Source organism: Carcharhinus amblyrhynchos, chromosome 17, assembly GCF_965287045.1.
Source record: "Carcharhinus amblyrhynchos chromosome 17, sCarAmb.v2.hapA, whole genome shotgun sequence".
Taxonomy (NCBI): Eukaryota; Metazoa; Chordata; class Chondrichthyes; order Carcharhiniformes; family Carcharhinidae; genus Carcharhinus; species Carcharhinus amblyrhynchos.
The window spans coordinates 45,771,872-46,060,229 of record NC_137340.1 but is presented as its reverse complement, the minus strand read 5'-3'; the positions used below and the strand labels follow the sequence as shown (position 1 = coordinate 46,060,229).

The 288,358-nt window shown below is 45.3% G+C and overlaps 1 protein-coding gene and 1 non-coding gene across 7 annotated transcripts; both read left to right on the top strand.

Annotated features, from left to right (window-relative positions):
- The first annotated feature begins 82,391 nt into the window (after positions 1-82,391).
- LOC145354485 (leucine zipper putative tumor suppressor 2 homolog) lies at positions 82,392-274,023 on the top strand. 6 transcript variants are annotated; one of them, XM_080205884.1, is made up of 7 exons: positions 82,392-82,644; positions 125,555-125,627; positions 149,942-150,027; positions 188,959-189,058; positions 257,712-258,227; positions 267,627-268,499; positions 273,004-274,023. In XM_080205884.1, exons 5-7 carry the CDS (start codon positions 257,751-257,753, stop codon positions 273,703-273,705), a joined length of 2,052 nt encoding a protein of 683 aa, XP_080062010.1. In that variant the 5' UTR covers positions 82,392-82,644; positions 125,555-125,627; positions 149,942-150,027; positions 188,959-189,058; positions 257,712-257,750; the 3' UTR covers positions 273,706-274,023. The 6 variants fall into 6 exon arrangements, with proteins under 6 accessions (XP_080062010.1, XP_080062011.1, XP_080062012.1 ...); XM_080205885.1 differs by having other exon boundaries at positions 149,939-150,027; XM_080205887.1 differs by lacking the exon at positions 82,392-82,644 and adding an exon at positions 83,052-83,123.
- On the top strand, positions 246,483-246,664 carry LOC145354600 (U2 spliceosomal RNA). The gene has a single exon (XR_013888873.1). It is a non-coding gene; the product is annotated as a U2 spliceosomal RNA (small nuclear RNA).
- Positions 274,024-288,358: the final 14,335 nt, after the last annotated feature.

Below are 288,358 nucleotides of genomic sequence, written 5' to 3'. Positions count from 1 at the left end.
CTTGGAAGCAACAATAGAGATTTCAATCAAAAAGAATGTCAAATACAATGGCATCCACTTTTGGAAAGGATAGATTCCGATTTAAAAGAAACTGTGTCCAGAAACTGCTGTTTACTCAGCATCAGCACCATTGGAATTTCAAGGCTTTCTTGGAAAAATTCTGCCCCAGCTGCAGTTACCAGTGAAGAGCTGTTAAACAGTGGACCAGGTGCTCCGGTTTCCTCCCATAGCCCAAAACATGTGCTGGCCACGCTAATTTCTCCCTCAGTGTACCCAAACAGGAGCTGGAATGGGGCAACAAGGAGATTTTCACAGTAACTTTATCGCCTTTATACTCTCCCACTAGTCTCACCATTTACCCTGTCAAGCCTCCTCAGGATCTTGTAGGCAGAATTTTACAGGTTTGCCTCACCTATAGGCAGAGTGAGCCGGTAAAATCGCTCGAGAGCCAAAAAATCAGGATTGCTCCAGTTTTCCTGGCTCTCACGATCTTACCAGGACTGGATTTCCTGTAAGGTCAGCCTCTTATCCATTTCAGGCGGAGTGGGACTTGCGGGGGTGAGGGGGAGGCCTATGTTGAGGCTGGCTCCAGCAGCAGAGGTGTGGCAGCTGTCTCTCTCTCTCTCTGTCCAGCCTCTGCTGTTGAATGGGAGCATTGCACATGCGCAATAGCTCCCCCTGCTGCTGGTTGGTGAATTAAGCCCCGCCTACTGCCTATAGAAGCCAGAAACAGTTTAGCCTACTTTTTCATGTACAATGCGTCCGACATTGGGCATAAAAAACGGATCTGCGACACTCCCATTTGCTGGACACATAGAATGTTTCTTGTAAAATTCTCACATATGGGTGGGGTTTTACAGCCTCGCTCATCCTGAAATCATAAAATCCTGCCCAACATTCCCATTGTCTGCTCCTTGCCCACTTCAATTCCCTTGGTGAGCAGGATGGTAAAATTCCAGCCTATATGTTTGAATAAGGTCATCCCTCACTCTTCTAAACTCCATGGGATACTGACCCAGACTATTTAGCCTCTCATGTTAGGACAACACTCTCATCCGAGGAGTTAGCCTGGTGAATCTCCTTCGGGCTGCCTCCAATGTTACTATATCCTTTTTAAGGTAAAGTAAGAGTTATAGCTTCAGGAAGGAAGGGAAACCAGAGGGCAAAAGGAACGGATCCAGCTGATACAAAAACAGAAAATGCCGGAGAAATTCAGCAGTCTGACAGCATCCGTGGAGATTGTCTCGCCACAGGTGCTGTCAGCCCTGCTGAGTTTCCCCAGCATTGTTTCCAACTCCAGCATCCACAGTATTTTGCCTTTATCTTAGATCCAGCTGATACTTGCTTTCTGCGAAGCTTTGTCTATTTTATCTTGCCTGACTTATCTATTCCACCTCTACCTACCTCAGGCTTACGAAGGTTCCCGTAGGTAGAAAATTAAATTACGAGTTACATAGAATACATAGAATCCCTACAGTGCAGAAGGAGGCCATTCGGTCCATTGAGCCTACACTGACAACAATCCCACCTAGGCTCTATCCCTGTAACCTCACATACTTACCCTGCTAGTCCCCCTGACACTAAGGGACAATTTGACAAGGCCAATCAACCTAACCAGCACATCTTTGGAGTGTGGGAGGAAGCCCCAACTGTACATGTTGTTGATTAAAAAGAGTGAGAAATTACTACCTTGAATTTATTATCCCTTTATCTAGCACTGCTTGCAATCTATTGTTCCTTTTCAACTTTAAATGAATGAGAAGGAGTTAGACTCATCGTAAACAGAAACAATCTTCCATACAGAAGACCAGTGCTGGCTTACAAGCTGCATCTTGTCAACCGAAGAACATATCCAGTTAATTACCTTATTGTTCCTGCACTTAACTGGATTAAGGATCTCCTTTACATTCTCACAGTAAAATAACCCATCATTACATTAAGTAGTGAGGGCATTCATGAATTTTACAGAGAGAAAATTGATGTGGACATTTGAATTTGTTAAGCCGTGTGAGGAAGGAAAGGAAAGCTTGTATTTATATAGCGTCTTTCACAACCTCAGGGATTCTCAAAGCGATTTACAGCCAATTAAGTAATTTTTTCAAGTGTTGTAACGTAGGAAATGCAGAAACCAGTTTGCTGTTTGTGGGAGTTTGCTGTGTGTAATGTGATAGTGAGTAGATTACCTCTTTTTAGGTTATTGTGAGGGCTGAATGTTGACCTGGACTCCGGGCAGAGGTCCTCACCTCTCTTTCCAATAGTGCCATTGGCCTTTGCCTGAGGGGTGCAGACAAGTGGCGGGATTTTACGGCCTTGCTCATCCTGAAAACGGAAATTCCTGCCCGAGAATTCCCATGCTCCATCCCTCAGCCACTCCGATTCCCGTGGCGAGCAGGCTGGTTAAATTCCAGGTTATCCTTCCATTGGAAAGATGGCATTCTGACAGCGCAGCACTCCCTCACTAAAGAGTTTAGATTGTGTGCTCTTAAAAATAAGCTCAAGTTCTTCAGAGGCAACAGTAGTTGTTAGCCCAGGGAACGCAACAAAGCTCCACAAACAGCTTGATCATCAGCCCATCTACCAACTTGAACATTCATTTCCTCCACTATGAACAGTGTGTATCAGCTACCAGATACACTGCAGCAATCCATCAATGCTCCTTCAACCAACCACCTCTACCTGGAAGGACAAGGGCAGCAGACACATGGGCACACTGCCACCTGCAAGTTCCCCGCCAATCCACACACCACCATGACTTGGAAGTATATCACCTTCACTGTTACCCGATCAAAATCCTGGAAACTCCCTCTCTATCAGCACTGTGGGTATACCTACACCACACGGGCTGCGTAAGTTCAAGATGCCACCTTCTCAAGGATAATTTAAGGATGGGCAATGAGTATTGGCCTTGCCAGCAATGTCCCACACCTCATGAAAGAAAAGAAGAAATATAACAATGAGATAAACAAGTCGGTTTTTATTATGATGGTAATTCGGGGAGCGGGGTGGTGGGGAATTTTGGACTGTACAACTGGGGAACCCTTCCTAGATTAGTGCATCAGAATCTTTAACATTCTCCTGAAAGACTGGAACAGGAAGACAAAGACTTCGTCATCCAGGGAAAGCGAAACAGGGGAAGGGGAATCACAGAGCATCATAGAATCACAACAGTACAAAAGGAGGCCTTTTGGCCCATCAAATCTGCACTGACAACAATCCCACCCAGGCCCTATCAACGTAACCCAAGATATTTACACTGCTAATCCCCTTGACACCAAAGGTCAATTTAGCATGATCAATCAACCTATCCTGCACACCTTTCGACTGTGGGAAGGAACCAAATTGCCCTTGGAAAACATCTATCTGCTGGTCTCAACCACTCCGTGTGTTTCAGTTTTTATTTCAGTTTATTTATTAGTGTCACAAATAGGCTTATATTAACGCTGCAGTGAAGTTATTGTGAAAATCCCTAGTCGCCACACCCCAGTGCCTGGTTGGGTACACTGAGGGAGAATTTAGCACAGCTAATGCGTCTAACTAGCACGCCTTTAAGTCTGTGGGAGAAAACCCACACAGACATGCGGAGAATGTGCAGACTCCGCACGGACAGTGACCCAAGCTGGGAATCGAACCTGGGTCCCTGGCGCTGTGAGACAGCAGTGCTGACCACTGTGCCACCATGTTGCACACAATATGTACTCCCCATGGCAGTGAGTTCCACGTTCTCATCATTCTCTGGGTAAAGATCTTACTTCTTGATTTCTATTTAGTTTCTTGACGCCCTGTTTGATTTTGTTTTTGACCAGGAAATGCACATCTCTCCTGTAAGGAGAAATTTAGCAGACTAGCAACTTCCAGGATGTGTGGAGATTGCCGCGGAAGTGACCCTGCTGTGTTAACAAGGTTGGCCAGCTGGCTAGGGTGTGGCTAATATAAATTCTGTACTGTTCACCGAGTTGCCAACAATCTAACTGTGAGTGGACATTTATCAATGTCTTTTCACTCTTCAGGATCCTGGCTGGAAACATAGGAAGCCCGTTGAGGGAATAGAGGAAAGTATGCATCATTGACAGGAAAGGACTGACAATGATGAGGGGATGTTGGCATTTCCCGGAGCAGAGATTGTGGGAACCTAAATATCAGAACAGAAAATACAAGAAGCTTCAGTGAGATTGAGGGCCACAGTTAACCGGCTGATGTTTGTTTTTATTTCCTTTCTGTTTGATAATCACAAGGTTACTTCCAGCCAGGGGCATCCAAACATTTTGCCCTTGTGGGCCATTTAACCCATGATGCTTTGTGGGGGGGGCACAAACTAAATTGGGTTCTACACTCTTATTAATTGGCGACTTTCTAAAATTCTGGAATGTTGGCATCACACCACGGCTGGCATTTTCTGCAGATCCCTAGTTGCCCTGCAATTGTGGGCTTCCCCTTGAACAGTTGCATTTGAATGTAGGGCATGTAGAAGCTAGCCACATTGGCATGGGACTGGAGTCACGTATAGACTAGCTAACTCTTGTGGGCGGCATGGTGGCACAGAGGTTAGCATTGCTGCCTTACAGCGCCAGAGACCCAGGTTTGACTCCTGGCTTGGGTGACTGTGAGAAGTCTGCATGTTTTTGCCATGTCTGCGTGGGTTTCCTCCGGGTGCTCCGGTTTCCTTCCACAGTCTGAAAGATGCGTTGCTTTGGTGCATTGGCCTTGCTAAATTCTCTCTCAGTGTACCCGAACAGGCGCCAGAGTGTGGCCACTGGGGGATTTTCACAGTAACTTAATTGCAGTGTTAATGAAAGCCTATTTGTGACACTAATAAATCAACAAAACAAGGTGAGGACAGGAAATTTCCTTTTCTGATCAACCAGTTTGGCTTTTTGACAATCCTGGCAGTTTATTTTATTCATTTGTGGGACATGGGCATCGCTGGCTGGCCAGCATTTATTGTCCATCCTCAATTGCCTTTGAGAAAATGGTGGTGAGCTGCCTTCTTGAATCGCTGCAGTCCCCTTGCTGTGGGATGATTCACAATGCTGTTAGGGCAGGAATTCCAGGATTTTGACCCAGCGACTGCGAAGGAATGGCGATATATTTGCAAGTCAGGATGTTGAGTGTCTCAGCGGGAAACTTGCAGGTGGTGGTGCTCCCATGTATCTGCTGCCCTTGTCCTTCTAGATGGAAGTGGTCATGGGTTTGGGAGGTGCTGTCTAAGGATCTTCGGTGAATTGCTGTAGTGCATCTTGTAGATAGTACACACTGCTGCCACTGAGCGTCGGTGGTGGAGGGATTTAGTGTTTGTAGATGTGGTGCCAATCAAGCTTTATCCTGAATAGTTTGAAGCTTGTCTAGTGTTGTTGGAACTGCACCCATCCAGACAAGTGGGGAGTATTCCATCACACCCCTGACTTGTGCCTTGTAGATGGTGGACAGGCTTTTTGGAGTCAGGAAGTGAGTTATTCTCCGTAGTATTCCCAGCCTCTGACCTGTGGTGCGTCCAGTTGAGCTTCTGGCAGTTTCACAGTCACTTTCACACGGACCAGCTCTTAATTTCCAGATGTTTAAAATCAAATTTGAATTCTCTAACATTTGTGTCTCTTTTGCCTGTCACGCATCTGCCTCTTTCCCAGTCTGTGTCCTCCTGAGGTTTGCTGCTAACACCCCCTCACTGCTTAACCAGAAGCAGACAACGTCTGATTTCTAAATCCTGCTTGCCATAGGAATTGTAGTGGGCGGGACACAAAATTAATCTGAACACAAGAGGTCTGTTGACCTTGGGTGGGAATTTCCGTTCTTCGGGCATGCGTGGCTGGAAAATCCAATACTCTTCCAATTCTTCACCCAGAGGGCAGAGAACAAAGAACAAATCGAACAAAGAAGACAAGTACAGCATAGGAACAGGCCTTTCAGCCTGCCAAGCCTGTGCTGATCATGGTGTCCTAACTAAAAAAGCCTTCTGCCCTTACTCGATCCGTATCCCTTGATTCCCTCCCTATTCATGTACCCATCCAGATGCCTCTTATATGTTGCTAATGTGCCTGCTTCCATCACATCCTCTAGCAGCACGTTCCAGGCACTCTGCATAAAACACTTGCACATCTCCCTCAAACTCTTAAAATCATCTTGAACTTGTGCCCCCTGAAAATTGACACTCCCACCCTGGGAAAAAGCCTCTGACTATCCACCCTGTCTACAACTCTCATAATTTCATGGATTTTTATCAGGTCTCCCCTCAGCCTCCCCCTTTCCAGTGAAAATAATCCCAGTTTATTCAACCTCTCCTCATAGCCAACACCCTCAAGACCAGGCAACATCCTGGTGAACCTTCTTTGCACTTTCTCCAAAGCTTCCATGTCCTTCTGATAGTGAGGTGACCAGAACATTTGATAACGCTCTCTCTAATTTTTCCTTTGTTACCTGCAACATCTTCATTTCAAATTGCAAACGAACCTCCCTGACTGCTGCACAACTTAGAGGGAACATTATTGTTCAGTCATTGAGTAGAGTCAAAACTGGGATCAATAGACTTTTGGACAATGAGGGAAGCAAAGCTGTGGGGATATGGTAGGAGATGGGGTTGATAAGCTACAGTCTTATTGAACGACAGCGCACACACAAGGACACTATTTCTGTTCCTAGTTCTTATTCGCTTACTTACCTATCTGATTTCTTAGGGGGCATTAGGTAGAAATTAGTTATTACAATTTTCAATTGTGTTTCTCTGTCTCCAATAAAGATAACACTGGAATGAAACGACAAAGAACAGAGAGTAGTTATTAATGGATAATATATATTGAGATAATACGTCATGGACTCAGAAACTAATAATTAACTTAAAGATGATAGAAAGAAAGATAGGTAGCAAAAAACTGCAAAGTGGATTGGATGGGGAGATGATGGCCTAGTGGTATTATCGCTAGAGTATTAATCCAGAAACTCAGCTAATGTTCTGGGCACTGGGTTCAAATCCCACCATGGCAGTTGGTGGAATTTAAATTCAATAAAAATATCTGGAATTAAGAATCTACTGATGACATGAAACTATTGCCGATTATTGGAAAAACCCATCAGGTTCACTAATCCCCTTTTGAGAAGGAAATCTGTTGTCTTTACCCTGTCTGGGCTACAAGTGACTCCAGAGCTACAGCAACATTGTTAACTCTCAACTACCCTTCAAGGACAACTAGGGATGGGCAATAAATGTTGGCCAGTCAGCGACGCCCATGACCCATGAACGAATAAAAAAAAGTAAGGTTGTCAACCCCCTGAGGTTATCCTGAAGTCTCCAGAAATTAAAGAATAATCTGGCGGAGAAAAGACACAGTGGTATTTAAAGGCAATCATGCTGCTCCACTTTCTTTTAACACTTTCACCTATTAGCTCTAAGGGCATCAAAGATAGGAGCAAAGTAGCAGTGGCAGACTGGAAATTGTGCCAAGCATCAGGGAGTTGCCCAGCCAGAGTTGGCAACCCTGACCATAAGCGACCTGCTGGACAGATTGGCATTTCGAACAGATGCATGTCTGCTGAAATTTAAGTTGGAGATAGGTGAGTTTCTATATTTTGGGAAGAGATACAATGGGGTTTGTTAAAGGAATACAAAAATATTGAGAGTTGGTGACTGAGAACTGGTCAGGGCATAGATAAACCCAACTCATGACTTGACCTCACCTGAAGTTTCAAGGTCATACCATCTGCACATCCACAGCAGACACACTCACACAGTCCACTCCCCCTGTGAATACAGGCCTGACACCCCAGCAGAGACCTGTGCCTGTTATGGGGAGCAGAATATTACCTGCTGCTAAGTAGCTATGGGCCATTTTGGAGCTAATGATGGAACTAATGATCTCAGGCTTAATCCCTCCTGAGGTTTGAGCATGGGTAGTAGGCCCCATACAAGAAAATTGGCACTTTTACAATTGATGATGGTGGACTAAGATTCAGTGCTCCATTAACTTTTGGAATTGGTAAGATAGAAACACTATCAATGATATGAATGCATAAGTACAGAGAGCATTTCACAAAGCAGTGTGGATTGGAGAGGCCCACTGTTCCTGTATCATGGAGTGTGTGGTTAATGATCACATTGCATCAAGCTGAAAGTCAAACCGCACTCTTCAAAGGCAGGGTTTGTTTTGCAGTGATCTAAGTTCATGTAAACTTCATGTATTTGGTAAAAATGCAGTCCACAGTGAATGTCCCACATATCTTTTGAGTATGGGAATGGGGCTGTTTTGCTGCAATTGTACAAGGCATTGGTGAGGCCACACCTGGAGTATTGTGTGCAGTTTAGCTGTACTTATCAGAGGAAGGATGTCCTTGCTACAGAGGAAGTACAGTGAATGTTTACCAGGCTAATCCCTGGGATGGTAGGTCTGTCATACAAAGAGACACTACATTGGTTAGGATTATATTCACTGGAGTTTAGAGGGGATCTCATAGAAACTTATAAAATTCTAATAGGGTTAGACAGGATAGATTCAGAAAGAATATTCCCAGTGGTGGGGGAGTCCAGAACCAAGGTCATAGTTTGAGGATAAGGGGTAAACCTTTTAGGATTGAGGTGAGGGGAAATTTCTTCACCCAGAGAGTGATGAATGTATGGAATTCACAACCACAGAATGTAGTTGAGACCGAAACATTGTCCGATTTGGGATTGTTGTCAGTGCAGGCTCAATGGGCCAAATGGCCTCCTTCTGTACTGTAGGGGTTCTATAATTCTATGATTCCTAAGAAATTAGATATAGTTCTAGGGGCTAAAGACACAAAGGGATATGATGGTTGGGGGGTGGGGAGGAAATCAGGATATTGAATTTGGATCAGCTATGATCAAAATGAATGGTGGAGCAGGCTCGAAGGGCCAAATGGCCTACTCCAGCTTTTAGTTTCTATGTTCCTATTACCACAGTTTTCTAATGTCCAAGCTACTGGAACACAGTTGACATAGCAATAGAACTGCTGACTTGTCTCCCTATTTGCCTCAAATATTGGCCTCTGTGTATCTAAGAGAATTGGTAAACAGCTTCAGGAGCAGAAGACTCACTCCTGATAATACGCTTGGTGTGAGAGCGATCGACCCACCTAACAGTCATTATTTCATACTGCTGGTTACCATGAAATGAACATTTGTCTCAACCCTGCTGTGCACTGGGATTGGAGTCCTGCCCCAGTGTGTGTTTTGAAATGTGTTGAAACTCTTATTGACGTGATTTAGTGCCCAGTGAGGTGAGGTGAACATAGTGTTCTATGTTTTACGAAACTCTTATTGACGTGACTTAGTGCCCAGTGAGGTGATTTGTCTACTCTTTGTCAACCTGATAACCTGCATCAGGAGAAAAGAGATCAAGGTGAAAGGAAGAGATGGAAACCAGGAGTCCAACATCTTTTTCTTTGAGAAATACAAGCTTCTGACAAACTTCAAACTCTACTCCCTGTCTGTAAAATCTCAATATATAAAACTTTCTGAAAGAAAGTGAAAAATGGTGGGAATGTGAAACAGCTGGGAAAGAGATTCTCATTTATACAGCATCTTACTGGCTGCCTCCAAAATGTGTCAAAGTGCTTCACATCCTCTGATTTACATCAAATGTTGTAATCAAGGTAAATGCGGCGGACATTTTGAGCAGGACAAATTTAACTGTGACTCAGCTAGTCGCACTATAAATTGGAAGGTTGTGAGTTCAAGTCCTGTTTCAGGACTTGCGTGCAAAAATCTAGATTGATATTTTAATGCAGAGGGAGTCTAACTGTGTAGGTTGCACAGTAACATTAAATATATCCCCAAAATGTGGCACTTTCACAATGCAGTACTGTCACAGTTCGGCACTCCCACAGTGCAGCACTCCCACAATGCGGCACTCCCACAGTGAGGCACCCCACAGCGCGGCACTCGCACAGTGTGGCACCCCCACGATGCGGCACCCCCACGATGCGGCACCCCCACAATGCAGCACTCCCACAATGCAGCACCCCCACAATGCAGCACTCCCACATTGCGGCACCCCCACAGTGTGGCACTCCCACAATGCAGCACTCCCACAATGCAGCACTCCCACAATGCAGCACCCCCACAATGCAGCACTCCCACAATGCGGCAGCCCCACAATGCAGCACCCCCACAATGCGGCACCCCCACAATGCGGCACTCCCACAATGCAGCACTCCCACAGTGTGGCACTTCCACATTGCAGCACCTCCTCAATACAACATTCCCCACAAAGCGGCATTCCCACAAAGTAGCATCTCTGCACTGCAGCACTCCTACAGTGCAACACCCCCGCAATGCATCATTCCCACATTGCAACACTCCCGCAATTCAGCACTCCCACAGTGTGGCACCCACTACAATGCGGCACTCCCGCAATGCAGCATCCCTACAGTGCGGCACGCCCACAGTGCGGCATTTCCACAGTATGGTGCCTCCACAATGCAGCATTCCCACAATGCGGCACTCCCTTGACCTTATCAGCCCAGAGAACGAGTGTGAGTTCTGAAGTGGGTGTTGAGTGAGAATAGAAAGTTCAATATTTCAGATGAGTTGCAGTGAAGAATATCACTCAAAGGGTTAACCTTTCCCTTACTGCTGAAAGTGGCTTAGCATTGCCACTTCCTTGTGATTTTTTTCCTCTTTAAATGGAATGCCAGCACTCAGTAATCCAACTTCTGTTACTTTTAGTTGTAATGAACTCTGTCCAAAATGCTGTGGGTTGATCACTAATGATCCAGTATAATTTTAGTCTTTTGCTGAAAAAAATGTTTTCCATTTGACATGCCAATGTTGAAGGACAATGAATGCTGTTCATTCATAACAGATGGGTAATTGATACTTATTAAGGAATTCCTTTTTGTGTCTGTATGTATGCACATGCATACGTGTGTTTGTGCTTGTGTGCATGTGTGTGTATATGCATATATGTCTGTGTATATGTTCTTGTGTTTGTGTATGTGTGTGTATATATTGTGTGTGTGTACGTGTGTGCATGTTTGTTTGTATGTGCATGTCTGAATATATGTGCATATTTGTGCGTATGTCTGTACACGTGTATGTCTGTGTTCTTGTGTGTGTATGCTTGTGTGTGTGCTTGTGTATGTGTGTACGAGTGTGTGTATGTGTGTGTTTGTATGTGTGTATGTATGAGTGTGTGTAGTGCTTGCATGAATGTGGGTGTGTGTGTGTTTGTATGTGTATGTATATATGTATGTGTCTGTGTATATGTGTGGGTGTATATAATTTGTTTCTCAAACTAACAGCTTGACTAGCCTCATCCAGTATCAGACAATGAACATTAACGTAGCAACACAGGAGTTGCTGGAGACTGGTTTTGGGAATTCTTTGATTATGATCCAGCTGACAATAGAGTTGATTCATAATATCTTGAAAGAGGAATCAAGTTTGTTCTTGGATTGTAAAATAAGCAGGTGGTATAATGCCTTCGCTTCTCGTGGTTTTATCTGAGAACGGTTTCACAACAGCCTGTGTTCTACTATCTGGCTGGCTACAAAGAGAAGTCTGTTTCGATTCAGTGAGTTTACTTTCTTACTCATCAATTACGGAAAAAGCAGGGAGTGGGCCGAATGGGATAGTACTTTCAATGGGCTAGCACAGGGTCAAATTGGCATCTCCCTGTGCTGTATGTTTCTACGATGCTAGGATAGACACGTACAAATGTTTATTTTCAGATTCTGGCTGAAATATCAGGGTTTGACCCTATGTCAATCACTATGTCAGATTTCAAAGACTGCCATAAATTTTTCCCAGTCCCTGTCTCCCCCCCATCCCATGTTAAAAGAGGCGGGAAACCATTATATTAGGTAATCCACTAGGGAGTAGATTTGGACAAACGACCGAGAACAAGATGTCCCATTGCCCACGCAAAGAACTATTTAAAAAAAAAATCAAAGAAGAAAAATCAATGTGATTAAAGAGAGTGGCTGGGATTTGCCGATTGGTAGAGGAGGCTTGCCATTGGCTGCCGGCACGATCTTCCGGTTCCGGTGAAGCCAAGGACACTTGCGTTGAACCCACCTGAGAAGCTGCCATGGAAGGGCCGGAAAACCCTGGCCAACATTTACCCCTTAGCCAACGTCACGGGAACAGGGTATCTGGGCAGCACGGTGGCACAGTGGTTGGCACTGCTGCCTCACAGTGCCAGGGACCCGGGTTCAATTCCCGGCTTGGGTCACTGTCTGTGTGGAGTTTGCACATTCTCCCCGTGTCTGCGTGGGTTTTCTCTGGGCGCTGCAGTTTCCTCCCTCAGTCTGAAAGATGTGCTGGTGAGGTGCATTGGTCTGAACAGGCACCAGAATGTGACGACTAGGGGAATTTTGCAGTAACTTACCTGTGATTGATAAATAAACATTTTACCATAACTTTTATCTGGTCATTGTCATCCTGCTAATTGTGGGAGCTTGCTGTGCGCAGATAAGTTGCCGCATTTCCAACATTATAACAGTGACTATGCTTCAAAGGTGCTTCACTGGCACATCCTAAGGCAACAGGGCCCTTCTTTCTTCACCTTACAGCAGGCGAGCTTGTGGCAGGTTGTATACCACGGCAGCACGGACAGGGGCTCTTTTATCCTCTACATGGGGATATATCCAGTTGAATCACTCGGCCAGGCATAGCCAAGCTCTAACGTGCTTGGCCTGGTCCAAATTCAACACATCCTGAACCTGATTTTAGCTCAATGCAAGGCAACTGGAACTCCATCTGGCAATGAAAATCACCAAAATGAATGAAGGGTTTGTCATATGAGGAATGGCACAGGAGTCTGGGTCTAAACACGATGGAGTTTAGAAGGGGGAACCTTATTAAAACTTACAGAATACTGACAGTGGGCATGGAGGGGACGTTTTCACTCGTGGGAGGGACTGGAATTCGAGGGCACAACCTCAGAATGGAGGGAGCTCCTTTAAAACTGAGATGAGGAGGAATTTCTTTAACCAGAGGGTGGTGAAACTTTGGAACCCATTGCCAGAGAGGCCAGGTCATTGAGTGTCTTTAAGACAGAGATAGCTAGGTTCTTTATCAATAAGGGGATCAAGGGTTACAGCAGGAGAATGGGGTTGAGAATCATATCAGCCATGATTGAATGGCGGAGCAGACGCGATGGGCAGAATGGCCTGATTCTGCTCCTGTATCTTATGGTCCGTGGTCTAAAATGGGGTTTTGTACGAGGATTAGGAAGGAAGGACAATTTCATTGGGAATGTGAAATTAGATCCAGAAAATTGTGACATCCGCACAGGAAATTAGAGGATTCATGTGTTAGCCTGGCAGCCAATGCAGTTAAACAAGGAATTAACCAGGAGAATCCATAACAGTGGATTAAACTTCAAAGTCTTCCTTATTGGAACTAGCCCTTGACAGATTCACTGTGTAAACTTTGGAGTATAATGGACACCAAGCATAAAGATCATCCGATCGCTGTGATTACATTTACCGGCCTCTGGTGTGCTTTCTTTGGCGTTGGTTCTGAGGGCTGGGTGCAGCACTGTTTTACTAATATTCAGTACAGAAGGGATTATGAGCTGGCAGGACAAGAGATGGAGTACAGAGACTCAATGTTAACTCTAGCTGCCTGTTTGGAAGTAGGCAAAGGTGGTGGGGAGAGCTGTCGGATATGAATGGGAGGTTCCCTGACCTCTTTCATGCCCCAATCTGACCAACTGCAAATGGGGAGGCGATGGTCTAGTGGTGTTATCGCTAGACTATTAACCCAGAAACTCAGCGAATGTTCCTGGGACCTGGATTCGAATCCCGCCACGGCAAATGGTGGAATTTGAATTCAATAAAAAAAAATCTGGAATTAAGAATCTACTGATGACCATGAAACCATTGGTGATTGTCAGAAACTGCCCATGAGCAATTAGGGATGGGCAATAAATGCTGGCCAGCATTTATTGCCCATCCCTAGTTGCTTGAGGGCAGTGGAGCGTCAACCACATTGCTGTGGCTCTGCAGTCACATGTAGGCCAGACCGGGTAAGGACAGCAGATTTCCTTCCCTAAAGGACATTAGTGAACCATATGGGTTTTTCTTGACAATTGACAATGGTTTCATGGTCATCAGTAGATTCTTAATTCCAGATATTTTTTATTGAATTAAAATTCTACTATTTGCTGTGGCAGGATTCAAATGCAGGCCCCTAGAATATTAATTGAATTTTTGTATTAATAGTCCAATGAGAATACTTTCGAAGCTAAAATGCTCATATTGGAAAAAAATCAATCCTTCTCTGTAACAACTCGTGAGAATGTTATTATTTTAAAGACCTTCGAGGGAGCCTATCTATTTTGAATAAATCTTTCCCTTGTCTATGCCTCAAAACATTCTGACCTTCACCGGAGAGTGTACAAGACTGGATTTTTTCCATAACAAATACCAAAGGCGAGATATGGGGATATGCTATGCAAATAAAGGATTAGTAATTAAAGGATTAGATTTGGTCAATTTTTCACCGAATGTGAAAGGGCGAAAAGCCAGGATTTAATTGGCAAATATGTGTGCCAATGAAAGATGTGAAAAATCTCTTGTTCCTGATTTGCTGTAATTGACTATAACTGCTGAGCTGTTTCTCTGTAACTTCAGAACTACTCCTTATACACAAGTAATTAAAGACTTTACATTGGATGTATGGTATCCAATGCTGTTTGTGTTAAGAGTCAATTGAGTGTGTCTAAGGTTGCTGGTATCCAAATGACTAGGCTGTTGCCTGTTTGCACTCGAACAGCAAGCTCCCATAAGCAGCTATGAGATAATGACCAAGTAATCTGTTTGAGTGATGTTGGCTGAGGGATGACTGTTGGCTGGGGGGTGAGTGTTGGCTGGGGGGTGAATGTTGGCTGGGGGGCTGGTGAATGTTGGCTGGGGTATGAATGTTGGCTGGTGGGTGAATGTTGGCTGGGGGTGGGGTGTTGAATGTTGGCTGGGGGATAAATGTTGGCTGGGGGCAGTGAGGACAAGGCTTCTGCTCGTCTTCCAAATGATGAAGTAAGATGTTTAACACCCACCTGTGAGGCAGATGAGGCTTCAGTTTTTAATGTCTCATGGGGAAAACATAAGCACTAAACACATCTGTGACTGAACACAACTTGGGAGTCAGGAGGGCAACAGAGAGTATGAATTTTAGCAGGACTTCAGGCAGCAAAAGCCTAATCTTGAAAAACTCACTTTGACCTTCAAAATGAAGGATACAGCATGATAAGGATGCAAAAGGAAATTTAATTAAAATGTTTAATCTTCAGCACTGAATTTCATACAATCCCTATGACGCAGAGGGAAGCAATTGAGCTCATTACATCTGCGGCAACTCTCCGACAGAACATCTAACCCAGGCGTACCCAATCCCCGTAACCCCACACATTTACTTGCTATTCCCCTAATTTACATTTTGGGACAGTAGGAGCAATTTAGCATGGCCAAGTTCAAGGCATATGCAATTGTTCACAGTTCCAGTATAGAACTAATCCACGTATCACAGCCAATGCAAGAGAGGTCACTGCTGCTGCAAGGAGGACACTGTGAGCTTTGTTTCCTTTTACCAGAGAGGGCTTGGCCAGTTTTCCTTCTGAGAGGGTGAAAAGTATGGGGAGGATGGGAGGAAACCGGAACACCTGGAGGAAATACACACATACACGGGGAGAACGTACAAACTCCACACAGACAGTGACACGAGGGCAGGAATCAAACCCGGGTCCCTGGCACTGTGATGTACCAGTGCTAACCACAGTGCCACCGTGCCACCCTTGTGTATCATTTTAAGTGAAGGCTAACTGCTCACAATTCCGAGCTTTGTGATAAATTTGGAATGGGAACTCTTTTGTTTACCCCCTCCCCCATGATGGAGACAAAATGAAGAAAATTGCTTTATTATTTGAGAATTATAATGAAGCATTAACAAAACATTAGCCGCAACCCAATCCAACTCTTTCGACTGCAGCCCATTCCGGAGTGCTCTTTATATTCTTGGGCAAATAATAGTAATTATGAATGAAGTGTCGTCATGCTGAGAGAATAGATAGTCAAGGACCGGTGCATGATTGTCCCACTGGCTACTAGAAGACAATTAACCTCTGGGCAGCTGACAGCATTAGAAGCCCAAGTGTGCCGGGAACCGTCATCAATCTCCACTTATCTCCTGGTGGTTATCTATTCTGTCAGTGAGGAGCAGGTGTTATCAGAGACAGTAAGAGGAAGGTGTGTCACAGAAGTCATGGATCTCTGTTTGAGAGCTACTCCCCCAGGAACGCCCCCTCCACCAAATGTGAAATTACTTTATGTGTGCAGCATCACAGTTAATGGTGCCCGTAAATGAGTGTATGCAGCATAAAAAGCATCCTTTCTGGTTGTATCACAGCTTGGTATGGCTCTGCTCTGTCCAAGCAAGAAAGTACAAAGGGTCATGAACGAAGCCCAGTCCATCACTCAAGCCAGCCTCCCATCCATTGACTCTGTCTGCACTTTCTACTGCCTTGGAAAAGCAGCCAGCATTATGAAGGACTCCACGCACTCTGGACATTCTCTCTACCGCCTTTTTCCATTGGGAAAAAGATACAAACATTCAAGATCACGTACCAATCGACTCAAGAACAGCTTCTTCCTTACTGCAATCAGACTTTTGAATGAACCTACCTTGCATTAAGTTGATTTTTTCTACACTCGAGCTATGGCTGTAATGCTACATTCTGCACCCGCTCCTTTCCTTCTGTATAAATGGTATGCGTTGACTGTATTGCACGCAAGAAACAATACTTTTTACTGTATACCAATATATATCGCGATATTAAATCAAATCAATTCAAAAAGCTGATGTGATTCCAGCCTTGGGTGGAGTTTGCACGTTCTCCCTGTGTCTGCGTGGGTTTCTTCTGGGTGCTTCAGTTTCCTCCCACACTCCAACGATGCGCGGGTTAGGTGCGCTGGCCATGTTAAATTTACCCTTAGCATTCAAAGATGTGAAATGTTAAATGGATTAGCCATGGTAAATTGCTCCTTAGGGTCTCAAGATATGTAGGTCAGGGGGAATTAGTGGGGTAAATATGTGGGGTTATGGGGATAGGGCTTGGGTAAGGTGTTGTGTTGGAGATGGTCCGAATGGCCTCCTGCTGCACTGTAGGGATTCTATTATTCAATTTGTGCGTAGCAAGCTCCCACAAACAACAGTGTGATAATCATAGAATCATTGATTCATCAGAGAATCCTTACAGTGCAGAAGAGGCCGTTCAGCCCTTCTAATCTGCACTGACTCTCTGACGGAGTATCTTATCCAGGCCCTCTCACCCACCCTTTCCCCGTAACCCCAGACATTTACCATGGCTAATCCACCAAATCTACACATCTTTGGACACTAAGGGGCAATTAAACATGGCCAATCCACCTAACCAGCATATCCTTTGGGCTGTGGGAAGAAACCAGAGCACCCGGAGGAAACCCACACAGACACGGGGAGAACATGCAAACAGTGACCCAAGGCTGGAATCGAACCCGAGTCCCTGGCGCTGTGAGGCAGCAGTGCTGACCAGTGTGCCACCGTGCCACCTTGACCAATGCTTTGACTCTGGAGTCTTCACTGTTTCTCCCAGTTTGTTCTGTCACTTTGTCACAGGATAGCTGGGGGATCCCTGCAGGATTTTAAGGGCCTTTCTCTTATATAAGCTGGGACACTATTGTGGCTGTAAATCACAGTGGATGACAGCGATGACGGAACGATATTGCAGGCCCCTGTCTGGTGAAGGATGTTGGATCTGTAGGAGTTAAAGGCACAGATTAGTAAAACGAATGGTGCCAGGAGCCAAAACCTCAAGTTTAACGCACTGCGATTTTAGCTTTCACATCCTTTTTACACAATGCATTCACAATTTTCCAGCAGGCAGTTTCTGTAAAAAGAAACGTTTGCCTTTATGATTGTGCCAAAATCTGTTAAGCTCATTTTGAGAAAAAAATTGGCTAAGCGCAGCTATGAACCAAATTCTCCGTCCAGATGTTAGACTTGTTTGCTTTTGGATGGATTGCATTTTCCCTCCATGCCTTTCCTACTTATTTTAAATCACAAAAATAACATTAAACATCTTATCCGTCAGGCGATCCTGTCTCAGACATTCAGTTCTTTTTAGCTCACATCATGACACATGTGTGGACGCAGCATATGTGAGCACAGATTTCTTTTCATGCTATGTAGCATCTGGAAATATCTCAGCTTAACAAAGGAACACTTGTATTTCTTGAACCCTTTATCGTATCCCAAAGCATTTTTTTGTGAATATGGATCTTTGAAGAGCAGAAACTTGTGGCAAAATAGGGGCAGCCATTTTGTTCATGGTAAAATGATACAAGTGCTAGAAAACAGAATGTAGGTGCAGGACTCAAATTCAGCCCCTCGAACCTACTCTGCAGTTCGATTAGACCAGGACTGATCTGATTGTGGTCTCAACTCCACTTCCCTGTCTGCCACCCTGCCCCCCTCCGCAAATAACCCTTGACCCTCTCATCGATGAAGGTCTATCTAACTCAGTCACGAATATACTCAGTGAGAAGTCTCACAAGATCAGGTTAAAGTCTGACAGGTTTATTTGGAATCATGAGCTTTGGGAGCCCTGCTCCTTCACTCATCTGATGAAGAAGCAGCACTCCAAAAGCTCGTGGTACCAAATAAAACCTGTTGGACTTTAACCTGGCGCTATGAGACTTCTTACTGTGCCCATCCCAGTCCAATGCCAGCATCTCTGCATCACAAATATACTCAATGACCCAGCCTCCATTGCTCTCTGGGCAATCGAGTTCCATAGACTAACTACCCTCTGAGAGAAAACAAAATCTCCTCATCTCAGTTTTAAATGGGAGACCACTTGCCCCCCCCCCCCCCCCCTTTTCAATTTGTCTCCCCTAGTTTTCAATTCCCCAACAGGGGAAATATTCTCCCAACATCAACCCTTCAAGAACCGTCAGAATCTTAAACATTTCAATAAGATTACCGCTCATTCTTCTCGTAGGATAATAGATCCAACCTTTCAATGAGTATAGACCTAGATTTCATTCATGCAATTCAAGGGACAATTTAGCACGGCCAATCCACCTAATCTGCACATCTTTGAAGTGTGGGAGGAAACCGGAGCACAAATGCAGACATGGGAGAACATGCAAACTCTGCACAGGTAGTGACCCAAGGCCAGAATTGAACCCAGGTCCCTGGCGTTGTGAGACAGCAGTAGTAACCACTGTGCCACCGTGCCACCCAAGGTCAGTTATGTTGATCTAGGCCAGCTAGATCAGCTCTTGTACAGACCAGCTCTTGTACTAACAGCAGCTTTCCTTCCCTAAAGGACATTAGTGTACCAGCTGGATTTTTGCGACAATCCAACAGTCACTTTTACTAATGCCATCTTCCTGATTTCCAGATTTAAAAAAATAAACTAAATGCAAGTTCTCAAATTGCCACAGTGTGTTCTCTGCATTATTATTCCAAGATGCTGGATTATTTGGCTAGCAGTGCAACCACAGTGTTGATTATTCCTCGAGATTTACCAAGGAATGATGAAGATTTATGTTCTTCAAATTGATGGCTGATTCACAATGTCACTATCTGAGCTGCTGTCCTCTGTCACAACTTGTCGGATTTAGGTTAACAACAGAAAGGTCTCACAATTGTGGCATAATTTCTTAAACGTTTTCTAAAAACTAATTCACTTCTAAACGTGGAACCTGAAGGAATCTGTTCGGTCCATTGTGTCTACGCTAGTTCTTTGGAAGAGTTATCCAATTAGCCTCCTTTCTCTGCCCTTGCCCAATATTATAGAACATTCTTCCTCTTTAAGTATATATCCATAGAATTCCGACAGTATAGAAGATTGCACCAACCACAATCCCGTCCAGGCCCTATTCCTGTAATCCCACATATTTATCCTGCTAGTCCCCCTGATGCTAGGGTTAGTTTACTATGGCCAATCAACTTAACCTGCACATCTTTGGATTGTGGGAGGAAACTAGAGCACCTGGAGGAAACACACGCAGACACGGGGAGAGTGTGCAAACTCCACACAGACAGTGACCCGAGGCCAGAATCGAACCCAGGTCCCGAGCGTTGTGAGACAGCAGTACTAACCACTGTGCCACCATGCCAACCTTGTTGGTGTGGAAATTATTATTGAATCTGCCTCCAGCACCCTTTCAGTCAGCGCATTGCAGATCATAACAACTTGCTTTGTCAAAAAAGTTGTCCTCATCTCCCCTCTGGTCCCTTTGCAAATGACCTTAAGTCTTTGCCCTCTGAGCCAGCGGAAAAGAATTCTCCCCCATTTAGCCAATCAAAACCCCTCATCACTTTGATTGAGATAATCTGAGGTTATTTCAATATCTATTATAGTAATCAATCTGTCGCCGTGACATTAATTACATGGTTGTGGGGCTATTAAAGTGTGTGTGTGTGTGTGTGTGTGTGTGTGTGTGTGTGTGTGTGTGTGTGTGTGTGTGTGTGTGTGTGTGTGTGTGTGTGTGTGTGTGTAATGAGGGGGAAGCATTTAGCTGCATTGCCAGAGAACCCGAGACTATGTTAATCTTTACTGAGCCTCAAAAGTATCTATACTGGTGTTCACTCGAACCTTTGAGGTTACTTGATGCTCCTCTTGAAATTCGATTGGGCAAAGTTTCCCAAGTTTCAATTCTGGATGTCTACTCAGTTAACTGATCTATTGTATAGAAAGAGGACTGACCCCAACTGGAATGCCTAATAATTTTATATTGCCCACCTACTTTAAAGATTGGTAGGTAGGTCGATTGGTCAGTTTAAAGTTTATTTATTACTGTCACAAATAGGCTTTCACTGCAACGGAGTTACTGTGAAAATCCCCTCTTCCCACACCCCAGTGCCTGTGCGGGTACACTGAGGGAAAATTTAGCAATGGCCTCCTTCTGTACTGTAGGATTCTACGATTCTATGATTCTAAACTGGACATTAGGGAGCAGTTTCTTGCTGCGTAGATGCTGTTTGATAGCAATGTCAATAATAACTCCCATCATTTTGAGAGTAGATCGATGGGGGCAGTAATTGTCTGGACTGGTTTGTTCCACCTTTGTGGAGAGGGCATATGTGGGCAATTTTTCACATGGTCACCTCAATGCTAGTGATGTAATTGCGCTGGAAGAGCTCGGCTAAGGGCATGGCTTTACCCAGTAGACTCTGAGGGGGCGATCTTGTCACCTCATCACACTGATGATCGGCATGGGGGGCTGGTAAGATTGGGCGAGAGGCGAAAAATTGGGCTTGTGCCCAGTTTTTTGCCTCTTGCAACGTTACCAGCCCCGTTCTGCTGGCGAAGTTGGCTCCCCAGGAAGGCTGCAGGGCTGATTTCAATATGCATGAGGTAATTTAAATATAATTAGTGAATTCCGGCTGCTATTGTCTGGGCTCACCTTATCTGCTCACCGGTTGATGTCCTCACTGGTGTGGATCAAATATGGTCCCCATCACTGAGGACCTGACATGATGGCCTTGCTGGTGGGGGTAAAGGTCAACAAAATGTCTCATGGGCTGCACCCAGAGCACTGATGGGCCGTATGTGGCCCCTGGAGGTTGCCCACCACTGCTTTAATGGTATTTTACAACAGAAACCCTTTTACATAAGCGTTGAATCTTGAATGTTGAAGTGTCCATTAGCTCATGTAGAATTATACCAAGCTACAGTACAGAAACAGGGAACTTAGCCCAGCCAGCGTTTATGCTCCACCCAAGCCTCCTGCACCCCCCACCCCACCCCACTTCATCAGATCCTTTCAGCATTCCCTTTTATTCCTTCCTCCATAAAGTGGTTATTAATCTGCCTCTTAAATGCATCTATGCTAAGTAGTGTCTTTGTGGTAATATCACTACACTATTAATTCAGAAACTCAGCTAGTGTTCTGGGGAACTGGCTTCAAATCCCGCCACAGCAAATGGTGGAATTTGAATTCAATAAAAAATATCTGGAATTAAGAATCTACTGATGATCAGGAAACCATTGTCGGAAAAACCCATCTGGTTCACTGATGTCCCTTTAAGGAAGGAAATCTGCCGTCTTTACCTGGTCTGGCCTACATGTGATTCCAGAGCCACAGCGGTGTGGTTGACTCTCAACTGCCCTCTGAACAAGAGCAACAAGGGATGGGCAATAAATACTGGCCAGCCAGCAACTGCTGTGGCCCACAAATGAATTTTTAAAATGCTATTCATTCAAGTACTCCCTGCGGTAGCGAGCTCTATAGTCTATCCATTCTTTGGGTGAAGGAATTTCTTATGACCTTTATTAGCGACTACCTTATTTTCATCATCACTGTATAGCAACAATAAATTTCTGTCAACACACAGAGGGAGAATGTCCAGAGATTTGCAGCAGCGAATTGATAGAATAATCACAACAACATACACTCTGGAAACCGTGCCTCAGGGGGCTCTCAGTCTTTGTCAGTGGAACTCTCTCACTAGTTGTTGTGAATCACACTACTCAATATCCATTGCCGCTAAAGAAAGGAGGTGGGGGGGTTGTGTGGGGTAGCTTCATCATTGTGTTTCTGGATTAACTCTTTAAACCCTACCCCTAACTGTTACAGAGAGATTAATATCGAGGACAATGCCACTGTAACACTCCCTCAGTGTGGCCTTAAAGTATTCAGCTTATGGTTGCGTATCATGGGAGGAGTGGATGGCTCCCTGCCCCCATTCTCTCCTCACCCCCACCCCATCCCCGAAAGTAAAGTCGGCCAGAATCTCTCTCACTCATTGCCAGCCCACCCTACGCAGACATAACATAATACTGGTGAGCTAAATTGTTGGAGAGTGCAGGGACTGACACCCCTCGCCGGGGAGGATATCCCACCCCCGGGAATTACCGCTCAAGTTGGATTGGCTGGCAGCTCCGGCAGTCCAGGCGTTGCCAAGGTCTCACTGGTGGGCACTGCCGGTACTACAGCCAACCCCAAGGAGAAGGCCCAGTGGATCAGGAATAAGGACCGTACGGGATATAGAGCAGATTGATGGGACGGGGGAGAGGGGGTGGTTTGGAAAGCTTAGGGAGGCGGGGCGATGGGTATCAGAGAGCTGGTTGGAAAAGAGGAAAGGGGGACTATGACCTATGGGTCTACTCCCTGATGTGCAAAAGACATTCCCCCAAAGATAGTACCGTCCATTGCTTCCTGTTGCTTTGGAAACTTTTCAACAAGTTGACCTGTCTGTTCAAACCATATTGTGGCACGGGCAGTGGACTATCGAGCCCAATTGGCCCCTGATTATTTATTGATACATTATGGACGAGCTGCCAATTTTGTGTTGCCAACCCTGTTGTGGGGTGAGCTCAGGGGTAGGCAGGAAGGGTGCAGGCACCTTTCAATTTTACATGCCCCCCCCGCCGTGCCAAAAACACGCCCTGTGTGGGCATATTAAATCCAGCCCCTAGAATCTGCATTTAAGTTCTGAAATCAGACTTGCATTCTCCTGTATAGAGTGTTGCAAATATCCCCACCCTCTCTGTGGGTTGAATTTTACACCCCGACTGTGATGTGGACAGGCCCTAAAACACAGCGAGACATTGCACCAGAGTGAAGGACTGTAAAATTACACCTCATAATACTAGCCCTAGAGTGGGATTTTCACTCCCACCCTTCCCCTACCACCATGTTGTGTTTTGGAGCAGTGAAGGCCACCCACTGGCTAATAGTGGGATCTTCCAGTCCTGCCACTGTCAAGAGGTTTTCCCGTTGTTCGCACCTTCCACACCAGGGATCCCATGGAAGGGGTGGCGGGGGAGGGGTTCATTGTTAACGGGACTGGAGGATCCTTCTGGAGGCAACGGCTGGAAAATTTTATCAAAATCCCTTCTATTCCATTTGGATTGGATATGACTGAGTCCCACCTCCAGCGTTCCTGCATTATCGGATTTCTTCCTATGGCAATAAGCTTGGTGCTCCACATTCAGTCATTCTTCTTGGGGCATTTTTTTAACTTCTATCTTGCATAAGAGAGCTCTTAGGTCCCCCGTTGGGTGCCTGAATGCAAACTCTGCTGCTCTAGTCAGTTGCTTCATTTTAGCCAGGCAAGGAATCATAGAATCCCTTCAGTACAGAAGGAGGCTATTCGCCCATTGAGTCTGCACCGATCACAGTCCCACCAAGGCCCTATTCCCGTAACCCCACACGTTTACCCTGCTAATTCCCCCTGGACACTACAGTTAATTTAGCATGGTCAACCACCCTAACCTGAGAGTCTTTGATGTGTGGGAGGAAACCGGAGCACCCGGAGGAAACTCATGCAGACAATGGGAGAATGTACAAACTCCACACAGACTGTCATCCGAGGCTGGAAATGAACCTGGGTCTCTGGCTCAGTGAGGCAGCAGTGCAAACCACTGTGCCACCATGCCACCCATCAATGGACATGGAGTAGCATGGGGTAATTGTGTAATTGAGGTACAGATCAGCCGTGATAGCCTTGAATGGTGAAGCAGACTCGAGACGCTGAATGGCCCTCTTCATATTCCTACCATTCCCCTGTACAGGGCTTGTTTCTATACAGGGTGAGCAGTGTGTTGACGATTGGTAGGAAGTATCCCCCAGCAAGGGATCATTTTTCCAATAGGAATAGGGTGGGCATCGTGGAAATTTGATTTGGGCTAATTCTGTTTACATGTGGCACGTGGCACAGATTCAGAAATCTGAGGAGAATAAAGAGTTGGAAATGTTCTCATGGCGATACGTGATACATCTGTAAGTGCAGTGAGCAGGGAGGCCACAGCTGGAGGAAAGGAATGGAAAGCTGACTGAATTAGCTGAGTAATTTAGAACTTGTTTAATCAGCAAATGACAGATTCACCCAGGGCACGGAGGGGAAGCCTGGCCTACGCCTCAGTTAATAAACACGCACATTGATTTGTCACAGGGATTCACATTCATTAACATATGTAAGCAATGTTTACTAAACAGGCTTCATTAGGAGAAACACAGAGATTGTAGTCAAATTTGGGATTCGAGCCAGCTAGTCAATAAACGGCTGTCTTGTTACTCTTCAGATGTGTACTCCATAGCTGCAGTCCAACGCGACTGCTTTTATGTAGCTGGACTTACCCATCGACTCAGTGCACTTTGCAAAGGGTGGCATGGTGGCACAATGGTTAGCACTGCTGCCTCACAGTGCCAGGGACCTGGGTTCGATTCCTGGCTTGGGTCACTGTCTGTGTGGAGCCTGCACATTCTCCCCATGTCTGCATGGGTTTCCTCCAGGTGCTCTGGTTTCCTCCCACAGTCTGAAAGGGGTACTGGTTAGGCCATGCTAAATTCTCCCTCAGTGTACCTGAACATGCACTGGAGTGTGGCAACTGGGGGATTTTCACAGTAACTTCACTGCAATGTTAATGTAAGCCTACTTGTGACTAATAAATAAACTTTAAAAACTTTTAAGCTGCCATCACACTTTGCGGAACGATATTGTTTGATACTTGGAATCATTCACACTCAACATCCTCGCCTTTTCCATATCCTTGTTTTTAAGTCCCTCCATGGTCTTGTCCCACACAATCACTGGAATTTCCTCCAATCTCTCACGCCTCCTGGATATCTGTGTCCTCATAATTCTGGCCTCTTGTGTGTCCACGATAACAAGCACTCTAACAGTGGTGGCTGCACCTTTAGACTCTTACAATTCTCTACTGACACCTCACTGCCTCTCTACACCACATTGCTCCTTTCAGACTGCCCTTAAAACCTACCACTTTGACCAACTCTGTCCTGATCTCCGGAATTGTACTGGAATCGGAGTGGGTGAGGGACAGACAATGGGAATTTCTGCTCTTGCTCAGCTGACATATCCCACCGATTACCTCCCAATGGGGTGAGATATCACTCTTTGTTACATAACTGAAGTACCTTGGGATGATCCACTACGGTACAGGTGTTATGTGAATGCAAGTTGCTGTTGTAATTGTTTACATCAAGTGTTAGGGGAAATGGATAGATTTAGTAAAACCTGACGTAGAGTAATATCTCATGTGAGTCAAATGCTTACACCCTGAGAGAAAGTTACCCACTCTCAAGGATCTGGGATCAGCAGAACTTGGCAGCAAGGTTATTTAAGGGTCAAAGGATAGAAATTGAGTCAGAGCAGACAGTGAGTCCTGCTTTGGATGAAGGTTCAACGATAACTCTATAGAGATGGGATTTGAAATTAAACAATGATCTGTGTACTGATTAAACAGAACATCTGTGATTTTGTGTGTGCCGTATTAGAGTGCTCTCTCAGTGTGTGCTGTATTACAGCGCTCTATCCATGTGCTGTATTAGGGTGCTCTCACTGTGTGTGCTGAATTAGGGTGCTGTCTCAGTGTGTGCTGTGTTAGGGTGCTCTCTCTCTGTGTATGCTGTATTAGGGTGCTCTCTCTGTGTATGCTGTATTAGAGTGCTCTCTCTCTGTGCGCTGTATTAGGGTGCTCCCTCTGTGAGTGCTGTATTAGAGTGCTCTCTCTGTGTGTTATATCAGAGTGCTCTCTGTGTATTGCATTAGAGTGCTCTCTCTGTGAGTGCTGTATTAGGGTGCTCTCTCTCTCTGTGTTATATTAGAGTGCTCTCTCTCTGTGCTGTAGTTGAGTACTCTCTCAGTGTGTGCTGTATAGAGTGCTCTCTCTGTGAGTGCTGTATTAGAGTGTTTTCTCAGTGTGTGCTGTATAGAGTGCTTACTCTGTGTGCTGTATTAGAGTGCTCTCTCTGTGAGTGCTATATTAGGGTCGTCTCTCTGTGAGTGCTGTATTAAGGTGCTCTCTCAGTGTGTGCTGTATAGAGTGCTCTCTGTGTGTGCTGTATTAGGGTGCTCTCTCTGTGAGTGCTGTATTAGGGTGCTCGCTCTGTGTGCTGTATTAGGGTGCTCTCTCTGTGAGTGCTGTATTAGGGTGCTCTCTCTGTGTGCTGTATTAGGGTGCTGTCTCTGTGAGTGCTGTCTTAGAGTGCTCTCTGTGTGTGCTGTATTAGAGTGCTCTCTCTGTGTGCTGTATGAGGGTGCCCTCTCTGTGAGTGCTATATTAGGGTCGTCTCTCTGTGAGTGCTGTATTAAGGTGCTCTCTCAGTGTGTGCTGTATAGAGTGCTCTCTGTGTGTGCTGTATTAGGGTGCTCTCTCTGTGAGTGCTGTATTAGGGTGCTCGCTCTGTGTGCTGTATTAGGGTGCTCTCTCTGTGAGTGCTGTATTAGGGTGCTCTCTCTGTGTGCTGTATTAGGGTGCTGTCTCTGTGAGTGCTGTCTTAGAGTGCTCTCTGTGTGTGCTGTATTAGAGTGCTCTCTCTGTGTGCTGTATGAGGGTGCTCTCTCTGTGAGTGCTGTATTAGGGTGCTCTCTCTGTGTGCTGTATTAGAGTGCTCTCTCAGTGTGTGCTGTATTAGAGTGCTGTCTCTGTGTGTGCTGTATTAGAGTGCTCTCTCTGTGTGCTGTATTAGAGTGCTTTCTCTGTGTGCTGTATTAGAGTGCTCTCTCAGTGTGTGCTGTATTAGGGTGCTCTCTCTGTGTGCTGTATTAGAGTGCTCTCTCAGTGTGTGCTGTATTAGAGTGCTCTCTCTGTGTGCTGTATTAGAGTGCTCTCTCAGTGTGTGCTGTATTAGAGTGCTGTCTCTGTGTGTGCTGTATTAGAGTGCTCTCTCTGTGTGCTGTATTAGAGTGCTCTCTCAGTGTGTGCTGTATTAGAGTGCTCTCTCTGTGTGCTGTATTAGAGTGCTCTCTCAGTGTGTGCTGTATTAGAGTGCTCTCTCTGTGTGCTGTATGAGGGTGCTCTCTCTGTGAGTGCTGTATTAGGGTGCTCTCTCTGTGTGCTGTATTAGAGTGCTCTCTCAGTGTGTGCTGTATTAGAGTGCTGTCTCTGTGTGTGCTGTATTAGAGTGCTCTCTCTGTGTGCTGTATTAGGGTGCTCTCTCTGTGTGCTGTATTAGAGTGCTCTCTCAGTGTGTGCTGTATTAGAGTGCTCTCTCTGTGTGCTGTATTAGAGTGCTCTCTCAGTGTGTGCTGTATTAGAGTGCTGTCTCTGTGTGTGCTGTATTAGAGTGCTCTCTCTGTGTGCTGTATTAGAGTGCTCTCTCAGTGTGTGCTGTATTAGAGTGCTCTCTCTGTGTGCTGTATTAGAGTGCTCTCTCAGTGTGTGCTGTATTAGAGTGCTCTCTCTGTGTGCTGTATTAGGGTGCTCTCTCTGTGGGTGCTGTATTAGAGTGCTCTCTCTGTGTGCTGTATTAGAGTGCTCTCTGTGTGAGTGCTGTATTATAGTGCTCTCTCTGTGTGTGCTGTATTAGAGTGCTCTCTCTGTGTGCTGTATTAGAGTGCTCCCTCTGTGAGTGCTGTATTAGAGTGCTCTCTCTGTGTGCTGTATTAGAGTGCTCTCTGTGTGAGTGCTGTATTAGAGTGCTCTCTCTGTGTGCTGTATTAGAGTGCTCTCTCAGTGTGTGCTGTATTAGAGTGCTGTCTCTGTGTGTGCTGTATTAGAGTGCTCTCTCTGTGTGCTGTATTAGAGTGCTTTCTCTGTGTGCTGTATTAGAGTGCTCTCTCAGTGTGTGCTGTATTAGGGTGCTCTCTCTGTGTGCTGTATTAGAGTGCTCTCTCAGTGTGTGCTGTATTAGAGTGCTCTCTCTGTGTGCTGTATTAGAGTGCTCTCTCAGTGTGTGCTGTATTAGAGTGCTGTCTCTGTGTGTGCTGTATTAGAGTGCTCTCTCTGTGTGCTGTATTAGAGTGCTCTCTCAGTGTGTGCTGTATTAGAGTGCTCTCTCTGTGTGCTGTATTAGAGTGCTCTCTCAGTGTGTGCTGTATTAGAGTGCTCTCTCTGTGTGCTGTATTAGGGTGCTCTCTCTGTGGGTGCTGTATTAGAGTGCTCTCTCTGTGTGCTGTATTAGAGTGCTCTCTGTGTGAGTGCTGTATTAGAGTGCTCTCTCTGTGTGTGCTGTATTAGAGTGCTCTCTCTGTGTGCTGTATTAGGGTGCTCTCTCTGTGGGTGCTGTATTAGAGTGCTCTCTCTGTGTGCTGTATTAGAGTGCTCTCTGTGTGAGTGCTGTATTAGAGTGCTCTCTCTGTGTGTGCTGTATTAGAGTGCTCTCTCTGTGTGCTGTATTAGAGTGCTCCCTCTGTGAGTGCTGTATTAGAGTGCTCTCTCTGTGTGCTGTATTAGAGTGCTCTCTCTGTGGGTGCTGTATTAGAGTGCTCTCTCTCTCTGTGCTGTATTAGAGTGCTCTCTCTGTGATTGCTGTATTAGGGTGCTCTCTCTGTGAGTGCTGTATTAGGGTGCTCTCTCAGTGTGTGCTGTATAGAGTGCTCTCTCTGTGTGTGCTGTATTAGGGTGCTCTCTCAGTGTGTGCTGTATAGAGTGCTCTCTCTGTGTGCTGTATTAGAGTGCTCTCTCTCTGTGTGCTGTATTAGAGTGCTCTCTCTCTGTGACTGCTGTATTAGAGTGCTCTCTCTGTGTGTGCTGTATTAGAGTGCTCTCTCTGCGGGTGCTGTATTAGAGTGCTCTCTCTCTGTGTGCTGTATAGAGTGCTCTCTCTATGTGCTGTATTAGAGTGCTCTCTCTGTGTGCTGTATTAGAGTGCTCTCTCTGTGTGTGCTGTATTAGAGTGCTCTCTCTGTGTGTGCTGTATTAGAGTACTCTCTCTGTGTGTGCTGTATGAGAGTGCTCTCTCTCTGTGTGCTGTATTAGAGTGCTGTCTCTGTGAGTGCTGTATTAGGGTGCTCTCTCTGTGAGTGCTGTGTAGAGTGCTCTCTCTGTGAGTGCTGTATTAGAGTGCTCTCTCTGTGTGCTGTATTAGAGTGCTCTCTCTGTGAGTGCTGTATTAGGGTGCTCTCTCTGTGTGCTGTATTAGAGTGCTCTCTCTGTGTGTGCTGTATTAGAGTGCTCTCTCTGTGTGCTGTATTAGAGTGCTCTCTCTGTGTGTGCTGTATTAGAGTGCTCTCTCTGTGTGTGCTGTATTAGAGTGCTCTCTCAGTGTGTGCTGTATAGAGTGCTCTCTCTGTGTGCTGTATTAGAGTGCTCTCTCTCTCTGTGCTGTATTAGAGTGCTCTCTCTCTGTGTGCTGTATTAGAGTGCTGTCTCTGTGAGTGCTGTATTAGGGTGCTCTCTCTGTGAGTGCTGTGTAGAGTGCTCTCTCTGTGAGTGCTGTATTAGAGTGCTCTCTCTGTGTGCTGTATTAGAGTGCTCTCTCTGTGAGTGCTGTATTAGGGTGCTCTCTCTCTCTGTGCTGTATTAGGGTGCTCTCTCTCTGTGTTGTATTAGGAGAGTGCTGTGTTGGAGGCAAATGCTGATCTGGAGGTTCCTCAGGGGCAGTGCTGTCTGTGCTAGATCATGAAAAAATTATTGTTAACTTGCACCCGAGTCTCCTGTGGTTAATTTGTAGAGGCCCACCACAACAGGTTGATGTAGTCGGCAGGATACTCACATCAGATCATTGGAATGGCTGTGCAAACAGGGTGAGTATATTTCACTTACCACCCAGAGTTAGTGCAGCAGGCCTGCCCAAGGATGGTCTAGTTGAATATCAAACTCTGACAGGAGAACAGGAGATGCCAGGGTAGGAGGCCAAACTGCTCTGGCAGACTAGTGTTGCCAAGGCTGGGGAGGTAAGCCAGAACATTCCCATGTCAGGTTAAGAAGGTAGCACTGTGCAGGCAGGCTACAGTTGGCAAAGATAGTGGTTCAAGCCACACAGGGTGGCCACACCCTGGATAAGCAGAGGAGGAATGCTGGCGAGCTGTGTCTAGCTGAAGCTGTGCAGCTAGGTTAGATCCCTAAAAAGATACCACATGTAAACAAGTTGATAGGAACCGCGCAGGTGCAAGAACAAACTGCGCAGAGACAGCAGGAAAAGGGGAAGAGGTTATCATGAACGGCATGGTGGCACAGTGGTTAGCACTGCTGCCTCACAGCACCAGCGACCCAATTCGCAGTTTGGTTCACTTCCTGTCTGCACATTCTCCCCGTGTCTGCGTGGGTTTCCTCTGGATGCTCCGGTTTCCACCGACACACCAAAAAGGAGCAGTTTCTGTTGACTGGCCATGCTAAATTGCCCCCTAATGTCCCAAGATAAGTAGATTAGTGGGGTACAGGCATAGGACTTGGGTGAGATGCTGTGTTAGAGAGTTGGTGCAGTCTCAATTAGCCAAACGGTCTCCTTTGCACTTAGGGCTTCTATTCTATCATGAATCTCAGCTGTGGAGCCAAGGGCTCCATCATGATGTTTATAGCAGCACAATACAACAGATAGTAGTTAAACATATGGAGTAGTGGAAGCAAGGAATCACAATGGCTTTGGCATTTGATAGACAGTTTGACAATGAAGACAGGGGCATCAGAAGCAATGGATGCCCTGGGAGCTTTGGAAGAATATATTGGAGATCATGAACGCATCCTTGATAGGCTTTCTAAAGAGGTTCAGAAAGGGAACAATGAGTTGGAGGAGGTTGAGAGTTTATTTATTAGTCACAAGTAGGCTTACATTAACACTGCACTGGAGCTAGTGTGAAAACCCCCTAGTCATCACACTCCGGTGTCTGTTCGGGTACGCTGAGGGAAAGTTTAGCATGACCAATGCACCTAACCAACACGGCTTTCGGACTATAGGAGGAAACCAGAGCACCCGGAGGAAACCCACACAGACATGGGGAGAGCATGCAGATTCCACACAGACAGAGATTCAAGTCAGGAATTGAACCCGGGTCCCCGGCACTATGAGGTAGCAGTGCTAACAACTGGTCCGGAATAAACTGGTCTAGAGTGCACATCTGTGTGCCTTACAACCGAGTAAAAAGTGCAAGAGTTAAGGGAACTGGTTGATAAGCTGCAAAAGGGAGCTGATTGCTGGCAGGAAAACATGTCTGTCGTGAACAATCAGTTATGTTTGGAACAGGAGGAAAATGTTAGGGTGCGTTGAGCTAAGACAAAACCTCTGTTAGACTGAAGATGGGAACAGAATATTGATTTAAGTGAGGAGTTAAAAGATGCGGGGGGACTTTGGGGAAGTTAATTCAGCCACAAAGCGTCGCCTCTCATGAAGCAGACCACTCCCCCTGTTTAGCTAAATTCAGTAAGTAATCTCACAACACCAGGTTAAAGTCCAACAGGTTTATTTGGCATCACAAGCTTTCGGAGCAGTTCCCCTTCATCAGCTGAGTGACTCACCTGATCATCACTCGCCTGACAAAGGGGCAGCACTCTGACAGCTTGTGCTACCAAATAAACCTGTTGGACTTTAATCTGGTGTTGTGAGGTTACTTATGGTGCCCAGCCCAGTCCAACACTGGCAACTCTATATCATAGCTAAATTCCAACAACCTGAGACACAGATCAGCCAACAGTGAGTAGTTGAAGCTGCTGTTGGTGGCGCAGTTGTTCGCACAGCTGTCTCATTGCACCAGGGACCCAGGTTCAATTCCCAGCTTGGGTCACTGTATGTGTAAAGTTTGCACATTCTTCCAATGTCTGCATGGGTTTCCTCCTGGTGCTCTGGCTTCCTTTGACATTCTGAAAGATGTGCTGGCTAGCTGCATTGACCCAAACAGGCGCCAGAATATGGCAACTAAGGGAATTTCACAGTAACTTCACTGCAGTGTTAATGTAAGCCTTACTTGTGACTTACAAATAAACTTTAAATCCAGGGCAGGTGAGGCAGTTGAAAGCACTTCCCCCTCTCCTTAGCCTCTCCTTTGTGATAAGGGAATGCTAGTGTGTGAGGTTAGACATCATTCTTGCACTGTCATTATCCATGATCCCTACCCTGAGTACGTTTGCCCAGTTAAAGGAATACCATACATTCGAGTCCAGTCATTGTTGAAACAGGGTGATGTTCACAAGCATGACAGATTCAAAGAATCACTTTGAATTAAAAACTAAAATTCATTTAACGTAAACTGCTGTGAGTTTCTGTTTGGAAGAAATTCAGACTGTGTTGGAATTCAAAAGGATGGGGGTAGAGTTTAAAAAATCAAGTTGTACAAGATCAGAATTCTTGATATACGGTTTGTTCCATAACATAAAGATAAGGTTGCAGTTTGGCAGCAATCCAATCGAGCTCAAAAAAAAAGAACTGTTAAGATTTCTTCAAACTTTGATTATGTGGCAAATATTGAAAATTGAAATTGGGTGGGTGGGATTGCAGATTCAATGGGCTGAATGGCCTCCTTCTTCACTGTAGAATTCTATAATTCTATGATTCCATGAAATTGGTTTAAATGGATAAAAGGAGAGACAAATGAAATTTGGGCAAAGTTGAGGGAAGATAATAAAATAATTTAATAGAGAAAATTTAAAACTGAGTTTGTTTTTCTGTGCTTGGAAAAGTTTCTAAAATTACTTAAGTGACACAGTTGTGTGCCAACTTTTCTCCACACACCTCTCACCTCTTTAGGTTCTACAGAAAAGTTAATCCTTTAAATAGATAGTTGATTTTTTAAAAAATCTCCACACGGATTTTTAATGCAACGATTTTCAAGTAACAGGAAGTCTTCACATTTACAGATGTGATTGGACATATTAACTCATTAGGCTCTTAGCCAGAGGCAGAATGGATTGTTTGGGTGAGATTTTCCAGCTGTGCTCACCTTCCGGGCCCTGGGAGGAAACTGGAGCCCCGGAAAAAAACCCACGCAGACACGAGGAGAATGTGCAGACTCTGCACAGACAGTGACCCAAGCCGGGAATCGAACCCAGGTCTCTGGCGCTGTGAGGCAGCAGTGCTGACCACTGTGCCACCCAATAGTGAATAGGAATTAAATACCTGTCATTCTAGTAAAAGGAAAGAATGAATGAGATGACAGCTTTTTCTCAGAGATATTTGTATCTTTGACTATGAATTTCTGAAGAGAATTGAAATGCAAAATCTGGCCACCACCTGAGACATGTGGGAAAAAGCAAGGATCTTCAGTTGGAGACACCAATTGGTTTTATTTGAAAATATTTCAGGAGAATTATTGATTGGTGTAATTTAGAGACAGTGGAATTCAGGATGATGGAATTGATTGGCTAAAATATACTGCACAATTCCTGGAGATGTGAGAAACCCTCCACAAAATGCAAAGCAACAACTTGTGGGAGGGGACAGAAACGTGGCACCAGGCTTGACAAAAGAACACTGCCTGAATAGAAAGTCTCTGTAAATAAAAACACAGGAGAGATGACATCCAACAGACGCGATAATGTGTGAAGGTGACTTTCGAAAGTGAGATTCCAACAGAGAATTAAAGAAGAAATTGGAACACCGATATGAGAGCACCAAAGCAGTTTGTAGCTTACGTTTAATTATTCGTGTCACAAGTAGGCTTACATTAACATCGCAATTAAGTTACTGTGAAAATCCACTAATCCTCTCATAGACAGATCTTCCAAGTATGTTGGCGCACATGAAATGGAGCTGACTTTGTTAGAATAGCATAGAATCCCTACAGTGCAGAAGAAGGCCATTAGGCCCATCGAGCCAGCACCAGCCACATCCCAACCAGGCCCTTTCTCTGTAACCCCACACGCTTATCCTGCTAATCCCCCTAACACTAGGGTTAATTTAACATGGCCAATCCACCTAACCCACACATCTTTGGACTGTGGGAGAAAACCGGAGGAAACCCACGCAGGCACGGGGAGAATGTGCAAACTCCACATAGACAGTGACCCGAGGCTGGAATTGAACCCGGGTCCCTGGCGCTGTGAGGCAGCAGTGCTAATGACTGTGTCAACTGAGGGAAATCATACATCAATATTTCTCAGCCATCTCAAAGGAGTGACACAAAGATGGGTCAGATTGTCCCCTCGTGTGCTGTACAATACTGATATTCCAAAACATGAAATGAGCACATGAGGAATTTGATGCCAACACATTAACCAGTTACATTCAACCTCACTGGGGGGTGGGGATTAAGGGAGGAGTGAGAGACTTCAGCAGCCTGCTGTTTGTATAAAAGGTACGATCTTTAGGTTGGCTGGTTGGGCCTAAACTTGGTAGATGGAGTTTAACGTGGCTAAGTGTGAGGAATTTTGTCGGAAAAATAGAAAGGCAACTTATTATCCAAATGGAGAGAAACTTCAGAATGCTTCGGTGCAGAGGGGTCTGGGTGCAAGAATCACAGAAAACTAGTGTGCAGGCGCAGCAGGTAATAAGAAAGGCAAATGGAATTTTATTGTTAAAGGAATAGAGTATAAAAGTAGAGGAGTGTTGCTGCTACTGTACAAGGCACCTGGAGTATTGTGCATAGTTTTGGTCCCCTTACTTGAGGAGGATATAGTTGCTTTGGAGGCAGTTCAGAGGAGGTTCACTAGACTGATTCCAGAGATGAGGGGTTTGTCTTATGAAGAGAAGTTGAGCAGTTTAGACCTAAACTGCCTGGAGTTGTGAAGAACGAAGAGATTTAATTGAGGGTATATAAGATGCTAAAGGGGATTGGCAAGGTAGATGCAGAGAGGATGTTTCCTCTTGTAGGACAATCTAGAACAAGAGGTCATGGTTTTAGGATAAGGGGTCACCGATTTAAAACGGAGATGAAGAGAAATTATTTCTCTTAAATGGTTGTGAGCCTGTGGAATTCTCCAGAGTGCAGTGGATGCCAGAACATTGAGTAAATTCACAAAGGAGACGGACAGATTTTTACTTAGCAATTGCTTGAAGGGTTATGGGGAATGGGCAGGAAGGCGGAGTTGAGGCCAAGGCAAGATCAGCCATGATCGTATTAATCTCAATCAATTATTAAGGCTCAAAGGGCTAAATTGCCTATTCCTGCTCTCAGTTCTTATGTAACATTTGACAATGTGGTAAATCAAAAAAGGAACCTTTCCTTTTGATAACAAAAGAAACATAAAATATATTGAAATGAGACACTGGGATGGCCAGCAAATGCACAATTCATTGCAATGAGGCCATCAGAGTGTCCAATTATATTTAACTTTGAAAGGAGAAGGTTGCCTGCTGTTTACCAACATTGGGCTTCTTACACAAAGTCTGGAACAAGGTCTGGAACAAGGTGTGGAACAAGATCTGGAGCATGGTCTGGAACAAGATCTGGAACAAGGTGTGAACAATCCTGAGACGAAATTATTATCCACTACTTTCAGAAAAAGGAAGGATAGTCGGTGAAAAATGTCGTAAACAATTGGGTTCTGTTCAACCCTTTACTGCCCTTTCCGTTCTCTTTCCTTTCTCTTTCTCCTTTTCTGATTATCTTACCTTCGATGTTCAACATCCTTTCCTAAGCTGTCTGTTTCTATTGAGGTGCCAGCACCAAAAAGCACTGACCTCAGTTTGGGGTGGGAGATGCAGGAAGTCCTTCCCCTGCACCGCAGAGCTTAGCTGTGACAGGGAGCCAAGCTCAACAAATTCATTTGCAACGATAAGATGAGAGGAACCCCTTGCGACAGTATCGTATTGATGTTGCTTCAAACACTGTCCCAGTAATGGATTCAGCAGCTCTGCCATGACAGATCCCCAGTGACACCAGCAAAAAAAAACTCTTTAAACAAAAGAATTCAAAAGGCATAAATTAGCTGGCAACCCTCCCTGAAAGGTACTGAATTCTTATCTTTCAAAAAAAAGAGTACAGATGGGCGAAATTCCTGAAATGGAAAAGATTTGATTATAACTGCGATTAACACCTATCTGTTTTTCCCTGCATTTCTGTTGTTCTTTTGTGGGATATTTACTTTTGTGCTGTAAAATATACCTTGAAAATAAAAGAAATCAAGGCTTGCATTTTTATAGCCAACTACCAGACATGACTTCGCAACCAATTAATTATTTTTGAAGCGTAGTCACTTTAGTATTCTAGGACACACAGCAAACACATTAGCAAACTCCCACAAAGAGTAATGTGATAATGATGGAGTAATGCTGCTCGCGGGATAAATATTGGTTAAGACACAAGGAAACTCCCCTGCTCCTCTTCCAAATAATGTTGTGTGTTATATTGTTCACAGTGATGTCTCAGTGATGAGGTCTTCAGGCTGGTATGCCTAAACAAGAACCCTTTATTTGACTTGATTTATTATTATTGTCACATGTATTAGTGTGCAATGATAAGTATTGTTTCTTGTGTGCTATCCAAAGTATGCCATGTTAAGGGAAGGAAAGGAGGGAGTGCAGAACGTAGCTAGGGAATAGAGAAAGATCAACTTAATGCGAGGCAGGTCCATTCAAAAGTCTGACGGCAGCAGAGAAGAAGCTGTTTTTGACTCAATTTGTACGTGATCTCAGACTTTTGTGTCTTTTTCCTGACCGAAGAAGGTGGAAGGGTGTATGTCTGGGGCTCTTGATTATGCTGACTGTTATTCTGAGGCAGCGGGAAGTGTAGACAGTGTCAGTGGATGGGAGGTTGGTTTGAGTGTTGGACTGGGCGTTGTTCATGACGCTTTTTGTGGTCTTGGACAGAGCAGAAGCCAGACCAAGCTGTGATAGAACTAGAAAGAATATTTTCTATGGTGCACGTATAAAAGGTAGACTGTGATGGAATACTGTCCACTTGCCAGCTCCAACAACACACCATCGGAGACAAAGAAGCAGCCCGCTAACCCATACCCTATCCACCACTTCAAACATTCCCTCCCTCCACCGTTGGTGCACAAGGGCCATCCACAAGATGCATTTCAGCAACTCACCAAGCTTCCTTCAGCTGTAATGACCAAACCCACAAACTCCTGGAAAAACATGGGAGTGCCACCACTTTGAAGTTCCCCTCCAAGTCACACGCCATCCTGATTTGGGAAAATATTGCCGTTCTTTCATTGCGGCTGGTTCAGAATCCATTTCTCACAGCGCCTCCATTACATGGATGCGGTACAGGTAAAGCTCTTTTTGGGAAATGGGTCAGGGCCAAGTTCATTCCATAAAAAAAATTTCCTTAAAACCGGTCGTTTGCCTTAGAAGTACAGTGAAACGTACAAAGGTATTAGTAACATTGGAAAATAAAACTTCCTTCATTAACGAGCACGTGGCCTCAGGTATACGATTGTGTAATCACAATAATGATAATAAATTGAATATTGGACTGGGAGATGTGCGTCCAAGTGATTTCATGTGTTGGAGGGGAGCAGCTAGCGCCACAGCATGGGGTACTGTTGGTTTACAACTCAATCACTTTCATTCTGTAAAACTGACACTTCTGGTCAATGGAAGTCCATAAAAATGGAGAACCTGTACTTCCAGAGATGGTTTACTGCCACCTCTCAAGGGTAATCGGAGATGGGCAATTTCTTCCCGCTTAGAAAGGATAGTATGACTAGAGGACACAGCCTCAAGTTAAGGCGGGGGGACAGTTTAGAACGGAGTTGAGGAGGAACTTCTTCACTCAAAGGGTGGTGAATCTTTGGAATTCTCTGCCCGTTGAAGTGGTGGAGGCTGCCTCGCTAAATATATTTAAGTCACGGGTAGATAGGTTTCTGATAGACAAGGGAATTAAGGGTTATGGGGAGAAAGCGGGAAAGTGGAACTGAGCCACTTCAGATCAGCCATGGTCTTATTGAATGGCGGGGCAGGCTCGAAGGGCTAGATGGCCTACTCCTGCTCCTATTTCTTATGTTCTTCTGTTCTTATCAATGGCCTAGTTGTATTATTGATAGACTATTAATCCAGAAGCTCAGCTAATGTTCTGGGGATCAGGGTTCAAATCCTGCCACAGCAGATGGTGGAAGCTGGAATTCAATAAAAAAAATCTGGAGCTAAGAATCTACTGATGACCATGAAACCATTGTCGATTGTTGGGAAAAACCCATTTGGTTCACTAATGTCCTTTAGGGAAGCAAATCTTCTGGCCTACATGTGACTCCAGAGCCACAGCAACGTGGCTGACTCTCAACCGCCCTCTGAACAAGGGCAACTAGGGATGGGTAATAAATGCTGGCCACCCAGCGATACCCCACATCCCGCAAATGAATAAAGAATAAAGGCTCGCATACCCAGTGATGCCCACATCCTGTGAAATGGGTAAATTGTAAAACAATTTGCAAATGTGAGCCTGCCGATCTTTAAACTATTGGTTTCTGTGGAAATGTCCTGTAGGAGGCAGTGTTTCAGTTAAATGAAAGCAACCAGTGAGTCTTGCTAAACTCAATAAAGGACCACTTCATCGGACCTTTGTTATGTCTCTTAACTGTGGTTTGTTACCGTGGTTACGCACTTTGTGAGGAAGTTTCCCACTGGGCAAGTCAATTTCCTTTTCAATACAGAACCAGTTAGACTGCCCGCTTGTCAGGAATGCAAATTGGACAGTGCCATGGTGAAACTGTGTCCCATTTCCTGCCTTGAATACACAGCTCCTCGAACAATGACCTGTGTGAACCCAGAATAAGTCAGTGTTACGAAATACAAGAGTAGCTCTTGTTTAGAAGGACTAAACAAGTGTGCAAATGTACTTTCTTCCGTGCGGGCTGGGGCCCAGTGGGTACAGCTGACAAAGAAAGCTACGGGTTCAATTCCCACTCCAGGGAGCTCAGTGACGAATTTAGTCTGACACTCCAGTAGGAACCAATTGTCCTGCATTTTAAGAGATTGTTCCTTCTTTTGGCTATTTATCCCATGATCCTTTTGATCCTTAATTCCGGAACAGCCTGTGGGAGGCTGAGTCTAGGAGTCTACTCTTGCCTTTGCCTCTTTGTTCTTTCTGGTGAGTACGTTTCTTTTGAACTACCAGGGCTCTGTGTCTTCCAGGTCCAGTGAGATTGAGAAGGCCCATCTTCCAGCCTCAGAGAGTGGTGGAGATCCATCTACTTTTTCAAGAGGCCCATCTTCATTCTTCAATGGTGGGTCAGTGACATCGGGCACCTTTCCACTATGGCACCTGGATATGATAGGCCATAACACAGGGATGGCACAGTGGCACAATGGTTAGCACCGCTGCCTCACAGCGCCAGGGACCTGGGTTCAATTCCCGGCCTGTGTCACAGTCTGTGTGGAGTTTGCATATTGTCCACATGAGTTTCCTTTGGTTACTCTGGTTTCCTCCCACAGTCCAAAGATGTGCGTGTTAGGTGGATTGGTCGTGCTAAATTGCCCCTTAGTGTCAGGGGGTCTAGCTAGGGGGTTATGGGGATAGGGCCTGAGTGGGAGTGTGGTTGGTGCAGACTTGATGGGACAAATGGCCTCCTTCTGCACTGTAGGGATTCAATGAGTCTATGGTTTTACTGTCCTCCCCACCAAGGGGTACGGTGCTAAACCGGGTGTAGGAATAATGAGGTTGGGGCTGGGAGATCTGGTGTGGTTTCCTTCCACACAGCGGGAAACACTCCCTGTTCCTACCCTCGCCACTAGACTTAGTCCCAGATGGGAGAATCCCATTCTGTGGCCTTTCATTAGATATTTCTTAACTGGAGACTGGTTAGAGTGTGGAACTCACTGCTGCATGGAGCATTTGAGGAAAATATTATGGGGAAATATTCCCCTTATTTTGGGGGAATCTGGATAAAGTCACGAGGGAGAAAGCAGTAAAAGCTTAGATTGACAGGGTGTGATGCAGTAGTGTGGGAGGAGGCTTGTAGCGAAACAGGCGTCGGCCAAAGTGGTCTGTTTATGTGCTTTGCATTTTATTTGATTGAATCAGCATTTTCTACCATCAAGTCAGCAAGTTACTGGCAGAGTGCATTAAGCACGTTTAATGTACGATGTGTCAAGACACGTTACCTCAGAGTGCGCGGGGCATCTATAATCTCCTTTGTGCTTCAACAAATGGCCTTTCAGACTCTCCGTGTGAAAGCAAACACACTTGGCACTCCAATCAGAGATGACAATACTTTGATGTGTGTTGAGGGCTTGATATAAAAACACAGCACAGCTCCTATCGTTAGCTATCAAAGTCTGACAGCACATTTATTCCTTTTTTAAATATCATTATTTCATAAGCAAGTGGACTTTTTATAATAGCAATCACTATGGAGCCAGTCCAAATGTAGGAGAGTCTAAAACTGGAGGGTGTAGGTTTAAGGTGAGAGGGGGGAGATACTAAAGGGTGCAGAGGGGCAGTTTTTTCACACAGAGGGTAGTGAGTGTCTGGAATGAGCTGCCAGAGTTAATAGTAGAGCCGGGTATAATATTGTCTTTTAAAAAAGTATCCAGACAGTTACATAGGTAAGATGGGTATAGAGGGATGTGGGCCAAACGTGGGCAATTGGGATTAGCTTAAAATTAAGTTAAAAAAGGTAGCATGGACAAGTTGGGCTGAAGGGTCTGTTTCATAAGAACATAAGAAATAGGAGCAGGAGTAGGCCAACTAGCCCTTCGAGCCTGCCCCACCATTCAATGAGATCATGGCTGATCTGTCGTGGCTCAGTTCCACATTCCCGCCCTCTCCCCATAACCCTTAATCCCCTCTCTCATCAAAAACCCATCAACCCGCGTCTTAAAAATATTTAGCGAGGCAGCCTCCACCACTTCAACGGGCAGAGAATTCCAGAGATTCACCACCCTTTGAGTGAAGAAGTTCCTCCTCAACTCTGTTCTAAACCGCCCCCCCTTTATCTTGAGGCTATGCCCCCTAGTCCTACTATCCTTTCTGAGCGGGAAGAGTCTCTCCACCTCTATCCTATCCATCCCATTTATCATCTTATACGTCTCAATGAGATCTCCCCTCATTCTTCTAAACTCTAACGAGTACAAGCCTAATCTATTCAGCCTCTCCTCATAGCTCAACCCCTTCAACTCCGGCATCAGCCTAGTAAACCTCCTCTGCACTCCCTCCAAGGCCAAAATATCCTTGCATAAGTATGGCGCCCAAAACTGCACACAGTACTCCAGCTGCGGCCTCACCAATGCCCTATACAGCTGCAGCAAGACCTCCCTACTTTTATATTCAATCCCCCTCGCTATGAAGGCCAGCATCCCATTCGCCTTCCTGATCACCTGCTGCACCTGCAAGCTGGGTTTTTGCGACTCATGCACAAGGACCCCGAGGTCCCTCTGCACCGTCGCCTGCTGCAGTTTTTCTCCACGTAAGTAATAATCCTTCCTACCATTATTCCTACCAAAGTGGACCACCTCGCACTTGCCAACATTAAATTCCATTTGCCATTTCCTGGCCCATTCGCCCAGCCTATCTAGATCCTTCTGCAGACTCTCCACACCCTCCGCACAATTTGCCTTTCCACCAATTTTGGTGTCATCAGCAAATTTCGACACCCTGCACTCGGTTCCCTCCTCCAGATCATCTATATAAATGGTAAATAGCTGAGGCCCCAGCACCGACCCCTGGGGCACTCCACTAGTCACCATCCACGCTGTAAATCTCTATGACTCTAAGTAATAATAAGAATAAATTTTAATTCAGGAGGCCATTCAGCCCATCGTACTGGAGCTGGTGCTTTCCCCACCTGATTGTCCATTTAAACCCCTGTTCCTTGTTCTTTCCTCCACTCCCCCATTCATGTTTCTTATTTACTAGTTTTTGCTATTTTTCTTCAATGTGATTGACTCAGTTGCAATGGAGGCTTATGATAATGCGCAATTTCCAATTTCCCTCCTCTTGTATGAGTCCTTGGTGCAATATGACTTTCATATGATCTGCCATTTTGCTTTCAGGTGACAGTCATCGCTGACCTGCACTCCCACCTTAACTTTCCATGCAACAGAATCCTCACCCCCATGATTTCATTTAAACAGAGGCTGGTGAATGTCTGGAAGGTGCTGCCTGGGAGGTGGTGGGAGCAGGTACAATAGGGGCATTAAAGGGCAACTGGATAAGTACATGAATAGGATAAGAATGGGAGGACTCCATAAGCGCGTATGGTTTTAGTTTAGGCAGGCATCATGATTGGCGCGGGCTTGGAGGGCTGAAGGGCCTGTTCCTGTGGCTCTTTGTAAAGCCTCTCTACTTCCCGAGTTATATAGTCCAGAAGAATACTGATCCCAGCATGGTTTCAGATATAGCCCGTCCCAATGGTACTGTCCCCGCTTTCCCCAGTACTCACACCAGTGCCCCATGAACTGAAACCCACTTCTCCCACACCAGTCTTTGAACCACGTATTCGTCTCTTTAATGCTGTGTACCCTTTGCCAAATGCTCTGTATCCTTTCCAATTTGTACACGGCTCGGGTAATAATCCAGAGATTAGCACTTTCGAGTTCTTTTATTTCGTGCCTAACTCCTCGAACTGCCTACTTTGTTCTACTTACGTTGTTGGATTGTACCTTGAACCCAATGACCTCTTGACTTGACAATGCTGCACAACTGAGCCAGGATGACAACAGTTCCTTTTACATATGAAGGACATGAAGCATAATCCCAATCCCACTGCCCAGAAACATGGAGAACCAATTACATTGTTAGTGCCATTCATAGCGAGGGAAAATTATTTCCACTGAATTTCACAGAGGTTTAGACTCATTGTGGTGGCATGTTTCCTTATCTCACTGGTGATTTTATTTGGTTTTAGTTTTGCAAAAATAGGTGCGATAAAACTGAAGCCTGTGAGTTCTAGTAGAGAAAGTCTTCATTCAAGCATATACTGGAGAGAAAGAGCTCCACAGCCTGTTAGGGTGCCTCTGTCAATGGTACAGGGTTTGTTACACATATTTATAGCCCTTATCATCCTACTTTTTATTCTCATTAATTTCTTAATTAACCATACTATTCCTGTCAGGGATCACTCCAGCAGACAAGGGCATTCAGCCTCTGATCTTCGAGTAAGCACTCTCCAACGTCACCTTCAGGAATCGCCCAGCAGAAGCTGATAGCCAAGTTTCACACACATGAGGACAGCTTCAATCTTGAGTTCACGTCACACTGCATGTAACCCCCACCACTTGGCCCGAGCTTGCAAAATCCTACTAACAGCCCTTGCTTGAGATAATTCGCACCTCTTTAACCTGTGATTATCCCTCTCTCCACTCGCACTGTTTGTGCCTGCAAAGACTTGATTACCTGGAAAGACTCACATTCTAATCTGTCATTATCTTGCAATTGTGTCTTTGTCTACATATGCCTTGTTCATGAACTGACCTCCACTCATCTGATGAAGGAGCAATGCGCCGAAAGCTGCTGATTCCAAGTAGACCTATTGGACTTTAACTAGGTGTTGTGAGACTTCTTACTTGACCATTCTATGAGCAGACATTCCATCATCCTATTGCTCAACCTTGGGTCTAACTTTCAGTTCTATTTATTGCTTTCTCATCCATTTTTTGTTATTCATTCGGTGGACATGGGCATCACCTGATTATCCCTCTAATTAATGCTGAACAGCATTAATTGCCCACCCCTACTTGCCCTGGGGGGGCAGTTGAGAATCAACCACATTGTTGTGACTCTGGAGATGCGTGTAGACCAGACCAGATAAGGACAGTAGTCCTAAAGGACATGAGTGAACCAGCTGGGTTTTTCCGACAATGGTTTCATGGTCATCAGTAGATTCTTAATTCCAGATATTTTTATTGAATTCAAATTCCACCATTTGCCTTGGTGGGATTTGAATCCCGATCCCCAAAACATCAGCTGGGTTTTGGGATTAATAGCCTGGCGATAATGCCACCAGACTATTGCCTCCCAGTAATGAATGTCTGTGAAAATTGTTACTGTTATAGTATCTAGGCTAGCCACCTCTGGAACTATCCTTGGCTAAGGACACCATCGTGCCTCAATATTGGCTAAATTTCCCATCATACATAGAAAGTTCTCTCATAAATACATTTGTCTGTTTTAAAGTGATTAATGGACATTTCAATATCAATTTAAAAATCATTCCATTTATCCCATTTCACTTGGTTTGAAATGAAAGATTGTGGAACTTTTTTTAAGTCAGTGGCAAATTACTTGGGGTGGCACGTTGGCACAGTGGTTGGCATTGCTGCCTCATTGTGCCAGGGACCCGGGTTCAATTCCAGACTTGGGTGGCTGTCTGTGTGGAGTTCATTCATTCTCCCAGTGTCTGCGTGGGTTTCCTCCAAGTGCTCTGGTATCATTTCACTGTCCAAAGGTGTGCAGGTTAGTTGGAATATCAATGCTAAACTGATCCTTAGGGTGAAATTTTCCCATTCCGTCTGAAATGGGAATCGTAACAGGTGGACCATGCAAAGATCCATTGACCTCAGGTGGGAAGTTCCGACCTTGGGTAGAGTGTGGCTGGAATGTCCCATCTACAGTGTCCCAAGATTTGTATGTTAGGGGGAATTAGCAAGGATAGAGTGCATGTTATGTTAGGGGGATTAGTGGGGTTGAAGAGTCAGTGCAGACATGATGGGCTGAATGGCCTCTTTCTGCGCTGTAAGGATTCTGTAATTCTATCAAATAAAATCTAGAGTGGGTGGAAAGCTTGGTTGCTCATCCACTATGAACTCATTTTGGTCTCTGGACCACAAACCCAATTTCACCTCGACAGTGTGTGGCTTTAATAAAATGGGACTAGCCCTGATAGAATATCAGTGGCGACGGTGCAGAGGGACCTCGGGGTCCTTGTGCATGAGTCGCAAAAACCCAGCCTGCAGGTGCAGCAGGTGGTCAGGAAGGCTAATGGGATGCTGGCCTTCATAGCGAGGGGAATTGAATATAAAAGTAGGGAGGTCTTGCTGCAGCTGTATAGGGCACTGGTGAGGCCGCAGCTGGAGTACTGTGTGCAGTTTTGGTCACCGCAGTTACGCAAGGATATTTTGGCCTTGGAGGGAGTGCAGAGGAGGTTTACTAGGCTGATACCGGAGTTGAGGGGGTTGAGCTATGAGGAGAGGCTGAATAAACTAGGCTTGTACTCGTTAGAGTTTAGAAGAATGAGGGGAGATCTCATTGAGACATATAAGATGATGAATGGGATGGATAGGATAGAGGTGGAGAGACTCTTCCCGCTCAGAAAGGACAGTAGGACTAGGGGGCACAGCCTCAAGATAAAGGGGGTGCAGTTTAGAACGGAGTTGAGGAGGAACTTCTTCACTCAAAGGGTGGTGAATCTCTGGAATTCTCTGCCCGTTGAAGTGGTGGAGGCTGCCTCGCTAAATATTTTTAAGACGCGGCTTGATGGGTTTTTGATAAGCGAGGGGATTAAGGGTTATGGGGAGAGGGTGGGAATGTGGAACTGAGCCACGATAGATCAGCCATGATCTTATTGAATGGCAGGGCAGGCTCAAAGGGCCAGATGGCCTACTCCTGCTCCTATTCCTTGTGTTCTTATGTTCAAACTCTCACTTCTGGCTTCACCATGTGCAATGTCATCAGAAATCAACTAATATAATAAAATTAACATGCGGAAAAGATTAAGGAAACTAAGTGTGGCAATTTTATAATTTTAAAAGAAAGCTCTGATCTCTCTGCTCTGTCCTCTCGGCAACACGTATCCTCCTGACAAAGTGCAGTGACAAGATGAGGATACGTGGCAGAAAAACCTTTCCCGGAGCATTTTAGAAACAAAACCATTTACCGTCCAAACTAAATAATATCTAACTAAATCTGAGCGCTAGTTCTCTGAATGTGAATGCTGGTTTCTGCTGGGTCCTTAGATATGTGATTAAGACACAGTCCCATGAGGAAACTGCAGCCAGGTTTGAGACTTAGGTAGGAAGGAACTAATTAAAGGATCTGGCTAGCACCACCCTGGGGCACAGAGAAGCAACAACTGTTAGGTCAAACTTTGGCAGTCTCTGTTTTTCTCTCTCTCTTTGCTTCTCAGATTTTAATCTTTTTTTTCAGCCTTTCCCAGGAGATCATAGGGTTTTGTTTAGAATGGCGAGTGTGTGTGTGTATATATATTGTGATGTACATGGAATCACAATTGCTTTGGACCAGAGGATCTTTTCCTGTCGGCTGTTGCTTTTAGGTGTGTATTTTTATGTGTTTCTCACATTCTTTGGCATGAATTTATACAGGAGAATGACTTTCCCCCTCTACAGAGCAAATGAACTTAATAGGATAGCAGGAATTTAAAATTTTACTTGTTATTGTCACAAGCAGGCTTACGTTAGCACTGCAATGAAGTTATTGTGAAAATCCCCTAGTTGCCACATTCTGGCACCTGTTCGTGTACATTGAGGGAGAATTTAGCACGGCCAATGCACATAACCAGCCCGTCTTTCGGACTGTGGGGAGGAAACCGGAGCATCCGGAGGAAACAAACACAGAATCAGAAAGAATATGTAGATTCCACACAGACAATGATCGAAGCTGGGAATGGTACCAGGGTCCCTGGCACTGTGAGGCAGCAGTGCTAACCACTGTGCCAATGGAGTATAATGGAGCTTGACAGTCATGGTTTGACAGTCAGCGATTTGTTAATGAAGTGTTTTCCTGCCCTTTGTTGACTGCTTGGCCTTTTCATCATCAGCAGATTTATAAATTCGCTGCTTCAATCCGAATCATGTTGGACTCAGCTATTCAGGGCAGGAAGTAGCTGAGTTACCAGTCTGGGAAAAGCCATGGGCCCTGTGGGCACTGCCCTTTACTGGGTCACTTAACCTCAGCAAAGCAGAAGAATGTTGGCTTCAGCCCCTTGGGTTAAGGAGCTGCCGGCTCACATATAAATGCTCACAAATAGGCTAGTTTCCAAGTGGAACTTTAAATTTACTCCATACCACATTCTTTAAGGATCTGGCCCCACTGGTTTCGGACTAGGCCAGCCTTAGATTGACCTGATTCCAATTTCCCCCAGCTGTATAGAATCATAGAATTCCTACCGTGCTGAAGGAGGTCATTCAGCCTGCATGGAAAACAATCCCACCCCAGCCTCTATCCCCATAACCCCACAAATTTACCCTGCTAATCCCCTGACACTAAGGACCAATATAGCATGACCAATCTACCTGACCCGCACATCTTTGGAGTGAGGGGTGGGGTGGTGGAAATCAGAACACGTGGAGGAAACCCACGCAGACACGGTGAGAACATGCAAATTCCCCACAGACAGTCATCTGAGGTCAGAATTGAACCTGGATCTTTAGCGCTGCGAAGCAGTAGTGACAATCACTGTGCCGCCAGGCTGTCCCTCATGCAGCACAGAAGGAGACCATTTGACCCATCACGTCTGTGCTGGCTCTTTCAGGGAATTTCCCAATTAATCCCTAGCCTTCGCTGTTACCCCACAGGCCTCCATTTATTTACCCTTCAAGTAATTAACCCAATTTACGTAAATAGCTAATGAATCTGCGTCTGCCATCCTTTTAGGCAGCATATTTCAGATCATAAAAAACTTTCTCAAGCATGCCCCAACCCCCCTTGCCTTTTGCCACTTATCTTAAAACTGTGTTCTCTCATTACTAACCTTCCTGTCAATGTTTCTCCCCATAAGTTCTATTAAACCCTTTCATGGTGATAAGGTTCTGAATATTTCATCTGGATTTCTGCTCAGGTTTTCTGAAGTCTTGTCCCTGTAGTGTTTTTTCCCACAAGAGGAAAAGCATTGAACAAGCCAGCTCAAAGGCACTATTCTGGATGGAAATAAATTGAGAATTCCACCTGCATTAAGCTGTAATCCGTAAGTGTTAGAGTTTCTTGGGCTGTATAAAAAAGCATCCTCAGGGTTGTTACAGCAGAGTAGCAGGCCATTTGACCCATCCCGTCTGTTCCTCAAATGAGCAGCCCTGCGGAAAATCCCACAGGAACCAATGCGGAGCCACCTCTGCTGCTGTAAAACCTGCTGCGGTTGCGGGGGGGTTGGGGGCAGGGGGAGTGGGAGGGTGGTGGGGTTGGTGGTGGCATGGAGGGGGGGACAGGGGGAATGGGAGGGTGGTGGGATGGCGGGGGGATTGGTGGTGGCATGGAGGGGGGGACAGGGGGAATGGGAGGGTGGTGGGATGGTGGGGGCGCAGGGGGGTGGTGGGTGTTGGGGGTGGAGGCGGTGGTGGAGGAAGGGGGGGGGTGTTCCCAATTTAAGATTCTAAAATAAGCTCAAATTTGAAAGAAAAGTTCTGTATGTGCTGAAAAGAAAAACACAACAATAGACAGAGATCGTGGCACTGTCTAGATTTCTCTATGTGTTTCCTCAGTTTGTTGACTCGTGTAAACAGGAAAATGAAATAAGCCTACAGGAGAAATATGGGAAAGCTTCTGAGCTCCAGGAAATATTTTAACAGGATATGGGAGCATTGAATTAGCAAATAAGCTCCAAGATTAGGGCCATTCATTATAAGAAAGGAAAGGAGACAACAATAAGCTTCACTTTTAGCTCATATTGAAAGTCTATCCATTGAAATGGAACTGACTGCCATTCATTTCTCGTCCGCTAGTTCCCCAGCCTTAATATTCTCAGACTGGGATGAATTCTAGTTGAGTCTGTACCTGGACATTTCATTACATTAGTTCCCATCTCCAATGTATGATGGCTTAGTGGTTAGCATGGCTGCCTCACAGCACCAGGGAACTGGGGTTCGATTCCTGGCTTGGGTCACTGTCCGTGCGGAGTTTGCACGTTCTCCCTGTGTCTGTGTGGTTTTCTCCCAGGTGCTCCAGTTTCCTCCCACAATCCAAAAGATGTGCTGGTTCGATGCTAAATTCTCCCTCAGTGTACCCGAACAGGCGCCGGTGTGTGATGACGAGGTGTTTTCCACAATAACTTCATTGCGGTGTTAATGTAAGCCTACTTGTGACATTAATAAATAAGAGAGAATGGAATCGAAGGGTATATGCTGAAAGGATAAATTAAATAAGGTGGGAGATGGTCCATGTGGAGCATAAACACTGACCTGTGCCAGCATAGATTTATGGGCTGAATGGCCTGTTTCTGCTCGGTAAATATTAGGTATTTTTATGTAACTGGAAAACCTCCAGACAATTTGTTATTGTAAAAATGACAGTCAAGAAGCTATTTTCTCCATCTCCAATGTTGTTACAACTCATGATTTTATTCCTAAGTTTCTCATGGCCGTGTGCAGCTCAGATTAATCTTTAATTCTGGGGGACTCCAGGACAATCCTGTGCAAAACGGTACAAATTTCTGCCTTTGTCGTGAACCGTGTTTTACCTTTTGAAGCAACAAGGTAGGAAGTTTGGCAGGCCCAAACCTATCGGCAGCAAATCACGAGTGATTCCCCAGCCTGGAGTATTTCATCGATCAATAATAGACTGTATGGTGCCTCCGAGGAAAGCCTGATAAGGCTAATGGCCTTGTAATAAGGCAATCTGTGCAGAGTGGTGTGAGTGCCGTGCCACACAGGATTCTCCATGCCTCAGTTTAAGTGCTTTGAGACAATAAAACAAGACATTTACTGTGGCGTTTTTATGTGAAATGTGCATTTAAGGTGAAGGATGATAGAACTGGGAAATGGAACACTTACAGCAGCAAGATCAGACCAAGGTCAGGTCTACTAGTTAGATTTAGAATAACTCTCTCTCTACCGCGGCACGGTGGTCAGCACTGCTGCCTCGCAGCGCCAGGGAACCGGGTTCAATTCCGGCCTCGGGTCACTGTCTGTATAGAGTTTGCACATTCTCCTCGCGTCTGCGTGGGTTTCCTCCCGGTGCTCCAGTAACCTGCACACTCCAAAGATGTGCAGGTTAGCTGGAGTGGCCTTTAGTGTTCGGAGACGTATGGGTTAGGTGGATTGGCCATGCTAAATTGCACCTTAGTATCCAAAATCGTCCAAAGGTTAACCATGATAAATGTGCAGGGTTACAAGTACAGGACGGAGGGGAGCACCTGGGTAAGATACTCTTTCAGAGAGTTGGTGCAGAGTCAATGGACTGGATGGCCTCTTTCTGCACTGTAGGGATTTAATGGTACCCATATCCTTAGCATTGCACCTCAGTCCTAGCATTTCAGTATTATATTTTGTTCTTAAACAAAACCAGTCTGAGGTCCCTATTTGCTTTAAGAAGACGACCATCATCCTGGTACCAAAGAAATGTCAGGCAGCTTTAATGACAATCGTCCAGTGGCTCTGACATCCATCACTATGAGATGATTTGAAAGATTCATCACGGCAGGAATCACTTCCAGTCTCCTGGATTGCCTGGATCCACTACAGTTCACCTACTGCAAGAGATCCACAGCAGACGCCATCGTCCTGGCCCTACACTCAACCCTGGAACACCTGATAACAAGAACACCTATGCCAGACTCCTATTTACTGACTACAGCTCAGCCTTCAACACCATTATTCCTACAAAACTCATCTCCAAATTCCGTGGCCTAGGGCTCAGCTTCTCCCTCTGTGACTGGATCCTTGACTTCCTAACCCGCAGACTGCTATCAGCAAGGATAGGCAGCAACACCTCCTCCACGATCATCCTCAACACTGATGCCTCACAAGGCTGTATCCTCAGCTCCTCACTATACTTCTTATACACCTATGACTGTGCAGCCAAATTCACCTCCAATTCAGTTTTCATATTTGCTGATGACACTACTGTAGTGGGTAGGATCTCAAACGATGATGAGGTGGAGTACAAAAATGGGATAGAGAATCTGTTGAACTTGTGCAACGACAATAACTTCTCCCTCAATGTCAACAAAATGAAGGAGATAGTCATTGGCTTCAGGAAGCGTAGTGGAGGACTTGCCCCTGTCTACATCAATAGGGATGAAGTGGAAATGGTCGAGACCTTCAAGATTTTAGGTGTCCAGATCACCAACACCTGTCCTGATACCCCTATACTGATGCTATAGTTCAGAAAGCCCATCAATGCCTCTACTTTCTCAGGAAAGGAGGCTAAGGAAATGCTCGCTATAACTCTCACCAACTTTTACTGGTGCACCATAGAAAGCAGTTTTTCCAGTTGTGTCACAGCTTGGTATGGCTCCTGCTCTGCCCAAGACTGCAACAAAAACTACAAAGGTTGTGAACAAAGCCCAATCCATCACACAAACCAGCCTCCCATCCATTGACACTGTATACACTTCAATGTTGGAAAGTGCAGGGTCATCTACTTTGGATCTGAGAAAAGCAATTAGTTTCTTAACGCTGAGAGACTATGACTTCAATGGGTCTTCAGGTACAAAGTCAGAATCCGGGCTGTCAATAGCCCTGACGTTCCTCAATATATACACAGGTGAGACTCTCTGATTGCGCAGGAAATCATTACCTCAATCAGGGAGCTCGTACTCCAAGAGGCCCACCTCATGGGCCTCATTGAGGTCATTACAGTGGCAATCTGGACTTCTGGACTGGAAAGAGCGGTGAAAGCAGCAATTTTCAAAAAGAAATTTGATAAATACTTGGAAAAACAAAATGTACAGGGCTTATGGGGAAATAGCAACAGATTGGTTCTCATTGGATAACTCTTTCAAAGCACCAGTGGGGACATGATGGGTTGAATAGCCTCATGTTGTGCTGTTTCATTCTTCGATTTTACATAAAGCATTTTGGATTCTTGCAACTAAATTCCTTCAATTTCCATCATTCTAGTGCCTTACCCTCTGAAGAGATATCAGATTAAAAAGCGTACGAAAATTTAGAGACATTCCCTTACCAAGAGGAATTGCTGAACGCAAGTTGTAATTAGATAAGCAGTTCGATATGCAGTCTGAAGTACTGTAACATGGAATTTGTAAGCAGGAGGTGTTGAATGGTGGTTTATGTAAAGTTGCTTTGAACTTTTTCTTTTGTAAATGCATGCCTTTTGCATTCAAATCTGGACAGCTATGAATAACACAAGCTACAGCTCGAACTGTTAAATTGTGGGAAGGAAATGAAAGGCGAACAGGCACACTGTGCGATCAGTACCAACAATAAGCCACTCTTAAGAACAGTAACGGCTGTTCAGCCACTTCACTATGTTTAATAAAACTTGTCACTGTTCCAATCCTTCACAATGGCTCAGATGAAACAGCTCAGCAACTGCAAGGGATAGGGGCGAGTGCATTATTTTTCATGCTTTGCCTCTGATTGCTAAGGAGGAATTTGGATTTGGAAGGGGCAGACTTTGGAACCATCAAATGGAAATGCAGAATTCTCCAAAACTCCTTGCCAAATGGGACAAGAGCCACTGTTAAGATTCAGATATTAACCCACCCACCAGGCAATCATTGACAAGGAGAATATTAATCTGATGTGTGTAAGACATAAGAACATAAGAAATAGGAGCAGGAGTAGGCCATCTAGCCCTTCGAGCCTGCCCCGCCATTCAATAAGATCATGGCTGATCTGTTGTGGCTCAGTTCCACTTTCCCGCCCTCTCCCCATAACCCTTAATCCCCTCTCTTATCAAGAACCCATCAACCCGCTTCTTAAAAATATTTAGCGAGGCAGCCTCCACCACTTCAACGGGCAGAGAATTCCAGAGATTCACCACCCTTTGAGTGAAGAAGTTCCTCCTCAACTCCGTTCTAAACCGCCTCCCCTTTATCTTGAGGCTGTGCCCCCTAGTCCTACTGTCTTTTTTGAGCGGGAAGAGTCTCTCCACCTCTATCCTATCCATCCCATTCATCATCTTATACGTCTCAATGAGATCTCCCCTCATTCTTCTAAACTCTAACGAGTACAAGCCTAGTTTATTCAGCCTCTCCTCATAGCTCAATCCCCTCAACTCCGGTATCAGCCTAGTAAACCTCCTCTGCACTCCCTCCAGGGCCAAAATATCCTTGCGCAGGTGCGGCGCCCAAAACTGCACACAGTACTCCAGCTGCGGCCTCACCAATGCCCTATACAGCCGCAGCAAGACCTCCCTACTTTTATATTCAATCCCCCTCGCTATGAAGGCCAGCATCCCATTCGCCTTCCTGACCACCTGCTGCACCTGCAAGCTGGGTTTTTGCGACTCATGCACAAGGACCCCGAGGTCCCTCTGCACCGTCGCCTGCTGCAGTTTTTCGCCACGTAAGTAATAGTCCTTCCTACCATTCTTCCTACCAAAGTGGACCACCTCACACTTGCCAACATTAAATTCCATTTGCCATTTCCTGGCCCATTCGCCCAGCCTATCTAGATCCTTCTGCAGACTCTCCACACCCTCCGCACAATTTGCCTTTCCCCCAATCTTGGTGTCATCAGCAAATTTCGACACCCTGCACTCGGTTCCCTCCTCCAGATCATCTATATAAATGGTAAATAGCTGAGGCCCCAGCACCGACCCCTGGGGCACCCCACTAGTCACCAACCGCCAATCCGAATAGCACCCATTGACCCCCACTCTCTGCCTCCTATTTGACAACCAATCCTCTATCCACGCTAACACCCTACCCCCAACTCCATGTCCCCTGACCTTCTGCAATAACCTCTTGTGAGGTACCTTGTCAAACGCCTTCTGAAAATCCAGAAAGACCACATCCACCGGCTCTCCTCTATCCACTGCCCTAGACACATCCTCATAGAACTCCAGTAAATTTGTCAGACACGACTTCCCTTTAATGAAACCGTGTTGCGTCTGCCCTATCAAGCAATTCCCTTCAAGATGCCTCGCAATTTCCTCCTTAATGACGGATTCTAACATTTTACCTACCACAGACGTTAAACTAACCGGCCTATAATTCCCCGCCTTTTGCCTGGCACCCTTCTTAAACAACGGCGTAACATTAGCTGTTTTCCAATCTTCCGGCACTTCCCCGGAATCCAGCGACGTCTGGAAAATAACCACCAAGGCATCCACTATCACCTCCGCCATTTCTTTCAGAACCCTCGGATGCATTCCATCCGGTCCTGGGGACTTGTCCACAATCAGCCCCTCCAGTCTGTCGCGCACCACCTCTCTAGTAACAGTAATGTCATTAAGACCCTCCAGTCCTACCACCTTTCCATCGCTAACACCCGGCAAATTATTCATGTCCTCCTCCGTGAAGACAGAAACAAAAAAGTTATTCAAGACCTTAGCCATATCCCCATCCCCTACCACTAGCTCCCCTTTCTCATCCTCTAAAGGACCAACGTTCACCCTAGCCAGCCTCTTCCTTTTTATATATTTATAAAAACTCTTGCTATCCTTTTTTATATTAAGTGCTAGCCCAGCCTCATAGCTTCTCCTACCCTCCTTTATCAACTTCTTTGTCAATCTTTGTTGACATTTAAACCTTTCCCAATCCTCTTCTCGCCCACTGCTCTTAGCTACTCTAAATTCCTCCGCTTTTAATTTAACACTTTCCTTCACCTCCTTCGTTATCCACGGCTTATTACCTCTCTTCCTACTGTCCTTTTTAACCATCGGAATAAATTTCTGCTGAGCACCAAGAAAGATCTCCTTAAAGATCCTCCACTGCTCCTCAGCAGACCTACCTTCCAACGCACTCCCCCAGTCCACATTTGCCAATTCTTCTCTCATCCTACCATACTCCCCTCTATTCAAACAAAGGACGCGTGTCCGGGAACCCACTTTCTCCTATCATAGAATCCCTACAGTGCAGAAGGAGGCTTTTCAGCACATTGAGTGTGCACAGATTCTTTGACAGAGTGGTGGGATTTTCTGGCCACCAACAAGAAACTCCCACCCAAAGTCAATGGACCTTTGCATGGTCTGCCCCCACCCCACCTGCTATAATTCCCATGCTGGGCAAGACAGGAACCACCCCCTCCCCCACCCAGTATCTCACCCAGGCCCTCTCCCCCACCCTATCCATTTACCACGGCTAATCCAACTCACTTACGCATCTTGGGACACTGAGGGGAATTTTACCATGACCAATCCACCTAACTAGTCTCAGAGAAATTTCTACCCATGTGTGAACTATCTGGGATGGATATTCCCACTGTGGGTCTGGACAGTCTTCAGGACCCATACACACCCCTGGCGTCAAACAGTCGCCCACCTTTAACTTCCTTCACTGTTGTTGGGTCAAAATCCTGGAACTCCCTCCCTAACGGCATTGTGGGTGTACCTACAGCACATGGACTGCAGTGGGTCAGAAAGGCAGCTCACCACCATCTTCTCAAGGGCAGTTCGGGATGGGCAATAAATGCTGGCTTAGCCAGCAATGCCCGCATGCCATGAATGATCCCTCTGAAAAGCCAGCCCTCTCATCCTTCCACAGTACCCCCATGCACTTGCCCATCCTAAACTACCAGGGAAGACTACCACACCCAGCACTGGCCTGAAGGGAAAACAGCACATGCATGCTATGCAAATTCCATGGCAATGGATCAGGGATAATTAGATCCCTCATGGAAACAATACTTTTTATTAAGCAGCCTCATTTGCCAACTCCCAGGATAGAGATGACAAACTTCAAGTATGTTCGTAATGATAGAAGGCAACCTGTACCCACTGGTACATTCAGGTTGTCATTTATAAGGTCATGGATCATCTTAGCAATCTCTGATTATTTTTGTTGCCTGGAGTGAAATGAGAATTTTGATGCTTAGCTCCTGGATAATTTCATCCCAGTAAATTACCAATTGGTAACTGGGTCATTCTCTCAATCACACTTCTTATTAAAGATAATATCCACAATCGATGATATGTCATCAACATTCATAGTGTGGGACATTGAAGAGTTATGGGTCTGTTGTATGTGAGAAAGACCTTTGCAAACCTTTGCTGCCATTATGAGACTCCATACAGATGATTTAATTCCAAGCAGTTCAAGTTGGGTGGCACGGTGGCACAGTGGTTAGCACTGCTGCCTCACAGAGCCGGGGACCCGGGTTCGGTTCCCAGCTTGAGTCACTGTCTGTGTGGAGTCTGCATGTTCTCCCTGAATCTGCGTGGGTTTCCTCTGGATGCTCCGGTTTCCTCCCACAGTCTGAAAGACGAGCAGGTTAGGCGGATTGGCTACGCTAAATTGCCTCTTAGTGTCAGGGGACTAGCTTGGGTAAATGCGTAAGAAGAAATTGGTTGGGTGGGATTGTGGTTGGTGCAGACTTGATGAGCCAAGTGGCCTCCTTCTCTGCTGTAGGATTCTATGATTCTAAGTTATAATAACTCCCACTGGTGCACAGTCTTTCCACAAGCCCAGTCCAGAGCCATCCAAACATGGCAGCGACCACTGGGTTTACAAACACTGGGAATGAGAATACTTCCAACCAGCTTTCAAGGCTGGATGAGGGAGGCAGAAAGGAAGTTATATCTCAGATCCTCGCAGCTGGACCTAACTCTCACTGTGCTACACCCATAGAGGGGCCAATGCTGTTTCGGGAGTTTGCGCAGGGGTAAATCACCCAAGGTTCATTGATGTGATAAATGTACATTGAATTGCTTTGTGTGTTCATTCTGCCAGCTGAGGCTCAGGCACTCTCACCGCTAAGTCAGAAGGGCTGTGGAAATTAGGTTACAGCAATTGTGAAAATTAAAGTTCCATAATTGTCAAAAAGCTCTGCCAAGTAATGGAAAATGTTTATAAGCATACAAGGCCTTCAGTGAAGCCAATGCTTACATACTCAGTATCAGCAATTAAATCTAAACCTTGTGTTAGTACCATAATCACTGCTTCCAGCCTTGATCACAAGATGGAAAATAAAACAATTCTATTACAAAATACCGAAGTATAAGAGTAGGGGATAAATTATGCTGATGAAGGATTAACAGGAGACAGTTTTCTATTGGATAAAAAAGGACAAAAAGCTCTGCTATGTATGTAAATGAAGGATTAGGGTGGCACGGTGGCACAATGGATAACACCGCTGCCTCACAGCGCCAGGGACCCAGGTTCAATTCCCAGCTTGGGTCACTGTCTGTGTGGGGTTTGCACGTTCTCCCCATGTCTGTGTGGGCTTCCTCCGGGTGCTCTGGTTTCCTCCCACAGTGTGAAAGACGTGCTGGTTAGATGCGTTGACCCGAAAGGCGCGAGGGTGTGGTGACTAGGGGAATTTCACAGTAACTTCATTGCAGTAACTTCATTGTCACATTACTTGTGACTAATAAATATTAATAATAAGAAGAAAGTTGCTGTTTCTCATTTGCTGTAATTAACTGTAACTTCTCAATTGTTTGTATGCATCAACAGAACAGCTTGCAATGCATGGCATGTTCTCTCTTGTGCACAAGTTATTAAAGTTTGGAAATTGCTTACTCTGGGGTTAAGTGATGTTTGTGCTCAAAGCCAACAACAGGGGATGGGGGTGAAGTCGCACTCCAGAGACTGGAGCAAAGAAATCTAGGCTGGCACTCCCGGTGATGTACTGAGGCCATGCTGCCCGGGTGGGAATTTCTCTGAGACCAGGCTCAAAACATATCAGAGGTGTTGACTTTCAGATGAATCATTAAACAAAGGCCGCTTTCCTCTCTTGAGTGTCTGTAAAGATTCCAGGTTCTAATGCTAGGAAAAACAGTAGAGTTATCCTTGGCATCTTGGCCAATATTTATAAGACCATAAGACATAGGAGCAGAATTAGGCCACTCGGCCCATCAAGTCTACTCCACCATTCAATCATGGCTGATACTTCTCTCATCCCCATTCTCCTGTCTTTTCCCCATAGCCCTGGATCTCTTTATTAATCAAGAACCTATTTATTTCGGTCTTAAAGACACTCAATAACCTGGCCTCCACAGCCTTCTGCGGCCACAGATTCACCACTCTCTGGCTAACGCAATTCCTCCTCGTCTTTTTTTTGAAAGATCATTCCTTTTGCCTGAGGTTGTGCCCTCTGCTTCTAGTTTTTCCTGCTAGTGGAAGCATCCTCTCTACGTCCACTCTATCCAGGCCACGCAAGATCCTGTAAATTTCAATAAGATCCCCCCCCACCATCCTTCTAAACTCCAACGAGTACAGACCCAAAGTCCTCAAACGTTCCTCATATGACAAGCTCTTCATTCCAGAGATCATTCTTGAGAACTCCCTCTGGACCCTTTCTAAGGCCAGCACACCCGTCCTTAGATATGAGGCCCAAAACTGCACACAATACTCCAAATGGAGTCTGACCAGAGCCTTATACAGCCTCAGAAGTACATTCCTGATCTTGTATTCTAGCCCTTATCCCTTAATTCACATCATGAAACAAATTATCTGGCGATTATCTCATTGCTGTTTGTGGGAGCTTGCTATGCACAAATTGACTGCCATGTTTCCTGCATTTTAACAGTGACTGCACTTCAAGATGGCTGTGAAGCACTTTAACAAATCTTCAGGTCATAAAAGGCACAATTTCAATGAAGCATTTTCTCTTTCTTCTCTTTTGTCTATGAAATGCAATGAATTATGAGTCAATGCAGTGGCCATTTTGAACACAAGGTATAATGCATATTTTATAAAGGAATTTAAAAAATAATTAATGAATGAAGCAGATGAGTTTTACAATAATGAATAATTTCACAGTCACCAGCACAGAGACTAGCTTTCAATTCCAGATTTATTGATTGAGTTCAAATTCCACAAGTTGTCTCCCCTGAATGTCCTGAATGGTGTCGAGCTTCTTGAGTGTTGTTGGAGCTATACTGAGCCAGACAAGTGGGGAGTACTCCATCACATTCCTGTGCCTTGTAGATGGTGGACAGGCTTTGGAACCAGGAGATGAGTTCTTCGCCATAGAATTTCCAGAGCTGCTCCAGTGGCCATGGTGGTTGACCCAAATAGGCTTCCGAGGATGTGCGGGTTAGGTTGATTGGCCATGCTAAAATTACCCCTTAGTATCCTGATATGCATAGGTTAGAGGGATTAGTGGATAAATATGTTGGGATATGGGGGTAGGGCCTGGGTGGGATTGTGGACGGTGCAGACTAGATGGGCCAAAAGGCCTCTTTGTGCACTGTAGGGATTTTATGATTCACTGATCAGTAGTGTTGATAGTAGGAAATTTGGCAATGGTAACATAATTGTATGTCATGGAGAGGGCAGACTCTGTTTGCTTAGAGATGCTTATTACCTGGCACTTTCTGCCAGTCAATGTAACTGACTTTGAGCACACTCATCTCTTGCAGTGCACATACAAATAAATTCACTTTGGAATCTTTGAAATCTTTTCAATAACTTGTTGATTAACCCTAATTGATTTCTCCATTCTTTCACCGATTATTCATTGTGCTGTATTTCAAGTGTGGGATGTAGTATATAAAAAATAGGGAGTATTATCTGTAATGAAAACCGCTCATTACCCTGAATATTCTAACTCTTTTGTAGAACTTGACATCTCACAATCAACAAATGAGAGGTTCTAAGCAATAAGCTCTCCTCCAAGCCGCAAAGGCCAGAATTTTACCATCCCATCCACTACGGGAATCGGAGCGGGCAAGGGGTGGACCATGGAAAGGTCTGTTGACCTCGGGTGGGTTATTTTCTGCTTGCAAGATATAACAAGTGGTTTGCCACAGGGATCAGTGCTGGGGTCTCAAAACCCTTCACAATCTATACAAATGATTTGGATAAAGGGAGCAAAGTATAGTGGCTAAATTTGCCAATGACACACCGATAGGTAAAAATAGTAAGCTGTGAAGAAGACACAAGGAGGCTACAAAGGAAATGGCCAAAGATCTGGCAAATAGAGTATAATGTGGGAAAATGTGAAATTGTGTATTTTGGCAGGAAGAATAAAATGGCCAGAATTCTCCAGTTGTTCATGCCGGCGGGATTTTCCAGTCCCATTGGAAATGCATCCCCATCTGTGGGTTTCCTGTCAGTGTGGGGTGACATCAATGGGAATTCCCATTGATAACGATGGGATCAGAGAATCCTGCCACTGGCAAACAATGTGCCATCTCCTGCTGGCGGGAAACATGCGGCTGGGAGGCCGGAGAATCTCGCCTGTAGTATATTATCCAAAAGGTGAGAGATTAGGGAGGTCTAAGAGTCTGAGTGTCCTAGTGCATGAATTTTACAAGGTTAGTACACTGGCGCAGATAGTAAATTGGAAAGTTAATAGGACGCCATTGTTTATTGTAAGGGGAGTTCATTATGAAGGTAAAGAGGTTGTACTTCAGTTGTATAGGGCATTGGTGAGACTGTATCTGGAGTACTGTCTTCTTATTGCTATATAAGACCACAAGATATAGGAGCAGAATTAGGCCCATCGAGTTTGCTCTGTCACTCAATCATGGCTGATATGATTTTCATCCCCATTCTCCTACCTTCTCTTGATTTCCTTATTGATCAAGAACCTCTCTATATCTGTAATGACCTCCACAGCTCTCTGTGGCAATGAGTTCCACAGATTCACCACTCTTGGTTGAAGAAATTCCTCCTCATCTCAGTTTTAAAGGAGAGTCCCTTCATTCTGAGGTTGTGCCCTCGAGTTCTAATCTCTCCCACTAGTGGAAACATCCTCTCCATGTCCATTCTACCTTGGCCTCTCAGTATTCTGTAAGTTTCGATCAGATCCCCCCCTCATCTTTCTAAACTCCATCGAGTATAGACCCAGACTCCTCAACCACTCCTCATATGACAAACCCTTCATTCCTAGGATCATTGTGAACCTCCTCTGGGCCCCCTCTAAGGCCAGCACAATCCTTCCTAAGGTGTGGGGCCAAAACTGCTCACAATATCCCAAATGGGGTCTGACCAGAGCCTTATACAGCCTCAGCAGTACATCCCTGCTCTTGTATTCTAGCCCTCTAGAAATGAATAGTAACATTGCATTTGCCTTTCTAACTGCCAACTAATTTGCATGTTAACCTTAAGAAAGTCCTCAATCAGGACACCCAAGTTCTTTTGTGCTTCAGATTTCCGAAGCCTGTCCCCATTTAGAAAATAGTTTGCACCTCTCTTCCTACAGGCTAGACTGGAGTTTAGAGGTTTAAGAGGCAACTTGATTGAAATGTACAAAATCCTGAGGAGACTTGACAGGCTGGATGTAGAAAGAATGTTTTCTCCTGTGGAAGAAATCCAGAATCATAGAATGAGGAATCATAGAATCCTTACAGTGCAGAAGGAGGCCATTTGGCCCATCGAGTCTGCACCAACCACAATCCCACCCAGGCCCTATTCCCATAACCCCATACATTTATGCCACCTAGTCTCCCTGACACTAAGGGGAAATTTAACATGATCAATCCAGCTAACCCGCACATTTTTGGAATATGGGGGGAAGCCGGAGCACCCGGAGGAAACACACACAGACACAGAGAGAATATGCAAACTCCGCACAGATAGTGGCCAAGCCAGGAATCGAACCTGGGTCTCTGGAGCTGTGAGGCAGCAGGGTTAACCACTGTGCCATTGTGCTGCTAGCTGGTCACTGTTTAAAATTGAGGGTGTCACCCACTGAGGACAGAGGTGAGGAGAAAGACTGTCGTGAATCTTTGGAACTCGCTTCCTCAAAAAGGCACCATCTTTGAATGTTCTAAAGGCAAAAGTAGATTGATTCTAGATGAGCGAGGGGGTGAAAGGCCATCGGGAGGAGACAGGGATATGGAGTTGAAGGTAGTATATTTGCCACGATTTTATTGAATGTGGCAGAGCAGGCTCGAGGGGCTGAATGGCCTACTCTTGCTCCTAATTCATATTTTGGTGCAACATCTTGACTGAGGGAAGTGCTGCTATTCCCCAGCATTAGACCCTGAGAAAGACCCTGGCATTCATTCACAGCAATGGCAGAAATGAGGCATTTAGTCATCCCCCTCCATTTCTTGACATGTCAAAGGCCTCTGGATATTACTGACAACCCCATGATGAAATGTACATTTTCCAAAGCTAAAGTTTAAATGTTATTTATTAGTGTAACAAGTAGGTTTACATTAACATTGCAATGAAGCTACTGTGAAAATCCCCTAGTCGCCACACTCCGCCAACTGTTCAGGTACACAGGGAATATTTAGCATGGCCAACACACCTAACCAGCACATCTTTTGGACTGTGGGAGGAAACTGGAGCATCCAGAGGAAACCCACACAGACACAGGGAGAATGTGCAGACTCTGCACATACAGTGACCCAAGATGGGAATTGAACCCGGGTCTATGGCACAGTGAGGCAGCAATGCCAACTATAGTGCCACCGTGCCAACCTAAATAATTAGTGTAGCCGATTTCTCAATAACCAAAATCTCAGTCACATGAAAATTACAGTGTTGCATTGGTAAAATAGACAGCACATTTACCCCTCAATGCTTATCTCACTGATTGTGGTTGGTTTTGCTCAGTTGCTTGTAGTAGTTTAATTTCTACCTCTGCCCTAGTGTACATATAACAAATGATGGAATGATCACGCTGTGTTTAGCTGCCTGCAAAGGATTTACAATTTCAGTTCGATGGTGTAGGAACATTTAACTGGCATTGGATAAAGTTAGGACAGTGTGTTTATTAAGTACTGGTTCCTTTTGCTTGCTCTTGGATGTTAGACTGGCTGGAGCCTGCCGTTCTGCTTAATCACATCCAGCTGTGACAAGCTCCAATAAAGTGCTGCTTAATTTAATCTAAACAAGATATTGTAATGAAGTAAAACAGGGGTTACACCATTGTGGTTTCTGTACTGTACAGCAGCAGAGCCTAGAAATCAGCCCGTGTGATGTTAGCATACAAATAGCACGGTGGCACAGTGATTAGCACTGCTGTCTCACAGCGCCAGGGACCCGGGTTCAATTCAAGCCTTGGGTCACTGTCTGTGTGGAGTTTGCACATTCTCCTCGTGTCTGCGTGCATGTTTCCTCTGCATGCTCCGGTTTCCTCCCACATTCCAAAAATGTACAGATTAGATGGATTGGCCATGCTAAATTGCTCCTTAGTATCAGGGGGAGTTGCTGGGGTAAATGCATGGGATTGTGGGGATAGGATGGGATTATGGTCAGTGCAGACTTGATGGGCTGAATGGCTGCCTTCTCACTGTAGGGATTCTATGAAATACTGGGAGAACCATTTTCTTTCGTTTGTATTACAAACTCCGCTTTCCCTCATCACTGACTCTATTCCCCTCTCTGAGGTGGAACTAGGCCATCCACAACCTCAACGTCCATGAGCTTCAGCTGAGATCCTGGTTCCATTAACCCTTTCGTCACTAAGACCATCTAATCCCACCTCCGTAACATCCGCTGTCTCTGTCCCTGTCTCAGCTTAGCAACTGCTGAAACCTTCACCTCTGCTCTTGTTCCTTCCAGACTCAACTATTCCACTGCAGTCCTGAGCAACCTTCCATCCCCCACTCACCAAGTCTCTGCAGCCACTGCCCTTGCACTGAGTCTCACCCCTCCTGCGCTCGCTGACCAACAAGTGGCTCCTGGTGAACTAACGCCTCGATTAGAAAATTCTCATAGTCATATCTCTCCAGAGCCTTGCCTCTCCTTATTCGAATCTCCTCCAACCTTAAAACACACTGTGTTCCCCCCAACTCTGGTCACTTATGCATCTCCGATTCACTTTATAAATCATAGAATTATAGAATCCCTACAGAAGGAGGCCATTCAGTCCATCGCGTCTGCACCAACAATGATGCCACCCAGGCCCTATCCCTTGATAAAGGGCCTGGCAGCTGAGGGTCATTGTGGGTTAGGCCTCCAGTTGCCAGGCCCTTTAGCTCTGGAATCCTCCCCTTAAACTATTCTGTTTTCCCAGCTCTCTCTCCCACTTACGTCTTTCATAGAACCCCTACAGTGAAGGAGGAGGCCAGCCCTCCGAGTCTGCACCGACAATAATCACACCCAGGCCCTATTCCCAAAACCCCACATATTTACCCTGACAGCCAAAGGACTCCTGCAAACCCTGCATGTTTGTCTCTGCTTTGGCTTTACAGACAAAATAATTCTTAAGTTCCCAATGAAAATAACACAGCGATGTCAATACCTGATATTCTTGCATAATTCCAATTCTAATTATATTGTAAGCAAAAAGAACACAAATTGTTTTCACTGAGATTGAAAGGTTTATGTGTTTTTTTTATTAATTTGTGGGACATGGGCGTTGCTGGCTGGCTTGCCCATCCCTCATTACCCAAGTTGAGGACAACATTGCTGTGGCTCTGTTGTCACTTGTAGGCCAGACCGGGTAAAGATGGCTGATTTCCTTCCCTGAATGACATTGGTGAACCAGATGGGTTTTTCAGAAAATCGATAATGCCTTCATGGTCATCAGTAGATTCGTAATTCCAGATTTTTTCCATTGAATTCAAATTCCACCATGCATCATGACGGGATTCAAACCCAGAATGGTGATAGTACCACTATGCCATTGGCTCCCCAGATGGGTGACATCAGCTAATATCTTTATTTAAAGATGGTTTGTTTCAACATTTGATTTATTATTATCACATGCATTAACACATAGTGAAAAGTATTGTTTCTTTCACACTATACAGACAAAACATACCATTCATAGACAAGGAAAGGAGACAGTGCAGAATGTAGTGTTACAGTCATAGCTAGAATGTAGAGAAAGATCAACTTCATACAAGGTAGGTCCAGTCAAAAGTATGACAGCAGCAAGGAAGAAGCTGCTCTTGAGTCGGTTGGTATATGACCTCAGACTTTTGGATCTTTTTCCCCGACAGAAAAAGGTGGAAGAGAAAATGTCCAGTGTGCTTGATTCTGCTGGCTGCTTTTCCAAGGCAGCGGTAAGTGTAGACATTGTCAATGGATAGGACGCTGGTTTGAGTAATGGACTGGACTTCATTCATGACCCTTTGTATTTTCTTGCATGCTGGGACAGAGCAGGAACTATACCAAGCTTTGATACAACCAGAATGATTTCTATGGTGCATCTGTAGAAATTAGTGAGAGTTGCAGCAGACATTACAAATTTCCTTCGTCTCCTAAGAAAGTAGAGGTGTTGGTGGGCTTTCTTAACTATAGTGTCGACATGGGGGGACCAGGACAAATTGTTGGTGATCTGGACACCTAAAAGCTTGAAGCTTTCCACCATTTCACTTCATCCCAAATAATGTAGATGGGGCAAGTCCTCCACTATGCTTCCTGAAGTCAATGGCTATCTCCTTTGTTTTGTTGACTTTGAGGGAGAGATTGTTGTTGTTGCAACAGTTCACCAGATTCTCTACCTGTTTCCTGTACTGGCATCAGCACTGTCCTGACATTAGATCTGAGGCAGAGATGGATCCAGATGATGTGGAGAAGGTGGCAGTAAGTGGCCTCTTGGCAGCTCAGGGTTAAATCAGAGGCTCAGTCATAGGCTCAGCCTGTGGTAATGGCCAGTGAGGAGAGATGGAGTTATTGGCAAGTTATGGGGTACATAAGAAAACTGTTTCAGTTTCCCAGTACAGAACTGGAATAAATTACAGCTAATTCAAGACCAGATATTGGAAAATGAAGTCTGATAACATGGAGGTGAGGGATGGGTCAAGTGAACTGATGGAGAGATAGAGAAAATGCCATCGTCAGCAAAAGCTGACCCCATGACCTTGGAAGATGTCACCAAGGAGTAGCTTATAGACAAGGAGGAGCAGGGAGTCAAGAATGGTTTCTTGAGGGGAGCCTGGAGACAATGGGCAGGATTTTATGACCTTGCTCGAGCGAGACTGGAAAATCCCGCCCGAGGACAACGAATATTTCCATTCTCAGCTCCTCGTCTGCTCCGATTCTGTGCTGGGTGGGACAGCAGAATTCTGGTGAACATGGTGAGAGGAGAAAGAAGCTCCACTGGAAGTATTTACTCAGATGATTTTGTAGAGGTGTTTGAAATTGGGAAGAGTTTGAATAGGAGCGAGTAGGGTCTATTCCCTTTGAATGAGGGTTTGGTAATGAGGAATTATCAATTTAAAATAGCCACCAAGAAGGTTATGAGAAAGTTCTTTGCACCAAGAATTTTTGGAGGATGGAATACTTTGCCATGGGGAGCTGTTCAGGCAGAATCTATTGCTTTAAAGCAAAAAGTGGAGAATATTTGAGAAAAGTACAGGGCTGTAAGGAGAGAGAAGTTTTGTTTTGGATTGCACCAGCAAAGGGCTAGCATGGATCCAATGGACTGAATTGTTGATCCAGAAGAAACCTTTCCAGGGCAGACCATAAAAATATTACAAAACTTACTCCAACTTATAAATAAGGTTTAATGAAGGAACTTCATTACTCCATACTCGAAACCTCATCCTGGGCCATTCCAAGCAAATTTAACAATTCCTTATAAGTTCTTATTTATGCTGAGTCAGCTGATCAGCCGGTCATCACATCATTCTGTCATTGGTTACATGGTTTATTGGGTCAGCTGACTCTTACAGCTTAGAATAAAGAACAAAAAAAATTACAGCACAGGAACAGGCCCTTTGGCCCTCCAAGCCCATGTTGTCCGACTTAATGGCTTGTTACCATTGGTCACATTACAACAGATCCAAAGTTATCCGTGATGTAACCTGTGATGGGTTACATTCTAACATGAATGGCCTCCTACCATGCACTAAGCTCCTCCAGCACCAACACTAAGGTAGAACTCTTGGCCAGAGACCTGATATAGAAGGAGCAGTGCAAAAACACTGAAGAGATTTTTCTTAAAGCCAGCTCTGGAGATTGAAGTTCACAACCTTCTTAACTGGGAGTCAAGCACTCATAACTTAAAAATCATCCCAGAAATGAGTACATGGGATGTAATGGGATTGAGGGTTATAGATAAGCCTGGTAGGTAGGGATATGATGTGGGTATGCCGGCGTTGGACTGGCGTAAACACAGTAAAAAGTCTGACAACACCAGGTTTTAGTCCAACCTATTTATTTGATAATATTCTCACAAGCTTTCGAGGGGTTACCCTCTTCGTCAGGTGAATGGAGATATGAACAGCACAACTTGTGGGCCGAAGGGCCTGTTTGTGCTGTAGTGTTCTATGTTCTAAAGTACCCTCACTTTAAAGAAATTGGGATATTGAGAATGATGTTAAGTAGCAAACCCTTTTTTTGTGACTTGCAATTGTGCTGTTTAATTGCACTTGACTTCCAGTAAGGAAGGTCGTAAACTTCAATCTCCGGAGCAGGCTGTAACGAAAATCTCTCCAGTACTTTTGACTGGGTTATTGCCCATTGAATTAGACAGTCTTAGCAACCCCCATTATGCAAAGCCCCGGGTAACAATGCGTTAAGTGTTTTGTTTGCAAACTCCACTTATGTTAAATTGCACAGAGCACAATGTACCACTTTGGCAAGCACTTCCAGCTACCCATTGTGTTACTAAACACAAAACCCAGGGCACTGAATACACTCAGCATAGGTGCCCAAGTTGATTGAATCTCTTGAAGGAGATAGTCGGATGTCAAATGGAAGGATAAAGCAGCTTATTCAGAACTGTTCCTTTGCCTGTAGGCAATTGCTTCATGTCAAAAAGCAGAGAATGTTAAGTGGCAGCTATTTTAAACAGATTCCTGATCATCAGCAGTCATTTCAAAAATTAAATGGAAGGCACGGATAAAACTCTAAATGTTTGCTTTAAAGAAAGTAACTGGTACTTGGCTCCAGATTTGTTGGAAGTTTGGAGTTCATGGACTGATTCCTGGTGAAATCGAGTGACTTCACTGACTTAATTGGCCCCCAGCCAACCTCCCCCATAACTGAGGGCCCTGTCGACAGGGGTCCTGCTTGCTGTGAGCTGCCACCAAGCAGAGGCCAGCAGCCACCATTAGCGGGACTGCTGACACCACCAGAGACCCAGGAATGTGGTGGGACCCAGAGGCCAAATGGGTGTCACAGAGTGGGAGTCACAGAGGTGGGGCTCAGAACGTTATGTATGTTGCTTGCAAAGGGAAGGGATGAGGTGACTCAGGGTTTGGAGTGAGAGGGCAGTGGTCATAGAGTCAAAGATGCTTACAGCACGCAAACAGGCCCTTCAGCCCAATGTGTCCATACTGCTCTGTGTTTTTAACCACTAAGTGAGTCCCAAATGCCCACGTTTGGCCCATATCCCTTTATACCCATGTAAATGTCTAAATGCTTTTTAAAAGACAAAATCGTAGCTGCCTGTACAACTACCTCTGGCAGCTCATTCCAGGCACTCACCACTGTCTTGGAGCAAGAAGTAAGTAAGGAGCACAGTAATAAATACCTGTGTACCTGCTGTCTGTCTGTGGAGTGAGTTCTTGAAGATAGTCCTTGGTACTAAAGAATTTAACACAGGGGGGTCAGAGGCAAGGGCAGTGGTGTGGCTTTTAGTACCCCCCCCTACACTTCCCGACCTTGGATCCCTCAATCCGATGGGATTTGCTGGGCAGCTTTTCGAGAGCATAAGGAAGCTGTGCAGCCTCCATCGAATCCTTGAACCATTTCTAAATTGCGGTAGCCTCAGGGATATTGGGTGTCAATTCGCTCATTAATGAGCCTAATTGACATCCTGTCGTCAGTGCCTTTCCACCCTCCGACTTAATTGGGGAAAGTTCTCCCATTACTGAGAGACTAACTCCTGTGATTTAGTGGGCTGTGGCTGCCGCGATTTTGCATTAAACCCAATCCAATGTTTCAGGTTTTCGATGATGATTCTGACAAACTGTCAGACGATGGGAAGTGAAGATGGGAGGAGACTCAAATGGAGCATAAATGTCAGAATATGCCACAATGCTATTGTCAGTAGACCGTAATCCAGGGTAATGTTCTGGAAACCGAGGTTCAAATCCCCCAACAAATGGTGAAATTGGAATTCTCAAAAATCTAATGATTACTGTGAAAACATTGTCATTAAAAATTCATCTGATTCACTAATATCCTTTAGGGAAGGAAATCTGCCATCCTTACCTGGTCTGGTCTGGAATGCTCTAACTATTTAGGAGTTGTGGGTTTTAAACAGAAAGAAATAAGTTTTGGTTTGTACAAAATAACAACAACAGTTTACTGTAGTCATAGCGTCATAGAGGTTTACAGCATGGAAACAAGCCCTTCGGTCCAACTTGTCCATGCCACCCCTTTTTTTAATCACGAAGGTAACCCCAATTACCTGCCTTTGGCCCAAATCCCTCTATCTCCATCTGACCCATATACCTATCTAAATGCTTTTTGTCTTTTTAAAAGACAAAACTGTCTTTTAAAAAGCATTTTTAAAATGCTTTTTAAATGTCTCTACTACCATCTCTGGTAGCTTGTTCCAGATACTCACCACCCACTGTGTAGAAAAATTGCCCCTCTGGACTCTTTTATATCTCTCCCCTTTCACCTTATACCGATGCCCTCTAGTTTTAGACTCCCCTATCTTTGGGAAATGATATTGACTACTTCGCTGATTTATGCCCCTCATTATTTTATAGACCTCTCTAAGATCACCGTTAAGTCACCTATGCTCCAGGGAAAAAAAGTCCCAGTCTATTCAGCTTCCCCTTATAATTCAAACTGTAGGAGATGTACAGGGTAGAGAATGAAACTAAGACACAAACCTGTGAAACACCCCAATTACATCACCATCAAATCATGTGTCTGCTCTTAAGGCAATCATACAACTACTTAAATATATAACAATGTGGTTGACTGTTAAATACTGTCTGAAATGACCTAGCAAGCCAGTCAGTTCAAGGGCAATGAGGGATGGGCAACATACGCAGGCCCAGCCAGCGATGCCCACATTCCATGAATGAATTGAACAAAATAGACAGGCTGGGCTAAATGGTCAATTCCTATGCTATATTTTCTATATATACAACTTGTCCAGCCAGCTGTGCAAGATCTCTGTTCCTGCATTAAATTTAAAATATGCTGTTTAATTCAGGTTCCCCCCCCCCCTTATTTCCCTTTCCAAAATGCAGCAACATATTTTCCATTCTGCATATGGTTAAATACGGAACAACTTATCAGCATAACTAGCTACATTTATCTAATTACACCATCATCTACAAATTTAGACCTTCAATGCAACTGATTGTATTAATTATTTATCAAGCAATGAGCTATATTCATAACGAGTTCACTCAATTAGCTAATAGATTAATCACTTTCATCACCGTTGGGCTAATTTTGCTAAATTTAACTGGAATTCTCTTAAGTTAAATGTGGCTCCCTGTACATTTGTACGCATCGAGATAGATTTTCCTGTACTATTAGGTTGCATGAATGCCCCAGATATAGGAAAATCAGACCGAAAAGAGTTGCCTTGGAGCTGACAGAGTTTCACGAGGGAATGCTCAATTCTGGGTGTAAAGAAGACCATAATATAAAGGAGCAGAATTAGACAATTTGGCCCATTGAGTCTGCTCTGCCATTCAATCAAGGCTGATAAGTTTCTCAACCCCATTCTCCCATCTTTTTCCCTACCTCTGATCCCCTTACCAATCAAGAATCTATCCATCTCTGTCAACAACCTGGCCTCCATAGCCTCCTGTGGCAATGAATTCTACAGGTTCACCATCCCCTGGCTGAAGAAATTCCTCCTCATCCCACATTTAACAGGCCGTCCCATCACACTTTCAGAAGGCTTTCAAAAAGATCTCACATAACAGACTACTGTGTAAAGTTAAAGCACATGAGATTGCAAACAATGTCTTGAGATGGATAGAAAGCTAGTTAGCAGATAGGAAGCAAAGAGTTGGCATAAATGGGTCTTTCTTCTGATTGGCAGTGGGGTTTGCAGGGATCTATGCTAGGATTTCAATTGTTCAGATTATATATTAATGATTTGGAAGAGGGGACTGAATGTATTATTTCCAAATTTGCAGATGATACAAAGTTGGATGGAAGGATGAGCTGTGAGGAGGATGCAAAGATGTTTCGGCGTGACTCGGACAGGCTGAGTGTGTGGGCATGGCAGATTCAGTATAACGTGGATAAATGTGAGGTAGCAATAATAGAAAGTCAGATTATTACTTGAATGGGCGAGAGAGGTGGATACTCAATGAGATCTTGGGGTTCTTATGCATCAGTCACTGAAAGCAAGCGCGCAGGTACAGCAGGCGGTAAAGAAGGCAAATGGTATGTTGGCCTTCATAGTCAGAGGATTTGGGTATGGGGATAGGGATGTTTTGCTACAATTGTATAGGGTGTTGGTGAGGCCACATCCAGAGTATTGTGTGCAGTTTTGGTGTCCTTATCTGAGGAAAGATTTCCTTGCAATAGAAGGAGTACAGCGAAGATTTACCAGGCTGATTCCTGCTATGGCAGTTCTGTCACATAAGGAGAAACTAAGCCAATTAGGAGTATATTCACTAGAGCTTAAAAGAGTGAGAGGGGATCTTACAGAAACATATAAAATTCTAAAACAATTAATCAGGGTTGATTCAGAATGTTGTCGATTGTGCGGGAGTCCAGAACTAGGAGTCATATTTTGAGGATAAGGAGTAAACCTTTTAGAACTCAGGTGAGGAGAAATTTCTTCACCCAGAGAGTGGTGAATGTGTGGAATTCACTACCACTGAAAGTAGTTAAGGCCAAAACATTGTCTGATTTCAAGAAGAAATTAAATACAGCACTTGGGGCTAAAGGGATCAAGGAATATGGGAGGAAGAGGGTATTAGGATATTGAATTCGATGATCAGCCATGAACAAAATGAATGGTGAAGCAGGCTCAAAGGGCTGAATGGTCTACTCCTGATTCCAGTTTCCATGACCCTGATGTAATGGCAATAAAATTCAAGGCCACTGTGTCTACTCAAAAGTAACCAACTTCCCTTATTTAGTAAACACTGGGAGCTTCAGGTTATAGTTTCCAGACCAGATTCCTGATTCAGGGGAATTTTACGATCTGCATCTGGTTTTAGTTATAAGTTGACCAGAAGTCCCAGTATGCTTAGTTCTCAGCCAGAAGAGCCATTTACAGTCACTTCTGCCATTATTGTTGTTAAATCATTATTGCAGTTATTCTTTCTCCTTCTACAACACTAACATGTTTACACCTCCACGTGAGCCCCACTGCAAAGCAAGGAGACAGCTGAAGCTGCTGTATTGCTGGGTAATCAAAGCAATACTTAACCAGCACATTGATCTTGTGGTATGGCAGGATGAGATCAGCATGGGCAGTGAGGTCCAATGTGTGAGTATGGACCCACATGGGAGTTTCTATGAGATTAGTTCAGGCTTTTATTCCAATATTAAAGTTTTATTTTAGAGCTACCAATGAAGTTAAGTCTTTTTTTGATTTGATTTGATTTGATTTATTATTGTTACATGAAAAGTATTGTTTCTTGCATGCTATACAGACAAAACATACCATCCGTAGAGAAGGAAAGGAGAGAGTACAGAATGTAGAGCTACAGTCATAGTTAGGGTGTGGAGAAAGATCAATTTAATGCAAGGTAAATCCATTCAAAAGTCTGACAGCAGCAGGGAAGAAACTGATCTTGAGTCAGTTGGTACGTGACCTTAGACATTTGTACTTTTTTCCCAAAGGAAGAAGGTGGAAGAGAGAGTGTCCGGGGTGTGTGGGGTCCTTAATTATGCTGGCTGCTTTGCCAAGGCAGCGGGAAGTGGAGACAGAGTCAATGGATGGGAAGCTGGTTTGCTTGATGGATTGGGCAACATTCACAATCTTTTGTAGTTCCTTGCAGTCTTGGGTAGAGCAGGAGCCATACCAAGCTGTGATACAACCAGAAAGAATGCTTTCTATGGTGCATCTGTCAAAGTTGGTGAGAGTCCTAACTGACATGCCAAACTTCCTCTGGGAGTGCCACACGACAGTTCCTGCAAGAAGTTTAATTTCGCCCCTGAATATAACGTATCTTAAAACATTGCATAAGTGTGTACAACGCCTATTCTGTACTCAGTAACGGGCACAGCACAAGACAATTTCTAGTCCAAGCTGTCTGCATACTGAACAAATGGCCAATGTGAAAGTTCCTCACACAGCAGTGATGGAGAGATCATCAGCAACTCTCCTACAGAGTCAAAAGTATCTTAAGCTTTAAGGTGCCATCAAGCTTTAAGTTCCTTTGACAAGTATGTGGATGACTTGGACTAGAAATTGTCCCATACTGTGCCTGTTACAGAGTACACACTTATGCCAGGCTTTAAGATGCCTTGTATCTAGGGATGAAATTAGACTTCTTACAGGAACTGTCAAGTTTTGCCCTCGCACTTCACTATCCAATTATTCTCCATCTAATTCAATTTGAGAAGAGTTATCATTCTTCAAATTGCCAAATCATTAGTTTTGGGCCAATTCCACGAATTTAAAATTAAATTGACCTGTTTGTTATCTTTCCAGTGCACTCTAGCTCGGGTCCAGTCACTGTTAATTAAGATGACTCAACCTCTTAAAAGAACAAGACTGCTGGGAATACATGAACTGTAGAAGTTTGCATGTGAATTCTCTAAAAACACAAGCAGGGTTTCGAGGATGTCACAGGTGGGACCAATATCTCACTGAACACATCATTCAATTACTCTGCGCAAATCTAGGTGTCAGCCATCTGTCAGTTTGTCATGTTCTCACCTCTGAGTCACAACATCATGATTTCAGGCTGCATGCCAGAGACTCGGGCCCATAGTCCAGACTGGCATTCACATGCAGCACTGAAGGAGTGCTACACTGTCAGAGGTGCTGTCTTTCAGATGAGACATTAAGCTGGGGCCCCCATCTATCCTTTCAGATGGGTGTGTGAAAGATGCCATTGTGTTATCGGGAGTACACTTCATGGAGATTTTCCCCGGTGTCTTGGCCAATACACATCTCTCACTGAAAGACATCATCTGACCATGATGGTATTGACGTGTGTGGGAACTTTTTGCTACATAACAAAGGACAAAGAATAAAAACAGCCCGGGAAACAGGCCCTTCGGCCCAACGAGCCCGCGCCGCCATCTCACACCACCAGTCCCCCCCTCCACCCATGACCCTTGTCTAATGTTTTATGGCCATCCACATTGAGGGAAACTAATTTAGGGACAATTTATTACTGCCAATCAGCCAAACAGCACATCTTTGGGGTGTGGGAGGAAACCGGAGCACCCAGAGAAAACCCACGCAAGCACGGGGAGAATGCGCAAACTCCCACAGACACTGGCCCAAATCCATGTGTCTGCACAGCAATCAGTGACAGTCACTGAGCTGTCGTCTTGCCCAGTATCTGGTCCAGTTTAGGCACACACTAGAGACATGAAGCACTAGGCCAGTCTTGAACAACCAAGAGCAGCCCAAGTACGACCCATCACGTGTATGCCCCTCGTTGGACACAAGGCGGACCTACTTAAAACCTGTGAATGAAAAGAGAAAAGAAACGTTATTATTGTACCATATCCATTTACCTTACCAGGGACGCCCCAATGCTAATGACCCTTATTTAAAACAATCTTCTATATCCACCCATCTCCAACCCACTCATGTGCCTGTCTAAGTTACTCTTAAATGACTCTAGTGTGTTTGCCTCCACCACCTTACTTGGCAGAGCATTCCATACCCCCACTACTCTCTGTGTGCATTTCACATACAGTGTGATAAAACTAATGATTTGGCAATTTGAAGAACGATAACTCTTCTCAAATTGAATTAGATGGAGAATAATTGCATTTCAAAAGCACCTCATTAGCTGTGCTACACTCTGGGATACATTGAGGCTATGATGGGTGGTATATAAATGCAAGCTCTTTTCTTGGAACATTTTTTAAATTCATTTGTGGGACATGGGTATTGCTGCTGACCAGCCAGCCCAAGTTGCCCTTGAGAAGATAGTGGTGATCCGCCTTCTTGAATCGCTGCAGCTCGCGTGCTATGGGTTGGCACACAATGCCGTTACGGAGGGAATTCCAGGATTTTGACCCAGCGACTGCGAAGGAACGGTGATATATTTCCAAGTCAGGATGGTGAGTAGGGCGGCATAGTGGCACAGTGGTTAGCACTGTTTCCTCACAGCCCCAGGGACGTGTGTTTGATTCCTGGCTTGAGTCACTGTCCGTGTGGAGTTTGCAAATTCTCCCCGTCTCTGTGTGGGTTTCCTCTGGATGCTCCAGGTTCCTCCCACAGTCCAAAGGCATGCTGGTTAGGCGAATTGGCCATGCTAAATTCTCTTTCAGTGTACCCGAACAGGCAACAAAGTGTCGTGACATGGGGATTTTCATAGAAACTTCATTGCAGTGTTAATGTAAGCCTACTTGTGGCTAATAAATAAACTTTACTTTGGATGGGAACTTGCAGGTGATGGTGTTCCCATGTATCTGTTGCCCTTCTAGATGGAAGTGATCATGGGTTTGGAAGGTGCTGTCTAAGGATCTTTGGTGAATTGCTGCAGTGCATCTTGTAGATAGTACACACTGCTACTGTTAAACATCAATGGTGGAGGGAGTGAATGTTTGTGGATGCTTTTTAATTTCCTCTTATCGATTTTCTTCCTCACCTTGCCCTTCGAGGTGCTGACATGCTGGGAAACAAACAAAATGCTCCCTGGTACCTCCATGTGGAACCAAAGGCTACACTGAGGCAAATCAGCTTATATTCAGGCAGTGCTCTTTCTACAATGTTTTAAGATACTTTAGCAGTGGATGTAAAAGAGAGATTGGGAGCAAATCAGGATCTTCACACTCCTGTCCTCACACAACACCCACACCGCCAACCTTCCCTAAACCCGCTGATCCGCTATAGCCCAGGGCAGAGATCAGTTTAAAAAAGTTCATTTATTATTGTCACAAGTAGGCTTACAATTATAAAGTACTGCAATGAAGTCACCGTGAAAATCCCTGAGTTGCCACACTCCAGCGCTTGTTCGGGTACACTGAGAGAGAATTTTAGCATGGCCAATACACCTAACCAGCACGTCTTTCGTGCTGTGGGAGGAAACTGGAGCATCCGGAGGAAACCCATGCAGACACGGGGAGAATGTGTAGACTCTGCACAGACAGTGTTCCAAGCTGGGAATCAAATCCAGGTCCCTAGCGCTGTGAGGCAGCAGTGCCAACCACTCTGCCACCGTGACCACAATAATTAGGAAATCTCACATTGAGGAAGTGTCAGATTCTTTCTCTGCCACAGAGCATAATGTAGCAAGTCGACTGAATAAATCGATACTGGCATTAGATAACAGGGAACTGACGACTCTACCCTCACGCCTACCATTAGCTTCATTGTCACTGCACATCATGACAGCAACTCAAGATTCCCTCCCTTCCCCCAGCTGACAACTTAAATCTTGATCTTTCGCTGAAACCAAGTGCTTAGAGCAGACACGCCGTTAATTGCATTCAAATAAATAATTCAACGTGGGCCGTACCTTGTAATTAACTGGCTCATTGAATAATCAGTTCAGCTTGTGATCAAATGGTTCCTGAGGGGAGAGGGGCAGGGACCCCACAGATTAATTTCCCTCAGCGGCCTGCACTGGGGACCTGTCACCTCTTATTTGTCCTCAGGTTGGGTCAACTGGGCAGGACCTGGTCACTTTATCCACTAAACATTTTCTTGCCTGGAAGTGCCAGGAAATTAACAAGCAGGGGAGGAGAATCAGCAAAACGCAATGAGTGCATCTCCAGATTAATCTTTAAGCTCTGTGCTGCTGGACGCCTGCTTACAGCAGAGCCAGGGTAAGAGCTCATTTGTGCTTTAAAGGACATGCCCTCTGAAAATTAATATGAGTATTTAATTCTAAGCATGTACTTAAGATAGATCTTCACCAAAGAGCTCCAGCAAAGTATTGCTTTCGAATTCATTCTTTCCCCTTCCTGGGAAACGCATGGACAGTAACAGATCCCCAGAAACAGGCTGCCTGCCACTACTCAACTACCCACTCTTCACCTGGGATTGTCCGCAGGCAATTCCACCACAGCAGCATCACACACACACTCCACCTTCATTTGACACTGGAGCACATACCATTCTCAGCATGAATCACTGAACACAGATTGAGGTGAAGAGAAGAAACCTTGGCTAATCATTTTTCCTCAGTAGCCCAGAGAGCAGTTGAAGCCCATCGGTTAACTGCAGATTGAGCAAGGGTTCTGAAACTTGATGGCATGATGGAATTATGTACTTATTCTGATGTGTGGAATGGTGGCACAGTGGTTAGCACTGCTGCCACACTGTGCCAAGGACCTGGGTTCGACTTCAGCCTTGGGTGACCACCTGCGTGGTGTTTACACATTCTCCCTGTGTCTGTGTGGGTTTCCTCCAGGTGCTCCGGTTTCGTCCACAGTCTAAAGGTGAGCAAGTTCGGTGGATTGGCTGCACTAAATTGTTCCTTAATGTCCAAAGGTGTGTAGGTTAGGAAGATTAGAGGGCCGAATACACAGGGTTATGGGGATGGAGCCTGCGTGTGATGATCTGTTGGAAAGTCGGTGCAGACTCGATGGGCCAAATGGCCATTTTTTACACTGTAGGGACTCTATAAATCCTATAGGAATTCTACGTGTGGAATGATGTAATGATATTATTGTGAGAAATGATGTAATGTTGTTTGGAATTACGTGATGATGTAAGAAATTATAATTAATGGGCAATCCTTTGCAGGTCATGTGACTGGGCCAGAACCAATGGAGTGCGAGTGAATGAACCTGTGCCAATCGGGAATGAGGGCATGCATTCCCGGGGCTGGGAGGCTTTAGTTGAAGTCAGAGTGTGGTCAGCTACAGAGCTGTAAAGCTATGCTGTTAAATCCTTAGTTGTACATAGTTCTTCTCAGTCAATAAATCTTTAGTTTGTTACTTGTCACATTGAGTCACTATGATGGTATTGCGTGGAATGATGTAATGGTGCATGGAATGACTGAATGATATAATGATGTTATTGTGTAGAATGGTATTAAACCATTGTCAAGGGCAATGTTTTAATAATGTCCTTATCCTTACAGTGACATCATTCCACAGTTTTGCTGGCAGGCTTTGGGAAGTATATTAATCAAATGCTCATCAATTAGACTCCTTCTTTGTAATATCACCCTTCTCCATTTCCGCTCCATTGCAACTGTTACTGAACCTCTCATCGTTAGACTCAACTATTCCACTGCTCTCCTAGCTAACCTCCCATCACCGCAGCACAGTGGTTAGCACTGCTGCCTCACGGCACCAGGGACCCAGGTTCAATTCCTGGCTTGCATCACTATCTGTACAGAGTCTGCATGTTCTCTCTGTGTCTTTCCTCTGGGTGCCCTGGTTTCATCCCACAGTCCAAAAGACTGGTTAGGTGCATTACTCATGCCAAATTGTTCCCTAGTGTACCCAAACCAGTGCTGGAGTGTGGTGATTGGATGATTTTCACAATAAGTTCATTGCAGTGTTAATGTAAGCCTAGTTGTGACACTAATAAATACACTTTTTATCTTCCATTCTCTGTAAACTTAAACTCATTGGAAACCTGCTGCCCAAGTCCTAACTTGATCCAAACTCTGTTCATCCAGTATTCCTTGGCTTTCTGATCTACATTGGCTCCTGGTCCAACAATGTCTTAACTTTACAATCTCCTCCTTGTTTCCAAATATCTCCCTATCTCTCCAAACTCCTCCAAATTTACAAGCCTCTGAGATGTGAGCTCCTCCAATTTTAACCTCTTTTGGATCTTTGAATACCTTGTGGCTTCACTTGTGGTAGCTGTGCCTTCACCTGTCTATTCTGGATCCTTAGTTCTAGGATTCCTCCACCACCACCACCAGCAGCACTAGCACCATCCATCCACCCCCAGCAGGCCTGCCACTAAACCTCTCTCTGAATGGAGAGAGACAGCAGCACTGTATTGTATCTGGACTCTAAATGCTCAATGATATGCAGGGATGACACATGTTAGGGTTGTGTTCCCTAGGCAAATACTGTGGGTGCTGCAAATTTAAAATGAAAACAGGAAATGCTGGAAATGCTCAGCAGGTCTTGCAGCATCTACTGTGGGAGAGAGAAGGAGAGTCAAAGACTGGAATTTTCTGACCATTCACGCCCCACTGCTGCTGCCAATGAGAATGGAGAATTTGGCACTCAGCCAAATCTCCGTTCGCTGCAGAGGAATGGGAGAATGCTAACTGCAGGTGAGGTTGGAGGATCATAGAAATCTGGCCCTATGTTTCAAATCAATGATCATATTTAACATTAACTCTGTTTCTTTTCCCACAGATGCTGCTAAAACGCCAGGGAGAGGCAGTGGTTTAGCGGTCAATGGACTAGAGACCCAGGGCAATACTCTGACCCTGGTTCAAATCCCATTATAGGTAGATGGCAAAACTGTATTTAAACAAAAGTCTGGAATTAAAAAGCCTAAAATTTAAATGGGGCGATTTAATCATTTTTGTTCAAAATATTAAGGGGAATCAGTAGGGTGGAGTGCAAAATAGGTGGCATTGTGGTAATGTGGACTAGTAATCCACAAACCCAGGCTCATACTCTGAGAATAGGGGCTCAAATCCCACTGTGGCATTTAAAGTCAATTCATAAATCGGAAATATAAAACTAGTCTCAGTAATGGTGACTGTGAAATCATTGTTAATTGTCACAAAGACCCATCTGGTCAGCAATATCCTTCATGAAAGCCCTTTTATCTAGTCTCGCCTACATGTGTGTGACTCCTGGTACAGTATTTTCCTGTCCCATCTGTAATTGTATGGGCAGGACATGAACCATGCAAAGGTCCGTTGATCTCGGGTGGGACTTTGTGGCCTTGGGGCAAGCGCGGCCCGAAAGTCCTCCCCTGATCTTCAGCACTGTGGTTAATTCTTAAATTCCCTCTGAAATGTTTAGTTCAAGGGTATTACAATCCCAGTTGATGTTACTACTTTTGTTTAGAGTCATGGTTGAACAGAGTCAGTGGACTGACAATTAGCAAAATAATTTATTAAACATGAAAAGATTGACTATAATACAATATTTCTTCACCCCATCTATATCTTCACAGATGTACACAGATTTTCAAGGACAACATAAGTTGCAAAATATGCCTTGTACACAGTTCATGTAAAACCAACAGGCCAACAGTGGTCAGACACACTCTGAAATCAAGTGGCAGATGCCACCCAATGTAATGTCTGTGGAATTGTCATCCAATCCCTGCGTCCTCCCGCACCCCCGATGCTTCTCACACTGTGGATCTTACTGGAATTTGACTTCCATTCAAGTGTCCCCAAACTCCACTCTTGAAAAAACAGACCTTGGAATTTTCTCTCAAACAATGCTTTCTCTCAGATAGCTTCAACAAGGATCCACTTCCAGGATTTCAATCTCTCCTTTCAGTATTCCGCTACAACTGATTTCCATGTGCTATCAAGCTTCCACACTATCTCTGAGGTAGCCAGACATGCCAACAGAATACCACTGCTTTACACGCTGTATGAAGGTCTCACCAACCTTAGGATTACTTTAGATGTCTGCCTTTTCTTGAGCCAACTTCATCAGGTCTGAAACTTTCAGCACTGTCTTTAACTGTGTACCTCTCCCTTCCCCTTTCATTGCTTTCTGTGGACAGTATCTTGTTCAGGTTCCAGTTCCTTGTCCCTTTGACTTCAGTTTTCTTGGGACTTCTCTTTTCATTCCCTGCATTTTAGAACTACCTATTCTTTAACTTCTGGAACTTATTCTCAGCCCCTCACTCCATTGTCCTGCTTCTCTGTTTGTAGTTTCTGTGAGAGTTGCTTTTATCTCAGGTGACTGATTCCAGCTGAACCACAAGTGCGAATGCTTTTCAGTGTGGGACTCTGGTTGCTAAGTAACATCCTAGTCTTTTTTAAACCCTATTTGTTTTCACATTGTAAACCCTTTAATTACACTGTGGACAGTTTCAAAAGCAGATACACAGGCACCATTGTTTAACATGAAGCTAACTAAAATTTTAACCCTTTCTTACACAGAAACACAAAATTAAACTTACTTAAAGCTATACCTTATCACTAATACCCAAAAATATAAATTATTTTAAATTATCATTGCATGCTGGGCCAGGGAGATGGCATCTGCTGATGACCTGTTGCGGTGATAGGCGAACTGTAGTGGATCCAGGCAATCTGGGAGGTCGGAATTGATTTGTGCCATGATTAACCTTTCAAAGCACTTACACTTGGGGCACTGAGTGCATGGCTCTCAGAGTCAATGACAGTATATGGCATTTATATGGCACAGCTATGGACAAGCTACAGCCAAGGGGCCACATGCAGTCCATCTGGATTCTGGCTGCAGCCCACGAGACATTTTGTTGACCGTTGCCCACGTGCAGGATTGCCACATTCTGCTGATTTCTGTCTGTAATTTTTTTTCCTGCAGGTATGACTGAAGTGATACACATGTAAAGCAAGGGTAAGTGAAGTGATGCATGTGCTGAAACTCACAACATTGCCCATATAAATGCAAGGTACATTGCTGCTGTTTGTGGTGATACTATCTGCCCTTCTTGCTGACAGGCTTGGGAGGTACATAGCACTCCATGTTATTGAAGTACTCCCCCTAAAAGTGGCGATGACATCTTTATCAATGGATTTTAAAAAAACACACAATTAATTCTTACTTGTCATGGAAATTGAGTTCATTTCAGCTCCACACGTGGCCGATAGGAGGAGAAGGAAATAGTCAGGCTTCTGACTTCAGCAAGCTTTTGCAGGCACTGGGATTCTGGTAGGGCCAACAGGGAGAGGGTAACTCAGCAAGTATTAGTTAGAAAAATAAAACTTAAAAAAAAGCAAATCAGGTAACTCCAATTTTGAAAGTGATTCTGTTCTGGGCTGAAGGCAAAATTGTGTTAATTTCAAGCCAGTTTCAAACATCCTGAGAGAATGTTTGTCAGTTTCATATGGGAAATGTTAGCGTGTGTGGAAGAAACTGCGGAAACTTAGCAAGAGAAAGCAGACGAGTGAGGGAGTTGTCAGATTCCAGGCTTTGAGGAGACTGATTCTGACTTTCACTTACAATGTTAAGGCAGCAGATCGCATGCGGTCTGTAGTCAGTCAAACAGCCCTTCAGAGCACTCCCCCCCCACCCCCGAAACACACCACCCCACCCTCCAGATACCTCCCTCTGACAGAAAAGGGGCTGGGCACTCTACAAACAACTCCTGTTACTGACAGATTCACAGCAAACTGAAGGAAGTGACCGTCCTGTATTCGTTATCGGCTGTGTGTGTGTGTGTGTGTGTGACTTGCTGAAATAATGTACTCAGCCGGGACTTCAGACTAAAGAGCTTGGCTGCTGTAAACTGTGTGTGTGTGTGTGTGTGTGTGAGAGAGAGAGACAGAATTATTGTGCGGGACTTGGAGAGACTGGAAGAAAACTGACCTTGGGAGTGTGTGAAGGCTGCCCACTTGCTCAGGAAGGGGATCAAGTCGAGAGGTTGGTAAGTGGGTAGAGGAGGGGGGATTCTGTACGGGTCGATTCTGTGTCTGCTTCCCTCTTATTGTGAAACTACACAACTCCCTTCCAAGGCCTGAACTGTGTAGACGGCGGGGGAGGTGGGGGGATTGTTGTTGTCGGTGGGAAAGTGACATAATTATTCTGGCAACAGTGGGGCTCGGAGGGAACAGCTGTTTAGCAAATCATGTGCATCAGTCAAGCTTATTCACATTCTGTGTTGTACACACACGGAGTACAGTTCATCATCTCAGCGCAGAAGCCTGTCCCGCATGGAGCTTGCAAAAGACTCAGTTTATAAAGCGGAATGCAACAGCGTTGCTTTGTGACCGCCACTCGGAATAACAGCCCGCAATTAATGTGGTCTGGTCTGGTCTGGCCCCTGGCCAGCCACCCCTCTCCTCCCTGAAAGAGAGAGAGAGGTTCGGGTCACTGCTCTGGAAGAAAACACCAGAATTTCCAGAGGTAAAGACTCCTGATATTTTCTGAGAAAACATTTTGTGTGTGTGAGAGTGAATTAGACTTTGGATTTCAATGTTCAGATGTTTTGTTTTGCCAGTAGTATTTTCTTTCTTTGTTTCTTATACAGTCAATGTGTGCAATAACAGCAAGTAAACTGGACTTGCTTCATAATTAAAAATAAAAACTGACTTGTTTAGCACTGCTAAGGTAAAGCTAGTCTCAGAGGTGGACATTCTTGAGGATTTCCATCTCTGACTATTTCTCACGAGGTGGAAATCTACTGATTTTCGTTGTCCTTTAGTGTGAGACAAATGATCTGCTGTTATATAGAGACTGGAGGTTTGTACAGTGGATTGTACAGGACAATATTATGCTGCCCAAATGGGCCCATGTTTAATCATAGAATTCCTTACAATGTCAAAGGAGGCATTTGGCCCATCGAGTCTGCACCAACAACAGTCCCACCAAGGCTCTATCACTGTAAACCCCTCCCTATATTTACCCTGCTAATCCCCCTGACATTTAGCATCACCCAACCCACACATCTTTGGACTGTGGGAGGAAACCCACGCAGACACGGGGAGAACACGTAGACTCCACGCAGTCACCCAAGGCCAGAATTGAATCATAGAACCCTACAGTGCAGAAAGAGGCCCTTTGGCCCATTGGGTCTGCACTGAACACAATCCCACCCAGACCTGACCCCCATATCCCTATATATTATACCCACAAATCCCATTAACCTACTCATCCCTGGACACTAAGGGACAATTTCTTAGCATGGTCAACCAATCTAACCCGCACATCTTTGGACTGTGGGAAGAAACCGGAGTACCCGGAGGAAACCCACACAGACATGAGGAGAATGTGCAAACTCCATACAGACAGTGGCCCGAGCCGGGAATCGAACCCAGGAACCTGGAGCTGTGAAGCAGCATGCTAATCACTGTGCTACCGTGCCACCCAAACTTGGGTTCCTGGTGCTGAGAGGCAACAGTGCTAACCATTGTGCCACCGTGTCATCCTTAATGTGGCCCACTGCCCTTTTAAGGTTGCCAACTTTTAATTGCAGCACCTCTGGGGCAGCACGGTGATACAGTGTTAGCACTGCTGTCTTACAGCATTAGGGACCCAGGTTTGATTCTCAGCTATCTATGTGGAGTTTGCATGTTCTCCCTGTGTCTGTGTGGGTTTCCTTCAGGTTTTCCAATATCCATCTACAATCTGAAAGATGTGCTGGTTAGGTGTATTGGCCATGCTAAATTCTCTCTGTGTGCCCCAACAGGTGCCAGAGTGTGGCGACTAGGGGATTTTCACAGTAACTTTTCTGATTTCTTCAGTTTGAGGTCATTTATTACTGAGAGACGCTTGCAGATTGGGAGGCGTTTGTTGATGTTCGACAGAAGTTGGTATGAAATTACTACCTTTTTTTAGTATATGTGCGTCAGCTATGGCTCAGTAGGTAGCACTCTCACCTCTGAGTCACAACGCTGTGGCTTCGAGTCACTCTCCAGGACATAAAAGTCAAGGCTGATAGTGCAGTGCTGGGGGTGTGCTACACTGTTGGAGGCGCCATCACTTGGATGAGACATTAAACCATGGCACTGTCCACCCTCCCAGGTGTTTATAAAAGAATTGATGGCAACGTTTCAAACAGGAACAAGGAGATTTGTTCTGACTGATACTTATCTCTGATTCAACAATCTCAAAAAAAAGTTTCTATTTGACTGCAACGCTTCCTTCATTACAAAGTAACCACAATTCAAAAGTACACTGCATGGGGGAGGGGAGGTGTTGGTACAGTGATAATGTCACAGACCACACTTATCCAAAGGTCTAGGCTAATGCCTTTGGGGACATGGGTTCAATTCCCACCACAGCTGCTGGTAGAATTTAAATTCAGTAAATAAAATCTGGAATTGAAAGCTAGTCAGCAATTGCCAGTATGGAACAATCATTATTGGTCATAAAAATCTGCCTGATTCACTTTAGGGCAGGATGCCTGGTCTACATGTGACTCTAGGTCCTTAGCAACATGGTTGACTCTTGACTAGACTGGGCCAACAAGCCAAACAATTGGGAATGAGAAACAAATGCTGATTTTGCCAGTGACTCCAACATCACATGAAAAAAATAAATATAATTAACTGTAAGACATTTTAGGTGTACCCTCTGTGAAAGGTGAGAGTACACTTAAAATGTTTCACAATTAATTTTTTTTAATGTAATTTTTAAAAATGACATAGCCATATGCTCCCTCAAGTCTACACGACCTTTCAATAAAACCATGGTAGAACATTCACATCAACCCCATATGCCTGCCCTACCAGGTGGCACAGTGGCTAGCAGTGTTCACTCACAGTGTCAGGGACCTGCGTTCAATTCCTGGCCTAGGTCTGTGTGGAGTTTGCACTTTCTCCCCGTGTCTGCATGGTTTTTCCTCGGGTTTTCACCCTCAGTCCAAAAGACATGCTGGTTAGGTGCATTGGCCATGCTAAATTGCCCCTTAGTGTAACCAAACAGGCACTGGAGTGTGGCGACTAGGGGAATTTCACAGTAACTTCATTGCAATGTTAATGTAAATCTACTAATGACTAATAAATAAACTTTAAACTTTATGGCTAACACAAGGGGACATAGCTTTAAATTAAGGGGTGGTAATTATAGGATGGATGTCAGAGGTAGGTTCTTTACTCAGAGGGTAGTAAGGTCATGGAATGCCCTGCCTGCAGCAGTTGTGGACTCGCCAACTTTAAGGGCGTTCAAATGGTCAGTGGATAGGCATATGGATAACACTGGAATAGTTTAGGTTCGAGGGTCATTAGATTGGTTCCACTGGTCGGCACAACATCGAGGGCCGAAGGGCCTGTATTGCGCTGTAATGCTCTATGTTTACTTTATCCCTTGATACCCTTAATGCCCAAAGATCTATATCGGTCAACTCAGCATCCAGAGTTTTTTGGATGGAGAATTTCAAAGTTTCACAATCCTCTGTGTGACGGAACCCCTCACATCTCACCATTAAGTCATCGACCTCTTATCCTGAGACAATGACCCTTAGTTTGAGACTCTGCAGTTAGGGAAACAATGCGTTAGTGCCTACGCTATTAAGCCCTCTTAAGAAACTTATACGTTTCAATGACATCACATCTTATTCTTTGGAAACTGAAGAATATGGGCCACCATACCTCTAGCGATGATGTGGAGATACCGGCATTGGACTGGGGTGAGCACAGTAAGAAGTCTCACAACACCAGCTTTTGGAGCGCTGCTCCTTCATCAGGGCTTGCCTGATAAAGGGCAGTGCTGTGAAAGCTCATGATTCCAAATAAACCTGTTGGACTTTAGCCTGATCATAAGAGTCATAGAGATTTAGATCATAGAAACAGACCCTTCGGCCCAACTTGTCCATGCTGCCCTTTTTTAAAACCCCGAAGCTAGTCCCAATTGGCCGCATTTGGCCCATATCCCTCTATACCCATCGTACCCATGTAACTGTCTAAATGCTTTTTAAAAGACAAAATTGTATCTGCCTCCACTACTACTTCCAGCAACTTGTTCCAGGCACTCACCACCCTCTGTATGATAAAATTGCCCCTCTGGACACTGTTGTATCTCTCTTTTCTTACCTTAAACCTATGCCCTCTAGTTTTAGACTCCCCCACCTTTGGTCTTGACCATCTAAATGATCTGTGCCCCTCATTATTTTATAGACCTCTATAAGATCTCCCTCAGCCTTCTACACTCCAGAGGAAAAAGCCCCAGTCTATCCAGCCTCTCCTTATAACTTAAACCATCAAATCCCAGTAGCATCCTAGTAAATCTTTTCTGCACTCTTTCTAGTTTAATAGTATCCTCTCTATAATAGAATGACCAGAACTGTGCACAATATTCCAAGTGTGGCCTCACCAATGTCTTGTACAATTTGAACAAGGCATTCCAACTCCTTTATTCAATGTTCTGACCAATGAAACCAAGCATGCTGAATGCCTTCTTCACCACTCTGTCCACCTGTGACTCCACTTTCAAGGAGCTATGAATCTGTAGCCCTAAATCTCTTTGTTCTGTAACTCTCCCCAACACCCTACCCATTAACTGGGTAAATCCTGCCCTGATTCAACCTCCAAAATACATCACCTTGCATTTATCTAAATTAAACTCCATCTGCCTTTCGTCAGCCCACTGGCCCAACTGATCAAGATCCCGTTGCAATCGGAGATAACTTTCTTCACTGTCCAATATGCCACCAATCTTGGTGTCATCTGCAAACTCACTAACCATGCCTCCTATCTTCTCATCCAAATCATTAATCTAAATGACAAAACAGTGGACTCAGCACCGACCCCCGAGGCACAGGGTCACAAACTGGTCTTAGGCCTCCAGTTTGAAAAACAACCCTCATTTTGAGAGTTCTCACTATGCCTTAGTGAAACAGGGATGGACTATACAGTTTTGCTTTAGCACCTAAGCTGACACATCAGTACACCACTGAGGAAGATTTTGGAAATGATAATTCATGAAACCAAACCTGCACATTCTGGTAGCCTAGGTTAAGGTTAATAATCTCATGGCACTATAGTCAAAGAATAACAGAGATTTCTTCCAACAGTCTTCACTTAAAACCTAACAGCTAAACGAGATTAACTGATTATTCATTGCAGTGCTGCATGTGGTATCTTTGCATGGAGTAGCTACCATAATAACAGTAATTCTTTAAGATGTTTTGAGATGAGATAGAGTATCATCAGTATAATTAGCTTCTTGTGGAGACAAGCGTTGTATCATGCATTGCTGCTAAGGTGAGGCTGTGTCCATTTAAAGCGACAAAGTCTGCTTGTTATTAAGCACAGCAAGAAGTCTCACAACACCAGGTTAGAATCCAACCAGTTTATTTGATAGTAATCTCACAAGGTGAGTGGAACCTTCCACATACCTGATGAAGGAACACCGTTTCCGAAAGCTTATGAGATTACTATCAAATAAACTGGTTGGACTCTAATCTGGTGTTGTGAGACTTCTTATTGTGTTTACCCCAGTCCAACGCTGGCATCTCCACATCATGTTATTAAGCAAACACTGGTTTAGTTCATAGCAGGTTATGAGCATGCAGATACTCTGGCTCTGATACTTTGCATGACTGCTGAGTTCCGATCTTGCTATGCCCTACTTTTAGAAGTGAAATTTATGTGACGCAGAACAAAAACAGGAGTGGACCATTCAGCCTCTCACTCCAGCTCTGTCATTCAATCACTACTCCATCTACTCGCTTGTGCTCCATATTCTGGGGTGCCCCCATCTAACTGAAAATCCATCTCTGCTTTGAATTTTTCAATTGACCCCCAGGGAGAGAGTTCCAAGTCCACAAGTACTTGTATGAATAAATGTTTTCAGACATGGAGGACCTGGTTCTAATATCAAGTTCATGTCCCCTTGTTCTGGACACTTTTCCCACAGAGGAAGTAGTTACTCTCCATCTGACCTATCAATTATTTTAATCATCATAAATACTTCAATTAAATCACCCCTTTAATCTTCTATACACCAGGGAAAGTCAGCTATAAAGGGAAAGTTAGATGTAAGGGCGTTTGTGTTTATGGATAAATATGGATAGCTATTATTCATCTAGAAGCTGTATTCCTCGTGGAGTTGTAGTGTTGTTATTTTCCTTCTACTGTGTGTGTTTGTTACGTAATGATGGCCACTGCACTCGGATTCCAAACCCTTGAGAATTGTCCTGGAATCTCCAGTAATTAAACATTCCAGGACACTGCTGTGTCCAACCAGGAACCAACCACTGGGGGATTAAATTGAAGATTTTTGAAAAGCATTTCCATTAAATTGAAAAATGAAAGTATTGGAGATGGAAAAGGAGCCATTTGACCAACAGTCAAGAAATGTGCAGTGGAACCTGTACCAATCCAATTGAAAGGTGGTAGGTTGCAGGAATGGATAAACCAGATGGCTAGTGGTGAGAGTCTGGGTTGAGTTGGTCAAAGGTGTCCACAGAATCCTTTCAGCAGAAGGAGGCTACTCAGCCCATTGCCTCTGCATCAACCACAGTCCCACCAAGTACCGATCCCCAGAACCCCATGCATTTACCCTAGCTAGTCTCCCTGACACTAAGGGGCAATTTAGCATGGCCAATCTCCCTAACTGCACATCTTTGGGCTGTCGGAGAGAACTCACGCAGACACGGGGAGAACGTGCAAACTCCGCACAGACAGTGACCCAAGCTGGGAATCGAACCCAGGTCCCTGGCGCTGAGAGGCAGCAGTACTAATCACTCTACCACCGTGGCACCCATTTGTGTTGTGATGAAATCTCTAGGAATGTGTTGGAGCTGGCAACCCTACATTACCCTCAGAAGCAGTTTGCCATTGGAAGCAAATGAGTTCTTTTTTGTGACTGCTGGAAGCTAAGCACATGCCATGTTTCACACTCGCCACTCTTCCACACGCCCTGGCCAAAGTTTTATCATTCATATTCCCCAAAAACAGGAAGAACAAAAGAACATTACATATTCCTCTGTTAGGGTGCTGTATACAAACCTCAAAATGTATTATAAAGTAGATTAGAATCATAGAATCCTACAGTGCAGAAGGAGGCCATTCAGCCCATCGAGCCTGCACCGACAACAATCCCATACAGGCCCTATATCCCTAACTCCACATATTTAGCTTGCTGGTCCCCTTGACATGAACGAACAATTTAGCTTAGTGAATACACCCAACCCACACATCTTTGGGGTATGGGAGGAAACTGGAGTACCCGGAGGAAACCCACGCAGACACGAGGAGAATGTACAAAATCTACACAGACAGTGACCCAAACCAGGAATTGAACGCAGGTCCCTGGTGCTGTGAGGTAGCAGTGCTAACCACTGTGCACTGTGCTGCCCAGACCTCAACAATTTTTTTTTATTTTTGGCATAAATATGCGAAGTGGATGCTACGTTCCAGGAGTAATTCCACTGACAAATGAAGGGTCATTTCATCAAAACAGACTTTATTCATAACACAATTCAAGTATAACGCTAACAAAATGAAGTAGTTTGACTCTTAACCAACAAAATATCTTTAAACATGAAAAGAAACAACTCTTAATTTCGTACTTAGACTACACGATATAGGAGGAGTATAAGGCCATTTGGCGCATCGAGTCTGTTCCACCATTCAATCATGGCTGACAAGTTTCTCAACCCCATTCTCCCACCTTTTCCCCGTAACCTTTGATCCCCTTACCAATCAAGAGCATATCTATCTCTGTCTTAAATATACTCAATGACCTGGCCTCCACAACCTTCTGTGGCAATGAATTCCATGAATTCACCACCTCTGGCTGAAGAAATTCCCCCTTGTCGTGGTTCTAAAAGGTCTTTCCTTTATTCTGAGGCTGTGCCCTCGTATCCTAGTCTCGCTTACTAAAGGAAACATCTTTCCCATGTCCACTCCATCCAGAGAGATAGAAACTCATGAACTCCAGGCCTTGCGGTATTCTACAAGTTTCAGAACTTATCACTATTTCAGTTCCAATTAACCAATATTTCTCTTGTAGATTCAAAACACACTTTAAATAAAGTTAGCAAACACAAATATACTTGCTCTGACTTGGTAACAGCCTTGGAATTTTCAGAGAGGATTTGATTTTTCAGAGCAGCCTCCAGACTTCTACCTTTAACCAGCCCCAGTCAGCAACTCACATTTAAAATGAAAATGAAAAAAATCTGTTTTGCTCTTCCCATTAACTTAATATCACATGGCTCTTTATATGTAGTCTGAAATCGCAGAACTTACGTAAGCAAAGATACATTAACTCTGTAAAGCAACACATTCCTAACTAAAATGTTTAAAGTTTATTCGTTAGTGTCACAAGTCAGCTTATATTAACACTGCAATGAAATTACTCTGAAAATCCCTCTGTGGCCACACTCCAGCACCTGTTCAGGTACATTGAGGGAGAATTTAGCGTGGCAAATTCACCTAACCTGCACATCCATTGGACTGTGGGAGGAAACCGGAGCAAACCCACGCAGACACAGGGAGGAGGTGCAGTGACCCAAGCTGGGAATCAAACCCAGGTCTCTGGTACTGTAAGGCAGCAGCATTAACTACTGTGCTACCGTGCTGCTCTGCTATTATCCAGCTTTCTCAGCATCTGCTGTGTTCCCTGCAGGCAAACTGACTGCCTGTAGAAAAACACTGAATCTTAAAGCAAACATAAAATATATGCATACACAGTATCATCATCACACCTCAACAAAGGACATCATTTACACAGAAGAAAGTGATCTCTTTCTGTGGGTTGCTTCACTTATAGATGAGATATTAACAGAGCCTTTATTGTCTTCAATGGATAGAAAGAGAAATGGCAATATTTGAAGAAGAATTCTCTCTTGAGTCCTAGAGAATATTTAGCCATCAACAAAAATCACTAGACTAGATTGTCTGGTCATCGTCTCATTGTTGTTTGTGGGAGTTTGCGTTACTGGGAGATATTTTTAATTCATTCATGGAATATGGGCATCGCTGACTGGGCCAGCGTTCGTTGATCATCCCTAATTTCCCCTGAACTTAATCGTTCACAAGGCAATTTTGGAGGGCAGTTAAGAGTCATCCACATTGCTGTGGGTCCGGAGACACACGTAGGCCAGACCAAGTCAAGGTGGCAGATTTCTTTCCCTAAAGGAAGGTTGCCAAAGGGTGTCAGTGAACCAGATAGGTTTTCCAACAATCGACAATGGTTTTGTGGTTATTATTAGACTTTTAATTCCAGTATTTTATTAAATTCAAAGTTCACCTGCCATGGTGGGATTTGAATCCAGATATCCAAAACATTAGTCAGGGTCTCCAGATTATTAGTCTTGTGACAATTCCACTATGCCACTATCTCCCTGCCCTGTTTCCTACATTATAGCAGTGACTACACTTCAAAAATACTTGGTAAGCTTTGGAATTTACTCCTGAACCTCTCAACCTCTGTAACTTGTCCTAATATCTCCTTACATGGTTTGGTGACAAATGTTTGTTTGGTAACTCTCTTGAACATAGCTTTTGCTATGTTAATGGTGCTATATAGATGCAAGTTGTTGTTACTTGGTTGCAAAGCCCTGCGTTTGTGAAGATGCAAATTCCATGGTTCCATGGGTGGTTTTCCTGGAACAAGTAACCAGCCTGTTGCCAGAGGCTACCACTTCACATCGAGCATGGCCAACTAAGGACTCTCCCACTCTTATCACCTGCCAGAAGCATAGTGGAAGAATTAGGGTGGCACAATGGTTAGCACTGTTGTCTCACAGCTCCAGAGACCTGGGATCAGTTCCGGCCTCGGGTAACTATCTATATGGAGATTGTACATTTCCCCCATGTCTGTGTGGGTTTCCTCCCACAGTCCAAAGATGTGCAGGTCAGATGGATTGGCCATACTGAATTTCCCCTTGGTGCCCCAAGATGTGTAGATTTGGGGGATAGGTGGGGTAAATATTTTGGGTTATCGGTATAGGGTCTGAGTAAGGTGCTCTGGTAGAGAGTAGTGCAGACTCAATGGGCCAAATGGGCTCCTTCTGCACTGCAGTGATTCTATGAACTTACGGGTCCATTATCAGTCATTTTGGCCAGGTTATGCAAGTATTTTCCACAGCCATCAAGTCCTGGAATCTGGAACTTCTGGCTCAGAGGGACACCACCCACTGCATCATAAGACCTTTCTCCCCAGCTGAGCACAGTGCATTGGGAAATGAGTGGATGGGCACAGTTGTGGTTAGCAATGTAACATAACTGCTTTCACTGATCGCCTTGACTCTGCTACAGGTTTAAGGTTTAGAAACAATACCCTTTCATCTAAATTATTTGACAGAGTTTGTCTATGTTTCTAAACAGCGGCGTATACTGCAGCCTATCAAAATACACCGCTACGCATTGGCATGTAAAAGTCCTGAGGTGACAGATAGCGAACAAAATTTGCAGATAATACAAGACTTGGAAGTAATGGGGAGGAAATTGGTAGACTTCAAATAGGACATAGGCTGGTGGGATGGTCTGTATCAGATTAAATTTAATGCAGGGAAGTGTGAAGTAATACATTTTGGGAGGAAGAATAAGAGGAGGTAATATAAGCTAAAGGGTACAATTCTAAAGGGTGTGCAGGAGGCAGAGGGACCTGGGGATATATTGTTGAAGGTGGCAGGATTGGTAGAGAAAGTGTTTGAAAGGGGAGACAGAACCCTGGGATTTATAAAGTAAGGTTTATTTATTAATCACAAGTAGGCTTACTGCAGTGAAGTTACTGTGAAAATCCTCTAGTTGACACACACTGGCGCCTGTTTGGGTGACACTGAGGAAGAATTTAGCATGGCCGATGCACCTAACCAGCACATCTTTCAGACTGTGGGAGGAAACCAGAACACCCGGAGGAAACCCATGCAGACACGGAGAGAATGTGCAAACACCACACAGGCAGTGACTCAAGCCGGGAATCAAACCTGGGTCCCTGGTGCTGTGAGACAGCAGTGCTAACCATTGTGCCACCATGCCGCCCCTATTGATAACAGCAAAGAGAACAAAAGCAAATGCAAATAAGTTATGATGAACCTTTATAAAACGTTGGTTCACCCTCAGTTGGAGTATTGTGTTCAGGTCTGCCTACTGCAGTTTAGGCAGGATGTGAAGGCAGCAGAAAAAGGAAGGGGATTAGAGACTTCAGTTACATGGATAGATTGGAGAAGCTGCAGTTATTCTTCTTGGCGACCTTAAGATTGAGGGCAGATTTAATAGAGGTGTTCAAGATCACAAGGGACCTAAATAGAGTAGAGAGAGAAACTCTGTCAATGAGGGAACGATTGAAAACCAGAGAAAAGTAGACCCAATGGCAACAAAAGGAAATTGTTTTTTACGCGGTGAGTGGTTAGTGTCTGAGTCACACTGCCCGATGGAGGTACTTTCAATCATGGCTGTCAAAAGGGAATTGGATAAGCACTTCATAAAATCCCTACAGTGCAGGAGGAGGCCATTTGGCCCATAGAATCTGCACTGACAACAATCCTACCCAGGCTTTATCCCCATAACCCCACATATTTAGCCCGCTAATCCCTCTAACCTACGCATTTCGGACACCAAGAGGCAATTTAGCGCGGCCAGTGCACCTAACCTGCACACTTTTGGATTGTGGGAGGAAATCAGAGCACATGGAAGAAACCCATGCAGACATGGGGAGAATGTGCAAACTCCATACAGACAGTGACCCAAACTCGGAATTGAATCCAGGTCCCTGGATCTGTGAGGCAGCAGTGCTAACCACTGTGCCACATTGCTGCCCATTTAGAGCCATGACATGTTGGGTTTTGGAGAGAGTGGGGGAATGGAGCTGACTGAGTTGCTTTTGCAGAGAGCTGGCATGGGCTGCCTTTGGTCAAACAGTGGCATCCTCAGCTGTAACCATTCTCTGACTGTGATTTCCTTTGAAGGATGAAATTCAGGTGTCCCAAGAATGGAGAGGCTAAAAAATGATCCCCACGGGCTTTTCAGCCTTTCCTGATTGGCAATACAAACTCTGACAACACCTGCCTTTATGAACATGGCCACTCAGGTGAAGAGGTGTCCAGGCTCTCATAAATCCATTTCAGCTTACACAACAATATTGGACCTGGCATAGGCAGAGGAAGATCCCATTATCATCAAGTTAGAATCCTACAGTGCAGAAGGAGGCCATTCGGCCCATCGAGCCTACACTGACAACAATCCCACCCAGACCCTATCCCCGTGACCACATATATCCCTCTGATATTCCCCCCAACATTAAGGAGCAATTTGGCATGGCCAATCAACCTAACCTGCACATTTTTGGGCTGTTGGAAGAAACTGGAGCACCCAGAGGAAAACCACGCAGACACGGGGAGAACATGCAAACTCCACATAGACAGAGACCCAAACTACTGCACTGTAGAGATTCTATGATTCTAAGGAGTGTTAATTTAGGTTGAATTGGATAAAGATGGACTGAATGGCCTTCCTCATCCTGTAATTCTCTTGTGAGAACTTGCATTGTGAAATACAGATTCATTCTGCTGAGGGAAGGGGATAAACATTGAGCTGAATAGAGAAATAAATAGACGTAATCTGTCCCTGTTAAGAAAATAACAAACAACGTTTTTATTGACTGTTTTGCCAGAGAATGACAAGAGGATTTTTTTTTATTTGACTTTCCCACACATTGTTAGATGGTATGTATTTGATTACTTGTTCATTAATATTGATGGGGCCCTTGCTCAGATACAGCTATCCTACTCCCCCCTTTAATAAAACCAAGAACACAAGCAGATGGCAAGCGTGTGCACCTCTTTTTTTTGTAATTTTTGCCGTTGCCAATTTTCTGGATATTCCATTACCAGGAATTTCCTGTTCCGTGGGTGGGTGATGCCTTGTCGCCTGCCAGCAGGTTAGGGAAGCAAAGCTTAACCTGTGCCATTGAGTTTCCAGTCTCTGTAGAGAAGTGAGTCCAAGGGTAGTGCTCTCTTTTGTCACCCCCACCTACGTACAACCTCCAGAAAATATAATTTAGAGATTCCACTATTCAGTTTTACCCTATGCTTCCTGGCAAGGTTTCGGCTGACGATTCACAAAATTTGAACAAGAAATGAAGACTTGTCAAAAAAAGAGACATTAACTCACCATTGCTGGCTTGTGTGGGAACTTGTTTTGTGGAAAAGAGTTGTCATGTTTGCCTACCAAAACAGAAATTGTTCCTCAGATTCACTAGGTCATTGTTTTGGGCTGCTCTGGGATGTATGAAGGTTTTTTTGCTTTATTAAAATCTTCTTAAAGTTTATTTATTAGTGTCGCAAGTTGACTTGCATTTAACACTGCAATGTATATATTATGTACACCATACATATGTGTATTAAATCCATAAGACACAGGAGCAGAAATAGGCCATTTGGCCCATTCGTAGAATCATAGAATCCCTACAGTGCAGAAGGAGGCCATTTGGCCCATCAAGCCTGCACTGACAACAATCCCACCCAGACCCTATCCCCGTAACCCTGCTAATCCACTGACACTAAGGGACAATTTAACATGGTCAATCAACCCAGCCTACACGTCAATGAGATTATGACCAATCTGATGTGATAATCCTCAACTCCTACTTTATTGCCGCTGATTCCCTTACTTATTAAATATCTATCTATCTCAGCCTTAAACATACTTAGTGACCCAGCTCCGGTAAAGAATTCCACGGATTCACTACCCTCTGAGAGAAGAAATTCCTCCTCATCTCTGTTTTAAATGAGCGATCCCTTATTCTGAGATTTTGCTCTCGGGTCCTAGACTCTCCCATAAGAGGAGCGTGTACCCTCAGCATCCATCCTGTGAAGTCCCCCAGATAATCCTGTAAGTCTCAGTTAGGTCACCTCTCATTTTTTAAAACTCCAGTGAGACAGGCCCAACACTACTCAATCTCTCCTCATAAGAAAATCCCTCCATACCTGGGATCAACCAAGTGAATCTTCTCCGAACTGCCTCCAATGCCACTATATCTTTCCCTATTTACATCAGTGGGGACAAAGTAGAAATGATCGAGAGCTTCAAGTTTTTAGGTGTCCGGATCACCAACAACTGTCCTGGTCCCCCCCATGCCAGCAGTATAGTTAAGAAATGACGTGGAGTTGGATTGGGGTGGGCACAGTAAGAAGTCACCAGATTAAAGTCCAATCAGTTTATTTGATAACACGAGATTTTGGAGCGCTGCTCCTTCATCAGGTGAAGGGACATACTCTCTTCTACCTTCTTCCGTTGGGAAAAGGGTGCAAAAATCTGAGGACATATATCAACCGACTCAAGAACGGCTTCTTCCCGTGCTGCTATCAGACTTTTGAATGGACCTACCTCGCGTTAAGTTGATTTTTCCCTATACCCTAACTGTGACTGTAACACTATATTCTGCACCATCTCCTTTCCTTCTCTATGAATAGTATGCAATAAACAGTACTTTTCATTGTGTACTAATACATTTGACAACAATAAATCAAATCTTTCCTTAGACAAGGTGACCAAAACCATCCATAATGTGTGTGTATGTATACTATATATATATATAAAACAGGAAGGAAAGCTGTATGGATGAGATTCGGTACTGTGATAATTTCAGGCTTATAACACCTCTCTGATTACCCTTAAAACAATCATCGCTTCAACTCTCCTTTTGATAGGAAGCTGTTTTTCTTTTAAAAAGAATTGCCTCAAATTCCACTTGTAATGTAAGATGGCAGAACGCCTGTTTTGCTTCATAATTATAATTAGACAACTAGCAAAATTGCAGCAGGTAGCAGACAATGTGAGTTTTATTCACGGGCTATTAAATGAGGCTTTTCACCATCTTTTGATAGCGAGGAAACTTGACCTCACATAATTATGAATAAATGTTATTTTTTTCCTCTGTAAAAACAGTGAGTGTTGACACTTTGACAGATTGAATAATAACATTTCAATTGAGAATTGGAAAATTACTTGCAAGGGAAAGAATTTGAAAGGCTGTGAGGAAAGAACAAGGGAGCGGGAGAAATTGGATAATTCTTTCGGGGAGCTGGCACAGGCCTGATGGGCTGAATGGACTCCAACTACTTCTGGAGAAACAGACGCGGAGCAGTTGGGTGCAAGGGAACTGGCTCACAGTGAACACACCCAGGTTTCTGCACTCTCATGACAATCCTGGCACTGGGTACTAAAGGGGAGGGGGCGAGAGTAGTTACGTGGTATCACTTAACTGTGAGATAATTCTGGTAAACAAGTTAATGACTTGGCTCAGACAGCGCACAATAAAACTTAAATACAAAAAGATGCAGTGTGCACTACCAGCCAAAATTGTATCTCCTGCTTGGTCAAAATTTTTAATATTGGAAAACCAAACACACTTGGATAAATTTCCAGCGCCGGAGACCCGGGTTCGATTCCCAGCTTGGGTCACTGTCTGTGTGTAGTCTGCACATTCTCCCTGTCTCTGCGTGGGTTTCATCTGGGTGCCCCGGTTTTCTCCCACAGACTGAAAGACGTGCTAGTTAGGTGCATTGGTCCTGCTAGATTCTCCCTCAGTGTACCCGAACAGGCGCCGGAGTGTGGCGACTCGGGGATTTTCACTGTAATTTCATTGCAGTAGGAAGTCTCACAACACCAGATTAAAGCCCAACAGGTTTGGATGGAATCATGAGCTTTCGGAGCACTGCTCCTTCATCAGCACTCCGAAAGCTCGTGATACCAAAAAAAACCTGTTGGGCTTTAACATGGTGTTGTGAGACTTCTTACTGTGCCCACCCCAATCCAATGCAGGCATCTCCACATTAGTGTTAATGTAAGCCTACTCGTGACACTAAACTTAAACTCCTTTTACGGTTGTTATCACATTTAAAGTTTGTTAAATTTTGAGGACTAATTTCACTCCACAGGCATTTACAAACAGAGGGAATGTCATTTTCTGGTTGATGATGGTCATTTAATTGATTTATTTCTCATTGTCAGTTCACACAATATTATCAGAATCATAAAGGCAAAATATTGCAGATGCTGGAATCTGAAACAAAAACAGAAAATGCTGGGGAATCTCAGCAGGTCTGTGGAGAGAGAATAGAGCCAATGTTTCCTTTCTGGAGGTCATTCTGGCTTGATACGTTGGTTCTGTCGATTCTCTCTTCACAGATGCTATCAGACCTGTTGAGTTTTTCTAGCATTTTCTGTATTTATTACCAGTACCATGATTTGTAATGCATTAGCTTGAGACAAGCTTATTGATAATGTGACCATTGTGCATTATGCCTTCTGAACTTTCAACATGGCTGACCCCGCCACCTATCTCCCTTTCCTCTTCATTGTTTGGCTTCTCTGGATTCACTCTCAGTCGGAACAAGAGAATCCTCTGCAATTCCTCCCTTCCCTTCTCACTACAGCGTCATTAAGACGCCCAATCCTTGGCCCCCACCTACTTTGCAGCTACCCCATTATCTGAAGGTGACATCAACACCTCATCCTCGTGCCAAATCCCTCCAAATCTCTACAACATCCTTCAGCCTTACAACTCTTTGTAGACTCAACAATTTTCCAACTCGGATCTCTTTCCTTCCCCTTTCTTTCACCCCGTTATTGCCAGCTGTACCATCTAGGCCTGGAATTTCCTCCCTAAACCTCGCTCCCTCCCTCTGCTGAAAACCCAACCTCTGACCAAACTTTCAACCACCTGTCTCAACACCTCTAATTTGGTGTCTAGATTCATCTGATGACACTCCTGGGAATTAGCTCAGAGAGTTTAACAATGTGAAAAATGCTTTATAAATATATTCTATTATTGACATGCCCTCCTTAAATTAATCTCAATCCACTGAACCACCTGACTTCAGGATACTTTCACGTGTGCGTTTTGTGACACTGCGACCTCTGTGCGACGCTACGGCCTCCGTGCGACACGGCGGCCTACATGTAACACGGCAGCCTAGGTGCGACACGGCAGCCCACATGCGGCACCTGAGTGTTCAGCAATGAGTATGATTCAGAGTTCAGGGCAGCGGTACATCAATTGTGATTGAGTCTTGAGCAACGTGGCATCCTCTCCTCTCACACCCCTGCCCATCCTTCCAAATTATCTTGCTCAAATGCAGTGGTGTTGATAGCTGACCCTGCTCACACGATATCCAAGCACAAGTGGGGGCCCAATCTACTTTTCCATTTAGCCTAGAGGCCAGCTGTGATCAGCCCAACGGGTAGTGTGTGCCTTGGCAGGCAGTACAAGCGGCCAAGGTGAATTTCCTTTGGAGTTTGGTCAAATGCCTAACCCAGTACTGGCAGTCATGACTAACACATGCAGTACAAACATTGATCCAGTAATTCCTGGCATGCATCCATCCACACAGTTAGGAAAGATAACCCTTCGAGTACTGAATGTCCTCTGCACCTCTCACCATTCACTTCTTGAAGCTTGGGTGGTGAAAATGTAGCAGAAGCTTTAAAAAGCCTTTACTGAGCAGGAGGAGGTCATTTGGCCCATTGAGCTTGCACTGACCACAATCCCACCCAGGGCCTGCATACTTACCCTGCTAATCCTCCTCACACTAAGGGGCAATTTAGCATGACCAATCCCCCTAACCTGCATATCTTTGGACTGTGGGAGGAAACCGGAGCACCTGGAGGAAACCCACGCAGACACGGGGAGAACATGCAAACTCCGCATAGACAGTGACCCAAGCTGGGAATCGAACCTGGGTCCCTGGTTCCATGAGGCAGCAACGCCAACCACTGTGCCAGTGTCTTCGTTGGCAATCACTTGAATAAGACGGAATCTTTATTCAAATTTATTTTTCCTTGACATTTCAAAAAAATCGGTCGGGATTTTCCGGCCCCCTACTGGTGGTGAGATCTTCCACCAAAGTCATTGGACATTTAAATGGTACACCCCACCTGCCACGGGGGAACCCACAACGGTGAGGCTGAGAAACCCTGGCCATAATCCTGGTTCATCAGTGAGTAAGTGCCAGATCACAATTGAAATTTAGCCTCCTTTCACTTTTACTGAGTTACGCTGCTTCACCAATGAATTAATTTAAACAGCAGCATGTTTTGATAGAAAGTCCTTCTCCCACTTGACAATTGGTTAGTTTATTTGTTTATTCGTGTCACAAGTAGGCTTACATTAACGCTGCAATGAAATTACTGTGAAAATAGGAGTGGACTACAAGAATAGGGCCTGTGTGGGATTGTAGTTGGTTGCAAACTCGATGGGCCAAATGGCCTCCTTTTGCACTGTAGGGATCTGTGATTCCATGATTAAAATCCCCTAATCGCCACACTCCGGCGCTTGTTTGGGTACGCTGAAAGAGAATTTAGCGTGGCCAGTGTACTGAACCAGCACAGCTTTTGGACTGTGGGAGGAAACCGGACCACTAGGAGGAAACCCACGCAGACACAGGGAGAATGTGCAGATTCCGCACACACAGTGAGCCAAGCCGGGAATTGAACCTGAGCCTCTGGCACTGTGAGGCAGCAGTGCTGACCACTGTGCCACCCATGTACGCTCCACTTAATGTGTGAACATAGGAACAATAGGTGCAGGAGTAGGCCATTTGACCCCTCGAGCCTGCTGCTACATTTGATGAGCTCATGGCTGATCTGATTGCAGACTCAACTCCACTTCTCGGTCTGCCCTCCCTGGCTACCCTATCAAAATTCCGCCTGAGTTGATCTTGAATAAATTCAATGGGCCAGTCCCTGGGGAAGTGAATTCCACAGACTAATGACCCTGTGAGTCAGAAAAATCTGCTGACTGTACCTAAACATAGAATCCCTACAGTGCAAAGGGAGGCCTCTTGAGTCTGCACTGATTACTATCCCACCCAGGCCCTAACCACATAACCTACTTATTTACCGTACTAACCCCTTGATACTGAGGGACAATTTAGCGTGGGAAATCAACCTGACCCACATATTTTTGTAGGGTGGGAGGAAACCGGAGCACCCAGAGGAAACCCACGCAGACATGGGGAGAACATGCAAACTCCACACTAACAGTGACTCAAGCCAGGAATTGAACCTGGGTCCCCGGTGATGAGGCAGCAGTGCTAACCACTGTGCCACCCCAATCTTGTGTGACGATGGGTGAGAGAGGTAGTGAGGGGTGTGGAGGGAAAGGTTTCACTTCCACAGACTGGATGCACTGAGAGCAGTCCCACCATGTCTGAAATGGTGCTGCTGTTCTGAATTCTCCCAGTTTCAGTTGGGGTTAGTCCCCCCGCTATTTCTAACAGGGCATAACGTAAGTGCCGACAGTGTACAGATTTCATTGCTACGTTGATAAGTTTGTAGAAAACCCTGGTTTGCTCTTAGCTGGTGTATGATGCCCAGTTCGGAACAGTGCAGCTTCAGGAAGGATGTGAAGGTATCCGAGAGGGAGAGAATGCAGAAGAGATTCTGGGGATGAGGAACTTCAGTTGTGTGGGTAGATTTGGGAAGCCGGGACTGTTCTCCTCCTTGGAGAAAATAAATTTGGGAAGAGATTTGATAAAGAGTTATTCAAAATCCTGAGGGATCTGGATGGAGAATTGATGGGGAGGAGCCGGTGAAAGAATTGGAAACCAGAGGATATCAATGTGCGGTGATTGGCAAAAGAAGTTTAGTTTATTTATTAGTGTTATAGAGTAGGGTTACATTAACACTGCAGTGAAGTTATCTCCTAGTCGCCACACTCCGACGCCTGTTCAGCTACGCTGAGGGTGAATTTAGCACGGCCAATGCACCTAAACAGCACGTCTTTCCTGCTGTGGGAGGAAACTGGAGCATCCGGAGGAAGCCCATGCAGAAATGCCAGTGCCCAAGCCAGGAATCGAACCCAGGTCCCTGGCACCGTGAGGCAGCTGTTCTAACCGCTGTGCCACTGTGCTGCCCAGGGAAGAAGTAATGGTAATATGAGGAAAAACCTTTTTTAGGCAGCAAATGGTTAGAACTTGGAATGCCTGGCTTCATATCTTGTTGTGGCTTTTGGTAGAGGATTGGATAATTATCCAAAGAGTGAAGGTTTGCAGGGCTATGACAGGAAAAGATGGGGGAGTGGACTAGCTGAGTTGCTCTTGCAGAGAGCCTGAACAGATGTGATAGGCTGAGTGGCCTCCTTCTGTGCTGTAACCATTCTACAAATCACTGGGCAGAGATCCACACCGCTCAGATTTGCAGTTGTGCTATTTTTCTCTGTCTGTTTAACCATTGGTGGTTTGGGCTCCAAAGTGCTGAGTTTGGATCATGGGACACTCAGGTGCTAACTTTCCTTTGTTTACATTGCTTTTAAAAAAACCTAACTCTCCAAACCTGTTTGGCAGAAGCCAGGAGCCATTAAGCTGCAGCACTACAGTTCTCTTGCTGGGGTCATGAGCGGCCTGAATGAATTGGTGGAGCCGGTGAGCAGATGCCATGCTCTCTCACCGTACAATCTTAAGTAAGCGGCAAATGTGAAGTGAGCTTCCAGCTCTCTTCGATTCTGTGAATAAACAAAAAGCAAAGCCTGCAAAACTGAGAAAGAAACAGAAAATACTGGAGCTATGACTTTCTGTATGTCTGAGTCATCTCAGAGCAGAAACTAGTTTTAAATCTATAACAGAGTTATTTATGATACTCTAAAATACCTCAGCAATTACAGGATTTCGACATGCTTGGTCTCAGCCAGATACTGCAACCTTCTGCATGGAATCCATTACTTAGCTCACTACCTCCACCTGCAGGCTTAAGCAACAAGCACAACAAACATAGTTTAGTGTTCCGACTAATATAATCAAATTTGGATCAATTTACAGTTGAACACGACATACATCAGATCCATTAACGTTTGGGAAGAGAGAGGGTAACTTAATATCTTGGATTGAACCCGTCATCTCGCCTGCTGTTAAAAGATGACAACCAAGACATTAATTTGCCCTTAAATTGGATGATACTTTACACCAAGGCCCCATATCCCCTATCAGATGGATGTGAAAGATTCTAAGGAGTAGGGGAGTTGCCTTAATACCCTGGCCAGTATTTATCCCTAAACCTGTTTCTGTGATGTTGATTTATCTGGTCATTATTACATTGATATTTGTGGGATTAAACTGTGCATAAATTGTCGACCACTTTTCTTACATTACAGCAGCGATTGCACTTAGACTTTCTTATGGACATCCTAAAGTTATGAAAGAAGCAACAGAAATGCAAGTCTTTCTTTGCTCTTTAAGGATGAAAGGAGAGCTGTTGCTATACTTAGAATCATAGAATCCCTACAGTGCAGAAGGTGGCCATTCAGCCCATTGAGTCTGCACTGACCACAATCCCGCCCAAGTCCTATCCCTGTAACTTCATGTATTTACTCTGCTAATCTCGCTAACCTATGCATCCTGGGGCACTAGGGTCAATTTAGCATGGCCAACACACCTAATGAGCACATCTTTGGACTGTGGGAGGAAACCGGAGCACCCGGAGGAAACCCACACAGACATGGGGAGAATGTGCAAATTCTACACACACAGTGATCCAAGCTGGTAATCGAACTCAGATCCCTGGCACCATGAGGCAGAAGTGTTAACCACTGTGCCACCCCTTAGATCATGGTTCTGTTGCTGGAGTCAATACTGTAATGTAATAGGAATGACGAAGCAGCTAGAAAAAGGAGGATATGCAACTTAAGTTAGTTACCATTTTATAACTAAGTTTGTATTCTAAAACTGACGCCATCTTCCCATCACCTTGCTCTGCAGGCATGAGGTTTTGTTCAGTTTAGTCCTTACTGGTTTCTCTCCTGTTCGAACACTTCCATCTTTGCACCTGCCCCAACTTATCTGCTGCTGTGAAGCCCTTATCCTTGTTATCTCCAGAGCTGACAATTCCAATGCTTTCCTCCTTCAGCCCAAACCCTAACATGCACCAACATCTGGTCATCACTCACCCTTGTGCTCACTGACTCAGGATTCATCATCACATCGATTTATGACCTAGTTTTCGAATCCCCCCATGACCACTTCCCTTCTTATCTCTGCAACCTCTTCCGGCCCTTTTGAGATCTCTGTGCTCCTGCAATTCTGGCCCCTTGAGTCTTTCTGATTCTAATCGCTCCACCATCATCACATTACAAGGCCTTAATCTCTAGAATTCCCTCCTGTGTAACCCAAGTCTCTCCTTTTTTAATCCCTTCACTTAATCTCTGCCTCTTTAACAAAACCTCTTGTAGCCTGTCCTAGTACCTCCGCCTATGGATTGGTGTCAAGTTTTGTTTCATTACGTTCTGGTGAAGCACCCTGGGATGCCTTGCTACGTTATTTGCTCCAAAAATGTGTGGTTAGGTTTGATTGGCCATGCTGAAATTGTCCCTTAGTGTCCTGACGTGCGTAGGGTAGAGGGATTGGGGGGTGAAATGTGTGGGAGTAGGGCCTGGGTGGGATTGTAGTCGGTGTGGACCCGGTGGGCCGAGTGGCCTCTTTCTGTGCTGTGGGGTTCCTATGATTGCTATGATTAAAGGTGCTATATAAGTGCTTGTTGTTGTTGCATGATCATAGAATCATGATAGTGCAGAAGGAGGCCACTTGGCGCATCGAGACTGACAACAGTTCCGTCTAGGCTCTATATCTGTAACCCCTGCTTATTTACCCTACTAATCCCCCTGACTATGAAGGGCAATTTAGCATGGCCAATCCACTAACCCGCACATCTTTTTTGGGGTGTGGGAGGAAACCGGAGCTCCCGGAGAAAGCCCACGCAGAGAATGAGCAAACTCCACACCTGAGGCTGGATCGAACCCGGGTCCCTGGCGCTGTGAGGCGGCAGCGCTAACTACTGTGCCACCGTGCCGATGCACATTTCAACTTCTGAGACTTGCCCCTTTCATTAACGCGATGGGGTTAAATAATTCCGGAAAGACACAATATCAGTTTGCTTCTGTTTGCTGCCTGAAGTGAGTTTCTTTGTGTTAATAATGCCGGGAAGGCGAATGGTTTACTTTGCCAGTTAATGGCCAATCCTTGGAGGCCTAGCTGGCTGGCTTCATGAGATACAATGTAGACGGTCTCAGCTGCAGTCTCAGCTAGTTACAGCTATTAGTCAATTGACCTGGAGTTCTGTTAGTGTTTTATTACAGTTGTTAGTTCAAAGCACAGCATGTGCTCAGACTGAGGAGGGGCACTGGGAACAAGAAGCTGGATAAATGGTTTCACAGCTGGTAACAATAACCTCACTTGGCCTGATCATTTGCTGCTGTTGATTCTGGCAGCGCAGGTCTGCTGAAACACCTGGGGACCCATGTTTATGCTTTCATTCCGAGAGGCACACATCAAGGATGATAAACGGAAATGTTTCAGGCCGGCTGTGGAAAACGACGAGGAACAATCCAGAGTAAGAATAATTACCTGGGTGAGAGCCAACTTCGATGGGCAAAGAATGGATTGGGCCAAATCAAAGATTAACAGACAAAAGTGCTAATGGTATAATGGGCCTGTCTTTAAAGAAGGGAATGGTTTACATTGTTATGGTTCAGGTCAGAAACTCCAAAGTGTTCTATACAGCCCACCTGTGTCATATGTGTTGCATCTTGATTTTGGCTAGGGTAAGCATGAGATGTTTCACTTCAGCTATGATTCAAGTGACCCACTAGGGAGCTTTTATCAAACAAAGTTTATTTAAGAATATATTCAACACTTATAGTAAGAAAACTAACAAGATCTTTTGTCAATTAAACACAAACCCTCAACAAAGATATCTACCATGTTCCAGTCACCCCAATCCCATAGACAAAACCCTCCAAACAAGTTCACCACAGCAAAATCTACTCCTCATGTGATAATGGAAATTGAGTCCTTTGGTTGAAGTCTGCAGTTCTCTGGATTCACTCCGAATGGTTTGAATATAAGACAGCTTCCCAAAACAGCAGTGATTCTGGTTCCGCTCCCAACAACAGCACACTTTCACCCTTCAGGAAAACAAGATCTTGTTTTTAGCTAACCAAACAGAATTTTCAAAACAACAGGGAGAGAGGGAAAACACTTCTTTTTAGCTTGCTGTCCCTTCTAAAACTAAAAACTCAAACATGCAGCTCCAAACCAAAAATGAAAATAAAAACTGTCCAATAACACATGACCATCTTCCCAACAATTCAGGACCGTAAAACTAATCCCAGAGTAAACACAAACAACCCCATTTATGACACTTAAGTAGCAATTAAAAGATATTTCCAGTCAAGCTGGCAATGGCGACATTACTGAAGCTGTGAGCTAAGAAATCACTGAAGCTGAGAGAGCTGCAGAGGTCATGATTAAAAAAAATCTTTCTTAAATGTACACTAACATCACAGTGTGCAGAGCATTCTCTGGTATTTCTTAAGATTGTATAAATCTTTTACCTTTTACTAAAGATTTAAAGTGAGTTTATTTATTAGTCACAAGTAGGCCTACATTCACACTGTAATGAAGTTACTGTGAAAATCCTCTAGTCACCATACTCTGGCACTTGTTCAGGTATACTGAAGGAGGATTTAGCATGGTCAGTGCACCTAACCAGCAGGTCTTTCAGACTGTGGGAGTAAACTGGAGCACCTGGAGGAAACCCACACAGACACGAGGAGAATGTGCAGACTCCACACAGACAATGCTGGGATTTGAACCCAGATCCCTAGCGCTGTGAGGCAGCATTGCTAACCACTGTGCCACGTGCCACTAATGCTAGACTTATGTGAAGAGACACATTTAGAATTCAAGTTATATTCTCATGAAGAGGAAAAGTAAGGCAAACAAGCCCCAGAGCTCCCTGGATGGTGAAAGATTAGGTTGAAAACAGAAAAAAACATGCTCATGACAAATGTCAGGTGGAGAATCCAAGGTTCAGAAGGGAATTGAAAAAGCAATTAAGAGTTTCAAGGAGAATGTGTGAGAAGAAGATGGCGATTAACATGAAGGGGAATGGTGCACAGAGGCAGAGGACATGGCTGAGGTATTAAATGAATACTTTGCATCTGTGTTTACAAAAAATGAAGATACCGTGTAAGTCACGGTGAACGAGGAGGTAGTTCAGTCGTGTGAAGAGTTTAAAATTGATGAGGTATTGAATAAACTCTCAATACTTTAAGCTGATGACACAGGAGGTCCAGCTGAGATGAACCCAAGGATACTGAAAGAAGTGAGTGTGGGAATTATGATGACACTGGCCATTGTTTTTTAATATGCGTTAGCCTCAAAGGATGGTGCCAGTGGAGAATTACAGCAAGTGTAAACTGCAAGAAAAGTAGAAGAGATAAACTCTTCAACCATGTGGTGGAGAAGTTTCTAGAAACAATTATTCAGGACCTAAACTAATGATCAGTTGAAGTCAGCATGGACTCGCTGGAGTATTTTGATGCTGTAATACGGGGGGGGAGGTTTATGAGGGGAATCATAGAATCCTTATGGTGCAGAAGGAGGCCGTTTGGTCCACTGAACATGCACCATCAACAATCCCATCGAGGCCCTATCTTCAAACCCATGTATTAACTCTGCTAATCTCCCTGACACTAAGAGGCAATTTAACATGGCCAATCAGCCTAACCCACGCATCTTTGGACTGTGGGAAGAATCTAGAGCACCCAGAGGAAACCCACGCAGACACGGGGAGAGTGTGCAAACTCCACACAGACAGTGACCCAAGGCCAGAATTGAACCCGGGTCCCTGGCGCTGTGAGGCAGCAGTGCTAAGCACTGTGCCACCGTGCTGCCCACATGTTGATGTCTTGTAGATGGATTTCCAAAAAACGTTTGCTAAAATGCTACATAACAGACATGTGAGTAAAGTCATAGCAAATGGAATAAAGAAGGGACAGTAATAACATGGATAGGAAATTGATTGACAGGGAATGACAAGCAGTGGTGAATGATGCTTTCTCAGACTGCAGTAAGATTTCTACTGGAGCATTTATCTATTTGAAATTCATTTGCAAATTATAAGGTTCTCCTGTAGGTTTATTGAATATTTTCCTGTATTGGTCGCAATCCTCCGTGGCCTCCAATTCAGTGTCAGCTACCAGTTTTGAAATTGTACTTTCCCATCCCAAGTCCAAATTATTGACATAAGTGGTAAACAACAGCGACTCCCAGCACCGATCCTGCTGGGACACTACGTCCCGCTGTTTGCCGAGGAACTAATTCCTTGCGGCATTTCCGTGGGTCCAGTATCCTTCCTGGAATTCACAGAAACACGGAATCCCACAGTGTAGAAGGAGGCCAGTTGGCCCATTGAGTCTGCACTGCCCGCCATCCTACCGAGTCCCTATCCCTACATATTTACCCTAGCTAGTCACCATGATACTAAGGGGAAAGTAAGCATAGCCAATCCACCTAACCCACACATCTTCAGAATGCTCCTGGTGCTTCGAATGTGGCCTAACCTAAGCTATGGGCCAGCGGTCTCCAAACTCCGATCCGGATGCAGCCCGCGGGCTGTAGTTTGGAGACCCCCCTGCTCTAGGCAATCATCTCCTTGCTTTTGTGCTCAGTGTTACAATATGCAACAATTCCAATTGCTTTTTTCTTTATTATTCAGCAACAAAAACGGAAAATGCTGGAAAAGCTCGGCAGGTCTGACAGCACCTGCAGGGAGAGAATAGAGCCAACGTTTTGAGTCTGGATGACCCTTCATCAGAGCTGCTCGTTTTTATTATTCTTTTCAAGAAAATTTGCAAATCCTCAATCTCTCCATTGGTGAGCAATAAGGGCACCATGGTGGCATAGTGGTTATCATTGCTGCCTCACAGCGCCAGGGACCCAGGTTTGATTTCCCGCTTGGGTCACTGTCTGTGCGGAGTCTGCATGTTCTCCCCTGTGTCTGTGCAGGATCCACACAGACAGTCACTCGAGGACAGAATTGAACTCGGGTTCCTGGTGCAGAGAGGCAACAGTTCTAACCACTGTGCCACCCTTAATGTGGCCCACTGCCCTTTTAATGTTGCAAACTTTTAATTGCAGCACCTCTGGGGTGACACGATAGTACAGTGGTTAGCACTGCTGCCTCATAGCACCAGGGACCCGGGTTTGATTCCCGGCTTGGGTCACTGTCTGTGCAGAGTCTGTGCGTTCTCCGTGTCTATGTGGGTTTCTTCCAGGTGCTCCGGTTTCCTCCCACAGTCTGAAAGACGTGCTGGTTAGGTACATTGTCCATGCTAAATTCTCCCTCAGTGTACCCAAGTAGGCGGCGGAGTGTGGCCACTGGGAGATTTTCACAATAACTTCATTGCAGTGTTAATGTAAGCCTACATATGACACTAATAAATAAACTTTAAGGGTTTTACTGATGGGGATATATTTCCATACCTGCCTGCTCTCCTAATGTACTCGTGTCCTCTATTATTTGTCTCCACTGTTTATCATGCCACTATATTTTTAATATGCTCTCTGTGTCCCAGCATTGTTTTCCAGCCCTGTATATTGAACCTGACATGTGTCACCAATGCTTATCTTGGGCACCCGAAGCGCAAAGTTATCCTTTTCCTCCGTGTGTTGACATCTCTCGCATTGAGCGCACAAATAAAATGCACAATATCTCCTTGTGTCCGCTAGGTTGAACTTTGGACAGCTGGTAAGATATTAACGCTGGCTGGCAAACACCTTGTACGCGACTGACCCCCAGCTACAAATTTATGGCAGGGATCAGGGATATTCTTATCCCACGAGAAATCTGCTCGCCGGAATTCTACTGCTCCGCCCGCCACAGAATCGGAGCAGGCAAGGGGCGGACAACGGAAATATCCATTGATTTCGGCTGGAAATCTCCAGTATTGCTTGAGCAAGGCCATAAAATCCCATCCGCTATCTCCACTTATCTTGCCACTTATCTCTGAGGAAAGGATGTTCTGAGGCAGGTTACCTCGGCGAGGCCATGTAGATGCTAACTGATGAACGGACACCGCGCCCATCACCAGGCAGGAGTGTTCCCTTCCAGTCGGGGAACATTTCAACAATCAAGGGCATTCAGTCTCCGATATTCGGGTAAATGTTCTCTAAGACAGCCTTCAAGACACACGACAATGCAGAATCGCTGAGCAGAAGCTGATAACCAAGTTCCATACTTGTGAGGACAGCCTCAACCGGGATCTTGGGTTCATGTCACACTGCGTGTCACCCCCACCATTTGGCCCGGGCTTGCAAAATCTTACCAACTGTCCTGGCTTGAGACAATTCTTCAACCTGTGCTTAACCCTCTCCCCACTCACATTGTCAGCATCTGTAAAGATTTGATTACCTGAAAAGACTCACATTATCTTGTAATTGTGTCCCTATCTATATATACCGTGTTTGTGAACCTATCTCCACTCACCTGATGATGGAGCAGCGCTCCGAAAGCTCGTGATTCCAAATAAACCTATTGGATTTTAACCTGGTGTTGTGAGACTTCTTACTGTCCTCTCCAATCCTGGGAAAGCAAGCCTGAACCAACATTCAACAGTTAATGCATTACTGACAATTCCTTGCTATGTCCATTGCCCGCTCAAATGCTTTAGCAGCATCAGTGCCAGTGTTTGTAATTCCTGCTGGTCAGAGCCTCAAAACACTTGGTAGGAATTCCCACAGAAGGGTAGGCAGTACATCCCAGCACAACAATCCTTTTTTCTGTGAATCAACCTGACCTGGGCCAATTGTACTTGGAGCTGCCTCTTAAATCCAGTTCACCCAATACATTTCCATTTAGCCGTACTTTTAGCTGCCTTGCTCGAGCCAACACCTTGGGTACTCTGCCGACGTGGCCGCTGTTCAGGGTCAAGTGTGGGTGGGCTATTCGACTGTAGAAGGCATCACATGCCCGTCCAGGAACCTGTATGCATTTTGCAGTGGAAAGTTCTGAATAGGCGTTAATTACAGGACCACTGGTTTTGGTTTTCTTGTTCTTAGCCCAAAATTGCTTATTTTAGCACCCTTTTTACTCGTAAGGGAGCAAGATGGGCAAAAACGGGCAATTTGTATAAATTCTACCTGGGTTTTGGTTTCACAGGTAACGAACCCTCTGCTTACTTTATAACTCAATACTGTTAGGTTTTTTACCATGTGGCATTAGACAGGGATGGGCACAGAACGTCTCACAACACCAGGTTAAAGTCCAACAGGTTTATTTGGAATCACGAGCTTTTGGAACACTGCTCCTTCATCCACCTGATGAAGGACCAGCACTCTGAAAGCTCGTGATTGGAATATAACTTGATGTTGTGAGGCTCCTTACTTTATAACAGCGACAGCGAGCTTCACAATCTCAGAATGTACTTGGGTCCTCTACTGCACAGCCAGAGTACATTCTGCAGCATGATGTGAACCTTTTCTGACTTGAGTTCTCAATCCTTTGCAAAAGCAAATCCAGTCACTCTGGGAAAGGTATGTGATTAAGATCAACCTTTTATCTTTAGAGGACTTAGCCTCTGTTCGCTGAGCCCTGTGTGTGGAGCAGAGGCTGGACTTAGGATCAACCTGGCTCAGCTTGTCAAGTGTGCTAAGCCAATGAACTTCTCTTTAGGTTTAGGGGGGGGGGCAGCTCACCATCACTTCCAGGGCAATTAGGGATGGGCAATAAATCACTAATTAACAATGCCCACGTCCCAGCAACAAATAAATAAAAGCACATTCCACATGTGTGGCAAGGACAGTTGAAAGTTCTGTGACAAAGATTTAGGGGGCCATTCTCCCAAAGGAATTCTAAGTGTTGAATGTGTGTAAAAACTGGGGTAAATCCCACTGTTTTTACCAGCAGGAGTTTTCAACTGAATCTCCCACACTCTGGGCATCACAGAAGCCCTAGCATAAATCATGTGAAAAATCAGTGGGTCCATTAGACAGGCCGGCAGCATAGTGTTGAGGGGGCCATTGCGCATGTGCCGATATGTCAGCGCTGAGATCAGCACATGCGCAGTGGTCCCCTACTTCCGGACACCCGATCGCTGGCCAGCTCAATCACTACCCCTCCAACCACCTCCAATAGTTAACCCCCATGTTCGGGCCAGCCTTGCTTCCCACCCCCCAACCACCCCCGGCAACTGGCGCAACTTGGTTTCCTGCCCCTGATCTCCTGGTTTCCTCCCCTGCCCCAATGGCCAGCCCCGATCACTGGTTTCCCTTTGTCACCAAACCCGAGTACAGACTGGCAGCGGGATTCCCCCACCCCCACCGATTTTCCCCCTCCCCCAGAGGCCATGCACCCTTCTAGCTCCGTCCGTGGGCAGTGCCAAGGTGCCCAGTGGGCTGTGCCACTTTACCCCTTGGGCAGGGCCAGGGGGCCAGGCTGGCACTGCCAGGTTGGCAATGTCCAGGGGACAATCTTCTTGGGGGGGCTTCAACGGCACTCCCTTCACTCCAGTGGGGCCACGCTGTCGACTCCCCACAAGTGGGGTGCTGTACTAAACCCCACTGGAATGAAACACTCCTGGTGGGGGTGGGAGGGGGTTGGGGAGTGCAGGGAGAGAGGCTAGCAATCCTGGAGACTTCAGTCTAACGATAGGCAGATTATATTACAGCTCCGTGCCGGAAATCTAGTGCCAGGAGACTTGAGGCCATGGCGCCCAGCAGGAAGCCCGCTAACAGCCTCTGCTTCAGTCTCCTGGCCCACTGAACTGCAAAAGCAGGCTGGGGGAGTCACCCCCTTCATTCTAAGGTAGAATTATGCAGCAAGGTTTACATGTATCTATGCTAGCATTTCATTCATTTCTCCCAAACTCATGCCCATGTTCACTTTCAAAAAAGAGTTGCATTTATATAGCACCTTTCATAGCCACAAGATGTCCCAAAGTCCTTTAGAGCCAATGAGGTATTTTTGAAGTATCACCACTATAGTGAGATAGGAAATGGAAGCAATTGTTTGAACGAATTCTCAGGAGCGGCAGTGAGATAGCAACCAGATGATCTGTTTTGATGGGATGCCGAATGAAGGGTAAGTGATCTTTTGGGAAGGAAATCTGCCACCCTTGCCCAGTCTGGCCTACACGTGACTCCAGAGTCACTGGATGGCTTTGTGACTGCCTTCTGAAATGGCTGAGCAAGGGCAATTAGGGCAGCAAATGCTGGTCTTGCCAGCGACACCCATATCCCATGGAAGAATGATTTAAAAAACATTGGTCAGTACACCTAACAAACTCTCCCGCTCTTCTTTGATGGAGAGCTCTATAGGATCTTATAAATCCACTCGGGGCATCGGTTCAACATCCAAAAGACAGCATCTGTGACAGTGCGCCTCTCGGTTCTGTGCTGGAGTGTCACCCCTCTTCCATGTTGAGATTGGAGCTGCCTCTGAGTTGGGAAGTTGTGGGTATGAGAGTGTTATCCTTTGAGCCAGAGCTGACACCATGCCACAGGGAAGACTAGATGACAAACGCTAAGCACTGTGAGGAGGGTATATCTCTTCGTGACCAGCGCTCCTGCTGTCAGGGATGGAGGCTCCTTCAGAACATTTTGTAAAATGAAATCTACCTGAAGACCTTTGGCCTGCTTCCATCTTTTTCCTTGTGGCCGCTCCTGCTTTTCTATGCCTGGAATCAGACGGGAAGCAGAGAGATGTTGCACACAAAAGAGTGGGTGTACTCGTCCATGGGGTGGCAGTGGTGCAGTGGTATTGTCACTGGACTAGTAGTCTAGCAAAGGAAGAACAGAACCTGGGACCTGGGTTCAATTCCAGCCTCGGGTCACTGTCTGCCTGGAGTTTGCACATTCTCCCCATGTCTGCATGGGTGTGCTCCGGTTTCCTCCCAAAGATGTGCATGCAGGTCAGGTGATTGGCCATGCTAAATTGACCCTAGTGTCAGGGGGATTAGCAAAATAAAGTGCATGGGGTTACGGGAATAGTGCCTGGGTGGGATTGTTGTTGGTGCATACTCAGTGGGCCGAATGGCCTTCTTCTGCACTATAGGGATTCTGTGAAATGGAAGGCAGTTAGGGACGGGCAATAAATGCCTAACCAGCGATGTTCTGATCCTATAAATGAAAAAGCTCTAACCAAAAGTACAAGCCTGAAAGGTTGAGTGTCTCAGTTCCAGAACACACAGCTCATACACATCAGCAGTAAACAAAGCAGCAGCAAGGAGAAAGCATGTTTTTCAAATTAAATAACAACAAATAATTGTCTCTTTCTTTAACTTTCTTTGAGCTGTGCTGACAGTCTCCTGGCTTAAGTGAAGCGACTCAAATTAAATTGCACGCACAGTCTGCGCAGTAAGATTAATTAAATACGCAGTCACAAAAGAGCTCGGAGGGCATGAATCGCAGCAGTGTTCCGATCCCAGGATGGCTGACATATCCTTCACCTCTTGCGGGGAAGTATCTGATTAAAAACAGCTCCACGTCCACCAGGACCAGCATCGATATGGCCTATTTGGACTGAAGGAAAGCTGCCACAGCATACAACACACACATCCACAAACACAGCTCTTCTCCCATCACAGACCATCACCATCCTCCGCCCCCCCCCCCCACCGCCGTTGCTGCCTGTTACATTTCTAACTTTTCCCAATTCTGACAAAGTTTTGTCAACCTGAACCAGCGACTGTTGTTGCTGCCCGACCTGCTGAACATTTCCAGAATTTTCCATTTTTATTCCAATTCAGCTCTGCTTACTTCAGGTTCTTTTTTTGTTTGTCCATCTGCAACAACTGTCTGTCTCCTTCACCCCTTTCTTTCCCTCTGCTCGGTATGGTGGCTCAGGGATTAGCGCTGCTGCCTCCCAGCAGCAGAGACCTGTGTTCGATTTTCAGCTTGGGTCACCGTCTGTGCAGAGTCTGTAAGTTCTCCTCGTGTTTGTGTACATTTTCCTCCGGGTGCTCCAGCTTCCTCCCACAGTCCAAAAGATGTGCTGGTTAGGAGCATTGGCCATGCTAAATTCTCCCTCAGTGTACCTGAACTGGCGCCGGAGTGTGATGACTAGAGGATTTTCACAGTAATTTTATTGCAATATTATGTAAGTCTACTTATGACACATAAATAAACTTTAAAACTCTCACTCTTTCCTTCCCCATTAGTGCTCTCTCTGTCTCTGTTCCGATGTGGATATGCCGGCGTTGGACTGGGGTAAACACAGTAAAAAGTCTGACAACACCAGGTTTAAGTCCAACCGAGTTATTTGATAGTAAACTCACAAGCTTTCGGGGTTAGTCCCTTCGTCCGGTGAATGGAGAGTTCTGGCCTCAGACAGAGCATATAAAGCACAGACTGTTTACAAATTACTGATTAGAATGCGAATCTTTACACCTAACCTGCTGTTCAAGTCTTAAAGTCCACGCACATTGTTAGCCACTTTAAGACTTGAACAGCAGGTTAGGTGTAAGGATTCGCATTCTAATCAGTAATCTGTAAACTGTCTGTGCTTTATATGCTCTGTCTGAGGCCAGAACTCTCCATTCACCTGACGAAGGGACTAACCCCGAAAACTAGTGAGTTTACTATCAAATAAATCGGTTGGACTTAAACCTGGTGTTGTCAGACTTCTTACTCTCTCTGTTCCCTCAGGTGTACATGAGTGTGGTATAAATTCTGTTTTTATTGTAATCAGGCATTCCTTCAGGAGCTTGATAAAGTGTGGTGTAGCCTCTAAAAGATGGGCAGCAAGGACAGGGCTCTTGGGCAAGTTGAACTTGAACAAGTTGTGTAAGGCAATGTCTTGAAAGAGCTGTTTATGTGGAGTGAAGTTTGGAAGGCTGGCAAGAAGAGTGTTGGCTATGAGTTGACTCTGAATGTGTTTGTACAGATGTGGCTTCCTGTGTTGCTACTGGGGTGGGGGGCAGGGGGATTATAGTTGATGTTGTATTTTTAATATGTCTCGAATCAATACAGACAACATTACTTTCTAAATGTGCAACAAGAGTTTACACACATCTCTGCAATCAGAAAGTGTCTGCACTCATGCTTCTAGTTGGATTTGCCATGCATTATCAATCAAGCACAGTGAGCAAGGATTAGTTACCAGACTCCCCGAATCAAACACAGAACAATTGAACACTCCAGCGGGGATTGAGATGGGTGATGCTTCAGAGGAAGAAGTAGGCCTCCTCTGTGATTGAGCTGGATGTAGGCTTTGAAGTACAGCTTGGAATTAACCGGAACACTGTGAATGTGCATTGATAGGAGATGGAATGGGAAAATAAGAATGAGGAATTGCTTTAGTCTTGCAAGTGACCCAATGACTTGATGCTTGACAGAGAGTGTGAATATAAACATGAACCCTGCATGATCAGTCCTAAATGGCCTACCTCATAACCTGAGACTGTGACCCCTTGTTAGAACAAAGAACAAAGAAAATTACAGCACAGGAACAAACTCTTTGGCCTTTCAAGTTGAGAGTTTTCTCCAGATTCTCTGACAGTCAGTGTACAGAGAACATGGGGGGCGTGGTTTGTGCTGTCACTCTGGAGAGGCGGGGCCTGTTGGAATCATGGCAACGCTGGCTCCGCAGAGATCAGAACGCCATCTTGGAAAGGTGCCCCGATCAGCACTGAAAAGAAACTCCCCCCTCTACCCCACTCCACCCCCCTGAACACGGGAGATGGCCCACAAGCATTGGGTCTTCACCCCACCCCGACCATGCTGCCCATCTGAACTAAAACCCCCGACCCTTCCAGAGACTATACCCCTCTATTCCCATCCTATTCATGTATTTGTTAAGATGCTCTTTAAAAGTCATCTTGTTCTTGACACACCCAGCCAGAGGAAACAACATCCCTGTATCCAGCCTGCCCAGCCCTGTCAGAGTTTTATGCATTTCAATTAGATCCCTTCTCATTCTTCTATATTCCACTGACTACAGGCCCAAACTCTTCCCATAGGGTGATCCTGCCATCCTTGTGGCCTGTAAGGGCCTGGTCTTGGCAATGGGTATGAGTGAGTTACATTTTTGACCAGCTCACGGGCCACCTGTGGGGACCCTTACCCACTGCCAGGGAAAATTGCTGGCTTTTGGGAAGCCCAGATGCATGTTCCTAAGATAAACATAACACCTTTAAAGGTCTAGAACCTCTCCTAGAACCTGGCCCGCTTTCTATAAAAAGCAGCTTAAATGTGCCATCTGTGCCCTGGCCCAGATCCTGGCTAACCAGGTCACTGAGACCAAACCTGCATCAACGTCATCCCAAACTCTGTCCCTCTCCCGAATACTCTCTGTTGTTTATTTTTTCCCAAAAAAAAGCAATTTCATTTGGAATTTTGCCAGGATCTTTAAATATAATGGGGAGCTCAGCATTCCACAACATCCTCAAGTAGTTAAGGAAGTTTGTGAGGCAGGGACTTTTCCCTTGTAAATCCGCACCTGGCTGCTTCCCATTAAGTTACTGGAGCTCTGGCATCCCTCCAATCTGGGTCGCCAACCCTAGTTGGATGTACGCCTGGAGGGTTAATCACATGACCACTCGCCACCAATAGCTCTGTTTGGTCAATTCGCCCACCCCATTTCCAACGTTTCTGAGACTGAAAGAATGGCAGGAAAACCGCACTTCTGTCTCTGGACTTTGCTTGAAGTCAAGGGATTAATCTTCAAGTCTTGAAGGCTCTAGGGCATTCCTGGAGAATTGGCAACCCTACGAGGCTGAGGAGAGATGCTGTCAGCACAGATGGACAGGGCCAGTGTTTGCGGGTTAGTGCATCTGGGTAAGCCTGGAACGGACTTGTTTTTTCATTGCCTGGAGCTACCGATAGTGTGGGACAAATTTTTTTTAAAAAGGATTTTTTTACCAAAAGGAAAGCTTCATATTCCCACGCTCCCCACTGCCATTTACTCCCTGTTACAGGGCTGTTACAATGGTTTTCTTGTATTTAAAACTATCATTCCCCTCAAATAACCAGGCAAAGTAACAGAGTGATTTAAGATGAATTTTGCTACAGCTATCAGACTTTGAATGAAATCATTCAGACCATTCAGAGTGAAAAAAAATCAGAAATACATAGGCAATTAAAGTCTCAGCTTCGATTACAAGTAATTAGCATATACCAATAGATATATAGGAGCTATTCCTATCCAATCATAGTTAAGGTTACACCATGCATACGTAAGAGTATAATGTCCAATTAAAACTTGAGGTGGAGATGCTGGCGTTGGACTGGGGTGGACACAGTAAAATGTCTCACAAAACCAGGTTAAAGTCCAACAGGTTTATTTGGAATCATGAGCTTTTGGAGCACTGCTCCTTCATCAGGTGAGTGGAGGTAGGTTCATGAACACAGCATACATAGGCCAAGATACAATTGAAAGATAATTACAGATTAGAATGTGAAGAATGGTTGGAATGCGAGTCTTTACAGGTAATCAAGTCTTTACAGGTACAATGTGACTGGAGAGAGGGATGATCACAGGTTAAAGAGGTGTGAATTGTCTCAAGCCAGCACAGTTAGTTGGATTTTGCAAGGCAGGCAGTATGGTGGGGTTACAAGTAGTGTGACATGAAATTTGTAATCCCCCAACCATATTATATATGCTGTGTTTGTGAAATTACCTCCACTCACCTGATGTAGGAGCTGCCCTCTGAAAGCTTGTGATTCCAAATAAAGCTGTTGGATTTTAACCTGGTGTTGTGAGACTGCTTACAATTAAAACTTGTGCATGTTATATCACCAAGAAATGATAGCTATATGACCAACGGTATCTCAATCTCCCTTTCCATTGTTCCTTGTTCTAAAGGACAAACATGAACTGCAGCTGCACATAATTCGATTAGTTATAACTTGAGCGTTAACTTGGCTTACTTTCCCTGTGTGACTGAGGTTCAGCTTGCAGCTTATGTGATTTTTAAATTTGTGTGATTATTAACCCTCTCACCCCCCACTGTCATTCACGCCTGATGCGGGCTAAGGGATTCAGGAAGTTATGGCATTTGTTGAATTTTTTTTTCCGGACCAACACTAGCTTACAGGTCAGAACCTGCTCCATGGTCTCCCCACACCAGCTAGTCTAGACGTGGCAGGGGAGATGGCAGCCTAGTGCTATTACCGCTAGACTATTAATCTAGAAACCCACTAATGTTCTGGGGGTCCGGGTTCGAATTCCATCGCAGCAGATGTTGGAATTTGAATTCAATAAACAAAAAATCTGGAATGAAGAATCTACTGATGACAATGAGTCGATTGTCAGAAAAACCCATCTGGTTCACTCATGTCCTTTTAGGGAAGGAAATCTGCCATCCTTAGCTGGTCTGGCCTACATGTGACTCCAGAGTCACAGCAATGTGGCTGACTCTCAAATGCCCTCCAAGGATAACTACGAATTAGTAATAAATGCTGGCCAGCAGCACCCATGTCTCACAAATGAATAAAAAAAAGTTCCTGCAATTTTCAGATCTGGGATTGACTCTGTTTGTAGCTTGCAGCAGGACTCAGTCCCGAGTGGCTCAGTGGTTAGCACTGCCGCCTCACAGTGCCAGGGACCCAGGTTCGATTCCGGCCTCAGGTCACTGCCTGTGTGGAGTTTGCATGTTCTCCCTGTATCTGCATGTGTTTCCTCCGGGTGTTCTGGCTTCCACCCACACTCCAAAGATGTGCAGGTTAGGTACATTGGTCATGCTAAATTGCCCGTTATGGTCCAAAGATGTGTCGCTTAGCAGGGTAAATGTGTGGGGTTACGGGGATAGGGTCTGGGTGGGATGCTCTGATGAAGAATTGGTGCAGTTCTGATGGGCTGAATGGCCTCCTTCTGCAGTGTAGGGATTCTATGAAGTACAAAGAACAGGTTACTTGAGCCTCTCCACTGCCAAATGAGTAGAGGTGGCAACCATTAATGTGGAATATCAAGTATACCTGCAGCCTCAGTCATGATAAGTTCACATTCCACTGTGCTTCCATTTTAACTGCTTTTCACATTGTTTGCATGAACTGGGTTATGATTCTCACTGTGAAAGGAACTGGGATTCTCCAAGCACTAATAATCCTGAAATATAGTGTAATGAAAATGAATTTAACTTATGCAATTGCCTTGAAACAATAACCCACGCTCACAGACCATTTACTCAGTGGTAGTTTTATTTCTTCTTTGAGTTGTCAGCAGATCTCAACCTTCGTTTTTTTTAAAGTTGCTTTTCTGCAATTGTTGTCCATGTAAATTGAGTTCATTCCTTCCTCGGACCTGTTCAGAGTGACACTGGGGTCACAGGCACCAAAATCTGCATTTCCTCTGTGACCACTTCCAGGCGTCCCTCACCATTGTTACATGTTCCCCGTATGGCTAGTATTAAATTCGGGAGCTTTGAGCACAAGCTGACACTCCAGTGTTGCACTGAGGGAGTTCTGCACTGTCACAAGTGTCATCTTTCAGATGGAAGATTAAACTGAAGCTCTATCAGCCCTCTCAGATGAGTTTAAGATTGGATTGCACTGTATGAAGATGACCAAGGGGTGTCCTCCTGAATGTCCCAGCCAATAACCACTCCTCAATCCACACCTAAATACAGGTTTTCTGTTCAGTACTGCACTGCTGTTATATGGGAGCTTGCTGTGCACAAATTAGATGCTGCATTTCCTACATTGCCACAGTGAGTATACTTGGCAATGAAAGTACTTCACTGGTCGTGAAGCACTTTGGGACATTCAGAAACTAATAAAAGCTGCTGTCGGTATGCGAGTTGTATTTTTCCTTGCATTAATATCTCGAGCCTGTTTTACCAGATGGAGCATTGGGCTGCTTTGTAGTGATGTATCTGTGAGTTGTCAGATAGGGAATGGAAAAGTGCCTTTTAGTCCACAAGGTGCGTCACAACCCAACTCTTGACCATCTTAACCTCCTGGCAAAGGACTTGCCAAATTCCCCCTTTCACCCATTCCCTCCACTCTATTATAATCATAGAATCATACAGTGCAGAAGAGACCCTTCAGTCCATCGAGTCCACACCAACACATTAGAAAGACCTGAACTCCCACCCAATCCCATCTGCCAGCACTTGGCCCACAGCCCTGAATGTTAATAATACACCTAGTGTCATCCAGATACTTTTTAAAGGATATGAGGCATCCTGCCTCCACCACCCTCTCAGGCAGCGCATTCCAGACCGTCACCACCCTCTGGGTAATAAAGCTTTTCCTCCCATCCCCCCCAAACCTCCTGCACCTCACCTTGAACCTGTGTCCCCTCGTGACTGACCCTTCAACTAAGGGGAACAGCTGCTCCTTATCCATTCTGTCTGTGTCTCTCGTAATCCTGTACGCCTCGATCAGGCCACCCCTCAGTCTTCTCTGCTCCAACGAAAACAACCCAGGCCTATCCAACTTCTCTTCCTAACTTAAATGTTCCATCCCAGGCAGCATCCTTGTGAATCTTCTCTGAACCCCCTCCAGTGCAATCACATTCCTATAATGTGGTGACACAGTACTCCAGCTGTGCCCTCACCAAAGTCCTATACAACTCCAACATGACTTCCCTGCTTCTGTAATCAATGCCTCGATTGATAAAGGCAAGTCCCATATGCTTTTTTCGCCACCCTAATGTGCCTTTCCACTTTCAGAGACAAACCTTGCAATTCTCCTTTTATATGTTTGGAAATGAAAGATGCTCACAATTTTACTCCTTTAAAAATGTTTGTTCCTGTGGAGCACCAAATTACTCTGTGGAGCGGCACGGTGACACAGTGGTTAGCATTGCTGCCTCATAGTGCCAGGGACCCGGGTTCAATTCTCGGCTTGGGTCACTGTCTGCGTGGAGTCTGCACATTCTCCCCGTGTCTGTGTGGGTTTCCTCCGAGCACTCCGGTTTCCTCCCACAGTTTGAAAGACGTGCTGCTTAGATGCATTGGCCATGCTAAATTCTCCCTCAGTGTTACCCAAACAGGTGTTGGAGTGCAGCAACTAGGGAATTTTCACAGTAACTTCATTGCAGTGTTAATGTAAGCCTAGTTGTGACATTAATAAATAAAATTAAAACATCTGGCAGAAAGGAGCTCTATGAGGGGTTAAGAGAAGGCTGAATGGTGGGCAGGCAGATACAAGGATCCCACTGAGGGGCAGAAAGTACAGGCTAAATTCAACTGTAGAATTTCTAAATTCGCAGCAATTGGTTTCTTCTGTCTAAACAAAATATCATTTTAGGTTTTTGGCAGAAAGGAAGCTAAGGAATTAAATCTGCAGCTTGTCTCTTGCTTGTAAGCAGTTGCAAACCAACGGACCACAGGGGCCTGCTGTATTAAAGGAGGCCTCAACCCGCAGGCAAGCATTGAAGCCTTCTCCCCCTTTCCCACCCACCCACCTTTTCCCTGCTTCTGGCAACACAGCTGCTGCAGATAATTCGGCTCTCAGGCCTACAATCAAAGCCCGGGGCTGCACCCTTGACCTGCGTCTGTTTACAGCATGTATTTCTGAACGAGTCACTGCTTATTGGCTCAGACAAATAGTTTGCATCAGGGTTTAGAATGTAGGCAGCAATCGACAGAATGCAAATCTGTCATTTCGTCATCACTCATCAGCGTCTGGCAAGAGTGCTGGGCTGGGCCGTTCATAGTCACCGTTCGTTTGGTTTGTCTGTTCCTGCTGTGCTGAAGGAGGCCATTCAGCCCTTTAGGTCTCTGCCACTGTATTGACTTTAATCAGGCAATTGAGGTGGGCCTGTGAGAATATGAACTCCCTGAGTAAGGGCCAAATTGATGGGCCAATCAAGGAGCCTCTTGTTTTGTATTTAACCAGGAGTGCCGGTTCCTCTGGGACTCCTAGCGCAGGCTGCTAACCCTGTATACTGTTGTCCGACTTGTGAATAAAGGGATTTTGGTGAAGTGACTTCTGCCTCTGAGGATTTATTACAGCCCCCCTCCCTGGGAGAACCTCCCATTACTTCCACTCCCCCAGCGTTAGGCCCACATTTTCAAAGTTCCACCTTGGCAGAAGGGGAGGCCAGTTTTCATGATATAAACCCGGGCAGTCGTTGCGAAGACATCTACCCTTCCGCACTGTTCAAACTGAAGAATCGCCAACACAAAATCACTGGCCATGTTGTGCCTCATCTGACCACAGTGATCCTCAATCACATCAGATGCACACACCACACCAGAAGTAGGCCATTCAGCCCCTCAAGTCTGTTCTACCATTCAGTTAGACTATGACTAATCTGCAACCTGAACTCTGGTTAACTGCCATTGCTCCACTGATACCTACATCCAATAAAAACCTACCTGTCTGACTCCTGAAGATTTTGATTGGATCCACACTTGCAGTCAAATGTTTTCACAGCAGCCTTACCTAACATCAGGAGAGACATTGGTGTAGCGAAAATGTCACTGGATCAGTAATCCAGAGGCCCAGCCTCTAATCTCTGGGGATATGGGTTCAAATCCCAACATGGTCATTGGTAGAATTTAAATTCTCTTAGCTGGCCTGGCTTCCACGTGACTCCAGACCCACAACAACATGGTTGTCGTTTAGCTGTTCTCAAGGGCAGTTAGGGATTGGCAACAAATGCAGAGCCTTGATGATGGATCATCCAGACTTGAAGGGTTGGCTCTATTCTCTCCCCACAGATGCTGACAGACCTGCTGAGATTTTCAAGCATTTTCTTTTTGTGTTACATAAAACAAAGGGATTATTGATGGTGCCATTAGCGGCTGAAGAGTGTTCATAGTGGCAAAGATAGGAGAGCAAAATGTGTTAATAGGAGAACGAAGATCAGTGCCCAGTGGGAACATAACTGAACAAAAGACTGGTGGCCATGCGGAGTAGTGTTGGGACAGCTCATGGGCTGAATAATAGAAAACAAAAGAGGGGAATCAAGATGGAGGGGAAAGTTTGCATCCTAAAGTTGCTGAACTCAATGTTGAGTCCAAAAGGCTGTAACGTGCCCAATCGGAAGATGAGATGCTGCTCCTTCAGCTTGCATTGGGCTCCACTGGAACATTGCAGCAATGATGTGGAGATGCCGGTGTTGGACTGGGGTAAACACAGTAAGAAGTCTCACAACACCAGGCTAAAGTCCAACAGGTTTATTTGGTAGCAAAAGCTACTAGCTTTTGGAGCACTTGCTGTCCCTTCATCAGGTGAGTGGGAGTTCTATTCACAAACTCAATTGGCAAAATAATGATTGGAATGCGGGTTTTTACAGGTAATCAAGTCTTAAAGGTATGGACAAGGCCAAGGACAGATACATGGGCATGAGAGCAAGATGCTGAGTTAACACAGCAAGCAACAGGAAGGTTGGGGTCATGTTTGCAGACTGAGTGAAGCTGTTCCACAAAGTGGTCACCCAGTCTGCACTTGATCTTCCCAATGTAGAGGAGACTGCATCGGGAGCAGTGAATGCAATAGACCAGATTGGAGGAGGTGCAAGTGAAGTGATGTTTAACACTATTGTTTATGTACTGGTCAACTGGAGGGTAAATGTTAAGGCCCTGCTTTGAGTCCGCAGGCCTGTTCATAACATCATAGAAATCCTACAGTGCAAAAGGAGGCCATTCGGCCCATCAGATCTGCACCAACAACAATCCCACCCCAAGCCCTATTCCCACAACCCCACATATTTACCCCGCTAATCTACACATCGCAGGACACTAAGGGGCAACTTAGCATGGCCAAACAACCTACCCCACACATCTTTGGACTGTGGGAGGAAATCCGCACAGAAAACGTGCAAACTCCATGCAGACAGTGACCCAAGCCGGGAATCAAATCCAGGTCTCTGGAATTGTGAGGCAGCAGTGCTAACCATTGTGCCACTGTCAAGCAGGACGTGACAAAACAAGGCATTAAGGTGTGGTGGATATACTACCTGCAGCACCCCCACCACTCTGCAGTCTGTCACTCTGAGACAACTCAAGTAGAAAACCAATCTTGACCTCAGCTTCTCTCTTGGGGATTTTTTTTTGCTCTGGTGGCTATTTTTAGTGCACCATAAAATATGTTCTCATCGCATTCCTGCTTTTTAGCAAGACTCGTTAAACTTGTTTATTTTACTTCCAACACTGATACATCATCAAAGTGCCTCTTGAGTTTGCACATTCAGACTGAGATGTTCTCCTTCTGATTGCAGGATCGATACCAGCGTCATTCCAAACAGATTAAATGGTGGGGTTTCTCTGGCTGAAGATGCTCTATTGTGGCCAGTAAGTGATACTTTAAGTTGTTCTGCAAAATTCTTTGTCTATTTCTTTTGTCATAAATTAGTCGATAACTGTTTGAAAATAGCACATGGCAGGATGGAGCATAAATAACTCCAATGATGTGTAAATTAGGTTGGTTTACCACAGTAAACTGCCTCTTAGTGTCGAGGAGATTAGAAGGGTAAATACTTCTTTTAAAAAAGTTAATTTATTAGTGTCACCAGTAGGTTTACATTAACACTGCAATGAAGTTATTGTGAAAAATCTTAGTCGTCCCACTCAGGTACACCGAGGGAGAGTTAGGTGCCAATGCACCTAACTAGCACGTCTTTCAAATTGTGGGAGGAAACCAACGCAGACATGGGGAGAATGTACAAACTCCGAACAGACAGTGACCCAAGCCGGGAATCAAACCTGCATCCCTGGCGCTGTGAGGCAGCAGTGCTGATCACTGTGCCACCATGCTGCCCTGCAGGGGGTATGGGGGATATTTAGGGCCTGGGTGGGATTGTTGTCAGTGCAGGCCCGATAGGCTGAATGGCCTCCTTCTGCCCTGCAGCGTAGTGACTAAAGCATCCAACCTGTAGTGCTTCCAAGTGGCCGGGATTGCTTTCTGTACTGTTCCATTGGTGTTCCGGGATCTTGCTGTGTACAAAATGGCTGCTGTTTTTGCCAACTTGACTCAATAGTCTTGGCACCTCAGTAACAGGCTGAGCCTGAAGCACTTTGAGGATTTTCTGACAGACAGGATGATGGTGCTGTACAGTATTTTTCCTGTTAATCGGAAATTGGACCTTTTATGCCTGTTTGCCCACGTGAATTTAGAATTTCTATTGTCACAGATGTTTAGCCATGCTTGTGTGTGGGTGCTATTTTGTTTTACACCTATTGTGCTAACTATTTTGAAGAGAAAATCAAAACACGTTTTTTTAAGTGTTTGTATGTGAACTTGCTGGCTGGAAGCAATATCACCAGATTTCATCTAGATTTTATCCTCATGTAAAAACATACCAACATAATTGATTATACAGAGCATCTTGTTTGTACAACTCACTTCCACTTGTTACTGTCAAGAGTTAATGATTTTGAATGTTGCGATTGAAAACATGTGGCTGAATCCCACATACGAAAAGGTTGGTTTAAGGACTAATTAAGGCAAAGCATTAGCAGCTTTTTTTTAAGAATGAGACCTTCAGCACTAATTATGCTGAATCAGCCTGAGGAACCAGGGCTTTGATTTCCCCCAGGGACTTCTTATTAATGATTTAGAAAGACAGGAACAGGAGGAAGCATTTTAGCCCCATTCCACCATCCAATGAGATTGTAGAATCTCTACAGTGTAGAAGAGGCCATTCCGTCCATTGAGTCTGCACTGGCTCTCTGACAGAGCACTCAGCTCTCTCCCTGCCCTATGCCATTAACCCCACACAGCTAATCCATCTAATCTGCACACCTTGGGACACTAAGGGGCAATTTAGCATGGCCAATACACCTAACCTGCGCATCTTTGTACATCATGCCTGCCTCATTCCACTCCTGCCTTTTCCCCATTAAGCCTTTGGTTAACAAAACTCCATCAGTCTCAGATGTAATGTTAGACATTGGATCCAGCATCAATTGCATTTGCAGAGTTCCAAACTTCTACCATCCACTTGAATTTCATACTGTTTCCTAATTTTACTCCTGTAAGGTCTGACTCTGAAGCTATGCCCCCCACTGAATCCTAGACTCTCCACTCGGTGGAAACAGTTTCTCTCAATCTATTCCATTTATACTTTTACAACAATGAGAAAACCAGCCTCCCATCCACTGACTCTGTCTACACTTCCTGCTGTCTCGGAAAAGCAGCCAACGTAATTAAGAACCCCGCACACCCCGGACATTCTCTCTTCCACCTTCTTCCAGCAGGAAAAATGTACAACAGTCTGAGGTCACGTACCAACCCACTCAAGAACAGCTTCTTCCCTGCTGCTTTTGAATGGACCTACCTCACATTCAGTTGATCTTTCTCTACACCCTAGCTACGACTGTAACACTACATTCTGCACTCTGTCTTTTCCTTCTCTATGAACGGTATGCTTTGTCTGTATAGCGCGCAAGAAACAATACTTTTCACTATATGTTAATATGTGTGACAATAATAAATCAAATCAAATCACCCCGAAACCTTCTAAATTCCAGGGAAGTTATGGGATGCGGATGACACTGGCAAGGTCAGCACACGCCGTCCATCCCTAATTGCCCTTGAACTGAGCGGCCTGCTCTGCCATTTTATAGGCTAGTTAAGAGTTAAAAGTCTGGATTCGCACATAGGTCAGACCAGGTAACGATCAGAATCAGTGATACTTGTCATGGTCAACAAATACAGCAAATGCAGGAAATATTCAGCAGATCTGGCAGGATTTTCTGTTTTAGATTCCAGCGTTTTGCTTTTATTATAGTTGTCACGGTCACCATATTGAGACTAACTTCATCATTCCAGATTTATTGTTTGGTTTTAAATACCACTAGCTGCCATGGTGGGATTTGAATCAAGTCCCTCAGGGATTAGGTTTGTTAGTCCGGTGATATTACCACTATGTCAGTCTCCTCGTGAGGTACAGGCCGAGTTTGTGTAGTTTCTCCTTATAATCTCACTCTTGGTGTACAGGCATCACTCTGGTGAAGCTCCCTCCAAGGTGAATCTAGCCAGCAGTTTCTCAATAGTGAGGTTGTCATCCATGTCCATCAGGCGTGGTGAACCCTCAGATGCCCGAGAAGCCTGATTCTGGATCCATAAGTGGTTACATTTCATTGGCCTGTGAACTGGTGGAAGATGTCTTATGATTGCTAAAGGTGCTATATAAATGCAAGTTTTTTTAATTCTGCTTCCTTGCGATATTTGGAAGGCTGTTTGGTGAGGGACTAACCCTTTCTGGTAAAAGTCTCCATCTCTCTCCCTCTCTCTCTGTCACACTCTCTCTCCGTCTTTCTCTCTCTCTCTCTGTCATTCTTTGTCACTCTCTCACTTTCTCTTTCTCTCTCTCTGTCTCTCCCTCTGTCTCTTTCTCTGAATCTCTCTCTCTGTCTATCTCTCTCTGTCACTATCTCTCTCTCTGTCACTGTCTCTCTGTCATTCTCTCTTTGTCACTCTGTCACTCTCTCTCTGTCACTATCTCTCTCTCTGTTACTCTCTGTCACTCTCTCACTCTGTCACTCTCTCTCTCTGCCTCTCTTTCTTTCTGTTACTCTCTCTCTCTCTGTGTCATCTCTCTCTGTGTCATCTCTCTCTGTGTCATCTCTCTCTGTGTCATCTCTCTCTCTCTGACTCTCTCTCTCTGTCACTCTCTCTCTGTTTCTCTCTCTCTAAGGTCCCTCTGCGATGTCCGCCTTCCAGCTGAGTGCCTTTGTGTTAATTTGTGGTATAGCTCTGACATAGCAGGGGAAGGGATCAGCTTTGCTGCTTTTTGCTTTAGGAACTGAGTGAATGGCAATCAGTCCCTGTCCAGTGTTTTAGGTACAGCCTAACTGAGCAGCTGGCAATGGGGAATTGGAACTCCTGCGGTTAGAAGTTTCATTAATGTGATGGAACTGAAACTCAGTCACTGCCTGGAAAGAGCTGGCTGATGGACACTGGCCATTTTGCTCCACGGCCTATAATGAATTTCTCACGCTAACCCTAACCCTGATTTTGATAACTGCCTTCCCATGAGTATCAGCACTTGTCAAATCTTGAGGGCAACCTTTGGATCTGTGGCAAGCCCATCAAAAAAAAACCGTTTGCAACACAGATGCTGTCTGCTGACCAGACCCTGACTTGAAACAAAACACAAGGAGTTAAGTCTCAAAGCTCCTACTGAACAATGGCCTTCAGAAGAAGTGAAGGGGTGGTTTATGGGCATGCAAAATGCCTGCTATGCCATGCATTCTATGCATTCCCTACATTGCTTCTCCCTATCAGAAACTTGATACTTTAAAATTAACCACGCTTAATGAGGCGTCACCTTCATGAGAAATATTCAACAGAAATGTTAATCCATACAATGCGCAGGACCGAGTCTTTAGGAACAAGTGTTTAACATTGTCAGAATGTAAGTGTTTTCAGCTGTAAACTTTTGAATGTGTGAGTGGGGCTCTGTTGATGTTATGGTTCCATTAACCCAGTTTACCCAAAGACACCAGCCATGACTAACCCTCGAATGACGTCTCTTTTCCAATGCACCCATTTAACCTCTAACCCACGAAATGCCTTACTGTAACAAAAACAGAAAAAGCTGGAAAATCTCAGCAGGTCTGACACCTTCTGTGGAAAGAGAATAGAACCAGCATTTCAAGACTAGATGACCCTTTGTCAGAGCCAGGCTCTGACCATGGCCTACATTGTAACATCCTGGAGGCCCTACGGGACAAGGAGGTGGTGGATCCTGTCGGACGGTTCCCTGAGCAGACTATCAGTGTCATCTGCCAGAATGCATCATCACCAGGACTTTCAAACAAGCACCAAGATGATGGTGGTGAGAAAGGCCCTCCCTGTCAGATCCTTCAAACACACCCAAAGTCTCACCCCATCTGCACGTTGCCCTCGAGGGACTGTGGTGAGGGAGAGACTGTTGTCCACCTCCTTGAGGAAGGTACCTTTTGTAAAGAAGAGAGAGACGAGGTGGTTTCTGTCGAAGCTCATTCCAAATAGCTCTGTGACGCATGACTCTGCTCCAGGGACTGTGCCCAGAGACACACATTGACACAAACATCAAATGTTGCTGGGGGGTCATCAACTCGGTGAAAGACACCCTTTGGTCTGCCTGAGACTTGTTGATCTTCCAATGCAAAGAGTTATCCCTGAGTGTTGCAGATTGACACATTCCAAAGCTAAGCTGAGGAACGCACTCAAGCTCGGAGCAGCCGTCGCAGAGGCGCAATGGGGGAAGATCGCTATTTAGGATCTTTCAACCACAGTGAACCAAGGGGAACAGAACCTCCTCAGGCTGAATGACTCACTGAATGTACACTGTAAATGTTACCTGTATCTCAGTTGTACTGAAGCACCTCAGACTGCAACTTTTTCTGTGTACACAACCTCTAAAATAACCTTGCAATATTACATAACATAAGAGCATAAGAAATAGGAGCAGGAGCAGGCCATCTGGCCCTTCAAGCCTGCCCCGCCATTCAATAAGATCATGGCTAATCTGAAGTGAATCAGTTCCACTTTCCCGCTTTCTCCCCATAACCCTTAATTCCCTTGTCTATCAAAAACCTATCTACCCGTGACTTAAATATATTTAGCGAGGTAGCCTCCACCACTTCAATGGGCAGAGAATTCCAGAGATTCACTACCCTTTGAGTGAAGAAGTTCCTCCTTAACTCCGATCTAAACTACCACCGCCCACCCCGCCCCCCCCCCACCCCCCTTATCTTGAGGCTGTGTCCTCTATTCCTGCTATCCTTTCTAAGGGGGAAGAATCTCTCTACCTCTACCCTATCCATCCCCTTCATTATCTTATACGTCTCTATAAGATCCCCCCTCATCCTTCTAAACTCCAACGAGTACAGACCCAGTCTATTTAGTCTCTCCTCATAGTCCAACCCCGTCATCTCTGGTATCAGCCTAGTGAACCTCCTCTGCACTCCCTCCAAGGCCAATATATCCTTCCGCAAGTGCGGCGACCAAAACTGCACACAGTACTCCAGCTGCGGCCTCACCAGTGCCCTGTACAGTTGCAGCAAGACCTCCCTACTTTTATATTCAATCCCCCTCGCTATAAAGGCCAACATTCCATTCGCCTTCTTGTTCACCTGCTGCACCTGCAGACTGGGTTTCTGCGACTCGTGCACAAGGACCCCCAGGTTCCTCTGCACCGTAGCATGTTGCAGCTTTTCGCCTTTTAAATAATAATCCCTCCTACTATTATTTCTGCCAAAGTGGATAACCTCACACTTGCTAACATTATACTCCATCTGCCAGGTCCTCACCCACTCGCTCAGCCTATCCAGATCTCTCTGCAGACTTTCCACACCCTCCATGCAATTTGCTTTTCCTGGTATTTGTAAGGCCGTTGTAAAATGTCTGAAATATTTCCATTGCTGTATTGAAGCATCTCAGAATGATACTTGATCATACAATCATAGAATCCCTACAGTGCTGAAGGAGGCCACTCAGCTTACTGTGTCCACACTGACAACAATCCCACCCAGACCCTTTCCATTTGCCCTGCTACTCCTGAAGCTAAGGGACAATTTAGCATGGCCTAACCTGCACATCGTTGGAGTGTGGGAGGAAACCAGAGCACCCAGAAGAAACCCCTGCAGACATGGAGAGAACGTGCAGATTCCACACAGACAGTCACCCAAGGTCGGACTTGAACCCGGGCCCCTAGCGCTGAGAGGCAGCAGTGCGACCCGCAGTGCCGCCCCTGATGTATATAAAGAATTTGAATATGATTGCTTTTTTGTCTGATGATTGTAATGTTTGCACAGATTTATGAATAAAGTATATTTTTGAAACGTAACATACTATTTCAGAGAAAGACTGGGGAGTTGTTCCTGCTGGCTCAGTGTCACAGTAGACTAAAGTGGACCAGATACAAGTGTTTCATGCAGCTCAACACACTCAAGATTTTATTTTCAATAAAGTGGTATGAATTTCACTTGCGGAAAATAACCACAAGTCTTTCTGGTTGAAAACATGTCAGGGAGTTCCCCTGAAATGAAGACAGATAGTGCTAATGACGCAGAAGCTAGAATTGTTTTCCAAGTCAGGAACAGCCACTTGGAAAATATTTACTCGAATCTTGAGAGAAAGAGGCCTTGAGCATATTCCTTTCTGACGAGGAGTTTATATTACATTTCCTGCTAACTGGACAGCAGCCACACAATCCTCTCGTTTTTATCATCAGCAATTGTAAACCGGTTGCAATCTGATTTTGATGTAAGATTCAAAAGCTTCTCAAGACAATGGGCGGAATTCTCCAGCCGTTCGTGCCAGCGGGATTCTCTGGTCCAGCTGCAGTGAGCGGAGATTTCGCTGAGCGCCAAATTCTCTACCCTCGCTGGCAGTGGTGACGGGGTATAAATGGTTGTAGACTTCCAGCATGTGTCTTTTTTTCCTCTCTCTCTTGAATTGTGGTGTCCAGGTCAAGATAATGGGTCCAACAAGATGGCAGACATTGACCACCGGGCATGTTTTATTCTTTCATGGGATGTGGGCATTGCTGGCTACACTGGCATTTATTGCCCAACCCTAATTGCCCTTGAGAAAGTGATGGTGAGCCACAATCCTGAACCTGAGTAGTCCATTTGGTGTAGGTACAACCACCGTGCTGTTAGGGAGGGCGTTGCAGGGTTATTAAGGAAGGAGTTCCAGAGTTTTGACCCAGCAACAGTGAAGGATCGGCAATCTATTTCCAAATCAGGATGGTATGTGGAGGGTGCAGTGATTGTGATGTCTGTCTCTTGAAGATGTCGCCTGTGCCCTCTCCTTTCCTTCACTATGTACGGTATGCTTTGTTTATACAGTGCGTAACAATACTTTTCACTGTATACTAACACATGTGACAATAATAAGTGAAATGAAATCAGAAAAGGGGTGCCATGCAATTGCAGAGGAGAACTTCCAGGTGGTGTTTGTTCTGTGTTTTATTTGAAAGCATCTACTGCTCTTATCCTTCCAGGTTCTAGATGTTGCAGAGTTTAGAAAGTACAATCGGAGGAGGCTTGGTGAGCTTGTGTTGATTTAAGAAGTGTATTTGATTCATGCAGGATCTGTTGTTGCAGTTCGATGCACTTGGGGCCATTCTGTCTACAACAGGCATCCTGTGTTGTTACTGCAGCAGCATAATTGTTTCAAATTGATAAAATGTTTGTTTTAATCTGAACTAATGCACGGTTCTTTTTTTTGTTGTGTTTTCCCCTGGAATTTTGCAGAGTAGGGTTTGATTGGGGTGATTGACAGGAATGTTCATGTGATGGGGTGAAGCTAAGCTTATACAGAGAATTCCAGCTTACTTGTTGCTTCAGATGCTGCTTTTGAATTGCCTCAGATGCTGCTTTTGAATTGAGGAAGAGAAGAGCCTCATTCCCTCTCTGAAGTTGGAGACTGGAATCTGCCAGTAGATAAGTCTCTTTCTTGGCGATTCTGTTCAATGAGAATTTATTCTTTCTGGGAGTAGCGGTTTTGGAAACTGAAGGAAGAGAGATATCCCTTTCTATTCTGAAGACTGGAGACCGAGACACTAGGGACAGAATTTTCCCAACCTGTCCGCCATGGGATTTACAGTGGGTGGGAGGCAGATCATGCAAAGATCCCTTCACCACAGACAGGATTTTGGGGCGAGCTTGGCTTGAAAATCCGACCCTAGGTTTACTCCCCTGAAGTTTTGCTGTTTTGAGGACATATCCTTCTCCGCAAACTATGTCTTGATCTCTGTCCAGAAGTGTTAAAAGGCTGAAAAGCTAGCACCACGTGAGTATTCTTTGTTGTGCTAACTAATACTGAAAAAGATGTATGTCTATGGGGATATTGGTTTAGGTTGGAATAATAGAGATGGCTAGCTGTTAAGAATTATACTTTGTCGTGTTTAAGTACTTTAATTGTTATGCTAATTCTTTTTGTTATATTCCAACTGCATTCTTAAATAAAGTTTGTTTTGATAAAACTTCCTAGTGGGTCACTTGAATCACACCTGGAGTGAAGCACCTTACACTCACCCTAATGCCAAAATCAAATGTAAAAGTTAGGTTCTAGGCTAACTGCATAACATACCTTAGTGACACGTTGGCACAGTGGTTAGCAGTGGACCTAGGTTCAGTTCCTGGCTTGGGTCACTGTCTATGCAAAATTTGCATGTTCTCCCCGTGCTTGCGTGGGTTTCCTCCGGGTGCTCCAGTTTCCTCACACAGTCTGAAAGTCATGCTAATTAGGTGCATTGGCCATGCTAAATTCTCCCTCAGTGTACCCAAACAGGCGCCTGAGTGTGGCAACTCGGGGATTTTCACAGTAACTTCATTGCAGTGTTTATGTATGTCTGCTTGAGACACTAATAAATAAACTTTAACTGATCTGGTCCTTAACAAATTGTTCTGAAGTCTCCAGCATAGGGCCTCTGATATGCCAGCTTTACTATCCTGTACCATTCAACATTGTCATCACAACTCACTCGATTAGTGGCTGTGCCACAGGGCTGAGATACAGGAGGATGGCAGTGACTTTGAGAGCTGGATACCTATAGAAACTTGATCTCATGTACAGTTGGGTTCTAACATTTGTGTTTGTACGCCTGGGCAACCGGGAATCCTTCCGGCTTGGAATTATATCAAAGAGTATGGACACCTTCAAGAAAACATTGTCGCATTTTGCCTTAAAATGAACTCATAGTAACATGACAAAGTGAATAAGCATCAACTAACCAGAGCCTTTAGCTACTTCTGCTTTTGATGGTTGAGTGACCTCTGATCAGATATTTCTGGGGCGTTTTCTATTTGTAATCTTCAAGGGAGTGAAGGTTAACTGATATTTACCCAGAATACAGATCGCTCAGCACTCTGAGGGTGAGGAGTCACTAATGAAAGGAGCCATTCACAACTGCTCCGTAGAACTGTCTTTGAGGCTGAGGTAATTCCAGGTCACATTTTCACCTCACCCTCACCTTGTAGTCCCTCGTTTCATGTTCTTATTGTCTCTTTCCCCCTTCTTTATCTTAACTTATAAATATTAGAGCAAGGAGGGCAATTAGAGATGGGCAATAAATGCTGGCCTTTCCAATGATGCTACATGGCTTTATATGGGAGCAGCGATAGGCCATTCGGCCCATCAAGCCTGCTGTGCCATTCAATTTGATCATGGCTGAACATCTACCTCAATGTTACTATCCCCCTTCCCCTCAATGTCATTCACATTGAGAAATCTATTGATTTCTGCCTTGGACATGTTCACTGAGTTTCCACAGCCCTTTGGAGTAGACAATTCCAAAGACTAATCACCCTCTGATTGAAGAAGTTCCTCCTCATCTCAGTGTTAAATGGCTTATCCTTTATTCTGAGATGATGTCCTCCTGGTTCGAGGCTGCCCCCATCCTACCAACCAGCCAAGCAAAATATTCTTCTTGTACCTACCCAGTTCAGTCAAAGAATTCTAGAAGATATTGGATCTTGAATAGAATGTGCAGGGGTATGTGAAAAAGGCAGGGGAATGGCACAAAGCAGTAGAATTATAGAATCCCTACAGTGCGCAAGGAGGCCATCCAGCCCCTCGAGTCTGCACCAACTCTCCAACAGAGCATCTTACCCAGGCCCGCCTCAGCCGTATCTCTGTAACCCCGCATATTTACCCCGCTAATCCCCTTAACCTTCACATCTTGGGACACTAAGAGCGAATTTAGCACGGCCAATCCACCTAACCAACCACCTTGGACTGTGGGAAGAAACCAGAGCACCCAAACGAAATCCACGCAGACACGGGAAGAATGCTTTTGTGGAGTTTGTGCAGTCACCCAGGGCTGTATCGGAGCCTGCTCCCTGGCACTGTGAGGGAGCAGTGTGAACCACTGTGCCACCGTGCCAATGTAATGCTCATTTGAAGAACCAGTGCAGACACAATGGACCGAATGGCCTCCTTCTGCACATTAACAATTCTGTGAATGTGATGCTATCAGTTGTGAGGCCTTGCTGACTGAAGGAGTCTCTCAAAATGTACATCTATTGGGTGGCACGGTAGCACAGTGCACTGCTGCTTCATAGCTCCTGGGTTCGATTCCCGGCTCGGGTCACTGCCTGTGTGGAGTTTGCACATTCTCCTTGTGTCTGCGTGGGTTTCCTCCGGGTACTCCGGTTTCCTCCCACAGTCCAAAGATGTGCGGTTGATTGGCCGTGCTAAGAAATTGCCCCTTAGTGTCCAGGGATGTGTGGGTTAGACGGATTAGTGGTATAATGTGTGGGGATATGGAGGTGGGGCCTGAGTGGGATTGTGCTCGGTGCAGACTCGATGGGCTGAAGGGCCTCTTTCTGCACTGTAGGGTTCAATGATTCTATTCTTTCAGCCTATTGCTGTCAGAGCCCTCTCCTCTTGAATTTACTGATAAGAAAGTGAAAATTGCCTGAGCTTGCAAGTCCCTGTGTTATTTTTAGTGGAAGCAATAACCCGTCTATTTTAAATATTGACTAACAATCTCTCGGCAGTTTACAGAGCCAGGCTGGTGATTGAAGTGGGTCATTTGCGAGAATAATTAGTTCCAGGATGAGGTAATTGCAGGTCAAGCTTTTAATCTCTGTGTCCCTTCCTAATACCTGGCTTTACACAGCTTGGCCTTCTCTTACTCAGAAATAATTAATATCAGAAGGAGCCCTGAATGAGATGTTCAGTGGTTTTATGTATTAGACGTGGGGATGACTTGAACCATATTGTCATTCGAGTGCCGAACGTGTTTAAACAATGATGTCTCCCAGTGAAAGCCTCTCAACCCCTTGGTAATGGGTAGAGGAACCTGCAGGTTGTAACAGCAACCAGTATTTAAACTGCTCCTCAAACCTCGGTAACCGTGGGAATAAAGAGACATTGATATACTATCATTGATATACTGAGTGCCAAATTCTCCGTCCTCTCTGGCAGCAGCGGCGGGGCAGGAACGACTCCGGCCATAGAGTTTGACAGAGGTTCACTGCAGACTCAATGGGCCAAATGGCCTCCTTCTGCATTGTACGAATTCTATGAGGAGTTTGCAGCACGCAACTAACACAGTCACCCTGTAAACAAAGTCATTTGTTCAATTTAATGGGCCAGCACAGTGGTTAGCACCGTTGCCTCACTGCGCCAGTGACCTGGGTTCAATCCCAGCCTTGGGTGAGTGCCTGTGTGGAGTTTGACCGTTGCCCCCCATGTCTGCATGGGTTTCCTCCAGGTGTTCCAGTTCCCTCCCACACTGCAAAGATGTAGGTTAGGTGGATTGGCCATGCTAAATTACCCCTTAGTGTCCCAAGATGTGTAGGTTAGGTGGATCAGTTATGGTAAATCTGCAGGGATGGGATGCTGTTTTGGAGAGGTGGTATAGATTCGATGGGCGGAATTGCCTCCTTCTGTCCTGTGGGGATTCAGTGGTTTAAGGAGCATCCAGGAGTAGATCCTTACGGTGCCAGTGTTCAAGGTGCAATGCCTGAACTGTCCATAGCTGCGTATCATTCCCATTGCAGTCACTTAGGAGAGATAACTATCAGTAAGCTGAATCGATCTCACCCTGTGGCAAACTATAAGCTAAAGTCAAAATAACCCACTTCTCGCCAATTCCATCTCCCCGCCACACCCTCCAGCACAAATGCCCAGAGTATTTAATAGTAATACAAGTTTCTTTTGCCATTTCTCCCCCATCTATTCACCACAGTGTCGATTCTTGGATTGAGCCTGTCCTGTGCTGCTTCTCTTGATATCCCCTGTGTGTGACTATTGTAGTAAACAATCTGAGTGGAGATCTCATAGAAACATATAAAATTATGAAGAGAATAGGTAGGATAGAAGCAGGGAAGTTGTTTCCACTGCCGGGTGAAACTAGAACTTGGGGGCATAGCCTCAAAGTAAGGGGAAGCAGATTTAGGTCTGAGTTGAGGAGGAACTTCTTCGCACAAAAGGTTGTGATTCTGTGGAATTCCCTGCCCAGTGAAGCAGTGGAGGTGACCTCATTGAATGTTTTTAAGGCAAGGATAGATATATTTTTGAATAATAAAGGAATTAAGGGTTATGGTGAGCGGGTAGGAGGTGGTGGTGGTAAGTGGAGCTGAGTCCATAAGAAGATCAGCCATGATCTTATTGAATGGCAGAGCAGACTTGAGGGGCCAGATGGCCCACTCCTGATCCTAGTTCTTATGTTCTTATGTTAGTGAAGAGCAGAGGCCGGTACTCCACTTGCCCTTATAGTGCTGGTTGGGTTGTTGTCATGGGGACAGTGAGGAAGGCCCAAATTGATATTTTTCCCACTCCTGGTCTGCTGAGGCCTGCTAAGGACAGAGAAGAAAGACTTGTTCTTTTTAACAGTGCTGTAATATCTCCGCAATCAATGTGACGGTTACTTTAAAATCAGGCATACCCATGTTTGAAAAATAAGTCTCTTCTTAATGCCTGTACTTCAGACACTGGCCTAATGCTTCCAGGTTACACTTCTCTCATTGGGAGGTCAACTTAAGTTTGGTGCTCTTTGGGATGACGTTAGTCATGACCTTTGGCCTAGGGGCAGGGTGGATCGTGGGAAGGCTGTCTTTATCCCAGATGCATCCATCCTTCCCAGATTGTGCACAGTTTGTCTTTGGCCACCAGGTGGCAGTAATTCTGACCTAGTTTGATCCAGGCAACCATCTCCATTTCTTATTGAAAATTTACAAAATCCTGAGATGATTTGATGGGTTCGATGCTGGGAGGATGTATTCACTTGTGGGAGGAACACAGTTAATTTATTTCTCTCAGTAGATCTGTGGAATCCTCTTCCCCAGAGAGTAACGGAGGCTGGCTCATTGAATTTATTCAAGTCAGAGTTAGATTGATGTTTGATAGGCAAGGGAGTCAAGAGGTGAGGAGAGGCTGGGGGAGGGAGTGACAGACAGGAAAGTGGCGTTGAGACCACAGGGATGGCACAGTGGTTCACACTGCTGCCTCACAGCGCCAGGGATCCAGGTTCGATTCCTGGTTTGGGTCACTATCTGTGCTGAGTCTGCACATTCTCCCTGTGTCTGTATGGGTTTCCTCCAGGTTCCTCCCACAGTTTGAAAGACGTGCTGGTTAGGTACAGTGGTCATGCTAAAGTCTCCCTCACTGTACCCGAACAGGCACCAGAGTGTGGTGACTAGAGGACTTTCACAGCTACTTGAGTGCAGTGTTAATATAAGTATACATGTGACAGCAACAAAATAAACTTAAACAGTCAGATCAGCCATGATCTTGTTGAATGGTGAATAAAAGCAAATTACTGCGGATGCTGGAATCTGAAACCAAAAGAGAAAACGCTGGAAAATCTCAGCAGGTCTGGCAGCATCTGTAAGGAGAGAAAAGAGCTGATGTTTCGAGTCCAGACGACCATTTGACAAGCTTTGACAAAGGGTTGTCTGGACCTGAAAGGTCAGCTTTTCTCTCTCCGTACAGATGCTGCCAGACCCGCTGAGATTTTCCAGCGGTTTCTCTTTTGGCTGTTGAATGGTAGAGTTGGCTCGAAGGGCTCAATGGCCTACTCTCGCTCCTGCTTCCTTTATTCCTATGTTCCTCAGTAATGTCTTCAGGAACCCTTCATAAGAATTATCTTGACGTGAGCCATGATAAAGCTTTTGTGTACAGCATGATCCCATAACAATTTGTTAGTATTTTCTTTGGCGGTGACTGAGGGAGGAATGTTGATCAGGTGAGGGTGGAAAGAGCACCTTCTTCAAATAATGCCCGAGGACCATTTCATTCTGTCCACCTTGAGCTGACAGATTGGGGCTCAGTTTAATGTGAAGGACGGAGCCATGAGAAATGCAGCACTCCCCAGGATTTCTCCGCATTGTCAACCTCTGTATAATGAGCTGGGTTTCTGGTTCTATGGCTGAAATGTCACAGCCCCTCCACATGGACAAGCCAGCCAAACTGACAACTGAAGCCATGTACTGTAGGCCCAAGGTTAGCCCAGTAATGATTGGGCACTAACCGCTGACACTTGTGGATGAATACCAGGTACTTTATTTGTTCTCAGATAAGGCCTGAGAACAAATAAAGCACCTAATATTTATCCACCCGTTTCAGCAGTTAGTGCCCATTGCGAAGGGGTGGGGAGGTGGTTGGGGATGTTGAAAATCAGATCTGCCAGAAGGAAACCCATTTTACCTCAGGCAACATAAATATGGTGAGCCAAAATTCCCAGGACCCCACAACTTTTGAGGGCGGCACTGTGGCACAGTGGTTAGCACAGCTGCCTCATAGCTCCAGGGACCCAGGTTCGATTCCCAGCTTGGGTGACTGTCTGTGTGGAGTTTGCACCTTCTCCCTGTGTCTTCGTGGGTTTCCTCCGGATTTCCTCTCTCAGTCCAAATACGTGTGGGTTAGGTTGATTGGCTGTGATAAATTGTCCCCTAGTGTCCCAGGGTGTGTGGATTGGAGGGATTAGCAGGGTAAATGGGTTGTGGGGATAGGGCCTGGATTGGGATTGTTATTGACGCAGGTTCGATGGGACGAATGGCCCCCTTCTGCACTGCAGGGATTCTATGATTCTAATGTTGCACTTACTGCTCATCCCCCATTTCTCCGAGAAGTTGTGATATGATTTGCTCAGGGCATTTTGGAAGGCAGATTATGGGGTCAACTACATTGGTGCGGAATTGCATTTGGTGTTTAATAAACAAGAAACACTTGGGCTTCATGTTCTAATTGCAAAACCGGGTTCAGATTTCTTTAGGCCTTTTGGTAGAGGGGAATGAACAGATGATGGGGGGTGTTGTGAGGTGGGGGGGAGGTTTGGGGATGTTGAAAATGATTGAAATCTGCCACAGTGAAGCCCATTTTATCTCAGACAACATAAACAAGGTGGGCCCAAATTTCTGGGACACCTCAAATTTATGGCTTTGGCATCATGGTGGGTCTTCCAGTTGAATTGTTGTTGTCCTTGAGGTGTTGGTGTTGCGAGAATGTTTGATTGCCCACAATCTGTGGCCTTTGTATTTAAAATTATTCCAAACTGGACTCTTCTCCGGCTCACCTTTAAACGACCCCAGGATCTGAAACACTCTCTCTGAGCCGAGCGTCCCTTTACAATCAGTGTCACCTCTGCTAACTTAAACAGGTGACCTTTAGTGCAGGGCCCCCAGCTTCCATCAATGTGTGTGCTGAATCTGAGCCTGGCAGTGGGCTACCATCACCATGATGAGAGTTTAGAAAGGGACTCCATTAAACCCCTTTGGACAGATTGGTCAAACCAACACCTGCGGGGGTCTCAATGTGGGTCAAACACAGGAGCTTTCTGTTTCACTGGGGACTTTAGATTGTCAGAGTGGCAAAGGATCAAACTAGGAGGTACTTTCTGAGTGTTGATTGTGTAATCTGTGTAGTCACAGTTGCTGATTTAAACCGTGACCACCTAACACCCTCCACTGTGCCTAACACCCTCCACTGTGCCTAACACCCTCCACTGTGCTCCTCCCCTCCCTGCAACACCCACAGTAATTTAGTTTCTTTCCACAATCTAGCTAGGCAGTCAGTTCCAATTGAGGCTTTTCAGTCTTTAGAACCATTGAACGATGCAGAGCAGAAGACCATTTGGCCCATCATTTCTGTGTTGGCCCTGTGAGAGAGTTGTTTAATTAGTCCCAAGTCCTTTCCCTTTCCCCCACACCGCTGTAATTGTTTTCCTTACCCAGTTCCCTCTTGAAGGTTATCCACCCTTTCAGGCAACCAGTTCTAGATCATTGTAACTAACTGTGAGGGGAAATAATGTCATCTTCTCCCTGGTTCTTTTTCCAATTATCTTAAATCCAAGTCTGCCAATAGCTGGCCCTCTTGCCAATGGAAACAGTTTTCCAAAATCTACTCCATCGAAGCTCTTATAATTTTGAACACAGAATAGAATCCCTACCATGCAGAAGGAGGCCATTTGGCCCTTCAAGTCTGCACCGACCACAATCTCACTCAGGCTCTATTCCCCCTGTAACCCTACATATTTGCCCTGCTAATCCCCTGACACTAGGGTCAATTTATCACGGCCAGTCGACCTAACCCGAACATCCTTGGACTGTGGGAGGAAGCCAGAGCACCCGGTGGAAACCCATGCAGACACAGACAGAATGTGCCAACTCCACACAGGCAGTGACCCGAGGCTGAAATTGAACCCAGGTCCCTGGCGCTGTGAAGCAGCAATGCCAACTACCATGCCACTGCGCTACCCCATAGAATCATAGTTTCATATGGTGCAGAAGAGGCCCTTTGGCCCATTGAAACATGTTTATTAAATATTCCCTTAGCCTCCTCTGCTCTCAGGAGAATAGTCTCTCTGCAGAATTGAAGTCATCGGTGTTGATGTTGTTCCAACAAATCTCTCCCACAACTGCAGTCACGTGGCAACACCATAAGAACATAAGAACATAAGAAATAGGAGCAGGAGTAGGCCATCTAGCCCTTCGAGCCTGCCCCGCCATTCAATAAGATCATGGCTGATCTGTCGAGCTCAGTTCCACATTCCCACCCTCTCCCCATAACCCTTAATCCCCTCTCTTATCAAGAACCCATCAACCCGAGTCTTAAAAATATTTAGCGAGGCAGCCTCCACCACTTCAACGGGCAGAGAATTCCAGAGATTCACCACCCTTTGAGTGAAGAAGTTCCTCCTCAACTCCGTTCTAAACCGCGCCCCCCTTTATCTTGAGGCTGTGCCCTCTAGTCCTACTGTCCTTTCTGAGCGGGAAGAGTCTCTCCACCTCTATCCTATCCATCCCATTCATCATCTTATACGTCTCAATGAGATCTCCCCTCATTCTTCTAAACTCTAACGAGTACAAGCCTAGTTTATTCAGCCTCTCCTCATAGCTCAACCCCCTCAACTCCGGTATCAGCCTAGTAAACCTCCTCTGCACTCCCTCCAAGGCCAAAATATCCTTGCGTAAGTACGGCGACCAAAACTGCACACAGTACTCCAGCTGCGGCCTCACCAATGCCCTATACAGCTGCAGCAAGACCTCCCTACTTTTATATTCAATCCCCCTCGCTATGAAGGCCAGCATCCCATTCGCCTTCCTGACCACCTGCTGCACCTGCAGGCTGGGTTTTTGCGACTCATGCACAAGGACCCCGAGGTCCCTCTGCACCGTCGCCTGCTGCAGTTTTTCGCCACGTAAGTAATAGTCCTTCCTACCATTATTCCTACCAAAGTGGACCACCTCGCACTTGCCAACATTAAATTCCATTTGCCAGTTCCTGGCCCATTCGCCCAGCCTATCTAGATCCTTCTGCAGACTCTCCACACCCTCCGCGCAATTTGCCGTTCCACCAATCTTGGTGTCGGACGTTCCCTTTCAAGCCATTCACCATCCCAAAATTGAAACACATTGCCTTCCCTTTGCTGCCACTGGGTCAAAATCTTGGAACTAACAGCACCGTGGGTGGGTGTATTTACACCTCATGGATTGCAGCGTTTCAAGAAGGCAGCTTACCACCACCTTCCATCCCAAGGGCAATTGGGATGGACCTAATCAACGATGGCCACATCTCAAGAGTGAATTTTTAAAAATCTTTCCAGTATTTGACATTCTAGGTGAAGGCTGACCAGTGATTTATATCTGTCTAGTGTAAGCTCTTTGCTTTTTACTCTATGCTTCTGGTATAGAATCCTATTTATCTTTCTAATAATCACCTTACCAACTTCTCCTTGCCACCTTCAAAATGTGTGGGTGCACCGTGGCTGATTTTTCTGATCCTTTACCCAGGTATGGAATGGCACAGTGATAATGTGTTAATCCAGATACCCAATCTAATACTGCAGAGGCACAAGTTCAAATCCCACCATGTTAGTGGGAGGACATTGTAAATTTATTTAATAAATATGTGAAAAAAAATGTTCATTTCGTTAAATCCCACCATGGTAGCTAAGAAGACTTTATAAATTTGTTTAATAAATATGTAATAAAATGTCCTCCTCATTAATGATCGTAAGACTACTCAATTGTTGTAAAAACCCATCTGGTTCACTAATGTCTTTCAAGGGAAGGTAATCTCCCATGTGTACCCAGTCTGGCATCTCATATGACACCAGGCACACAGCAATGACCCTGAATTGTCCTCTGAAATGGTCAGGCAAGCCACTCAGTTCTATCAAAGTACGATAGCAAGTGGTTCCAGAAGGTGGCTCACCACCACATTCTCAAGGGCACTTAGGGATGGGCAACAAATGATAGCCTTGACAGTGATGCTCACAACACAAGTGCAAATAAAAAAAGAAGGTGGCACAGTGGTCAGCGCTGCTGCCTCACAGTGCCAGGGACCTGGGTTCGATTTCCAGCTTGGGTCACTGTCTGTGTGGAGTTTGCACATTCTCCCCATGTCTGTGTGGGTTTCCTCCAGATGTTCCGGTTTCCTCCCACCGTCCAAAGATCATAGAGTTGTACAATGCAGAAGAAGGCCATTCGGTCCATCAAGTCTGCACGAACACAATCCCACATAGGCCCTATCCCCAAAATCCCATGCATTTACCCCAGCTAGTCCTTCTGACACTAAGACACAATTTAGCATGGCCAATTCACCTGACCCGCACATCTTTGGACCGTGGGAGGAAACCAGAGAACCCGGAGCAAACCCACGCAGACACGGGGAGAATGTGCAGACTCCGCACAGGTAGTAACCTAAGCCAGGAATCAAAACTGGATCCTTGGCACTGTGAGGCAGCAGTGCTAACCACTGTGCCACTGTGCTGCCCTTGGTGTGGGTTAAGTTGATTGGCCATGGTAATTTACCCCTTTGTGTTAGGAGGACTAGCAGGGTAAATACGTGGGGTTACAGGGAAAGGGCCTGTGTCAGAGCAGGCTTGATGGGCCGAATGGTCTCCTTCTGCACTGTAGGGATTTAAAGACTCTATGATTTACAGAGCTACTAATGCCAACCCATTGAAATGAGTCAACTGGGTTTAGATCAGAGGTCAAATGTGGGACTGTTCTACTTCGTGTAGCTAAGTCTCGCCTCGGGCTGTGCTGTGTCAACTGGGAGGTCCTTAATTGCACTTCTGCTAACATCAAGCACAGGGCGTCAGCGCTGGGGAATGTGATGGGAACTGGAAGATGTTTTTGATGGATATGAACCATGTTTAGACAGGATCAAAGCCCTTTGAATTGAAATAAAGTTGGTGAAAGGATTGATGCGGGGTGTTATTACTGTACCTCACACCCTTCGTGCGATATTGTGGGAGTCACGCCAAGGTGAGATAGCAGTTTCTCACGACTCACTCCTGCTGTTAAATTGGTATCTGTGTCTAGACGAATCACTCACGGTGGTGTAACAAACAATGTGTAGCAACTCAGCCAAACACCAGTTTTCCCATCACAAACACTCCTTACTGTGTGAGAAAGGGAAGGACTGAGCCTGTGACTTATAGCTAGACTGTCTACACCTCGAGACCTACAATGCTAATCCAGGACCAGCAGCAGGTTAAAGTCCCCTCCGACCACTTCCCACTGGACGAGCATCCACTCATTCAATGCAGAAGCTCAGAATCCACAAAGCCCACGGGAAGATCCAGCGATGTTCCTTCGTAGCCAGCGTAACACGGTGCAAACTCACCAATCAAAAATTTTGATTTTTTCCTTAATAAACCTTTTAAACTTTGCTTAAGAACAGCTGATACATTGAAACTAGAAGCAGGAGTAGGCCATTTGGCCCTTCAAGTGGGCTCTGCTATTCATTTTGACCATTGCCGATCGTTGTTAGAATGTAACTCGTGACAACTTTGTATCGGATGTAATGTGACCATTGGCAACAAGCTGTAAGGGTCAGCTGACCCAGTAAATCATGGAACCAGTTACAGAATGATGTGATGGTCAGCTGATCAACTGACTCACTATAAATAAGAACCTTTTGAGAATTTAACTCACCTTTAACTCATCCCACTTTCTCCAAATCAAAGAAGTAGCAATGGGTACCCGCGTGGATCCTCGCTGAGCCTGTCTTCTTATGGGGTATGTGGAATATTCCTTGTTCCAGGACTACCCAGGTCCCCTCCCACTACTCCTTTACTGGTACATTAATGACTATTTTGGTGCCACTTCATGCTCTCACCCAGATCTCAAAAAATTCATCAACTTCACTTCCAGTTTCCACGCCTCCATCGCCTTCACCTGGTCCATCTTAGACACTTCTCTTCCCTTTCCTTGACCTTTTTATCTCCATTTCCAGTAATAGACTATTTACCAATCTCTACTGCTAGCTCAATGACTCCCACAGCTCTCTGGATTACAGCTCTTCACGCCCTACATCCTGTAAGGACTCCATCCCGTTCTCTCAGCTCCTTTGTCTCCGTCGATCTGTTCCGATGATGCCACTTTTCAAAGTGTTGTTTCTAATATGTGCTCCCTTCCCCTCAACCATGGATTCCCATCTACAGTTGGCGACAGGGCCTTCAACAGCATGTGGTCCATCTCCCTTACTATGACCCTTGCCCCCTCCCATCCCTCCCAGAACAAGAATAGAGTTCCCCTCTGTTCTCACATTTCACCCCACCAGCCTCTTTATGCAGAGCATAATCCTCTGCCATTTTCGCCAACACTGGTGTGATGCCATCACCAAACACTTCTTCCCTTCACTCCCTCTGTCAGCATTCTGCAGAGACCATTCCCTCTGGGATAACCTAGTCCACTCCCCCACTATGCCCAATACCTCTTCCGTCAGCCATGGCACCTTTCCATGCAATCGCAGAAGGTGAACACCTGTCCCTTTACCTCTTCTATGCTTAGCATCCAAGCTCCAAAACACTCATTCCAGGTTAAGCAGCGTTTCACTTGTACATCTTCTAATTAGGTGTATTGTATTGGCTGCTCCTGATGTGGTCTCCTCTATATTGGAGAGACCAGACATAGACTGGGTGATCGCTTTGCTGAGCACCTTTGATCAGTGCACAATCAAGACCCTGATCTTCCCGTTGCTTGCCATTTTAACACACGCTCCTGCTCCCGTGCCCACATGTCTGTCCTTGGCCTGCTGCAACGTTCCAGTGAAGCTCAACACAAACTGGAGAAACAGCACCTCATCTTCCGGTTAGGCACTTTACAGCTTTTCAGTTCCAACATCAAATTCAATAACTTCTGATGATTTGCTCTACCTCACCTCGACCCCTTTATTTTCATTCTATTTTGTTTAATTTTTTACTGTTCTCTACCTTTTATATTTTGTTGTCTTTCTTCATTTTTCTTCCCCTCCCCACTCTTTCCGTCTATTTTACCCCCTTCCCTTACCTTTGCTTCCCTTTTTCCCCTTTCTAAATTTTACCTCTCTGTCACTCATTTCCCCCCCACCCTCCCTCCACATCTTCATCTGTCACAGTTTACCCTCTGATTTCAGCTTCTCTGCCGTTTGGCAATTCACATCCTTTATTCTCCCTGTGGACAGCTATTAGCAGAATTTTTCCCTTGGTTTCAGTGGCTATGACTGATCTTTCATTCTCTCATCCTGCAATAAAAATATCTCTCACTTTCTGTGCCCTTTAGCTTTGACAAAGGGTCATCTGGACTCGAAATGTCAGCTGTTTTCTCTCCTTACAGATGCTGCTAGACCTGCTGAGATTTTCCAGCGTTTTCTCTTTTGATTTCCGATTCCAGCATCCGCAATAATTTGCTTTTAACCTGTTGGGAATTGTGGGGAGCTTGGAGTGGCCCAGGGCGAGGCCCCAAGTTTGGAGTAATGAAGTTTCTTTATTAAACCCTTTTATTGATTTATAAGTTGGAATAAGTTTTTTTTTATTATCTGCATTTGAAGAGTTCCTTATGAAGAAACAATCATCAAAGTCAATATCCTGATTTCCCCACCTTACTCCCATATCCCTCTATCCCTTTAGCTCCAAGAGCTATACCTGATTTCTTCTTGAAATCAGACAATGTTTTGGCCTCAACTACAATGGAGCCACTGAAATCTGAATCAGGAATACTGGGGGTTGGGAATGGGGTGTCCTTTTTGTTCTGCTGTCCAACCTGCAAGTAATGGAAATCCACACTTCCTTTCCCACTCAAATCAGCCGAATGCCACTGGGAAATCATAGAATTTAATTTTATTTTGTTTGATTTCTTTTTTGTCACACGTATTAACATACAGTGAAAAGTATTGTTTCTTGCGCACATACTGTTCATAGAGAAGGAAACAAGAGAGTGCAGAATATAGTGTTACAATTCTAGCTAGGATGTAGAGAAAGATCAACTTAATGCGAGGTAAGTCCATTCAAAAGTCTGATGGCAGCAGGTCAGAAGCTGTTCTTGAATCAGTTGGTAGGTGAAAAAGAGTATCCCTGGGGTGCGTGGGGTCCTTAATTATGCTGGCTGCTTTTAAGAATATAACATAAGAGCATAAGAAGTAGGAGCAGGCCATCTGGCCCCTCGAGCCTGCTCTGCCATTCAATAAGATCATGGCTGATCTCTTTGTGGACTCAGCTCCGCTTACCCACCCGCTCACCATAATCCTTAAGTTCAAAAATTTATCTATCCTTGCCTTGAAAACATTCAATGAGGAAGCCTCAACTGCTTCATTGGGCAGGGAATTCCACAGATTCACAACTCTTTGTGTGAAGAAGTTCCTCCTCAACTCAGTCCTAAATCTGCTTCCCCTTATTTTGAGGCTGTATCTCCTAGTTCTAGTTTCACCTGCCAGTGGAAACAACTTCCCTGCTTCTATCTTAGCTATTCCCTTCATAATCTTATATGTTTCTATAAGATCTCCCCTCATTCTTCTGAATTCTAATGAGTATAGTTTCAATCTACTCAGTCTCTCCTCATAAGCCAACCCTCTCAACTCCAGAATCAACCTAGTGAATCTCCTCTGCACCCCTTCAGTGCCAGTATATCCTCTCTCAAGTAAGGAGACCAAAACTATACACAGTACCCCAGGTGTGGCCTCACCAGCACCTTACACAGCTGCAACATAACCTCCCTGTTTTTAAACTCCATCCATCCAGCAATGAAGGACAAAATTTCATTTTCCGATGCCGTGGGAAGCGTAGACAGAGTCATTGAATGGGAGGCTGGTTTCATTCACAACTCTTTGTAGTTTATTGCGGTCTTGGGCACGGCAGGAGCCATATCAAGCTGTGTTACAACCAGAAAGAATGCTTTCTCTGGTGCATCTGTAAAAATTGGTGATAGTCATAGTGGACATGCCAAATTTCCTTAGTCTTCTGAGAAAGTGGAGGCACTGATAGGCTTTCTTGACCATAGTATCGACATGGAGGTGGTGGGGGGCAGGGGCGGCAGGTGAGTGGTGACCAGGACAGGTTGGTGGTGATCTGGATACCCAAAAACTTGAAGCTCGTTCTACTCCATCCCCATTGATGACCCAGGAGGAGGTCATTCAGCCCATCATGCTAGTGCCGGCACTTTGAAAGAGCAATCCAATGAATCTCACTCCCCCTGTTGTTTTTCATCCATGGGCCTGCTTGCTCTTTTAAGCACATGTCCAATTCATTTCAAAACCTTGTCATCGACTTTATTCCAACCACATTTTTCAAGCAGTGAGCAGAATATTGGAAATCTTCCTGGCCTCTGCTAGAGATTTTCCGGACGGGGCCCTGGATTTGGGGAGATTAACATTCATGTGCAACTCCTGTGTTTTGAAAATTCTACCTATGCTCCTACTGCCTGAATATTAACACAACTCATTCTGTCAGCAGACTGTATCCAGTATGTCATCTAGAAGGATTCTTTTACAAAGGATGAGAGAAATGGAAGCAAAGTGGTAGAAAACAAATGGGAGCAGGTAAGAAACAATATCAATTTGATTCAGCTAACTTTGTTGCTAATTAATAATGTGGTCTTTGACAATGCAATCAATTGAAGACTCAATTAAGATGCACTGTCGGCACGCGACTGAATTCTGGTTGCTATTGTTGGTCTGTCCTTCATTGTTTTGTCAGTTTATTCTGTTCTCCATTGCGTTAGCTTGTTAATAGTTTGGACTGGCATTACGCAGACATTCCTGGGAACATTACGATTAAAATGGCTCTGTTAATGCTCAGGAATGGGGTGTAGCCTCATCCCAGAGCAACTTTACTCTGTCTGAGTCAGAAGAGCTGATGGGAGTTAACATCTTAGGAGGTAACATTAACAGACTGTGCGTCTTTCCAAATTAATTCAATATTAATGAAGAGTATTAACTAACTGATGTACCCTGTGCTCTTAGACTGGCTTTGAGGGATCTTTAATTAATTGCTGTAATAATAGTGACAGTGTAATAGCTGCTCTCAGCAACGGCATTAAGGGAGGTGGAGGCCAGCAGGGACTCTCTAACCTCTGGAACCTTGCCAAGGGCTGCTTCTGACTGGCTTCCACATTTGAACAGTGGCTGCTGGGCCAAATGATACGTCATTGACATCCGGGCAAGGTAGGAATGGTTAAGATTTGACCATCTCCAAGGAGGAAATACTCCAACCCTAATCAGAGGTTCATGGCCAGGATTTTACTCCTCTGAAATGGGGGGGCGCAGCGGCGTCGTGGCTAGCATTGCTGCCTCACAGCGCTAGGGACCCGGTTTCGATTCCTGGCATGGGTCACTGTCTGTGTGGAGTTTGCACGTTCTCTCCCAGTCTGCACATGTTTCCTCCAGCGCTCCGGTTTTCTCCCACAGTCCAAATATGTGTAGGTTAGGTGCATTAGCCATAGGAAATATGTGGGGTTACAGGGCTAAGGTGGGGAAAGAGGACCAGGGTAAGTCATTCTGTGAGAGAGTCACAGCAGGGCTGAATGGCTTCTTCTGTAGGGATTCTATGAAACTGACAGCAGCTTCTGGGGTCAGCACATGTGCAGTGAAACCCAGGAGCAGCTGTCAAACCAAAGAGTGTGCTTGTTAAGGTTCTCCAAGAATATATAATCATTAAACTAATGGGAACTGCCACTATCCTGCTCTCTTGGTCTCACTGTAAAAACCATTGAAAAAGTTCCACTTTGTTGAATGAGTTGTAACTAAGTTTTTAAAGATGTTCTAACTTCATAATTACTGTTAAACACCTTCTCTGGCCCTGAAAGAGTAATTTTCTGTTTATTGAATGTCAAATTTCTAAATTCCATTAGATTTTTTAAAATGTTTGTTTACAACATTTTAACCTGCACCTAAATCTCATATTGTGGAGATAAGAACATAAGGACATAAGAAATAGGAGCAGGAGTAGGCCATCTAGCCCTTCGAGCCTGCCCCGCCATTCAATAAGATCATGGCTGATCTGTCGTGGCTCAGTTCCACATTCCCGCCCTCTCCCCATAACCCTTAATCCTCTCTCTTATCAAAAACCCATCAACCCACGTCTTAAAAATATTTAGCGAGGCAGCCTCCACCACCTCAACGGGCAGAGAATTCCAGAGATTCACCACCCTTTGAGTGAAGAAGTTCCTCCTCAACTCTGTTCTAAACCGCCCCCCCTTTATCTTGAGGCTGTGCCCCCTAGTCCTACTGTCCTTTCTGAGCGGGAAGAGTCTCTCCACCTCTATCCTATCCATCCCATTCATCATCTTATACGTCTCAATGAGATCTCCCCTCATTCTTCTAAACTCTAACGAGTACAAGCCTAGTTTATTCAGCCTCTCCTCATAGCTCAACCCCCTCAACTCCAGTATCAGCCTAGTAAACCTCCTCTGCACTCCCTCCAAGGCCAAAATATCCTTGCGTAAGTGCGGCGACCAAAACTGCACACAGTACTCCAGCTGCGGCCTCACCAATGCCCTATACAGCCGCAGCAAGACCTCCCTACTTTTATATTCAATCCCCTTCGCTATGAAGGCCAGCATCCATGCCGGTGTTGGACTTGGGTGGACAAGCTGAGAGATCACACAACACCAAGTTCTAATCCACCAGGTTTATTTGAAATCATAAGCATTCAGAGTGCTGCCCCTTCATCAGATGAAGTGCTCTTTCATACGTATATAAAGAGCAAGAAGGTAGCCTGGGGGCAGGTTGGCCCACACAAGGACAGCGGAGGTAATCTATGCGTGGAGCTAGAGGAAATGGGTAAGATATTAAATAAGTTCTTTGCATCAGTATTCACTGAAGAGAAGAACTTGGTGGATAATGATTCCAGAGAAGGGTGTGTAGATAGTTTGAGCCATGTTGAGATCAAAAAGGAGGAGGTATTGGGATTCTTGAGAAAAATTAAGCCAAGGCAAGTCCCCAACACCCAATGCGATAGACCCCAGAATACTGAAAGAAGCAAAGGTGGGAATTGCTGGAGCCTTGAGAGAAATCTTTGTATCCTCACTGGCTACAAGAGGGGTCCCAGAGGATTGGAGAATAGCCAACATTGTTCTTTTGTTTAAGAAGAGTAGCAACGATAATTACAAGCCAGTGAGCCTTATGTCGGTGGTAGGGAAAGTATTGGAGAGAATTCTTCAAGACAGGATTTACTCCCCACTTTGAAGTAAGTGGATGTATTAGCGAGAAGCTACATGGTTTTGTGAAGGGCAGGTCGTGTCTCACTAATTTGATTGAATTTTGAGGAAGAGACGAAGATGATTGAGATTAGGACAGTGAATGGTGTCTACATGGACTTCAATAAGTCCTTTGACAAGGTCCCTCATGGCAGACTGATATAGAAGGTGAAGTTGCATGGGATCAGAGGTGAGCTGGCAAGATGGAACAGTGGAAGGGTGTGCTTGTGAATGGAGGGCTGTGACAAGTGGTATTCCTCAGGGATCATTGCTGGGACCTTTGCTGTTTATAACATATATAAATGATTTGGAGGAAAATGCAACTGGTTTGATTAATAAGTTTGCAGACAACACAAAGTTTGGTGGAATTGTAGATAACGATGAGGGCAGTCAGAGGATACAGCAGATGGAGTTTAATGTGGACAAATGTGAGATAATGCGTTTTGGAAGGTCTAATACAGATGGGAAATATACAGTAAATGCCAGAATCTGTAAGAGTATTGATAGGCAGAGGGATCTGGGTGTACAGGTTCACAGGTCACTGAAAGGGGCCATGCAAGAGGAGAAGGTAGTGAAGAAGGCAAGCAGCATACTTACCTTCATTGACCGGGACACTGAGTTTAAGAATTGGCAAGTCACATTGCAGCTTTATAGAACCTTAGTTAGGTTGCACTTGGAATATAGTGTTCAATTCTGATCACCACACTACCAGAATGATGTGGAGGCTTTGGAGAGGGTACAGAAAAGATTTATCAGGATGTTGCCTGGTATGGAGGACATTAGTTATGAGGAAAGGTTGGAAAAACTTGGTTTGTTCTCACTGGAACAATGGGGTTTGAGGGGCGACCTGATGGAAGTCGACAAGATTATGAGGAGCATGGATAGAGTGGATAGTTAGAAGCTTTTTCCCAGGATGGAAGAGTCAATTACTAGGGGGCATAGGGTTAAGGTGTGAGGTCTAAAGGAGATGTATGAGGCAAGTTTTTTTTTACACAGAGGGTGGTGGGTGCCTGGAACTCGCTGCCGGGGGACGTAGTGGAAGCAGATACAATAGTGACTTTTAAGGGGCATCTTGACAAATACATGAATGGGAAGAGAATGGAGGAATATGGATCCGGGAAGGGTAGGGGGTTTTAGTTCAGTGGGGTGGCATGGTTGGTGCAGGTTTGGAGGGCTGAAGTGCTTTTCCTGTGCTGTAATTTTCTTTGTTCTTTGAAAGCTTGTGATTTGAAATAAACTTGTTGATTAATTTAATTTATTTATTAGTCTCACAAGTTGGCACTGCAATGAAGTTACTGTGAAGATCCCCTAGTACCCATACTCTGACGCCTGTTCGGGTACACTGAGGGAGAATTTAGCATGACCGATGCACCTAACTGGCACATCTTTTGAATTGTGGGAGGAAATGGGAGCACCTGGAGGAAACCTGCACAGACATGGGGAGAATGTGCAGACTCCACACAGATAGTGACCCGAGGCTGGAATTGAACTCAGATCCCTGGCTCTGTGAGGCAGCAGTGCTAACCACTGTGCACTGTGCCACCCACAAACGTAAATAGAAGAGAATGGTCATTAGACTTTTTGTTCAGTTTCAAATTTCACCATCTACCGTGGCAGGATTCGAACCTGGGTCCCCAGAGCATTATCCCGAGACTTGGGGCAAGCAGTCCAGTGACAATACCACCGTACCACCTTAATGTAGGGAAATGAACGTGCCTGGACACAGGAAGTGGAAAGCTAACCTGCTTTTTGTCCGTTGACTTTCCACACTGCCGAGCATTTTCTGTTTTTATTCCAGTTCTCCAGAATTTCAGCTTCATTGCTTATTTTATCTTTAGCATTTCCTCACCCCCCCACCCTCTGTCCCGACAGTGGACGGTATGCAGTGACACATCTGGTGGTGTACTCATGCACGTGATTGCATTTGCTTCACTCGGAGAATGGCAAGTCTTTGGAATTCTCTGCCCCCGAGGGCTGTGGGGGGCTCAGTCACTGACTATGTTCAGGATACAGATGGATAGCTTTCTAGAAAGTAAAGACATCGGCTGGAATTCTATGCCTCGCCTGCCACAGAATCGGAGTGACAAGAGGTGGACAGCGGAAATATCCATTCACCTTGGGGCGGGATTTCCATTCTCGCTCAACCGAGGCCTTTAAACCCTGCCTATCAAGTCATATCGGGATAGAGTTGATCTCGTTGGATGGTGGAGCAGGCTCGAGGGGCTGAATGGTCTGCTCCTGCTCCTACTCCTATTTTCTATGTTCCTAACAATTTGTAACTCTCATCCAGACTTTAGCTGGGCTCTGATACTCTGAGACATTTATAGTTAGAGCATTGATGTACACACCTATTACTGTCCAAACAGGCTCCATCACTTTCCTCTCTTTAGCACTCTCACCTCTGAGTCAGAAGCTGTGGATTCAAGTCCCACCTCAGGGAGTTGACCATGAAGTCTAGGCCCACACTGCAATACTGAGGGAGTTGCTATGTTAAACCTCTCATTTGCAGTCCAATAATAACAGACGATGCAAGTCCAGCTTTTACACTTTACTTTCTTTTACAACTTGCTACATACACACACCCAACATCCAGTGCCACATATAACCCCTTTATATATCCTGGTGAGTCATTATTAAACAATTAACATACAAATTAGATCTAAACTGCAAGGTTGCAGTTAACCCATTCCTTACTTGCTGCACTGTTCCTTGGCTGGGACACCAGACGGAAAATTCACGCTGTGAACATAGAACAGTACAGCACAGTACAGGCCCTTCAGCCCTCAATGTTGTGCTGAGCTACGTCCAATCACAAGATCAAGCTATCCCCTCCCTATAATTCTGGAGTGCTCCATGTGCCTATCCAATAGCCGCTTGAAAGTTCCTAAAGTGTCCGACTCCACAATCACAGCAGGCAGTGTATTCCACACCCCAATCACACTCTGAGTGAAGAATCTACCTGGGACATCCCTCCTATATGTCCCACCATGAACTTTATAGTCATGCCCCCTAGTAACAGCGACATCCACCCAAGGAAATAGTCTCTGCACGTCCACTCTATCAATCCCTCTCATCATCTTATAAACCTCTATTAAGTCGCCTCTCATCCTCCTCCACTCTAAAGAGAAAAGAGAAAAGTTCCCTCAACCTACCCTCCAAACCAGGCAGCATCCTGGTAAATCTCCTCTGCACTCCCTCCAATGCTTCCACATCCTTCTTATAGTGAGGTGACAGAACTGAACACAATATTCCAAATGTGGTCTCACCAATGTCAGGTACAATTGCAGCATAACCCCACGGCTCTTAAACTCAAACCCCCCGTTAATAAACGCTAACACACTATAAGCCTTCTTCACGGCTCTATCCACTTGTGGATATGAACCCCAAGATCTCTCAGTTCCTCCACGTTCCTTAGAACGCTGCCATTAACCCTGTAATCCGCATTCAAGTTTGTCCTACCAAAATGAATCACCTCACACTTATTAGGGTTAAACTCCATCTGTCACTTTTCTGCCCAGCTCTGCATCTATCAATGCCCCAAGGCATTGCTTTGAAGGGGAGCAGGGGAGTTTTCCCTGGTACGCTGGCTAATATTTACCCCACAATCAAACATCATAAAATGCAGACAGTCTGGTCTTTGTTGGCCATTTGTCAAATTGTTTTAGTTTCTGGGAGCTTGCAGTGTTCCCAACTGGGACTGCATTTCACAAAGGCTTCATTGGCTGTCAAAGTGGCACGGTGGCACAGTGGTCAGCACTGCTGTCTCACAGCGCCAGGGACCAGGGTTCGATTCCCAGCGCAGGTCGCTGTCTCTGTGGAATCTGTACATTCTCCCCGAGCCTGCGTGGGTTTCCTCTGGGTGCTCCGGTTTTCTCCCACAGTCCGAAAGAAATGCCAGTTAGGTGCATTGACCCTGAACAGGCACTGGAGTGTGGCAACTAGGGGAATTTCTCAGTGACTTCATTGCAGTGTTAATGTAAGCCTTACCTAATAAATAAACTTTTAACTTTTGCTTTAAGTCCTTTGGGATGTCCTGAAGTCAAGCAGAGCACGATGTAAATGTAAGTCTTTCTTTCTTATGGGATGTGGATCACAGTGCAGCCACCTCCCCAAGGCTGGAAAGGCCAGAAGACAGTTAATATTATACTGTAGCGATGTCATAGGATCATAGAAGTGCAGAAAGAGGCCATTCGGCCCATCAAGTCTGCACCGACTACAATCCCACCCAGGCGCTACCCCCATATCCCTACGTATTTACCCTCTAATCCCTCTAACCCAAGCATCTCAGGACTCTAAGGGGCAATTTTAGCATTGCCAATCAACCTAACCCACACATCTTTGGACTGTGAGATTGAACCAGAGCACCTGGAGGAAACCCACGCAGACACAAGGAGAATGTGCAAACCCCACACAGACAGTGACCCAAGCCAGGAATCGAACCCAGGTCGCTGGAGCTGTGAAGCAGCAGTGCTAACCACTGTGCTACCGTGCCTCCCAGTGTTACAGACGACTCAGAATTCGAGTTGCTGTGGCAACACCCACTCTGTACACGCACGGTGTAGTCTGCAGCTATGGACAATGGTAAGGGCTCCAATGTTAGTTCCACCTCGTGCCTGACCAGGAGTCTCTCCCGTTCTTACTAGCTGGTGTTGCTCTGTGCTGGAAGGGTTTTGCAGATTGATACCCGACCTAACAAAAATAAATTACTGCAGATACTGCAATCTGAAACCACAAGAGAAAATGCTGGAAAATTTCAGCAAATCTGGCAGCATCTGTAAGAAGAGAAAAGAGCTGACGTTTCGAGTCCAGATGACTCTTTGTCAAAGCTAAAAGGCATAGAAAGTGGGAGATATTTATACTGCAGGGTGAGGGAATGAAAGATGAGTCATAGCCACGCTCACTGTACAATATAGATATCTCTCGCTTCCTCTGAATTTTAGCTTTGACAAAGGGTCATCTGGACTCGAAACATCAGCTCTTTTCTCTCCTTCCAGATGCTGCCAGGCCTGCTAAGATTTTCCAGCATTTTCTCTTTTCATACCCAGTTTGTTTGGTTGCACCCTCCTCGCTTCTCAAGTCCTGGCGTTGATCCGAACCTGCAAACTCTGGCTCAGAGGCCAGGGTACCACCCACTGCGCCACAAGGCCTGCTAGCACTGTCTAAATAACCCTAAACTTGGCTTACAGAGGGCCGTGGCTGAGGAGAAACATGAAGGACCGGGGGGGGTGGGGGGCAGTTCCACACTTCTCCAGGCTTTGGCACCGGGGCCGGAATGACCTCTTGTGTGCAGTGCGGTGAATATTGCCAGAGTTGAGTGTGCTTGCAAAAGTTACGCACCTCAGTGAATCAGTCCTGAGAAACCAGCCGTCTCCTGGCTGATGTCTCGTGAATAGGAAATGACTAAGAGCGGCATTATCAGACAGTTTCAGCGCCATCTGCTCCCCAGATGGGTTTCCCTGCTTCGCGAGTTCTATCATTTAACACAAAGCTTTTGGGGAAGTGGAGGGGGAGAGAGAGAGAGAGACAGAGGGAGGGATGAGAAAAACAACTGGCAAAGAACTTAGGAGGAACAGCAGAGGTGGCAATAAGAGGGTTGAAGGTATGTTTTCAGTTCTGTGGCTGATATTTCTGAAGCATCGTCATTAGGATTTCATTTAGCTTGCGACTGTTTCAATTACGTCCACTTGGATTGCGGAAATCAGCGTGATTATTGATTTGGACATCTCCAAAATTGTTGCCAAAGAGAATATTTTAAGTTGTTCAGCGCACATCACAATGAATTACTGATGGTTACAAGTCTGTTTACCTAACACATTAAGGTCTGAGACTCTTTATTGGACCGGTGCTGGTCAGAAAGCTACTCAGGAACCACCGTGACTGTTGAAGTGTGTGATGTCAGGGCACCACTGCCGGGTGGTGGGTACAATTTGTCGGGGTGCGAGTGTTGGGTGCGTGAAGTTGGGGGTGTCACTGTTGGCAGGAGGCGGTGGCGTGCGAATGTCAGGTCCGAAATGTTGTGAACGAGGTGTCGGGGCGCCGGTGTTGGGTTTGTGAATTTTGGGGTTCTGATGTTGGGGACGAGGTGTTGGGGTGCTTGTGTCAGGCCTGAGATGTCTGGGTGCCGCCACTAGGCGTGATGCTATTGCCCCCAAACCAGCAACATCTAAATACTCAATGGGGAGTGTTCACATTGAAATTAGCCAAGACATTTAGTGCAGGGATAATGATAAACAGAGACTGGAACCCGTTGAAGATGAGGCCACAAAGGAAAAAGAATGTACACAAGAAAGTATTTAATGGCGTGTATTTGGAATAAGTGACGCAGAAAATGAAGCTGTGTTGTATAGCTGAGTGCTCCTCCTCCTGCAGTCAGCAGCAGCACTGATCTCTCTATATGTGTATGTGCCCTGCATTCAGAAGTCTGGAGCTGAGCACTGTGATTTGATTTGTGTGCACGTGCAGCGAATTCAAAGTCTGGTCTTGGGATTTTTTTTAATCAAAGAGGGGATGTATCTTTCTGCGTTTCTCTCCACCGCTATTTTCATTCATATGGCAGGTTGTGCGTTTCTGCGTGTAAGCTGTGTGTCCACTGGCCCCTTCACACTCGATCTGCTGTGTTGTGCATCCTCTGAAAGGGGTTCATGAACTGAGGACAGTTTGTGTAAATGGAACAAAGACCCTCCTCCTGAATCTGCCTTATTCTGAAGGTGACGCCCCCCCCCCCCCTCCATTCAGCATAGTTGCCTACTTTACCTGAAGGATATAGAGATTTTGAAGAGCGTGCAAAAGACAACCGGGATGGTTTTCTCAAAATTTCTTTCCGGGATGTAGCATTCCTAGTAAAGCCTGCATTTATTGCCCATCCTTCATTTTTAAAATATTCCTTTAATTGGATTGGGCATCGCTGGCTTGCCCGCATTTATTGCCTATCCCTAATAGCCCTTGAACTGAGTGGCTTGCGAGCCCATTCCAGAAGGCATTTAAGAATCAACCACATTGCTGTGGCTCTGGAGTCACATGTAGGCCAGACCAGGCAAGGAGGGCAGATTTCCCTTCCTAAAGGGCATTAATGAACCAAATGGGTTTTTACAACAATTGACAATGGTTTCAATTCCAGATGCTTTAATGATTTCAAATTTCACTATTGGCCATGGTGGAATTCAAACCCATGTTTCCAGAACATTAATCAGGATCTCTGGATTACTAGTCCAATGATAATACCACTACATTACCATTTTTCCATTGAGCAGGTAGTGGTAAGCTTCCTTCTTGGAGCTCAGCAGTCCATGTGCTGTAGGCACTCCCACAGTGCTATTGAGGAGGAAATTGCAGATTTTGACCCAACGACAGTGAAGAAACACTGATATATTTCAAGTCAGGGTGGTGAGTGACTTGGAAGGGAACTTGCAGGTGGTGATGATCCCTCGTGTCTTCTCCCCATGTCCTTTGAGGCGACAAATGTCTCAGGTTTGGAAGGTGCTGTTGAAGGAGCCTTGACAAATTGCTACAGTGCATCCTGTAGATGGTACACGCTGTGTGTTTGCAGAGGGGGTGCCAAAGAAGCAGATTGCTTTGTCTCGGATGGTATCAAACTTCTTGAGTGTTGTTGGAGCTGCACCCACCCAGTCAAGTGGAGAGTATCCCATCACACTCCTAACTTTTGCCTTGCAGATGGTGGACAGATGATGCCAGAATTGAGAGGATGTGTCTATCGGGAAAGGCCGAGCAGACCAGGGTTCTTACCTTCAGACAAGAAAAGGTTGAGGGTGACGCAGCAGAGGACATTAAAATTCTGAAAAGGTTTAGTGCAGAGAAAATATTCCTTCCTGTGGGGAAATCCAAAATTTAAAAGGTTATAACTAAAAGGTAGTCTAAAAAGGAATTTGGGACAAACCTCCTTATTCAGTGTGATAACAAGGTGGACAGTCTCAATGTTGAGGTGAATAGCGTAGGTGGGTTCCAAGGGAAACCAAATGAATGAATGATGAGAATACAATAAAAGGTTATTGGCTGAGTTGCAGAGGGTTGGAAGATAATATAAAGATACACTTATATAATAATTTATATTTTGCTAAGGAATTAGTAGTCACAGGAATCTTTATCATGGGGTGAGGGGGGAGGGTGCGCAGGTGTTTAAAGTAACTCTTAAATCTGCTGCCTACAACCTCCGACCTTTAGTTATATCCTTAACCTCATAAATTTTGACTTCAGGTTGGAAGGTCTGCTAATACGCATTGCAAACAAGCCAGTAGATACAGAGACACAGACAAATATGATGTGGAAATGTCGGCGCTGGACTGGGTTGGGCACAATAAGAAGTCTCGCAACACCGGGTTAAAGTCCAACAGGTTTATTTGGAATCACGAGCTTTTGGAGCACTGCTCCTTCATCAGTACTCAGCTGAGGAAGGAGTGGCACTCTGAAAGCTCACAATTCCAAACAAACCAGTTGGACTTTAACCTGGTGTTGTGAGGCTTCTTACAGGCAAACATAACAGGCGGAATCTTACCACACTGTGGTGCATGTTGCTCTCCAGCTGCATGGCCCAGTTTTCACTCCAGATGTTGAGCCTCTTTGAGCAAAAGAAAATGTGTCCTGGGTTTTGTCAGTGTTTATGCCGTCACTCTGCCGGATCGAGACTCGTATTTTGATCAGTGAGTCCTGGGGTGGTGGGTGAATGGGACTCGGTGCAAGTTTGGGTGCAAGGGCGCACTTTAGGGTGAGCTGAAGCTTATGGAGAGCAGAAAGCAAGAGGTCACTAGGAGAGCGTTGGAATATTTGTAACAAGGCATGAATTTCAGCAGCAGAGGGTGGATGCTAGAATGTCATTGCAGGACATTCCATATACATAGAGAACTGAGATAACAGGCACACATTTAGATACAGATACAAACATACATGTGATGAAATACAAAAAAAACACTAAACATGAACAAATAAACTGTGATGGGATTTTTGGAACTTCCTTGCAGTGGGTGAAGTTTTGCTGACCCACCATAAGATGGCGCTAACAGGTCTGATGAAGTGCCCAGCCACTCACTACAGGGCCATGGACAATGGAAACTATTGTCCCACTGACTGCATCAATACATGAGGGAGTTGCTTGGAGACTGAGAGTTGTATATTATCCAGTATGTACAGTGGTTCAACAGGTACAATCCTGCAGTTTAACTGGTCCATTTCAAAATGCTGTCTGCAACACACACACTATCCCAAACCCGACATAACTGAGAAGGCTTCTTCAAATCTACTTATCTATGGGTTACAGTGCAGCCAATGCACTTTAATTATTAATTCTGTTTTCCTTACACGTGTGGAATTGGAATGATGAAAGCCCGATATTTTACAGGTAAAAATTGGGCCGCGCGGTGGCACAGTGATTAGCACCACAGGCTCCCAATCATAAGACAACCCTCCACCTTTGCCTCCTATGAACAAGCCAATGTTGGTCCCAGTGATGGTGTCTCTTATCAATATTTCAATGCCCCCTCCTCTCTTACACCCCACCCCCCCCCATCACACCTGAAACCACTGTGCACATTTTCCCCGTGTCTGCGTGAGTTTCGTTCATGTGCTCCGGTTTCCCCGCACAGTCCTGTTTTGGTACATTGACCATGCTAAATTATCCCTCAGTGTATCCAAACAGGCGCTAGAGTGTGGTAACTAGAGGATTTTCACAGTAACTTCATTGCAGTGTTACTGTAAGCCTACTTGCAACACTAATAAAACAAACTTTAAACTTTTTATAGTCTGGAATGTTGTGTTGTCAGTCCTGCCCTTCTTTCAAGCATGTCTCAGTGATTGCAACAATATCATATTTCCTTGTGGTGATTAATGCTTTTAAGTTCATCTGCCTTACCAGACAAGCTCTCTGTGTAAAAATAGATGTAATTTAGCTTTCCAGTCCTCCCCTGTGCCTTATCATGCACATGCCTTCTCTGTCTGCTGGGCTGACCTAGTTTTACCTTCTGTATCTGACTGAAGCTCACTCCCAATTTACTCTTGCATCCCATCCTCATACTAAGTGATACTCTTGAACCACTGCTGTCATTGTAGTGGATTGTTAGACTAAGGCAGCTGTCTAATCAATCAAGTGGGCATGGGGTTGAACCCACATGCCAGCCAGATTGGGTAAGGTGGCAGATTTCCTTCCCGTCCCACATCCCTTACAGCTGCTGTTTTTAAACAGAATTCAAATTTGCAAACTGCTGTGATGGTATTTGAACTCTTGTCCTACAGAATTAATAGTCTAGGTTTTATTGATTGTTACTCCATTAATACTACACTGTGCTAACCAGAGGGTGAAAGTATTTTGTAATGTATAGAACCCAATTACTGACAAAAGAGATGTCAAATCAGACCTACTGTATGCACCCACAGGAGAATGTTGTACTTCTTTATCACTGTTACCCTTCTCCCCTGAACAAAATTTCTGCCAACCTCGAATGACCCCCAACCATCAGAACAACAATAACATGTCTTTTTTCAAAGCAGGGAGCTTTGCACTCGCGGGGTTAGGGATTGCATAAATAATCCATCACGACAAATGTTCCTCTCGCCCGATTTACTTAATTCTGCTCTGCCTCACAATGGGTAGCCAGAATAGGAGATACAACATTTTTTTTTAAATTCATTCATGGGACATGAGCATTGCTGGCTGGCCAGCATTTATTGCCCATCCCTAGTTGCCCATGAACTGAGTGGCTTGCTAGGCCATTTCAGAAGGCAGTTAAGAGTCAACAATGTTGCCATAGGTCTGGAGTCACATTTAGGCCAGACCAGGTAAGGATGGCAGATTTCCTTCCCTGAAGGATATTAGTGAACCAGATGGTTTTTCTGACAATCGACAATGGTTTCACGATCATCATTAGATTCTTAATTCCAAATGTTTTTTATTCAATTCAAATTCTAGCATTTGCTGTGGCAGGATTCGAACCCAGGTCCCCAGAATATTAGCCGAGTTTCTGGATTAATAATCCAATGATAATACCGGTAGGCCATCACCCCCCCTGATGTGCACTAATCTGAATGTTAGCGCTGTAGGGGTGGATCAATGACCCTCAAACGTGGACACAGAGTGAGACCCTGGCCAAGAATGTGGGGTACCATTACGGTGACTATCCATTCGACTGTTCCCATCGCACATTTAAAGTCTCCTGTAACACCAGGCAGTGTTCCACAATATCTCAATTTGTTCCATATTGTTGGGTCCATTCCCCATGTTGCCATGTGATGAAGGAGCAGGTGTAGCCATTCAGCCCTTCAAGCCTGTCCTGCTCTTCATTTTGATTATGGCTTATCATCAAATTCAATATCCTGACTCCTCCTTCCCCCCATGTCCCTTGATCCCTTTAGACCCTGGAGCTATATCTAATTTCTTCTTGAAATCAGATAATGTTTTGGCCTCAAATATTTTTTTACTGGTAGTGAATTCCACACATTCACCACCCTCTGGGTGAAGAAATTTCTCTTCATCGCAGTTCTAAAAGGTTTATCCCTTATCCTCAAACTATGACCCCTAGTTCTGGACTCCCCCACCATTGGAAACATTCATTCTGAATCTAACCTATCTAACCCTGTTCAAATTTTACAAGTTTCCCCTCTCACTCTTCTAAACTCCAGTGAATATAATCCGAACTGACTTAATCTCTCCTCATGTGACCGACTTGCCATTCCAGGAATCAGCCTGGTAAACCTTCGCTACACTCCCTATATAGCAAGGACATCTTTCCTCAGATAAGGAAACTGCACACAATAGTCCAAGTGTGGCCTCATCAACACCCGATGCGTTCTATGTTTTTTAAAACCCATTTTCTCCCCCCACTTAATATATTAATAGAATTGAATATTCTTGTTTGTGGTTTAGTTTTCATTTTGAAGACTATTTGGATCTCTGTTTGGGTGACTTGTGACCTAGCCTGGATTGTGAAGTTTCTCCACTATTTATAAGTAACTTATCCCCAATTCCAGTAACTTTCTTTAAAATCTCCTTTATTTACACCATAGTATATTCTAAGCTTCTTAGTAAGAACAGCTTTCTCCAGGAAAAGGCTATTCCATCTTCTCATGTTAGTCTTTTGCACCTGACTGATAATATCACTATTATATCATAATATACATCTTGTGACCCTAACTATTTACCTATTATTCTACATAAATCCTGTTGAGAAGTTACCTGGAAATGTGTGGATTGTTTGTACTTTAGTAGGTGACCAATTAGCATATTCATCTGACAATTATGACAATAGGTGTTTATATTTCAGTGCACATGTATTTTTTGAGGTCCATTCTGTGACACTTTTATACATTAAACTAACACAAAGGGTGATGAAATGTGAATCGAAGATTGTTTTTCTCATGTTGCAAAGATATGGCATGATCAGTAAGTTTGCAGGTGACACTAAAATAGGTGACATTGTAGACAATGAAGAAGGTTATCAAAAATTGCAGCAGGATTGGCAGATAGAGTTCAATACAGATAAGCGTGTGAGGTGTTGCATTTTGGAAAGTCAAATCAAGGTAGGTTTCCCATGATGAATAGTAGGACCTTAGGGAGTGTCATGGAACAGAGGGACCTTGGAATTCAGGTGTACGGTTCTCTAAAGGTGGAGTCACAGATAGGGCAGTGAAGAAAGCTTTTGGCATGCTGGCCTCCATGAGTCAGGGCATTGAGTATCGAAGTTGGGAAGTTATGTTGCAGCTGTACAGGATGTTGGTGCGGCCACATCTGGAGTATTGTGTTCAGTTTTAGTTGCCTTGCTATAGGAAAGATGTTATTAAACTGGAGAGAGTGCGGAAGAAATTTACAAGGATGTTTTTGGGACTCAAGGGACTGAGTTATAGGGACAGATTAGACAGGCTAGAACATTTTTCCTTAGAACGTAGGAGACTGAGAAGCGATCTTGAAGATACGTATAAAAAGATCATGAGAGGCATGGATAGGGTGAATGCACTCAGTCTTTTTCCCAGGGTTGGGGAATTGAGAAGTTGAGGGCATAGTTTTAAGAGGGGAAAGAATTAATGGGAACCTGAGGAGCAACGTTTTTAACAGAGAGTGGTACGTACGTGGAATGATCTGCCATGGGAAGTGGTTGAGGCAGGGACATTGACAACATTTAAAAGGCATTTGGACAGATACATGGATAGGAAAGGTTTTGAGAGATATAGGCCAAATGCAGGCAGAAGGGATGAGCTTTGATGGGTTTTTTAGAGCATATGGACAGTTTGGCCGAAGGGCTTGTCTCCGTGCTGTACATTTTATGATTATATATTGACTGAAGGATGGCGTACGGCATCCTGGGAAACAGTTTGACGGTTACAGATGGCTGCTGAGATCATTTGATGACTCGAAGCAAAAGGTGGTGGCATCGGGTCACAGTACAGTTTCTGTACCAGCATCAGTTGGGAGAGGGAAGTCAAAACCAAGGGTCAGGAATTGTGACATCCCTATGTGGCTGTATTAATTGGAACTTTAATTGCCTTGTGAGTCCCATTCACCGGAGGACACAGGAGGGTCCAGCTTCTTCAGCTGGCTTGACAGAAGCTTGGATTTAGCCTCAATGGCACTCCAGTTCTTGACAACGGTTCCCTTAGCCACTCATAGTGGAGAAGAGGGTCTGGGCTGATGAGCACAAAAATTGCCTGTTCCGTTCAAACTTCTGTGCAGTGTTCAGCCCCCAAATTGAACCGATTCAAGAACTGCTTCTTCTCTGCTGCCATCTGACTTTTGAATGGATGTACCTCACACTGAGTTGATCTTCCTCTACACCCTAGCTATGACTGTAACACTACATTCTCAGTTGAATATTGGCTTGATATTACCTTGTCTGTGCACAGCAGTGTAACACTACATTCTGCACTCTCTCCTTTCCTTCTCTAAGAACAGTCAAAAATCAAAATATTTTGATTTGATTTATTAGCATACAGTGAAAAGTATTGTTTCTCACACGCTGTAGAGACAGAGAATACCGTTCACAGAGAAGGAAAGGAGAGGGTGCAGAATGTAATGTTACAGTCATAGCTAGGGTGTAGAGAAAGATAAATCTCTTAGCACATGTAAAGCTGAGTTACAAGTGACTTCAGTTCCCATCTTATTTTGCTTTGTGTCTGACTTTCTGCTGAGAGAGGAGAAATGATTTACTTTGTCTAAGAGGAAGCATGGAGGTGTGGAAGATGGATCAAGCCAAAGTTTCTTCAAAGGACATGCTAATTATAAAAGCTAGTCCACTCATCACATCCCTGCTGAACTCACAGAAAACATCTTTCCAACACTCACAGCTATTTCTACAAATGACCCCATTTATCACCATCTCGAATAGAAGAGTAGATTATTTATAGTTTTCCTTTAACATTGCCTTTAGTTAAAGTCAGCTTGTGATATTCATTCATGGATTGTGAGCATCATTAGCAAGGCCAGCATTTATTACTCATGCCTAATTTCCCTTGAGAATGTCACAGTGAGTCACCTTCTTTCATCCACTCAATGGCTTGCTTGACCATTTCTACAGTAGAATCTCTACAGTGCAGAAGGAGGCCATTCAGCCCATCGGGGCTGCACCGACCACAATCCCACCCAGGCCAATCACTGTAGCCCCACATATTTACCCTAGCTAATCCCCCTGACACTAAGGGTCAATCCAGCATGGCCAATCAACCTAACCTACACATCTTTGGACTGTGGGAGGAAACCGGAACACCCAGAGGAAACCCACGCAGACACGGGGAGAATGTGCAAACTCCACACGGACAGTGACCCGAGGCTGGAATTGAACCCGGATCCCTGGCACTGTGAGGCAGAGTGTTAACCACTGTGCTATCGTGCCTCCCCAGAGGGCATTTAAGAGTCAACATTATTGTTGTAGGCCTGGAGTTGCATGTAGGTCAGACCAGGTATGGCTGGCAGATTTCCCTCTCTAAAGGACACTGGTTGAATTTATTATCACCTTTACTGATAATAGCTCATCATTCTAAATTTATTCAAATAATTGAATTTAAATTTCCCCAGGTGGGATTTGAACGTCTCTCAATTGGCAGTCCAGCTCCCAGGAACAACCCAATAGCAAAAACCACAATGGCAATGCAACCCCATCCCTTTCATGATGTCCAATATGCTTTGCAGCCAAAGGAGTACCTTTTGAAGACCAGTCACTGTTGTAATGCAGGAAACATGGCAGGCACGGTGGCACAGTGGTTAGCACTGCTGTCTCACAGTGCCAAGGACCTGGGTTCAATTCTGGCTTTAGGTGGCTTCTGCATGGAGTTTGCACATTCTCCCCATGTCTGTGTGGGTTTGCTCCGTGTGTTCCGGTTTCCCCCCACACTCCAAAGATGTGCGGGTTAGGTTGATTGGCTGTGCTAAATTGATCCCAGTGTTTAGGGGATTGGCGGGGTAAATAAGCGGGGTTATGGGAATAGGGCCTGGGTGGGATTGTGGTTGGTGCAGACTCGATGGGCCAAATGGCCTCCGTCTGCACTGTAGGGATTCTATGACTCTAATTTGTGCATAGCAAGCTCCCACAAACAGCAATATGATAATAAACAGATCCTGTCATGTGCTGCTAATCTAGGGGTAAATATTGACCAGGGAAGAGGTACCACATTGGATGGCAGGTAGGGCTGTGCTTTAATACCTCATTGAAAAAAAAACGGCACTTCCAACAGTATGGCACATCCTCACAACCGAACAGGAGTGTCAAGCAGATGAAGTGTTGTAGTCACTTGACTGAGATTTGATCCCTCAACTTCCTGCCTCAGAGGTGAGAATGCTACCCACTGAGCCACAGCTGACAGCAAGGAGATTGTGTTGCAAACCCGACTACTTTCCTCCCCTGTACACGCACGCCCTAAGCCTCGCTGCGGCAACTTGCAAAGTGCCAGCTGCAGTCAAGCTCAAATGTCTTTCATGTATCTGGTTCTTACCAGAGGGTTCACTCCCCCGCTGACAACATCGCAGGAAAATAATTGAGTTCTGATGGATGGGGACTTCACTGCAAAGAGGCCAATTGCATCAAAATATGTTAAGTTTCTCAATTTTGGGCCCCTCTTTCTCACTCTGTCTCCAGTTTTTCTCCCCTTCTCCTTAAACAGGTTGAGAAAATGTTCATCCAGAGATGACCCCAAGATATCATACAGCGCATCACAAATTGTTATTTGGCATTCTTTTAGGTGGCGGCCATTTTGCCTACCCAACGAAATGAAGTTGGAACCCACTTGGCCAAGAGTTCTCCTCAAATTTAAACAATCCCCCCCACTGCCCCCATGCACTATTCTGTCAGTTTTACATCCCCACAACCTTGAGAATCAGCACTGTGACATTGCAATCAGCACTGTTGCCTTTCAGTGCCAGGGACCCAGGTTCAATTCCCAGCTTGGGTGACTGTCGGTGTGAATTTTGCACATTTACCCCGTGTCTGCGTGGGCTTCCCCCCCCCCGGTGCTCCCGTTTCCCCCCACACTCCAAAGATGTGCGGGCTAGGTGCATTGGCCACGCTAAATTGTCCCTTAGAATCCTGGGATACGTAGGTTAGAGGGATTAGTGGGGTAAATACCTGGCGTTATGGGGATAGGGCCTAGGGTGGGATTGTTGTCAGTGTAGACTTGATGGGCTGAATGGCCTCTTTCTGCACTGTAGGAATTCTATGATAAGTGTTTTTTCTGTCCCCTGTAGTATAAGTGGTTAATTTTATTGTGCTAACCAGATAGTGTGTGTTTTGTCACAGGATAGACGCAACATCACATATTTGTCCTCTTTCTCGCAGCCTCAGTGTAAGATGCAATTAGTACAGTGTCTCAGTGAAGTTCCTGTTCTGCTCACCTCTGCAGGCTCAGTAAATCTTCCGGATCAAACCAACAATACCAGCAGTGGCCAAGTGTACGAAACCAAATAATTGAAACAAAGATTAAAAACACTGTGACATTGCAATTTAATCGGAAGGGAGCTCCCCTTAAATGATTTTGCCAGATGAAAGAATCGAGTGGTTGCTGTTTGCATTTAGAACAGTTGCTTAAAGCTGTCGTGCCGAACTCTTTGAAGCCGGAGACAGTTCCCTGTTGCGGATCAGCTGATTAATCCTGGTGGCTGCACTGCGTGGAAAGTGCCTCATTGGCTGTAATGTGCCTTAGGATGACCATCAGCGGTGCTATATAAATGCAGGTTCCATCTGTGCAAAGTTGCCCAGAGACTCCCTGAGACTGACGCCCAAGGGTGCTGCTCTTTGCGAACTGCTGAAAGCTTATTTCTTGGATGGCAAGCCGCTACACATGGCGGTTGACTGGAAGCCATCCTGAGTGTCAGCATGACATTAAAAACCGGCCAAAGAAAGCGCATAATATTCTTCCCGAATGTGTTGAAACCTATTGCCGATCCCTGCAAAGTTCTTGGAATGTCTTCCTGTTAGGATCGCCACAGTGCAGAAGGAGGCCATTTGGCCCATTGAGCAACAATCCCACCCTGGCCCTATCCCCGTAACCCCACATATTTACCCTGCTAATCCCCCCGACACTAAGGAGCAATTTAGCATGGCAAATCCGCCTAACCCGCAATTTCTTTAGACTGTGGGAGGAAACCGGAGCGCCCGGAGGAAACCCACGCAGACACGGGGAGAATGTGCAGACTCCACACAGACAGTGACCCGAGGCTGGATTTGAACCCGGGTCACTGGCGCTGTGAGGCAGCAGCGCTAACCACTGTGCCACCGTGTTGTGTTGTGATTATATACATTTTCCCGTTAACCACTGGAAAAAAATGTGGTCAAGTGTCCAAGTAGTTGTTGTCTTGATTGCTTGTTGTTGAGTAAACCACAAAAACAGAATTGCCTTCTTTCTGTGAGAGAGAAAGATCCTCTTAATGGGAAGTGAAACCGGATCCTGACGTAGACATTGAGACATTTTGAGTGAATTCCACACCCACCACCTCCCTCCTTCAGAGGAACTGTTTGATTGAGCAGGTGCGGCAGTAATCTGAGGATTTAGTGGGATGGGGGGGTGGGGGGGGGGGTGTGGGGGTGTATGGGGGGGAGCGGGGGTTGGGGGGAATGGAAGTCGCAGTCAGCTTTAACCCTCCCCCACCGCTAACTCTTCAATACTGCCGAGCGTCCAAGGAGCACTTAACGAGATGTTTCCCAGGTCGCAATTCTGACTTCTTCTGACCTGGGTTTGGTGTGAGTGAAAACGAAAAACAAAACAAAAACACTCTGGTCCAGATCAAATAGTTTTCACCTCGAGACAGGCCTCACACATCGAGCTTTTGCTTTGAAGTGTTTTGGTTTAACTGCGAGCTTTGATAATTGGATATCTCCCCTGCTTGCAAACAAAATTCAGGTTTCACAGAACCCCAACAGTGCAGCAAGAGGCCATTCGGCCCATTGAGCTGGCACCAACAATCCCACCAAAAGCCTACCCCATAACTCCACGGCCCTGATTTTACCAGCACTGCTGCCCAAGGCTCGTAAGATTGTGTCCGAGGCCAACGGGGAATATTGTTCGACGAGCCCCGCCCGCTCCGATTTTGGGGCAGCTCTGCCGGTAAAATCAGTGTCCGTGTATTTACCCTGTTAATCTCCCTGTAAGGGGCAATTGAGCACGGCCAATCATCCTAACCCGCATACCTTTGGAGCGTGGGAGGAAACTGGAGCACCTGGAGAAAACCCACAGAGACACGGGGAGAATGTGCAAACTCCGCACAGATGGTCACCCGAGGCTAGAATTGAAGCCGGGTTTCAGTGGAAGCTCTGAAAGGTCCTGGCATTCCATCAGAACCGTCATCCCGTATCATTTGGGAAGCAGCAAGGCAGCCCCAGGATTGACAGGACCAAACAAGTTTATGTCCCACCGTTTCCCACCCTACCCCCCACCCGGTGATTTTATCCGTCAGTTTTCCAGTCACTGCTCACCCTCCTCCATCTCACCCGTTTACCAGTGTTTTCACCTTAATTGTAGTTGTCAAAGGGCTGTTTGACTAAGGTGTGCATCGCAGGTGAATCTGACTCTGGCTTTGCGTGGCATTTTAAATATTGATAATTTCAGCCATGGGAATGAATCCTAGTTGTCAGATTCCCCACTCCGAACCTCAGGGATTGAGGCTAACGTTAACGTCCAAGCTGCCACGCTCAGTGCAGCGGCAATTTAAATGAGCTTTCCATTCCCGAGCACGGTCCAGAGACCAGAGCCCACGCTCGCCCTCCCCACACCCTGCACTGTATTGCTGCTGTGAGGCTGCTTCCCCTGTCAGCAGAACCTAGAACTCTATTACAAAAGCTCAACGTAAAAGCTCTGTCATTTAGGACTGGAGTGAGGAGAAATCTCTTCAGTTGGTGTAATAAGTCCTTGGAGGTAGAAATCCCTTCACCAAAATTCCTTTATTTACAAGATCCAACAGCACTGTACAGAGTGCTCTCAGTCTGCTCCATCCATGCGGAGTGCCAGAGGAACTGACACTCCTTTTTAAGTACACAGCATCAATTTGGCCCTTAAACAGGGAGCTCATATTCAAGCAGGCCAATCTCAATTGCCTGATTGAAATCGTTACAGTTGGAGCGTTGTAAATTGCTGGAGTTCTGTATCCCAGAGGGCTGTGGATCCTCGATCATCAAGTATGTTCAAGGCAGAGCTTAAAGGACATGGAGGTAGGGTGAAAGTTTAGCTGTGATTTCAGTGAATAGCAGAACATGAGGGGCGTATGACAGACCCTCCACAAATTTCTTATGTTCCTATCTTCTAAACCCGACTCATAGATACCAGATTATTTGAACAGGGATAAATAATGGAAGGATGATGCCAGCTGCTAATGCATCTATGTAGCCCATGACACCCAGGTGACCACTAGAGAGAGAAGCAAAGGAAGTGTTGGATCATCAAACTGAAACAATGGGCAGAATTTAGGATGGCACAGTGACACAGTGGTTAGTACTGCTGCCTCACAGTGCCAGGGTCCCAGGTTCAATTCCAGCCTCAGGTCAGTGTCTGTGAAGAGTCTGCACATTCTCCCCATGCCTGCGAGGTTTTCCTCTGGGCGCTCCGGTTTCCTCCCACAGACCAAAGATGTGTGGGTGAAATTGATTGGTCATGCTAAATTGACCCTAGTGTCAGGAGGCTTTAGAGGGTAAATGCATGGGTTATAGGAATAGGGCTTGGGTAGGATCATGGTTGACACATATTTGATGGGCTGAATGGCCTCCTTCTGTATTGTAGGGATTCTATGAATTCTCCGGCCATTCATACTGGCGGGATTCTCTGGTCGGGTTGCAATGGAGCTTTGGCGCCAAATTACCTGCCCTCACTGGCAGTGGCCATGGAGCGTGAACAACTGGAGAATTCCGGTCAGTAACTCTGATTCTGTCTACACTGATGCTGCCTGACCTGCTGAGCGTTTCCAGCATTTTCTGTTCTCATTTCCGATTTCCAGCCTCAGCAGTCACTTGCTTGTGTGTGGGTGCAGCAGAGCTGCGGTGCCTACTCCTGCTCCTATTTCTTAAGTTCCTCGAGCAGGCTTGGTTGTTTCACCCCTGCTCGATTGAACCCCTTGTCGAGCTCCCACTTCACACACAAAGACTTGGCTGAGGGACCAAAGGAAACCTTCTGATGGGCTGGGGGCCAAGCACAACTGCCCTATGCACTTATATGTACTTTCCAGCAGACCTCCCCACTCACCTGATGAAGAGGCAGAACCCCAAAAGCTAGTGGCGTATGCTACCAAATAAACGTGTTGGACTTTAACCTGGTGTTGTAAGACTGTGTTAACCTCAGTCCAATGCCGGCATCTCCACATCACGACTTTCCTGCAGGGGTCGTTGGCCATGGACTGCAAAGAGAAGAAAGATGGGGAGGGGTGTATAACGGCTATTTTGCATCTCTCTCCAGGCACGTGGGAACACCACCACTTAGGAGCTGCCCTCCAAGTCACTGTCCATCCTGTCTTGACAATGTACTGCCATTTCTTCATCATCACTGGGTCAAACTTCTCACACTCACTCTCTTAATGTGACTGTGGATTTACCTACACTTCTCACTGAAGCAGCACTTCAAGAGGGAAATTCCCCACCAACTTCTCAAACACAATTAGAGATTGGCAGTAAACGCTGGCCTTGGCAGTGATACTGAAGTGTAGGGAGTGAACAATGAAAGGCATTTCGAAAAACAAATAATTACTCTGAAAGTGCAGTGGGACATGAGCTGGTTGTAATTTAAGCTGTCGTTACACCCACTCAAATCAACAATTTGATTTTTCTTTATGCATTTGCAGCCTTGTTCCCCAAGACTGCACATCAGCGAATCACAGCCATCCATTATTGTAACATTGATCAGCAGACATTATTACCGTGTGAGCTTCTGGACTGACTACAGACAGTCTCCAGGGCCGTAGGAAGTTGATACCTTAGCTGATGCCTCCGATGGGGAGGCAACGGCCTAGTAGTATTATTGCTAGATTCTTCATCCGGGAACTCAGCTAATGTTCTGGTGTTAACCTGGTGTTGCGAGACTTCTTACAATATTCTCGAGATCAGGGTTCAAATCCCACCATGGCGAATGGTGGAATTTGTATTCAATATGTTCTTTTTTTTTATTCATTCATGGGATATAGGCATGGCTGGCTAGCCAGCATTTATTGCCCATCTCTAGTTGTCTGAGGGCAACTGAGAGACAACCACATTGCTGTGGCTCTGAAGTCACGTGTAGGCCAGACTGGGCAAGGACAGTAGTTTTCCTTCCCTAAGGGGCATTAGTGAACCAAACAGATTTTTCTGACAATCAACAAAGGCTTCATGGTCATCAGTAGATGAATTCTAGATATATTTTATTGAATTCAAATTCCACCATCTGCCGTGGTGGGATTCGAACCCAGGTCCCCAGAACATTATCTGAGTTAATAGTCTATCCAAAACACCACTAGGCCATTGCCTTCAAGAAAAAAATAGTAGTTACTGCATCTGGACAGACAAATCCAAAAGAGCGGAATCGAGACTTATTTTTCCATACTAAACTGTCATAATGTTCTGTATTCGACTTGGAAACTGGGTCAATGTAATCCAAATAAAATCCACACTTTGTGTGCAAGAGATAAAATGATGCAGTGGCCTATTTTACATTTCTTTCTTACGGGAGCAGAAGCTGTTTCATTCATAAGACATCCATAATGACAAAGCATCAAATTCAAAATAAGCCTTCAAAAGGCTGACATTAACACTGCAATGAAGTTACTGTGAAATTCCCCTAGTCGCCACAGTCCAGCACCTGTTCAGGTACACTAAGGGAGAATTTAGCATGGCCACTGCACCTAACCAGCATGTCTTTCAGAATGTGGGAGGAAACCAGAGCATCCAGAGGAAACCCACACAGACACGGGGAGAACGTGCAAACTCCACACAAACAGTAACCCAAGCCGGGAATCAAACCTGGGACCCTGGCGCTGGGAAGCAGCAGTACTAGCCATTGTGCCCCCATGCCGCCCAATTTAATAATTGTTACAGGAGAAAAATTGTAGGGAAATGGGAACAAAACTGGGAAGTGGAACAATAACAAGGAAATTGTTTTGGCAGATAAGGCAAAGGGCGGCATGGACAAGTGGGGCCGAAGGGCCTGCTTCCATGCTGTAAGGCTGTATGACTCTAAAGTTGTTCTTCAAAAGAACTGACAATGACTTGATGGGCTGAATGGCCTCCATCTGTGCTTTACCTCTTCTGCTTCACTTCTTCTGGGTGAAGAAGCAGATCTTCTTCACCCAGCTCAAGGAAGGCTCCTGAATGAGGAGGGCAAAGGAAGTACTTCAAAGACATGCTCAAGGCTTACCTCAGGGAATGCAACATAGATGTCAACGCCTGGGTGACCCTTGCTCAGAAGAGACCTACCTGGAGGAACCTTCTGATTGAGAGGATACAATTCTTCGTGGGCACCCTGAGGCAAGAGGAGGCCCAGAAAAGGAGCCCGAGAAAGTAATGCCAGTGATCTTGAATCCAAACCCACCTCCCACAAACCCCTGCCAAGTGTGCAGTCAAAGATGTGGCTGTAGGATTGGATTTATCAGACACACAAGGACCCACAGAACACATGACCAGTAACACAGAGTTTCTTAGGTAGACAATCATACTTACGAGCGAGTGATCACTGGAGAAGAAGAATTCTACAACAAGTTATAAAGTGTCTTTAATGTCAAGAAATTAGTTTCCAAGGAGTTCCACACACAGGCATAATCCAAAGTGAAGGTTAGCTACAGATTCTGATGTAGGTGAACAAAGGTTTGGTTAGAAGGGTGAGGTTTAAAGTGGCCTTTAAGAGGAGAAGGCGGTGAAGTAGCTGGCAGGGTCATAGAATCATAAAATCCCTACAGTGCGGAAGGAGGGCATTTGACCCATCAATTCTACACCGACTCTCTGACAGAGTACCTTACCCATTGCCCTCACCCTATCCCCATAACCCACACATTTAACATAACTAACCCCTCTAACCTACACCTCTTGGGATATTAAAGGAGAATTTAACATGGCCAACCTATCTACAGCACATCTTTGAACTGTGGGAGGAGACCGGAGCACACGGAGGAAACCCATGCAGACATGGGGAGAATGTGCAGACTCCACACAGATAGTGACCCAAGCCGGGAATCGAATCGGGGTCCCCGGTGCTGTGAGGCAGCAGTGCTCATCACTGTGCCACCGATGGACAGTGCAAACTCGGACAGACAAATCTACACACAGTACTGAGAGTACAGCAATGTACATTGATATAGCGCCTTTTAAACATGCTAAAAACAGCCTGTGTTCTTTCCCATGCAGACACAGGGAGAACGTATAATGTCCACACAGACAATAACCCAAGGCCAGAATTGAACCCGGGTCCCTGGCTCTGTGAGACAGGAGGCGAATTCCAGAGTTGTTAACAATTTGGTTTAAAGATTTAATCCCTGTTCAGGTTGGCAGAAGGATGCCTGGCGAACTCAGCAGCTCCTAGGAAGCAGACACAGCTCCAGACCATCTGCTGTTTACAATTCAGTGGTTAGGGAGCGACACCGGTATCACATTTACCCAAAGTGCCTCCAGCATGTGCTGTCGTAACAGTTTTCAAATGATAACTTCACTGCAGAGAGTGGCTCACATTTTTCTTTCTAATCTAACTTTGGCGATTGAAGCTTTTCCCTTAAGCGTACCAAACTTTTCAACATACCAACAATAATGATATTGCTCCCATTTAGAGGCAAACGATTGCAAATTGACCAGAATTTATTGCATGGCTGGAGACTAAGGAAACTACCTATGATGAGCACAGAGCCACACTGTGAAATTAGCTCCTGTTGGGTGAGATAGAGAATAAATCACTTTTATTGATACGATGGGCAGTTTAATTTAGTTCCACCAGTTTTCTTTTTGTTGAAAAGTAAACTTTCTGCCTAAGCTCCTGTTAATGAATAATTTAAAAGAAAAGAAAAGAGGCTGTCCCTGGCCAACTAGTTTATTTCCTCCCTTTGTTTCTGACGCTGGAGCCAACGCGGGGTCAATGTTATAGATCAAGAAGCGTTGCCCGCAAACATTCTAGGCTGATAATCTGATGCAGCGATGAGGGAGTGCTGCTGCGGTGAGTAAGCACCACAGAGACGGGGGAGGGCCGCGGAGACGGGGGAGGGCCGTAGAGACGGGGGAGGGCCGCGGAGACGGGGGAGGGCCGCGGAGACGGGGGAGGGCCGCGGAGACGGGGGAGGGCCGCGGAGACGGGGGAGGGCCGCGGAGACGGGGGAGGGCCGCGGAGACGGGGGAGGGCCGCGGAGACGAGGGAGGGCCGCGGAGACGGGGGAGGGCCGCGGAGACGGGGGAGGGCCGCGGAGACGGGGGAGGGCCGCGGAGACGGGGGAGGGCCGCGGAGACGGGGGAGGGCCGCAGAGACGAGGGAGGGCCGTAGAGACGGGGGAGGGCCGCAGAGACGGGGGAGGGCCGCAGAGACGGGGGAGGGCCGCAGAGATGAGGGAGCACTGCTTTGGCAGAAATGTCATCTTTTGGATTAAATGTCAAGTTGAGATCTCAGGTTTCCAGTGATGCAATGGCGTGATTTCAAAAATGGGGCATTTAGCCTGCTACTTATCCCTCCAACAATGGATAAATAAACAGCCCATCTGGTCATTACCACTTTGCCACTTGTGGGAGCTTGCTGTGTGCAAAATGGCTGCCGCATTTCCTGCAGCAGTGCCTACCCTTCAAAAAGTACTTCATTGGCTGTGAAGCACTGTGAAATGCCCTGAGGGCCACCTGTAAGGTGCTATGGAAATGCAATTCTCTTCCATGCTCTTTACAAGCTTATGAAACCAGTACTGTAGCCCCTCGGGGTTGGTCAGCAATGTTCGTATAGGTAGTCTGTCCATGGGTCAGGATATATGAAAACTGACCCCTGTGAAGAAGGGCATATCTGTGATACTATTAATATTCCACATTGGCATTGGATGTCGCCTGGCAGTGTGAAAATTCCATAGTTACCCAGGAAATATTTTCAAAGGAAGTTCCCGGGGGGGTTCACCAAAGTGGGAACCCCAATCTTAAAGTGAAGTTGAAAGATCTCCCCCGCCACTAGACATGGTGAACCCCCCCCCCGAGACAAGGGAACACCCCCACCCTTGGAGGTGCAACCTTTACCCCCATCACTAATTTTTTTTTAAAGTTTATTTACTAGTATCACAAGTAAGCTTGCATTAACACTGCAATGAAGTTACGGTGAAAATCCCCCAGTCACCACACTCCAGCGCCTGTTCAGGTACACTGAGGGAGAATTTAGCATGGCCAATGCACCTAACCAGCACGTGGTTCAGACTGTGGGAGGAAACCAGAGCAGCTGGAGGAAACCCACGCGGATACGGGGAGAACATGCAGACTCCACCCAGACGGTGACCCAAGCCGAGAATCAAACCCGGGTCCCTGGCGCTGAGAGGCAGCAGTGCTAACCACTGTGCCAACATGCCACCCAGGTGTCTGTGTCAAATAACCCCACCCACAGCCACCCGCCATCACGCCTGGTCTCTGTTTGTGGAGTCCAGTAACAATTCACACCAGGTTCTCGCTGTGCCGGAGGATCGTTGAATGAACTGCAGGGACGGAGAGACTGTTTAAAACCTGCCTATTTGCCAAGTTTTGACGCTACCTAACCTAATACCTCCTTTCACAGCTCAATGTAAATTTTCCACTTGTGTTTGCTCCTGTGAAGCATCTTGTGACATTAAAAGGCATCATATAAATGTTGGCTGTTGTTTTTGTTAGAAATAATTGGGTAGCTTAGGCCCCAGACAGCGCCTATACTGCCCGCAGCCTCAAGTTTCTGAAGGAGGCTATCACTGGGAGAAGCTGCGTTCCAATCTATCTAACTTGTCCTTTGCCCCCTTTCAATCACCAACTCCACCCCCCTGCCCCCATTCGGACGAGACCACAGCACGCCTGTCAGGATCTGCACTTGTGGCATTTACCCGCATCTCCATGGTTTCTACGATCTGCCACGGTTAAGAAACATGATCCTCTGAAGTTCTGAATTTTGTGATGCCGCTAATCAGCCGCCATAGCAACTGTCTATACAGAAAAATAAACAAGAGATTCAGCAGAAAGGTGGGTGGCGGAGGGTGTTACTCTCTTTGACCTCCCAGTGACGTCTGAAGCTGAAGGAGTTTCATCGTGTTATTGTCCCATTGGGAAGGGAGGAGGGGGGAGCATTTATGGCAACATATTCTAGCTGTTCGACAGAGAGTTCTATTCTCAGACCTCTGGTAGCCCACAGCCACACATACAGTGATGTTTAATTACAGTTCCTACTGTCTAATATGTGCATGAATCACGTAACTCCCTGAGATTTCTCCGATGAGAATTGGCCTTAATGACTTCATAAAATGTACTCCTTCAGAGTTGCCTGGGAATTTATTGAAGGAAGAGATGGAAGAGGCTGTAAGGAAGAGTTGTGCTGTGCACAATTCTGCATTGAAATCCCGAAATAAAAAGGTGCTTTTGCTCCTTTAGAGTGTCCATCTGTCCTTGCTACTTTTCCCCTGGAAATCCTGAGCAAGTTACTGAAGTAAGGATTTAATTAAAAAAAAGAAAGAAACAGCGAGGGACTACAAGAGAGCGAGGGAGAGGGCTTTTAATTAAAATTATCTCCCCGAGTAATCAACTTGTCCTCCTTGCAGTTACCCAGGCGCGCTTTATTTGTCGGTTGCTTTATCAGTTCGCCTAGCTCTGGGCCTTGGCTAGGTGCGGCAGAGTGGGATAAACGGATTAGCTAGATTGGTTCCATCAAGGTTGGCTTGCTGATGGCCCGGAGGATTTGGCCGAGCGAGGCTGGCGCAGGATGTAAACTGGAGTAATTGTCGCTGGAAATTCTCAATTCTGTCCAGCCTGCGGAAGTGGGGATTGAAGACACAGGCCAGATCAGAGCTCTGTGCCATGCTGATGCGTTGGAGTGCTACCGTGTGACATCTTATCTGTCACTGCACCATTCCCTGTAGTTATCTCCTTGCAGGAGGTGAAGGAGAGATCTCTCTGAGAGGTGCTCTTGCATGCCAGTGAGTCCCCCGAGATCCCTTGGCGGTAGATTAATTTTTTTGGAGGACGTGGTCTCTCTCGTCTGGAGGGAGACCGTGTTGTCAAAGAACAAAAATCAAAGAAAATTACAGCACAGGAACAGGCCCTTCAGCCCCTCCAAGCCTGCACCAACCACGCTGCCCAACTGAACTAAAACCCTTCCGGGGACCGTATCCCCCCGTCCCCTTCCTATTCAAGTATATGTCAAGACGCCCCTTCAAAGTCGCTATTGTATCTGCTTCCAGTACCTCCCCCAGCAGCGAGTTCAAAGAGGTTCCACAGGAAAAGGAGTTGGTAAGCTGCCAGGAAAGTACTCAGATGCCCGGCTTGATGCCATTGAAGTCACCCCCTTGGCCTGACACATTGCTATTCAGTTCAGGCCCAGCGTGGTTGCTGGCTGTTCCAGCAGCAATACACATGCTCATGCCAAAACATTTCCTGGGCTGATCACTTCCCCTGTCTATGTTGCAAAGTCATTTATTTGTAACATTTTGCGATTATAGTCTAATTTTCCCTTTTCTGTACGCGCTTGCGTGTCTTATTTTCACAATCAACCGTGCCTGGTTTTGAGAAAAGCCCATCGATGTTGGTGCAGGCTCTTTAAACTGAGAGAAATAATTCTGTATGTTTAATATTCTATGGAGACTTTCGTATTTGGAGCCGTTTAGGGACACAATTCTGCTTATTCTGTTCAAAAACACAAAGGTGCTTTGATCCAAAGCACATTGTTTCCTTTACTTTTCCTAAGGGCGCACTCCCAAGTCACCCTTTGTGTTCCTGTGAAGTTGCGTACGCCTCTGGAAATATCTCAAAGTAATTCTTCTATTTCTTGCAGCTAGTTTTGACACACAGCAACGAGACGAATAACCGATTGTCGTCTTGTTTTGGTGGTGTTATTTTGGGGTGGAATGTTGGCCAGGACCCTGGGAGAACTCCATCGCCCTCCCTTCAGATGGTGCCACGCAATCTTTGACATTGGGGCAGCATGGTGACACAGTGGTTAGCACTGCTGCCTCATAGCGCCAGGAACCCAGGTTCGATTCCGGCCTCGGGTCGCTGTCTGTGTGGAATTTCTTCCCGTGTCTGCGTGAGTTTCCTCCGGGTGCTCCAGTTTCCTCTCTCAGTCCAAAGATGTGCGGGTTGGGTTGATTGGCCGTGCTAAATTGACCCTAGCATCAGGGGGATTCACAGGGTAAATGTGTGGGGTTACGGGAATAGGGCCTGGGTGGGACTGTGGTCGGTAAAGACTCGATGGGCCGAATGGTCTCCTTCTGTGTGGTAAGAATTCTATGATCCTATAATTAATCTGTGCAGCAATTCCTCAGTCCTGGGCTGGAGAATCGGCCTGAGCTGCAATCTGAAGTCCTAACAAGGGGCTGAATTAATCCTCCAACCCGAATCAGCCATACTAGTGTTATTAAATTGAAGCATTTGTCACAAGAATTGGGATTGGTGTTCTAAATCACGATCGTGCGATCAGTTTACCAAACGTATTTTAAACAGCCTATATGGGCAGCATGATGGCACAATGATTAGCACTGCTGCTTCACAGCGCCAGGGACCCGGGTTCAATTCCGGCCTCGGGTGACTGTCTGTGTGAAGTCTGCACGTTCTCTCCATGTTCTGGGTGGGTTTCCTCCGGGTGCTCCGGTTTCCTCCCACACTCCAGATATGTGTGGATTGGGTGGATTGGCCATGCTAAATTGACTGTTGGCCTCAGGAAGATTAGCAGAGTACATAAGAACATAATAAGAACATAAGAAATAGGAGCAGGAGTAGGCCATCTAGCCCTTCGAGCCTGCCCCGCCATTCAATAAGATCATGGCTGATCTGTCGTGGCTAAATACATGGGGTTACGGGAATAGGGCCTGGTTAGGATTGTTGTTGGTGCTGACTCAATGGGCTGAATGGCCTCCTTCTGCACTTTAGAGTTTCTATGATGTTGTTTAAACCAAGAAGAGCAACATGTTAGAATGTCTCATCTTGAAGAAACACTAAATGACTTTCTTACCTTGATGTGAATGTTCTGATCTGGTGCATTCAAGTGGATAGAAGATAAACATATAAGAGAGAAAGGAACAGAAAGATACACTGAGAGGGTTGAATAAAGAGGGGTGGGTGGGCGAACATTTGGAGCATTGACTATGTGGGCCTATTGACCTGTTTTCTGTGGGATGAATAAACATGTTTTTATATGCCTAAATTGCTTTCCTCCTTCATAACCTCCTGGTCCTTGGTGCTAAGTAAAAGGAAATGAATCAAAATTAAAAAGTCCACCCATGGCGGATATTGCCTTTTGAAAAGAGAGAGATGTAGAGATTTAGAAGCAAGAGGCTCTTTTTTTCAATATAAAAGGGGATGGTAATGAGAAGCTCTGGCAGCTCTCTTACTGCAGATTTTATCACCACCCTATAGAATCGAGGACATGTCAGCAAGTAACTAACAAGCGATTGGACAGGAAGAAGATTAATTGTAGGCATCATAGATCAATGTGGAAAATCAGGAGGAAATGAAAGCTCTGGCTTTCATGTTGAAGGCTCTCATGGTTTTTTTCTTGACAAAGAAAGACAGTTTATTGGACTGAAGAACTCCACTGACCACAAGGAAGATCAAAAGCCCCGTGGGACTGAGGTGTCATTCATTCACCGTCCCTAATCTTAACTCGTGTCCTTTCTCACATGAACAGTATGAGCTGAATAATAAAAGGGCAGGGGCCCTGTTTATGTGCAAGGTTTTGGTTCTGGGTTTATACCCTTTAGGAGACAAATGTTTTATGAGGCAGCATTAAACCCCACACCTGAAAATTCATGCATTCAAAGTGTACCATTCGGATTGTGCCTGGTCTCAGTTGGTAGCCTGGGTCTTGAGGTTATAGGGTCTGGACCCAATGTAATTAAGTTGCATTAACCGCAATTGATTTAAATGCAGTCATATAGGAGTGCATCAGTGCCTGTTTTTAGCAGTCATTTTTGAGATGCGACCGTCACTGGTTAGGTCAGTATTTATTGTCCATCCTGAGTTGCTCTGGAGAAGGTGGGCTACATGATGGCACAGTTGTTAGCACTGCTGCCTCACAGCACCAGGGCTTCAAATCCTGCCTCGGGTCACTGTCCATGTGGAGTCTGCACATACTCCCCGTGTCTGCGTGGGTTTCCTCCAGGTGCTCCGGTTTCCCCCACACTCCAAAGATGTGCGGGTTAGGTGGATTGACCATGCTAAATTTCCCCTTAGTGTCAGAGGGACTAGCTAGAGTAAATGCAAGGGGTTATGGGGTTAGGGCCCTGGGTGGGATTGTGGTTGGTGCAGACCTGATGGGCCAAATGGCCTCCTTCTGCACTGTAGGATTCTATGATTCCATAGGCGATGAGCTGCCTTGTTGAAATGCTGCAGCCTCTGAGGTGTAGATACATTCACTGTGCTATTAGGAAAGGAGTTCCAGGATTCTGACCCAGTGACTGCGAAGGAACGCCAATATATTTCCAAGTCAGGATGATGAGTGACTTGGTTGAGGACTTCCAGGTAGCTGTGTTCTCATGTATCTGCTGACCTTGACCTTCTAGATGGCAGCGGAAAGTGCTGCTTAAGGCGTGTTGGTGAGTTCCTGCAGTGCATCTTGTAGATGGGATATACAGCTGCCACTGCTTGTCGGTGATGGAGGGACTGAATATTTGTGGAAGGGTAGTAATCAAATGGGTTGTTTTGTCCTGGATGGTGCCGAACTTCTTGTGTATTATTGCAGCTGCGCTCATCCAGGCAAAAGGAGAGCATTCCAAGACACTCCAGACTTGTGCCTTGTATATTGTAGTGTGGGGATGCCGGCGATGGACTGGGATGGGCACAGTAAGAAATCTCACAACACCAGGTTTATTTGGAATCACAAGCTTTTGGAGTGCCTTGATGAAGGAGCAGCACTCTGAAAGCTCACGATTCCAAATAAGCTTGTTGGATTTCAACCTGTTGTTGTGAGATTTCTTATTACATACTGTGGACAGGCTTTGGGGAGTTAGGAGGTGAGTTACGTGCCGCAGGATTCCCATCCTCTGATCTGCTCTTGCCGCAGTAACTATATCATAGAATCCCTACAGTGCAGAAGGAGGCCATTTGGCCCATTGAGTCTGCACTGAACACAATCCTATCCCAGGCCCTATTCCCGTAATCCCACATATTAACCCTGCTAATCCCCTGATGCTACAGTCAATTTATCATGGCCAATCAACCTAACTCTCACATCTTTGGACCGTGGGAGGCATCCGGAACACCCAGAGGAAACCTACGCAGACACGGGGAGAATGTGCAAACTCCACACAGACAGTGACCCGAGGCTGGAATTGAACCCGGGTCCCTGGCGCTGTGAAGCAGCAATGCTAACCACTGTGCCACCGTGCTGCCCTTATATGGCTAATCCATTTCAGTTTCAGGTTAATGATAAGCCCCAAGGTGTTGATAGGATGCTGTGCGCATTAAAGAGAAGTCTGGTATTAAAATGCCTGGGGTTTGTTGTCATGAATATTGGGTGGGTAATATAACCACACTGCCCATCTGATAACCCTTTTGATATCAAAATACGCCCTGAGATGTTCAGCTGACACTCTGGTTGGGATTTTATAGCCGCGCTCACCCTGAAACTGCAAAATCCTGCCCAAAGTCAACGGATGTTTCCATGGTCCTCCCCTCGCCCGCTTTGATTTCCATAGCAGACAGGGTGGTAAAATTCCAGCCTCTATCTGCAGTTGCATGGTAAATGAGCCTAATGCAGAGCCTCAGAGGTGCCCTGGCTGAAGGTTAGCCCTCACCCAATAGCAGTGAGAAAAAAAGATGATCTCATTGCTGTTTGGGAGAATGTTACTGTGTGTAAATTGGCTGTTGCATTTCTGTACATTGCAATAATCATTGCATTTCATTGACTGTGAAACAGTGTGCAGCTGGGAAGACTCCGTGTGGCTGTAGGATGTTTCTACCAGACTGTAGATGCTGCAATTTGGGAGGTTTGTCTTCCCCTATGCATTCCTGGTGGTTGAAGAGTCCCCAGATTGTGTTATTCTCAATCATGGAGCTGTGAAAGTCCTTGAGTTTGAGTACGTTGAGTTCATTGAGTTCACTGATTGCAGCCACGGTCCCATTTGCACCACTGCAGCCTCCCAGTCTAATCGGGGGGGTAAATCAGCCACCGTCCACACTTTCCTTCCCTTTCCAGTGATGCCCTACATGGGTGGATGGAACTGGGTTCCACAAAGATAACATCACCTGGCAGTTTTCCACTGTTGCATTCCTCCAATTCTGTCCAAAAGGTAACTTTTGGGGAATGGCTTAAATGGAGGGGAGAGATAAATATGGAGAGCTTTCAGGAAGGAATTCCAGGGCTTGGTCCCAGGCTGCTGAATGCAGATCTGACAATAGTGGTGGAAAGAAAATCAAGGCAGATCAAAAGGTCATTATTGGAGGAATGAAGTGTCAGCTTGACTCAACTTTCTGGCACAATAAAGTGCAGATTTGAACCTCAGTCCAGGGTTCGAGAATCTGTTCTAGGCTCATGTGTTAAACTGCAATTGCAAGTATTGTGTTACACTATTGGGTTGCAGCAGTTTGGATCAGATTTTAAACTAGTTTCAGTGGAAGCAACCCTGTCTTGTTTGCAGTTGATGTTGAAAGTCCCCCCGCCATTATGAAGACGCAGACCAATACACTGTGCCACGTGGACGGCATGGTGGCACAGTGGTTAGCACTGCTGCTTCACAGCACCAGAGACCCAGGTTCAATCCCAGCCTCGGCCATTGCCCATGTCTGCGTCGATTTCACCGCACAATTCAAAGAATTTTGGTTTAGGTGGATTGACCGTGCTAAATTGACACTAGTGTGTGGGGGATTAGTAGGGTAAATGTGTGCTGTTATGGGAATAGGGCTTGGGTGGGATTGTGGTTGGTACATACTTGATGGGCTGAATGGCCTCTTTCTGTACTGTAGGGATTCTTTCTGAACCCATGCCACTGAAAAAGAAATTAGGACGGACATTGCGGGTCTGATTTTTAATTCTAGTTTTGGATGATAGAACTTTACAGGACAGAAAGAGGCCAGTCATCAAGCATCTATCTATTCTATTCCCATTTCTCAGCGCTTGCTCTGTGGCCTTGTGTGCTATGGCGTTTCAAGTGCTCACCAGAATGTTGTGAGGGTTCCTGCCTCTGTCACTCTGTCGGGCAGAGAGTTCCAGATTCTCATCACCCTCAGAAAGCGCAGCCTGGCTCACACAGCCCGAGGCCTGGGAACTCGTGTGGAGAGAGAAACAGATGTTCTGGCTCAGTGACCAGAAGTGGACAAAATGCAAAACAAAAATTAAACGGTTTATGAGAGACAAATGGAAGGAGAGATGGGGAGGGGGGAGGGGGGAGGCGCTCAGAACCTTTACATCTCTGTCCTTATTCCAGTTCTGAGGGAAGGTCGGTGACCTGCGTTAGCTGTGTTTCGCTTTCTACAGATGCTGCCTGACCCGCTGAGTGATTTACGGCCGTTTTCTCCAGGAAAGGGAAGAAATGTTGTTTTGATTAACCGCCGTGCAATTTGTACATTTGTCTCCCGCTCCTCTTTCCCACTGGCTTCTCCAGATCAACAACACTGTTGTTGAGGAAAGGAGAGTATAATTGCCCCTGCTGTACGGGATGTGACTCTCTGCAGCTGCGAGGGTTCGGTGCTAAGCAGCTGGATTCCACTACAAAGCTCATCAATTTGCACATTTTTTGGAGGGATTATGTATGAAATGTGTGTGTGTGTGCGTGAGCGAGAGTTTTTCTTCTTTCTCTCTGTCAGGAATGGTTACTTGAAACCATTTGCTTAGGGATTTTTTCCCTCCCCATTGAAAGTACAATTGTGGTGGTGATAGTGGGGGGTGGTGTAAAGAAATTCTTCAGCACTTGGGCTCAAATCCGCTGTTTAATTCCAATCCCTGTTTTGGTGCTTAGCTCAGGGGGTAAGGACCTTGCCTTTTGTCTCCGTGAGCGGTGGCTGTTTTCTTTTCTCCTGCCTCCCAGCGGCAACTTTTGAGGTCTCTGCGGCTCTGCCCCTCACCCAATGCTGCCTCTGAGCAATGAGCTCTCCTTTGGCTACAGCATGATACCGAGCGTTCACATTTTTACTGTTATCCTTGGGGTGACACAGTGGTTAACACTGCTGCTTCACAGCACTGAACTTACTGTGCTTACCCCAGTCCAACGCCGGCATCTCCACATCATGACTTCACAGTGCCAGGAATTTGGGTTCAATTCTTGGCTTGGTCTCTGTGGAGTTTGCACATTCTCCCTGTGTCTGCGTGGGTTTCCTCCGAGTGCTCTGGTTTCCTCCCATATTCTGAGAAACGTGCTGTTTAGGTGCATTGACCCAAATAGGCGCTGGAGCATGGAGACTAGGGGAATTTCACAGTAACTTCATTGCAATGTTAATGTAAGCCTTACTTGTGACTAATAAATAAATTTTAACTTTGACTGATCACGGGCCCCATATACAGGTGCCTTGTCGACACACAATCTCTCAGCTCCAAAATGCCCTAACCGTGAAAGTGCTGGGGTTGGACATAAGACTGGGGAACAAGTTGGTGCTAAGATATCCATGTGAGGTTTGTGCCATTGAGTGAGGGAGGGGTTGGAGGAGTTTTCCCACTGCAATTTACTTAATGGCAAACTGCAACAAGGAACACAGGTAAAGACAGGAAAAGGTAGGGGAACCTAAAACTAGAGGGCATAGGTTTATGGTGAGAGGGGAGGGATACAAAGGATCCAGAGGGGCAGTTTTTTAACACAGAGGGTGGTGAGTGTCTGGAACAAGCTGCCAGAGGTGGTAGTAGAAGCGGGTACAATTTTGTCTTTTAAAAAGCATTTAGACGGTTACTTGGGTAAGATGGGTATAGAGGGATATGGGCCAAACACAGGCAATTGGGACTAGGTTAGGGGTTAAAAAAAGGGACAGCATGGACAAGTTGGACCGAAGGGCCTGTTTCCATGCTGTAAACCTCTATGACTCTATAAGAAGGAATAAATCAGATGAGTGCCTTTGGATGTCCTGTAACACTGGATTATCTGTTTTACTTTGGAATATGGGAAACTGGGGCCCCACTTGCACAGATCAGAAGGCAGCAATAAGTCCTGTGACTGTTCTTTGGAAATAGCACGGTCATACTTGACTGGATTACCACAAAGCAACTTGATTCTATGCTTAAAAATAATTTCGCTATATCTGTTCAAACGTATTTTTTTTTCTTAAATGGTTACCATTATTCTCTCTGTGGGTTGATCATAGTTCCTCAAAACGCAAAGAGGCCATTTGACCCATTGAGTCTACACTGACTCTCTGACAGGGTATCTTATCCAGTCCCTCTCCCCGGCCCTATCCCACACATTTACCTTGGCTAATCCACCTAACCCGCACATCTTTAGAATGTGGGACGAAACCGGAACATCTGGAGGAAACCCACGCAGACACGGGGAGAACATGCAAACTCCACACACATAATGACCCGAGGCTGGAATTGAACCTGGGTCCATGGCACTGTGAGGCAGCACTGTGCCACCGTGCCACCCTATAGATACTCACTGGGGCTGGTGTGACAGGGAAGAGAACGGAAAGAGAAATAAAACAGTTGAGAGAATTTAAGGATGAGGAAAATGTTTTTGAGCCCAACCAGGTCCTTTGGTATTCCATGATTTTGTTTGTTTACGTTTGGAGGTAAGGAATGAATAGATATTTCCTCTTGATTTCAGGTGCCCAATGTCTGCAACAAGCACTGCCAGCAAAACTAGTCGTCAAACTAAAGCTTCCTCTGCACTGCCCCAAATCCAGATGAGGCTTTTTCTTTCCAAGGTAATTTTCTCTGATGGGCGGGCGAAAGGACTCGAATACAGGAGCAAGAATGTCTTTCTGCAGCTGTACAGGGCCTTGGTGAGACCACATTCAGAGCGCTGTGAACAGTTTTGGTCTCTTTACCTGAGAAAATATATAGTCGCCCTGGAGGGAACATAGTGAAGGTTGCCAGACTGATCTCTGGAATGGCAGGATGAGGAGAGGTTGGGATGATTCGGCCTGAGTTTACTAGAGTTTAGAAGAACGAGAAGGGATTTCACTGAAATATATATAAATCTGAGAGGGCTGGATAGACTGGATAAAAGGATGATGTACCCTGGGCTGGAAGGGTTCTAAATCAAACGTTAGGAGTGGTCTCGGGATACGCGGTGGGCCATTAGGCCTGAGGTGAGGAGAAATTTCTTCACATATAGGGTGATAAATTAATGGAATTCTCCACCACAAAAGGCTGTGGAGGCCAAGTCACTAAACGTCTAGACAATTAAGTATCATGGGCAATGAGGAGAGAGCAGAAGTGTGGCACTTAGATAGAGGATCAGCCATGGTCACATCAAAGAGTTGAATGGCGTATTCCCGATCCTGTTTTCTATGTTTAGCCATGCTCCCTGTTTCCTGCCTCCCGTTTCTGGCATTAGAGATCTGTCAGGATTTTGTAATTCCAACAGACCTTCTCATGCATTAAAATATTAACAGTCCTTGCAAAGACTATAAGGTGGTGTACCTTTTTAAGTGGCTACATCCCATTTAATTGAGTAAGTAGGTAGATAGTCTTTAAGGGCAGCTGCTATTTCATTTCTGCCTTCTCTCTGGCAAGTTCTCTACAGCAGGGTCAGCGAATTGAGAGCAATATCAAGATTGTAATGTATTCTATGAAGGTCATCAGGAAACTTAATGTGGAGATGCCAGTGTTGGACTGGAAAAGGCACAATAAGAAGTCTCACAACACTAGACAAAAGTCCAACAGGTTTATTTGGAATCACAAGCTTTGGGAACACTGCCTCTTCGAGTGGAGGTAGGTTCATAGACATGACATATATAGGCAAAGACACAATTGCAAGATAATTACAGAACTATCTTGCAATTGTGTCTTTGTCTATACATGCCGTGTTTGTGAACCTACCTCCACTCACCTGATGAAGGAGCAGCGCTCAGAAAGCTCATGATTCCAAATAAACCTGTTGAACTTTAACCTGGTGCTATCAGAAAACATAGACTCCCCCTGCTTCTCCCCTCAGTGGGGACTAGATGCAAGTTGGTACATCATGAGGAGATAGACATGCCCACTGAATTGTACGCTCATGTATTCTGTATGACCCAGCAGGCTAGTATCTGAACTCATTGCAACGCTGCCTGGGAACAACTGTGCTGAACTCGGTGCACTCTTATTTCCTACATTATATAACTCTGTGTCAGCTCCATTCGTCATCCCATTCTTAACAAAGTAAAACCCCCTTTTTTTGCTGTGTTGGGACATTTAGATTCCCATTCAACAGCACTCCCTGTGCCAAGACCTTTTATATTTGGTGCAAAATATGCAAAGCAGCTCGGAGTGTGATCTCAATACTGAATTCTTGTAAATGTTACTGAAATTTATTATGTTAAAGGTGCAATATAAGTAATTTATGATTGTCAAAAGACAATGCTGCCGCTCTTAATGTCATTTAGGCAACTTAAAGAAAAATGTGTTTTCTTGCTCAACATATTCAGGAGGGCTTCAGAGAGACAGGGAGTGTGTGGGATGCATACCAATCAAAACAGAGGAGGGGCCTACACCTGAAACATTGGCAGCTTTTAGCTGCATTTGTTCTGCTCAGTTAGTGGGGGTGGGGGTTAGGGGTTAGGGGTTAGGGGGGAGTTTGTTGAGTTGCTGCAGTCCATTTTGGAGCTAGAGTGCGCTGGTGGTGGGTCTAATGCACATTGAGCTCCAAAGGCCATGACTTGCTCCTTAAAGGTTGGACTTCTTAAGTGTTGCTGCATCCTAGCACATCCTGGAAGGTGGTCAGTCCGAAGATACTCTGATCAGTGGAACATTTCACAGTCACTTAGACTTGATTTATTTGATTTATTATTGTCACATGTATTAGCATACAGTGAAAAGTATTGTTTCTTGCACGCTATACAGCATACTGTTCAGAGAGAAGGAAAGGAGAGGGCGCAAAATGTACTGTTACAGTCATAGCTAGGGTATAGAGAAAGATCAATTTAGTATAAGGTAGGTCCATTCAAAGGTCTGATGGCAGCAGGGAAGAAGCTGTTCTTGAGTCGGTTGGTACGTGACCTCAGACTTTAGTATCTTTTTCCCGACGGCAGAAGGTGGAAGAGAGTAGGGCGAATTTCCGCCTGCCACGGGAATCAGAGGGGGCAAGGGGCAGACTATGGAAAGATCCATTGACCTCGGGCAGGAGTTTCCGGGCGAGCGAGGCCTGAAAATCCCGCCCAATATGTCCGGGGCGCGTTCGATTATATCGGCTGCTTTGCTGGAGGCAGCGGGAAGTGTAGACAGAGTTCCTTTGAGAGGGATGAGGAGGGTTAAGAGAGAAAAAAATTGAGTAAACTCCTCCCTCTCTTAGAGGCTTGAGGGCAACACCAAGGGGGAAGATGTCAAGCTTTAAAGCACCCTATCCATCTCCTTGAAGTGCAGTGGCTGGGAGGAGAGAGAGGAGCTGGGAAGTGGGCTGGGCACAGTGTGGGGAGGCGGGCAGTGTACTGACAGCTTCGGTGGCTCTGCACCTCTGGGCTGGGGAGAGGGGAGGTGACGTTCACTTGCAGCCTGCCAGAGGCGTGTGAAGGACTGAGGGAGATTACAGACACTGCTGCTGAGATTTACTCCGCTGGATAAAAGGACGGCAGGCAGCAGAAAGCAGGGGGAATCTTTTTTTAAAATTTTGTTCATTTATTTTTGCGTGGTTTATTTTTCTCTCTCTCTCTCTCCTGCTATTTGGTGGATGCTCAGTCAGAGACCATGGAGGAAGCTGCGAGCGGTAAGGAACTGGGCAAGTTAGCAGAGAGTTCCCTCATTTGTGTGGGAGCTGTAAAGTGAGGGGGGCCAACTTGATTTAAAAAAAACTCCCTTCTGAAAGGTTTTTTTTTTAAGAAGTAATAATTTTGAAATATTTCTTGCAGATTACAAGCAATTTTTGTGGGGGGGGGAGCGAATGTGGGGGGGTGCAGCTTTCTCCTCAATTTATTTAAATGTGATTTTTAAAATTGTTTCTGGTATTAGTTGGACTTTTCAAAGTCATCTTTGTTGTCCATTTTCTCTATCCTGTGCTTGTCAGAACACGTTTGTATTCCAGCAAAATGAGAGAGAGGGAGAAGTGGTCTGTCGTCGATTTAAAATTTATTGAGCTGGAGCAGAGCGAGTGTGGGACTGGCTGAGTGAATTAGCTGAAGCTGTGCTTTGTGTTGTCGTCTCTCTCTCTCACTCTCTCTTTTGACTTCATTTGCTTTGTTCCCTGAGCTGTTTGAGTGGTGTATGTGTGTGTGTGGTAGGGCTAGAAGAAATCCAACCCTCCCATCTCTCTCTCTCTCTCTCTTGTGAAGAGATATCCTTCTCAACGTCCCCGCCACCCTCCTTTGGGCAGCCTGATCCATTGGTTTGTAGAATTAGTTCAGGTTCTGACTATTTCACTGCACCAAAGGATTTAACGTTCAGAGGACTGTGTAATTCACTTGCATTGCGAAAGGTGTTTACAGTTTGGTGGAGTTCTGTTTGGGATCATGGGCGCTGGGGAAAAATATTGAGATTTCTTGCTGGCTTGATTGGTTTGATTTTATTATTGTCCCGTGTATTAGTATAGAGTGAAAAGTATTTTTTTTGCGTGCTATATTGACAAAGCATACTGTTCATAAAGGAGAGTGCAGAATGTAGTGTTACAGTCATAGCTAGGGTGTAGAGAAAGATCAACTTAATATTTGATTTATTATTGTCACATGTATTGGGATACAGTGAAAAGTATTGTTTCTTGCACACTATACAGATAAAGCATACCGTGCATAGAGAAAGAAAGGAGAGAGTGCAGAAGATAGTGTTACAGTCAAAACTAGGGTGTAGAAAAAGATCAACTTAATATTTGATTTATTATTGTCACAGGTATGGGGATACAGTGAAAAATATTGTTTCTTGCACACTATACAGATAAAGCATACCATGCATAGAGCAAGAAAGGAGAGAGTACAGAATGTAGTGTTACAGTCATAGCTAGGGTGTAGAGAAAGATCAACTTATTGCGAGGTGAGTGAGGTGAAATATTCTCTTGTGTAAGGAGGAATCCATGGAATGGCAGCAGTTTAGTAAGCATGTGGTGTCCTGTCCCCAGCCAATTCTCAGAGGCCTGTTAATGAGCCTAAAGGGGTCCCAAGAGGAGGGAAAAGTTGGTACAGTGCCTTTTGCGCACTTTACACCTGTGCATCACACATTTGGGTGCAACAAAATGGGTGAGCAGTTGATCAAAATGGAGAGCAGTCAGCACAAAATGGTGGCAGGGTTGAACCGCAGACTGCAAAAGCCCTTTCTAGGCCAATGGGTGGTATTATTCTACTATGCCTCGTATTAAAATGGATCTGAGGTGGTTGGAATGCGTGAAGAGGCGGTTTGTAACATGGCCGGTGGCGCAGTGATTAGCACTGCTGCCTCACAAGTGCCAGGGACTCGGGTTTGATTCCCGCATGGGTCACTGTCTTTGCGGAGTCTGCACATTCTCCCCGTATCTGCGTGGGTTTCCTCCGGATGCTCCAGTTTCCTCCCACAATCCGAAAGACGTGCTGGTTAGGTGCATTGGCTGTGCTAAATTCTCCCTCAGTGTAGCCGAACAGGCGTCGGAGTGTGGTGACTAGGGGATAACTTCATTGCGGTGTTAATGTTAGTCTACTTGTGACCCAAGTAGGCTAACATTAAACTTTACCAATTATATGAGTAGGTAGTGAAAATGTCATGACTTTCTTGAATAGTCTGTTAATATTATGGTAGAATCATAGAATGGTTCCAGTGCAGAAGGAGGTCATTTGACCTGCCCTGTCTGTACCAGTTCTTTGCAAGAACAACTCAGTCCCAATTTCCTCATTTCAGTTTCCCCACCATTTCCTGCAAATTGTTTTTCTCTTCAGGTGCTTATCCAATTTTGTTTCTGAAGCTTTGGTTTGTATCTAACTCTACTGCACCCTCAGGTCGTGCATTCTAGATCTTAACCATCCACTGAACAATATAAAGATTTCTTCTCGTGGTGCCGTTTGTTCTTTTGTCAGTTATCTTGGATTGTCCTCTGGCTCTCAACCCTTCCATCAATGGAAACAGTTTCTCTCTCTCTCTATCCTGGGATGGCAGGTCTGTCACATGAGAAGAGATTAAGTTGGTTGGGATTATATTCACTGGAGTTTAGAAGAGTGAGGAAGGATCTCATAGGAACTTATAAGTTTCTAACAGGATTAAACAGGGTAGATTCAGAAAGAATGCCCCCGATGGTGGGGGAGTTCAGAACTATGGGGTCATAGTTTGAGGATAAAGGGTAAATCTTTTAGAACTGAGGTGAGGAGAAATGTCTTCACCCAGAGAGTGATGGATGTATGGAATTCACTACCACAGAATGTAGTTGAGGCCAAAACGTCTGATTTTAAGAAGAAATTAGATAAAGCTCTTGGGGCAAAAGGGATTAAGGGATATGGGAGGAAGGAGAGATCAGGATATTGAATTCGATGATCAGCCATGATCAAAATGAATAGCGGAGCAGGCTTGAAGGGCCGAATGGCCTGCTCCTGCTTCTTGCTTCTGTGTTTCTATCAGAACCCTCATAACATTGGAAATCAAATCACCTCTTAACCTTCTCTTTAAAGTGAACAACTTCAGCTTCCTCAATCTATTCATGTGACTTAAGTCCCTCAACAGCTCGGTGATTGAAAAAAAGTGCACTAAATAATGAAAGAATGAGTAAGTGCAGTGGGGTGTCCACCATCACTATAAAGTTTAGTGGTGGTGCTAATGGCATCTAGTGGTGGGACATCAATACTACAATAAGCAGCCTTTTATTACATCAAGAATCCATCTTACTGTGCCTCCCTTATCCTGAACAGGTCATGCTGACGCACCTCACAACTAACTGAAATGTTCATGAGAAAGACTCCAAAGATGTGCATGTTAGGCTGATTAGCCATGATAAACTGACTATTAGTGCCAGGGAGATTAGCAGGGTAAATACGTGGCATTATGGGGATAGGGCCTGGGTGGGATTGTGGTTTGTGCAGACTTGATGGGCCAAATGATCTCCTTCAACAATGTAGCGATTCTGTGCTTCTATGACGTGCTCTACCAAGAAGGTCCTAATGGAAACACAATGCCCTCTGAAACCTTAGGATGTCTGGATGTGGAGTACATCTAATGAAGTTTGAAAGTGTGGCAGCTGATTTGCACACAATGCTTTTTCCCCAACTTCAATGAGATAATAGTCAATCTGTTCTAATGACATGAGTTCGGCAAAAACCTTTGGCCTGGACACAGGGGAGAAATGGTGCTCTGGAATCTTTCATGTTCATTCAAGAGATTAAACAAGGCCTAGGATTAACAACATGCTGGAAGGATAGCGCCTTTGAAAGTGCAGCACCCCATCAGTACTACACGAGTGTCAGCCCGGATTATCAGCCCAAGTTTCTGGTGTCTGAGATGAACCCATCTCTCCCTGACTCAGAGCTGAGAGTTCTACCCACTGAGTCACAGTTGGCCTTCATCATAGGATTAATGATGTTCTCTTATTTTACGGAAGATTGTCCCGTTTTTTAATTTAATTGAAAAGGGGCAAGTTCCCTGTCAGAGGCAAACTTTATTAGTTGCTATCTGACCCAACGTTGTCGTAATGAAGGCAGTTATAATACCACTTCAATCTTTCTTTCTATTGTAATGAACGTGGATCATTGTATAGAGTTGATGTTGCAGGGAGCATGGTCCTTCCAATTGCATCGTTGTCCCTCCACCTAGTGACAGATACGTGTATTCCCATGCTGTGACTGCCCTTTAATTTCTGACGAACCAGCCAGACAAAAGTATTTGCCAGCAACTAATGATGAGAGTCTGCACTCTGAATCCCACGATTGTAAAGATTCACTTTCCCATACAGAGAGTGTTTTCTCTGAGTTGGTTCAGCGCTCGTCAATCTTAACTCCCTACCCTGCAGGGCTAGGCAGTGACTCAAAGATGTAATTTGGACTGGGCATGGTCGGGTGGATTCATGTTTTATTTTTTGTTTTACTTCTTCTCACTCTGTTATCTCCTCTCTTCAAAGTAGAGATGCACCAGTGACAGGCAATCTCCAGTGTATACATTGAGGTATTCCTGTGTGTGTGTGTGTGAGTGAGTCTGGGCCGTTAGTGTCTGCAGATCATGCATCATTGGGAAATGCAAATGGGCAAAGCAAACAAATTCTCATCATCTAGAACAGACACATCCATTTTATTCATTCACAGGATGTGTGCTCTGCTGGCAAGACTCCCTGAGGAGGTGGTGGTGGACTTTCTTTAGCATGGAAATGTGAATGAAGTGGAATAACATGAGACCTTCCAGTACATTACATCTCTTCCTTCTATGGACCATTTGCAAAGCACACACTGACATATTCAGTCCTCCTGCCCTTGTGTCTTCATAGAACCGACTTAGATTCATAGAATCCTGACAGCACAGAAGGATGCCATTCGACCCATCGAGCCTGCACCGACCACAGTCCCAGCCAGACCCTATCCCTGTAACCTCACATATCTACCCTATTAATCTTCCTGACACGAGGGTCAATTTAGCACAGCCATTTAATCTAACCTGCACATCTTTTAGTGTGGGAGGAAACTGGAGCACCCACAGGAAACCCACGCGGACACAGGGAGAATGTGCAAACTCTACACAGACAGTGACGCAAGACCAAATTTGAACTTGGGTCCTGTGAGGCAGCAGCGCTAACCTGTGTGCCGCCATGCCCGCCCTTGGATCATTTGGCAGCACTCTCATCTTCTTGGCCAAAAGCTTGCAGAGTTGAACCCTAGTCCAGGGCCAAGCAACTAAACTGCAGTCAGATGACAGTCCTTTGGATTAGATGTTGAGCAGAGGTCTTTGTGGTCTCTGTGTGCTTGTAGCTATCACCCCACTTCTGAAGGTGTCGAGGCTGGGAACTCCAGGATGTTGACCCACTGCTGATGGGAGAATCCAGAACCCACTGACCCTAATTGCCACTCTCTTACTTGTGTAGATCAACAACAATGCCAATAATCTCAACCCCTCTCCTTACTACTTTCAGTCTTTCTGCACTGGTAGCAAATATTTATAATATTTGGCCATTTTGCTCTGTCCAATAAAGAGATAGGGGTCAAAATGAACCAATGACATTTCTCACTGTGCCACCCAATCCTGACTTGCAAATGATGACACTGGTTGGGAATGGCTTTTTAGACTCCCTTCACCCAATGCTTTGATTTGATTTATTATTGTTAATATTCAGTGAAAAGTAATGTTTCTTGTATAGACAAAGCATACTGTACATGGAGAAGGAAAGAAGGGAGTGCAGAATGTAGTGTTACGGTCATAGCTAGGGTGTAGAGAAAGATCAACTTAATGCAAGGTAGGTCCACTCAGAAGTCTGATGACAGCAGGGAAGAAGCTGTTCTTGAGTCGGGCGGTACGTGACCTCAAACTTTTGTGCCTTTTTCCTGACGGAAGAAGATGGGAGACAGAATGTCCGTGGTGCGTGGGGTCCTTAATTATGCTGGCTTAATCTACACTGAAAATGATAAAGTGGCAGAAAAGCAGACAAAGCATTAAAATCCAGTTAAGTATCTCCATTTTACGTATCATAGAATCATTGAATCCATACAGTGTAAAGGAGGCCATTCAGCCCATCGAGCCTGTACTGACCACAAACCCACCCAGACCCTATTCCCAAACTAACCCCAACGCTGCTAATCCCTCTGATATTAGGGGCAATTGAGCATGGCCAATCAACCTCACTCGCACATCTTTGGAGTGTGGGAGAAAACTGGAGCACCTGGAGGAAATCCACTCAGACTTAAGGGGAGGACATGCGAACTCCACACAAACAGTGACCTGAGGCCGGAGTTGAACCTGGGATCCTGGCTAACCACTGTGCCCCCCAATTATCTTTATTTGGGTCAGTGATAAAATCAAATTCCAACATAAGGAAACGATAAGGTGGGTGCTCCATGCTCTTTACCACACTGCCACTGAAATAGGAGGAGGGGAGCCATTATAAAACGTGGACCAGGAGAAGCTCTTGGTGCATCTCAAAGTTTGAGCAAGTACTTCACCTTCCATCTTTACTGAAGAGAAATATCTCCTCAATTCATCCCGGATCTTCATCACTGCCTTCCGCTCCCTAAGTCTCTCCATCTCTCTCTCTCTCTCCTTTTTAAGATCCTCCCTAAAGCCTAAAATTTCTGTATGTGGCTCAGGATCAGAGTTAGTTGTATGGGGCTCCTGTCAGGCATTTTTCTGGAAAGGTGTTGTATTAATGGCGGATTACGCTCTCACTATTTAGCCGTTTGCAGTGTTAATTATTTGTGAAGGGGGCAGCTTCCGAGGGAAATGTTCACTGTGTGGACTGTTGCAGATTTTACTGTGACTGTGCAGCGGATCCTCTGCGACTGGTGTTGACTCAGCTGCCTGCTATTACCAGCTTGTTTTGATTGCTGTCGCGTATCAGGTGACAAGGCAAGATTCCTCCCCCACTGCCCAACTGCTTCGCAGGACTCGACAAAGTCATTAGTCCCTGTCATTCATCAGTTTTCGAAAAGATGTTTGATGTACAGCTTTTCGCAATGAAAGCGTCGCTCTGTCCCTTGTTTATTGGGAAGATATTTGAGCACAGAATACATGGTTTGTGCTGTGGAGCGTAGAATCGTAGAATCCTGCAGTGCAGAAGGAGGCCATTCGGCCCACTGAGTCTGCTTCAATCACAATCCCACTCAAGACCTATTCCCATAATATCACACATGTACCCTGCTAATCCCCCTGACACTCAGGATCAATTTTGCATGGCCAATCCACCTAACCCACGCACCTTTGGGCTGTGGGAGGAAACTGGAGCACCCGGAGGAACCCCACGCAGACATGGAGAGAATGTGCAAACTCCACACAGACAGAGACCCCATGCCAGGAATTGAACCCGGGTCCCTGGTGCTGTGAGGCAGCAGTGCTAACCACTGTGCCACCGTGCACAATATTATTGAACATACTGCACTACACTGAAGTGTCTCACAGACTGCAGCCAAGTCCTCAAATGTGTGCCCTCTGTGCAGCTGGACATACGTTTTTGCATATGTGTCAAATCTTACAGCTGTTTTTGAAGACGGTTCCCCAATGTGCAGTCGACACTGCACAATTATTTTACTCTGGTCTTAGCTTGCAGTGAGATATGTTGATTGGATTCGAAGCTCAGGGGCTGGGTGTAGGAAAAATCAGGCGCCTGATGGCCAAGTTAAGTAAGTTCTAAGTTTATTTATTGGTCAGAAGTAGGCTTACATTTACAGTGCAATGAAGTTACTGTGAAAATCCCATAGTTGCCTATTTGGGTACACTGAGGGAGCACAGCTAATGCACCTAACCAGCACATCTTTGGAAATCAGAGGAAACCAGAGCACAGGGAGAACATGCAGACAGTGACCCAAGCTAAGAATTGAATCCGGGCTCCTGGCACTGTGAGGCAGCAGTGCTAACCACTATGCCACCGTGCTGCCCAATCAGTGGCTCCTACTGAAACTCTGTTTTAGCATGAGTGCAAGGTGCATGTGTGTTTGTGTGGCGAGTATGCACACACACGCATTGAGCTGTACAAGCCTGGGACTGACCACCACCAATCATCTGCTGTCAGTGAAATATTGGCTTGATATTGCCTGTCCATGTACAGCAGTGTAACACCACATTCTGCACTCTCTCCTTTCCTTCTCCATGAATGGTATGCTTTGTCTGTACAGTGTGCAAGAAACAATGCTTTTCACTGTATGCTAATACATATGACAATAGTAAGAACATAAGAACATAAGAACATAAGAAATAGGAGCAGGAGTAGGCCATCTGGCCCTTCGAGCCTGCCCCGCCATTCAATAAGATCATGGCTGATCTGTCGTGGCTCAGTTCCACTTTCCCGCCCTCTCCCCATAACCCTTAATCCCCTCTCTTATCAAAAACCCATCAACCCGCTTCTTAAAAATATTTAGCGAGGCAGCCTCCACCACTTCAACGGGCAGAGAATTCCAGAGATTCACCACCCTTTGAGTGAAGAAGTTCCTCCTCAACTCCGTTCTGAACCGCCCCCCCTTTATCTTGAGGCTGTGCCCCCTAGTCCTACTGTCTTTTTTGAGCGGGAAGAGTCTTTCCACCTCTATCCTATCCATCCCATTCATCATCTTATACGTCTCAATGAGATCTCCCCTCATTCTTCTAAACTCTAACGAGTACAAGCCTAGTTTATTCAGCCTCTCCTCATAGCTCAACCCCCTCAACTCCGGTATCAGCCTAGTAAACCTCCTCTGCACTCCCTCCAGGGCCAAAATATCCTTGCGCAGGTGCGGCGCCCAAAACTGCACACAGTACTCCAGCTGCGGCCTCACCAATGCCCTATACAGCTGCAGCAAGACCTCCCTACTTTTATATTCAATCCCCCTCGCTATGAAGGCCAGCATCCCATTCGCCTTCCTGACCACCTGCTGCACCTGCAAGCTGGGTTTTTGCGACTCATGCACAAGGACCCCGAGGTCCCTAATTCAAATATATAGTAATAGTAATTCATAGTAATAATTCAAATCAAATCATTGAACAAGGTCAGTTTCCACTTGGTCTCTCTTGTACAGCCACAAAGAACCAGCCAATGCTCAGAGTCCAGGACTTCACCTGAAAATTGGTTCTGGAATGTGAACATACCATTGAATTAGTACATTTGGTTAATCTCTTATCAAACCCTGCAATGACAGGGTTAAAAATCCCCGTCCACAACGTCACATGGATATTTCCAAAGTGTCCTTTACGCAATGCTGGTTCAGATTTAGAACGCGTTTGGGGGAAAAACAAGTGTTTTATTCATGGGAGCATTGGGGCTTATTTGCTTAACAGGGGGAAAAAGAAACATGTGTCCTTAAGGTTGTTTTAGTGGTCTGTTAGTCAGCTTAGCCCATACTAAGAAAATAAAGAGTATCACTGTGTGTTTACACTGAACAATTTGGAGCAGATATTAAAGCAACTCCCACACATGCTTTCCCAGGGTCACGTTCTCTTAAAGGGCCATTTTCCCCGATCAAACTGCTTTTGAGTCGCCTCAGTTCCCAGTATGTCCCAGAGAGTGACGGCATGGGAAAAAATTCTACTGCACGTTGTACAAAGCTTCTATCTTCATCCTGTATCCACCTGGCCACAGGGAGCCAAACACATGGCGGTGAGGTCAAGCAATGCTGGCTGGAATGACACTGAGGCCATCCCAGGCTGAGTTCAGATTAACAAACCTGATCATCTGGTCTGTGTGACTTTAAGCTGCACCAGATGGTTCACTTAGTGTGAAGCTGTGCTCATTCAACGTAAATGATTTAAACAGAAGGTGTGAGGGTGCCCACTCCACGCTCCAACCGAAACCTCTGCCTCACATAATCCCATCCTGCACAATTCCTGCAGATTCATCACTCCCTGACCTATATTAGCTCTTGGTCTTCCCACTGCTTCTAATTTAAAATTCTCAGCCTTCTAACTGGCCTCACCTCACTCTCCCTCCCCACCGTTTCTCCAGAAGGAACTCTTCAAATACAGACAATAAACATACAACAAAATTGTAATAGCTCCACGGAGGCGGAAGTCCCGTCACCAAGTTGCTTTATTTACACCACACATCTGTACACAGCCAGCTCTCCAGTTGCCCCCTGCTAAATGCAGGCTGGGAGTCTGACACACCTGCTTTAAATAGGAAGCATGAGGCTCCCTGATTTAACCATCGATTGAGACTCATCTAGCAGTTCATACTCTAGCAAACCAATCTCACTAGCCTGGCTGAAGTCATCACAAAAACTTACTCCAACTTATAAATCAAAAAAAGTGTTTAATAAAGAAACTTCATTACTCCAAACTTGGAGTCTTGCTCCAGGCCATTCTAAGCTCTCCCACAATTCCCAACAGATTCTCATTTATACTGAGTCAGCTGAGTATCACATCGTTCTGTAATTGGTTCCATGGTTTACTGGATGAACTGACCCTTACAGCTTGTTACATTGGTCACATTACATCCGATTATGTAGTAACTTGCCAGTTACTTTCTAACACTTATCGCTGTACTCTCTCCTAATTCTCCAACTTCCTTCCACAGGTTTATCATCCCTCGCAATCCTCCTGACTAACCAATTGATAAGTCTCCCTTCTCTGCTTGGTGTCCTACATGAAATCAGTTCAGACAGTCTTGATCCCAATAGATGTGATACCACACTACAAAAATAATTAATGAGCATGAAGCTTGCCCACCTCCCAGGAAATGGTTTAAGCTGGTGTTCTGTGATGTGGAAATGTTTTACAATGATGGAGTGGGATATAGTTTGAGATTGGGGTGAAGTGACTCAGCTGGCCTGAGTATGAGCAGCTTTATTCCCTATTTTTCTCTGCCACATAACTGGAGATCTTCTTGGAAAAATTCATTTGAGGGATGTGAGCATCCCTCGAATGAATTTTTCATTCAAATGAAGTTTATTTATTAGTGTCACAAGTAGGCTTACTTTAACACTACAATGACGTAACTCCAAAAATCCCTTAGTAGGTTACACTGAGGGAGAATTTCACATGGCCAGTGCACCTAACCAGCACGTCTTTTGGACTGTGGGAGGAAACCCACAGAGACACAGGGAGAACATGCAGACTCTGCACAGAAAATGACCCAAGTTGGGAATCGAACCCCAGATCCCAGGCTGTGTGAGGCAGCAGTGCTAACCACTTGCTGCCGCTAGACCAGCATTTATTGCCCATCCCTAGTTGCCTTTGAGAACATGTTGATGGGCTGTCTTCTTGAAATGTTGCAGTCCATGTGGTGTAGGTACACCATGTGGTTAGGGAGGGAGTTTTAGGATTTTGGCCTCTTTACTGACGTTGGCGGTTTATAGTGTTACATGGAATTGTATAAGAGCACGGACACAGGCCATTCAGCCCAACAGATCTCTGCCAGTGTTTATGCTAACCACTCTACTTAATCTCAATGTATCAGTCTATTCTTTCACCTTCAGTACTCCAGCTTTGTGTTTCCTCCCCAATGATGTTACAGTGCTCTGGGCTTAGAACTACAGAATGCATGGCCTCAAATTTTCAGTTACTTCACTCCTGCCCCAAAGGGACATCTCCCAGTAATCGATCACTTCCCCACATCTGTGACACTGACATGTAATGGATTTGCAAATACCCAAGGAATTACAGTTGACAGAGAGGCACCCTTACATTACATGAAGTAACACACCTGCAATTTTACTGCAGTGAGCCCAAAAACTAGTGTAGCATCCTCCTTATTCCTACCGGACCTTTCCGCAGCATTCCGCAAATTCTGCAGCTGAACGCAAGGGCTTGAACCACAACAGGTTTTTAAGGTTACAGTAGATTCATTATAACAGCCCGTCAGTCGCAATTCCAGTCCTCTATCCCCCTCCGACTCCCCAGCATGCCAACACTACTGGATTGGATGCAAGCCAATACCATGATGTCAGCGCACAGGGATGACATAACCACTGCAGGCTGTTCACTGCCATTGATTTTTTTTGTATAAGAAAATAGGCAATTAGAGGGATTTCTATACAAGTTGAGCAGTCACGCTCTGGGGAGACTGCACACATTAGTGGGCCTTGGCTGAAGGAGAACTTGCCTGTGGTGTGCATCTGCATTCCTTGCGCTTGTTATCGCTATTATTACAATGTGAATGAGGAAAGCAGATCATCGGTGGAGGCAAGGAATTTACTGAGATATTTTAGAGGGAAGGAGTTTGTGACAATTCCTATGTGTACAAAAAAGCGGTTTTAAAATTTACTGCGTGCGTTTGCAGACTTGGTTGGGCTGTGTGCATGCTAGAGCAGTGAGGGGGATGAGGGCTGACAGTTGGGTGCAAAAGAAACCGACGCAGGCACGGGGAGAAGGTGCAACCTCCACACAATCACCACGGCTGGAATGGATCTGGGTCTTTGGCACCTGGTGAGACAGCAACGTGGCACTGTGCCTCCCAGCAAATACCACAACTTGTACTTGTAAAGTGCCTTTAACACAGCCAGGCATGCCAAAGCACTGGGACATAAAATAAAAATGAGGCTTGGGCCAGATCCACAATGTAAAACAGCTCAGCGCTAATTTGCCGTAAAGTATTGGTCTCAGTGAGAGCGTCTACGTGTGGCTCAGATGGTTAATTTTCAGAGCCACGTAACTGCACAGTGGAATTCTCCTCTTGCGCCTTTTATACATGTCCTTGTTCAGATTAGAGACCGGGGCTCTCTTGGCTGCAGAGTTGTGGCTCTGCAAAGTAGAGTCGGTGAATCAGTTACTGAGATAAGACAACTAAAGCCAGTGGTATAAATGACAGGTGTAGGGCCACAGATGCGTCCTGGCAATCCAACCCATAATAGTGGCTTTGGTTTGGGGTGGTGACATATTATTTGGCAGCGTAGGGTGATATTTTTTGTAAAGCTAATCTATGACCTGCGTATACTCAATGGCTTTAGGTGTCCTCAGGACTTATTCTTTCCCTTCTTAGGCACAATGCAAATGCTTAAAAAATGTTTGCATCAAAAAAAAGAGAAGAGTTTTAGACTGAGCTGATAAATTAATCCATGATTCAAGTTAGATCATTGCAGGGTAAAACTCACTGGAGTGCTCAACCCCACACTTCACTCTCTCTCCTCTTTTCACCACTTACCCTGTTGAAAGGGTAAAGGAAGCAGATTCAATGAAGTTTAAAGTTTATTTATTAGTGTCACAAGTAGGCTTACATTAACACTACAATGAAATTACTGTGAAAATCTCTTAGTCACCACACTCTGGCGCCTGCTCGGGTTACACTGAGGGAGAACTTAGCAAGGCCAATGAACCTAACCAGCACGTCTTTCAGTCTGTGGGAGGAAACCAACTCAGACACAGGGAATGTTAGAATGCAACCAGTGACAACTTTATATTGGATGTAACATGACCAATGGGAACAAGATGTAAGGGTCAGCTGACCCCAGGAAACTATTGAACCAATTAGTGATGTAATAGTCAGCTGACCAGCTGATTCCTTATAAATAAGGAACTGTATAGATTTAAGGGGGGCTTGGAGTGGCCCAGGGTGAGGCCCCAAGTTTGGAGTAATGATTCTTTATTAAACCCTTTCTTTGATTTATAAGCCGGAGTAAGTTTTGCTGTTTTCATTAGCTGCATTTTGAAGCGTTCCTCCTGAAGAAACAGGGAGAATTTGCAGACTCCACACAGATAGTAACCCAAGCTGGGAATCGAACGCGGGAGTCCCTGGCGCTTGTACAGCAGTGGTACTAACCACTAAATAGATATACTTGATGGGGAAATAATTTTCAGGGCAAAAGGGAAAGAGGGGGGACGTGGAACCGATTCGATAGCACTTTCAGAGTTGGCACAGGTACAGTGGAGCAAATAGAACAAAGAACAGTACAGCGCAGGAAACAGGCCCTCCAAGCCTGTGCCGCTCATTGGTCCAACTAGACCATTTGTTTGTGTCTCTCCATTCCCAGTCTGCTCATGTGACTGTCCAGGTTAGTCTTAAATGATGCCAGTGTGTCCACCTCCTCCACCCTACTTGGCAGTGCATTCCAGGCCCCCACCATACTCTGCGTAAAAAAACGTCCCTCTGATATCTGAGTTAAACCTCATCCCTCACCTTGAGCCTGTGACCCCTCGTGATCATCACCTCCGACCTGGGAGAAAGCCTCCCACTGTTCACCCTATCTATACCCTTCATAATTTTGTACAGTCCCCTCATTCTCCGCCTTTCCAGGGAGAACAAACCCAGTTTACCCAATCTCTCCTCATAGCTAAGACCCTCCATACTAGGCAACATCCTCGTAAACCTCCTCTGCACTCTCTCCAAAGCCTTCACGTCCTTCTGGTAGTGTTGCAACCAGAACTGGACGCAGTACTCCAAATGCAGCCTAACCAATATTCTATACAGCTGCAACATCAGACTCCAGTTTTTATACTCTATACCCTGTCCTATAAAGGCAAGCATGCCATATGCCTTCTTCACCATCTTCTCCACCTGTGCTGCTACCTTCAAGGATTTGTGGGCTTGCACACCTAGGTCCCTCTGTGTTTCTATACTCTTGATGGTTGTGCCATTTATTGTATAACTCCCCCCTACATTAGTTCTACAATGGCCATCTTCTGCGCTGACTGCCCCTTAATCTGACCCAGGGCCTAACTTCCCCGCACAGAAAATGTCCCATTTCTCTGAATATCTATCCGTTGGGATCTTGAAGATTCAAAGCTAACATTAGTGTAAATATGGCAAAGCTCAGGTTGTTATCAAACGTAAGCCTATGGCAGTCATCTAAACTCACATTAAGGTGTTGCTATTTTGGGCTTTGTGATTTGATCAACTGTGATGGATTGTTTAGGAATGTTCCTTGCTGAACTATCAGGCTTGGTCGAGTTGCCATGTTTTGCATTAACAATTCCCACTAAGTGTTTTTGGTCTCTTTCTCCATGGGCATGTTTTTATTGATCCTGATGGTACAGAAAAAAACATTTGGCCAAAAAGGATTAACGGCCGGAAGACACTATTAGAGTGGAAGGAAGCTTTTTATTTTTGCTCAGTCCATGTCTACAGCTGTTAAGAAGATGGTGCTGTTTCCTCGCAGTGTGTGGCACCCGAGCTAGTATAGATGCCTTGTGGGCGCAAACAGAATGCTACGTTACTCTGCAATTAGCTGCTTGATCCATATCAAACATGGCAGCCTTCGTGACCCTGTAAGCAAAGTCGCTGATGGCCTGAGGGGAAGGGGGAGAGCATGGCTTGCAGACGTCCCAAAATGTTATCCTTGTTTCGGTATTGGATATATTGCGGCCTTTCTCTTTGCATTTTCTTCTTCCTACTGCCCCTGCGATTCACGCAATTAATAAATTAGCAATGCAATGCAGATAATTGGCTTTTACCACAAAGAAGATAATGATTATTCTTGATTTTAGCCGGTGATTGACAGCATGCTTGACATGCCTCTGTCTTTTGATATGACAGGGTGAGTGATGACTTAAAGTCATCAAGTCTTAGGAATTTACAGCATGGAAACAGGCCCTTCGGCCTAACTTGTCCATGCCGCCCTTGTTTTTAAACCCCTAAACTAGTCCCAATTGCCTACATTTGGCCCATGTCCCTCTATACTCATCTTACCCATGTAACTGTCTACATGCTTTTTAAAAGACAAAATTGTACCTGCCTCTATTACTACCTCTGTGAAAAAATTGCCTCTCTGGATTCTTTTGTATCTCTCCCTTCTCACCTTAAACCTATGCCCTTTAGTTTTAGATTTTCCTACCTTTGAGAAAAGATATTGACTATCTAGCTGATCTATGCCTCTTATTATTTTATAGACAAACATAAGATCACCCCTCAGTGTCCTATGCTCCCAATCTATCTGGCCTTTCCTTATAACTGAAACCAGTACATGAAGGAGTTTTGTTTCATTCAGCGAAACCCATAATGTGCCTTCCTGCTGGACAGTGGTGTGCAGTGTTATAGAAACAAAGGCCATTCAGCCCTCTGGAGCATGGTCAGTTAGTTCCTGATTGATTCCATGTCCGTTTTCACCACACCCCACCCTCCCCACCCCACTTGCCGAATTCATTTTCTGAGCTTAGCTCTATATCCCTTGATTAGCTTGTTTAATGTCATAGAACATAGAACATTACAGCGCAGAACAGGCCCTTCGGCCCACGATGTTGCGCCGACCAGTTACAAAACAATGACCCACTAACCTAAACCAATCCCTTTTCGTCCATAAACCTATCCACGGATCTCTTAAACGCCCCCAAACTAGGCGCATTTACAACTGCAGCAGGCAGGGCATTCCAGTCCCTCACCACCCTCTGGGTAAAGAACCTACCCCTGACATCCGTCCTATAACTACCACCCCTTAATTTAAAGCCATGCCCCCTCGTGCTAGATTTCTCCATCCGAGGAAAAAGGCTATCACTGTCCACCCTATCTAAACCTCTAATCATCTTATATGTTTCAATAAGATCCCCTCTTAGCCGCCTTCTTTCCAGCGAAAACAACCCCAAATCCCTCAGCCTCTCCTCATAGGACCTCCCCTCCATACCAGGCAACATCCTGGTAAACCTCCTCTGCACCCTCTCCAAAGCCTCCACATCCTTCCTGTAATGTGGGGACCAGAACTGCACACAGTACTCCAAGTGCGGCCGCACCAGAGTGGTGTACAGTTGCAACATGACGCTGCGACTCCTAAATTCAATCCCCCTACCAATAAACGCCAAGACACCGTATGCCTTCTTAACAACCTTATCTACTTGACTCCCAACTTTCAGGGATCTATGTACACATACACCTAGATCCCTCTGCTCATCCACACTATTCAAAGTCCTCCCGTTAGCCCTGTACTCGACACATCTGTTATTCCTACATAATGTCACATTAGGAAGGTTATCTGATTGTTGACATTTGAAAGATTCTTGGGGATAAGTTTTGGTTTTGTCATCAGAAGGAATTATTGGGAGAGATGCTGGTTTTCTGTTCTTTGGCTTACATAACTGCAAAAAGTCACCGTGACCCAAACTTGCTTTCATTTGACCCTAAATCGACTCATTAATGGATCTTATTCCTTACATGGTTGACCCTGCAGGTCTTCAGGTTGGAGGTCAAAGAGTCATGGAGGTCTGCAGCATAGAAGAAGACCCTTTGGCCCATTATGTCTGCACCAGTCAAAGACAAACCATCTAACTATTCTAATCCCATTCCCCAGCACTCGATCCATAGCCTTGTATGCCTTGGCATCTCAAGTGCACATCTAAATACATCCAAAAAGCAATGCCTCAAGAGCTCCCTCAAGAGATTGTCTATAGTGCCTTGTATAAGGAAAAATTTGACATTAAGTTGCAAGTTTCCACCCTCTTATTTCAGAGTTATTATCTCTTGCATGGATGAAATCATTATTACTAACTGTATTTCAAAAAAAAACCCATCCCCACTATACATCTTGCTTGACACCTTAAATCTGTGTCCCCTAGTGCTTATATCATCAGGCAATGGGAACTGCATTTCTTTGTCTACTCTATGTAAACCTCTATCAAATCTCCCCTCAATCACCTTTGTTCCAAAGAGAAGAACTCCAGCTTCTCCAACCAAACCTTGGAGCTGCATTCCCTCTTGCCTGGAACCATTCCGATAAATCTCCTCTGCTCCCTCTCAAAATCTTTCACATCCTTCTTGGTGACCAGAAATGGACGCAATTATCTAACTGTGGCCTAACGAGTTTTATGAAGGTTTAGCATGACCTCCTTGCCTTTGTATTCACTGTGTCTACGTATAGAGCCCAAGATCCCATAATGCTTTGATAATCACTTTGAATATGACCTGACACCTTCGGTGATGGATGGACCTTGCTTCTTTTAGCTAAAGTTATGTCTCGATATAAGACTGTGCCTGAAGTGTGACTCCCAACTGATGATTTCAAACCAAGGGCCTACAGCTATGGTTGAGGATGGCTTGATGCTGCATCAAGCTGACTAGTAAAATTAACGCTGCGTAGAGCCAGTACACGTATCTGAATTTGAAATAATATTTGCTTGATCTTGGATTACGAGTGGGAATGTGGCCAAACGAGTCTGTGTAGTGTGGTCTATTTTGAAGCAATGCTCGTGTGAGAGTGATATTGCATCTTTAAGGAAAGGTAGAATTGATTCTGCCTGCTACCTACTATACTTTTAAAAGAGGTAATTGGATATTTGTCACTTGTTTGGCAAGCGTCTGAGATAGAGAGGGTTGGTTCTCATATTCAAAGGTTGCAAATGCAGGAGATCTGAAACCAGAAGGATTCTTTGACACCATGAAGTATCCAATGTACTGTGGCCTTTGGAAGGTCATTTACTCGCAGCTGGTTTTATATAAGTGCACTCTCCTTCGCTCTCCCACTCCTGCCAATATGAACATTTCCTTTTAACCAGTATAGAAGGGAGGAAGTGTTGCTCTGATCACTGTGTAGCGACACCACAAACACAGTCAGGCAGGTTTCCTCTGGTTCAGAAAAGTGCACACAAGGAGAGAAGCAAAGAGTTTGAGGATGAAGAGATTCTGGGGATCAGGTAGAGTGATACAACAGAGAGCTGTGAAGACAGGCATGTGATTTTGCCATTTAATGCATTGGAGACTGATGCCAGTGAATGTTCAGCAGACTCTGGTATGGGTCAGGGTATTTGCAGCAGTGTTGGAGTATATGGGGAGTGGGCTTTGGAAGTGATGTTTGGAGACCATTGGATTATTTGTGTCAGGGTATATTAAGCTTGTATAATGAAGTGGAGGAAAGGGTGCAGATAATTCAAACTTGACCTCATTACAACCATGTACAAAACATGAACAAAAGGGTTGAACTCCAGAGGTGAGAGTGACTGCCCTTGACATCAAGACAACATTCAACCAAGGTGTGGCATCAAGGAGCCCTACAAAACTGAAGTCAATGGAAAACAGAGAAAACTCTCCATTGGTTGGAGTCATACCTACCATATGTGGTTGTGGCTATTTGAGGTCAATTATCGCAGTCCAAGAACATTACTACCTCAGGGTAGTGTCCTAGGCCCAACCATCTTCAGCTGCTTCATCAAAGGTTAGAAATGGAGATGATTGTTGATGACTGGACAGTAGCAACTCCTCAGATTCTGAAGCAGTCCATGTCCAAAAGCAGCAAGATCGAGATAATATTCAGACTTGGGCTGATAAGTGGCAAAACTTATTCCTGCAACACAAGTGCCAGACAATGACCATCTCCATCCACAACAGAGAAGCTAAGCATCTCCCCCGACCATTCAATGGCATTAGCATCGCTGAATCCTCCATTAGCAACATCCTGAAGATTGGTCCAGTTTAGTTTCTCGTCAGTGGCAATCACTGAGGCTGCAAATTCTGCAGTGCATAACTCACCTCCTGATTTCCCATAGTCTGTCCTCCATCTACAAAGCACAAGTCAGGAGTGTGATGGAATACTCTCCCCTTGCCTGGTACATACAACACTCAAGAAACTTGACACTCTAGGATAAAGCAGGCAGCTTGTTAAGCATCCCATCCGCTACCTTCAACATTCACTCCCTCCATCACCTTTGCACAGTGGCAGCGATGTGTACCATTGACCAGCAACTTGCCAAGACTCCTTTCCAAACCAGCAACCGCTGCTACCTATAAGGATGTGGCCAGCAGACGCATGGGAACACCACCCACAAATTCCCCTCCAAATCATTCACCATTATGACTTGCAAATACATAGCTGTTCCTTCACTGTCACTGGGTCAAAATCCTGCAACACCCTCCTTAACAGCACGATGGCTACACCCACATCTCGCAGACAGCAGTAGTTCAAAAAGGTAGCTCACCACTACCTTCTCGAGGGCAATTAGGGATGGACAATAAATGCTGACCTCACCAGTCTTACCCACATCCTACGATTGGAGCAGAGAAGACTGAGGGGCAACCTGATTGAGGTATACAAGATTGTGAGGGACATGGACAGAGTGGATAGGGAGCAACTATTTCCCTTAGTTGAGGGATCAGTCACAAGGGGACATGGGTTCAAAGGCAGGATGTTTAAAGAGGATGTGAGGAAAAACTTTATTACCCAGAGGGTGGTGACAGTCTGGAATGTGCTGCCTGGGTAAGTGGTAGAGGCAGGTTGCCTCACATCTTTTAAAAAGCATCTGGATGAGCACTTGGCACACCATAACATTCAGGGCTCTGGGCCAAGTGCTGGCATATGGATTAGGTGGGAGTTCAGGTGTATCTAATGTATCAGTGCAAACTCGATGGGCCAAAGGGCCTCTTTTGCACTGTATGATTCTATGAACGAATATAAAAATATCACTTCACTGGGGAAGAATGATGTGCGCTGTAAAATGAAATGCAACATGCGCAAAGAAAACAAAACCATGTTCCGAAATTCCCTATTTCCATAAGTAACCAGGCAGCGGCAGGCAGGTGGCAAAGTGACACGATGTCTCACAGTGCCAGGTACCTGGGTTCGATCCCAGCCTTGGGTGACTGTGCGGAGTCAGAACATTCTCCCCGAATCTGCTTGGGTTTCCTCTGGGTGCTCCAATTTCTTGCCGCAGTCCAAAGACGTGTAGTTTATGTGGATTGGCCATTCTGAATTGATCCTTAGTATCCAAATATGTGTAGATTGGGGGATTAGTGGGATAAATGGAATAAATGCATAGGGTTGCGGGTATAGGACAGGAGGTGGGCCTGGGTAAGATGCTGAGTGCCAAATCCTCCGCTCCCGCTGGCAGCGGCAGCAGGGCGTGAACGGCCGGAGAATTCCGGCCAATGAGTGTTGGTGAGCTGTTCAACTCTGGGAGTCATCTCACAAAGCCTTCAGCCGGCTTTCATCTATTATTCCGTGACATGAGTTGGATAGGAACAATGTGTGACTCTTCCAAGGAGTACCTGAAGCAGGTTTCTCCTGGGGTGAATCCTTGCATCGCTTACTGGCATTCTGTCCGAGGCCAACACTGACTGGGGATCAGACCTTGGATCTCGGAATTCTGTCTGGCTCGGAGTTTCACCTGGCAAGTGTTCACATTGAGCTGTTATTATCGTGCTTCTGTTGAATGTGAGCATAAATCCTGGCTAATTTCTCTCATTAGCCTTTGTCTCTCCCCATCCACCACCACCACAAACCTTTGGTCTTTCTGCCTTTGGGCGGCACGGTGGCACAGTGGTTAGCACTGCTGCTTCACAGTGCCAGGGACCTGAGTTCGATTCCGGCTGCAGTTCACTGTCTGTCTGGAGTTTGCACGTTCTCCCCGTGTCTGCATGGCTTTTGTCCCACAGTCCAAAGATGTGCGGGTTAGGTTGATTTGCCCACGGTAAATTGACCCTAGTGTCAGGGGGATTAGCAGGGTAAACATGCGGGTTTACGGGGATAGGGTGGAATTGCAGTTGGTGCAGACTTGATGGGCCAAATGGCCTCCTGCTGCACTGGAGGGATTTTGTGATTCCCTTCATTTCATGAGGGGAACTCGTCCAATCGAAGAGGCTTTGCTTCCAAATTTCCCTACATCTGATCTTTTGCAAAGTGATTATCTAAATCTGTTTCCAGTTACTGAAAGCTGAGATCAGTCAGATCTGCAGTCACATTTTTCCTCTTGCTAGCAGAGTGTAAACACACAGCGCAGTGAAGAAACCAGGGTGAGGGTTAAGGGTAATATGGGATGATCAATGTACTTTGTGTAAGCACATTCCTGTTCAGAGGTCCCTGGACTCTATCACATCACTCAGCGCTTTGACAGACCCTGGGATATAAAAAGTGATGGAAAGTCTTGCGATGTTCAGCCTGTGAATGTTGCCCTCTGCGTGAACTGTTCAGACTCTCAGGCTCACGCGAAAAGCAGACTGGCCGTCATTTACCTTTTGCCAGCTCTGTCACTCTATAATGTGTCTCCCTCTTGCCGCAGTTCCTTTGCTAGTTTGGAGAAATTGTAAGGGGGCAGATTGCAGGGGGGAGGAGAGTTTGTACATGTGGAAATATAAGGGATGGTGAGGGGCAGGAAAGCTGAGGTGAAGTGCCCAGTCTTTGCTTTCAAAAGCCTGTTTTCTTTTACCAAAGCTGAGACGACCTTTGCTGGGTTTAACTGTGCCTGACCTGGGAGTGGTTGTCCGAAATGTAGCCAACGCTCCTGACTCACTTGCAAGTTGCAGAGTTTACATAATTCCACCCAGAGCTTGTGATTGAACACCGGAAAGTTAAACATGCAGAGAATTTCCCTCCTGAACTCCAAATATTTGAATAAAACAAACCTCTCAAATGCTGGAAATCACAAATGAAATAGTAAGACCCATTAGCTAGAAGAGCAGATTTAGGCCACTCGGCCCATTGAGTCTGCTCCGTCTTTCAATAATGGCTGATATTTTTCTCATCCCCATTCTCCTGCCTTTTCCCTATAACACCTGATCTCCTTATTAATCAAGAACATATCCGTCTCTGTCTTAAAGACATTCAGTGACCTAGCCTCCTGTGGCAAAGAGTTCTACAGATTCACCACTCTTTGGCTGAAGAAATTCCTCCTCATCTATACTTTATCTCGTCCCTTTAGTCTGAGGTTGTGCCATCTGGTTGTGGTTTTTCCTACTAGTGGAAACATGCTCTCCATATCCATTCTGTTCAGGCCTCAGAGTATCCTGTAAGTTTCAATAAGATCCCCCCTCATCCTCCTGAACTCCAACAAGCACAGATCAAGAGTCCTCAACCGTTCCTCATATGACAAGCTCTTCATTCCAGGAATCATTCTTGTGAACCTCCTCTGGATCTTTTCCAAGGCCAGCACACCCTTCCTTCGATAAGCGCAGACAAGCACTGGAAAATACTTTATTCCTCAGCATCAACATCTTCCCTGAACCCAGGAGGGCAGTGAATCAATGAAGTATTCTCCTGTAGTGAGAAAACACCATTATCTTCCTTGCTTTGCAAACATCTTTTTGTTCCAACTTAACACATCACCATTTATTGCAGATCTGAAGCCAGCTGAGTTCCACAGCGAAAGAACAAGAAACAGATACTTTTACACAATCGTGTCTCCAATGTGTGACCTTGCTGGGCAGTGACTGTTGGTTTGGCAGACACAGCCACTGTTATGTGTACAATAAGAAATATAATCATTTAATAGTCTGGATTTTCTGTTCCGTGTTCTTCTCCCACCATCAGTGTTTGAATGCCAGGGTATCGAGGCCAATCTGCTTTTTGCTGATCTTGGTCGAGGGAGGTAAGTTAGCCAAGACTTGGACGAGATTGAGCTGACTGGGTCTGTTCTCTCTGGAAAGACGGAGGCTGAGGGGCAACCCGACAGAAGTTTATAAAATTATGACTGGCACAGATAGAGTGAATGGATGGAAGCTTTTTCCCTGGGCAGAAATGACAAATGCAAAAGGGCACAAGGTCAAGATTAGGCGAGGAAGGTTCAGTGGAGATGTGCAGGGTAACTTCTTTACACAGAGGGTGGTGGAGCCCTGGAATGCTCTGCCAAGTGAGGAGGTTGATAGGGATATTTACAAATGGGGAATAGAGGGATATAAGCAGTTAGGACAACATGTTTGGCGCAGGCTTGGAGGCCTGAAGGGCCTGTTCCTGTGCTGTATTGTTCTTTGTTCCTTGTCACTCCTTGCTCCTCCCAGGGTGGTGATGTGGGATCTTTAACATCCCTGGAAATTATTGGAACATGATCCCAACATGCTACAAAAGTCAGAGAGTAATAGAGGTTTACAGCACCATTAAGCTAGTCCCAATTGCCTGCGTTTGGCCCATTTCCCTCTATATCCATTTTACCCATGTAACTGTCTAAATGTTTTTTAAAAGACAAAATTGTACCCGCCTTTACTGCTACCTCTGGCAGCTAGTTCCAGGCACCCACCACCCTCTGTGTGGAAAATGTTGCCCCTCTGGACCCTTTCGTATTTCTCCCTTCTCTGTTGTTTCTCTGCGCACCTCCAAAGATGCAGCATTCCCTCAGTACTGCACTACCTTAGCATTTCTTGTGGGAGGTCTGGTTGAGATGTGTAGCTACTGTCCTTGGGGCCAACATTGAAAGAAAGACTTGGACTTGCATGATGCCTTTCATGTTCTTAGGACCTACCAAAGTGCTTTCTGGCCAGTGATTTGTTTCTTTAAATATGGGGGGAAACTTTAGCCCCCCTCCCCCTCACTTTGCCGGATGTGTTTGATGTGGGGGAGCTCATAAAATAACATGGGTGGCAGGTCCATTGCCTGCCCCCCACTTTCCCAAACTGCCCCCCCCAAAATACAGAGGGTGAGTCAGGCATCAGTCAACCTGCCTGCCCTAAGGCTTAATGAGACCCTTAATTGGCCAATTAGGAACAGAATAAGTTTGTTCAATTTTCATAATTTATATTGGAACGTTTCATTCATAATAAAGATTTGAATGACACTTCTATTATCTCAGAATGGTGGAGATTTCAAATGAGATGTTAAACCGAGGCTTGTGATCTGTCCACATGTTTTCTAAGCTTGTTTGGGAGAGTGCGGGGAAATTGCCCTGGTGAAACGTTCACTACACTGAGATTAACTGGACGTTGTGTTTCTGGGATCTTGCTGTGCACACTAGCTGTTGTGTTTCTCTACACCACAACAGTCCCTGCTGTTCAAAGAAACCCACTGCATGCGTGTCTTCCTACGGAAGAAAGGGAGCGATGATCGGACTGCCGTGTGGAAATTTTAAGGAATTTCTCAATATCCGTGTTCCAGTTAGACAGACAGTTACATCCAGGCTACAAAAATGAATCAGTCTGCAAAATGGAGTTTAATTAATGTTGTGACGCGATTGTTGATCCTCCTTTTGAGAAGTAACTCCGACTCCCCCAGAAGAGCAATACCTCGCCTCATAATCTGTTAGAAGTGTGTGGGAAGGTGTGAACTGCCCTTCAGTAACTTTTAGTACTTAACTAACAGAAATACCTGGCACTCACTTCAAAATGAACACTTAACAACTTATTTATTTAACGAACAGGGAACTTAAACTAAACAAGTAACATAGCAAATAAAATAAGATTCTAATGGAATGCTGTTCAAAGAAATATATCCATTCATTAACAAAAAAAATAGAATTCAGTCACTCTCAAAAAGAAACAACCAGGTTTTGTGGCTTTCAGAAACTGTTGATTCTCTGTCTGTAAGTTCTTTTTGATTTGATACCTTTCACTAGTTGGTGTGTTCTCTTAAGAGATATCTGAAGCTGGCAGAGTTCAGAGCTGCCCACTCCTTCTCGAGGCCTGAGAGGTGGCTGCTCCTTCAGTTGCTTTCCCATTTTCTTCCCTGCACTCGCTTTTATACCTGTGATGACCTATCAATTTTCCAATACTAGGATTGGTCTCATGTTGTCAACACCATCAAATTTAAATTCCACAGGTTCTTGGTAGCTGAGTGCCTACTTTAAATTGATTGGGCTAAATTTCAAAAAAAGGTTGTCTTGTCAAGACTACTGCTTGACTTTTTGACATAAATGTTTCAGTTTGGACTCTGTCTGTACTTTGCATTTAAACCTCCAAGAAGCAAAACACCAGCTTTTAAAGGGACCACACAATGTTTTTTGTCCCCCCCCACCCCAAGAATTTTTACAGTTTTTTTTCCAACTTCACACCTCAACTTTGCAACAATAGTCACCACCACTGCAAAGTTGATTGATAACCAATTAGCAACAGCAATAAATTACATAGTCCCTTTAACACAATGAAACAACCGAAGAAAGGAGCATTAAATAAAACACGTCACTGAGCCACACAAGGAGATATTAGGTCAGATGGCCAAAAACTTGATCAAAGAGGTAAGTTTGAGGGGGTGTCCAAAGAGAGTTAGAGAGGCAGAGAGAAGGAAATCCTTGGGGGTCGAGACGACCAAAGGCATGGCTATCAGTGGTGGAGTAGTTATTGAATGGGAATCCACAAGAGACCAGAATTAGAGAAGCAACCTTGGAAAACCTGTGGGGTAAATCAAATTGAGTTTTACTGCACACTCTCGAGTTAATTCCTTCCATGCCAGAGTTGGAACTGGGCAGATTCGCGCATTTGGATGACTCATGATAATAGGCTGGATCTGTGGCAACAGCAGAGTGAGGTGACAGTGATTTATGTGGAAAGGAACGAGAGAGGTAAAAAGTAGCAACAAGGTGGCTGTGAACAAGCGCTCACTGCTTGAGGCAGTTTAAGATGACGTACTGTGAGACCAGAGCAAATCTCTTGTCTTCTGTCTATGTCTTACACTCAGGAGTCAAAGTGGTAAGAACTTCTAATGCCTGGAATTCTTTCTTACAAATGCAGCACAGGTCATGGTAAAATCTTGACAAAAAGCAATGAGGAAGACCAATATTCGACAAACAAGTGATAAAACTGTAGACTGATCCAAGCACAATTTTAAATTCAAATTGGCATTCTTCCCTGTTGTGTCCAGTATTTGAACAAAGCATAATATTTAAATACAAAGTCTCTAGTCAGTTGTAATAATTACCTGATTACTAATGCTGAGTGTAAGACAAACAGTGAACTGAATCTCATGCTACGTCTGCCTGTGTGACCGAGCAAACATGGGAATCTTCCCATATAGTGTTTATTCTCGTAGAACCGTAGAATTCCTGTAGTGCAGAAGGAAGCTATTTGGCCCATCAGGTCTGCACCGACCCACAATCCCACCTAGGCCATATTCCCATAACCCCATATTTTTACCCTACTAAATCCCTGACACTAGGGTCAATTTAGCATGGTCAATCAACCTAACCCATGCACCTTTGGACTGTGGGAGGAAATCCACGCAGCCACAGGGAGAACGTGCAAACTCCACACAGACATTGACCCGAGGACGGAATTGAACCCAGATCCCTGGCACTGTGAGGCAGCAGTGCTTGCCACTGTGGAAAGGAGAACAAAATTCTTGTTCTTCAACACATCTTAACAAATTATAAAGTCCAACTCCATCACAAGAATTGGATAATGCTTCCTCCAGATTGAGGAAGACCGCGGCTCATTGGATCGTTCCTCCTGCCTCTGAGATCAAGGGTTGTGGGTTCAAGTCCCATCCTATTTTTGAGCACAAAAATCTGGTCTGACATTCGAGTGCAGTACTGAAAGAGTGCTGCATTACTGGTGATGCTGTCTTTCAGATGAAGGGTTAAATCAAGCCTCTGTCTACCCTCTTAAGGTGAACGTGAAAGATCCTGTCTGCTATTTTGAATATGAATAGAGGTATTATCTCTGGTCTGTTGGTCAAAGTCTATCCCTTAGTCAACATTACTGCTTAAATTATTGGCTCATTATCACACCGCTACTTGTGGGGGATCTCACTGCGCAGAAGTTTGCTGCTACGTTTACCACAGTGGTTACAAGGGGTGGCATGGTGGCACAGTGACCCGACGTCAATTCTTCCTGTGCGGAGTTCTTCCTCTGTCTGTGTGGGTTTCCTCTGGGTGCTCCAGTTTCCTCTCTCAGTCCAAAGATGTGCAGGTTAGGTGATTGGCCATGCTAAATTTGCCCTTAGTATCAGTGGGATTGGCAGAGTAAATATGTGGGGTTACAGGGATAAGGCCTGGGTGGGATTGTTGACAGTGCAGGCCTGATGGGCCAAATGGCCTCCTTCTGCACTGTAGGGATTCTGTGATCCTATGATACACAGCAACAGTACATAATTGGCTCCAGCACACTTTGGGACAGCCAGAGTATGCGAACGATACTACGTAGGTGCAAGTATTTTTTTTTCCTTTTCAAGCTCCTTGTATTCCCTGACAAGGTACAGGGATTAACTTTGATTTGTAACGTCCATCTTTGCCTCCCCCTTCATGTTCATAGAGCAACCTCGCCTTGCCTCGCTCTGTTTTAAGCGGTACCACCATCGGCTGTGCTCCTCTTAACTTCCTTATTCCCTGAATGATGAAGGATTTACAGCACACAAACAGGCCATTCAGCCCAACAAATCAATATTTGCCAATAGTTGTGCTGCTCTTGAGTCTCCTCCCACTTTAAGTCAACAAGGTGAAAGGAAGTCAAGTTACAAATTCCAGAACGATCATCACCGCCCACTGTTCCAAACATATATGACTCATCAGCCAGTCTCATACTTTTAACCCTTTCTTTGCTGGGACCCCAGTATGGCAGAACTCCTTTCCTCTCCCAGTCTCTTTCTCATTTTGTGATCTTTAGGCTTTTGAAAAAACCACAGCCGGTGTCTCTGAGTCACTGCTAATTTAAGAATAAAACTTTTGAAGCTTGTTGCTGTCCTGCAATCTGGGCCTGGCTCCCTCACCTTGATCTGTCAATGGTATGCTATGACAAGTAGGCCTGAGAATTCAGCCCATGTCTCGTTGACTGGGAAGCTTTCATTCCAGCCGCTGAAACCATTGCATACTCAACCCTCCCAGCTCACGCCTGAGCTATGTTGATGGTTTTCAACCCAGTTCACTCATTGTTGAAGCTACCTCCCCTGACTGGAAGAGTTGGTGATTTGGAGGGTGGTTTCAGGAAGTGGTTGTGAGCACTCGGTATGAAGGTGGCATTTGGACATCGGCCTCTGAGCGATCTGCCTTCATAGTTGCCGGCTGGATGTGGGTTATGACTTAAACCACCCTCCGCCCTCCCCAAGAGAGCATGGGAGAGAGGATTATGAAGTGAAGAAAACTTATTAAACCTTCACAACTTGGAGTCGTGTGCAAACAAGAAAACAGTTGCAGAGGATTGAATCAACCCGGGGAAATTTTGTGGGCTGTTGCACAGATGTGTCGCTGCGCTGATAATAGGTTACAGATGTTTTGCCACTGGCTGTCGGCATGATATGAAGGACAGCTGAATAATCTTGGCTTTGTTGTTCGATTATCCGCTCTGTGTTATTGAGGTATGCAAACTCTTTTGAGTCAATAACTGTTACAGTGTCGGTAAATGGCTCGCTCCGCCTCTGGGTAAGTATATTGGTATGGAATGGTAAAGTAGCTCTTTCTGCTCACTGGCGGAGTGACTCCTTGCAACGGACAAAGAGATGTGAAGTTTATGAAGTCGGGGGTCTGGGAATGGGATCAGGCAGCGGGAAACGGGCACCCGGTGGTGGCATTTCTAGGGCTGAGTCTTAACTGATCTTCATTAGCTGGCGGGCAAAAAGGATTTTACGTTCAAATCATTTACTCTTTGACCAATATTACAAACAGATTGTCTGGTCATTGTTACGTTGCTGTGTGGCGACCCCATTTCCTATATTACAAAGTGACCACATTTCAGATGTATTGAACTGGCGTTTAAATAATTTGGAAGGCACTACGCAATCAAAAGTCTCCCTTCCTTTAAAGGGTTAAATAGGCTGGGAGCCATTAAGTCTTCCTCCAGATTATCTGGATTTTTATTTTAGAAAGCGGGAACTTTGCCCTGCAGCCAAAACGTTGTGACATTTTTAAAGTGGAGAAATTAATTAATCATCATCAAGATTATTACTAATCGCCTGGGAGTAATCTACAGAACTTGGGATCTGATGAAAAAGGAGAGACGCTGTCAAAACTTTTCATCTTGCACTCATTGAATCACAAAGTTTTACAGCGCAAAAAGAGGCCCTTCGGCCCATCGTGTCTGTGCTAGCCATACCTATCTGTCCTAATCAATTTTGCTCGGGGCCACATAACTATTAACGCGTCAGGACGGATGCTGGAATACCACATTTCAAAGGGAACAACAATTTATAATGCAAGAGTAGAGCGTGTTGATTGGTTGGCAAGTAGGCTTTGGTTGGTAGGTGCATTGCTGTTGTCTTCCAAATGATGCTGAGGAATCTTTAGCAGATCCTGTCACCATCCAAGGACAAGGTAGCAGCTCCTCTGTCTGACACTGCAGTGTATTTCAGCTTACATTTAAATGCTTGAATCATAGAAAGGGGATTAATCATAGAACAGTATAGCACATTACAGGCCCTTTGGCCCTTGATGTTGTGCCAAGCTTTGTCTGAAACCAAGATCAAGCTATCCCGCTCCCTATCATTCTGGTGCTGCAACCTTCTAACTCAGGCCTGAGAAAGCTGCAAAATTGAACTAAGGTGTGATTGTGGCCATGAGTCCCAGACCATGATGCACATCCCATTGAGTTCCTCAGTAAGATCTGCTGTGAGAGGTAGCTCATGTCTCCACTCAACACCTGAGGAGGCATTGTATCCAATTCTTGGCGCTACATTTTAGAAACTGCATCAAGGTTTTGGAGAGAGTGCAGGAGTCATTTACTAGAATATTGTCAGAGATGAGGGAGTTAGGTGGAGAGACTGTCAAAGTTGGGATCGTACTCCTTGGATCAGGGACAGTTAAAAGCAAGTGTAATAGAGGTGTTTAAAATCATGACCAGATATGACTATATTGTCACCGGCAGTATGTATCTTCTCTGACCACTCACAATCAGTATGTTTTATATGGAAAGAAGACTTTTCTTATCTTTGGACTGTGTATTACAATTAAAAAATTCAGCAGCGTGCTTTTGTGAGTTTAAAACAAGGTTATTTATACTCACTTACCCCAAATAAACACAGTAGGCTTGCGCGCGCGCTCTCTCTCTCTCTCTCTCTCTCCCCCTCTCTCACTCACTCTCTCACACACACACACACACACACACACACACACGGAATACAGATAAAGGTTGTGCAATTTTCCAGATTACAGTTAATTTAGTCTCTGATATACAATTTCTAGTCTCCCAAATGACAAGGCTTATGGTTCGTTCAATGGATTTGATGGTTTCAAGTTAAAGTGAGGATTTTCTAAAGGAAAGGGTTCACAGCAACTTGCAAGGTTACTTTTAGTCAAATACCTCAGCTGAACTTTGAAACTGGAACAGGTTTAGTACTTTGGCTGCTTGATGACTTGCAGCTAGTTTGAATCCTGTTCTCAAACTGGCTAACTACCAATGGGTATTAAAAGGCAAAAACAGCACACCCTTTCTCCGCAGCCGATTTGTTTTGTCAGTGTTCTTCTGCAGTTTTCCCCGGTCTCAGTCTTTGGGAGGGATTTTCTGTCCGTGCTCACCCCAAGACCGGAAAATCCAGCCTGAGTTCAGTGGACTTTTGCATGGTCCTGTCCTACCCGATACGATCCCTATGGCGGAAGGAATGGGGAAGTTCCACCCATTATCTCCAGTCTCGTTTCGATCGGATTGACCATTAGGTTAACACTTCTGAAGTCCACCCAGTCTGGTTTGGATAGTGGAGGCTGTTGTAAAGTAATGGGAAGTTGATAGGGGGCATTGAGTTTTGATCCATTTGTCCATTATGAAACATTAACACCGGCAGTTAAGAAACTCCACAGTCTTTGGGTGTTGGCCATCCTTAAACAATGACGTGCAAATTCCACAACTCATTGTGAGTTGCCCTCACCTATGCTCATATTTTCACATGAACAAACAAACACACAAATTATAGAGGAGGCCATTGAATTCTTTGAGCCTTCAATAAGATTATTGCTGATCTGTTTGTGTCCTCAACTCGACTTTCCTATCTATCCCTGTACCCTTTGATTCCCTTGCTGTTCTATCCAACTTGGTCTGAAAAATAGTCAATGACCCAGCGTTTGCTGGTCTCTGACTTCCACAGACTTAACAATCCTCTGAGAGGAAAAAAAAACTTCTCAGCTCCGTCTTATTTTTGAACTGTTTCCCCTGGCTATAGTCCCTCCCACGAGGGGAAATATCCTTACGTTACTCACCCTGTCAGTTCACCTCAGGATCTTGTGTGTTAAAATAGGATCACTTCTCATTCTCCTAAACTCAATTGGATAAAGAGCCAATCTGTCATCAAGAGAAAAGAATATATTTTCTATTGATCCAAGTCGACAGGTTTGCAGATATGAGTCTGGGCATCTTGAAATAAATAAATTTACAACAGGAGTCACTTGGCCGTTGAATGAAAATCTCTCTCTCTTGTTACAGCATGTCACAAATACCACCCCAGCACATGGACACGTGACACCTTGGCCATGTCCTAACCTAATGTTTGGAGCTCCCAGTTGCATTAAAACACAGTAGCTTTGGTATAATGTCTATTGATAAACCTCTAAATGCCCCAACATGATTTGGGTCAGCCTTTAGCCTTTCAAGAGTCAGCGTGTTTGGGGTTTAAGACCTGCTTCAGAGATTTGAGCAGCTACTCTAGTGTGACCAATGCACTTCTGGGGGGTCTATCCTTTAGTTGAGTCAATGAACCAAAGTGTTGTCTTGCTGATTTTGGTGAATTCAATGGACATGTAGCTATGACGTGATTTAAAGACAAATTGTAGTCCCCCCAATCCCCCGGTGTTCTGGCCAATATTTCTCCCCCACTGTCTGTAAATTGTCACATTGTTTGTCTGATATCCAGTACTGGGTGAGCAGAAATTTTTTCCAGCTAGCTATTGGAAAGACCAAAACCATTTTGTTTTTGGTCACCATCAGTCCACTGGCTCAGTTTTGTTTTGGGGAATGTGTTGTTGGAAGTAGTTTTAGCAGCGAGCTAAGAAGCAGTCTGTCTCCCTCTGTTCTTCTCATTAAGAAGCCGTGTTTTGGGAAACAGGTTTGACTACAACCTCTTCTGAGTCTCTTCGCAAAAGATTTTCAGCATTCGACCCAGGAGACAGGATTCCTGTAACAAGTGGGGATTAACCTATGCTGTATTGTGTTTATTTGGAGGGTTTTGTGTATTGGATGTTAGCTTTGATTGGAACACATTAGAGATATTTCCTTAAGAGTTATCATGGTTGTTGTGTTTCTTGATTGTAATTGTTAAATTGCGGATTGTCTTACTATACATGCCAATAATATCCCTAATTAAACTTTGTTTTTGATAAGAGCTCCTCATGCGTCATTTGAATCACATCTGGAGTGAAACATTTCATGCTCATCCTTGCCAAATTCATGTTACCAGACAGGCGAGCTTCATTAGAACATCTTGAAGTATCCAACCTGATTTGTAACAGCAGCCTTGGTGTCATGTTTGGTCCCAAGATCGTATATTTGCATTATCACTAAGACTGCCTATTTCTCTGGCTGTAACGCTGCCTGACTCTGTGCTTGCCTCAACTCATCTACTGGGGCAACTTTCATCCCAGCCTGTATTGTCAGTTCCAGAAGTAGCACATTCCAGGCCATCCTCCCATCTCTGCACTCTCTCTAAACTTGAGGTCATACAAAGCTCTGCTGCCCCAAGTCCTGTTTACCCATCGCCCCTCTGCTCACTGACCTACATGGGTTCAGAGTCAAGCAATGCCTTGATTTTAGAATCCTTCTCTGTGGCCTTGTCTCACCCTATCTATAATCCCTTCCAACCCCACAACCCTCCCAGATATCTACAATCACCCAATTCAGGCCTCCAGAACATCCCCGGTTTTAATTGCTCCACTGTTCTACCTTCAGTTGCCTGAGGTCCTGAGCCCTGGAATTCCCTCTCTAAAACTCTTCTTGCCTCTCTCTTCCTCTTATGCCCCCTTTTAAAATCCACCTCGTTGATTAAGGTTTGGCCATCAACTTCATGTGGCTCGGTGTCAAATTTTGTTTGCTAATGTCTCTTTGAAGTGCTTTGGGATGTTTTGATGCATTAAAGCAGCTATATAAATACAAGTTGTTGTTGTTGTTGTTGTTGTTGTTGTTGTTCTTGTATAAATAGCACTATGGGAATCTGAGAGAACACCAAGAGGTTGATATAACCATCTCAGTACCTGCCTAGCTTCTATGCTCGCCACCCCTCATAGAATGAGAATCATTCTGACACAGGAGGCCCTTTGGCCCATTAAGTTCATGCTGACTCTCTGTAAACCAACCCAATCAATCCCAATCAGCCGCTCTCTTCCTGCAGCCTTGTGACTTTAGTTCAATTATTTTAGTTCAGTTTTAATGAACAAGCTAAAAATCCTTCAGTCAGCACTTTGTACCTTCAGGCACGTCAGATCGGAAAGATGTGTCACATGTTATGTGTCACGAAAAACTCCAGGATTTTCATAACCTTAATGTTTATGGATTGGGTTGGGGGAGGGGTGGGGGTTTGAACCCACAGTTTTCTGACTCTGAGCTAGGAGCACTACTACCTGTGTCATCACCTGCTAGACTGAACAGAATGCCACATTGTCAGCTGTGCAGTAAGTGCATAACCCTGCCACCCCTCCTCCTGCAGACAGTAGAAGCTATTAAAATCAGCAGTCCTCCTTTCATTGACTTGTTTACCTGGGATTATTACCATAGCATCATAAAATCATAGAAATCCTACAGTGCAGAAAGAGACCATTTGGCCCATCAAGTCTGCACTGACAACAATCCCACCTCGGCCCTATCCTACTTAGGTTACAGGGAGTAGCAAGGTAACTATCACATCCCAGGACGCTAAGGGTTAATGGAACATGTCCAACCAACCTAACCCACACATCTTTGGACTGTGGGAGGAAACTGGAGCACCCGGAGGAAACACACGCAAACACAGGGAGAATGTGTAAACTCCACACAGACAGTGACCCAAGTCAGGAATTGAACCCAGGTCCCTAGAGCTGTGAGGCAACAGTGCTAACCACTGTGCCACCGTGCCATTGCAAAGAACAAAGAAAATTACAGCACAGGAACAGACCCTTCGTACCCCCCTCTCCCCCAAGCCTGCACTGACCATGCTGCCCGACTAAGCTAAAACCTTTTCAGGGATCATATCCCTGTATTCCCATTCTACTCATGTATTTGCCCCTTAAAAGTCACTATCGTATCTGGTTCCACTACCCTCCCCCGGCAGCGAGTTCCAGGCACCCACCACCCTCTGTGTGAAAAGCCTATCTGGCTATTAACCTGATTACAGTTTGTATGATCTTGTTGTGTACCACGGGCCCCTGAATTTATCAGCAGCCGGAGGTGGGGGGGTGGAGGGGGGCTTCAGCCTGATCCATTGCAAGCACTTGACAAGTATTTTGTACACGAGAGGTGTGATCAGGGAACTGAATTGACAAGAGGGTCTCTGCGACCACGAAAGCCCCTTGTGATTTGCAGGGAGATGCTTTTATTTTGAACCTTATCACGTTAGTTTCCAGAATATCTGGTGGAACAAATGAATCGTGAAGTCTTGAATAATTAATTTGCAGGCCCTAAAAAAAAATCGCATCGGCATTTGGGCCAAGTGTATCTTGAATGGAGTGTAAATGAGCACATCACTGGATCCTGCGGAATAGCTCCCCGTGGCGTCTGTGTTTATTACTCTTTGCAATAGACGGCTGGCTGGATGAAATGTGAAGGTTTTTGAATAATTGATCTGCACTGCATAAACGTAAATCGGTCAGCTTGTAGTTCAGGAGGGGCCCCAGACACGCTGAAAACAAAGTGTAACGTGCTGCCTGGATATATGCTACTCCCTCTGCAGCTACCCCCCACTCAGTATATGCCATGGCGATTTTAAATATTTTGGTTACATTTACAAGTGTGAATTAGCTCATTCTGTAATCTGTTACGCTGCTGAATTTTAATGAGCATGTAAATATTTAACGGGGAATATTTTGCTCAGCCTGTGTGTTTGCCTTATAGGAGCCAATAGACTGAGTAAATAAATAGTTTTTGACAAGATTGAGATAGCAGGTGAACCCTTCACATAATTCTCTGTATTAATGCCCCACGCGTTCGATGCCAATTGGCTTCCCTGTTCTTCATTATGACTGGCCCATGTATAGGGGAGAGGCCAGGGAAGAGAGAGCGGGCAAAGTGTCACCTGCCTTAGCAGAGTTTGGATCCTGTCTTGAAATATGTGGCTTGATTGCTGCTTTCTGCCGTGACTGAACACAGTTTGGGGTAGATGGTCGGCGGGGGAGGAGCGGAGAGAAAGTTCCTTTGCGGGACTTGTGACAGAATTTTACCACCTCGCTTGCCCGAGGCTCATCAGATCTCACGAGAGGCCAGAGGAGAATGCTGTTCTGTGAGCCTCACCCGCCCCGATTTGGCAGGCGGGCGTGCCAGTAAAATTCCGGCACGATTGGTGTCGCTGAGTGATAGCTAAAACAAAACAGTGCGAGTTTCACCTTGGGCAAAGCGTGAGGTGGGAAGTAATTGTTTTGCTTTGGTGACCAGCGCTGCCGGGGGACAGGTACAACTATTGGAGACCATTCTTCCTGGAGTCTATGAACAGTGCACTTTGTGGAGTGGAATCCCATGTTTGATTCCCTCCGGTCAGGTTTCCGCTCTTGTTACAATCCAGGGAGCAGATGTCAGGACCTGGCCTTTACTTTCCCATGCCTCACGTGATTGTATCAGTGATAAAGCTGATAAGTCAGTGTCTGTACTTAACCAAGAAACACTGTGCAACAGGCTTTATTGAGTTTAGAAATGAGGGGTTTGTTTATATTGTGCTTAAAACTCAGTCTGGTAAAGATAAAGAACAAAGAAAATAACAGCACAGAAACAGGCTTCGGCTCTCCAAGCCTGCACCAACCATGCTGCCCATCTGAACTAAAACCCCCAACTCTTCTGGGGACCATATCCCTCCAATTCCTTCCTATTCATGTATTTGCCAAGACAGCTCTTAAAAGTCACTATTGTATCCACTTCCACTACCTCCCCCGGCAGCGAGTTCCCGGCACCCACAGCTCTCGGTGTAAAAAAAACTTGCCTCATACATCTCTTTTAAACCTTGCCCCTCGCATCTTAAACTTATGCCCCCTTACTAATTGAGTCTTTCACCCTGTTCGTGTCACCTATCCCTGGGTCCTTTTCTGAGCCAATTGCATTTTCCGCTTCTCGTCACCTCTTCGAAACAGTCAGCCTCCATTCGCAACTCCCAATTGTCAGTGTCAACATTTGTCATCTTCCTCTTGCTTGCTGATGTTTTTGTAGTGCAGCTATGTATCCCCTGGAGGTTCGGCATCTGTGGCCATTTCACCGCATAGAAGGTCTTTGGATATACAGCTGTTATCCATCGGTTAAATGTTGGCAAGCCAGCACAGATGTCCTTGGCATATGTTAATTTTTAAGGAAAGTTCTTAAAAAGGGACAGAGAGGGAGAGCAGTGAGATGCAAAATGTTGAAGCAATTGAAATCTCAGATGCCTGAAGAGACCAGAATTGGGGGAGTAAGGTGACCTGGGAGTAGGGCTGGAGGGATTACAGAAATAGAAAGAAGAATCACAGAATCCTACTATGCAAAAGGAAGCCATTTGGCCCATCTGCATCAACCACAATCCCACTCAGGTCCTATCCCCATAACCCCATGCATTTACCCTAGCTAATCCCCCTGACATTAAGGGGCAATTTTAAGCATGGCCAATCCACCTAACCCACACAGTAGTTTGAAAATAAGGATGAGAGTTTAAAAATGTTAAATTGTACAGTAAAGACAGTAACACACACTGTGCCACCCTGGATAACCAACCTCTGTGATGCTGACTTCCATGGAGTGTGGCTTTGGACGGGTTAAATCGGGACTTGGACGTGTTTTTAATTGTATAAAAACTGAAATAGTCTTCATTAACCATGTACAATTGGAGTCACTGTGACTTTACACTCCCCCTCTGCTCATTAGATTCTTTATTGCCATACAATTGCGATGCCTGACATTTCAAAAGAAAGCTGGATTGTCCGTTCTAAACACAGGATAGCTGGCACCACAACGAAAGCCCATGTCTGCATACCAATGCTCTGGTTCCCACTCTGTAAGGTGTACTGGAACTGAAATATTGGGTTTCTCATGCGAGGGAACTGGTGGGAAAGAAATCTTTCCAAAGAAACCTTGTGTTCTGATCTTGAAATATGCTGTCCAAAAGGCTGGTGGAAGCAGGTTCAAGATTAACCATTCAAAAGGGATTTGGACAAACCGGATAACTGGCGGTTTCAGTGTCGGCGAGAGGCCAGAGGCTTGGCCTTGTATCGCAGCAACTGACCAACTGGAACCAAGCAACGTGTTCCTCTGGATGTTCGTAATAGGCAGACTGCAGACTACCCAACTAGCCTGTACTTGCAAAACTCAAACCAAATCTTTACTGTTGGGCATGATTGTGTGACCAGGGCAGTACTCACTGGATAATCCTGAGTGCGCTAATAGCTACACTAATAACCAATTGAAGATAATCAGTCAAGCTCACAACATGGTTCAATCATGCCTTCTAGAAGCAACATACATTCATACGCAGAGACCAGTTCTCTGCATATAATGAGAATATGTTCAAACTTTTTCCCAGGATGGAAGAGTCAGTTACTAAGGGATACAGGTTTAAGGTGTGAGGGGACGAGGTTTAAAGGAGATGTACAAGACAGATCTTTTACACAGGGGGTGGTGGATGCCTGGAACTCGTTGCTGGGGGAGGCAGTAGAAGTGGATGTGATAGTGACTTGTAAGGGGCATCTTGACAAAAACAGGAATAAGATGGGAATAGAGGGGTATGGTCCCCGGAAGGGTAGGGGGTTTTAGATAAGTCAAGCAGCTTGGTCAGCGCAGGCTTGGAGGGCCGAAGGGTCTGTTCCTGTGCTGTAATTTTCTTTGTTCTTTGTTTCTTGCTCTGTAATTTGAATTATCCAGAAAAATATAGTTCCCCTTAACGTTTTCCTCAGCATGGCCTTGGCCAATTAGAATTTCTTCTCTCCTGTGGTATAAATCAGTACCCTTTACTCTAATCATATAAAGAGTGATGGTTTGAAATTTGGTATTCTTGCATTTGTCCTGATGAGTACAAGCTGAAAAGCTTTGGAAACCTGTCTCTCTCCAGCGGGTTGAAATGGCTTTTGCGAATGATCACAGATGAATGTTTATGCAAATTCCTCTCTGGTGGGGGGAGATATGCAGTTTAATAGCATCTTATGTGAGCTCAGGACATTTCAATGCACTTTACAGCAATGAGGTACATTTTTTGAAGTGTTGCCACAGTCTTAATATAGAAAAGAGCTATGCTGTTTTAATGAAGGCGTAGTAGTATTGGTTTTATTGATTTTTTTTTAAGGATAATGTTCTCTACTCAGCAAAACACACCAGAAAACTCCATTCCCCAGAACACCAAGTTCAATTTGGGAGTCTATCAAAACTGAGGATTCCCTCTGCTGTAATGAAATTGTTCACCTGTTAGCAATGGTGAATGACAGTTTTGTTAGATATATCACAGAGGGAATATTTTCACGCACCCGTCCAGCCGTAGAGAATTATCGTTTGCGAGCCTCCTCCGTACTCTGAGTTGAGGCCTGTTGTAAAGATGATAAATCCCACACTCTCTCTCAAAGCCCACTTAACTAATCCATTTATAATGTTTACATTAGTGGATCTTCCCTTAGTCCACAATTTCTAATTTTTAGTTTGCCCATCGGATGTGAGCATCACTGACAAGGTCAGCATTTATTGCCCGTCCCTAATTGCCCTGATGGTGAGCTGCCTTCTTGAACCATTGCAGTCCACGGGACATATTTGCACCTATATTGCTGAGTGGAAGGGATTTACAGGGTTTTAGCCTAGTGACAATGAAGGAATGGCAATTTGGATCCTAGCTGGAGGTATTTCCATGCATCTGTTGCTTTTGACCTTCTAGGTGGTGGAGTTATGAGTTGGAAGGTGCTGTTGAAGGAACCATGAAAAGTGCTACAGTGCATCTTTTAGATGATCAAAGAATCATACAGTGCAGAAGAGGCCCTTCAGCCCACTGAGTCCGCATCGACACCTGAACTCGCACTTAATCCCATCTGCCAGCACTTGGCCCGTAGTCCCGAATGTTATGGAGTGCCGAGTGCTCATCCAGGCACTTTTCAAAGGATGTGAGGCATCCCACCTCTACCACCCTCCCAGGCTGCGCATTCCAGACCGTCAACACCCCCTGGGTGGATTGCCATACTAAATTGCCCCTTAGTGTCCAAGGAAGTGTGGGTTAAGGGAATTAGCCTTGATAAATGTGCAGGCTAATGGGGATAGGGCAGGGAGCAGGGTGTGGGCGGGATGCTTTTTTTGGAAGAATCGGTACAGACTTGATGGGCTGAACACTGAACAGACTGGCAGAACAGACTTGAGGGACCTCGGGGTCCTTGTGCATGAGTCGCAAAAACCCAGCCTGCAGGTGCAGCAGGTGGTCAGGAAGGCGAATGGGATGCTGGCCTTCATAGCGAGGGGGATTGAATATAAAAGTAGGGAGGTCTTGCTGCAACTGTATAGGGCACTGGTGAGGCCGCAGCTGGAGTACTGTGTGCAGTTTTGGGCGCCGTACTTACGCAAGGATATTTTGGCCTTGGAGGGAGTGCAGAGGAGGTTTACTAGGCTGATACTGGAGTTGAGGGGGTTGAACTATGAGGAAAGGCTGAATAAACTAGGCTTGTTCTCGTTAGAGTTTAGAAGAATGAGGGGAGATCTCATTGAGACATATAAGATGATGAATAGGATGGATAGGATAGAGGTGGAGAGGCTCTTCCCGCTCAGAAAGGACAGTAGGACTAGAGGGCACAGCCTCAAGATAAAGGGGGGGCGGTTTAGAACGGAGTTGAGGAGGAACTTCTTCACTCAAAGGGTGGTGAATCTCTGGAATTCTCTGCCCGTTGAAGTGGTGGAGGCTGCCTCGCTAAATACATTTAAGACGCGGGTTGATAGGTTTTTGATAGGCAAGGGGATTAAGGGTGATGGGGAGAGGGCGGGAATGTGGAACTGAGACACGGCAGATCAGCCACGATCTTATTGAATGGCGGGGCAGGCTCGAAGGGCTAGATGGCCTACTCCTGCTCCTATTTCTTATGTTCTAACAGCCTGTTTTGCACTGCAGGAATTCTGTGGTTCTCTGGCTGATTATCAAATAACTGTGCCGGTGCCAGTATGAACAGGGAATATAACAACACGTTTCAGCTCCAATACATCTTACAACATAAAACAATCCATTTACACGAATGCAGTCAACAGATCCGTACAGTTCCATTTACAGCTTTTGAAGGATTAGCTTGTGAAACAATGTCAATTATGTTGGTTTTAAGTAGCAATTATTCAGCAATAGATTGAAATCTAACGCAAGCGGATAATGAGGAAGAATCATATACTGGACAAATGTCCTCATCGCATATTAAAGTGGAATGAGATCTTCATGCAAAAAAAAAGCCATTCACTTGCTCATTTTATTAGATGGTAATTGCTTTTGCCAAAACAATTCTAGTTGCTGCTGCAAATGCAGTTCGTGACTGGACCTACCTCGGAAATGAATGGCTTTGTTTATTAAAATTTCATCAGAACATCCATCCTACTGATCTCCCCTTGACAAGCTGGTCGTGTCGGAGGCAGACAGCAATGCAGTGAACTAGTCCTGTTTGGACATCTCTAATGCAAATATAATCCAAGCTATCGCCGGGAGGGTTTGCTGCAGACCACCAGGTTAGCAGAAGAACAAGGAGCTGTATGAAGAGACTGCGAAGCAGGAAGGTTATTTTAATGGGAGTCTTCAATCAAGCTGATGTTATCTGGGAACCCCGGGCTGCTGAGATGTGGCGTCTGACTGCCTCTTGGAAGGAAGCTGCAAGAGGCCACGCTCATCTTCATGTTCCTGGCAAAAGACCCAGAAAATGTACTTTCCTAATTGATTGTTACACCTGCATGCAAGCTTTAGTGACTCATGAACGAGGATACCCAGGTCCCTTTGGTCATCAAAATGTCCCATAAAGGTTGATCCATCTAGATAGGTAGGCCAAGGTACAACAACACCATCGACAACTTGCATTTATATAGTGCCTTTATGTAACAAAATGTCTCAAGGCATTTCAGAAGAGCACTGTCAATCAAAATGTGATGCTGCATCATAGAAGGAGATATGAGGATGGGTGGCATAAGGCTTAGTCTAAAGAGTTGGGTTTTAAGCAGCATTTTTTCGGAGGAGAGGGAGGTGAAAAGGGATTTAACGAGATTAGGACAATGCACCTTAAGGCAGAGTCACCAAAGGTTTCATGGTTAAAATCAGGACAGTGCATGACCTCGGAAATGTAGCAGGACAGAGAAGGAAGTTGAAGGAAGTTCCAGAGGCAGAAAGGGAGTTGGAGGCAGGAAGCCATGGAGAGATTTAGAAGCAAGGGTGAGAATTTTAAAATTGAAGTGTTGATGGATTAGGAACCAATGTTACTGTGCTCACGGGTGATATTTTTTATAAGTCTTTTTCTTAGTGCCACAAGTAGGCTTACATTAACACTGCATTGAAGTTACAGTGAAAATACCCAGTCGCTGCACTCCGGCACCTGTTCGGGTACACCAAGGGATAATTTAGCATGGCCAATGCACCTAACCAGCACATGTTTCGGATTGTGGGAGAAAACTGGAGCACCTGGGGGAAACCCAGATAGACTCAGAGAGAACATGCAGACTCAACATATACAGCGACCCAAGTAGGGAATCGAACCCGGGTCCCTGGCGCTGTGAGGCAGCAGTGCTAACCTCTTGCCACCATGGACATCACTGGCTGGCCAGCATTTGTTGCCCATCCGTAGTTACCCTTGAAACTGAGTGGCTTGCACGGCCATTTTAGACGGCAGTTGCTATGGCTCTGGAGTCACATATAGGCCAGATCAGATAAGTATAGCAGACTTCCTCCCCTAAAGGACATTAGTGAATTAGGGTTTTTATGATAATCGACAAATGTTTCATAGTCATCCGTCGATTCTCAATCCCAGATTTTTTTTTAATTGAATTCAAATTCCCACCATCTGACATGGCGGGATTCGAACCCAGATTCCCAAAACATTAGCTGAGTTTCTGGATTAATAGCTTGGCAATAATACCACTAGGCTATCGCCTCCACTAAACATTGCCAGTCAAAATTATGCTGACAGAATTCTGGAAGTGGAGTGGTGAAAGTTGATTGATTGAAAGTCCGGATATTCCGGACTTAAAATTGGAGGAGTTCAGAGCTCCTGACGGGCTGGTGAAGATCAGAGAGATGTGGACAAAGCTACAGAGGGAGTTGGAAACAAAGGTGGAAATGTAGAAATCCTGAACCAGGAGGCATTGTAGGTATGCAAGCACGGGGGGAGGGGGATGCGGGACTGAGTGAGAGTTGAGAAATGAGTGGCATCTAGTTACCTACTGACCTGCCAGTCCTGTTGCTAATCAACAAGCAGAACAGCCTTTCATGCCGGTTTCTCACAACGGTTCCTCAAAGCTGATCAAAGTGAAGAGGCTGAAAGAGTGAAGCAGAGCGTGAAAGTGTCAGATGAGCCTGGGGCCAGCGGAGGAGGGTAGAGTCAGACGTCCAGTTGGGATGTCAACCTATAAAATCTGAAACCACTTCATGATGTGTGACTGCAATATCTGCTTGATAATGAGAATAGTGGTCAGCAGATCTTTCTAGGGCGGTGATAAATCTCTCTGCTGGCAGTGCCTGGGGTTGCTCCACGCCAATGACTAAACAGGGTTTGGATTGTTCCAGTTGGGTTTGTATAGATCCCGAGCACAGGGTGGTTTTAAACAAACACCCAGCTCAGCAGCATCAGAATTCTGATGGCTGCACGAGGTCTGGAGCTAATGTTGGGTGGACATTGAGGCTGGAGGTGGTTCCCAGTAAACAATTCATTGACAAATGGTTCAGAAAGAGAAAGGAAGTTGAAGTGGTCAGAGTATCAGTGGATTTATATGACGTGGAGATTCTTCTGTTTGTTTTTCTTCTCGGGGTTTGTGGGAACCGGAAAGTGTGTGTGCCTGTGGATGGCGTGTGAGGACATCCTGGAAGGGTGAGGGATGTCCATCTCGTGTAAGAAGTGCATTGCTAATCCACCTGCTTCCTCCGCTCCTGCAGCCCTCCCTGATCTCTGCCTTCCTGCTATTCTGGTCTCACTGCATCCTGGAGTTCCCATGTCATAGTATCATAGAATCCCTACAATGCAGAAGGAGGCCATGCAGCCCATTGAGTTTGCACTGACCACAATTCCACCCAGGCCCTATTCTCATAACTCCACATATTTACCCTGCTAATCCCTCTGACTCTAGGGTCAATTCAGTATGGCCAATTAATCATTACCATTATCTTATCATTTGGTGTCTCTTACCTTCAGCTGCCTAGGCTCTAAGCTCTGGATATTCCCTCCTAAAACTCTCCACCTTCCATTTCCACTTTAAGATGGTCCTTAAAACTGACCTTACAGTCGTACTTTGCCTCCTTTGCTTGCTGATGCTCCTGTGAAGCTCATTGCAATGTCTTACTACTTTAAGGGTGCTGTTTAAATGAAGGTCTATTAAGGGCGTGATGTTGGCATGTAATGGTGTCTCAGTGATGTGGGGGAGAGTGGAGTAGGGGATGGAAGATGCCTTTTGAGTTGGGGTGGCACAGTGGTTAGCACTGCTGCCTCACCTTGCCAGGGACCCAGGCTCGATTTCCGGCTTGGGTCACTTTCTCCCTGTGTCTGCGTGGCCTTCCTCTGGGTGCTCCGGTTTCATCCCACAGTGTGAAAGACGTGCTGGTTAGGTGCATTGGCCATGCTAAATGCTCCCTCAGTGTACCTGAATCAGTGCTGGAGTGTGGGAACTTGGGGATTTTCACAGCATTTTCATTGCCGTGTTAATGTAAGCCGACTTGTGACATGAATAAATAAGCTTTAAAACTTCTCTATCCTATTGTTGCCCTGTTTACCTTAATGCTTGCTGCAGTGTAATGGTAGCCGAGTAGATTTAGGGTTAGTTGGTATTCAATTTTGTGGTGATGGGTTTTATTCAAGTTTGTTTCCAAGCAACAAACAGAACAATTAATTACCTCATGGTTGGAGGCATCTTCCAAGGCCTTTATTAACATTGTTCCAGGATGTACACTGGAACTGCATTGTGTAACTTGTCTCTACAATTTGCCAGGAAGCACACGGACATTGTTCCGCTCTGCATCACAGGGGATAAGGCTGAGAGAGGGAACTCGCAATTATAGATAATTATAGGATCAAAACCCACCCGACTCCTGGTACCATGAGCCACAGTGTGCTTGTTGCTGGGCATCTCATCACTGAATTCCTACTAAATTCCAATCACTGCCTTACAGTAAATGACTCGAGATTGAAGTCACGATCTTGCAGAATTGGTAACAAGTACCTGCTAAGCAGATTTCCCCCAAGACATCCTTTGAGTGTAGAAGGTTAAAGGGAGATTGAATCACTATTTAAAATGATTAAAGGACTCGATAGGGGAGGGGCTCATCATTGCATTCATTCCCCGCTTCAGTAAACCCGGGTGTTATCTGTTTTCAGTTAACCCAAATGTTTAGCCTATTGTGTAAACTGAGCTCACTATGTTACTTTATCAATTCGTTCAACAATTTGTCCAGATTGTGTACATTTGATGACCGACGCCATCTGAATCCATGCCGTGCTGTTTGATGGGACAATTAAATCTTGCTACTTACGGGGTGGCATAACAGCACAAGCAGTTAGCACTGCTGCCTCATAGCGCCAGAGACCCGCGTTCAATTCGCGGCTTTGATCGCCGTCTTTTCAGAGCCTGCATGCTGTCCCCGTGTCTGCATGGGTTTCCTCTGGGCGCTCCACTTTCCTCCCATGGTCCAAAAGATGTGCTCGTTAGGTGAATTGGCCATGCTAAATTCTCCCTCACCGTACTCGAACAGGCACTGAAGTGCGGGGACTGGGGGATTTTCATAGTAACTTAATTGCAGTGTTAATGTCAGCTTACTTGTGACACTAATGAATAAACTTTAAAAAAACTTTAATTTTCAGCTCCATGCTGCCAGGTCTCAGTTGCCACTTGTTTGGATTTGCCTCTATCCTCTTGGTAGATTTATAGACAGGAGTTCTCTGAGTTTAGGGGTTGAGGGTTTATAGTTAGACTGAGTGAACTGGAGAAGCTGGAGTCTTTCCCCATTGGAGCAGAGAAGATTGGGTAAAGATGTTCAGAGACGTGAAAGATTTGGAATAAATAGAGAGAAACCATTTTCAATGACTGAAGAATACAGCAGAGGACACAGATTTAAAGTAAAAGAACATGACACAAACCTATTTTACACCACACATAGCTAGGATTTGAAATACATTGCCTGACAGGGTAGCAGACACAAACTCAATAGTAGTTTTTGAAATGAATTGGAAAAATCCATGAAAGAGAAAAACTTGCAGAGATATGGGGAAGAACCAAAGCAGACTCATTGGGCTGAGTGCCCTCATTATAAGCTGTACTATTCTGTGAGAAGAATGACCCCTGAATATCATATGAGGGACGGTTGAGGACTCTGGGTCTGTACTCGTTGGTGTTTAGAAGGATGAGGGGGGATTTTATCAAAACTTACAGGATGCTGCAAGGCCTGGATAGAGTGGACATGGAGAGGATGTTTCCGCTAGTCGGAAAAACTAGAACCAGAGGGCAAAACCTCAGGCTAAAGAGACAATCCTTTAAAACAGAGATGAGGAGGAATTTCTTCAGCCAGAGAGTGGTGAATCTGTAGAACTCTTTGTCACAGAAGAGTTATTGAATGTCTTTAAGACAGAGATAGATAGGCTCTTGATTAATAAAGGGATCAGGGGTTATGGGGAAAAGGCAGGAGAATAGGGATGAGAAAGATATCAGCCATGATTGAATGGAGGAGCAGACTCGATGGGCCGAATGGCCTAATTCTGCTCTTATGTCTTTTATAGTTCTATGGTGATTGTCACTGGTAGTGCAGAATTTGATATTGCTGGGAGAGACATGTTGCTGAAGCTTTTTGGCTTGCACTCATCAGGACAAATGCAAAAATGCCAAATTTCAAATGCTCACAAGAATTCATGCTACTGAAAAGGGGGACTGATTAATTCACTTTTGAGATGGAACACACTCTGTTTCCTCAATGTGCCAGTTGAAAAGTTGATTTTCCACTACTTTCTACCATATACCCACCTTCGCCAGTCAATAAACACATTGGGATTCATGTAACTCCATGCACTGTAAGATTGGTCTGATTTGCAACCTTGTAAATAGAGCGTTTAGACATTCATTCGTCTTGCAAGCTTGATGTTGAAATAAAGGGCAAGATTTTCTGGCTACCTTTGCCCCAAAATCAAAATATCCCAACATCAACGGACTTTTGCATGGTCTCCAGCTATGATTCCCCTGGCAGGCGCAACGTGAAAATTCCCCCAGTGTGTGATAAAGTTACCCTGCAGGCCAGTGGCTATCCTGATGAAATTGTTGTGCACAAACCCACCAATGGGTCAAAGGCTGACACTTTTGGACTGAAAGTGCCCATCGACCTCAAATCGTATTGGAAAGGCAAAGTATCTCAAAAATGTGAACAATGGGTTTTAAAGATGTTCCACGCTGTTTCTATACAGTGGCAATGTGAATGGTCTTTTCCACTAAGAGGATGTTGCCATTGGTTCACAAAGACCTTCAGTCTACCACATGATTGAGAAATATGTATGAATTTCAGATACTAGTTACACAGGCCATACATCCCAGGGACTGACGGATTGAATCAAACAGCCTGCTCCTTCCATTGTTGGTGATAGAGTACAGATCGTACTTAACCAGCCCACACGTGTAAAACCCAAAATAAAACATCTACTGTCAGATGTGATGCTGTGATTGGGCAGCACTTATTGAACAATCCTGAGTGTACTCACTATCAATTTAAGATAATCAGTCAAGTTCAGAACGTGGCTCAGTTATGCCTGTTAGAACCTTAAACAAATTCCCACCCATCCTTTGCAAACAAAAGGAATATGTTCATCTTCTCTGAATTACCCAGGAATTTGGGCAGTCTGTTTCCCATTGCTTTCTCCATGCTTACACCTTGGTGTATCGGAGTCAATTTGCCAACCAATCAGTGCCCTTTTCTCCTCTGGTATAAATTGCTGCGATAATTTGAAATTTAGCATTCCTGCATTTGTCCCAATGAGTGCAGGATGAAAACCTTCAGCAACCCAACTTTCTCTTTTTCAGCAATATTGTATGATTCTATAAATTACTTCCATTGGTTGGATAATCCATAACAAAAGTCTTACAACTGGAGCTGAGTTCTTTACGAGTGAGATCAGGAAGCACTTAGTGCTTTGATTGATTTTTTGTTAATGAAGAGAGTACAGGATATGGATCGAAAGTGGGTAAGTGGATTTGAGGTACAAAATAGCCATGACCTGATTGAATCAGGGAACAGGCTTGAGGGGCTGAATAGCTGACTCCTGTTCTGACGATTTTTCCCTTACCTGCAGATTGTGGAATGATTCGCAACACTGGACGTTTTTTCTCTCCGTTGCGAAATGAGAAAGCGTGATGCTTAGAGAGATCAGTGAAACCTTCTCCTGCTGAGCTCATTATAGATGAACTTGAGTCTTTTCTACTTTCATGTTCTGGGCTCCTGTTTGTCACATCTCTGCAGCCAGCTTCAAAGCAACAGCAATTTGATGAGAGGCGCTCACAAGCTAAAGCTGACTTTGGATGTTCCTATTAATCCACCCATTCCTCTCTCTCTCTCACTCACACACACACACACACACACACACACACACACACACACCCCCCCCCCCCCCGCCTACCTCCTCCTCCTTTTACAGGGAAAGGTGCTGACCCCCAGTGACCCCCGCTGACCCCCTAGCCTTGGCATTGTTCCCAGCACTCACTGGTACAAATCCCATCCTTTGAGTCCCACAGACTTGAGCTGGAAATTGCTTTTGCTGCATTCACGCCACTTAATTCCCTCAACAGCACAGGTTGTACCCAATCCTTTGAAAATGTCAGGCTCATCTCTACACAGAGGAGAACAAAAAGCAAACACAGATCCAGTGAGGGGGTGCTCACATTCCAAATTTACAGCCCAGCTCGCCTTCATGCAGATTGCAGAATAACAACCGTTTTATTATTGTTCACTCTGTGTTTCCCTCCACTCCCGAAGGTCGTTTCTCTGATGAGAATGCAGTCCTGTTGTTCAGCTCTTCCCCAAAACCACTTTCTTTATTTTGTGATTTTGAAAATTAAATGGCACTTGAGAGTTCGATCATAGAATGAGGTGAGGAACATTAAAATGATATCCGGAATGAAAAACAGAAAATGCTCCAGCAGTTCAGGCAGCGTCAGTGGAGTGAGTGAAGGGGTTAATGCTTCAGTCAGTGACCTTTTTATCAGAACGTTTTGATCCTGCCCTCAAAAGAGGTAGAATCCCTACAGTGCAGAGGGAGGCCATTCGGCCCATTGCATCCGCACCAACTCTCAGGCGGAGCATCCCACCCAGGCCCTTCCCCGTAACCCCATGTATTTAGCCTCTAAATCCCCTAACCTACACATCTTGGAACGCTAAGGGACAATTTACCATGGCCAATCCACCTAACCTACACACCATTGGAAAATAAGGGACAATTTACCATGGCCAATCCGCCTAACTTACACATCTTTGTACTGTGGGAGGAAACTGGAATATCCAAAGGAAACCCACACAGACATAGGGAGAATGTGCAAACTTCACACAGTCACCCAATCCAGAATTGAACCCGGATCCCTGACGCTGTGAGGCTGCAGTGTGAACCACTGGGTTACACCTTGGCAATAGTCCCTCTGGTATCCCGAGTATCATTGCTCCCTTTCAAAACAAGCCGATTAACTGGTCATGCACGTCAGTGTTGTTTGTGGGATCTTGCCATGCACAGAAATGTATGGATTTTCTGTGTTTTCTTTCATAATAGTGGCTACGCAGCAAAAGTAACGGATCATATATGATTAGTTGTGGGAGGATTCTGGACAACATGTAAAGTTACGATTACCTTGCACAGTTTTCTTTTTTGTTGCATTGACCTCAACTTTAGCCCAATAGTAGAAGGAAGGTATCCCAACACTTGGCCAGTTTGCTCATTCTGAGCCCACTTCCCTTTGAAAAAACTGAATGAAGGCCCAATAGTGCAGGGAATGACTAATAGGAATGAAAGTGTGCTTAAATGTGGAGGAACCATTGGGAACTACCAAGTTTAGATTTAAACGTCATGTTAAGTTTTTTTTAATTCATTCGTGAGGATGAGCGTCGCGTTAATTGCCCATCCTTAGTTGCCCTTGCAGGGTAGTTAAGAATCAACCACATTGCTGTGACTCTGGAGTCAGATGGAGGCCTGACCAGGTAAGGAAGGCAGATTTCCTTCCCTAAAGTGAACTAGATGGGTTTTTTCACCCATTGACAATGGTTTCATGGTCATCAATAGATTCTTAATTTCAGATTTTTCTATTGAATTCAAATTCCACCATCTGCCATGGTGGGATTCGAACACGGGTCCTCAGAACGTTAGCTGAGTTTCTGGATTAATAGTCTAGCGATAAAACCATTAGGCCATCGGCTCCCCATGAAGTGGAAGGGGAGATTGAGGGAGGTGAGGATAATCACAGTGAAAGAATAGGGCTGCCAGTGCTCCAGGATTGGCCTAGACTGCCCAGAACTTAAATATTAATCTCCAGGACACTATCACGAGTAAAGCCCAGGAGAAAAGTCACTGGGATACTGAAGAAACTGTGGGCTGAATTTTACAGCCCCCCCAACTGGCGCATTTGGAAACGGAAAAGGAAGAGGTCTCGTAAAATAAAGCAGTTGGCCTTTCCACCCACCCCAGCATTTTTTTCATACTAGGTTGGGAGGGGAAGGTGTCAGGCCGCTCACCTGTCCTTTGGCCTACTGAGGCCCTTAAATGGCTAACAAATGGCCTTATCCTGCCTCTACTGCAATTTGATGTGGATCATGGGAACATGGATGTAGCCCAGCCGCTTTCACTGCGCAGGTTGCTAATGGGGGCCTCCTTTTGGGATGGGGGCTATGTGGTGCCCCCATATGCATTGGATGCATCCCCTGCCCCTACCCTTAATCCCTTCCCATCTTCTTCCCTGTCCCCTCAAACCCTGCTCCCCAACCCTCCATCCTCCTTACACCCACTCTTCCTGCCCTCTCTTCACTGGGTCTGCCTTGAAGTCTGGTCTCAAAATTTGGCCTCCCATCACCCCTTCTTCAGGGACTGCCTGTGGTCGTGGCAGTGGCCACCCTGGCGCTGCTGGGACTACAGAGCTGCCAACCAATCAGATTGGCCAGTAGCGCTCCAGGGCGGAGCTTCCCTGATGGGGTTAGACATCCATTCTGAAATGATTAAGGCTGCTCCTGAAGGAATATTGCTGCGGGGTGGACACTCTGATCACTGACTAGAATCCAACACTGTGCTCCTTTGAAAGCTTATATTGAGCAAACTGTTGGAGATTTTGATTTCTTACTGTCACATGCATTGGAACACAGTGAAAATTATTGTTTCTTGCAAGCTCTACAGACACAAACATACCATTCAGAGAGTACAAAGGGGAGGAGGAAAGGAGAGGGTGCAGGATGTTGTGTTGCAGTCACGGATAGAGTGAAGAGAAAGATCAGCTTAATGTGTGATTGGAAAGAGCATTATTAGAAAGTTTAGAAGAGCATAGAACAGGAGTAAAAGATGGAATTAGGGGCACAGCTCACAGGAAGTTGCCTGGCTTCAGCACCATTTTTCTTTTGGCTTGGGCTAGCTGTTTGGCCAGTTAAAGAAGTTGGAAGCCAAAGTATTTGTGATTAGCCTAAAGGATACATTCAGCTAGGAGTTGGCAAGGCCACGGAGGTAAGAGCTATCAGGAGAAGTGACAGGAATACAAATTAACAAGATGGGGAAAGCATAATGGTATAGTAAGATGAAACTAATTATAGCCGTGTCTCAAGTTACTTATCGTGTATTGAATAGAGTGGATACTCCTGCGATGGTGCAATTGCAAACCACTTGCAGCAAAAATCCAAAAGCTAATCTCTCTTTTTGACCAGGGGCAGCGGATTGCTTCTGGCTGATCAATGGATCCTGGTACGTCCCTTACAAAGCACTTAATCTCTGCTTGGGTGCTCACCAATTCCCTTAATTAAACTTTCTTGGGAATGTCTGTTGGCGTCCGGTGTTGCAAGCGAGGATTGACCTTAGCTTTGCAATCCTTCTCATTAGAGTATTACTATAGGTTTTGAGTTAAGCTTCACACCACCCCCCATTCCCACACTCACCCGTGCTCTCCCCCCATTCCTCTCCACCCAAACACAACAAAGCAAAGAATTTTGCTGGGCTCCACTCGGCTCTCATCAGTGCTGAGTGCTGAACTTTCAGACTTGCTTGACTTCCCATTGAACTGGGCCTCAAACTTCATAATCGCCAGCCCTGCAAGTCTTGATGAATTCCCCTTAACCCCTTTTCCAATTTCCAATTGTAGAATAATTGAGTATTTTATTATAATCAGTTGGTGTTAACTGGAGATTCATCTGTGCTCCTCTATAGGAACAGACTGAAACTGGCGTCTTTGGGGTTAGGAAGTGCACACTTCTAGCACGTATTTCTGTAAATAAAACTGTGTGATGATTGGCTGCAGTTGTATCCTTCAGCTTTCTGAAATAGAATACAGGTGCTGGACACGTAGGTATCTTATCTTATCCAGAGATGTGCAGGTTAGGTTGATTGACAATGCTAAATTGACCCTAGTATCAGAGGGATTAGCAGGGTAAATGTGTGGGGTTACGGAAATAGAGCCTGGGTGGAATGTGGTCAGTACAGGCTCGATGGGCCAAATGGCCTCCTTCTGTTATGTAGAGAATTCTTTGTTTAATAAGTCGTCAAGTCCAGATGTACAAAAATCAGCTGGCAGATGAGGCAAAATCTTAGAAATGGTGCAGAAGTGGCCATTCCGTCCATCAAATCTGTGCTAGGTTTTTAAAAGAGTTCCCCTTCCTTGCTCTTTCCCCATAGGCTTGCAAATTTCCTTTCAAGTGTTTATCCAGTTCCTTTTTCGAAGTTATTATTCAATCTGTCTCAATACCCTTACATGCGTCTATCTATTTGAGATCATGATAACTTGCTGCAAGATCAGATTTTTCTCTCAGCCGATCTCTGTGATTGCCTGGTAAACTTTTGGCTCACAGTAACTGTGCCAGAGTGTCTTAATGCCGGTTGGGTGACCCCTGACGTAGCTGAATGCAAAGATGAGAAAGCGAGGCATTTACCATTGTAAGAAACCAACTAATTGGCCCCTTGAGTCTGGCCCATCATTCAAATAAGATCATCGCTGATCTGTTCATTTTTCTTTCATTCATACATGAGATGTGAGGGTCGCTGGCTGGGCCAACATTTATTGCCCATCCATAGAAACCCTACAATGCGGAAGGAGTCCATTCGGCCCATTGAGTCTGCACTGATAACAATCCCATCCTGGCCCTATCCCCACTTAGGTTAGAGGCATTCGCAGGGTAACTATCACATCCGGGACGCTAAGGGTTAATTTAGCATATCCAATCAAACTAACCTGCACATCTTTGGGGGAAACCAGAGCACCCAGAGAAAGTGCAAATTCCACGCAGACAGTGACCCAAGCCGGGAATTGAACCTGGGTCCCTGGAGCTGCGAGACAGCAGTGCTAACCATTGTGCCACCGTGCCACCCCAATCCTTGAGGACGTTTCAGTCCGTGACATTGCTGTGGGTCTGGAGTCACGTGTAAGCCGGTTTCAGCCTTTTCCAATATCAAGACACGCCACTGAATCCCTGGTTAATGCCCACCCGCTGATCATAATTAAAACCCCATAAAAGATTTAAAATATCAGCTATCAGGCAGTAGAGAGGACATATACCATTGCAATGTGAGGGTTGAGAATTTGAATAGTAACTCACTTTTTGTTGAAATTGTAACAAGTCCTCTGGAGTAAGAATTGCAGAGAAGTGACTGGAGCCTGATGTTGGCCTGAATTTTATCGGCACGCCTGGCCCGATTCCTGGGGAAGGGCGAGGCTCGGAGAACGGCATTCTCCTTTGGCCTAAGGGGGGATTGTACAAACCCCGGGCAGATGTGCCGGTAAGATTCTGCCCAATCTTCCCACAGCCTAAGAGGAAGAGATAAGGGGAGGGGGACACATTTTATTCTTTCTCCCAGATCTAAATTCGAGCCAGTTTGCTTAAACTATGTCATCAGGGTAAAGTGAGCAGCAACAACTTAATTTTTAAGTAGCACATAAAGATTTGAATCTGTAGGGGATTAGTCACCATTAAAAGCCTAATAGCCTAATAAAACCTGCATGCATTATTGTGAGAGTTCAGAACTACCCTCTGAATTACCGCAAACCTTTAATGGCCTGTGTTGGGCAGTTTGCCAAGCAGCCTTAATTAGAAAAGATTCATGTAGGCCTCACTGAGCCACAAAAGCCCCAACGCTGACTAATTTTGCATTAGTGGTCTTTTATCCCGGTCAATTTGAAGGGCACTGATCTCAAAACGCTAGGTTGTTTGCGGTTGAGTCTCTCGCTCTGGGTGGGATTTTATGGTCTTGCTCTTCCCGAAACTCTCCCCCCACATTCCAGGGACTATAGCGTTAAGATCACGGCTGCAATATTGGAGGTGCCTCTTTTGTGAGCTGATAAACTTCTGCTCTCCCATATGGATGTAAAAGGTCCTATGATACTATTGTAAGGAAAATTAGGGAGGTGTCCCTGCCAATGTTTACCCCTCAATCAACATCCAAGAACAGATTATCTGGCTGTTATCACATTGCAGCTTGTGGGAGCTTGCTCTGTGCAAATTGGCTGCTGCATTTCCTATGTTACAACAGTGACTACACTTCATAGGTTATAAGGCAAGCACTATGGAATGTCCCTTGGTCATGCACAGTGCTATGTAAATAAAAGCCCTTTTATCCATTTTTGTTTTGTGACACACACATTGTGAAGCAAACACTGATATTACAGTAATAAAGCTACCCAGATACAAGGAGTGGTTTTCATTACGATACTACTGCTAACCTCCTCAAGTTAACATTTTAAAATGCAATTTTATAGCAAAGACATAGAAAGATATCACTTCTTGGCCTTTTGGCTAAGATCAAGTGTAGTTCTACTGTCCTGCACTTGATTGAAGTCATGAAGTTACACTGAGGCTTCATTTGAAGCAATTTTTAAAGCAACATCTTGGTCTTTTGGCTAAGATGCAAATGAGATCAAGCCTTGGAGGAGGTGCAGTGTCTGCTCCAATCAGCTTGCATCATGTAGACAGGAAGAGGCTGGCCTGTTCTGTCAGCTTGGACCTGGAATGTCTCACTTGTTGAGACTTTATATCCAATTCAATCCAATCAAAGTCCAATTCAAAGAAAAATTTTCTATCAAAGATGTCGACATGCACTCTTGTTCTGCTGTCTCCTTTTACCTCTGTATCAACACACCTTATAGCATTTTTTGGAAAATAGAGCATAGAAACAGGCTATTTGGCCCATCCAGTCAATGGATGATGTTTTAATGCTCCACGGAAACATCCTCCTGTTCTCTCACGGTTAGCTTATCAGCTCTGGTCCCCAAGGTACAAAGGAACCTTTCAATCCCTGAAGCCCCCCAGTGAAGGTAACCTTATGGCTGCTTTCTGAAGACTGAATTCTGAGGAAAAATGATTCTTCAGTCTTATAGAATCACTGAGGCCCATCTTGTCTGCACCAGTCAAAGACAAACCACCCAACTATTCTAATCCCCTTTTCTAATACTTGGTCTATTCCCTTGTATACCTTGGCATTGCAAGTGCATGTAGAATCATAGAATCTCTACAGTGCAGAAGGAAGCCCTTTGGCCCTTTGAGTCTGCACCGACCACAATCCCACATAGGCCCTATCCACATAACCCCCTGCTAATCCCCCAAAGTAGCATCGCCAATCCACCTAACCAGCACATCTTTGGAGTGTGGGAGGAAACCGGAGCACCTGGAGGAAAGCCACGCAGTGACGGGGGGAAAATGCAAACTCCACACAGACAGTGACCTGAGGCTGGAATTGAACTTGGCTCCGTGGCGCTGTGAGACAGCAGCGCTAACCATTGTGCCACATGCCACCCTAAGTATTTCTCAAATGTTATGAGGGTTTTTGCCTCCACCACCCTTGCAGGCAGAGTGTTCCAGATTTGCATCACCTTCTGAGTGAAAAAGTTTCTCCTTACGTCCCCCTCAAAACCTCCTGCCCCTTACCCTCTATTATGGCCCCTGGTCATTGATACCTCTTTAATTTTTTAATTCATTTATAGGATATGGGTGCTGCTGGCTAGACCAGCATTTATTGCCCTATCCCTAGTTGCCCTTGAGAAGGTGAGTTGCTTTCTTGAACCGCTGCAGTCCCTGAAGTGTAGCTACACCCTCAGTGCTGTTAGGGAGGGAGTTCCAGGATTTTGACCTGGCGACAGTGAAGGAACAACAATAGATTTCCAAGTCAGGATGATGAGTGATTAGGAGAGAAACCTCCAGATGGTGGTGTTACCAGCTGACTGCTCCTTTTGTCCTTCTAGATGGCAGTGGTTGTGGGTTTGGAAGGTGTTGTCTAAGGAATCTTGGAGCTCCTGTAGTGTATCTTCAGATGGTACACACTGCTGCCACTGCTCATCAGTGGTGGAAAGGGTAGTAATCAAGTGGGCTTCTTAATCCTGGATGGTGACGACCTCCTTGTGTGTTGTTGGAGCTGGACTCAACCAAACAAGTGGAGAGTGTTCCATCACACTCCTGACTTGTGCCTTGTATATGGTGGACAGGCATTGGGATGTCAGGAATTGAGTTGCTCGCCATAGGATTCCTAGCCTCTGACCTGCTCTGGTAGCCATAGCATTTAAATGGCGAGTTCAGTTTCTGGTCAGTGGTAACACTCAGGCTGCTGATGGTAGGGCATATAGTGATGGTAACGCTGGTAATAGTTTATATTTCACTGTAGTTTTTTTTCTCTGAACAGTGTAATTTATTCTTCTCAGTGTGGGATTTATGCAAATGAACACTGAATGTAAGTTGACATTCCAAATCACAATCTTAACAGAGGATTTAACCCAGTTACTTTAAGCCAACGCTTGTGCTAAAATAGCACGGAGACGGATTTTCATTATTGTATTAAATACCTATGTATGAATGTTCCAAAACAGGGCGGCACAGTGGCACAGCGGTTGGCACTGTTGCCTCACAGCAGGGAGAAGGGCTCAGTTCCGGCCTCGGGTCACTGTCTGTGTGGAGTTTGCACATTCTCCCTGTGTCTGCATGGGTTTCACCTGGGTGTTCCCGTTTCCTTTCACAGTCCAAAGATGTGCAAGTTAGGTTGATTGGCCATGTTCAATTGTCTTTTAGTGTCAGGGAGATTAGGAGGGTATATATTGTGGGGTTACGGGAACAGTACCTGGATGGAATTGTTGTCGGTGCAGGCTCAGTGGGCCAAAATGGCCTCCTTCCGCATGTAGATTCTATGATTATGTGAAGACTCTTATTTTTCTGAGTTTCACCTTCTACTTAAATAAATAATTGGTTTGAATGCCTAAAACAATTTCTGTTTTCAGCGAATTGAATGGCAAAAATCCAAAGATTGCTGTAGTTGCATAATTGACACAATCAGGCAAAACCAGGTCAATTTTAGCACTTTCCTTTGGTTCCTCAGTCAGGAATGAGCTACAGGCAAGAAGACTCAACCATGGTGAATTAGGGGTTAATTAAAAGCCTGCCTTTTAAAGGGATTAATCAGGATTCCCTCCCACGTGGGTTTAGGATCCCATTATTCAGTCGGGTTGTCATGGAAAGGCATTAAGTGGAGGCCACATCGTTCTCGCATTACTCCTAAAATCGAGTAAAAGTATTGCTGCCAAATCCTAGGCTGCAGAACATCATAGCTGTGAGACTTAGTCTCAAGTATCATATCATGCTTGTGTCGAGAAGCATTGGGAAAGTCTTTGAGTAGAAATGATAGCCTTTGACCTTCTCACGTTGGGTCTGGTAGGAGTACGTCGTGACTGGGAATTACTTTTATTTAAAAAGAAAGTATATTCAAGCTAACAGCGTACATTTTCGCTTTTATTTCCTGGTCGTGAAAGATGGCTTGCTAAAATAATCATAGAATCCTACAGTGCAGAAGCAGGCCAGAGATCAAATAAAATATAGAACAAACCCTGACTGTAATTAAGCAAACACAATGGGCTGGCCAGCTTAGTAGTTTGCTCAGTGGAGGGAGGGTGGTAGCTGTGGGTATCTTTAGGATTTGATCTGGGGTGTTGCTGAGTAGGCCAGAAGTTACTGATCATCAATCGGTGCCATTGAGAATGTGGTGGGGAGCTACCGGGGCAGAACATTGGGTGATGATGGGTCAGGAGTCCCAGGATTTTGACTCCAGCAACATCATTGATCTGATCCGTAGGATGGCAGTTCTGCTGAATAATCTAAAATAGTTCAAAGAGCAAGAACATAAGCAGCAATTCTTCCTTCTGTTTGGGAATACTGAACAAGTGGACATAAAGGTCAATTGTTTCCAGTGCAAAGTTTCTTCCTATCTACTCCCCCCAAACCCCTCCTGATTTTTATATACCTCTTATAAATTGCCCTCTCAACCTTCTCTTCTCCAAGCCCCAATTTCTCCAGTCTATCCATGTAACAAATTTCCTTATGCCTACAACCATGCTCTTGAAACTCTGCATTCTCGCCAAGCCTCCCTATCCTTGCTAAAGTGTGGCAGCCAGAACAGGGCACAGTACTCCAATTGAGACCGAACTTGTGTTTTCTACAAGTTCAACATAACCTCCCTGCTCTTGTTCTCTGTGTCCCTATACGTAAAACCTTAGATACTTTATGCTTGCATGGTGGCACGGTGGCTAGCACTGCTGGCTCACAGCGCCAGGGACTTGGGTTTGATTCCTGGCTTGGCTCACTGTCTGTGCAGAGTCTGCACGTTCTCCCTGTGTCTTTATGGGTTTCCTCAGGGTACTCTGGTTTCCTCCCACAGTCCAAAAGATGTGCTGGTTAGGTGCATTGGTCATGTTAAATTCTTCCTCAGTGTACCTGAATAGGTACCAGAGTGCAGCGGCTAGGGGATTTTCAGAGTAACTTCATTACAGTGTTAACGTAAGCCTATTTCTGATAGTAACAAATAAACTTAAAACTTTATTATTTGCTCTTTCAACCTGTTCAGCCATCGACAACAACTTATGCACATTTATACTTGAGATTCAGCCGGATACTTATGCAGAACTTTCCCTCCCGATATAACATAAGAGCTAGGAGCAGGAGTAGGCCATCCTGGCCCCTTGAGCCTGCTCCATCATTCAATAAGACCAAGGCTGATCTTTTTGTGGACTCAGCTCCACTTGCCCGACTGCTCACCATAACCCTTAAGTTTTTGAACAGCAAAGGAATTATCTTTCCTTGCCTTAAAAACATTCAATGAGGTAGCCTCAACTGTTTCACTGGGCAGGGAATTCCACAGATTCACAACCCTTTGGGTGAAGAAGTTCCTCTTCAACTCAGTTCTAAATCAGCTTCCCCTTATTTTGAGGCCATGCCCCCTAGTTCTAGATTAACCTGCCAGTGGAAACAACTTCCCTGCTTCTACCTTATCTATTCCCTTCATAATCTTACACGTTTCTATAAGATCTCCCCTCATTCTTCTGAACACATATTAAATGTGTGGAATGAAAGACATGATAATGTGAAGGGTGAGGGAGGGGAAGGGGAGTGCAGGGAGTCAAATGTCTTGTTCTAGTTCCATGCTTTCTTGTGATTCTCTTGTCAGGTTGTCTCATGTGTGGTTTTCTAATAGTTATAATGAAGTTCTGACCCCTGATGCTAAGGGTCGCAGCATCTCTGTAGTGGAGAGAGCAATTGCCATACAAACAGTCTCCCCTTAGTGAAGGAACTTAGAACCACTTTGTAAACCTGACTTTTGGATTGTAGCCTATTATCTCTGGTTTCGACAAGCCAGTTACTTTGAAAAGCGTTATCCGAGTAATGGAACGATATATCAATTCATTATGGAGCTGAACGGGCTGGAGGCATGATTGTGAGGCCAAGTGATGTCAATCGCATTGGATTCTTGCTTATTAGTTTGCCTGAAGAAGCATTGAAATCAGAGCAGCCGATCATCGCCATTTCGCTGGCAGGTTTCGAGTCAACAAATGAATTATTTAACACTTGAGTGTAATGTCTCCCAATGTATAATAACACAGGGCGAGATGTTTCTTTCTCTGCACCTGAGCATGGCTGATTACTGAAGAGAGGGAAACTAGGAGTGAAGGCTTTCCCCATCTGATTTTCCATCCAGTTAACTCGATGGGGAGTCAGGCATGTGCTCCCTTACAGGTGTTCGATTAATCATGTATGACTGAGCTGTATTTGATGCCCTCCAGGCAACCCAATACATCTTGGCATGGGGATAGAGGATGCTGCCCCCGCCTCTCTGCCGCAACAAATTCAGTTCAGTCGCTGATTTCCTGGGCTCAGCACCAAGTGCTTCAAGAGGCCATTTTACGCTGCAAGATTTTAAACAAGTGGATTAAGGAATATATTGCAAGTAAATGACTTTCTTCCAGACTGTTGTTTTAATTTAAACACGTGAGAATTGAAGAGGTAGGGATGGGGTGGGGGGGGGGGGGGGTGTAAAATCAATACACCTCTTGATTGGTAACCGTTTTCTGCTAAAGAGGTGATGCAGCTTGATTGGGAATGGTGCAGGAATCCTTTATACCTTGGAGCTCACTGCACCGATGCAATGAAAATCCTGATTTTTAAGAATAAAAATTTCTGGCACCAGATGGGATTGTTGGGTTTGTAATGCCATTATTTGCCTCATTGCACCCTTCTCCTTATGAAGATAATAGCACCGTCCCTCTGATTTATGTCTGATGAAGGGCCTCAGTTAATTCGGTAACCTCTGCCATCTTGCGTCATTGTCAGAAGTCTCGTAACACCAGGTTAAATTCCAACAGGTTTATTTGGAATCACGAGTTTTCAGAACACAGCTCCTTCATCAGGTGACTGGAGGTTAGTTCACAAACGTGGCATATATAGACAGAGACATAATTGCAAGATAATTACAAATTGGAATGTGAAGAATGGTTAGAATGCAAGTCTTTACAGGTAATCATGCCTTTACAAGTACAAACAGTGTGCATGGTGAGAGGGATAATCATAGGTTACAGAAACGTGAGTTGTCTCAAGCCAGGATAGTTAGTAGAATTTTGCAAGTGGCACAGTGGTTAGCACTGCTGCCTCTCAATGCCAGGGATCCGGGTTCAATTCTGGGTTTGGGTCACTGTCTGTGTGGAGTTTACATGTTCTCCCTGCGCCTGCGTGCTTTCCTCCGAGTGCTTTGGTTTACTGTCAGTCCGAAAAACGTGCTGGTTAGGTGCATTGACTATGCTAAACTGTCCGTGTACCCGAACAGGTGCTGGAATGTGGCGACTAGGGGAATTTCACAGTAACTTCATTGCAGTGTTAATGTAAGCTTGAAACTTTAACTTTAAAACCCAGGCAGTATGGTGGGGGTTACAAATAGTGTGACATGAATCCAAGATCCTGCACATTGGTTGTACGTAGAAAGACTTGATTACTTGTAAAAATTTGCATTCCAACCATTCTTCACATTCCAGTCTTGTAATTGTGTCTTTGTCGATATATGCCGTGTTTGTAAACCTACCTCCACTCACCTGATGAAGGAGCAACACTCTGAAAGCTCGTGTTTCCAAATAAACCCGTTGGACTTCAACCTGGTGTTGCGAGACTTCTTACTGTGCCCATCCGAGTCCAACGCTGGCATCTCCACATCTTGTGTCATGCTTGGTAAATGAAGATGGTCTGAGGTACTTGTCAAATGAAACCAGGGTTGCCAACCCTCCAAGATTACTCGGGAGTCTCCAGGGATTAATGGCGAGTCTTCAGGATGCTGCGGAGCTCAACCCAAGAGAGAAGTCATAGGGGCAATAAAATTTCTTAGAAGAAGAGTTTAATTAAATGCTTAAGATTATATGGCTGTTTCACAAGGCATTGCTGTGCTTAAATTGGCTACCACATTTCTTACATTACAATAGTGACTCAACTTCAACAGAAAAGCCCTGAGCTATAAATGCTGGAATTCTCTGACCTTGCCCGCAGCTGGGATTCTCCGCTCTTGGTGCAGTGGATGGAGATTTGGCTGAGTGCCAAATTCTCCATGCGCCATGGCAGCAGGGTGGATGAGACTGGAGAATTCCAGCAAATGTGCTTTATGCAACCTGAGATTGTGAAAGGCAAGATAAAGGTAAGTCTCTTTCTTCCTTGACCGGTGAAAGGTATTGCAGCGACTTAAGATTACTTTTGGATTGTCAACCTACTCGACTAGCAATGGCGGAAGACTGAACTGAGACTTGTGCTCTGTCACTGCAAGACATTATCCCTATTCAGTGTATTCCCCAGATGGTTCAAATAATCACATTCTTTTGGCTTTCAACTGCCAGGCATACTCTGAGTTAGTTGTCTAGACGTTAATTTCCCTCTTGGCTCTTTCATTTGCTGATAGGTGTAATATCAGCCAGCACTGTCTGTGTACAATATTGTCTGTGGGACAATATTGTAGGAGCATTCAAAACTAGGCTGCCAGCTTGCCCGTTGGGCCTACTTTGCTAGGACATCTCTCTTAATTTTAAAATCATAATTCCCTGCCTTTCTTCATTTCATTACTTTCTAAGAAAATGTCTCTCTTATTAAATACTTCCACTGATTCAGCATCTTTGATTTTGTAGATCTCATATTCCCACAGTAACTGTGCAAAGTTATTTTCCCCGAATATATTTTTTAGAATTGTGTCACTTCTAACTTTTAGGCCAGAATGTTTCTATCTCGCTGCGGTCAACGGAGATTTGGCCGGACGTCGAATTATCTGACCCTGCTGTAGCAGGAGTTTGGTTCGAATGGCCAGTAAGATCACTTCCTTCATGTTTCAGGGCCAATCTTCAAAATGCGCACCAAAGGCAGGGAGGCTTGCTCTCTGTTCATATTGTGAGTGCCCTGATGAAAAATGGTTGGAAACTTCATGTACTAAAGAATTATTTTGTGGCTCATGCAGAGGCAGGTGCGACTGGGATTATCGTAAGCTGCACCATTGAAGGAAGAGTTCACTCTGGAAAACTGGTCGATGGGAATTCCTCTAGCGGAGGGGGAAAGTGTTCCTTATCCTGCTGATCTTTCACTTGTCTTAATAACTTGGTCAGATCGCATTAACCTGCTTATTAAATCGATGAAGTTGCTGAGTCCCAACAACATTGCTTGGAGTATCTTCACCACACAGTCTGCAGTGGTTCAAGATGGCGCCTCATCACAAGCATCTTCTCCCTCAGGATGGTCAACAATAGCGAGCCTTCACAGTCCACATTCCCCAGAATGAGAAAAATAGGGAACATAACCTGCCCATTCCCTTGTCTCATTGGCAATGTCACGTCAACCTTTTGAATTTTTCTAATTTGTCAATTGGATTCTTTCTCTGAACAGTTTATGAGTGGGGATTTTACAGCCACGCTCGTTCTGAAACCATAAAATCCCTTCCGAGGTTAACAGGCTTTCCCATTGTCCGCCCCACACCAGCTCCAATTCCCGTGGCAGGCCGGGCAGTAAAATTCCGGCCTGTGTGTCTCCTTTTGGCAAACTGTACCTGCTTTGCATCTTCTTTCTAAGATTGAGTACAGCACAATACATCCAACTGTGGGTTTGCAGTAGAATCCAAATAAAGCCATTTAAGCTTGGCAAAAAACCAAGTTGTTGCTTTGAAGATGCCTCTTAAAACTAAAGCCTCAAGATGGTCACCAGTCGAATCTGTTATGTTAAAAACTGTTGCACATTCTTTTGGTTGTGGGTCAGGGGATGTGCTTCATATTTAGTCTAGTTTGTGCCAGCAATGATTATCAGTGCGTACATCAGCAATCTCCAAGCTTCCTGACCCCAGTGCGTGATAACATTCACACCACGGTATTTAATGGTGCAAAATGACCTCAGATCTACTGAGCAACAGTTTTCAGTTAATTCCTGAAACTTACTTCTCATTCATTGCCTTTGTATTTTTTAGTTTAAAATTTATTTATTCATTAATCACAAGCAGGCTTACATTCACACTGCAATGATATATTGGCCTTGGAGGGAGTACAGAGAAGGTTCACCAGGCTGATACCGGAGACGAGGGGGTTGTCTTATGAGGAGAGATTGAGTAGACTGGGCCTGTACTCATTAAAGTTTAGAAGGCTGAGGGGGGATCTTATAGAGACTTACAAGATAATGAAGGGGCTAGATAGGGTAGAGGTTGAGAGATTCTTTCCACTTAGAAAGGAAACCAGAACTAGAGGGCACAGCCTCAAAATAAGGGGAGGGGGCAGTTTAGAATGGAGTTGAGGAAGAACTTCTTCACTCAAAGGGTGGTGAATCTCTGGAATTCTCTGCCCATTGAAGTGGTGGAGGCTATCTCGTTGAATATATTTAAGTCACGGGTAGATAGATTCCTGATAGACAAGGGAATTAAGGGTTGTGGGGAGAAAGCGGGAAAGTGGAACTGATCCGCTTCAGATCAGCCATGATCTTATTGAATGGCGGGGCAGGCTCGAAGGGCTAGATGGCCTACTCCTGCTCCTATTTCTTATGTTCTTATGAAGTTGCTGTGAAAATCCCCTAGTCACCACACTCCTGGTACACTGAGGGAGAATTCAGCATGGCCAATGCACCTAAACAGCATGTTTTTAGGATTGTGGGAGGAAACCGGAGCACCCAGAGGAAACCCATGCAGACACAGGGAGAATGTCCAGACTCCACAGACAGTGATCCAAATCGAGAATTGAACTTGGGTCCCTGGCACTGTGAGGCAGCAGTGCTAACCACTGTGCCACCTGTTAAGCTGGGTGGGGGGGGAGTAAATAATTGGGTAGCTCAACAATTCACCTTCAAAATGTGCCAACAAATAGACAGTCATTCAACCAACCTCAACCTCAACTATCTCTCATGACATCTAATTGATGAGATGTGAATATATAACACAAAGCTAGTTGTCAGCATTACACAACAGATGGTACAATTTGCTTGCATCATTTATGAGTGTGATGTCACTAAATGTCACATTGAAAGGGATATATTTACCAGTCAACTACCCATCTCTATCTGTAATGTATTTTGCTTTTTTAAGAGCGTGTTTTTTCTAGTATCTCTTTATATGTGTCAAGATCAGGGATGTCAGCACTCGGGAATGAAGCACTTTACAGCTTTGAGTACTCCAGGTCAGGTATAGAACAGCCAAATGTGGAGTAGAACCCATTCAGTTCTTCCTGGAGCTGAGAACTGGATTGTATCAGTCGGAATTCGCAGTAACCTGCACATAATATCCTTATAATCTGTTTGATGAATTATGCTCATTTACTGCCATGAACCACACACCAGTACAATCTATTTTCAAGCAATGTTTGAGTTTAAAGAGTGAGGGATTGAATATTGTCCCGTCTTCATCGGATAAAACAGAGATGAGGAGGAATTTCTTCAGCCAGAGAGTGGTGAATCTGTGGAAGTCTTTGCCGCAGAAGGCTGTGGAGGCCAGATCATTGAGTGTCTTTAAGGCAGAGATAGATAGGTTCTCGATAAATAAGGGAATCAGGGGTTATGGGGAAAGGGCAGGAGAATGGGGATGAGAAAATATCAGCCGTGATTGAATTGACGAGCAGACTTGAAGAGCCGACTGGCCTAATTCTGTTCCTATATCTTATGGATATGCACATTTTCCAACAAGCATGACGAGCTAGAAACTGCAAGTTAGAGTCCTGACTGTACTCATCCCTCCTGACTGTATCCTGGGGACACTGATCCCAACTGTGCTGGAAACCTGAGATCTTTCTGTTTTACATGGCATTTTCCACTGTGCTTTTTAGATAAATGTAGAAGTGCTATCTTCAGGATGTAGGTGATATCTGGCAAGACTGGCATTTATTGTACATTCCTGGCCACCTTACTTGACGTGCCTGCTGGTTCTCAGACAATGGTGGAGCAGGGCTAAGGCCTACTTGCAGTTGTGTCCATTGGAAACTGGGGTAAATATGACTGAAATTGATTTGCTCAACTTAGCATGGGTTCTATGAGGTGTAGAAAACTTATGGAAGCCGTGCTAAGTTGAGCAAATCATTTTGGGTTTGATGTGAATCGTAGAGGGGAAAGGGCAGCTTGTAGATACTTTATTTTCCAATTGATTGAAATGTTGAGGAATATACATGTTGTCAGCTTTTGTGTTCCACTAATTATTTCTGTCTTTGTTTTATCTTGTTGCCAGGGACCCCAAATATTGTGGACATTGTGACAGTTCATCACCATGGCAATGGTTCAGGCAATGCCCATAGCTTCTGAGCACCAGAATTCAGAGAGTGAGAGCAACCTGCAAACTTCTGCAGCATCGCCAATCTTGCAGAGCACCATGGGAAGTGTTGGCAGTTTGGTGTCAGGGCGCAACTACCATGATAAGCATTGCAAGGCCACAGAGTACAATAGCAAGTGTCGTAAAACTGGCCAGGTACAGAATGTTTTCAGGCAACAGGATGGACACCTAAAAAATGGCTACTCTCAGGACTGTATTGGCGGAGTGGCAACCAAGAAACAGTGTTCAGCAATTGGGAAAAGCGGTAACCATGCCTATTTAAATGAAGACCACCGCAACGGAGTCTGGAACATGGTGGAATCGCCCAGCAGCCCCTGCAGTGATCCTGAAGATTTCCGCGAAGCACGGTCAATGAATGGAAACATCCGAGGGCCTCCTCCAAAAATAATCCCGGTCTCGGGCAAACTGGAGAAGGTAGGCCACAGTGACGCCTTTTCATAGGCAGTGATGCATCAATGAGCTGTGCTATAGATTCACCACATAAGCCTTTGTGTTGTGGGCAAGATGCCAGCCGCAGATCACTCGGGCCTCCAGCTGCATCAATTTATTGTGTTAGATCCATTTCTCTTTGTGCACTAATGCCCCAATGCACAGTTGGAATACTGCACACAGTTTCAGCCCCCATATTCATTTTATTAGTTCATGGGCTTTCACGTTGTTGCAGAAAGTGGGGCGGCGCAGTAGCACAGTGGTTAGCACTGCTGCCTCATTGCACCAGCAACCCGGGTTCGATTCACAGCTTGGGCCACCGTCCGTGTGGAGTTTGCACATTCTCCTCATGTTTACGTGGGTTCTCTCTGGGTGCTCTGGCTTCTTCCCACAGTCCAAAGATGTGCGGGTTAGGTGAATTGGCCGTGCTAAATTGTCCCTTAGTGTAGGGGGAAATATGTGGGGTTATGGGGATAGGGCCTGGATGGGATTGTGGTCGGTGCAGACTCGATGGGCCGAATGCCCTTCTTCTGCACTGTATGATTCTATGGGTGTCACTGGCTGGACCGTCCCTCATTGCCCTTGAACTGGACGCCTTGCTCGGCCATTTCAGAGGGCTTTTAAAAATCAGCCGTGTTGCTGTGGCACTGGAGTCACATGTAGGACAGCAGATTTCCTTCCCTAAAGGACATTGGTGAACCAGATGGGTTTTTACAACAGTCATTTCACGGTCGTCATGAGATTCATTCCATATTTCAAATTTCACCATCTGCCTGGTGTACCCAGGGGGCTTGTTCTGAGTCTCTGGAATACTAGTGCAGCGACAATGCCACTATGCTACTCCCTCATAAGAGGGACGAAAAGGTACTGGATGGAGTGCAAGAAAGATTCATACGAGTGGAGCCAGAACTGAGAGATTGTCAGGCAAGGTTGAATGGCCAACTAGCTAGGCTTTGTACTTTCCTCGCTGTGCTGTACCTGTATAGCCATTGATCAGAAGGAGTTTGAGATCCTTGTGTGCAAATCACTCAGAAGCTAGGGCACAGATATAAGGTAATAATTGTGGGGAGGTGATGGCCTAGTGATATTATCACTAAACTATTAATCCAGAATCTCAGCTAATGTTCTGGGAACCTGGGTTCGAATTCCATGTTGGCAGATGGTGGAATTTGAATTGAATAAAAAAGATCTGGAATTAAGAATCTACTGATGATCATGAAACCATTGTCAATTGTCGGAAAAGCCCATCTGGTTCACTGATGTCTTGCTTCTGTCAGGCATGCATGATAAACATAGAACACTACAGTACAAACAGGCCCTTCAGCCCACAAGTTGCACCAATCATATCTCCACCTACCAGGCCTATCTATAACCCTCAATCCCATTAAAATCCCATGTACTCATCAAAGTGCTATAAGTATGTGGATGGAGGAGGGAATGAAAGAGTATTTTGCTAGGGTTAAATGAAGTAGGTTGGGAGGAGGCTCAATGGGAGCATAATTACAAGGATAGACCAGATGGGCTGACTAGCCTCTTTCTGTACTGCACAATTCTATAGAATATGTACAGGACGTATCACTGAAGGAATCCTGATTCGCACAAACACAAGATATATCTGTCCCGTTAGCTTTTATTCTATGGTCTGTATTTTACAGGAATGCACCTGAGGTAATGTAAAACCACTGTGGGAATATTTGTGATCCACAGAGACACATACTGACAGCAGAGGCACAGACGCACATACTCCCCCTCATTTTACACGCATGCACGCACGCACGCGTGCATACGCACACATGCATGCACGTGCACACCCTCACACATGCAAACACACACACACACCACACACACACGTACGCACACGTCCTCGCACACATCCTCACGCGCAGATGCACACATGCACACACCACACACATGCATGCACACACATGCCACGCATACACATCACACACATATACACATCGCACGTGCGCGCGCGCACACACACACATATGCATACCTCACTCGCTGTACCGTTCTCTTTGTGTGTTACCCACAGCTGCCTGTGGCTGGTAGTGAGCCCCTCCTCTGACCCTTGCCAAATGCTATCCTGGGGTGAACAGCGAGGCGTCACCCGGGTGACCAGCACAGCTCTTGCTCGCTGCATTTTCACTCCAGCCCCACAGAAATAGAACCGTCATTTTGTATGACCCTGTTAACCATCCAAGAGCTATTGAACGCACTGTGTGGGTTCTAAGCTGAGAAGTATTGTTTAAATAGTGACAAATGAAAGGCGTGTGATGCAATGAGATCTCCACAGGTCACAGTCTTCATTCAGACGTAAAGATGAATGGAATCATCTGAACTTTCTGACAGGCAAGATTCTCGCTGTGTTCCTCCGTGTTGCTTCCTTTACAATAGCTGGAGTGTAGAAATATCAGCTTAACTTCAGCTAATGAAAGCACTCCAATTTATTTGTGTGCTCCTTACTGCTAGGGCCACAGCAGAGAATCTCCTTTAAACTGCAAATGCTGTGATTGAGGAGACAAAAACCTAATAGCTTTGTGATGGCAATAATCACGGGAGAATGACAGCAGCGCAGTACGTACTGGATAAGAAGCTGGGCATCTCAGTAGTTTCTGCTCCTGACCTGGCTGTCAGCATCCATACACATAGCAGCTCAGCCGGACTCAAATTATCTGGCCATTTTTCTCAGTTGCTGTTTCTATTTTCTAAAAAAGAGAAAACATAAAAGGAAGTTTGGCCATTATCGTATTGTATGTGAGCGCAAATTGGCTGCTGGGTTTCCTCTGTTACATTGGTGAGGACACTTTTAAAAAAATTAAATAATTGGTTGAAGCTATCCTTGTGGAAACTCTTGAGGAAATGAAAGGCATCCAATAAATTCTAAGTTTGCACTCATCCTTATTTTCAACAAATGCATATCAGTTGATCGTGTGTTAGTGTGGGGCGGCACAGTGGTTAGCACTGCTCCCTCACAGCGTCAGGGACCTGGGTTCGATTCCCGGCTCAGGCCACTGTCTGTGTGGAGTTTGCACATTCTCCCTGTGTCTGCCTGGGTTTCCTCCGGGTGCTCTGGTTTCCTCCCGCAGTCCAAAGATGTGTGGGTTAAGTTGATTGGCCAGGCTAAACTGCCCCCTAGTGTCCCGGGATGTGTAGGTAATGGGGATTAGCGAGGTAAACGCGTGGGGTTGTGGGGATAGGACCTGGGGTGGGATTGTTGTTGGTGCAGACTCGATGGGCTGAATGGCCTCTTTCTGCACTGTACAGTTTCTAGGATTCTCTCCAACAAGTACCACAGTTGGAGGAGGATATCTCTCTCCCACTTCTGGGCCAGACTCTACAACAACAACACCTTGCATTTATAAAACACCTTCAATGCAGCACAGCATCTCACAGGAGCATTGGTAAAGGAAATAGTGACATGGATCTGAGATATTGGGACTGGTGACCACAAGGCTTACTCAAAGAGCTAACTTTCAAAGAGGGTGAGGTGAAGAGGTGCAGAGGTTTCGGGAGGTGATTCCCGAATTTAGCTCCTAGGCAGCTGAATGCTGGAGTGATGAGAATCCGGGACATGCAAAGGGCCAGAATAAGAGGAACACAGGAGAGATTTTGGAGGGTTGTAGGGATGGAGGAAGTGAGAGACGTGAAGGGGACAGTTGCCTTAACCTTTCACCCTATGAAGCGGAGTTGTGAATAAATACTGTGAGATTTTGCACCGGGACCTGAGGAGAGATTCTAGCTTTGGCGGCACAGTGGTTAGCACGGCTGCCTCACAGCGCCCGGGACCCGGGTTCGATTCCCGGCTTGGCTCACTGTCAGGGGGAGTAGCTGGGTTAAATGAATGCACGAGGTTGTGGGGATAGGGCCTGGGTGGGATTGTGGTCGGTGCAGACTCGATGGGCTGAATGGCCTCCTTCCGCAATGTAGGATTCTATGATACCTCGCTCTCACAGTCACTGTCCTCCCAGATGGGGCTGTGCACTTTCATCTGATTTCTGAAGCTGTCCACGATCTTGCATCATTTGTCTCCAAATTGGTTTTGCAGATGTGGAATCACATACTACATTTGGTGACAGCATGGGCGCACACACTCCATACTGTGTGTCACCTGCTGTGCCGGTAAAGATGGCAGAAACAGTGTTCGAGGCCTACCCTTGAAAAAGACCTTGGCGCCCTTGCCCAGGTGAATAAAGGGCATAAACCCTCTTTTTGAAGTCCGTGGTACAAAAGCCCTTGCTTGAGAGCAGCTGATTTAACACTGACAGTGTTGAAGAAAATCAGCTCTCCTTGTGACCTACCAGCCAACCCTAAGAGGATTGCTACAGATTACCATCAGAAAAGCAATTTCTTAATAAACGTTCACCCAAATACAGAAATGAGACTAGCAGCATTCCTGTGTTGTAGATCCACTCGGCCCTCCCTCTATTGGCTTCCCTGCCTGAAGGCTTCCCATCCTATCTCTCTTGTCTCTCTCCCTGCCAACTGCTTCCCCATCTCTACCCATCAGCAATCCCTCCTGCATGTCCTGTTCCTCGCTATGCCTCCCCCTCCACCCACCTCCGGCTCACCTTCCCGAATCGTCCCCAAGACACTGTGACTGGCCCTCTCTGTTTCAGGGCCTACCCGAGAATCCCTATTGGTGATGATACAGCAAAACTGAGTGGAAACTCGGCTGAGGGATGACAAAACTCAAATGAGATCCAAGTCCCGGTATTGGGCGTGTCTGAGGCATGGCCCGAGATTTTCACTAACTTCATTGCAGTGTTAATGTAAGCCTACTTATGACACAAATAAATAAACTTTAAATCTTTAACCTCAGTGGTGCAAGGATCATGCCCAGTGTACATTAGAACATAGAACAGCACAGTACAGGCCCTTCGGCCCTCAATGTTGTGCCGAGCTGTGTCCAATCCCAAGATCAAATTATCCCACTCCCTATCATTCTGGTGTGCTCCATGTGCCTATCCAATAACCGCTTGAAAGTTCCTAAAGTGTTCGACTCCACTATCGCAGCAGGCAGTCTATTCCACACTCCAACCACTCTGAGTGAAGAATCTACCTCGGACATCCCTCCTATATGTCCCACCATGAGCCTTATAGTTATGCCCCCTAGTAACAGCTACATCCACCCAAGGAAATAGCCTCTGCACGTCCACTCTATCAATCCCTCTCATCATCTTATAAACATTGTTCACTATACACGGGCCTGTTCTGTGTGGGTGTGTCTTACATTCCACACATCACCTTGAAAACAGAGTCTGTTTGATTCCCATGTGTATAAGGTGAGGCTTTTTTAATTCATTTGTGGGACACGGGCGTTGCTGGCTGGCCAGCATTTATCGCCCATCCCTAGTTGCCCGAGGACAGTTAAGCATCAACCACATTGCTGTGGCTCTGGAGCCACATATAGGCCAGACCGGGTAAGGACAGCAGATTTCCTTCCCTAAAGGACATTAGTGAACCAGATCTTTTTCTGACGATTGACAATGGTTTCATGGTCATCAGTACATTCTTAATTCCAGGTATTTCTTTTATTTCTTTTCAAATTCCACCGTGGCAGGATTCGAACCTGGGCCCCCAGAACATCGGTTGGGTTTCTGTATTAACAGGTGAATGGTAATACCACGAGGCTGTCACCTCCCCCTAAAAATGGATTTCTGAGCTGAAAAACTGAGACCAATTCCTTATGCGAGTATAGGGCTAAACATGCCTTTTGACATTGAAAAAAATGCCCATCTTTTACACCAGGTTGACTTACTGTGAGCAAGGTGATAAAATACCAGCTTTGTATCTGGCAAACTATTAGAGTTTCAAAGAATTAGAACCATTTGTCAAATCAGGTATCAAATGTGTTGTATAATATAAATTATCTTTTGTATTACCCCGATAATGAACTGGTGGTTCATAAAGTGTGTCGTAGCTAATGTCATGTTTTCACGCATTGAGTTTTCAATACCCACAATGATTATCGCTCCTAGCAGTGAAATACAGATCCAACCACGTGTCGATGTGTCACACAGTCCACAGTGTAAACGACGCAATAGATTACCTTTTTTTTTTATTCATTCATGGGACATGGGTGTTGCTGGCTGGCCAGCTTCTGTTGCACATCCCTAGCTGCCTTCAGAGGGCAGCTGGGGGTCAACTGCATTACTGTGTCTCTGGAGTCACATGTAGGCCAGACCAGGTAAGGGTAGCCGATTTCCTTCTCTCAAGAGACATTAGTGAACCAGATGGGTTTTTCCAACAGTCGACCATGGTTCCGTGGTTATCAGTAGATTCTTAATTCCAGATTGATTTTATTGAATTCAAATTTCACCACCTGCCGTGGATTCAGATACCATTGGGCCATCGCTTCCCTTCCCTCCCTACCTGATGCGTCTTTCAATGTGTCACCCTGCCACCTTGCACTTTCTCAGGTAACAATGTATTTCAGACCTCACAGCAGCCCCTGTCACCCCACTCCATTACTTTAGCACAGCATTGAGCCCTGAAATGGTGCTTGAAACCCACTTTTCACCTCTGAGTGAGCTGGGGAAAGCTACCAACTGAGCCAAGCTGGCACTGATAGAATGGCGCTAATGTTTGCATGGAACTCCCTTGCTCGGCATTTGAAATGGGCTAATGCCACCTAAAATAGCATCAAAGTACCATCCCAAGGTTCAATATAAATAACACTTGCCCAGTGCAATTACAAAATTCATGAAGGTTTTTGTCGAAGTTGGCACGGGGGAATTGTTTAATGGTAACAGCTCCATTAAGAGGTGCTGCTTCTAACACAACTTTGGATCCCTGCGGACTCTCTAACATTCCTTAAAGAAACAATCCCAGCTTTGAATTATTTATTTCCTTCAAAGTGCACTATATATGGAACTGTGAGAGTGTGTAAACAACTGAGATTTAATTGAAAGCAGATGGAATCCAAAACCGCAAGAATGAAGGTTTTCCAGGCATCAGCTAAAAACTGAGATTGAATCAAAGTCTTCCTCTCACTCTTTCTTTTCACTTTCTCTTTTCTTTCTCTCTCACTTCATCTCTCTCTCTCTCTCTCTGCTATCCGTTTTTGATACCCATTGAATGGCATGGATTCTAACAATAGCAAATGGTGCCACCAAATGAAGACAGGGTTTGTCTGATGCCGTTATTGTAGATTGATGCCACGTGATTCACTGGATGGTTTAATAAGGGAGTCATCTTTACAGTTTCAAATTAAAAGTGAATTAAGGAGTTATTGAGGTAAAAGCAAAATACTGCAGATGCTGTGTGTGTGAAATAAAAACTGGAAGTGCTGAGCAGGATGGACAGCATTGGTGGAGAGACAGCGAGAGAGACACTAGCTGGAATTTTACCAGCACATCCACCCCAATTCCGGGGGCAGGCGAGGCTGGGAGAACGGCAATCTCCATTGGCCTGGGGTGGGATCATACAAACCTCAGCTGGACATGCCGGTAAAATTCCACCCACTGTGCCAGTAGGCTGGGTTTAGTCATCATAGCACAAGTCAAATGATTGGCTGGCGGGATTGCACTGCCCACCGCCCCAAGAGCTGCCAGCCAACCAAAGTACGGACGGTTCAATCTAAGCAGCGTCGCTTGGAGCGATGGGCACAGCTGGGGTTTCACCTGGGAAGGAGAGGAGACTATGGCAGCATGCCAACCTCCAAACCAGGTAAATGGGGGCCTGCGGGCACCGGACCCAGTCAGACTCCAGTGAGGTGGTGTGTGGAAGGGGTTTGGTGCTGAGGCAAGGGCATAGCTATTGCTGGCAGGGGTCCCTCACTGGGCTACAGGGTGCTCAAACAGGAAGGAATTCCCCCCACCTGTGGAACCCACCGGAGGCTGCCAAGGTTTACCTGCCTGTTTTTGAACGTGATGGCGGTCGAACCCTCAACAACCACCCCCCCCAACTGCTGTAAAAGGCCGAGTGGCAATGGGAAGAGGCCCTTCATTGGCCACTTAAGCATCTCAGTTGGCCTCTGCCTACGATGGGGCAGCAGCCACTTTACCCACTGCTGGCAAGATGGCTTGTCTGCGGGAACGCAATAGGCCTGCCTCCTTCCCTACCTCCCAGCTCACCTCCAGAGTGCTGACAAAATCTAGCCTGAAGTTTCGGCTTGCCGACTTTCCAGCAGCTTTGAAAACCTGGCACTGAGTTTTTCTTTATCCGTTCATGGGATGTGGGCATCGCTGGCTGGGCCGGCATTTATTGTCCATCCCTAATTGCCCCTTGAACTGAGTGTCTTACTCGGCCATTTCGGGGGGACAATTAAGAATCAACCACATAGCTGTGGCTCTGGAGTCACATGTAGGCCAGACCAGGTAAGGACGGCAGATTTCCTTCCCTAAAGGACATTAGTAAATCAGATGGGTTTGTCTGACAATTGACAATGGTTTCATGGTCATCAACAGATTCTTAATTCCAGATTTTGCTTGAGTGAATTCAAATTCCACCATCTGCCATGGTGGGATTTGAACCCGGGTCCCCAGAACGTTAGCTGAGTTTCTGGATTAATAGTCTAGCGATAATATCACTAGGCCATCAGCTCCCCTCTGCCATGTTTTCCATCAATCTTCCCCTCGAGTAACTGATTCTGTCTCCCATCTGCTTTAATGGTGTAATGTATCTTTCTCTCTTTGAGGAACATTAGTTGAGCATTTTTGGAGGAGTTGGGTTTTCGAGCAGCATTATCCAGACTTTTTTTTTTAAGTCATAGACACATTCGTTGTAATTCTAACCAGGCATGACAGCATCAAAATCAATCTTCATAAGAATGATGAGCTGGAGTTGGCCATTTAGCTGCACCATAAGATCGTATGGTCCTAACTCCAATTTAAAGGAGATTTTCCTGAAGGAATGAATCATTAGAATCCCTACTGTGCAGATGGAGGCCATTCAGCCCATCAAGCCTGCACCGACAATAATCCCATCCATGCCTTATTCCCATAGCCCCACGTATTTACCCTATTAATCCTTAAGGGGATTAAGGGACAGTTTAGCATGCCCAATCCACCTAATTTGCACATCTTTGGAGTGTAGGAGGAAGCCAGAGCACCTGGAGGAAACCCATGCAGGCACGGGGAGACCATACAGACAGTCACCCAAGGCCGGAATTGAACCTGGGTCCCTGGCGCTGTGAGGCAGCGTTGCTAACCACTGTGCCACCGTACTGCCAGACTTGGCAAACCTTTTCTTTCCAATCAAAGTGGCCATTCATTGCAAGGATGTGTAAAACCGTTGATGCAGCAGTCTAATATTGAGCCTTCCTCGAATAAAATCAGATTAATATTTTTAATTTCAAGATGATCTTTAAATGGCAGATGTGTTTTTTTTCTCGCTCTCGCTGGGAGCTTTTTTTCTGATTAATATTTAATTATGTTTCAGAACATTGAGAAGAACTTGATCAGACCGACAGCCTTCAAGCCCGTTCTTCCCAAGAACAGGAGCTCTGTCCAGTATCTTGTTCCCCGTCCCGGTAATGGACTGTCGGACAGTCAGGGGAGTTTGAATATCTTGTTCAACGGCAATTCAGTGGGATCCGTAAACTGTGTGGAGAAGCGTAATTCCTTGCAGGGTTACAACTGCAGGAACAGCGCGCATTCCGGAACCATGTCAGACTCTGGGAGGAACTCCCTGTCCAGTCTCCCGACGTACAGTACGGGCTGTGGCCATCACCCAGATCCAGTCAGCTCCTCCACTGGACACATCAACCTGGACGCCAGCGGGCAGCACGCTTTCCACGAGAGGGGAATGACGGCGCTGAACGGCCTGTCGAACTCCGACAGCGGCCGCTCCTCCTCCAGCAAGAGCACGGCGTCGCTGAACGGCCGAGGCCACCCACTGTCGGACAGCGGCTCCTGCGACCGCTCGCCCGTCTCCAGCCACGACCTGGTCATCCGGGAGCTGGAGGAGAAGCTGCGGGACCGGGACGCCGAGCTCCAGCAGCTGCGGGAGAGCCTGGACGAGAACGAGGCCGCCCTCTGCCAGATCTACGAGGAGAAGCAAAGGCGCTGCGAGCAGGAGATGGAAGAGCTGAGGCAAAGCTGCGCCACCAAGCTCAAGCAGAACTCGCAGAAGGCCCAGCGCATGCAGCAGGTGCTCCAGCTGCAGGTCTTCCAGCTCCAGCAGGAGAAGAAGAAACTCCAGGAGGACTTTAGCCAGTTGCTGCAGGAGCGCGAGATCTTGGAGAAGAAATGTGCCTCCATCGAGAAAGAGCAAACGGAGCTGGGCCCGAGACTGGAGGAAACCAAGTGGGAGGTAGGTCACTTACTTTAAGAACCAGCAAAGATTTGGACTGCCTTCAAAATTGGATTTAATTTTAGCCAAGCAAAGGTCAACTTGGATTAATCAAAATCATCACAATCTGAAGGCCTATATTAGCGGCACAGTGGATAGCACTGCTGCCTCACAGCGCCAGGGACCCTGGTTCGATTCCCAGCTTGGGTCATTGTGCGCAGTTTGCACACTCTCCCTCTGTCTGCATGGGTTTCCTCCGGATGCTCCAGTTTTCTCCCACACTCCAAAGATATGTGGGATTGCCTATGCTGAATTGGCCCTTAGTGTCAGGGGGACTAGCTTGGATAAATGCATGGGGTTATAAGTTAGGGCCTAGGTGGGATTGTGGTCAGTGCTGACTCGATGGGCCAATTGGCCTCCTCCTGCACTGCAGGATTCAATGATTCTAATATATTCTCTGTCTCTGGTAAACAAGAGAGCCCAATTTATCAAACCTGCCTGATTACCAGCGTAGTTAACTAAGACATGGGGACCTGGTCATGTGGCCACTGGTCACCCCCTGGCACCTCACCCATACCAAGGTAGTGACTGTGCAAAACGGATGGAGCACCCATTTTGCCAGACTGTTGGTGCCATCCTGAGAGTATGAGCTGATTGGAGAGTTTAGTATTCATTAGCATGTCACTGACGTGTTGCAAGATGGCAAGTGGGAGTGCCACCAATAGCCCACCAGAGTTGGGGAGGGTGCTAATGGTCACCGACCACACCAAGGAAGGGGTAGGCAGGTCCCGTTGGGGTGGCTTGAAATTTCCTAAGTTCTTTAGGAAGAGGGGGGATGGAATGGCCCATGAACATCAAAATAATGGAATTCTTCTTGCACTGTTTTATGAATGGCTATCAGCCAAGATCTATAATCGAGTTCCTTTAAGGGAACTGCTGGGTTTTTTAAAAAGTAAAGTTTATTTACTTGTTTCACAAGTAGGCTTACATTAACACTGCAATGAAGTTACTGTGAAAATCCCTTAACCCTGGCGCCTGTTCTGGTCAATGCACCTAACCAGCACGTCTTTTGGACTGTGGGAGGAAACTAGAGCACCCGGAGGAAATGCGTGCAGACACAGGAGAACATGCAAACTCCACACAGACAGTGACCCAAGCTGGGAATCGAACCCGGGTCCCTGGCAGTGTGAGGCAGCAGTGCTAACCACTGTGCCAGTGTGCTGCAGAAGCTAGAATCTCTCCTCAGGCCACAGTTCTTGCCAAAATCTCACCATATTTATTCATAATTCTTCATAGGATGAAAGGTTTAAGGCTAATGCAACTGTCCGCCTCATGTCTCTCACTTCCACCACTCGGTGCTAACCACTGTGCCACCATGCTGCCCAAACACTTTCTGAAAACAGTGCCCGATCTCTGTGAAGCTGGGCTTGCCAGTATGTTTAGATACTGCCCCTCCAAACTGGTGTGGCGTTGAATGCAGGTGGTGGGTGGGTGGGTGGCGGGGGGGGAGCCTCTGAGCCCTCCACGGTGTCCTGGAGGGGGCAAGGGAGAATGTGTGGGCTGAAATTTATTCTGTTCTGATTGGGACGTCCTTTAATCACAGTGTCCCATTCTCAGTGCAGCTGAGCTTTACGGGCAAAACTCACCCTGTCCCAAAAAATGACCGGTTAGTTTTCTATCCAGATTTTACTCGGCCAAAAAGAAAAACAAAGTGACGCTGTCGTACAGGAGGCTGGGGCCTCATCACGCCAGCACTACATAGCTGCATTCAGATTGGGGCGCTGTAACTATAGACTACCCGTGAAAATCATCGCCCCTACCCCACCACATCCCACATATCCCCCGAACATCAGCCCCTCCTGCCCAATCGCCAGTATCTCCTGTTCCCCTGTCTGCTTCGATCCATGAGCCCCCCCATTTTCATCCTACCCTTCCCCCAGGAAGCTTCCACTGGTCTCTGCCTCTTGGCTGTGGCCTGGCAATGACCTCTGGCACTGACCGTGGCACAAGTTGGCACTGAGAGGTCGGTACCATGCCCCATGCCATTCTGGCAATGCCAACCTGTCGGTGTGTAACCTGTGCCGTGGTCAGTGCCAGGGGGTCATTGCTAGGCCACTGACTGGCCTTATTCCTCATCCCCCGGGGGCTGTACTCACCTTTGCACCACTGGGGGGTGTGGGGTGGGGGGGTGGAAATCCCTGTGACAGGATAACTGATGTAATGTCGCATTAGTGCAGGGGGGTTAATACCTGGCGATAGGGCGTGTTAATGTTAAAATTTATTGAAATATATGCAAATGAGGGCCATGCCCATTATGGGCATCGCCGGTGAGATCTGCGACTTCTTGATCTTGAGCCCAACACCCCCCACCCTCCCCGCTGGCATTCCCACAGACTGCAGAAGTGGGCTCAATATCACCCCCACTATCAAGTTTCTGGGAAAATTCTGCTCAAGAGCTTTGATGTCTTGTCTGTACACACAACTACAACTGCCACTGAAAACCAGGGTTACATTAACCCCCAACACCCCCCCCCCTCCCCATTTCCAAAATGATCAAAACGCGCTATACTTTAAACTCTGGATTTTGTAAATAGGAGGCTAGTGCAGGAGAGTATTACTTTGCAGAACAAAGATTTTGGCGACGAAGGTGAACCATGGCCAAAGGAGAAAGCTCAAAAGATCTTTTCTGTAGTCTGTTAGGTGCATTGGCCGTGCTAAATTCCCCGCCAGTGTACCCGAACAGGTATCGGAGTGTGGCGACTAGGGGATTTTCACAGTAACTTCATTGCAGTGTTAATGTAAGCCAACTTGTGACATTGATAAATAAACTTGTAGTTCCAAGTTTAATGAAAGGAGCTATATAAGGAAAGAGATTGGTGGCTGGTTTTAGGAGGGGAACAACTTGTAAGTATAACAGTAATGCTGGAACTGTAACCGGAATTCAGCGCAACACAAGTCCACATTAACGGTTAATAAAATCTGATGCAAGTCACCAAAAAGCACCTTTAGTTGGCCTTGACTGCATAATCAATTTTATAAATAAAGCATTTACTTCATTTACTTATCTCGGTAGTACAGAGGTTCAGAGTGACCTTGGAGAACATTCCATACATCCTTTGAAGACAGCAGGAGAGATAGTTAAGCTGGCTGAGAAGGCATATTTAATACTTGCCTTTGTTAATCGAGGCATAGAATGTAAGAGCTGAGAGGTTACGATGGAACTGCGTTTAACTCTGTTTGGACCACAGCTAGAGTATTGTGTGCCGTTCTGGTCACCACACGATAGGAAGGATGTGATTGCACTTGAAAGGATGCAGAGGAGATTCGCCAGGACGGTGCCTGGGTCGAAGGGTTTCAGCTATCAAAAGAGGCAGGATGGACTGGAGTTTTCCTTGAAGCAGAGAAGGCTGAGGGGGACCTGATTGAGGTGTATAAAATTGACAGATGTAGATAGGAAGGAACTTTTCCCCCATTGCAGATGGGTCAATAATGAGGGGATGTAGATTTAAGATAAGGGGCAGGAGGTTTATAGGAAAATGTGAGGAAGAATCTTTTCACCCAGAGGGTGGAGGGAATCTGGAATTCACTGCCTGAAAGCGTAGTGGAGGTGGGAACCCTCATAACATTTAAGAATGCCATAGTATACAAGACAGTGGGCTAAGAGCTGGAAAATGGGATTGGAGTAGATGGGTACTCGATGCCTGGTGTGGACATGATGGGCTGAAGGGCCTCTTTCCATACTCTACACTTCCATGCTCATTGACTTTAGACCCTGCTAATAAGTCCCAGAAGTATGTCTCCCTCATGTGCCTGTAAGGTACTTTCAAACACCACCTCCTTTCTCCATGGTTAGCTTTCTATCTTGTTCCTAATCTTTCCCTCTTACCAGCACTATTCAATCATCCAACTCTTCGGTTAAAAGTTTTTTGTTTCTTAATTTATTTATGTCACAAGTAAACTTATATTAACACTGCAGTGAAGTTACTGTGAAAATCCCCTAGTCGCCACATTCCGGCACCTGTTTGGGTACACTGAAGGGGAATTTATAAAGGCCAATGCACCTAACCAACACGCCTTCCAGACTGTGGGAGGATTCCAGAGCACCCGGAGGAAACCCATACAGACATGGGGAGAATGTGCAGACTCCACATAGAGAGTCACCCAAGCCAGGAATTGAACCCGAGTCCCTGGCGCAGTGAGGCAGCAGTGCTAACCATTGTCACTCTACACCTTAATGATTTTCCTTTTTAGCCTGCATTCACTAATTTGATCTTTATTCCATAGATCTCAGTCTTTTTCTCCCTCTGCAGCCTATAAGCTTCTGAAACTTGGGTAACCGTTACTTTATCCTTTTCCGCTCCAGTGTTGGTTTTATTCCTGGACCCGGCACCTTGGTTCCTTGTTCACATTTGTAAATTGAAGAGAAAAAAAATCTCAGAACACCTGAGGGCAGAGTCCAGTAGATTAGAAGGGAGCACATTGCTAAACTAACCTTTTTTTTCTGTTGTTCTATTCATTGCTTCAGGTTTGCCAAAAGTCGGGAGAGATTTCTCTTCTGAAGCAACAGCTGAAGGATTCCCAGGCTGAGCTGTCCCTGAAGGGAAATGAGATTGTCTCCTTGAAAGTCCAGCTCCGAGAAATACGGGCTGAACTCCAGGATCACGAGGATGAGATTCATGAGTTCCGGGATTCAGTCCACACAAAGACTTTGGAGCTGGAGGTCTGCGAGAATGAACTTCAACGCAAGAAAAATGAGGCAGAGCTTCTGAGAGAGAAGGTGGGCAAGCTGGAGCAGGAGACCACAGGCCTGAGGGAAGCCTTGGGCAGCAGTAGGCACGCAGGTGGCCCGTGCCAGGAGCGGGAGGACCCCTTCCTCATGTACGAGAGCGACGAAGCCAAAGTCCAGCGGCAGAACGCAGACAACCAGCAGGCGCTGAGGCAGCAGGTGGAGAAGCTGAGGGCTGAACTCATGTACGAGAGGAAGAGGTGCGAGAATCAGCTGGAGAACTTTGAGATGGAGCGGCGCACTTGGCAAGGGGAGAAGGAGAAAGTGATTAGGTACCAGAAGCAGCTCCAGCACAACTATATCCAAATGTACAGGAGAAATCGAGAGCTGGAGAGAGAGATGAGGCAGTTCAGTTTGGAACTGGAATCCAGGGCAATAGATGTCCTTGACGTGCGAAACAAGGACATTCGATTTGAGGAAATCACCGCGACAGAAATCTAAAAAGATAAGATTTTACTAAAGAACAAAACACCCATGCCAAATCTTGTGTTGAATAAATATAATACCAACATGATGGAAATCATTATAATTCTTTAACCTGTTCAAGTTCATTCAGATGTTCACAATAAAAGGACACTTAACGGCTTTAGATAACCTGACGCGTTCTCCCAGTCAGCACGTTTGGAAAGCTCTACCTATTGCGTTCATGGAGGTACATTATTGTCTTCCTCTGTTTTTATGAAGTGGTCTCCAGTGCCCTTGCAGTATGAGGCAAGGGAGCGAAAGAATGGAATAAAGTAGTCGGGATTCTTGCTTAAAGGCTGTTTATATTATTGACAGTTAATGGTAGCGTTGCAGCAATGCATAACACTGGCGGGGCGTTTGATTTGTTGTTCCTGATTGCGCTGGCGCTGTTTGAGTCAATGGGGCGAATTTTACTGACCCGCCCGCCATGGGAGTCAGAGTGGGCGAGGGGTGGATCATGGAAAGGTCCATTGATCTCGGGTGGGAGTTTCCTGTTTTATTTGGGTGAGCGAGGTCAGAAAATCAAGGCCGATGTGTTCCCCGTTTCCAAGCGCGGCTGACAAACACTCATTCACCATCACCAGCATTTGAGCAATTTGGCTAATGGATGACGGAGCCTTTCATTGGAAAGGAACAAAAGCAATGCCTACAAAGAATAATAAGTGAGACGACGATGTACTTCTTAGATATGGAAGTATGTAGAATAAAACTTGCAAATGGCATATATTGTATTGGGGAGTGGCCAGTTAAAAGGAAGAGTTATCATTGATCAAATGACATGAAATGAAGGAGATGATTCCTTTTATTGTTGGCCAAATGGAAAGAGACCTGATTTTCTGCCATGTATATTTTAATATGCCAAACCATTAGCCAAATTATCTGTGCCATTGAGTTTGCAATGTTGTTTATTGACTTTAATCACAGTTCCGCTGCATATTGCTTATCCATTTTATTGACACTGAATGTTCCAAATACACACACACACTCACACACACATACTCATACACACATTCACGCACACTCAATCACACGCACACTCTCTCTCACACACACACACACACACACACAGACACAAAGACTTCAGAAATGGAGGTCCACATTTCCTCAGAAGTTTGGAGTTGGTTCACCCCATTGTGCCTGAGCCAGTGAAGAATGGGGACGGGGTGGATGCTTCCTGGTCTTTGATCTTTTCCAAGAGTATGGAGATGTCGGTGTTGGACTGGGATGGGCAGAGAAAGCAGTCTCACAACACCAGACTCCACTCACCTGATGAAGGAGCAGTGCTCCCAAAGCTCGTGATTCCAAATAAACCTGTTGGACTTTCTGGTGTTGTGAGACGACTTACTTTTTTTCAAGGGGAGGAGGCAGAATAATGCAGTCGAGAGGCACTTCCACCACTTGCAATTCTGAAGCCCTCCGGTGTACTTTGTGCAGGAAGAGAGCAGGTGCCTGGTCATGCCGAGTGACAAGAGGTCGGGGCCCGTGGGTTGTGGATAGGCCCATTTCCTAAGGGCAGCTGGTCATAAAACAGAGAGTTGTAACGAATGGGCGGACCCCCCCACCCACCCATACACAGGCTCTCAGCTGAACCTGGCAGACTTGGGGCTGAATTTTCAGGAAGACAATGCAAACTCCATTCCCTCTGCCCTGCACCCTCACCCAGGATGGCCCAACTGCCCAGCTCCCACTGTGGCTGCCAACTCCCTTCATTTTCATTGCCTGATCCTGGGAATCCCAGTGGAGTTCAGGAGGCTGTAACTGAGTCCGAACCTGCAGTGGAAAAGCAAAGGGGAACAACTGAGTATGTTTTTACTTTTAAAAAGCCATTAAACTTGGTGCAAAAGGGTTCAGAGGAGAGCTAGACTGCCTCATTAGATACCAACATCTACCAAAGGGGAAAGAGTTTCTTTACTGCTGCGGCCGTCCTTATCATTTTGCCAACATAATACACCAGGTTCCTTATTAAAAGTTTAAGAATAAAAGCTAACCATTACAATGGTGTTTTTCTCTACCTCAACACTATTTCTTCATTAATTTTAATATGCATTCCATTCTACTGGAACTTTGAACCAAATAAAAAATGCGAACATTAAAGAGCTGCAGATACCTCTCTGCTTTCTCTGTTGCTGCGTTGGAAAAAGACTGGGTTGCAATGCTGATAGCTAGGACAAAGCGAGGATAACCAACTATCCCTACTAAATCTCCTGGATTTTAAACCCATTAGCTCAGCATCTGATCACTGTCACTGTGTTAGTGGTTACTCCAGTACTTAAGACAGAATTACACTGTTCGATCTGCCCCAAGGTCACCTGAAATGGCTTGGTTATAAAGAGGGGGCAGAGATGGAGAAGGTTCTGCAGTCGTAAATGTAGCAGGCTGTGTTTGCAACAGGTTTTGACTGATGACTTGTTGCTGCCCGTGTACGAAATCGGATTCTTCTAATCGATTTCATTCCAGTGAGTGACAAGACAAGCAGTGAGAGCACCAGCTTCCTTTTCTTCAGGCATCTCTGCTTTCACTGAGATTCCGAGCCTCGAGATGCACAGCCTATCATGCCGCTAAAGATTTTACCACTCTCCCTTTTCTTTGTTAAGCCCACAGCCATAATACCTGACCACACCATCCAATCACGGATTAGCTTAAATATGCACCCAGTCTCCAAACCTGGGGCAGCACGATGGAAAGTCTGACAACACCAGGTTTTAGTCCAACCTATTTATTTGATAATATACTCACTAGCTTTCGGGGTTACCCCCTTCGTCAGGTGAATGGAGAGTTCTGGCCTCAGACAGAGCATATAAAGCACAGACAGTTTAGAGATACCCACATCATGGCAGCACGATGGCACAGTAGTTAGCACTCGCCGCTCTGATGCACTGTCAGAGAGTTGGTGCTGACTCGATGGGCCAAATGGCCTTTTCTGCACTGTAGGGATTCTTTGATACCTTTTCCAACATTCTGATATGTGTCTCTAAAGAACGTTCTGCAATAGGTTTTGGTCTGAACCCTGGTGCAATTCCATCGCTTTCTTGATGTCAAACCTTGTAGTTAGAAAGCCCTATTACATCCCACTTTTTAACAATTAATCTGAAATATACAAATGTCTTAGAATAGAATCACTACAGTGCAGAAGGAGGCCATTTGGCCCATCGAGTCTACATCCACATTAGTCCCACCCAGGCCCTATTCCCGTAACCCCACATGTTTACCCTGCTAATCCCCTGAGACTAAGAATCAATTTAGCATCAATCCATCTAACCCATACATCTTTGGGAGGTAACCAGAGCACCCGGAGGAAACCCACGCAGACGTGGGGAGAATGTGCAAACTCCACGCAGACGGTAACCCAAGGCTGGAATTGAACCCGGGTCCCTGGTGCTGTGAGGCAGCAGCGCTAACCACTGTGCCACCAAAAAGACATTACCACCACTCTGTCATGGAAAAATTGGCAACTCCCCATCAGGAAATTGAACCTTGGTGCCCAGTGTGACAGTACAGTAATGAGAAAATTACTGTGATATGTTCGACTCATGCACAGCACAGACTGTAACATTAGGCTTATCTCCCTCATTTATATTCAGCGTACAGTTTAAACAGGGGACTTTGTGAAAGTTCAGTCTGAGTGACTTGTACTTGGGCACTTTTGAAATATCAGGACAGCTGTGGTCAGGATTTCCTGGTCCCATCCAGCCCAGTACCAGGAATTCCTGCCCAAGGTCAATGACTTATCTGTCATTTGTACCATTCCATCTCTAACAATTCCAATGCTGGGTGGGCCTGGAAGATTTAGACCCATATTTCTGAAATATAAATCCTGCCACACACACACACACAGACATACACACAGCCAGCCACTGATTTCCCTAATTATATTATTCTTGGACTATGACAGTTTTGTGGTTCCTGGTTTAAAGAATTACTCCTGTCCACTTAACAGACCACGACTAACTAGTATTCGGACCCCAATCCTTAAAATCCCCCCACACTCCTCCAATTCTGCTCTCGTTGAGTGTTCCTGATTTCCTCCCACTCCATATTGGCTGTCGAAGCTCTGGTATTCCTAGCCCATATCTCTCTTCCCTTCCTGTGGGTGGCACAGTGGTTAGCCAGAGACAGTGGGTTCAATTCCCAGCTTGGATCACTGCGTGGAGTTTGTACGTTCTCCTTGTGTCTGCTCTGGTTTCCTCCCGCACTCCAAAGATGGGCATTGACCATGCTAAATTTTCCCTCAGTGTACCTGAACAGGTGCTGGAGTGTGGCCACAGTAACTTCAGCGCAGTGTGAATATAAGCCTACGTGTGACTAATAAATTAGCTTTAACTTTATAAGGGGCTCCCTAAAGTCTACTTCCTTGATCAAGCTATTGCTCTCCTGTCCTAATGTCTCCTTGTGCCACTCAGTGTTGAATGTTGTCTGGTTACACTCCGGTGAAGAACCTGGGGACATTTGCCGCATTCGGAATGCTATATAAATGCAAGTTGGTGTTGGTGTCTCTTTGAGGGAAAAAAAGAAGCAGCAGGAATAGAAGTAGATTTTTGAGTCAGTGCCTTGACAGTGGGATTGGGCGACGGGGAAAGCTGTAATGACGACATAATTATTTTCCAATTGGCCATGCTTCTCCCCACCCCACCCCACCCCACCCCACCACCCTACCATGTTCAGCTTTGTAATCTTATCTGCATGGTGTGTAGCAATGCTCCCTGCATTTTTAATAGTGTAGCCCAGTCACTGGTTTGTCAGCTTTACTTAGACCAACATAAAATAAAAGGCACATTGAATTATTAGTTGATAGATTCCACAGCCTGACAAACTATGCAGACGTTGCTATTGCAGGATTCCATAAACTGGCGACCGCCTCCCCTTACTGCAACATTCCATGACTCAGTGACTCCTGCCATTGTCTTTCTGACATTTAATCTGATCTCTCAGGGCTTACAAATTTCATGGCAGACCACTGGCATTATTAATTAGTCAAATGTGCGCTGAGTGCAACTTAAACTAATCTCTCGTACTTTCTGAACCTTGGATGAACTTCCTCAAGCAGCTGGGGCCAGTGGTTCAGCCCCGGATAACAAGCTGTTTGGGATCTTTGTTCAAACGTGTCTCGGGATGCTGCTGGTTCCAACAGCCTGTCCCTGCTGGAGTGCCTCGGCTGCGAGAGCGGATGGAGGAGACCGGACCGGAGGAAATTAGTTGGGAAACTTCTGTCGCAGTTGTTCACATCCCTGGCCCACTCTGAGTGAATCGTTAGTGTTAGGTGCTGATGCGGTCTCCCATTCTAGACAGCACGAGGAGGTTCAAACTTGTGTTGCGTCAAGTGAGTCAGCAGCCTGTTTTACATCTCTCCCGATTGGTCTAAATCTCATTGGAAATAAAAATAAGGAATGATGTGAAACAAAAGCTGCTGAGTTATTGCCTGTTTAACATTATTACAACAGCGAGATTTCCACCCAAGATCAACAATGTGTTTTTTTGTTGATACTCTGAAATTTGACAATCTTGGAAAGAGATGAAATATTGATCACGCACTGATCAACCAGGTATATAACTGAAGCATTGATCCTAGTGGATTGGTGTCTCTCCTACTCTGATTGATTTATGTTGGAATACACTTCTCTGGATATTGGCATAACTCCAGTACCATGTAACCATCCATTTTGAAGTCAAGCTGGGACTGTTAGTGGGCTATTGGACAATGGGGAGCATCAGTCCTATTACATCAGCAGGTCAGAAGGTGTGTGTCAATCCCGTCTTCACCAGACACCCACATATTTATAGCGTGCAAGAAACAATACTTTCCATTGTCTACTAATACATGTGACAATAATACATCAAATCAAAATATTTCCCCCAAGATCATGAATAGGAATTTTGCTTTATCCCGCATCACTTTCGCTTTTCGAAACTATGGGTGCTGAGGTCAGTTATAGCAGCCTGACTGGCGTCCCAACACAGACCAAGGACTGACCCAGTCTGCACCACATTGGGAAATATATCTGTCCCACTGTCAGTGTTGGAGGAGTTGTATGTAATAGGAATGTATAAAGCTCTAAGAGCCACCAGGGGCCATTTTTAATGCCGTATTTGGCCAAGAGGATCCCACCAGTTTTTCAAGAGAACCTGTCTGATCCTTGTTCCATTGAAATGAATGGGACCAAAGTTGGCCGGGTTCCAGACAGGCCTTCGTCAGGTTGGCACCCAGGCACAATGTTGCAAGTGACACCTACAGTCTCTCCCTATTTCAGTGCAAGTTTGTTATAGTAAAGTGCATAAAAAAACATCTTTTGGAGTCTGCATTTTTATCCAAGGTAACAATAGCAGGGCAAGAGCATTGTTTCAAACTAGCTATTTCCAAACGTGGTAGAAATGCTGGGGTGAGACTGGGGATGGAGTTGTTGATTTTGTTTTCATAGAACCTCTACAGAGCAGAAGGAACCTGTACTGACAACAATCCCAGCCAGGTTCCATTCCCGTAACCCCATGTACTTACCCTGCTAATCCCTCTCACAATAAGGGGCAACTTAGCATGGCCAATCAACCTAACCCGCACATTATTTTGACCGTGGGAGGAAACCGGAGGAAAACCCCCACGCAGAAACAGGGAGAATGTGCAAAACTGCACAGAGACATTCACCCGAGGCTGGGATTGAACCTGGGTCCCTAGCACTGTGAGGCAGCAGTGCTTAACCACTGTGCCACCTTACAAATGATATCCTTTCGCTGTTGCTTCATTTGAACTTTTGCTGCAGTTGGACAGTGCAGAGGTGGATGCTGCACCGAGCCCACTTAAATCGATGCCACAGATAACGACCTTAACTCATTAGGAAGGCAGCCGGCACTGCAGAGGACACCCTTGTGTCTCCACTCGTTTTGAAAGGAGCACGTTAATTTAGTTCACCAGTTTCTTTGTTCAGCTTCATTACAGGAGGCTGATGAGGGAGTGCTCCAGCCGGCTTGTCACAGTCTCCAGCCTGGAAGCTCCTCATCCAAGTTTCCCTCCTAATGAGATGCCGAGCCTAATGATGTTTTCATCTTGCTCATAAAAAAAGAGCAAATTCACGGCACCAGATACAATTTGGGATGCAATTATGTTCGCGCAGTTGCAGCCCCCTGAGTGATTAAACTTGGCAGCTTTGCAACATAGCAACACCATCTCTTTGAAGGCGCATCTGAAGGCAAAACAAAACTTAATATCCTGGCATCGGATCGTTCAATAAATCACTTGACAGACATTCTGCAGCAACCTGAGATTGTGAGCAGACACTAGGCTGCCACGAGTCATTCCAGCCCTTATCAAATAACTCGTGTAATCTTGTTGCAAACCAAATTGCAAACCAAACAGATATGGTTTTTAAAGCAAGTTTTACTTCAATACTTTTTTATTTGCACTGTGAAGGAAAGGAATGAACTACAAGTGGTGACCTTAGTCAAGTAGACTTGCTCAGGAATACTTCAATCTATGAAAGAATCCTTGAATACCTACAGTGCAGAAGGATGCCATTCGGCCCATCGAGTCTGCACCGGCAATAATCCCACCCAGGTTCTATCCCCGAAACCCCACATATTTATCCGGTTAATCCCCCCGACACCAGGGTTAGTATAGCATAGCCAATCAACTGAAACTGCACATCTTTGGACCATGGGAGGAAACCAGGGCATCAGGAAGAAACCCCACGCACACACGGGGAGAACGTGCACTGTCACAGACAGTGGACCTGGAATCGAACCCAGGTCCCTGGCACTGCGAGGCAGCAGTGCTAACCATTGTGCCGACCCTGATGGGAGTTTGCCAATCTAGTGGCTAAGATAGTTCGGAAAAGAGTTAAAATTCCAACCTCAATCAACATTAAAAAAATCCCCAGGCCTGTGATGGTTGCCAACTGTCCAGGATTATCCTGGAGTCTCCACGCAGGAGTTAAATGTTGATCTACTGAGCATTACTGTGAGGAACTCAGTGGAAAGATGGGACGAGACATCGTTAAAATGTTTCTTTTAAAAAATTCTTTGGACACAAACTTTGGTTAGGAAAATATCAAAAAGTACTATTTGACCGGGTGTAGAGGTTGTTAGGAGAGAGGTTATGTGAGGAAAGCTCCTGGAATATAGCATTGGCAATAGTGTGATTGAAGGTGGCAGCAAATTGATAAATGACAGGAGACAAATCTGATTTTTTTAAGAAAGTGATTTTTATTGGGTTAGTTCCCCCCTTCAAGGTTTTTCTTCACCACCTTGACCTTTTGTTCCTCCAGTCCCTTCATCCAAAAAATTGACAATGTCTTTCAAAATGGCTTCTAGACTATGTGTAAGAGTGGCCTTGGATGATGCTGTGGCCTCCCTCTCTGTGAATAGCTACTGAGAGGTATATGTGTATGTAGCCAGTGGGGTTAGGAATTGACCTTAATAGTCAGCCTCTCCCCACAGTGCATTGTGAGGGTTAGCTTAGCAAGTGGAAGCTGCAGAATTCGCTTTGCTGAAAGCTGTAAGCCAGCCGCGAAAGAATTCCTGGGAATACTATAATATCTCGTAGAGATTGTTCACCGTTGTCCCCACGATCTTACACATCTCAACAAAGAAAAAACATTGAGACCATCACAACCTTGAACTTCTGAAGTATACGACCTTCAGTCTGGAGACCAGGACCGTAATTCAGAGCTTGATACATATTTCATTAACAGTTTCTCAGTGGCTGTTTGCCACTTTCTCAACAAAAGTGTAAATGTATATACAGTCATTACGTTTAAACTGAGCGACAAGATTGTAAAATTGATCACTGTGCACATTTTATGTTGAGAGTTTGCTTGATTAATACATATGAACATCACCTGTACATTATAACATAAGATATCGGGAGTTATTGTAAATAATGAGGGAGTCGATGTTTTGTGGTCACTGGCAAACTATGTATTTAAATGTCAATCTTGTGACTAGATTCATGTGGGGCGACTCACGTTAATTTTTTAAATTTACTTTTTAACGGTCTTGCTTTTACTTCCTGTTTTGTGTAGAACTTGGCGCCTGTAGAATCCACCTCCAGATTACTTATTTTTTCACGCTGTACATTTCATGTATAAAACTGATTACAGACCATTGTTTTTAATAAAAAAAAGTCTCAATGATGTGGAATTGTGCAGCGTGTTAACTGGGCTTGTGTCAAATGCCACTCTCAGCCAGTTTTTTTAAACAAAGTAAACCTCTGGGCTAATTCCTCTCCCCCTCTGACTCTGCAACCTCCTCCAGCTCCACACTTTCTGTGCTCTTCTAATTCTGGCCTCTTGTGCATCCCTGGTATCCTTTCCACCATTGGCTGTGTGCCTCCAATTCTCCAGGCCCGAAGGTCTGACAACAATTTCCCATTCATTCACTAACCTTCCAGTAGCTTCATGATATACAGTGCTACAAGGTATATGCACCAGAAAGATCAAGTCGTCCCACTTTGGGCTTTGTGAGCTGATGTGGAGCTGCTGGCGTTGGACTGGGGTAAACACAGTCAGAAGTCTCACAATACCAGGTTAAAGTCCAACCAGTTTATTTGATAGTAAACCCACAAGCTTTCAGAAGCTTGTGATTTCAGGTGTGTGATTTGTAAGCTGGGCAGGTAGATACCCAATTCAGATTGGGTTTGGTTGTGGTGGAATCAGATTCAATCGAGGCTTTCGAATGGGAATTGGATACACATCTGAAGAGAAAACATTTGGGGAAATAGTCAGGGAGTGTGATTAGCTAAACTGTCCTTGCTAGCAGCTGGCACAGGCTCTGAATGGCCTCATTCAATGCTGTCACCTCCTGCTGATTCGGTTCTACAACATGCATTTATGCATCTTTAATGTAGCAAAATGTCCCGAGGTTCTTCACAGGGCCCAAGATTTGACATCGACTCACATGGAGAAATTTTGGGATGGCAGGAGGAAGGCTTGGTCAAAGTGGGAGACGTTCAGGGGAGATGTCTGATAAGGGTTAATGGAAAGTTCTATGCTGCTTTCCATTGTCTTCCTGTGGAAACTAACCAATCCTCAGCTCCGGCCACTGTTTGTGGGGTTTTAGGTTACTTCCCTAGCATGGAAACCTCTCAGTTAAGCCCACCGATTGGGGAAATGTAGGGTGAGTCATGCCACCTGATTCATATCTGCCGAAAATCTCCGTCCTTGTTCATGGCTGGGAATCTCCAGTGCTGCTGAAAGTGAATGGAGTTTTGGCTGGAAGGTCAAATTTTCTGTTCAATTGCAGTGGGGTGGGAGCAGATGAAGATGGAGAATCCTGTCTGTCATCTCACACCATGTACTCACCTCCAATTCAATGCCCAATCCCTGGCTGCACACCGGCTGCCATTACCATCTCACAACATCATCCATTGTAGCATCCAGCACCACTGGAAAAGAGATGACCTGATCCCTTGTTTGTGGGAGCTTGCTGTGCAATAAATCGACTGCTGCTGAGGTAATTTCCATTACCTCAAATGAGGTCCTTCATTTGAGGTACAATGAAGGTACTTCATTGGCTGTGAGGCGCTTTGGGACATCCTGAGATTGCAAAAGGTGCTATATGAATGTAAGTTTCCTTGGTGTGTTTTGATAAAATCGATAGTTTGTGGAATGGCACTCTGTTTGTGTCAGTATTTTTATTCATTAGCAGAATCCCAGCAGGCTCTGACACTCGGTGTGCTTTGTGTGGCTAATTGGTGATCTAATTCTTACTGCTGCACTAATGATCAGCACATCAAAGGGGGCACAAACAGCAAATTGAGAATTGTGTGCCTCTTTCTAGCTACTTCCCACACTAGATGCTGTGTGAATTTCCAGAGCATTATGGGATCTTTCTTTCCCTCGAAATTGGCTTAAAGATCGGTGTTTTCTGATGTCAATTTTCAACACTTGACTGTCTAACTGTGGCTGAGTTGGCAGCTCTCCCACCTCAGAGATTGTGAGCTCCACACACTGAGCCCATAACCAAGGCTGGCACTTCACTGTGGTAATGAGGGAGTGCTCCACTGTGAGAGGTACTTTGGATAAGACACAACACCTACAAATTGTTGCTATGAATCCCGCTAACTGTTGGAGTGGAAATTTCCTTGATCCTGGCCAACATATACCCCTCAGTTAGTTAATCATTTATTTTTTAATTCATTCATGGGACGTGGCCGTCGCTGACAGGGCCAGCATTTATTGCCTATCCCTTGTCACCCTTGAACTGAGTGGTTTGCTATTTCAGAGAGCAGTTCACAGTCAATCACATTGCTGTGGGGCTGGAGTCACATGTAGGCCAGACCAGGTAAGGACAGCAGATTTCCTTCTTTAAAAGACATTAGTGAATCAGATGGGGTTTTCTGAAAATGGTTTCGTGGTCATCAGTAGATACTTAATTCCAGATATTTTTTATTGAATTCAAATTCCATCATCTGTTGTGGTGGGATTCGAACCCAGGTCCCCAGAACATTAGCTGAGTTTTTGGCATTGATAATACTACTAGGCCATTGGCTCTCCATTTAATTCCTGTTATTTAATTCCTGTTTGTTGGACTTTGTGCATCTTAGCTGCTGTGTTTAACCTAAATGTACATTACAAGTGTGTGGTGAGCAGTCACCCTCCTTGGGACACTGATTCTTGGAAACAGAAGTGAGCTTCCAGTCAGATTCCTTGAGGCAGTAACTCAGTTCTCACAGCACTCACCAGTGTTGTAGCAGGTGGAGAGTAGATCGCTACCGAATTTCCTGCATGATATCATCATTGTGGTGTGAGGCACAGTGGTTAGCATTGCTGCCTCACAATGCCAGAGACAGGGGTTTGATTCTAGCCTTGGGTGACTGTGTGGCGTCTGCGTATTCTCCCCGTGTCTGCGTGGATTCCCTGTGGGTGCTCTGGTTTCCCCCCACAGTTCAAAGATGTGTAGGTTAGGTAGGTTAGCTGCTTAGTGTCCCAAGATGTGTAAATTATGGGGATTAGCCGTGCTGGATTGCCCCTTAGCGAGCAAAGATGACGATGTTGGATATATTGGCCATGTTAGGTTGCCCCTTAGTGTCCAAAGATGTGCAGGTTAGGTCATTTGTTCACGCTGGATTATTCCTTAATGTCCAATTTAGGGAGTTAACTATGGGAAATGTGTGTTTTTACAGGGATGCGGACAGGGACAGGGTAAGATGCTTGTTTGAAGTGTCAGTGCAGACTCAAGACTAATGAACCAAATGGCCTCCTTCTGCACTGTGGTTTAGTAATTTAAGCAATAATGTAGAGTTCATTATTGGAAAAATAACAACATACAATCTACAGAGGATTGTTGGAAAATACCATTTGTTGCTCATGTCTTCAGCTGCCGAGACCATATACTCCGGCATTCACTATGTTCACTTTTGTCTGTCTCTTTACAATGCTCCTTACACTCAATGTCTTTGACCAAGCTTTGGTTCGTCTCTCCTAACTGCTCCTTATCTGTTCAGTGTCAAGTTTTGCCTGATAAATGCTCCTGTGAAGAGCCTTGGGAAATTTGTACATTAAAGTGGCATATAAATACAAGCTGTTGTTTATATATAAAACGCCAGAATATAGATGCAAAGGATGCTATTTCTGTGACATGCAGCAGTACAAAACACATCACTGCAGATTAATGCACACAATTCAATCATAATAATTTACCATATTGCCTCTGTCAAAACACCTACCACCAGCAAAAAATATTACTGGAAACAAAATAAATTTTCCCTCAGCCTGTGCCAGGACATAGTTTACTGAATAATACAGGCTGCAGTATTTATCTTCCAGCTAATAGACAATGTAAAAATCCCCAGCTCTGTTTCTTTCATTCATCCTGACCTCTAGGTGTGGTAACTGCAGGTCAAAACCCCCCGAATAAATAACAGCCTTTAAAACCTGCACAAAATATCAAATGGGTTTTTAATTGTTCAAAAAAAAAACATTAAAATTTCTTTCTGCTTCCTACTAGGAACCGCATGTCAAGAGATGCCTATTCCCATACATATTATAGACAACAATGGGTAGCCATGTATGATTACTAGACACTAATCCCATTGAGAGTCTTATTATCATCACCTGACTTCACAAATTAGATTCTGTCCCAGAGGTTACTTAAAGAATCCAGAAAAGAAGCTGCTTGGGCCATCGAGTCTGCACTGGCAACAATCCCACCTAGGCCTTATCCCCCTTAACCCCACATATTTACCCCACTAATTCCTCTAACCTACACATCCTGGTACACTAAGAGGCAATCTAGGATGGCCAATGAACCTAACCTCCACATCTTTGGACTGTGGAGGGAAACCTGAACATCTGGAGGAAACCCATGCAGACATAGGGAGAATGTGCAAACTCCATGCAGACAGGGACCCAAGCCAGGAATCGAATTCAGGTCCCTGGAGCTGTGAGGCAATAGTGCTTAATACTGTGCCACCCCACTTCAATATATTTGTCACTTAAATATATTTATTTTTCTGCACACTTAGTTCATTGTCAGCTGTTAATTGGAGACGTGCATTCTCACCTCTCAGTTAGAAGGTTGTGGGTTCAAGTCTCATCCCAGAGACTTGCACATAGAATCTAGGTTGCTAGTTCAATGCAATGCAGAGGTGTTCCTTGTATTACAGCTGTGGCTATCAATGTTCCTTCTAACTGGTGCAGCTGTGCTGCAGATGATGCACAAGTCCACCCTTGAAGGTGTTGTGCTGTCACACCAAAAAATATAAAGATCTAACGTACTTAAGAGAGTAGGTCACAAAGAAAATTGAAGGAGATGTTAGTGACTACCCTTCAACAAGAACTTAATTGACTGTAAAAATCTTTGGGATGGACAAGGGTTGAGAAAGATGCTCTATAAATACGAGTCCTTTCTTTATGTTTTGGGGTTGTTGGTCTGGTTTTATTTTGCTTTCACAGAATCACAGAATTGTTGGCTGCAGAATGAGGCCATTTGGCCCTTTATGTCTGCTGTAGCTCCTCAAAGCAGCATTGTGTCTTACTGCCATTCCCCTGCCTTATCCCTGTACTCCTGCACATCGTTTCCATTCAAATTATCATCTAATGCCCTCTTAAATGCCTAGATTGTACTTGCCTTCATTAGATTTCCAGGCAATGTATTCCAGACCCCAATCACACATTTGATTCTTTTGCAAATCGTTCTAAATCCGTGATCCCTTATTTTTGATCTTTTTACGAACTCTATTGATTCTGTCCAGCCCCCTCATGATTTTGAACATCTGCCTATCAAATCTCCTCTTAGCTGCCTTCTCTCCAAGGAGAACAGTCCCAGCCTCTCCAATCTGTCCTCATATTTGAAATTTCTCATCCCTTGAACATTCTTGTTCCCTCTTCTACAGTCTCTTCAACGCACCGTTCCTATAGTGTGGCATCCAGAACAGTACACAATATTCTAGTTGAAATCTAACTAGTATCTTGCATAAATTCAGTATAACCTCCTTGTTCTTGTACTCTATGCCCCTATTAATAAAGTCCAGAATACAGTATGTTTTATTAACTGCTGTCTCCACCTGTCCTGTCACCTTCAATGATTTATGCAGTTATACCCTCTGCTTCTGCACCTCCTTAAAAATTTTACTTCTTATTTTGTATTATCTCATGTTCTACCTACCAAAATGCATCATCTCACACTTCTCCGCAAGGAACTTCAT

Coding starts and splice junctions, on each gene's coding strand:
- LOC145354485 (XM_080205886.1), top strand. CDS start 257,751: ATGGCAATGGTTCAGGCAATGCCCATAGCTTCTGAGCACCAGAATTCA. Junction 258,228..267,626: donor TCTCGGGCAAACTGGAGAAG/GTAGGCCACAGT, acceptor ATTATGTTTCAG/AACATTGAGAAGAACTTGAT. Junction 268,500..273,003: donor TGGAGGAAACCAAGTGGGAG/GTAGGTCACTTA, acceptor TCATTGCTTCAG/GTTTGCCAAAAGTCGGGAGA.